Source organism: Halichoeres trimaculatus, unplaced genomic scaffold (genome assembly GCF_033239565.1).
Source record: "Halichoeres trimaculatus isolate MK-OKI-2021-1 unplaced genomic scaffold, fHalTri1.1 fHalTri1_scaffold_23, whole genome shotgun sequence".
NCBI lineage: Eukaryota > Metazoa > Chordata > Actinopteri > Labriformes > Labridae > Halichoeres > Halichoeres trimaculatus.
The window spans coordinates 10,018,421-10,271,885 of NW_027437201.1; the positions used below are offsets into that span (position 1 = coordinate 10,018,421).

Here is a 253,465-nt window from a genome sequence, read left to right on the forward strand (position 1 = left end):
GAATATTTTACCCAATAAAAAAAAAAGTCAAAATTTTGAGAAAAAAAAAAAACACAAGTGGTACCCCTAGATTTTATTCCCTTTTTTTTAAAAAAAAAAAAAGAAAAAAAAAAAAGAAAGGTACAATGCCCCTGAGTTTTATAGACTACATTTGTCAAACTGGCTGGGATTGTTTGGGATTATTTGATTGGATATATTTCAAAGGATTTTATCCAAAAATTGAGAAGTCATTTTTAGATAAAATTAAAGGGGTACCCCTTGTGCTTTTTCCTGAATCTTCAAAAACCAAAAACAAAGACTTAAATGTTAGGACTTGACCTCACTTACATTTTTATTATACTGGCTAAAATTATCTTTGAAAGTAGACAATTATTTCAGAGTATTTTATCCAAATATTGAGTAGTCAGAGTTTAGAAAAAAAAAACCTTAATCATCAAAAACCAAATAAAAAAGGTTCAAGCATTAGGGTTGGATCGGAAATAAATTTACATCACATTGGCAAATATTTCAGAGGATTTCACACAAAAATTGAGATGTCACATTTGCTGGGATTTGTTTGGATAGGTGACAAGTGTTTATGAGATTTTTGTCCAAAAATGGAAAGTCTAAATTTTTTCAAACAGGGTTGTGTGTTGGCACCCACCTTGTTAGGGGTCTTCTTCTCCAGCAGTAAGCCTGTGGAGCATCAACTGAAGGAGTTTTACTACACACCAGGACAAACGTGATACTATTTGACCTCTACAGATATGTTTAAATATCCAGTCATTGAAGAGGCTGCGCCAAAATCTAACTCAGGCACAAGCCACCGACGGACTTCAGGGCGTGAAAGAAAAACCACATACAAATCTCTTCAGTGGCAACAAATCCAGCATTTGAATTCAAAGACAGACACATCTGATCTAATAAAGTTTTATTTTCTTAGAAATGGCCAGTTTCCTGTTTTCTTTTTTTTTTAATCTTTCTAAGAAAGTATACCCCTTTTTGAATTCCAACTAGCATCTACATAATGGTTATTGAATACTTCACAATATATTAAGTCTAGATGTTATGGTACATGCATACGATTCAGGCTGCATGAGGAGCCACAGTCACCACGATACACAGGGGGGAGGAAGAGGGGGAGGGAGGGGGCTGGGGGAGCAAGGAGGGGACAGGAGCTGCAGAGGGACTCATCAGTTCCAGTTCAAAAGGAGCTCTGGCGCCTCCTATAGGAAACCCTCTCCACAAAACACTGACTGCATCAACTTATAAACATGTACACACACACATACACTCAACTTTCACTGTACACAACACACATTTACACTCACACACACACACACACACACCTTTATACACCTGTGGATCCCCTCCACCTGCTCTTTAAGCTAATATACTGGAGAGGGTTTTAGTGTTTAACGAGATTCTCTTTCACAGAAAGAACTTCACCACTGGGACGTTTGAGTGTCTGCAGTTTGACAGGAGCGGGGGAGGGAGGGGGGACGCTAACCAAAGAAAATAATAATAATAATTATAATAATAATAATAATATATAATAAAATAAAAGACATTCAAATACAGTCAGCTTTTTGCTTGAAAATACAAAACTACATGAGAAAGCATTGAAATAAAATCCATTGATCTGAACATATTTTTTTAAAAAAGCCCAAGTGCTCCATCACACACACAATCTTGCTCTTAATCCACACACAACAGAGCAACATCCGTCCATCTGTTGCCTAGTAACAACTGACTGGACAGCCAATGGGGATGGCAGCTGCGAGAAAGCAGGAAGTCTCTTTGACGGCAGTTCATGTGAAGAAGAAGAAAAAAGAAGGGGGCCAAGGAGTGACACGGGGGGAACTTCAGAACGCTTCCATCAACAGCCCTAATCTTTCATCGTCTTCAGACTGCAATAAGAAATACTCGAGCGAGGAATCTCTTGTGGCTGTTCTCTCTCAGCTCCATGGCTCCCTCTAGTGGTGTCTGCCCACACTGCAGCGACAGGAAGCCGCTTCCTCTGCAGCCTCTCTTACTTTGAGCCCATGTGAGAGCGCCGCAGTCGCAGAGTCTCTCTGGGTCCTTATGGCTGCATGTGGATGTGTGTATGTAACTGTGTGTGTGTGTGTGTGTGCGTGTGTGTGTGCATGTGTGTATGCAAGTGTGCATGGCTGTGTGCGATGTGATGGGTTTGTATGCTTAAGTGAGAGGGTGTAACCAGATCCAACTCTTCAGTTATGTTGCAGCGTGTTGGACTCAATGGGCGGCGCTGAGTCGTACAGAGTGTCCGTGTCGTGTGTGGGCTCTCCGGCCAGCGTGCATGGGTTGGACAACGTTCCTGCTCCACAGTCGCAGAAAAACCTGAAGGGGGGAGAAATCAGAGGTTAGGAAAACTGGGAACAAAAAGGAGGAATTAAAAAATCTGTGAATATTACAAACAACCAAAATACAAGTTGTCTCACCGATCGTGCCGTATAAACTCTACATCGTGCCCCTGGTGGCATTTTTTGATGCAGTTAACACAGATGGCGTTCCTATCTGTTGTGTTACAGGTGTGACATCTGAGGAGACAAAACATCAGATAAGAAGAAACCTTTGCTTCAATGGTTTATTTCTTTTCTGCATCACTAAAAAACACAACCCTTGCTCTAAAAAATACACCTCACCTGTAGAAGTCGTGCATGGGGTAACTTGTGTAGCTGGAGATCTTGTAGAGACACTGTCCTCTGCTCACCGCTTTCTCAATAGCATCCTGATTGTTCAGAATCTTATTATCTGATACAAAGTTAAGAAGTGGAGAGGAGTTTGGTTAGAGAGCACATAAAGCTGAGGTTAGAAAATAAAAAAGCTTCAGCAGATGTTTACCTTTCATGGTGACGTTAACTCCTGAGGCCAGAAACAAGCCTCCGAAGCGATTGTTGAAGATCTGGTTTCCCTCCAGCGTAGCTGTGGCGTGGTTCGTGATTTCAATACCTGGAGAAGCAACAAAAGATAATTACACTCCCATCAGGACGAAAAAAAAAAAGACTTTGAGAGTTTAAATGGAAGTGATTTAGAGAGAAAGATCTCACCTGCAGCGAAGCCATCAAAGATGCGGTTCTTGCGGAGGATTGGATGGCTGTTGGTGCTGATTAGCACTCCAGCCTGAGCGTTCCTGAAGATGTCGTTCTCTTCAAGCAGACCTTTGGAGGACAGTTGTAAATGGATAGAGATGAACTTCAAATAAAAATCAAAGTGTGAATTAGTGCTGTCAGGCAATTTAGAAAATTAATCTAATTAATTACAAGATTTGTAATTAATCTAATTAATCAGATTTTAATTTCATGTCTGCTTAAGGTCGCCAAATAAAAAAAATAAATTCTGGGACATTACAAAATTGTAGAGCATGACTAGTCAAATGAAAACATGAAGAAGAGAAGATTGGTAAATCCACATTTTTTTTGACTGGCCAATATTAAAATGTCCATGTTTGCTGTTGAATCAAAAACATGCTCGTAAACTACTGTGGGTGAGAGCGGTGCGCTCTTTGGATGAGAGATCAGCATGGATAAGAGGAGAAGATGTGAGATGAGAGAGGCATGGAGAGACGCTGCAAGTCAGAAAAGTTCAGGCAGCTCACACTCCAACTAAGGATGTGTCGCGGTAGTTCAGAGAGAAAGAGCATGATCTTGAGAAAAGACGACAGAGATCATGGAGAGGATCAAAGGATGGAACGCCAGAGGTGAACGTGATAAAACAGTACGTTTTGTCTGTTTTTTGGATCAAAAACAGGAAGAGACATAAAGGAAGAGAGCTCACTCTCCTAAGGTAGTTTTGGTGTTTCCATAGTCATAGAAAAAAACAATATTATTTAGGTCTTCATCCAAGATGCTCTGAAAATAGCCAGCAGCTAATGAGTTAATCTGGTGTTCATTTTTACACCACGTTAATTTGCGGGATTATTAATCAATCTAACGCGTTAAAGTGACAGCCCTCGTGTGAATACTTTAGCCTCCATTAGTCTCTTTCCTTCCTCTTTTCTGAGTTTGCTGTTTTCGAAATGATCTCCACATCTTAAAGACGTCTCACACCAAGTTTCAGTACCTCTGCCTCCGTTAAAGATGCAGATGCCTCCATCTCTGCCGTCATGGATCTTGTTTCTCCTCAGGGTGGGGTTGCTGTCCGTCTTGATCCACACCCCCGCCATGGCATTGTCAAAGATCTCATTGTCCTCGATGAAGCCCAGACCTGTTAAGAAGCACCATCAGTTCCTCGTCCTCTAAGGGTGGTGAACAGGACTGTGAGTGGTGAGGCCGTACCTGAGTTGTAGACTAAAATCCCTCCATTCTGACCTCCCCAGATCTTGTTACGCCTGATCTTTGGATTGCTTCCCGTTCTGTTGAGATAAATTAACGTGTTGGTGACAAAAAAATCTGGTTTTAAATGATTGGATGCTTGAAGCAGGAAGGGAAGGAGTCATTACCTTATTTGGACACCAGAATACATGTGATTGTAGATGTCATTGTCTTCCAACACTCCGTGCCCGTTGTCGTAGAAATACACACCGACCTGAAACAGAGAAAGATGTGTGTTTGAAAATCTGAACTTAAGATTCATTACAAGGATTCTTTTTGAAGGGAACTTGATTATAATAATACTAACTAGCTTTTAAATGATTTATTTGTATATTAATTTATCATTTTAAAAACAACGATTTGTTAAATTAAAGGAGCATGTGTGTGTTTGCTTTCTCAAATCAGAATGAGCTCAATATGTCTCAGTGTTGGTCTCAGCAGATAAACACAGCTGTAATCTCTTCAGCCAAGATGTGATGAAGGCTTATTAAACGCTGTTTATCACTTTAGGGCAGCTGCTGTCCTTAGAGTTTCACAGGAAGAGATGGAGAAATAAAGGAAAGGACTGACTGAGGCTTCATGCTAACGTGTGACTCTGACCTGCTTGCCGCTGTGGATGCGGTTCTTGCGGAGGACAGGAGTGCTGCCTGTGGTCACCCAGACTCCGGCCAGTGTGTTGCTGTAAACCTCGTTCTCCTCAATCACTCCTTGACCTTTCTCATGCTGAGAGGAAAAAAAGAGAATGAGTTTAATCTTTTATTGAAAGAAAAAACAAAACTGAGAAATGTAAAAATGAGGGGGATAGTTACCACATAGATGCCCCCGTGCTGGCCATCATGGATCTTGTTGTGCCGTACAATAGGGCAGCTGTTGGTTCGGATTTGGATTCCCGCCAAGGCGTTTCCATAGATATCGTTACTCTCTATCAAACCTCGCCCGTCTCCAAATATGTACACCCCTCCTTGGTTACCGTTGAATATAGCGTTTCCCCTGAATCAGAAAGAACAACAGTCATGATCTTCCTACAGACAGGTTAACTCTGTACTGACTCCTGTGAGAAGCGTCCCCTCACCGTATCGTGGGGTCACTGTTGGACGTGATCCACACTCCAGCAAAGTTATTAGCATAGATTTTGTTCTCTATAAACTGTCCTCTGCCTTTCTCGTGGACGTAGATGCCGCCTGTTTGCCCGTGATGGATCTCACAGCGCACCACTGTGGGGTTGGCATAGGCCTTCACCTCGAAGCCTGCTATACGGTTTCTGTGGATGTTACAGTTTTCAAAGTAACCCTGAAACACAGAGAAAGACACGTCAAGAAATTTTCTCTTTTAATAAAAACAGTGACAGCGACGTTAGACGGAGCGTTTACCATGCCGTGGTCGAATGTGAACACGCCCACGTCTCGTCCGTGGTGGATGTGGTTACGTCTAATGATGGGATTGCCGTGGTTCTTCACCCAAATTCCTGCTAGTGCATTGTTGCTGATTTCATTGTCTTCATAAATGCCCTGAAGGAGAAGAAGCAGACTCAAAATAAGGAACGAATTCAGTCTGAGCTGGTTTTTCTGTGTGTTTCTTTCTAAACTACAGGTGCAGCTGCAGAGGAGTTCATGGTTACCTGTGCGTGGTCTGTGATGTAGAGTCCCACGTTCTCACAGTCACTGATGTTGCAGTGTTTGATGGTTGGGCACGCCCCCTGACCGCTCACACACACTGCTGAGCCCACTGAACATGAGAGAGAAAACAAAAGCCACATCAGACAATGACGGACGAATAACTTCAAGACCGGCCTGTGTTGCAGGGATGCTTGCATCTTGTGAACTGATATTTTTTAAACTCACTTTGACTAAAACAGATAAAAACGCCTTTTCTTTTCTATACATGAGCACACACTCTGCTGTGCCTACGTTTACCTCTTACTCTTTCCTGTAAACAAAATCGGGACACCTCCTCATATTACCGACCCATCCTACTTTTTGATACTCTTCTATCAGACATTTCGGCCTGACCCAAGAAGGTGGAGCTAGAAACACTGCAGTCTGTTGATTGGTCAAAATAATCGTCACTTCCTGTGTGACAGCTGTAATAAACACACAGTCGAGCTTGTGAAGATAATGTTCTTTATGTTTGGAAAATTGAAACTGTTGCATTTTTCTTCTTTGTTGGATTTATTACAGGGGTACACTGCATCATGCTGCCATCATGCTATTACACAGCTGACGTGGCAATGGGCATCTGGCTTACATGCCGCCTCCTAGGGCTGGGACAATCTGCTTTTCTCATGATTTGATTCTTTAATTCTTTGATTGTTCAATATTTTTGACTTTTTTTTTTACACCAGGCCATGTGAAAATGTTACATGACTATGACACCTGCAGACTTTATCACGAGCCATATTTTACCCCTAAAATTTAGGGATGCACGAGATTATCGGCACAATATCAGTATCGCTTGATAAAAGCTTAAAAACACGTTTATCGGTATCGGCAGATATGAACATTTCTGCCGATATGCACAGCCGATAAGGTGCTATTCAGTTAGGATTATTATTATTTTCCATCTGAAAAATAAGCTCCTTAAATAAAATGTAGCACTTCATTTATTTCCACTGCAGAGCTCTGTGTCTGTCACCAGGTTGTTACAGCAGCTCTAAAATAATCAAATGCAACTTGGTTATGTTTAAAAATGCATTGTACATTTAAAGTTCATGTGATCAAAAGGAATTATTTTTCTGTATTTCAATACTGGATGTCTTGCGTTTGAAAAAATAGTACATTTTTTATTTATGGTAAAATCAAATGTTTTTTGTCTTGTTTTGTGTGTGTTTCTTAAACAAATAAGACCGTCACAATTAGAGTAACATATAAATTCCAGTACAGGATAGACTTGGCTTTCTTTACAGTGAAAAAAACAAACTTCGGTATCGGTAACGGCCAAAAGGGGTTTCGATATATCGGCATATCGGATATCGGCAAAAATCCAATATCCTGCATCCCTACTAAAATTTTACATCACATTTGAGTCAGAGAAAAACATTTTGGCCTCTGCTGGAGTCAAGGGGTAACTTTTTGTCCACTGAAGTTGGGATAGAAATTCATGAAACAGCACAACTGACTCTACAATAAATAATGAAACTGCACATCTCAACAGTAGATCTTCATTAACAGGTCTGCAGTTTGTTTCAGACTCTTATTGTGCCACATTATTGGCCGAACAGATCAGCAGTCATGTTCACATCAGCGCCTAAGGATACCTTTAGTAAACCAATATCTGTTGTGCATCGAGACGGACCAATCAGGTGTCTGACTGACAGACTCAAATAGTCAAGCTTCAACTCATACAGCTAAAAGTGACATTTCATACAACCTGGCTTTTATCGGATAGAAGAAACTGAGTCACATGACCACGGTTAATAGAAACAAGGCGTTTTGAGCAAAGTGATCGCACATTTAATGCAGAAACATTACGACAACCAACAACCTAATTTCTGTTCTCCAAACAAGTTTCCCCACAAAGAATAAACACTGCTCGAGGGTTTTTTAGTTTCCAGTCCAAGACCCAAATTATAAATGAAGTCCCTCATCCTGGGACGTAATGAACACAGATTAATTAAGAGATCATTAGCCACAATTAGGGAAGCTGTCCCCTTTCCAACAATAGGATGCACAGCTCCAGTTAGAAGGGTGATACAAACACCAGGTAGCTTCTTAAAAATAATCCAGAAGACCTGATGTGCATGCTACTTCAGTGATACTTCACCACCTACTTCTGCTTTGTGTTGTCTCTGTGTGTTTGTTACCTGTGCATGTGGAGCGGATGATGCAGTGGTCGATGTTGGGGCTGCAGTTGACAGTGATCTCCAGACAGTGGTGGGCGTTGTGGTGCTGCGCCGACTTATCATCAGGATTAAACTGAAGAGAGACAGAGCAGAGGTCAGATGTTTGCCACACTCACTGACAACATATCGAGCTTCTCCTCGCCCACCACATCCACACCAACTCTGCTCACAGAAGGAATCACAGCCACATGTCTGAAAATAGGATCTATCCCTGAAAAAAACACTTATATCTCACACCGTTGGGCAACGCAGCGCTCCCAAATCTCACGAGAACACATGAGATTAGCCGTCATAATAAATAAACACACTGAGCAGTTTTTCCCTCCTGGATGGAGCCTTTGGATTATTTTGTTGCACAGAATTTTTCACTTGCAGTTTCACTTTGGGTCCATGGATTTAAGGAGACATATTTTTCACATTTTTCTCCCTTTTTTCTATTTTTAAAAGATTTATCCTCAGACTAGGAATAAACAATCTTCAAGAGTCCAACACTCTACCAGCAAACATTCCAGTTGACCATGCAGTTTGTTAGTTTTGCTCATTAAAACGCTTGTGCTTGTTGTCTGACTCATTTGTGATTCTTGCCTATTTCCAGAATGTTCTCTAAAAGCAACGCAAACAGAAAGCTGGGCTCTCCATCAGGGAATAATTCTAAGTGAATCTGAAGTTAAGCTGGACAGTTCGACCAGTATCACCAGCAACGCTCCCAGGGTTGAAGTTCTGCTCACCTTGATGGTCATGTATCCCACATAGGTGTCATCTGCACCCTCCATGAAGACGAACGTTGAGTCTCTAGTGTTCTCTATCACCACTTTGTCTGCTACTTTCCCGGGAGCTGAGGAGAAAGCGCTCATTAAGGCTCTCAAACATACACAGAGTGGAGGTATTGATTGCATGCAGCATCATGAACACGTCTTGAGTACGTCTCAGCGGAGCAGACGTTCCTACCTGCACCGATCATTGTGATGGGAGACTCTATGTAAATCCACTCGTCTGTATAGATGCCCGAGTGGACGAAGATGAGACCCTCAAAGTGGGCCTCTTGTACGCCGCCCAGTGCGTCTTCAATGGTGTCATAATACTGCAGGAGAAAGACACAAACACTCTCACTCACATGTATCACATCTTCATGACAAAACATGAGATAAAAGAAATCCTGCTGGTTTTATTTTCAGCTTGAACTCACCAGCATGTTCTCCCTGCCTTTGTATCTGCCGGGGTTACTGTAGAAATGCTCTGCGAAGCCGGGTTTGACGTGAGCACCTTTGTACTACAACAAAAAACAAGAAGAGTAAAACAGATCATTAAAGAAACATTTTCCAACAGAAAGAATAAAATTTAACTTCATCCTCCAAAGATGAGTACAGCCTCAGCTTCTTCTTACTGAAGAGCTTTAGTTCTTTCATTTCCTGAAGTCATAGCTTGATGACTACTGTTGCTTATGAAAAGGGACTAAATGTTCAGGATTTAGGGGAAATGTTATAAAATGAAAGCCACAAAGCTTGTAATGTTCCTTTTTATTCATGTATTCACCAAAATCTATCAAAACATTTATTTGAGTCCTCACATGCTGTTTATTTAGGATTAATCAAATTTTAAACAGTTAGAGATCTCATCTCCAAGAAAGTAATTATGAAAGGCAACTGCAAAGATATATTTTTATTTGTTTATTTATTTTTCCTCGAGCTTTATTTCCCCTTTTTCATTCATTTCCATGACTTACTATAACATTATGCCACTAAACTGTTTTGTAGGGCTGGGACGATACGCTTTTTGCCTGATTTGATTAAATTGTGATTCTGTGATATTTCTGATTGTTGTAAGTTTTAGTTTCTTTTTTTAAAACCAGACCAAGTAAAGAAGTTATGTGATGATGATGTCTACAGACTATATAAGGAGCCATATCTTCCCAAAAAATGCACATCACATGCATGTTCGTTTTTAAGATTTACTCAGGGATCTGACATCCCAGCTTTTTTCCAATCCAGCTCATAAACAAAGACTAAAATGAAGGACTTACAACAAAGAGATTTTCCCAACGATTCAAAATCGTGAAACAAAAATCTTGATACAACAATGCATACATTTTTCTCCCAGCTGTTTTGTATCCTGTATGTTTTTAAAGTAATACTTAGAGGTCGACCGATACAGGTTTTTTGGGGGCCGATGCTGATGCTTTCCAAATTTGGGCAGCCGATACCGATATGCATAGCCGATTTTTCCAATTTGATATTCAGAACGATTGTTAAATAAATATATATTTATCACATTTTTGTGAAACGCAGCAATTTCTGAGCAACTAAAAGAAATCTATTACGACAAGTCGAGTCCAGTCCTCTGAACATTTATTCAGCTTTCAAAACAATGAAATATTTTGTCGGAGTAAACATACAATGTAACAAGCAGTAGTAAACATTCACACTCTTCTTAAAATGTCAAAAAAAGAAATTTAAACTTATTAATATAATTTGAACAAAAGTATGTAATGTATCCAAGGGGTACCACAAGTTTGAGGTGCTCATCTTTTTTGTGCCTGATCAAAAAATTGCGTCATTTTATACAACGGATCAAAAATCGGCTTTTTAAAAGAAAATACGGCCGATGGCCGATAGAGACAAATGTCCAAATATCGGCCCGATATATCGGTCTACCTCTAGTAATACTCAGTCTGCATGGAACTATTCCGCTGATTGTCAACAAACCGCTGTGTTTTCTTCACCAAGCACATCTAAAAGCTTTGACACTAGAATGAATAGAATTGTATGAATTTTGTGTTGCTTTCCTGTTAGCCACGTCACTAAAAACACACAACCACTGAATGAAAAAGCAAACAGCAGCACAACTCTTCTAGGATTCAAAAGTTATTACAGAATACATGTGACAGCAGTTAATGCTAACAAGCTGGACCCGGCTGCACTTTGCATCAAAATTTACAACACACAAAGATAAATAAGCAGGACTGTCTCCACGCAGCCTGAGGATCCCGACACAATGTGAAGTTGACAGTACTCAGTGTGTTGACATGATTACATAATGAGCTTCACACCCTACAAGGAATACTACACATGGTGTTATTGACTCAGAGGAAGAACAACATTGTGGAGACATGTAAACAAAACAAAGTGCCGTGTCTGACAGCTTTCATTGAGAGAACGTCAGAGAGGTATCATGCATAAAGTTTAAAAACAGTTATATAACAGAAGTTTTACTTTAATTTCCCCTCCCTAAAAAAATCAGACACCTTTTAAGAAACTGTTGTCTATTTTTCCAGAGATCAACAGAAAGAGACTGACGACTGATGAGAAACAGGACTCTAACATGACTGTGAAGCTGCCTTTAACTGCTAATTGTTACAGGATACGTTTTCACTTTTCCTTCGTGATACGAAACTGATTCTTTTAGTGCGTTTCTGGAAAATGTCGCAAATAAAGATCTATTATTTTGTAAGCTTAAGTTTTAACTCTCATTTTTCTCTACAGCCACGATTCTCATTGTTCACATTTGAGAAAGGAAGACCAAACTGTGCACACCATAAATCAAAGGACACACTCACCAGCTGCTGGAAGCTCTCCTTCCACGGATTCGGGTGTTCATGCTCCTCAGGACTGACCTGGTAGAACCGGCCAGGCTCAGGGTGCATCATGGGACGCGTGTATTCAAACACCTCCATATACAGACGCTTCCTATGATGAAAAAAAAAAGAAGCAATTTCAGCTTTTGTCTTTCTCAAAATACTTGAATCAGGAGGTGTTTCTGTCCTCGGCAGCACTGACCAGAGGATGGGGTCGTTGGCGAGCTGGCTGAATCTCTTGCACACACACGCTGCCTGACAGAGATCCTGTTCCAGTAAGTAGGAGAAGATCTTCAAAACAACCTCGTCTGGAAGCTTCTGCTGCAGATACTGCTCTGCTGGGGCTGCTACAAAACACACAGACATGTACACACAAACCGTTCAAATCTGGACGAGGAACATTTCCCTCTGAGCACATCAAACTGTGGAGTCATGCTGTTTCATGGGCTGCAAAGAAACAAGATCTAGAAAAATCAATGAAGACTTGAAAAATGTCCACTACGCTCTTTGTCACAGTCGCAGAGATTTGACACACACCTGGCAGGTCGTGGCTCTTACCGGACACTCGTGCCCGCTTGGCTCGATGGCCAAAGGCTTCTGTTGATGAAGTGGAAGCTCCCTGAAAAAAAGAAAAGCACAACGGAACAAGATATGAGCTCCATGCTGAGATTACAGCAACATTAGTGAAAATTAGTGCTGTGTCACAAAATCATCCAATTAAAGAAGAACACATTCAATCAGCAACTCTCCCTCTTGCTTAGAACTTAATCGGACCCATGCACTGAGCTGTGTTTCCTGACAATACGTGTTCAAATGTCGCCGTCTAACCTCCATTGGGCCCTTGCTGGGGCAGGCAGAGGCGGTGGCAGAGGCAGCAGCGGTTCTCTTGGGAAGCAGGGTCTTGCGCCGAAGCTGGTAGGGACTGTTCTGGGCTCCTGGTCCGGACTCCTCAATAGCCATCTCTGCTGCAGCTGCTGCAGGAGCCTCCTCATCTGGACAAAAAGACAAACAGATGGATCAATGTCTATGTACTCAAACCTCCTTCTTGGCATGAATGCTCAGAAAAGTGACACTTTATTTCTACTTCTTAATTTCTTCAACTGGCCGTTTCTTTCTTGTCAATGGATTTTCTTTGTCCTCCCTTAAGCTTTTTTTTTTTTGCTTTATTTCTTCCTGTTTCATGCATTTTCTTCACAAGTTTTCATTGTTTGTAACTTTTTTGCAGATGCACTTCAAGTTCTTTCATTACCAGTCCCTCTTGATCCAAATATGAAGAAATGTTTTTGTCCTTTTCTGCAGCTTTGGTTATTTTACTTTGCACAGCTCTTACGTTGCTATTTGGATTCATTTAATTCCATTTTTGCTGTTGTTTTGGTTCACTGGCAATTGGCATTTTACCGTAAAGTTCTTACATTATTTGGGGTTTTAAACCCATGTGGGATCTTCCGCTGATGGGGTTCTTTTATGGCTGGGTTCTTTTGTTGTTGGGGTTTTCTTTGTTCTTTGGGTTCTTTTGTTATTGCTGTTTGCTGTTGGGTTTTTCTGTCCCTTGTGATCTCTTACCATCAGGTACTTATTGGGGATGCACAAAAGTAGCCATTGACAGGCTAAAAAGTAAATCGTCAGTATCAGTAAATGTGGAAAAGATGGCCAATGTGTGCAGCCAGTGCAGTGTCTGCAGCCTCTATGTTTCAGTCATTCAACAGAGCTAAGACATTGAACTGTGACCACCCAAAGATAAGGAAGCTTGATGAAATATAATCAAGTTCACTGCTTTCAATATCCAGCTTTGGGGCAAGATGGAAGATGCAGGCTCTGTCTTCAAACTGGCTTCACCATGGACATCTGGAGATCGATGCTATCCTGCTTAATTCACGTTGTGTGAGCCATATTTTTGTTTTGAGTTGCACAGCTAAATATCTCAATTTGACAAACAAGTACAGAAAAGCCTTGGTATTCTGAAAAAAACAGGTACTGCACGTTTAAATACCAGTACTTGTTTAATCCTAAGTGAGTTTGAAAATCTTGAAATTTCAGATATCTGCAGAAATAAAACACTGTGCATCCTTAGTCCATTTTTTGTTCTTCTGTGTTTTGGTTTCCACGTTTCCCCTTGTAGAAAAGGTAAGTTAAACTTTTATATCATTGGGTTTGGATGACAATTCTGTCTATACCTGCTTCGGTCAAAACTCCACAAAATGTCTCAAACCAGTCCCACCATAGAGATCATATCGCACAAATTTTAGCACAGCTTCCTGTATGTTTCAGAATTACTTATTTAAAGATCTTACTGATTGCTTTTGAGGCACCAAAGGGTCTGATACCTGGAAGTATTTCTTTCCTTTTGACTGTGTTTGATAGACAAAAGGTGTATAATGAGCCATCTTTGTTGAAGCACCTGTTCTGTGGACCAATGTGCCAAAGGAAATAAAAATATCACCTCTTCTAAAAAACACTTGTGAGTAAACCAGTTGTATTATCCTTTGTCCTGATTTTATATTAATGTGGATATTATATTAATTTATACTTATTTATCTCAATAATAATCCACAGCTTCCTTCATTTTTGAATATTTTTTCTCTTATTTTTAATACACTGAATTGGTGTTTTGTGAACTGTGTTAATAAATGTGATGAAATCATTATTATTGTTGTTGTTTCTCAATTTCCTGTGGTATTGAGAACACTACTATACTGGATATCATAGTGGGCAAGGTAGACAAAGGTTAGTGATTGATAATAGCAGATGCACCCCCTGCAACCACATTACGTCTTTTTACGTCTAGTCATTCCCAACACGTACCGAGCAAAGTGTATTTGTCTCTAGTTCATACATGAGCAGAACTACAATCATCTGTCTTAGGTGCTGTCAATTAAGGCGATGAGACGTGCGGCTAATGGCTAAATACTGAACTGCGTAGCTGGAAAATCCGCGGTGTAAACAAATGGAGCTACGGCTAGCAGCCTGAACAAGGAAAGAGATATGGGTTAAATTTACAAGCTATGCTGCACAGCCACAAGAGCACAAAACTGACACAGTGAATTCAACCATCATATCTCAGTATCTTCTATCATGAATGATCTATGTGGCCTCTTGTAGCCGGGGCAGCTAGCTTCTATTACCCCCATTTGCTGCTAATGTTTTTGTTAACGTTACACCCCAAAAATGGCAGTCCACAGACACCGCAGATTTACACCCTCTGAATCGTTAGTGACAGCTGGGAATGCAATGGCCGAGCAAAACACCCAGACCGTACTTCTAGCATGAGTAGTCAATGCCTTCGCCTTCATTGTGAACCGTTTATGTTGGCCGTATAGCTTCATACGCAATACGTTAAGCGAAGACAACCCCCAACATCCACATAACCTGGTAGCGAGCTAGCGGTGTTAGCTCGCCCCGATCACTCAAGCCAAACAAAGCGCGGCCTGGCCTAGACCACAGAGCGAGAAGCCTCGGGTTTTCCTGTGTAACCCGTCGTTCGTAGGAATGACGAACACGGCAGTGGCTGTTAAACGAGGATTACGTACTGACTGCTACCGCCTGACGCAGCTTTGTGTGGAACCATTCCCCCACCGAGGCCTAGCTTACCTCTATCCCCGTTGTTCCGTTCGGGCTGCACCGGGCGCGGCCTCGACACTCGCCTGGGTCTCCTGTTGGCGGCTCTGACGGAGTTCATCTGGGGAGTTGGTTGTTGAAAAATAGCCTGCTATCCTCGACCGCCCGCTGCTAAATTTAGCCCTCGACCCAAACTACCACCAGGAGAGCCTATTTCCCCCGTACACCCAAACAACTGCGATCAAAAACCCGCTGGTATTTGGGGTGTAATCGCTTTTTTTCCTCCTCCGTGGTGTTACAGCTCCCCCCGTATCGCCGCTCGGTGCCAGCTCCGTCTCAGTCTGTAGCAGGAGGAGCCATTAACCCACACGGGAAACAATCGCGAGAAAAAAAGAGCAAAGGCTTCTCTTAACCAATCACAGAAGCTGTTTTATTGTCTTTTCTTACAGAGACCAATCAGGGGAGTCGTATCAAACGATTTGACAAACCATTCTGCTGGGGTTCGGGATCGGTCAAGCGGTGATTTGATTAATATAGAAGCACACAATCACACCAATGGAGTCCAAAATAATTACGATACGCCATAATTTGTAGTTTTAACGGGACATGAATCCATACATTCGATTTGTGCTGCTTCCGTGATGGAGAGATAATACCAGATGGTGTTTTTATTTCTATCTTTTAGGATATCTTTCTATTATGTCAGGATAACAAAGCTGGTGTATTCATTACAAAGAATTAATCTGTCTCATTGTTTAAACATGGCAAAGCTTGTTTTTTTTTCGTTGTTGTTGTTGAAACTGCTAAAGACCCTACTGTTAAAAGAAAAGAGGCATTGTCGTTAGAGAAAATAAAATAAATAGAAATCCAGAAAAAAACTCCAGAATTCAGTTGTCATAGAAAAGTGAATAAAGAAAATATTGAGATGCATGTCCACTTAGGGCCTCCATATTTTTAATTCAAAGGTGTGCCAAATTGACCCATTATGTTTTTTTCCAGCTTGACCATCTATCACAATCAGTCAATACTTGGAGAATGCGCAACTTTATTTTCTGCCTTTTGAGTTAAGAGTTGTTTTTCTTAAATGAAAGAATGAGACAATTTGTGGATTACAGAAAGACAAAGCGAGGATAGTAGTGGGCAAAATATCATTAAATCTTAATTATGTGAAGGGGAAAAAGGCCACTTTGGCTGTAAAGTCCATGTTTTTCCATCGATGTTGGATGCAATGATTGATTTGATTTTTTTACAAGCCAATATCCAGTGAATGTTGATTACTTATTGATTAATTATTACATTAAGACACTGTATTCATTGGCTAATTAATATCCTTGTATATGATTAGACCACCAGAGGGCATTGTTTGACAATAGAAACTGATCACACTAACACACTACACTGAAGCAGCCTGCTGTAGGGTTTTGTTGATCGGATTAATTCAGATTTCAACACCTATCTTTTTTCCCTTGTCACATTGTTTCTAAAGAAGATCTTTATATACAAATATGTCCTATTTGACACTGACTGATCAGTAGTAAAACCCAGTATAAAAAAAATTGAGGAAAATTGTGACACGTCAGAGGGATGTGATTCACTAATTCTTTTCTGTGCATGAAGTAACCTTTAAAAAGAAAGCAGTTATACTTTTTTTTTAAGTGTACCCAAAAGGCAGCTGATTGTTAGATCAACAGGGTGACACATACTGAAACCTTTTCATAATTTGTTTTCATTCAAGTACTCAGAAAAAAGTTTGGATGCCCTGCCTTACTATTGTTAATAAAGTCATTTAAGCTTAATCACCAATGGGAAAACTCTCAAAATGAATATCTTTTTTAAGTCCCTGTAGACCTGAATGTGTCCTGTGACTCCACGCAGCTCTGTTTTCAGAGAAGTTCTTCCTTAAGTAGCAAAGAAACGTCTGGCAGTATCAACCAAAAACAAAAAAAACAAAGTCAGTCTTCTTTTTCTTCTTCTTCTTTTTTTTCTTTCATAAAATAACATTACTTATTTTAAGACTCCATTCCCTCTCAATCTTGAATTAGTGCTTAAATGTTCATTTATTTGTTTAAATTCATGAAAACTATTCAAATACTTTGAATTCCCTGCAAAAAGAGCTGTATTATACGTATGAAATGTGCAGAAAGATTTAAATTGATACTATCAGCTGATTGTTGTTAACCTATTGTACCTGTAGACTAAGAAGAGTTGATCAGAATATGGAGCAGAATTTAATATTAACCCTGCACCCACAGCACCCCCTGCTGGTTAAAGATTATAATACATGCACAGGCTCAGTGTTGGCATGTAGGAGGCAGTGTATCCATATCAATGAGCTGCACTCAGATTCCTCTCTGCAGCTGCAGCCTTGAAACCCTGGGTGTCTCGCTTCTCTTCTGCCTGTGTGTGTGTGTGTGTCTTATCTTGTGCCGTATCCATCCTCCTGTAATAAGCAGGAGGAGCAGCTGTGCAGTCTCCCCCTTACACACTCCACCCATCTTAGCACAGTGAGCAGAGGTTGGAGGGGTCACTCAGTCCTTGAACACTTTCAGTTGCAGTGAAGGACAGCAAAATTTCTAGTCAAAGGCAAGTTGGTATGTTTTTTTTATTTCCTTTTCAATGTGCTCCTTTTTTCCACCACAGAAACAAGGATATAATAAAAAATGTCTGAATAAGATAAAACACACCAGACAGAGGATACACCATTTACAAAACATGTAGGAATAAAAAATGTACCAAAAATATTAATTTACGAACATTAAAAAAATAAATCAGACATAATTACTTATGATTCATTGGAAAAGTGAGGAACTGAAGGTTAGGAGACATGTGGACGTGTTCTAAAGCTCCAGCAGACAGCCTGTATGAGGAGATTATTAATGAGCGGCTCCCTGTGGTGTGCTGCTTAATGAACATGATTCAATCATGATGCTGAATGTTAAATGGATGCAGATTCCTTGATGTGAATATGTACGATGTCCCCAGTGTCCAGTCTTTAATAAACAGCAGACGGAGGAGTCAGGAGCAGGGGACGACACCCGAAGGTGAAATCAAGTCACCATGTCTTTTTTTTCTGTCAACTTTTAAAAGGGGTTATTTTGATTTCTGGTGAGTTGTGTGTGAGGTTGTCAACATCTTGCAGCATAAAGACTCTGTTCACACCTTAGTCCAGCTTTTGGTCCATGTGAGTCTGTATCTGTGTTTTTTGACGGCAACAAGTCAATACTCTTGTTTTCCATCCAGACTGAACGTATGGGCCAAAGAGCACAGCATCACATGACTGCTCTTTGGAGACGTCCACGCCGGCTGCTGACAGGACGAACTCTCAGTCCGGTAAATCTGTGCCCGCGTCTTAAACAAGCCAAAACGAGCAGCAAGGAGAAAGAAGTCCCGCCTGAATGTGCGGGTGAAGAAGGCGTAGAGGAAAGGGTTGCAACAGGAGTTGATGGGGTAGAAGAGCACCAGCAGGAGTTTGGCATCAGACACGGTGATGAGAGGGAGCTTGAGAGCGGCTGAGAGGGCGAAGAAGGAGATGGGAGCCATGCAGATGAAGTTGGTGAAGATGAGGATGGCCATGCGTTGGGCGACTCGTGTGTCAGCGTGGGCTGGGGCTGATGAGGGGTTCCTGACGGTCAGGTAGATGCTGAGGTAACAGACGCAGACGCAGATGAAGGCCAGGATGTTGAGGAGGAGGAGGGACACGACGTAGATCTGAGAGACCACTGACTCCACGTCCATGGGCAGGCAGATGCTCACCTTCACAAAGATCAGATCAAAGGTGAGCACAGAAGCAGAGAACAGCACTGATGGTGTATTTGAGGCGCTCACCTTGCTGTAGCTGCTGACCCCGACGGTAGGCAGCAGAGCAGAGAGCAGCGAGAAGATCCACCCCACTGTCATAACCACACACGCGTGTCTCAGGCGAAGCTTTCTGTCAAGCCGCAGAGCATGTGTGATGGTGTACCAGCGCTCCAGGGTGATGGCTGTTAATGTGAACACTGACAGTTCACTGGCAAACACCTTCATTGACACACAGACCCACATGTTTCCAGTCAGACTCAGACATTTATGAGCGTTATTCATTAATTCCAGCAGCATCTTCATCTGTATGCACAGACACACTCACACACACACCGTGATGAAGCCTGCGGCGCTGCAGCCCAAGCCCGTCTGCCAGTCGATGGCGTGGTTGTAGTACCGGCCACGGGTGAGCATGTCTACAGTTGCTATGACAACCAGGTAGATGCCCATGCACAGGTCGGAGAAGGCGAGGTGGCACATGAGGAAACGAGGGACGGTGAGCTTGGAGCGACTCCCTGAGAGGAAACACAGTTAAAAGTTTTTAATTTTAAAAACATGGAGGGAAGATGACTTCATTTCATCTGCTGTTGTTTTTATCAGGCTGATCGATTTTCTGTCATTGAAAACTTAAACACACACTGTTCAGTCTGTGTGTGTGTGTGTGTTGGCTGTCTGGAGTTAATATTGCATCATGAGCCTGGGAGCTTTAACAACCTCTTCATTACATGAACTCGACAGTTATTTTCACTAACGTTGGGCACAGAACAAACTAAGAAACATCTCTGTTTGTTGTTTTCACATGAACAGGTCGACAGGGCTCGTCTTTTCTTTGTTTCAGATGTTAGAGGAAGGGATGAGAGGAGTTTTCCTTCTCACACAGAGATCTGAACTCTAAAACTCATTTTTAAGCTTTTAAAGTCTTTCTGCATGTTTTTACTGTGACCTAACACAGCTTAATGTGCTGACACATGCTAACCTTAAAGGGTCCTGCCTTCGCACCTATAATAAGATTAGCCCAGACCAAGGTTATAATAGTTTTGGATTTGTCATTATAGTTTAGTTTTAGTTAGTTTTGACATTTTATTTTCCATTACAGTTTAGTTTTAACTAGTTTTAGAGCAGGCATTCTAGTTTTTATTTAGTTTTGATTTTTGCAACAAGGCTTAGTTTTAGTTTTCATACCTTATCAACCAGGTGCAGGATTCAAAAAGGTCAGAGTAAATATTTTGTCATACTGTTTATTTTCAAGTCCAACATAGTGCTCACTGCTCAGTCAATGCTGGTACCGAAATGATGGCTGCTGCCTTAAACACATGAAAATAATATAAACTTAGTATAAAAAATATAAGCATATATTATATAAAATAATGTTGACATAAATTACATAAAAATAATATTAACATAAATTATTAAAAAATATATATAATATGAGCTTCAATAAATAAAAACTTGGACTCTGTAACAATTAAACTATTACAGATGCTCTAATTCATTGCTCCACTACGTTTTGTCGCAGCACAGCGCACAGCCAGTCAGTGCAGTAAATAAGCTCGTCCCTATACGACGCTGTGATGGTGCTGTGCGGCACTGACAACTGCCTAAAACTGTTTAAAATTGGTTGGGAAAATGTGTCAGATTAATTTAAATCCTCAAGGCTATTAATATTGTCAAAAACTAACAAAGGGAATTTTGTCTATCATTTTAGTTAGTTTCAGTTAGTTTTGTGAACACAAGATACAGTTTTAGTTTACTTATCAAATTTTTTTTCCTTTGTAGTTTTTATTAGTTTGAGTTAACTGCAATGTATTTTAAATTTTATTTTTCGTTTTGTGTTTCGTTTTAGTTAACTATTATAACCTTGGCCCAGACTTGCTTCCTGTTTGCTGTGCCTGCTTCATTTTTTATTCATCTTTAATAATTTCCTTTTTATTTTTCCATTTTTATGTGCATGCTGCATGCTTTACATATTTTATTTAGTTTTAGATCATTTTAACATTTTCTTGATGCTGCTTCTTGGTTGTCTGAAATAAATTCACATCTTAGATGAAAATAAAAACACCATCTGGTATTATCTCTCTATCACGAAAGTGGTACAAGTTGCAGGTATGGATTCCTGTCCCTTTAAAACTACAAATTAACCTGCACTGTAATTAATTCGGAGTCCATTAGTGCGATTGAACATCTTACCTTCTTGCCAAAATACTGTTAGCCTAGTTCTTTATGTTTTCAGTGATGTTTTTTGTTACAGGCTGTTATTTGTATCTTTAAATATGGTGGCCGGTGGGTGTCAGGTGATTTGCAACATCTACAACACAAATGCAAACGCCATAAAAAGTACGGCCACAACAGAAGTTAAAAAAAGATTACTTATCCAAACAGACACAGAAAAGTTGTAAAAGTAAGAAAATGATTAACTTAATCTATGATAAATATAGCTTAGTTAGGGGCCGCCTTATGATATCCTTCGTGGAGCCATATTTATTATAGCTGAAGTTATCAAAAAGGTTTGAAATTTATCTAAACAAACACACAAAATCTCAGAAGTTCCTTCACAGAAACCTGAAACGACGGCACGCTTCATACCTAACAAAACCACCAGAACAGCTGCATTTCCCAGCAGAGCCAGGATGGAAATGATCCAGATGAGGACCCGTAGGGGGACATCTTTCATGATGTCCTCACAGGGGTTAAATTCATCAGGGGTGGGGGTGCAGGTGATGGAGGTGGAGTTGGAGCAGTGCTCTCTGTAGAAGTGAAACTGATCTGGAGCCCCTGGGCGAGAACACAGGGAGCTCCTGTTTGCTCTGGAGAAAACAACAAAACAAGCGACATTTCAACGAACCGTCTTCTGGAAGTTTCAGTAAGACAAGAGCCTGTCTGTGGCGTACGGATACCTGTCCCTGTGCACGTTTTTGAAGGGGCAGCAGTGAGACGAGTACGTCAGGTTGGCCTGGTGCAGCTTGGTGAAGAGATGCAGAGGAGGGAGCTCTTTCAGGTTGAAGGCCGACTGTGCGATCAGCTTCTGCAGTCCACAGATGATGGAGCTGGGCAGGGAGCTGAGGGCTGTGTGGGAAACATCCCTGCAGGAACAAACAGGCTGGAGTGAGAGAAAGTGTGATTTCAAAATGCTTTTTCAGCACGTCCTTGATTTTTTGCTCAACATACACGACAACAGACCTATCATCATCTGGAAAAACCCTCCGTATGTAGAGAAGGAGTGTCCAGCTTGTTTCACATAACAGTTTTATTTATAATCCAAAACTCATGGGAAGAGTGTCTGTCATACTGCCAGGAGGAGGAAGTTTTTGTTTTTATCTGATAGCAACTTCAGTCCAAAATGTGTCCCTTTAATTCGGGAACAAACGTGAAAATCCCAGTTTTAAGGACATCACCTGCTCTGGGTTTATTTTTACCTTAGCTCTGGCATGTTTCTACATTTTTTAGCCTCCCCACACACGCGCCACATTGTTTCATGTTTTCTCCTACATGCTGAGCTTTAGCAATGATCAGGGTGAATCATGTAGGCATGAGATACTGCTGGATGTCATGCTTACAGTACCACCAACTCACAGGAACCCACAAAGGCTCTGGGATTGATGTGAGTAAGCTGCTGGTTGCCTCTCAGACACCTGAAATGAAGGGAGAGAAAGAGCGAGAGGAATTAAAAAATCTGAGCTGATTATTTCTGTAAAAGGTTCTGCTTTGTTATTGTGTCTTTGCCTGTGACTCACAATCTGTGCATCTTTGTGCCGTTGAAAGCGTCACTTGCCACCTCCTGGATGCCATTTCTGGTGAGCCGTCTGTTATTGGAAAAGGGAGCCAAATTACAGCCACGTGGCTCCGTCACAGAAAAATCCCAACAGTCAAATTATCCGAAACAATCAGAGCTAATTTTAATATGTGTGGCTCTTTTGTTCCCAGAGAACGAAGGAGTGCAAGTACGCCAAACATGCTAAATAAACTGTGGTTATCACACAAGATATCTCTGCTTTCACTGGACATGTCTCTAACTGTATTTGATTCAAACATACATAATGAGAGTGATTTTTGAAGAATTTATGATGACTTGAGAATTATTCATAAGCAGTCTTTAAATATTAATCTGATTTAGCCACTTAAAGAATTCAAAAGCTCAAAGAAAGGTGGGGGCGATGGAGAACGTATACATCCAGAGTGAAGCAGTGAGGTTGTTAGAGCTGCAGGAACACACAGACAGCCAGGAGATGGCTCAGTACAGAGGGCAGAGAGCATTTCAGGGAACATTCATCACTGAGCATGCAATGCCCACTCGGAGCAGTGTGAGGGTGGTGTGTTTCTATAAAAAAGAGATGGATCCCTTACATATCCCTGATTGTTTGAGTGCAGAGGCCTCTGAAGGCATTGGCGGGGACTCTCTCGATGTGGCTGTTCTCTTGCAGGTCCCTAAAGCGTCACACAGTACAAGAAGACAGTGTTAAAAAGAAGCTAAACAAAAAGGAATCTTCATTGTTTGTGCTGATTTTAAATGCAGCTGTGTGTGGGATTTCTGAAGGGGACAGTTGAAACATTTTTGACATTTAATTCTTTTAACCCAGTGTCTTCAAACTGCTGTACAAACTAGCTTCAAGTGTCTGCTGATAAATGACCAAAAAATGTCTGTACAAACAGAAAATACATGGCTTCATATCAAAAACAAGGAGTGAAATGTTTCACCTGACCCCACAGTCTAGGTCAGTTGGAACACTTGTTAGGCTAAAATGAAACATGAGGAAACAAGGACCGTAGCAATGACTTAATCCTATAATGTCATATGTATCAGACCTCTATCATCGAAATAATAAATAGTTTCCTTGAAAACCTGTTGAAAATGTTAGAAAAAAAAGTATTCTATCCTCTTAAGGATTATCATTTCAGTATAGGCAGATGAAGTTGCATTTTGGCCCTTTTAAAAATGGCTGCTCTAATGAAATCATCCACACTTGTATAAATATATACCATTAACAAAACTATTTTGCTATTTCTGTGTGGATTTTGTTTAAAGTGCTGATAAACATCTTAGGTCTAACATTATTCTTTTTTTCTTTTTTTTTTCTTTTTTTTTTATTGTGTCAGGCTTCAGAGGGTTAAACTACACCAATATTTTAATGTTGGAACATTTCTAACAGTGAAACTGTACAAAAGGGGGCAACTGTGGCTTCAACAAGTAAACACTGATGTATGTTTTTCTAACAAAAAAGAAAAAAGAAATAATTAATAAGTTCGTTACAACTGTTCCTGAGCACATTAGCAATAACCTAGCTTGGCTAACAGATAACATCTATAACATTACCACAAACAATCAGAAAAAAAAGAAAGCTAATTAGACACATGATCAACATGATATAAGTTTGATGACTGAGGCCAAACTGTGCATGATTAGTGTGAATCAGGTGATTCCTAACTTATTCCTGATTGGACCAATTGCAAGTGTTACAACCACAGTCTGTATGAAATTATACAGTGTAATGAAGCCAATCGTCTGACGCAGCCATATTGGCTATGACATGTGAATTTGAGCTTCCTTTTTAACAGCCAAAGGGCTCCTGTCAGTCATGTGAGGTGAGCTGTGTCTCTGATTGGACAATCAGACGAACATGATATATTCTCCACTGCTGAGTTAGAAGATAATTCACCCACTGTACAGTGTAGGCTGATGGCGAAATTAGTGTTTCAGATCCAAGACGTTCTTTTTTAACTAGGAAGCAAATATGTTTTTTAATGCTGTTAAAGTCTGTTATTTTTTAACATGTGTGTTACCTTGTTTCCTGTCTTTCTACAGCCAGCCTGCAAACACAGATTCTTGATGAACAGCAAGTTTTAGCACTTATGCATATGCATCCTTTTTCTAAACCCAATGTATCCTGGTCTCCCCTAATTCTGTTTGAATTCAACAGCCTGTGTGATCAAGTGCATGAGGGTATGACCTCACGTTGTGTGTGGTGTGCATTCATGTTTCAGATGTATTTAGCAATGATACTCACAGCACGAATCCGCTGGCCGTGGACTGAATCCTGCTGAAGTTTGGTAAAATTCTCAGTCCAGTGTTGGAGATGGTCCTGTGATGTGCAAAATAAGCACCAAATGTTACTACATTCACACTAGCACCTCTGAGAAACACACACATACACACTCACTCAGTGCACACAGTGAGTCAAAGTGATAAAATCAAACAATGTAGCATTCATTGTGTTAAAAAATTAACAAGTGAAGAGAATCCAAGATAATTCAGAGCGAGGCTCAGGTGGCAGAGGGACAGATCAGACGTTCAGAGCGTTTTTTGCTCCAAACAACTGTCATATTATTCTGCACAAACACTTAACAAGTTTAAAATTCAGTATCTCTGAAATATTTAACACTCTGCAGAACACTGATCACTCAGACCGTGGACAAAACAGGTTTTCTCATTTGAAAACTTCAGACCAACAAGACTCCACAGCCATTAGTTTGAGATGCTGGTCGCTAACATCCCAAAAATGACTGTGATTATTAGTAACAACAGTTTAGGGCAAAGAAAGAGAAGAAAAATCGAATTCTTTTTTAAAGGGATCAAATCAAAGATGAAAAACTTTGTTTTGGTTGTCCTGAAGGTGAAGTGTGACACTTGATTTCTCCTCTGAGGATCCAGGCTGATTATTAAATCATGACTCTGGCTCTGTGAGGTCCGTACAGAAATAGTCCCATCACCAATGACCCATTTTGGACTCACAATCAGTTTGGAAAACACAAATTATAGAGGACAGTTTTCCTTGATTGCTTCATTCTCAGTGAATACTCACAGATATCGCAGCTTTATGATGTTGCTGAAAGCTTCCGGATCAATGTGTCTCAAGTGTTTTGACTTCGTTATGTGTCTGATAACAAAACAAAAAAAAAGTGCACAGTAATTTTCTCATTAATGAGAATGACTGGTTCTACAATTACAGGCTTTCCAGCTGCCAGTTATACTTACACATGAGTGAGTTCTGGGAGATCAGAGAAAGCAGAAGCTTCGATGCTCTCTAACGCCCCGTTTTCTGAGATGTAGCTACAGAAATAAAGAATATGACATGAAACTCATTCATTGACGTGTTTTGTCTTCCACACTCTGAAAAGTTTCCTCGTCAGGCTCTCAGAGCTCAGAGCTCTACTTGTTCCACAACAAAGACTAAACACTTACAAGGCAGTTGGATTTAACATGACGTGACTGGGGTACTCACATGTCAGTGAGGCGTGGGAGGCCAGCAAAGGCAAACGCACTGATTTTCTGCAGCACTTCATTCTCTGATATGGTGCTAAAGATGGCGCAGGAGGAAAGAGGAAGAGATTGTGGGAAACATTAAAAAAAACATGCAGATATTCAGACCCCTTCATGATATGTCGTGGAAATCCATGAAACCATCTGTAAAATGCACAAAATCGTCTGTTCTAAAAATAACACAAGATCTTAACAAGATCATAATGAGACGTCAACAAGATCTTAATGAGACTTGCTGTAATAATGTCATCACTTAAAGCTCACCTAATTGGCTGAAGACACATTGAATGGGCAGGCCTTAAAAACCATTCCTGTCAAGTTTTGGATTTAAAACTAAGGAGAATTTTCTGGTGCCCTCCTAAATGAGCCCATAGGAAGCATATAGAATGGACAGTATGGCTCTGTTGTGCAGCAGAGACTGTGGGGGACTCTACATAGAACCAGGTGACAAAATTAAATTATTTTCTTTTGAAATGTATAATCTCTTCTTGGCTCTCCCTCCCAACGTACTTAACTATTCCTGAAAAACTGCACAAGAATGGCAGCTGTGAGTCATCAATAAACGTTACGTAAAGCCTCGTATTTAACGTCTAATAATTAATGAAAAAAAACTTTACAGAAAAAAGAGTATTTGAACACAAGGCAGCCCAATATTATCTTCAAATCACAGCAGCATATGGATGAGTGAAACATTTCTTTGAGGTTTATGTATTTTTTAAAGTTTGACCACAGCCCATCTGGAATGACTGGGGAGACAGAGTTTTTGACCTATACTGCAGCCAGCCACTAGGGGGAGCAGTTTATGTGATAAACTCAGTTTGAGCAAACAAGATGGATGGTATCTATTTATTTTGTGTGTGTGTGTGTGTTTGAGTGTGTTTTTTAAATTCAGTAGGTGAGCCGTCCTGCCCAGGTACAAAGAGGTAAAGCAGTAGTGTCCCGGCCAAAACGGGAGACTTGACAGCCATGGTTCATTCTCATGAGGCTAGTCACAGAGGAATATCTTTTTTTGATTTCTTAATTTGGTAATGATACAGGAGATTTACAGGAGAATACTGATACAGGAAAGCAGGAAAGAGAGGTAAAATACAGTAGTTTCCCAGCCAAAACAAGAGACTTGACAGCTATGCCTTGAAGACCAAAGTCTGCCCATAGCTCCACTTTAAAAAGGCCTCCAGAGGGCGGGTCAGCTGGAGGGAAGGGGGAGCAGAGAACAGGGTGCAGGGAGGCACTTTGTGTTCCATGTAGGAATTATGGGAGAAATACACACAAATCTGTACACCAGGCAAATACAAAATACACTTCAAAGGAAAAAAAAAAACAATTTAGCTCCAAAATCTTGTAATCTGTAGAGCGTAGATTGTGAAAACTTTGAAGGACATTTCTTTTTTTCTTTTACTGAAAAAACACCCACGCTCAAACATTGACATGATAAAGTCTTTCTCTATAATACTCCCCCAAATAATGGGAACACAAACCAAATATTTCTTGATTACAATAAAATCAAAGGATTTTCTATCTACCTTGAATTCCGAGAGTTATTCATTGTGAAACATTTACTTGCATCACTAACTTCCTGTTTCTTAAGTCCTGATCCCTCTCTGATCCCACTTTGCACCTATCCGGTTTGGATTATCCATATCTGCCGTGTTTTGACCTCCTGGGTTCATTACATCCCACTTCAAAGAACAAACATTAAGTCACACACTCACAGTATCTCCAGGTGATGCAGACTGCTGAAAGGGCCCTGGTGGATGACTCTGATCTGCGTCTGATTTATTTTCCTGTTGACGCAGAAATGGACACACGTGGAGTTTTGAGTGAGTCATTGGTTTCAGAAAGGTCAAAGTGAAAAGAATCCTTAATTTTTGTGTCAGTGGGGTTATGTGATTGTTTTTTTTCTAGTGGTGGGGATTTTTTTCCTGTCAAACAAGAAGAAAGCTGTTGTCCATACAAGGTCCAAAGTTTATTGAACATCTGGCTGTTGTGGATCAAATCTGAAAAAACCAGCCTGTTCCACATATTTGTGATTATCCCAACTGTTCCTCAGCCTTGACCTCGGAGCAGAACAGAACACACACATTGCTGCCTGGGAGGGATTTCACTGTACGTCTCCTGGGAATATTCAACACTTCTGACACAAAGTGTTCCTCAGCTACGCGCGTTGTATCCGTCTTTCAGTGCCTCTGTGAGACACATTACGTACATGTGGACTCTGCTCCTGTATATGTCTCACTCCATGCTAGTGCAGAAGCTTCAGGCGGTTCTCGTTCTTTCTCCCCTCCTTCCAGCCTTGAGATTCCTCCAAAAATGTCGTGGGCCAAAACAACAGGTCAGTGTTTACTCCACGTGGCAATGACCCTCACTCGCCTCATGCAGCTCTGATTCATTGCGTCGTAAACACTTGAAGTACTCAGAGTCTTCACCTCACACCTACTGTTACCCAGCCTTTAAAGACTAATAAATATTCTGCTTAAGGTCAAAATTTAAAGTTTGTCTCCCAAACTTTGGCCACAGTTGTTCTATTTTCAGCTTGGTCTCAGTAAAAACTAGATAAATGCAACATGCTCAGTATTTGTATGTATGGTTACTTTTGTGTGACACATGATGTTGGCAAAGTGGAGTCACACAAGCTTTCAGTCCAACACAAGACACAAATTCAAGACTTTCTTTAGCCGTCCGTCATCTTTCAAATGCATTTTCTCTTGATTTTGCAGCCGATCAACCAAGTTGTGGCAGATCTTCGTCCATTAAAAAGTTAGCCTCTGTTTGATGTGTCTGTCTTTTAAATGCAACAAAGCACAGAGTAAGGTGTTAGAGTCTAATTGGTCTCAAAAGGAGCTACATTCTCCGGACAGTGCAATAAAAATGCCTTCAAGCCAGAAAAGCCTAAGTTTTTTAAACTGGGATTTTTATTAACCTTTTTTATCAAAATACACAAGAAAATCTTTTGCTATTTCATTTTGTTTGGGATATTTTTTTTTGTATCACATTTGATGAATTGGACAGTTTTGGCTACTTTCTTGAGTGAAGTTTGTAGTAAATATGCATTCTTTTGATCCAGAAAAAAAATCATTAAAAAAATTCAAATATCACTCTTATCACAACTTCTTGAAAATCATTAAGAATTTTCCTGGACAAAAAAGAAAAGTGTGTGGATGATTTCATTGTGCAGCCATTTCACTGGAAAAAAAATGAAATCTTATCATGTGTTTTTGTCTTATTTTCAGTAGAAAATGTCTTTTTGACATGATTTTAGCCACATTCTCTTAACCAGTCCAGAAAAATGCCTTGTTTTAAGTTATTCGAAGACAAAATGGGATCTGAATTGCTTGTAAGAAGTAAAAAATAATCTGCCATTTAAACAAGAAAAAAGTTTATTTTGTTAAGACATTATTCCAGTTTCAAGCAAATTTTTCTTGTTCCACTGGCTTTTTGTTTCTACTTGTTACAAGCAATTCAGACCTCATTTTTGTCTCTGAATAACTTGAAACAAGACATTTTTCTGGACTCATTGAGTGAATGTGGATTAAAGTTAGAAATGGTGTCCGAATTGCAAAAAGATATTTATTTGTTAAGTTTCTGTCTTATGACATTATTTTTATTCTGACAAACAAGAGAAAACTTTTTTAAGCTATTAATATGAGAAATAAAGCTTTCTCTGGCTTATATGAAGTCCTGTCAGAAAATTCTTACAAAAATAAGACTCACTTAAGTTTTAGTTTTTGCGGTCCCTGCCGTGCTCTGACTGGTTGATTGTAGTTTTGTCTCAATAATAATACTTTAAGAAAAAGTGTCATGACATAACTAGTGTGGTGATTTGGCACCATTTAAATAACTGATTCATCCATTAATATGACTGGACGTGAAAAAATGGATTGTGATTAACAGGCTTTCCCTTTGTGTCATCATTCCCACCACCAATAACTGCAAAAATGAATGACAGGTTATAGAAGAAAAAAAAACAGCTCAGAGAACAATGTGCTAATACTTTACAAAAAAAAACCCTGCAAATGCAAAGGAAAAAATATAAAATACAACATACTAAAGAATGTGAAAGCATCTAACAGCCTTACATATATTTCTTTCATCTCTCTCTTGTCCTTCATGAAACCCAAAGAGTTCAGACTTCTTTTTGTCAAGAAACCTTTTTTTATAACTTTCATTGGAAAGGAAAAAATAACAATGCAGAAAGTAGCAGGTCATCTCTTTGTTAGTAAAGGGATCCTTAAGTGTGGGAAAAAATGGAGATGAAGCTGAAGAATTTGTGAAAGAGCGTTGTGTTGTGTTAGTGCAGTTGTGCATTGGTATGGCAGTTTTCTTCACAGCGTATAGAATCCACTCGGCTTGGTTTTCTGTTGAATTATCAGCCCAATGAATTATTTATGGCTAAGCTGCATCAATATTGCCTCAAAGACGACTTTAACATTCCACTCTTGCACATATCAAAGTATGTGTGTGTGTGTGTGTGTGTGTGTGTCTGTGTGTGTACTCACAGATACCGTGTGTTGCCGGAGATGTTAGAGGGAATCTCAGAGACCCCGATGAGCATGGTCTCACCCCCACGTTCAATGACCATCTCAGAACCAGGCGCTGAGGCTCCTGTCGTCTTCATCACCATCACAAACATCACCAGAATCATCACCATCATCTTTGCTGGCGTCCCACAGCACCTCAACACAAATCTGTGTGTGTGTTTGTCTTCCACGTGTTGTTCGCACGCATGCAGGCCGTACACCTTTGCTTCACATTCAATGAAACCTCTGTCCGTCTGTCAGCTCTGGGTTCACCTCCAGGTCGAGGAAGGAAGGAGTGTGTAGTGCTTTGGTGCCTTCTGCCATGTGGTGAATGATGTGGGCGTGTGAAAAGCTTTATGGGTGTAGGAGGATGTAGGAGGTCTCAGAGGGGATGTGAGTGTCTCAGTAAAAATAACTCAGGCAGAACAAGATCTACAAAGATTTATCTTGTCCAACAACTGATCCTCTTTAAATCAATGAAGCAAACCTTGACAAACTATGAATTATATCTCAAACACATCATTCTTTAAAATCTATCTTCAGTTAAACATTTTACAGGGCCTCAGATCTGTCTCAGGCTTTGTTCGTGATGACTTTTTACAGCTCCAGAGGGGACTCTGGCATAACTGGACCATCAGTAAACTTAGAGTGCTGCTGGAAAAAAAAAAAAACGGTTAATCTGAGCGTGCTCAGACAGAACAAACTGTGAGCACTCAGTCTGGAAAGACAAGGAAACAGTCCACAAAGAGCAGCCTGTGTTATGTGAACAGCTAAAGCCCTCCTAGCTAAGTAAAGCTCATAGCTTTGTCTTAGCTCAAAGCTGTATTTTGTTTTAGCTAACATAAGACAGAAGCTGGAGTTAGCATTCTATCCAACATTGCAAGCATGACCTGTTTGATGATGTTACATAAGACTGTTGGGAATTTACTTAAAGATGTACAATCAAAAAACTTACCATGTTAGCTAACAGGGCAGCAGTAAAACTGAAACATCAAACCCAGGTCTAAAAATATGAAGCCCATGTGGAAGTGCTAAAACCTGCAGTTCTTCAAGAGTCCACTTGAGGCTGGCTGTAGAAAGTCCAGAAACTACAAACACCCTAAGCTGTAAAGGGTGTTTGTTTACAGAAAAACCAGACATGTATACAGCCTGGTACCGAAACAAACAAACATTTTGGCTGGGAATAGGTTTATTCCTCTGTCTGTGATTATTTCTAACTCATTGTTCTGGAAGTTAGAAAACTTCTGCCATGGGCTGCTCCCTTGTCCATACCACTCATAGGCAGACGAGTCCTCCTCATTCACCTACATAGCAGTCCCTGCCAGAAAAGGGCAACGCTGATATTTTGGCATTGAAAAACAAAAAAAGAAAGTTAATTTAAAACAAAACAAAGTTAATAGTCATGAATATATTCATGGTAGGTTTTTTTTAACTGCTTTCTGTCACTCCCACAATGTTATTCCTCTATCTTACAGCGTCCAGGCAGGTTTATTATGCAAATTAGGTGACGACGTGCTGCATTACAGGCAACTTGTACTTGTAACTCATGAAAGTGCACTGGAACGGCAGTCGAACTCCTACCAGATAAATGAACTCCGAGTTATGACTTGTGACATCACATCACTGCCTGAACAATAAAATTATATAGTAATTTAATATTTTAATAATAATACAATACGGTTCAATATAACGACAAATACCATGAAATACAAAGTATAAGCTTCTGTTACCTTATGTGCAGTTTCACCTCCACTGTTTCCCTCAAATAAGCAAGTTGTAGGCTCCTTTGGTGACTGAAATGATTAAGAATTATGCATACAATGTCTGCCATCTTGGTTTGTTTACATACCAGAATTCCTGGCGCCCAAACTGAAGCCGTAATTTGCCAGGAACACTTTCAGGTCGGAGCTCAGAGATTTCAACTGGGAAATTTCTGTGTCACGGATTTCCTGGAACGCAGCAACAATTTAGCAATTTTTAGTGAGTTCTGGAACAGCCGATCGCGACTTTCCTTACTGAGGAGTTGACAACACTCAGGGTTAAATCAGCTTTTTCCAATATGACTCCTGCTGACAAAAGGCTTCAAAACTCTGTGTTAGGAGCCAATGGGTGATGTCACAGAAACTATGTCCATATATTTCCCAGTCAGTGATGGTCAACATGAATGGTATGCCATACCTGCCTGACGTATATAACTCACTGTAAGACATAGCTTGTTAATTGCAATGTTTTCTCAGCGGTTACTAAGGAGTATGGGGTTGCAAAATTCCAGAAGTTTTCAAAGTTGGAAACTTTCCATGGAAATTTTTGGAAATAAATATTAACTGCATTGGCATGTATAAATATCATACATATTTTATACATTATACATATATGTGTATGAATATAAACATTTTGCTTTGTTATAAGCAGACATGCTTGCACACATATCAAATGAAACATTTTTAAATGGCATTGTAATGAATTTTCAGGGAATTTTTCCAATCAGAGTCTAACTGTCATAAATGAAGGCACAATTATTTATCATAAGCAAACAAACATGCAGGTATTCTTGATATACAACATTTATAAATGAGTGACATTAATAAATGATCAGTTTCTAGAACTGATGAACTTTAATGGTTTCTTTAACAGAACAAAATCCATGAATGATGAAAAATAAAAGAAGATTCAGGTATTTAATCTTTATTTACCCTCAGCTCGGCTCACATAGCACAGAACCCTAAAATTCCCAATAATTCCTGAGCTAAAATTCCCATGGACATTTTCAGGAAACTTTACTGAGATTTACCAGAAATTTTTCACCCCTTTGCCACCTTTTGAAAGAGTGTGTAGCACAGCTTTGTGTAAAACAGTTTGTTGTTGACCAGCAGTAAGCTGACTGGCTGGTTAAACTCTATGAGCAGAGTTAACTTTAGAGAGGAGCAATCTGAAGAGATGAGTGTTTGGGTCGTTGAGCTGGCAGCGGTAAACGCTCGTGCTTGCTCGCCAAGTTGTGTGCCAGGAACAAAAAATCTTTGCCATGCACATGAAATTAGAAAAATGGTGGGATTGAAATGAGATGAGCTTTTTAATGAGTAAATCAAACTCAAGTTTATGTCTGTTCTTGTGTTTTAACCAAAAAAGCTTTTACCAGTGCAGTTTGTCTGACTTGTTTTGGAGAATATTTGTTCAGGTTTATTGTTATTTTCTATCTTTATTTCAATGAGTAGTAATTTTGGTGAAAATGTGTGACTGTTTTGTCTCCTGTCCTCATATTTGTGTTGAAATCTCCACTGCACTTCCCACATGTCAGCAGGATTCTGAGCCGGCAAGGACACTCTCAGCATTCACGTGAACACACCCTGCACACACTTCTTCACACTTGCTTATGTATAAATCTTTTTTTTTTTCCAACATTTTCTTTTTGAACACTTTAACTTCTCCTCTGCACTCGTATAACTGCCACTTTCTTGTGTTGATACAAAGGTGTGTGTGTGTGTGAATGTGTTGAACTGTGGGGACTGAGAGCAGAGGAACACAGCTTTTTATGATTTATCCCAAACTGAAAGGAGAAATGCAGCCTTGAGCTTCTGACATCTCACTCACACACACTACACACACAAGGCAACAGGAGAAAGAGAGGGAGAAAAGCAGACTGCAGGTGTACAAAGGAGTGATAATGAAGCACTGAAGAAAAAGAAAACCCTTGACTTCTGTGTGCATGTGTGTATGACATAAATTAAAGATTACACTATCTGAGATTGCGCTAATCTTTTGCTGATTCCTCCACACCTGTGCAGGGGAGGTGTGATATAAAAAAAATGCTCAGAAGTTTTCAAATTAGCAGAACAAAAAACTGTCCTTGCTCGACAATGCGATAAATAAACAAAATAAAAAAGTCGATACACCGTGGGTGTTGGGGCTTGTGAGAAACACAGGTGTAGCTAATGTCATTAAGGCTGGATGCGCTCAATTTTGGCGTCCAGGATCTGCAATGCTGCAGTTTGAGTCTCTGACAGAAAAGGACTGGGAGTGTAATTGTTATGTGAGGAGTGGTTATAAAACTGGTTATAAAACAGTCTCAGTTTGAGGCTGATGTCTTTATTTGAGACACAAAAGCAAACCAGGCAGTCAGCTCTAAGGTTTAATATTTGTATCAAGTTTCAAGGCCTGCTGCTGGTGTATCACACACTTCTATGTCCACTTTCTATAGGGAAGGGAATGACTTTTGCTGAAATCTAACTTTGTTTTTTCTGTTTTGTTTTGTTTTAACCTGCAGGGATTAAATCTTTATGGCTGGAAACATGTTTGTCCATACTCAACATTTGATGATCAAATACTTCCAAACACCTGAGACTGAACCGAGAGAGCTGTTGAACGGAAACCTCAGCGGAATGAGGTTGAAAGGAGACTACTTCCTGTGTCTTGATGAAACACACAACTTTAAGGGCTCACCGCTGCCACACCCATCATCGAAAACTGAATCCACAAATAAGTCTTCATCGTCATGGTCACTTCAAACTGAAGATCTGTTTGGATGCTGATCACATGAACCACTTTAGAGGAGATGATATTTAAAGTCAAAGAGGGGTAATTTTTTTTTTTTTTACCAGTTTTCCCATAATTTCTCACTTTGTGTCAGGCTTTGATCTTCTAGTTATTTAAAGTCTCAGGTAGCTCGTTATGTTTACAAAAACAACAACAAAAAAACATCTTTTTATCTGAAACTGGTCCATGGGGCACCACCACCAATACTGCTAGGGGGCGCAAATGAGTCAATCTGTACTCATGTTAACCACCTAAAAATAAAAAGGAACGCTCTTGCAAACTTACATGACATATTCAATTGTGTTAGATCCTTGAGTCATTTTTTTTTTGGATGGAATAATGATTACAGAAATGTTAAATTAAAATTCAGTCCAGGAAATAAACAAAGAACTTTGTTTGGAACCACTTTAACTCAACTTTTAGATTCAGGCTGGCTCAACAGGCTCATGTGGGTGTTTTGGCTTTGCTAAAAATGGTCTGGACATATTTTGTCATGATGACAGTAAAAAGGTCCGAAAATCCCCAATGTCTGAGTTCTTTCTTTGTTTCTTGTTCCAGTAGTAATCCAAGTAGAATTTTTAACCTCTGGTAAATGGTTTTTGAACACGGTATGGAATACAGGTACATGCAATTGCATTTTTTTTTATATACCCATATTCGATTGCGATATAACATGCAATTTTTTCTTTTTCTTTCTTTTTTTATTTGTATTTATTTATTTATGTATGAATGTGTTCATTTATTTATTTGGGGGGGCTCTTCTGAATTATTCAGTAAACACCACAAGCAATAAAACATTTTATTTTATGACCAACACATCAAAGGATAGTGTCAACTTATAAACCAGTCTTTCTCACACTTTTTAATTGGAAAAAGGAACACTGAAATTTTCCGACCTACAGAATAAAGAGGTTTTAAAGAGGTATGGCTCTGCTAGCAACAATCAATCTACTGGATGGATCTCTGTAGCTCACAGGGTTTCTTTTGCCAGACTTTTGTTCGTTTTATGAAAGAACAAGTACAATTGACTAAATTCCCTTCAGGTCTGTGTACATGAAACCTGTTTTTTTCTTAATTGCATCCTTTGCGATTTGATTTTGGTCCATTACATCACAATGTTGGTTCCAATTTGATTAATTGTTCAGCCCTTGTATGGAAGTATTCTGGAGTTTGGTGAGACACAACACTAATTATAGCATGGCTTCTCAGCTCTTTTTCAGAGTTGGAATTTTTAGATTGGACAAAACCTTGAGGAGCTACAGTTGTCAGCAATATTTCTGGTGTTTGATTGAACAAACGGTGACACAGTTATGGTTAATTAAGCACTAACAAGGTAAAGAAAGCGTCATTGCTATTGCAGTAGGGACAGGACATGACAGGGTTTTAAAAAACATCTCTATACATGTGGATGTAGCCTCCAAAAATTGATACCTGATTGAGTATTTTAAGTTGTGCTCATACTGATTTACCTCTGAGTTCAGCTTGAACATAATAATACAAGCTGTACTTCCAGCAGAAGGACCATAGGAGGAGTTTTCACTTCAGTCCTCTCTGTTATAGTTTTGCGTCATGGTGCCTAATGATCATGACAGCCTCATGGGACCAAAGGCGTAGATTTTTCTCTGCAAATGTACAATTTGATGCTCTATGTCTTTGTCTGATTGGACACTGTTGTGCACTCGAGTTTCTTTTTGTTTGCTCTATAAATACAACTCGGCTGTGTGTGTTTATCTCTGTGCGAGCTGGCTGTGGTCAAGGACAGCGCAGCGGCAGATGGCTACAGCCTAACACAAGCCTTTTGTTGAGCACAGACTGTTCAGCAAAAGACAAAAAGAAATGGGGAAGAGGAAAGAAAGGCAGTGAGAGAAGTCGACGGGGAGACTTGGGAGGTGTTTGTTGAAACAGCGGATCCTTGTAGCTCCTCTCACCTGAGGACGCAAACTCGACTCTGCGGTCTCAAAGATCTTTCATCTGGCAAATACTAACTCTGCAGAGACTCCTATTCCCCTCACTGCACTGAGTCATACTTCAAAGCACTTCTCAGTTTGCATGAGGGGGTATTTATGTGTGTATACTGTCCCAGTTAGACACAGTGGGACTTTAAAAGAAGAAAAGGTGCAGCGTTTCTGACTTTGAAGCAGAAAGAATTGAAGTAATGCTGAAGAATCTGATGTTAGTTGATGGTTTGTTGAAAAGCAGAAGGGTGTAGAAGCTTTCTTACAGATAGAAGAGAAGATCAACACCTCTTTCATGTGTGTCTGCTCAATGCACAGGTAAGCTATGCAAAGCTGAAAGCTGCTTAGCATAGCTTAGCATAGCAACGCAGGAGAGAAGGATAAACAGCTCGTTCCTGCAATGGAAGATGATTTCTACTACGTATGCATCACATGAGGTCGTTATTCATGGAGATTAAAGGAGATTTCACAAAATTCTCACCACACTTTTTTTGACGGGCATGACAGATAATCAATTAACATTTGTGAAATGTCTCCAAGTAATAAAAAGCATGTTCCCAGAGCTCAAGGCCACATTTTTGCCTCGTCCAAACTCAATTACACATATTTTTTAGGATGCCAATAACAAATGTTGTTGGGAAACAGCCTCTTACTCAGATTCATACTCTGTGGTTAGTGTCAGCGGTTCAGGAAAGCATCCTCAGACTCTTTCTGCATTTTAAAACCAGGAGCAAGTTGTAAGTGGTCCCAGGTGACAGTCAGTCAGAGAGGAGCAAGTACCAACAGTAATTTCTGCAGAGAGTACCAGGGCATTAGCACAGAGAGGAAAAACACACACTTTATGAAATTATCGCCAAAAATTTAAATGAAGTCCTCAATCTTTTTTGTTCCTGTAGTTATTACATCTTTGTCCTCAAATTACAACATTATTCTCATAAAGTGATGAACTTATTCTCCTAAATCTGATGAGTTAATCTGTTTCATTAATAAGTTTTCTCTGTCAGATAATAGTAAAATTTAGGATTTTGAGACTTGTGCTGGGTGATACCACACTTTTATGATTTGATACGATATCAATTACTTTTTTGGCATTTTAGTTACATTTTTGATGCTTTCACTGTTTTATTTCTCTTTAATTAAAATGTTACAGTCAAAGGTAGGGTCAGCACGATTTTCCTAAAAAATAAAAGGTCAACTTTTACAGGAATAATTCTGCTCAGTTATCTCCTATGGGCCTCTTTTTTATGCGTGTGTGTGTCTGTGTCTGCCCCAACCCCCTCCTCTGTCTGTATGTTGATGTTTGGGTTGTTTCGGAAATGAAACGCCAAACAGATAAAGCTTTTTCCTAAACAAAGGTGAAGCTTGGCTCGACTTCCACTCGCTTTCGGACACTTTAAAAGCAGCAAGAGCAACGCAAGTTAGCTTTCTGCTAACCATGTATGTGTCAAATAGGCGTGATCAGCTTGTGCTAATATGCCAAGACCGGTGCATTGCTCTTGAGTCTCTCCCTTGTAGAAACACAATGCTACAGGTGGTTGCTAAGCTAGATGTTTGAAGACTGTCGGTGTGTGCTGCCGCTGGCACTGATCCAAGGAGGAGGAGCCCAGTTTGCGCGTACGTCAACAAAAAAATTCCTGCAGACCCCATTTTAAAAAAACAACTTACAGGATAAACACTGTTCATTTAACAGCTTTAATGTGCTTTAGAGGCCTTTTAAAAAAATGAAACAAAAAAAACACATTATAAAAAATTAACACAAATATCAGTTGGAATATAAATGGGAAAAACAACAATAATGAATATAAATTATAATCAAGTAAAGTGTTAAAATAAAACAGGTAATGTTTGCTTGTATTGGGGTAATTTTGTCCACAGGTGAAAAGCACTAACCCACACTCCTCTTTCGCTCAGCCTTGCTCTCTCATTCCTCAGACTCAACTGTTGCTAGCAGGCTAAAATCAGCTAAGTAGAGTTGCCATACTTTTGGTTCACATTAAACGGATGGGCTAGTTCAGTTTTAGGCTGCTTGGGGGACAGTTTGGAATAAAACTTTGGAGTAAGTTACCTTATAAGATTTGGAAGTGATACATGATTCTATTTTACATTTATTTATCAATATAGATGCTTTACCTGAGTAACTGATCCTCAAGTTTGTAGCTTGTGAGTATTAATATACCAAAACGACTACCTTTATTTGAGACATTATGCTAAGATAAGCTTCCACAGGTTGACCAACATGACAAGGTGTTATTGTGTGTGTCAAACCCGAGATGGGAGCAAAAACCAATTCACACAAACGCACTCCGGGGTCACTTGGGTAATATTTTATTTACTCGTTAATCTTCAAAACTATTTTTCATAATAAATTTCCACTTTATGTTCATCAAAGAACCGTAACAATAAAAATAAAAGTAAATACTGTAGAAAAATTGTACATATAGAAAATAAACATGGTTAATGAACACCTAGATGTAGAGTCCCATTGGTTGGGACACCTCCTTTTGTTTCAGATGGCAACACAACAGAGAGAGGGAAAAGAAAGCAACAGACACGGATGAACTGGAGGGGCAGAGAGGGAAACATACCCAACGAGAGGAAAATAAGAGAAGGAGGGGGAAGGAGGTCAAAGGCCAGTTAAAGATGGAGAGAATAAGGGGATATGTTCAGTTAAATTTGACATTATACTTTGAAATCTTACACACAGTCCTCTTCGTGTCCTTTTTCGCCCTGGTCGATTTGCATGCATCTGACTGGTTGGAAGAACTGAAGGGGCTGGTTCGTGTCATGGCACTGTTTGTTTCGATTAATCACGGAGCTACAATTCCGGAGAAGCACAGGGCTCAAAGTCCATGAACAGACAGAGTATCCAACTGGAAACCCATCTGTGTCGGTCACACCGTGAGTACTGATAAACCAGCCAACTTATGGCGTAAAGACGAAAGGACGCAACAGAAGAGAGGGAGAGCCAATGAAATCAAAGCAACTCATTTCGCCAATGGCATCATGATCTGGAATTTTCTATCTATTAGCAACACATGGTAACATTTACTTTGATCTGTTTTTCTTTTCCTCGGCTGGTTTTTGCTATAAAAGATGGTTGGTTAGAGCAGGTATAGTGGGCGTGGCCTATTAGACATCAGGCTAAAAAACAGGTCTTGGCCTGTGGCGGGCGCATCTACCCCCTTTCTTCTTCTTCTTTTCCTCTTCGAACAAACCCACTGCCTCTGGAGTTTGTGGGACACGCCGCCACTTCACAGCACAGCTTGGACTCAGGCATGCAGCACACTCGAGATGGTCACACTTTGTCAATGAGGATTTGAACTGAGATTAAATCATTGTTGAATCCCACACACTGAAAACAGTTTGAAGTGCGTTACTGAGGCGTACCTCAAGCCAAGGTGGTAGATTAGAGATGGCGGTGCATCGCGGTTTAACCTCTGGAGTTTTCAACGCGGTATAAATCACACGGAGTAAGATAATTCACGTGCAATAAGATCCCCCCTCCCCTTCCCGAAAGAGTCTTTACTGCCCAAAATGTTCTTCATCATCATCACTGTAACAGTTATCGTAATGGTCTGTATCGTCACCACTCTTCTTTAGAGTCTCCAGTCTTTTGAAGATATGGTGTGTCTTTAGCATTGCAGGTACGTGTGTGTCTGCATGTGTACATATTTGAGTGTGTGTATATGTATGTGTGTATGTGGCACCGCTCAGTCGGTGTCTGTAGGTAGCATGTGAAGTCTCAAGTATCCTGTCCAGGAAAACATCTCTCAGCTCCTCCACTGATTCTGCCGTTTTTGATTTAGAGGCTGTCGTAAAACTCGGGCTCTGCAGCGTAAAAACAACCACAGCCCATCCGTTACATTAACGGCACCCACCCTGCCTCTGCCCTGTCACTCATAACTCACCGTCTCTATGTGTGGTGACACCCTGATTTCCTGTCCTGGTGCTGCTGGGGTTAGATTTGGACTGTTGGTGTGCTTGTTTCTTGGGCGTCCTGGGTGCTCGGTCTGCAGACAGGGAGGAAGGCCCACAGAGAAGCTTGGAAGAGACACTTGGTGCTTTTTTCTTGGTGCTTTTACATCATCTTAGCTCAGTCTGCCGTGTGCTTCACTTAAAGGCTTCCTGGACCTCTCTGAATCCGACAGGAGAGGTCGAACTGTGGCAGGGGAGTGATGGGACTTGTAATCTGGCTGGCCCCGAAATATTTCTTGACTGGGAGTTGATCTGGTTGTCTTTTTTTAAATCATCTGGAATGGTGTTTGTTCATAAAACGAGCTTCTCTCAGAGGCTCTTCATTGGTAAATACTGTACAATAAGGGTCCGTGCCCTCGGGCCAGTCTGTATGTGCTTCATGTATGTGTGACTGAATGTGTGTGTGTTTGTGCTTGGCAGCATGTGTGCGGGTGTGGTTATTGAAGAGTAAACATTAACATCAGCATGTCTATGTCAGTGTGTGTGTGTGTGTGTGTATTTCTTTTGAGAATATATCTATTTATGTACATATACCGTTATATATAAAGGCGTATATGTCTGTGTGTCTCGTGCCTCAGACGTAGTACTCCTTGTCTTTGTTCTTCTTGTTCTTGGAGATCTTGGCGATGCCCAGCGGCTTGTCCTTGGTGCTGCCGTTGGGCTGCGTGGCTGAGTTGCTGATGTAGTTGCGGCTCTCGTCAACGTGGTAGGAGCCCTCGTCGCGGTTGCGGTACTTGTACATGGCGTAGAGGAGGATGAGGATGCAGAGGGCAGCGGCCGCAACGATGCCCACCACCATGCCCGTGGTGCTGCTGCTCTCCCGCACCACCTCAGAGGGACCCGGGAACACCTTCACCTCCGGCAGAGGAGGGCGTGCTGTACGGGGAGGAACGTGAAGCCACAGTACGGTTTACTGGATGCATTTTTAATTAGTGTTACATGTAGAGGAGATGAGTGGAGGGCTGCAGCAGGAGCACACAATGCATCATCATAATGAATTATTTGACGTGCAGTTTGCATAATTCTGCTGGCTGGCAATAAGAGGCTGCAGCTCAGAGCCAAAGCTGCGCTCATATTATCACATAATGTGTAAACAGATTACATTACAGCATGTTGACAGGATGGCTGGAGCACAGGTGCACATTACATCAATTTTTATTACACACACTCGACACTTTATGACACAAACAGGCAGAGAGGGCTGCGAGGCGGTGATATATGAGTCGGTATCAGATGATGTCGGGTGATTGTCTTGAAACAGGGAAGGAGAAATTCAGCTCCTGCTGCAGGAATTTGGGTTTGAGTGAGCTGCAGGAGGAAGATGCATCAGCCTGTCGATGCTTTAACTGATGACTTTGTGTCATGTGATCCAGAACATGTTGACGGATTTGTAAATTCTGCGCTGTTTGTTTGTAACTCTGCTGGAGCGTGCTCTTGTAAATGAGACTTTTTATCTCACTGAGGTTTTCCCCGATGGATAAAATTCGAAAAAATAACTAGTTGCATGCAAAGGGTTAAAATGTAGGATAAAGGATGGAAGGAAAGGAGAGCAGCACGAGGTGAACACTTGGGAATGCTGGAGAGTGTTAGGTGATGCCTGGAGGCAGAAATTTAAGTGGAGATGAAAAATTCATTGTAGCAGGGGACAGAATGGGAGGGAAGACGGAGCGGCAGTGAGTGCTGAGGACACACTGGTAAAGAATAAGTGCCTACCTGAGCTGGGGTCACAGGGGTCAATGTCTTCATCATCACTGGGGCACTCAGCGGACGCCACAAGGAGGTCGTCTGCCGACTGTTGAGAGAAGACCAGAAGAAAAGGATCATTAGTGTTCGTATGAGATGCAGGATCATTCTGGAGAACACTCCCTCTCTGTTTATCTTCTACATGTGTGAGCTCTCGGCACTGATCCATCGCCCACCTGCTCTCGTGTTTGCCACAAACTCTTTCGCATGTTACGGCCCCCAGCAGTGGCAGGCGGCCAATTCTGGAGTACTGGGGAGGAAAGAAGAAAGGCGGAGGGAGGAGAGAAAAACTGTCTGAATCCACACGGGGAAAGGCAGTTATCATCTCCCTCCTCTCTCTGATTTCTCTGCCATCCTCTCCGTCTCCCATCTGACGCTGGCTGGAGCTCATATGTGTTGGAAAATGTGCAGCGTGAGGCTAAAGTCAGGGTAAAAAATAAAAAAAAACCCTCTTATATGAAATGAAATGTCCCACTCTACGCTGGATGATTCATTTAAATCTCCTTTATTTAACACCTCTCCATAAGCAGCATGTCAACAGCCCACTTACATTCACCCTCTCACCTACATCAACCAACTGCTGTCTCAACAAGCTGCTCTTTCTGTGCGCCTCACTCCCTCTGTGGAAAAGGAGACCCCCTTTCCTTTTCCTCCTCCTCTCCATCCCTGCTCCTCCTGTTGCCATGGCAACTCTTAAGTTCAGGCTGTTAAAAATGATGGGGAATAAAAAAGAAAAAAAAAAGGGAAAATTTCCCCTCAGTAGGGACCTGTGCATCGATTTTGCCATTCCAGCCGGAGAGGAGTGGAAAGATAGAGATTGGAGTGAGGGTGAAATTTAAGGAGGGAGAGAAAAGAAAGACTTCAAAGTGCTGTGGTCTTTACTTAACACACTGCTAATGTGCGCCGCATATTCATGAACTACTGTTAAACATCGCCCGCCTTGACGCTTCGGCATGAGGGATCTGAACGTGTGTGTGTGTGTGTGTGTGTGTGTGTGTGTGTGTGTGTGTGTGTGTGTGTGTGTGTGTGTGTGTGTACGTGTGTGATTTGGGTGCTCGGTGCCAGCGCTAAATTAAAATTGGATTGTGATGCATTGCAGTGGATGTTAGTAACCCAGAGAATAAAAGAAAAGAGCAGAGAGCAGCAGAGAGAAGAGCTCTAGAGGCGGATTACAAGCAGACCAGAACTGAATCTGAACCAAATCAAAGCGCTAAGTGGTCGATGATGTCTTAGCAGAGAGCTACAGGCAGTGTTTTAAACTGAAGCTCATTAAGCCTCTCCTCTGTCCTTGGTTTTCTGTTTCCTCGCCTGCTTTTCTTTGTGGATTACATAAGGTTAGAGAAGCAGGAGCTGGGTTTATTCATCTGAAAAAGCCCGCACTGGCCTCGGTTTGGTGTGGTCCTGGTCCTGACAAGTCTGCTGTGGTTTAAGTTTGGCCTGGAAGCATACATTAGGGTTATTGATGCTTGACTCCGTCTCTTTCCTCCGCTGCCTTTCCAATCAGTTCTGCTCACTGGGCTGTCAAATGCTGCTAGGCTGAGCTTAGCCTCTGGAATCCAGCCACTCAATAAGCCTCGCTGCCTTTGCCAGGATCCAAATAGCACAAGAACCAATCAGGCGCGAGGAAACACATCAGCCCCAGACTGTCAGCGATCAATGTCGAAGCTAGCATGCTCGGTTATTGATCCAGAAACACCTATGTGACCTCAGCGGGGAGCTGGATCTGAATCATGATATCAGCTTAGACAAAAAGATGACCAAGGCCCCTCCTCTGATCGGTGACATCTCCCCCGTCAGCTGACCGGCCTGTTCAACAGGAGGGGGTGTCAATCGGAGTATTGATCCACCTATCGCATGGAAGACAATGAGCACGAGGAAACGAGACGCACGCCAAACACAACTTAAATGGCATCGATGAGGCGCAGAAGTTTGCAGCAGAGAAACGCCTCTTTCTCACCCTGGTTTGGTCCCTCCCTCTTTGTCCCCCTTATCAATAAAGCATGCCGACACAATGATGGACACAGACATACACAGATGACACACACAGCATGCTGAAAGAGGAAAATCTACCTGAGCAGCCGAACAGTGCCAACGGCCGTCAATGCCGCCCTGACTTCCTAGTTCACACATGGCAGCTCACACACTCTCGCAGAAGAATCAACAGCTTGTCTGGTACTTTCACAACTGGATTTCAGACGCACATTTGCACACCCGCGCACACACACACACACACACACACACACACACTCTCACAAGCTCTATAACAGGCAGACGTGCTCCATTGGTCTGTTTCTATTTAAACACATCTACAAGCGGACACAGAATCAGGCTGAAGTTGGCAGGCTGATGAATAGATCCTGGAGAGAGGAGAGGAAAGGAGAGGAGAGGAGCTAGCTCCACTACTGCAGATGGTGAGATAGACTCAAACACCGCCTGCATTAACAGCCTATCACTGGAGAGGGAGGGAGAGGAGGAGAGAGGAGGGGGGAGTGACGGGTAAATATGGAAAGATATGAAGGGAGAGAGAAGGAAAAGAAGAGAGAGAAAAAGTGAAGCAGGGAGGAGGGAGAAAGTGTCTCCAGAAGATGGATCGCGAGGGGAAGAAAGGCAGGAGGGAGAGAAAGGTGTGAAAGATGCGAAGAAGACAGCAAGGTAAAGAAAAAAACGCCAAGGAGGGAGGGGAGCGAATGAGAGATGGATGTTCAGAGAGCTTGTGGAAGAAGTGTCAGGTCAGCTGGTTCCCAGCAGCCAATCAGGTGCCGCTCTGAGCCTCAGGTTTCCTTCTATCAGTCTTCACATCCACACAGGTACACACACAAACATACAGACAGACAAGCATCAAAACAAAACTCCAGCTCTGAGAGCGAAAGCAGCCTCTAGCATAAACACTCACACACACACACACACACCTCCTCCTCGCTGCTGCTCGGCTGTCATGCATTATTAATCCCTTCCACTTTTCGACACGGCGAGAAAGAAAAAAATTCAATAAAGTGTGGACTTTACGAGGACGCACACTTTCCTGCTGCACAAAGTAATAAGAGCAGGAGTAAACCCACGGGGCGACTTAGGCTCAGTCCACTTCACCTAAACTCAGGCGTGTGTGTGTATGTGTGTGAGTGTGTGTGTGTGGAATCAATCAATAGCTCAGAGAGAGACGCTTCTGCTGCCCCTCCTCTGATGCAACGTGCTGCAATTCAAGCCCATTGTTCTCAATCCACCTGAGTGTGTGTTTTTTTCTCTTTTTGTGTGTGTCTGTGTGTGTGTGCATACTCTGCACTGTATGTGCGCTACTGGTTGAGGCCAGGTTGAGTTGCCAGGCAACACACGGCGGCAGCCTCAATGGAAAAGCTGTAGATTCTTCTTAAACAAGACAAACACACACACACACACACATGCAGAGATTCGGGGCCGGTTGGAGTGATTTGACTTGTACAAATGAGCAAACACACTCACACACACACACACTCTGCAGTGTGTTGAGCATATAGTGCCTGCTCTGACCTAGTTCTCATACAGTGATATCGACTCCAGCGCAGCTCTGCATCCCAAATTTAGCCCTGACATCAGCAGAGAGCACACACACGCAGGAATGGTTAATAAACGCAGGAGAGACCAAGAGGTGAAGTGTGAAAACAACATGTGTGTGTGTGTGTGTGTGTGTGTGTGAGTGGCGACACTGTCACCAGTCTGCAGCACAATCCATCCAGCTCTCATATCCATTATTGATGCCTGAGGCTTAGCTCACAGCTCTCTGCGTTCTATTATTTATGTCTGAAACAGCTGGCGGTTTATCCACAGAGGAGCTATTCTCATTGGGACTGTGCACGGAAGACAGAGGAGGGAGAGAGCGCGAGCGCTGGGTATTGGGGCTCACTATCTCCATGGCAACTTGTATCATTGGGAAAAAAAAATCTCTTTTTCAGTGCGGCAGCAGAGTTTTATAACACAGAAGAAGAACTGCAGCACACACAGACGCCCACAAAAAGCACGAGCGCGTCTGACGAGTGATCCGAACAATGGAGCTAAAGAGCCCGTGCTGAATGTTTCCTCCGACACCGGTTACAGATACGCTACACTCACACTCTGCTGCTTCCATTCTTCCGTCTCATTTGCATCAGTTTACAAGACAAATATTGTGAAAAAGCTATTACAGCTCCCATTAACACAAACATCTCTGCTCCTGTGATTTAGAGGCCAGGGATCAATTCGACGGCTAATCCATTCACAGGGATGCTGAAGCAGAAATATCAAATGTGTATGACGAAATGTTTTTGAAATATATGAGTCAGTCATCCAAAAAGACTGAAACATCAGAGAAAGACTACCTTTATGTCCACAGCAGCATCTTTTCTTCAGGGATTTGATTCGACTTTCTTGCATCATTTTACTCAGGATTCATTTGGCTTTTTATAAATAACATTTAAGCTTTTTCTTTTTTTTCAAAGCTCTTTCAAGATACCTAAAACAGCAGATGCAACAGAACGGAAATGGAAACGCATCCTCTTTTCATCTTCTTTTCCCGTCCTGTCCAAGTCTTTCATTTCGCTTCAGTCTGTTGTGAAACTCCAGCAGATAAAGAAATCATGAAAGCAGACGAGGAAGATTTTGATTTAAAGGAGGGCTTATGTAGATTTGACACAAGCGTCTGTTAAAAATAAAACCTATTCCTAACTGAAAAAACAAGAGTGTCAGAAAGTTTCCAGACTCGACACACCCTCCGTTTAAGATAAAACTTTACTTCAGATACTCTTCTCTTACAGCAGACCTATAGATGATTAAAGTCTTGGTCAAACTCTCAAGTCAAAGCCGAAAACTTTGATGTTCAGGCATCCTGGTAGCTAAAGCCTCTCTAACATGTGATCCTAACATCCAGGACCAAGTCTGGCAGAGAGCTTTGATGCACACTGACGCCCCTCTTTTCTCCCCTCTGTCTGTTTTTTACTCTTATAAAAGATAAAGCATCTTGAGAAATACCTTTATGTTCTGCTCTGAGTCCCGAGCCCTCACTATCACAGGGCTGTGTTTTCATCCTGAACTTCTTTCTCCTGCCCTGATTTATTTTCCTACAACACCATAATGCTTTAATGTACAATCAAACACTCCAGGGGGATTCACTAAGAAGGGATTGTAGCTGCTAATAGCAGCAAGAGTTGTGCATCGTTTGCACCCCTGCTCCATCTCAAGGTCCAATCCACTAACTGCATTAATGAAGTCCAAGCATTAACACTCTCGCTGCAGTTTGCTCTTGTTTTGCATCTGATTATGGAGATCAGCTGTCGGCACTTCCTCTCTGTGGAGCGCAGAGCTCAAATCTGTCCACATGTATGGTTCATAATGAGCGTCCAAGCAGTGCACTGAGAGGTTGCTTCATGACAGAGGTGAAACAAATGTCTCCATTTATAACAAAGCTCCTTCCCTGGAGTGAGGCAGCCAGAGCAGCTCGTCCAGATTAAAGAGAAACCTCTCACCCCCACCGAACAGCGCGGTGCTGAACAGCCCAGGCTGTTTCCACACATGTGGATGTGGGTGGGTGTGTGCTTGTGATGGGTTAAACCACGAAGAGCTCCTTTGTAACCGAGCCCCTGGTTATTTTAATGTTAGTGAAATCTTAGCGGAGTAAAAACCACTTGGCTGTTTTTGCCCCACATTAATGCCACATGTATGTGCAGAAAGCATTGTACCACTGTGGCACTACTTGTACTGCAATGCAGCTGTGCATGCATTTAACCCTTTCTGTGTGCTTTGTGAATTGGGTAAAAAAACACTCTTTTTTCCCCAGGTGTGTCTCTTAAGTACATAGTAAGTGGCGTCAAACACAACCCGGCTCTTCCTGACATTTCTCCCTCTCCTCCAGCACCTGATTAGCAGGCTGAGTGCTCACTAATCCTCTTACAGAGTTTAAAAAGACACTTATCAAAGCAAATCAACACTTTTTAATTACACACAGAAAGCATAAGAAGCTATGGTGTGATGGGACAGGTGCATCTTGGATACGAGCACATCATGGCGTGTCTTCGTCTCCTTTTGCTAAGAGTGAGGCTGGAGTGATGTGAGGTGCTGACTTAGGGCCTGATCTACTGAAGGTTTGCATATATAAAAACAAACTTAACAGTGTGCCCAAAGCTGATTTACTAACCAGGTGCACAGGGGATTGATCTGTCAAACGAGCAAAACAGCACACCCAATCCACTTAGCGTGTTTGCCTTTATGTATTCAGATTATATGCAGATTATCATGACGTGAAAAACTGTGGGAGGAGGAGATGCAGTTGTTGAAACTGGTTGTGGTCACTGTTTTTACGTCTTTATCCAGCACATTTGAAAGGCAGGTGACAACCAGCGCCGCTCACATGGCCGCGGTCTATGTGATGAGAAGAAGGCAGCGGTACAACGACAGACGACAGAGAGAGGGAATCTTCTGTGTGCTAGTCAACATATTTGGACTTTCAGAAAATGAAATAAAGGAGACCTGTCGTCCCTCCTGGTGCTTCTGGATCATTCCAGCTCAACCGGCAACTTTAGTGCCGGCGTCTCCCAGAATACTTTTTCTGGTGTGCTGCTCAAGTGTTAAATGCTACATCACACAGGATGGGCAGGTAAAATCCAGTTCCCACCATCGACTGTATATAGAGCGGACAGCCATTTACCACTGTACGATTTTGAAGCCAAAATTCTACCATCACAGGCGCAGCCATTGTAACAGTTGTGCAGCTAGAGTCTGCGCAGTAGAGACTGTGAGGGATTCTGGGAGAATCTGAGTAGTGCCGGGTGACAAAAAATTATATATTTTTTTCTTTTGAGAGTCAAATTACTTCTTTACTCTTCTTCCCTACATATTTTACAATCTCCCCCCAAAATTAACAAGAACGGCAGCTGTCAGTCATCGTTAAACGTGACGTGAAACCTTGTTTTTAACATCTTATAACTAGAAAAAATTAAACTCTTCAGAAAAAGGAGGACTTGAATACAAGCCAGACAAATGGTATCTTCAAATCACCACAACAATCGGACAAGAGAAACATTTCTACAAGGTGTAATAATTTTTTAAAGTTTGACCACAGCCCATCTGGAATGACTGGGGAGCTGGATTTTTGACCTACACTGCAGCCAGGTGGAGCAGTTTTGTGGTGACCTCGCATCGAATAGAGCAGTGTTTCTCAATTGCAGTCCTGGGGCCCCCCTGCCCTGCATGTTTTAGATGTTACCCGAATCCAACACACCTGGTTCAAATGATCAGCTCGTCATCAAGCTCTGCTCAAGCCTGATTACGAGCCATTCATTTGAATCAGGTGTGCTAGAGTAGGGTAACATCTAAAACATGCAGGGAAGGGGGGCCCCAGGACCGGAATTGAGAAACACTGGAGTAGAGCAAGATGACGTCCATTTTTTTTGCAGACTAGGGTTCCAACGCATTCGAGATACAGTAAATGACACAAAACAGCTTTTTTGTTGAAATGTAATTAAATCAAAACTAAAAACAACATGAAGGAACTTAAATATTGTGTCATTTTTTTCAACTAAAACTGAACTTTAACAGCTGCCAGAGAACTGAGAACCACAGATAACAATTAAAATGTATATACATATATGAACTCAACTCATTGAAACATTGAACTGCATGTTTGATTAGTTGATCAACAAAGATCTCTTGTCATGACCTATGCACCATCTGTTAACAAAGAGGAGGCTGGTTTTTATGGCTTCAGGGAGCTCCTTTATAGGAGTTGTCATGTAACACACATTAACGAAAGCGTACAATAATGTTACTGGTGTGCTCTTACCTGCTGCGTGGCGCCCTGTTTCCTGTTTGTGGCCGTGGTGGTTGTGATGTCACTTATAGACGGGGCGGAGTCAGAGCGGTTGCCTCCTGCTGCAGCACTGGACTGGGGGGTGATGGAGGAGGATGGCATGTCACCCACAAGCCTTGCACTGCCCTCTGTTTTGATGTGCGGGTGCCCCTCGGCGGCCATGTTGAGGATTCTGAGGCCGTTGTAATAGAGACCTGACAGCTGACCCTGGAACATCCCAGTGCTTCTTTCTCCCCCACCCACGGTCACCGTGGTCTGGCTGTTGAAGATGGTCAGCTGGCGACCTGCACGCACACACACACACAAACACACACACACACACACACAAAAACACACCAGAGACACACACCAGGAAGGAAGACAAACAGACACACGCAATACAGTCGTACACATACACACACGCACAAACCAGTGGTCCCATTCGTGCATACACACACACACACAAGAGTGTTTGAGTGTTACACAATTCACCACCCCCAAGCCATGGTGAGAGGATGGGACAGAATAAGCATGGCAGAGCAAATCGAAGCCGTGGAGAACTGTGGAGAGGGCTGAGACTGAGAGAGAGGTGAAAAAAGCAGCAGAAGAAGAAGAAAAGAGAGGAGGAAGAGGAGGGAAAGTGGGGTGAAGAGGCTGAGAAATTGAGGAGGAGGAGGATGAAGAGGCAAAGAACAGAAGGAGGAGGAAGCAGCAGCAGATGAGAGGAGTCAGAAGGGCCCCCGAAGAAGACGGGGCTGACAGATGGTTGCTATGGTGATGGCTGTGTGGCACGACATTGTATTTGAAGGAGCGACAGACAGGCAGACAGAGAGACAGAGAACTGTTGTAACAGCCCTAAGAAGCATGCACAGGTTATAAGCTCTACTGCTCACTGTTAAAGGGACTAGAGGCTAGTTTAAGGAGCTCTGCTGAAGTTTAGGAGGAAAACTTTGACATTTTTACAAAAAGCATCGCTCTATTAGTCATCTCAAATTTACAAACTTCTTACATGTCACAATACTTTGCACTTTAATTTGATTACAACAACATAATCTTTAGTAAATGCTTTATTGTTTACAATTTGATAATAAACAGAATTATTTACCAGCTTTAATAAAGCATCTTTTATCAGTACTTCTTTTCTATTCTCTGATTTATTCACATTTAAATCTCCATCGTCCCTTTAACCTGATATTATCAGATACACACTAACAAGATACGTTCACAGGCACTACAGTTTACACAGTATTACACACTACAGCTGCCCAACTTTTAAATACTTAGTTATGGATTTAGATTTTTAGATGTTAGTTGATGGTGCACAATAAAGTACTCAACTGCCTTCAAGTTGTATTTTAAAGCTGAAAGTTTTAAGGAATTTTAATCAGGGTTTTTACCTTTGTCGAGTAGCCAATCGTCAACTACTCGACCGAGCCGATAGGGGATTCGCTGTCTGGCGATGGCCAGGCGCTCGTTATCAATGTTGCCTTTAATTTAGAGATGAAAACACAGTAGTAATTACGCACATCCAAACGTGGTACAGGAGCTGGATACAAAAAGAACAGCAATGAAAAGAAAGTAATGGTCTGCTCATTGTTAGTATGTCACTGCGTCGTTACGGTAAAGCTTGAAGAGAAGAGAAGCTGAATTCAGGATGTTTCCAGTGAGCGGACTCTTACTCTCTGTTCATTGGGTTTAATTTAAAGAGACATTTCAGGGGTTAACATCTGCAAGAGCACAGGGAAATAGTGTTACAGCTGCCACATACTGCCTAAATGACTGACTGAGTTTAGAGTTACAGACAGGAAGAACCCTCACACACACCTCACAACAACTAGCATTTAGCATTTTAGCTACCTGGACCTCATTATGTTAACGACTACTAGCTAAGATTACCACTTTAAATATAAAAACAAACAAAAAGAAAAACAAAAGACAAAAACACTTTTTTCTTTTTCTTATTATTTCTCTCTAGTTAAACATTTAACTCAAAATAAGACATTTTTAATTATTGTTTGTCCAAAAATGCACCAACTGTTATTATTTTCTTTTATGGAGAGAAAAACATCTGACACCTGAATTAAATGTTATCATAAATTACCTTTAACACTATTTAACAGGCCTAACATGACATAACTGGCTAGGATACAACCTATTGTAAAGAATGACCTTCTCATTTTATGGTTTAAAAATTCAGGTTTCATATCAGATCACACATGTTTCATTTCAAACACAATAACATGAAACAAAGCTGCAGTTAAATTTCTCATCTCAGTGTTTAAAATAGACATTGATAGGAACGCTGAGGTGGTTCATCAATCAGGAGGTGGGTTGGTTTGGACTAAGGTGTAGTAAACTCTGTCCCAGGAGACAGACAGTGCTGTGGGCTGGTGGGTGGGTGGGTGAGGTCGGGCTAAAGTGGGCGGGGCATGGCCTACCTGAGGGGTAGCGCTCGATGACGGGCAAGTCGTCCAGCTGGAGGGTGGCGTTTCCCCCACTGCGGGTGAACCGTACTATGTGGTACTTCCCATCGTTGACAAACTTGGAGCTCTCCTCAATGTTAATGTCGTCAGTGCCGACATTAAACACTACTCTAATGTTGCCTTTATCCTGAGGGAGAGAAGAGAAGCTGTTGGAGTGTTTCCCCTGGTTTGATTAATTCGATCATTTGACATTTAAGGAAGATATGGGTTGAGTTTGACACCATTACAGTTATTAGTTAGAATACTGTCTTTTTTTTAATATCTTTTGCCAAGTTTTCTGAGAGGATGTTAAACGATTTGAGCGTCTGGCTTTAGATAATAACTAATGCCAGAGAAACTCTATTCTTTCCTGAACCTTGAGTGTTTTGGATATTTCTCTCAATCCCCTCTCCTTGGGCCTCAGTGTCTGGTTTTATGTTCGTAGCTGATAAAGAAAAGTAGTCGCTCAAACCACAGAAGAGCTTCATGACAAGTCTGAGTCTTTGGATTGAATCATTGTCACCATTTAATGCATCAAGAGTCTATTTTTGTTTTTGTGTCACATGGAGCTCTGCAGACAGAACATCAGTATCTGCTAAGTCACATAACTGACGCAGGAGCTGCCTGTTTGTTTATCACTCCATGAGTCAGGACCAAAACACTGTTGAGATGTGTTTCAGTGGTTTCAACTAGCTGGACCTCTCTGATCATCTGACGACGCTCTGTTTGTGAAACACAATGTGAGGATAAAAGATGGTGCAGCAGCTTTAGGCTTTGTCACTCCTTAAGTGTCACTACAGTAAAATCTAGACCTCAAATATAAAAGATGCTATGTTTTCTTTTTTGAATATATAAAAAATATTCCTTGAGCAATCCTTGTTTATGTATGTTTCATCTGTTATGATCTATGAACGCTCATTGCGCAATATAAAAAACCCTCCACAACATCAGCAAGTGATGTTACGTAAAGCCTGTTGTCGCCTCAGACAGAGCTGTGCTGATCGAATCGCCTCGACTGATGTCACCTTGTCACATCAGTACGTGTCAAAGAATACGAGTTTGGTGAACACTATCTCGAGGCCGCTCCTTCCTGCTGCATGAGAAACATCAAAAAGTGTGTGGAGCTAGTTTGCTGAATTATTTTCACTACTTTTTATAAAAACTGAATCAACTCTTTCAGTTTAACACAGGTCTGTTCGGTGATGTCTGACGTTACACACCTGATTAAAATTTAAAGACCAGTTGAAAAATTTCAAGAATTTAAATTTTGCACTGCTCAGGCTTAAAGTGATACTCTAGGATGGAACAAGTTGGGTCCTATCACAAGGTTTAGGGCAGAAATTACCCCTACAGCAGTGTTTTTGTGCAGCAGAAGCCCAGGGCACTCGCACCAAACACCCCCTCCCTGCTCCTCTGCCGGTTTCCTCTGCACTCAGACGGGGCCTTATTTTAGTTAAAAACACAAATAAACAGACTCCAACCGAAAAAATCTGATATCGGTCTGCATTCACGCTCTATTTAGAGATTTTTCAGCGCGTTACTTTCACACAAAAACACTACTAAATAAGGCTCTAGTTCTCATCGTGTCGTAAAACGGCGCTACCTCTGATGCAGAGCCACAGCTGGCAACGAGGCGCTCACCGCTTACTGTATGTCTGCACGCGCGGCGTGCCAGATTTGAACAAACGCAGGTAGTCTGCCAGGATGAAGAGACACGATAAGAACTAGAGCCTTATTTAGCAGTGTTTTTGTGTGAAAGTAACGCACTGAAAATTCTCTAAATAAAGTGTGAATGCAGACCAATATCAGATTTTTCGGTGGGAGTCCGTTTATTTGAGTTTTTGGTCAAGTAAAATATGGCCCCGTCTGAGTGCAGAGGATACTGGATGACGAGCAGGGGGGGGTGTTTGGTGCGTGCGCCCTGGGCTTCTGCTGCACAAAAACACTGCTGTAGGGGTAATTTCTGCCCTAAACCTTGTGATAGGACCCAACTTGTTCCATCCTGGAGTATCACTTTAAGATTATAAGTAAAGCTTTAAAATGCAAGTAAAAGAAATGAGAGTGAGACAAAAAATAGTTCTTGAAAACAGTAATTAAAATGAAGTAGTCTGTCTATCAGTTGATCAAAAGTTGAAGACCACAGCCTCTGAAAGACACAATCTGCATAAAAATATGAATTCAGTGTCATTTTCTGTAAGGCAGCCATTTTGACAAAGGACTTCTTCCAGAGGAATCAGCTCACTCTTTGGACCATCCTGATGTTCCCCTGATCTATATCACTCTGAGAACATTTGGGGATGGATGGAGAGGGACGTTTACAGAAATGGACATCAGGTCCAGACAGTGAGACAGTGGATGATCCTCCATGAAGACATCTTCACCACTTAGAGCAACGTTCCCACGAAACCAGTTTTTGATGTGATCAACAAGAACGTGGGCGCTCCTCACCACTGAGTCATTTTTCAAAACTTTGATTACTATTTTAGGGGCTTCAGGTTTTTTTGAGCTGTGGTCTTAAACTTTTGATCAGCTGATGAACAGCCTGTCTCACTTTATTTGTTGCTTGCAATAAATTGCTTACTTAAATTGTTTTTGTCTCTGTCCCACTTCATTTTGCATTTTGAAACTCTGTTTAGTCTTTTTAAAATCCAACGGCGTGAAATATAAATTTGTGCAATTTTTCAACTGGCCTTTAAATTTAGATCAGGTGTTTGTTAAAGCTTTGAGGTTTAATTAATTAGACTGTCATAAAAACACAATTTTCAGAGCACAATAACAGAGTTCTGATTTTATCTTTGTTTATAACACAATTAGGAATTATAGTGAGAAACAGCAACAGTCAGATGATAATAAGACAGATGCAGGAGATAAGATTAGTAATTGAATCAGGTAAAGATAGTACGTGAGCTAAATTTCAAGGACAAATTTTATTTGATGTTGATTTCTAATATTGTCAAATCAGGTGTATCTTAAATGAAAGCTGCATGAGACTGCAGTAAAACATGAATGTGAATTGAAAAATAATAATCCTAGTCGTGGATTATGAAAACACATTTCTTCTGGACTTTAATTTTCAGGGTGTGTACTTACTATCTGCAGCTGAAGATAGTCTCCTAAACCAGCTGCACTGTCCACCCGGAGCAGTATGGCGTGTTTCTGTTGGGTGCTAAACCCAAGGGCGAGCCTGTCTGCTCTGGTGCTGGGACGCTCATTAGGGGGCCACGTGTAAACCACAAACCCTCCATCACGACCAAAGATGTATGTGGTGCCAGCTGGTGCAGACAGATACAGAAAATTAATTACAAGAGCATCTGCATGTCATAAACAGGGCTATCTATCACCCACAATCCCCTGCTCCACAGGCGATTTCTCTCTCTGCTAAATGTTTAACACCAAAGAGGCATTTTGATAAACTTTTATAACCCAACTTAAATGTCACAGTCAAGCAGCCTTCCACATTCTGCTTCTTCCTCCTACACACCAAAAGAAAAAAAAACAGTATTCCCCAGAGTACTTAGTCTCAACACTGCTGCAGGAGGCTGACTGCAATGACTGACTCACACAAATAACAGCTTATAATAGTTTGACTCACTGCGAGATGACTGAATAATCAGCAAGTATCTTTGCTTGAAGGCAGCTGAGGATAATTCAGTGTCAAAGCTTGGAAATGTTTACAGGACTTGATTAAGTGTTACAGAGAGAGCAGAGATAACAGTAACCTAACCAGACTCCGAGCAGGTGGGATTATTTGTGCTCAGTCTGAATCAACAGATGACAGTGCCCCCGTGTGGTCACTTTGGTGTAATGCAGATAATGAATCTAATTGCTTGAGTGTTAGATTGCAGTAGAGGGTGAGTCTCTGACACTCACCATCGTTACAGAGTGGTCCAGCATACGAGGTCATGCTGCAGTCGCAGGTGAAGCCCTCCCACTGCTGCAGACACACACCCTGATTGGAGCACGAGTCCTCCTGACACGTAGTGCTGGGACCTGCAGTGACAGACGTGGCGGAGTGGAAGAGTGCGACGGTTAGAAGAAGAAGAAGAGTTTTTCTCTGGAGCCCAGTGCAACAATAAACCATTTTAACAGCTCTAGTGTTACACCTCCTTTCTTTAAAGCCTTTGGAAATGGACGGGTAAACTGCTTCGGTGGTGTTTTGATTAGTAGTATTAGTAGAAACTCATTGTGGTGCTAGGATTTGATGGAAACAGGCTCCAGCTTTTTATGACTGATGCCAGGTTCAGACAGGAGGCGGAAGTGCTGCTATTTGTAAATCCCTGAGAGAGCGGTTGTCCGTCTGTTCTCAGTAGAAGGAAATTTTTCTGCAACATTCACAAGCATTTGTTCCTGTCCCTCTTATCCAAATCCCATGTTAAGCACATATCTATTTTCAGCACCATCACTGCGTTTTCTCCTCACTCTATTTCTTTGCTTAACTGATGAATGGTATGTTATATCTGCAAGAAAGAAAAACAGAATCACAGACAGGAAGGACACATTTCTTATGAATAAAATGGAGGCAGGTTGAGATGCAACCTTGAGACGCACATTACATCATTTATAAGGCTCGTATCATTTATATCGCGTTCATCAAACGTGTACTTTTTAATAGATAACCAGTTTGTTTTCTTGCCAGATTTGCTCACGGCAAGCAAATTATAGAACAGACGGCCAAACCATCGCTGCAGCTGGCTGCAGAGCTCGGAGGCGTCACAGTCCCTGTCTGATCCACCCGATTATGGGCGCTGAAGGAAGGAGGCTGCCCTTCAGGGCTCTCCCGCCTCCTGTCTGAACCCGACGTCACACTGGCAGCAGATGCTACGTTATCTTATGAACTAAACTGGAAGCTAAACTCAAATCTATGTCACTAGGTGAAAACTTAGGAGAGCATGCAGGAGGTGAAGCTAGATGAGCGGGACAAGGACAAGAGGTATTAAACATAAGAAGGCAAAGTTATGTTTAAAGGCCTTCATCTCAATGCTCCTCCTCCTCCAGCAGCCTGCCACAGCTCGCTCCACGCCTCGTGCTGAAAGCACACAGGAGGAGAATGTCAAAGCTCCTTTCTCCTTCGCTGCACTCCTCACTCGAGGCGTGGAGGAGAGGCTGTGACATGATTCACACATGGAGGGTGGGAGTTGAGGTTGGGAGTCAGTCGTTGGGGTTAGAGAGCATGCTGCTGGCAGGTGGTGGAGCGGTGGTTAACTCAAGTCAAGCGGTGGTGATGTCACTAATGTGATGATGTCACTACAGTGGCTGGGAGAGGACAGGTCACCTCTGACCTTTGACTCCGGATCACTGGGATCCACCACACAACACTGGACACCACTGGGTAGTTTCAGCACACGCATACTCACACACTCACACACACTCTCATACACACTCACACACACACACGTTTCCCCACGCTCTTACACGAGTCTCACATGCTCACACAAAGCGATATACCTTGCAAGTCAGCTTTCATCAATGTAACTTTTGTCAGCCAAACAAAAAAGCAAACAAGCAAATTAAGTTAGATGGTTAGTCGATGCACACGGATGCCTGTGAACTGCTGAAAGAGTGGAACAGAGAGAAAATGTGCAGAGAGACTGAGGAGGAGATGAAAAATAAAGACGGTAAAATTTACATCCAGTAGAGTAAAAGCTGGGTTAGTGGGTTATCTGATCACAGAGAGAATGAGCTCAATGAAAACTGAAAGAAAAGGCAGCAGGGACACGGGACCAGGACACATCTCTCCACAGCTGTTTAAACCTCACCTTCACAGCCTCTTTCCACTTGTCCCATGGTTGCCAAGGCATCAGCCAAAAGGTCAGGTAGGCGGCCATTTAGATCGACTGTTGCTAGGCAACCTTGAAAGCCCTCCCTGGAGTGGACCAGCTTGGGCAGGTCTCGGTACATCTCTTTGGAGACTCCCCCGATGTAAAGATCACCTGATGAGGAGCAACAGAGTGAGTGGCAGCTTCATGAACCAATCACAGATCGTGACTGTACGTATCTGAGGGATACAGCTGATTTTAAGAGTAAAAATATAATAATTTAATCTCAAATCACTGTTAAGTTTCCAAGGAGAAAGATTGATTCATCAAAACATAGATACAAAACATCAGGAATGTGTCACATTTAACAACTACCCTTGCCCCTTCTCTCCTCTTTGCAGAAAATCTGTGCTTTATTACAGAGTGAGACCTTGGTTTGGCAAAAAAGAAGTTGAAAAGAATTTGGTTTTAGCCAAAATCAAAGACATAAAACAAAGACAAGCTGCTTTTTTGGCCTCTATTTTACACTTATTTGAACTTTTCTGCCCCCATGACTGCAAATCAATTCTGGAGTTGAAGTAAAAGAAATCAATTGGACATATTTTAACTGTGGCAAAAACTCCTCAGTATCAGGCTGATCTTAAGAGCTTGGATTCAACAATATATGATTTATAAAGTACGCAAGATCCTGTCCTGCAATCCAGGCCTGGCATATGTTTTAGATGTTTTTATCTCAGCTGAATGAAGACACAAATATCATAAACAGTCTTGTAGAAGTCTCGTTCAACTTATGGAGCCCAATCTCTGATAAAAATGTTCAACGTGATGTGATTTCTAACAGATGAGCAGGCGATTAGGATGTGAATCTGAAGCATTACCCACATCCCACAAAACCAGAGGGGCTTGTCTCGGTGATGTCACCCATAACTAAAGCAGTGTTTTGAATCCCAAAACAATTGGCTATCTTATTAGAAAAGCAGGATTAACCTCACATTCAGATGACGCGGAGGTTTTTCTTTAGGCCTCGCAACCAAGCTCCACACCTTATTAGCTAATTATGCATCACTCTAAATCTTAACTTAATCAAAATGAATCTCCAGAAAGTTTCATTAAAACAGAAATGTGCCAATTGAACCCAAACATTTTTTGGTAAATGAACAAATTCATGTTTTACAATTTAAGTTGGATTCTTGGTGGAATTTGATGAAAAATGGACAATACAGAATCTTAATAAGTGAGTTTTAGAAGTGCTGGGAGCTTCCTGCTCATCCAAAGGCCATATGGAGTTCCAAAAATGTTGAACTACCCCTTTAACTGACCTATCGTTACAGCAAATTAATCAGTTTTTGTTTACTGAATTCATTCATACCCTTCAGGTCCAGGTTCTTTGCTCCCATGGTGGTCTGAGTGGTGACTTTGGTGTCAATCTTGACTGTGTGCAGGTTGTTGGTGTCTCTGGATATGTGAACATTGTGCCAGTGGTTGTCATTTAAGGGACTGTTTGAGTTGCCTTTGATCAGGTGTGCTCCGTTGCCCAGGTCAGAGATGTAGTGAAGGTAGCTAGAAAACACAACAAGGAGAGAAGGGAGGGGCAAAGGTTTTAAAAGAGGAGAAATTAAAAGGAAAATCAGCTGCATTCATGAGGAAAAACACAGGGTCACACACTTCAGGGCATTACACTGCTTCTGTAGAAGTATAATTACAAGCAAAGAAAAGAACTGCTTGAGTCGTTCTTTATTCGTGTTAGAAATTTCAGCCTCACAGTCAAGAGATTTTCTTTTTATATTCTCAAGGATGAAGCTAACTACGAATCCTCAGTACTAATGGCAGTGCTGAAAGTGCAGCCAGGTCTTACTGTAAACACATATTTAAAGAGCAATTCAACAAACTTTCCATTCATGAGACTGTTTTTAAAGGTATATCATTCAGATCTGATGAGGACACCTTATACAAGTGAAGTAAATGCCACACAGCGTGCTTCATCGAGCTCACCCTTTAACCAGCTCTACCACTATGAAGTCATTGCCGTCGCCCCTGTTGAAGAGAATCAGGCCGTCGGGCGACGTCGTCTTGAACTGCATGAAGAGATGCATGGAGTAGTAGGCCTGTAGCGTCGGCAACGTGACGAAGCTGGAGCGCGAGCGGAAGGTGACGGGGTCCGCCACGATGCTCTTATAGCCGATGACGGCGTTAAGCTCGCAGTAGTCTATGTCACCGTTCTTGCACAGGTCAATGTAAGGCATGCCGTTCAGAGTCAGGCCTTGGAGGTGGCCGATGAAATTGGAGGGAACGGCTGGCATGAAGCGTTTCTCTGTCACAATGCCTGTCTCCACATTGTGGAACTCCAGCTGGGTGTGGTCGCCCGCCATCTGACCTGGTGGTGTGGGGTAAACTTCAGAGATGAGGGCTACGGAAAGTTGAGTTTCAAGTGGGACTTTTTAATACTAATACTAATATTGATCCTGATGCAAATTAAGACACTTCAGCTCATCAAATGCAATGTTAAACCTGAGGATGGTGGTTATTTCACATGCAAAGATACAGATGTTCACAAAGAAATAATCCTCTTAATGTTGGTTAATCAACATCAAATTAAAAATGCATCAACCAGCAGTTAAAAAATAAGAGTATCTTTACAGAAACATGATCAACTGGATCTGGGTGGAGTCTTTTCATGGTGAGGATGGAAAAAGAAGCACAGGTGACCGTGCTGTGGTTACCTTCAACAGGCTGCAGGTCGTCCACAGTGAGTTTGAGGCTCTTGCCACGTCGGACTACCCTCACCGTGTGCCACTCATTATCATTGAGGCCTGAACCCGCAAAGATGGTCTCTGGGCCTTTACCTACACATAGCCCAGAGCACCATTAACACAGTGTACACAGACGTTAAGAGAGACACAAAGAAGGAGAGATAGAGAGATAGATCCAAAGACAGAGACAGAAAGAAGAAGAAGAAGCCAGGAAGGTTGATTGAAATTCAAGGACAGAAGAGGAGGAAATGGAGGGAAGGAGCAGAGGAAGAGAAGGAAGCACACACATTCTGGGGAGACAAACACCTCAGTGTCAACACGCTCTCAGCGCAGATACACAGACAGATGATGTGACACAGACAGACAGACATAAAGATTAACATAAATGGATGCCATGGGCGCCTAAGATGGAGACTGTGAGTCACAACAGGCCCACGCTGAGACAATCCATCTGTGGACAGATCACACTGCCATGATGACCACCCACTACCCACACATGCACAGACAGCACATCGCACCCCCGTGACTTCTTAAATCGCCCCCACACCCCTCCAACCTGCGTGCGTTTTAACGTCTGGATCTTATTTTTGATCTTCCTCAGGGGTGCAATACCGAGGTGAGCCTCATGATGGCAGTAGACGCACAGCAATGTGTGAGGGAGCTCTCCGAGGTGCTGATGTGCAGCAGAATGAAAGGAGCTGAGCTGTCCTCTCATGATGTCTCTGTCTCTGCCAATCTACCCGCTCACATCTCTGCACAGTTGACTGCACACGTTTGACAGGCCGACTGTTCCCAAAACCTCAGCGTCCCCTTCCTGCTACTCGCTACAAGCGCCCCACCAACCTCCAAAACAAGAATCCACCATCCCACACCTCTCCCTCTTTCCCACACACACACACACACACACGCTCCCTCTTCCTCCTCTGAGCCCTGTTGGTCTGAGCAGCCTGAGTGAGTCTGCAAACGGTGACCTATAGGAGGTAATGATGGGGGAGGTGAGAGGGAAACTGACCCGAACGGATTCTGCTGCAGAAAATGTCAAGCATGCCGACATCACTCATGGAGGCACGCAGGCAGACACACACAGACACACACACACACACAGGTAGAAAGGAAGAAAAGAGAGACACAACGGCATGCTGACACGCAAATATAATTAAACAGATATGAGAAGTCAATCAAAATGGATTAAAAGTATCTGTGTGTGTGTGTGTTTGCAGAGCAAAAAGAGTGTGTTTAGTGTTCAGAGAGGACACAGGGTTCCCCTGAGGAGACTCAGCTGTGCTCTGGGCATGAGCATCTCATCCTGTTACCATGGATCACTGCCTAACAGTGAGTGAAGGAGAGAATATGTGCATGTATGTGTGAGTCCATGAGTGTGTCTGCGTTTATAACCAAATCGTCAAAGAGCAGATTGACGCGAGAGAGAAAGAAGCAGTGATCTGTGTCAACCTAAGAACAGGGAGAGGCTGGAAAACACACAGCAATAAACAGCCAGGCACACACACAACCACACACACACACAAGCACCTATTTTGGGTCAGAGCTAACAGTGCGCTGAGCAGCATGGTGAGCTCCAAAGGGTCAGCTGACAGTCGGCGGACTGTGCTGTTAAACCCAGAGACAACACGGCGAGATGATCCACACACACACACACACACACATAGACAGACAGACAGACAGACAGAGGATATTTGTGGGAATGTAGGAAAACAATTCAAATCACATGACATACGCTAGTGCAGATTATAAGAGCAGGATAATGAAAACAAAATGACAAAAAGCGTTTCATATTTCATTAGCTCCAAATAACAAATGGCTTTTCTGCTGGATAAGCCTCAATCTCTCCCTTGCTGAGGCTTTTTATTCCACTGCTGAGTGGACTGTTTCAGCGGCGCCTCGCTGTTAAATACATTTTTCTTCCTCCCCACTCGAATGAAATATGTATAATTTATTGTATGCACATGGTGTGCTGGAAAAGTGGCTGTCTACTGAAATGTTCATTGAAACAACTGGTCTAAAATTGGCCAACAGGCATGCGGGATAGCAACAGCGCTGTGTGGCTAGTAGGGTTTCTATGGCAACTGCAGTCGTCCATTTCAGCACCTCTTTGCCGTCACAGAGCATTCGTCTCTCTCCCCCTCTTCCTCTCGTTTCCTCAGTGGTCGTGACAGAGAGAAACTCCACGTGAGGGAATTAAACTTCATCAGGGATTCAGCTCCATGAACAGAAACACACACGGCTGTTTCTCAGAGCACAGAGAGGAGGACGCAGGACGCGCGCTCTACACACCGAATAAAACACTGCTGTAAAATCCCTCATGTACAGTTGAGAGAGAACAACAAGCAAACAAAGGAAGCAGCCAGACGGGTGTTGGGATGAAGGTGCGACGGGGAGGAACAGAGGGGATAACGCGCCTTTTGTCCAGGCATGAAGGAGAAGTAATTACCCTGCAGCCTTTGGTCACATTCATCCACCAGACGCCACTCTTTGCACTTAATTTTACCTGAGCACTCCACACACGCACGCACACACACACGCACGCACACACACGCCTGTCCTCTTTCTTTTCTCACCCCTCCCTCCCTCCTCCCTTCATCCTCTCTTCCATCTATCCTTCTCTGCTAAAATGGCCGACCTGGAAAACCCTGGCCCTCAGCAAAAAATCACACCACTCCTGTGGCGAAGCTGAACATGCAGCGGCACCTCACACACACACACACACACACACACACACACACACACACACACACACACACACACACACACACACACACACACACACACACACACACACACACACACACACACACACACACACACACACACACACACACACATATATGCACACAGACAGGCGGGACAAAGATATGTTGAATAAGGGATTACAATCAGATGGGCTGACAAGACAGAGAGAGTGAAAAATAGACACACACTTATACACACATACACACACACACACACACACTCTAAGGAGGAGGAGGAGGAGGAGGGGGAGGAGGGGGGGTTAGGTGAGATGGAGGATCACTTACTGGCTGTACAGTTTATCCTGATACAGTCTGGAGGGAGAGCAGAGCAGAGGGTTAATGCTGCACACACACATATACTCTCCACGCCCTGGGGACGCACACATCGACACACCCTGCACGCGTATGTACAAACACACACTGCTGAGAAAACACACACTCTCCTCCAGGCTGTGTCGTCTGTTATCCTGCAATAGTGTGCAATATCTGTGACATGGATTTTTCACCAATAAAGAGTAGAATCCGGGTGTTAACTTTTAACGTTTTCATCGAATGTAGGAGAGTGGTGTGTTTTTCTCAGCACGAGCAGTGTGTGTTCCTCGGCTGCTCTGGCCTGAGCGACAGTTTCAGCCACCGATCAAAACCACCAGGAGACCGAGATGGGTCGTGTGCGTCGTATTGTCTGATGACAGCGAACACATCCCATAATTTTTGTCGCCCATCCAGAGCACAAATCTCCACAAATGGTTGGAAGATTCAGCCCTGTTATTACACGTAAACTGTTTCTTTTTTTACCCATGATGCTTTGGTGTGTCGTGTGGCGTCAACCGCAGAAAAGACGTGGCTGCAGACAACCAGAGACCAACACATGCACCCCTCAGTTAGCCTGTGTGTGACTTTATCTGTGGTTTGTGTTAATGTGTAAGTAAGAGTAATGAAAAAATGTGTTTTATCTGCAGTCATGTGTTTAATGGCACTATTTACATGTGTTTGTGTGTTGGTGTGTGTTTGTGTGTATTGTTGAAAGTGTCAGGGATGCACCGGTCCACTGGGAGTGAGCAGAGAATGCAGCTTTAGGCTTGACCCTCTGTTCAACATAGAAAAATACATCTAACCTTCAGCTCTATACAGTTGTGAGAGTGTGGGCCTGAGTCTAACCAGATGCTGCAATGAGTCACACAAAACCTTTCAAATCAGCTGGAAATAGTTCTGCACAGTGATCCCTTTGGCTTCCTCAGAGATATTAGTGTCTAAAATCTACTTTATACTTATATATATATATAATACATATATTTATATTGAGATTATATTTTTTGCTGAGAAGTCTTCAACTTCCAGCCAGGGGTGTGTCCACTTCTTTTTGACTTGCGAACAACTTTGGCACCTGCTAATGTATGAGAGCATGTGAGCAAAAGAGCGCAGAGCGGGCTTTTCTTTCAAAGAACAGGAAGACAGTTTTGCTTCAAGTTGCAGCTCATGTCACGTGTCTAAGGCGTGTCCAAACCTGGTCCAGAATCAGAATCAGAACATATTTTTGTAAGAGCGAGCATGGAACAATCTTGGTTGAGCACTAAACGGTAACAGGGGGACTTTGAGCAGGGAGCAGAAATTGTCATGTCTGTCTCACTGTCAAGAAAAGATGCCGTAGGTTTCTTTTATTTTAAAGTTTTTCTTAAAGTGCTAGTTTTGCCTTTGGGCTAATCTAACTGTAAGAAATAAACAAATAAATAAATAAATAGATAATTAAAATAAAATAAAAATCAAAAATGTGAAAAAAAACATATAGATTACATACTAGAGAGGTCTCAGGACTGAAATGCAAGCACTTATATTGCAGAGAAAAATTGGGGATTTAATGTGTTAATCTTCCATGTTTGGTGTGAGGGTTTAGCCTGGCAGTTAAATCACATGGTCTCCATGTGCGACTTCAGTCCTTAAAACAACTCATGTCCTACCTCTGGCTTTTTTTTTGCACATGTCATCTCTCACTATATCTTCCCAGTTTTCTCTTCTGTCCACTCTCCTAACACTTGAATAAAAACCTTGAAAATTCCCCAAAATGGGGCAAAAACTGGGTACAGCCTTGCGCTCTAGGTCGCACATCTCATGAGGTTAGCTCTCGAGCACGCAGCCCAGATTCAGATCCAACCTGCAGCATCTTTCCTACGTCACTCTTTACCCTCGCCTTGTTTCCTGCTCCGTTCACTATCCTGTCCTCTTTCAATAAAGGCATAAAAAGTCAGAAAAAACATAAATTTAAAGTAAAAAAAAATCCCTTCAAAATTCTAAAAAGGAACAGAAACACAATAGAGCAATAATTTCTTCAGTTTAACTTCTCAAGGACCCAAAGAGAAGACATTTGTCCAAAGTCAGTCATTGAAATTTAAAAAGCTACCAGCAGCCTGTTCTAGCTCAGCCCAAACAGCTGATGTTAAGATAGATAACTGCTTTAAAAAAGGCAAATGGCCTTTCAAAGAGGATTCTGAGTGGCACCGGGGGGCAATCAGATTTCCAGGAGCAGGGTAAATGCCCCCCCCTCTGGACACACCCCTGGTCTGGATGCTAGAAAGAGTAGCTGTTACTGCAGTTAGAACTCAAGGGGATCCAGTGTAAATAAATGAACACATCTAGCAGGATTATCAGAGTTAAATTTACAGCAGTGATATATTATTAATCAACACTTAATGACATTCCAACGCAAGAAATAGCCAAGAGGCCATAATGAGCTGCATTCCCCCGACATGTAATTAAAACAACGCTTGAGATTCTCCGTGTGTGTGTGAGATTGTGTGTACCTAAGTTGACAGTGAGTCGGACACGGCCCCCATCCAGCTCCAGACGAAGGGTGTCTGCGGAGTTACGAGATGTGGTTGCCATGAGAACGCCATAGGCCCTCTGGGAGCGAAAGCGTAGCGAGACGTCCTCCGCCTCGGTGTGCATCGCCACAGGCAACTGCACCTTCATAAACTTACTGCCGTCGTATGAGAGGATAGTTGCATCTGTTGAGAAAGATGGAGGGGTGGAGATAAGACAGGAGGAGGGTGGAGGAGAGAGGGGAGGTGGAAAACTCATGAAAGAGACGCAGGTAGTTTCACATGAAGTGTATAAGCTGGTTGAAAACATGGCAGCTACCAACATGACTCTTTAACCCCTTTGTTATGTTATTCCTTTATTTTTTTGTATTGATGTATTCATGTATTCATGTACATGTGCACATGTGTGTTTAAGGTATATTTGTGTGTATACATACTTTACATCTGTTATTTTTTTATATATATATTTTTTTTGTCTGGCCGAATATTGATGCCCCTATATTTGGGGCGGGGGGAATAGGACAGGGGCATGTTTTTTAGTCCCTGACTATCCTACTAGTTTGTTGTTGTTGTTTATGCTTTTCTCTCTGTGAAAACTCACAAAAAATATGAAAATAAAAAAGACTTTGATCAAAAAAAAAAGTGTATGATCCCATACACTTTTTTTTTTACAGCAGGCCACTCCACTACGTCAAATCCTGCTTCTTCCAAAAATGAGCCCAGCACTTAGCACTCCTAATTCATCATCACACCTCACAAAGAGCCAGTAAAAATAGCCGCAGCTGGTTGGCCGGCCCTATTATCCGCTTAAATCAGAATGCATGGTCGTGAGTGTGTTAGCCACCAGTCGCTGACACCCCAGACCCTGGAGTCATAATGTAACAAGCTCAGGTGATCCCGCTTTAATGTCTTTTGCATACTCATTTACATATTCATAATCTTCTCTCCCTGCTACCTGCTGGGGCCAATCCCCGACCACTAAACTGTTTACCTCCGAGGACCCTGTTTTTTTATTGGCCAATTACATCCACAGCTAAACACACTCTTCATGTCTCTCTGCCTTTATCTCTCCTTCTTCCTCTCCTCCTCTTCTTCTTATATCTCTCCCCTCCATTCCTCCATTCGCTTTCTGTCCCTGTTTCTGTGGGAGACGGTCGGAGCCGAGGCGAAAAAAAAAAAACAAGAGAACAGGAAGAGAGGGAGGCCTCATGAATACTGATGAGCTAAGGACGGAAAGAGGGAGATAGTGTGTGTATGTGTGCGTGCATGTCAGAATAAGTGAGTGAATTTAAGTGTGAACAGAGGAGGGTTTAGTAAAGTGAGAGCAAGGAAGGGGGGAGAGAAATAGGGACAGAGCAAGACAGAGAGAAGGAGGGGGGAAAGCTTCTGGCTAAAATGCAAATGAACCCTCATTAACTTGAGGAAAAAAAAGGAGGTGGTTGGCCTGTTATATCACAGATAACATTACTAACAGCCGCACATACGCCCGCCTGAGCACGCTCAAACACACACATGTGCACACACTCCTGATACGGGAGACAGCTGACTAAATTTTCCTCACCACGGCACCTGACTCACTAACAGGCAAGCAGAGGAGAGAGGGAAGTATGGAAGCCTGTTTGTGCCAAAGCAATACTCACTGGTGGTGTCGAATCACGCGCCGCATGTGTCACACAAACAGAGTAACGAGTTCAGGGATAAGACTCGGGTTCTTCTATAATTTAGGCTTTGTTTATGATCTGATGAGAAGACCAGATGTCAATCTGTCTCTACATGATTTCTAACTTTGGTTTCTTGTCTGTGCTCTCAGTCTGATGCCATTAGATGGTAGTGACAGCACAAATCTTTAAAATATGGAACAGATTTTTTTTTCTTTTTAAAAAGTGGCATTAGCTGTCTGAAACAGCTGCTCATCGCAGTTTAAAAACACATTTCATTTGGACTTGTTGCACAAAAACAGCAGCATAGTGTTGTTTTTGGAATGGACTCAAAATAAACTTAAATGTTTCACTGAATTATTAAATAGCATTGTTTTCATGAGCAACATCTCTGGGCTTTGGTACAGATAAATCAAATATTGTGTCTGTTTTATATTTTTGCTTTAAAAAAAAATGCAATAAATTTAAAGCTCCTGTGAAGATCTAAATTTTGGCGCCCCCTTGTGGACGAAGTAGCTTCTCTAATTTCTTGACTTGTTTGTCTCCTTTTATTGACAGATACTTGTATATACCATTGGAAATCCTCAAAAGCTTTAAGAAGTTGTCAATAAAGCAGTTGCAACAATTAATCACTTCGAGTGTCAGCTACCCCCTGATAGCAGCTTTAAACGGTAAAAAATAATTAAGTATAGACGATTGATAGACATCTTTCAATGATGATCTTGTTTGCTTTTGCTGGCCATAAAAAGACACTGACATGAATTTCTTTCTGTTTCATAACTACCCAAAACCTCCTCACAGGAGCTTTAAAGCGACAAAAAACAAAAAAAAAGTTTATTTTAGCATTTAATCAGTGCGTGTCACCTACCCTCTGGTGGCAACTTCAAACAGTAAAAAGAATTTATTATAACAATGAAAACTTCATAAAATAGCATCAGTATGAGTTTCAGTCTGTTTAGTAATTACTTAAAAATCCTCACAGGAGCTTTAAAGTGACTATGATAACACCTGTAAAGCCTGACATGTTGACACCTGTTACTGAGATGCAGTCAGCAAAGAACAGGCTTCACATGGGAAAAACTAAAACCATGGATTTTATCAGTTATGATGTGGGAAATTTATATCTTTTAGGACCTAATTCTATCTTTATTTGTCACCGCAGAGAAACCAGGACACCCTGCAAAGAACCCTCCAGTGTGAACAACAGCAACTGAGCATCAGCAGTGTGAAGAGACGTGCAAACGTGTGGCAAGAATTATGTGTGCCACCGCTCCTCAGAAAATAAAAATTCATCTTGGAGCTGGAGCGTGACGACCATCTTTGTTCATTAAAGAAGAGAGAGAGGGGGAACAAAGGAGAGAGTGAGGGAACGAGGGAGGAGAGGAAAAAGGGAGGGCGAAAAACCGCAGGTAGAAGGCGTAAACATGGCCAATCACTCTCTCCATCTGCTTCTCCATCTGTGCTTCCTTTAATCCACTGAAGCACCAGTTAGTGACCCCTCAATGCACACAGAGAGGGATGAAGGAAGATATAGAGGACAGGAAGACAGCGCTGAGAGAGAAGAAGAGGGAGAGAAACGCTGGGTACATTGGTATGATAAACATACACTGCGGATGTTTGTCCTCCGAAATAAAATTTTCATATCAACGTCTTTCAGAGAGTGTGTGTGTGAGTGTGTGTGTGTGCAGGTGTGTGTCAGTATCTCCTGTTAGATGATAGTACAATCATCACTTGAGACGCGTCAGCAGTTGTGGCACAAACAAAATTTCTTCTCTTCTCCTTGTCTGACTCCATCTTGCTCCTTTCAGCGGGCCTGTATCAGTCCCTCTGCCAATCTTTTTACCTACTTTCCATTTCTCTATCTCGGTCTGAATTCATACCCTTTTTTCTCATAACTCTCCCTCCCTCCCTCTCCCTGTCAGATTTTCTTCTCCCGTCTCCCATTCCTCCTCATCTCCTCACCTGCTGTCATACGGCGGTTCCAGCCTAGTGGTTCCACCCTCCTCTGTCACAGCTCCTGCTCCCTGCTTTCTGCACATTTCCTCCCCCATCGATTCCTGGTCTCTACATCCAGAACAGTCCGATAGTCCTGTCTGCTGCTCGGCTTCCTCCCACCTCTTCTCTTTCACCTTCGTTTGATCCTCTCCTTTCCCAGCCTCCATCTTAACACCCTTACGCTCTTTCAGGCTGGGAAATTTGTGTTATTTTGAATTAAAATAGACACAGCCAGAGATAGAAGAGATGCCCTATTATTATATCTTGTTGTTGAGGAAGCTGTCTGATGTTAGCTTGCTTTTATTTCCATTGACTGCGTCCACATATCAGCACGTTGCCTTCTTTCTACTTTCTTGTTCTGCGTCTCTCATGGAGCTAAACTCACCTGAACTCAATCTGCGTTCCCCCTTTTATTTTAGATACACTTTAATCCACTATGAATTTTTATGAGTGTACCTTTTAGTGCATATTAGAGGAAGTACTTTGAACTGATCTGTTAGGTTGGGCTTCTCAGAAAAAAGCACATCTTAAAGGTATAATGGATAAAATTTAACTGCCCAATATAACTGGTGATCATAATATAATTTCACGAGTTATTTCTGACTTTAAAACTACAGACTCTCCACCCCACACCATCTGTCTTCTGTCATTCATCCCTTTGGCAAAACTCAATGTTCTGAAGCCAAAAAAAGCAAATGACAAAGCTGTCAGAGTGACTGTTTTCTGCATCATGGTGTGTTATTAATTTTTCAGAGAATGTGCCTGTTTAGTGACTGTAATTAGCAAGCCTTCTAATCTCTATTGTAAAATGTGAATCCAGCATCCCCAGCTATAATTACCACACATGCCGTCAAAAGTCAAGCTGAGGTGTTATCCTCCTGATCCTCCCACCACATCTTTCTCACCTCTCTCACAGGAGCGTCCCAGGTACCCGGTCCCCGAGCAGTCGCACACGTAGCGGTTCCAGCCCTCCCTGCAGATGCCGTTGTGCTGGCAGGGGTTGGACAGGCACTGTTTGGGAGGCTCTCTGGAGCACGAAGGCTTCACTCCCACTGCCCGCTGAGCCTCAGCCAGACGCCGGATGTCTTTGCTCTGCCCGTCCACAAACAGGTCTCTGATGCAGCCCACGTAGCCGTAGTTCAGCAGAGCTGTCCACACCTGAGGAAGGAGTCACGAGGGTTTGAGTGGTTGGGAATTTAACCACAGTGTTTACTATGTGTGGTGTTGCTTTTACACCTTCTTTTTGACTCTTTTTCTATGTTATGTTTCAAATTCAAGGGTTATAAAATAGGACAAAATGAGCTCTAACATAAATGAATGTATCTTGGATTTAAAGATGTGAAACTGTCGAATATTGGAATAAAATCTTGACAAAACATTTCAAAGATCAGTAAAGACAGTTTTCAGGTATCTTACATAACATAATTAATGGGAAAAGATGTGATTTGATGCTTCATAGACGGAGACCCAATTTAACACGGAGGGTTAGACTTACTCAATACTGACAGTATATCAAGCATGGCTGCAACTGATTCATTATTGATTAATATGGCAATTATAAAACCATTGAGGATAATGAAAAATGCCTCGTTGCCTCTTTGAAGGTGACTTAATTTCATATTTTCCCTCATCAGCACACCAAAACAAGAAAACACTCAGTTTGTTTAGCGAAAGATACCAAAAAGTAAATTTTCATTCATACAACACGATGTCTCATCATTCAGCTGGTTAGGAAACCAATGTTGCAGGTTTTAGAGTTAAATCTGTAAGTTATACAAACCTCTGTGGGGAAGATGAGTCCAGCACGATCTTCAGGTAGTCCCCCGAGGTACAAGGTGTCATCCAGGTCCAGGATCTCACTGTCTCCTGGCGCCGTGTACGCCGTTCTGACACTGTTCACTGAGATGGTTCCTGCATTATACAGCGACGACATGAAAACAACTTCAATCACAGGGCAGGTATAACCTTCAGTGTGCACATCCTCATCACAGTAACGACTATCATCAACATCATCGTCATCCTTCCCATGCTTTGTGCTCCTCATCATCGTCCTCATCACTTCTTTTTTACTGCTATAACCAGAAGCAGAGCTACACCACCAGCCACTTCTCAGTGTGAGTAAATGTTTTTATTTTTGGAAAACTCCACAGTTATTCCACGAGAAACGGCGGTCTTAAATCACATTTACCGGATCACAGATGAAACTGACCGCTGTGCATGCAGAGTGTGTGTTTGGTATGAGCGTAAACACGCACAGGATGCTAATGTCATCATAAATAATGTCAGCTTGAGGCGGGTGCTCAATTACGAGAGGCGGCTTTTCACTGTGTTTACGTGCTCGGTTATCCGCAGCAGTGCTTGTTAAGGCAGTGGCCACACGCAGGCTTTAAACAGGACGGACGTGATGCCAGTGTTTACTTTAAATGAGTCAGCCTACGAGTACAGTTCACCGTTAAACAGAAACTGCACAAGGCGCCTAGTCTTCTTTTCTCAACAAGTTACAGTCACCGCGCTACTAAGTCTAATGATTAACAACTGTTTAACCATTGTGGGAAAACAGGTGGTGACATAACTGTGACACACGCGTCTATTTGTGAAGCTTTTAGGAAATGTGTCATCCCTCTGTAATCTCTGTCTGTGCCTCCATCAGAGCTGAAGTCACAAGCAAAACTATGTGTATTAAATGAGAGAGCAGTGTTTAAAAACCTACAGAACTTATGATTTTAGATTCAGTTTTTCCATTTGGCTGGCCATGATGTCTCTTTGTTCAAAATTACAACATAACCTGATGATACAGACACTATAAGAGTCTGTTTTATGCTTGGCTTCTATGAGAGATGTTGCTTTTGGTAGAGTAGAATGAAAAAGCAGTAACAAACTGTGGTAATCATACACCAGATTCAATAACACCGGTTGGAGTGAAATACAGACAGCAGGCAGAAGGCAGCTGGACAGCCTTGCTTTCCCGGTGCTTACTATGAAATGTTGAAGTATGAGCTCGCCCACTCATTACACTCCACCTTCTCCTTTCCAACCTCTGTGGTCAAGGTTAGTGTCAGCGTGGAGAGAGCTGTGAGAGTACCTGAGCGCCCGTCCCTCTGGAAGTCCACATGATACCATTCCCCATCGTTGACCTTCCTGTCGATAGCCTTGGTCTTTGTGGTCCCCGAGCCCATGTCCAGGAGCAAGTACAGGTGCCCGTCCAGCATCTCAATGGCGAAAAAATCCACCTGTAAATCAAACGGATACACCATCAGTATTCTGTGAGAAGCAAGGTCATGGCTGGCAATAAAAATGCTAATTGCAGCAACAAGTTACAATGAGGCGACTGGGCTCCACTTTGATAACAGGCTTTATGTGCTGTGTTGTTGTCTTTCAGCAAAGACTGCAAGAAAATTCAAGAATTTTCAGGGTCTGAATTTTGAAATTCAACCAGGTATTTTATGGACTTCCAAAGAAGAACGTCATAGACATAACTTGTGAAAGCCGTCCGGGGTTTTTCTTGTGGTCATAAAAGTTGCATGGGGTTTTGCTTTCACTAAATTCATCAAAGGTGATAAAAAGCTGTGAATCATTTGATAGAATACTCTTGGTTTTCAGAGGATGTGTCCTAAAGATTCCCCTAGTGACACAATGGGATTTGGATTTGTGAATTGTTGAACACATTTCACTGGAAGAAGAGCCTCGTTAACACACAAGTACATGCAAATAAATGTCATTCCTGTCGGCTCCAGCTAGACTCTGCATTGCAAATGCTAAGTTTGCAAAACAGTAAAGGTTAAGCATGTCTACGTCCTCATTTAAGGTGTTGCTCCTAGCATTTAGCATGAAGCAACTCAGTGCACATGTTATAGTTTTACCTTGACTGTTGGAGGTGTTCTTGGGTCCTTGCGTTGCTGCTGTCGAGGTTTCCCGTGACTGAAAAGCATCAACCCGTTTGGCTCTGTGGTCCTGAAGTCAAATGAGATTGATCCCGCCTTCTTTGCCGTCCACTTGCTAAGTGCCACAAAGGACTCAGGCGTGTCAAAGGTCACGGGGTCCAGCGTGGCCACACTCTCACACTTAAAGGACACCACCCCGCTCACCTAAAACAGAATAATAAATGTTTTTTTTAAGCTGATGTCCAGTGAAAATCAAGAGCAGAAAAAGCCTCCTTTGTAGTCTGGGAGTGAATTAGAGCCAGTTCCTCCCAGCTGTGAACCGCCGGAAAGACAAAAGCTTCTGGCTACATCTCAAATATATAATCCCATTTACTTAAAATTCCTACAGCATAAGCCTCGCAGAGCCTGACAGGAGGTTATGATACAAAACAATGCCTGTGTTCTGTGTATAAGAGGATAATGTGGTGTCTGGCTCAAATTGTACATGCTGTTTAAAGTGCATACCTTCATCTTTGGGTCTCCCTGTTTCGCCAGTCTAGACAGCTCCAGCCGTACGTCATTGTTCTTGTACACCACCTTCAGGAGAGAGGATTTAGAGGAGAGGAGGGAAATATTAGTTCCCTCTGGATTAAGCAAAGAGAGCTTTTCTGCTTATTCTTGGTCTTCTTTTGGCAGAAATAAACTACTGTGGCTTTGGTGTTTAAAACATATAGAAAACAAAGAAGAGGTATTGATTAAACTTATGAGTCAGGAAAATTAAAAGTCCTGTGGAGATAAAAAAAAGGGGTGAAACACTTAAAATTTAACACATCTGAGTCATTCATCGAGTATTTCTCTTTTCATATTCAAGTGTTTGGTATTTTGAACATGAAAGTGAGAACCTTAAGACGAGAAAGCCACTCCAGCCTCATCTTTTGATAACTCCCATTTGTCCCTGCCACTTGCATGATCGCCTTTTTCTCTCCTCTCTTTTCTGCTTTTCTGTCGCTCCTCTTCCTGACACAGTACGCTCTCTGACTGAGCAGCGTGAGTGTAAAGAGCCTGCTTGTGCTGAGCATTCTGATGTCGAGAGGGCCGAGCACACACAGGCTCTGCTTTATTAATACAGACCTCTTTCTTTGACCTGTGAGCTACTTAGCAGCACTATAAAAAAATCGCTCTTTTTGTATGTCATGTGCTTTGGTGTGTGTGTGTGTGTGTGTGTGTAGGGCAATGAGGGTGATAATTGAATAAGAGAGCTGAAAGTGTGCAGAACGGGGTTAGTGTGTGTGCGCGCGCCTGTGTTGCATCAAATGCACCAAATTGTTACAGTCGTGATCATTCATGCACGTGATTCAGTGCATACATCTTAATTTGCTCACACGGATTATCACATCATCGTATTAAATATGTAAATGTGCCAGAGTGGATGGGGTTCACTCTGACAGCGGCAGCCTCGTTTAAACACCATCAGTCTTAATGAAGCAACACAGAGCGCATTCACCACTGATACAGATAGCTCTCTGTTTGGCACATCATCTGTCGGCTTGTTTGGATGTTTGTTTATGTCTCCGTGTGAGCCCATGTGAACCTGGTGTGCATGTAAGGAGCATGAGGATGATCCTTGTGTTTGCGTTTATGAACTGATTATTTGTCTTTGCGTCTTTCATTTACTTATTTTAGCACCCATCTCCAGCATACATCTGTGTCTACATTCTAAGTCGATGTATGTGTGTGAACATGTGTGTGTGTTTTTTTTGTTTTCAAGTGTTGTGGCCCATTTCGAGCACAGCGGCTGGATGGAGCATCTCTGTGGCGTAGCTAATTAGCATGTTAGTGCTTAGTGCTGTATCTACTCCCTCAACGACACTCATCACTGATTCTCTCTGATGCTGCGGAGGGTATGTGTGTGTGTGTGTGTGTGTGTGTCTGAGACTGTTTGTGTGAGTCTGCCAAATGGAAGCTTTCTCTATGTGTGTGAGTGTGTGCGCTTTTAGAAAGTAATGTGTGTGAAATGTTTGCGTGATGCGTGGCGGAAAGGGGAGTAGAGGAAGAGAGGGGGAGAAAAATAGAGTGATAAAAATAGAAAAGGATTTCTTGGATTCTGAGAGTTAAACAGGAATCTGCAGTACGAGAGTATAAACCCTGATATTATTATCAGACGGATCATATACTGAAAAATTATCAAGAGGGACACGACAGAAAGGAGTTTTTTAAGATTAAAAAAGAACTAAATTAATCAAAATGATCTGGAATGATCATTTCTATCTGACACAGTGAATTAAATGTGTTCCCCACCTCTTTGAGACACCCCATGAAGTTATTGCTGACTGGAGATCCAGGCAGGTCAGCGGTGCTGGGACTCCCTCCCACGTAGAAGAAGTCGTCAGAGCCCAGCATGGTGTAGTCCTCCTGGGTGTAGCCCGTGGTGGTCAGGATGCCATCCACAGAGATGGTCACCTACACAACAAAGCACAGGGAAAGGACACGCTATATACTCACACCAAATGCAGCGCTAAGCGCTAGCTAGGCGCTGACCAGCCAAATTAGCCCCCGTCACTCTGGTAACCAATGTGTATGCATGTGTTTTGGGGGGGAAGCCTGATTGGTTTGGGGAGTTGTGGTGTTTTCTGGGACTTTGTTTTGGTGTGGTTTGATCAGTGTGTAGTGTCAATGAGGAGTTATTGAGTTTACAAATGTTGCTTTAAACTGCAAAATGCCACTCGATCCATCTGCCTATTATTAAAGCACTCTGTGGCCGGATTTCCCACCCGAGCTAGAATCAGACTATGTGGTCTGCCTGACAACAGCTGTAAGCCTATTGAATAGAATAACAACTAGATGCTGTGTGTGATTAATAAAGATTCACTGATACCAAAACGCTTCAGGGCCACCACTGCTGGATTGAGACTGCACTCCTAGACTTCAAAGTCTGATCCTCCTGTCGCTGCGATGCTCTGACTGCAAAACCAACACAACTTCTGCATTAAGGTTAGCCTTGTAGTCTGCAAGCGCTAGTTCAACTTTTATATAAAAGTTCTCCTCCTTGTGTCTCTGCCAGAGTCTCTTAGCTGCTTTATCTTTAAAATAGAAAGTGACAACAAAACTAACAACAACTTTCCTTAATGCGCTACCTCAGGTGGCTCTGACGCTGGTGTTCTTCTAATTTAAACAGCCCATTCTGCTGTATAATAGCCCATATGGGGGCTTTTAGCTCGCACTGGTTGCAGACCCTGTCACACGTAATTCACAGTTAGTGGTATTTTATCACCCTGATATTCTACAGTACAATGCTAAGCTCTGTGCTTCCTCTCTGCAGTCAGCTTCCTCTCACTGGAGGTTTGCCGGGCAAGCTCGCCCAGCCAGGCAGGTGTTAGTAAGGTCTCCGCAGGCTTCTTCGTGCTCTACAGTTAGTGTTAGTACTACCCAGTTGTTAGTAGTTGTTAGTTGTTGCATCACTGCAGCCACAGTCATGTTTCTGGTGTCAGGCCAAGCTGTGTTGGGGTGCTGAGGTTAGGGTTTATGATTTGAATGCTGTTAGTATTCGTGATGATGTCATGTTGCTGTGTTGTTAGGGTGATTTGTGATGATGGTGTTAGTAAGTTAGTTTGTGGTCTGGGGGGGTTTGTTAGATCATTGAGTCTGAATGAGATGACATATGGACAGAAACACACACATTGATGTACACACACGCACGCACAGGTGTTAGATGGGTTACGGCTCATTCCACACGTTCACAGAAATATATAAACATGCAGCCTGTTCCTCTCTGGGCATGCAACCACTGGCAAAGAGGACACAGTGGATTAAATTAAAAAAAGGCAGGACATGATGAATCAGAGGCACCATGGGGAGCATGCAGTGGCAGAGTGGAGGACGGAAAATCAAAGGAAAGGGAATAAATAGAAGGGGAGGAAGGACCTCTCTATCCATTAACGGACCAATCAGAGAGGGGGTTTCTTAGTCACGCCATGCAGGAAAAGAGGGCTCTCTATTCGCGTGCAGGTGAGGGATGAGCCAATCAGTACACGCCTACATGTCACAGAGAGATGGGTTGAAAAAAACAGTAGAGAAAAGGGGAATTAAAGAAAAAAAGTGGTTGGCAAGGAGAGGTGGGACGGGGCTTTTTTAAGCGTAAAAGATTACCAACCGCATTTATCCTCTTATTGGTTTAGTTTTGAGATCTATGGCTCAAAAGGAAATAGACACGGGGCAAACCCAAACTAAGAAACAATTAGAATGATATCTACCGAACAATGGAGTTTGTTTACCATAGCGTGTCCAATGCCTGAGTGCTTTGTAGGAGAGGGGGAGAAAGGAAAGCAAAAAAACTGTGAACAGAACAACTTCGGGAACCAAAAAAAGGAAAGCTAGAAGGCCTCTGGTGAGGTTAGTAGGTTTGTTGGTTGGTTGGTTGGTTGGAGTGGTCTCGCTAGGAGAAGGGCACAGGTTAGGTTAGTAGAATGAATCATTCCATGGATGAAGGTTAGTTTCACTAGCAGGTTAGTAAAGTTAGTAGTCAAGTTAGTAGAACAAACAGGCAAACGGTAGAAGGCAGGGCACAGGTGGGTTACAAGCACCTGAGTGCTAGTGACCTCCTTGGTGTTCTCTTGGTCAGTCGCCCTCTCGTTCACACGCTCACACACGCACACACACACACACAATTAAGAGATGACTCACCTAGAGCTGAGAGCAGGGCTGGTCTGGTGGTTAACCCACTGTAAACTAAGACCAAACCTCAGGTATTCTCTTCCTACCACAGCATCACTGCAGTCGGACAACAGACCACTGACCGTGGCCTTTACATTGATTAGTGGACTAAAGTCTTTCCTGCTGCACACTGCCCCATGAAACATCTGCAGCGGTCACTGCGGTTCACCAAAGTCAGACACACGAGATTTATTTAACAGAGACTAAAAATCATTATTTATTCATTTTAAATCTGTGATAACTTCCTATCATCAAGACTTTGCATAAAGGTATGTAATGAATGTATAGATATAATTATGCTAATTAATACTCCAAAAGAGCAAAAGGATTGTAACGATATTTCCCTGGACACTTCAAATCGGTAAGATAAAAACTGACTTGTAACACAATTTTTGTACAGCAGAGGGCGTCTGTTGTTTGGCATCTGAAGCCAAACAGAAAATGTACAAATAGGATAGTAGCAAGAAAATCTAAGACTGCAACCAGCTGTAACTGATAAACTCATGGAAGACGTCTCTGTCTTTCTACCTTTGCGCGTTCACATCTCGTGTCTCGTCTCCACACCTCCGCCTCAGCAGGTACCAGAGAGGGAGTGAGAGGGTGAGATGTAACAGAGGGTCAAAACAATGCAAAAGCATATCTTTAACTACAGCAAACCTCCTCACTGTGCTGCGTTTTCTAACTGTCTTTATTTACTCGTAAAACTCTGCAAAGGAGTACCTTTTATGTCCTTTCAAAAGAAAAGTCAGGAAGTCAAGTAACCTGGATGTGAGGCAGTAAAAAGAATACAAAATAAAAGCATGACAAACAGCAGTTTTATGAGGCAATCTCTTCAGTAGAGCTTGAACATAAACTGAGATATTTTACCCATAAAAGACATAAAAATCCCATGGTTGAACATAATATTCTACCTCTAAAGAAAAATGTTTCTGTTTTAATTCTAAGGTTTAATCTTTAAAGGTTTTATTAGAAATAGTAAGAGCACTGCAAAAGGTGGGTAAAATTTGGCCTAAGAAGAAACATGTATGTTCCTATTGACTGCTCGTTATTAAATCATATCTAACGTGCTACAAAGCCATCGTTCTCTCTGTGACCCTTTGAATCTGCTTTTTTCTCTTACTCCTAACAACCTCTACATCTTCCTTCCTGCTTGCGCGCTTGCTCACTCCTCCATTCCAATTTTCTGGTTACCTGTCTCAGGTTGCGGGTGACCTTGACGTCGTGCCAGGCGTTGTCGTTGAACTTGCCGTTGACAGGCTCCACCAGAGCCTCGAAGGCCCCGGAGCCGAGATTGATGACGAGCGACACGGCACCGTTCTTCAGTGCCAGGTTGACGTAGTCGGCCGACTTGCCCGTGTGCAGCATGAGGCCGTTGCGCTGCAGTGTCTTGAAGGAGAGTGTGATTTCATCGCTGCTGGACTGGATGGGGTTGGGCGACAGGTCGTAGCAGAAGTACTCGGAGCCCTTGAAAGTGGCCACGTACTCCTCTCGAGCTGAGATGGAAGAGAGAGAGGAGGAAGGAGGAGGAAGAACAAAGAAGTTTGGTGTCATTTTCCCTTGCTAACATTATCATGATGATTAGTACAATCCCAGCTATGCTGCAGCTTCCCACACTGCTCGTCACAATATGCTCAAAGATGATAAAATGGTGGGTGTTCATCAGAGCCAGGCGAGTAAAACATAGCTCTGCTGGGCCTGGTTAAATTTGATTTGAATGTGCAGCACAAAACATATTGTTTAAGATGCTGCAAATGTTGTTACTGTCAAGCAAAGCCTCACTGATGCCAGCACTGGGAAGAAACACTTCCTTCCATACCTCTAATCGTACCATGAAGTGATGTGTAAACAAGCTTTGATCACTCATGTGGGTGCAGATTAAACAGTGTGGATGTGAGAGAGAGGGAGAGGAGACGGTCGTGAGTCTGTAGCTTTCCAAACTGGTTATGAAACCTGCCATCCACTCTTTTGAGAGAACAGCTGTGCTGGCAGTCTGAAGTGATGTGGACTTGTTTGACAACATAGCTCATTTCGTGATGTTCGTCCAACTCCTGAATATGTGTGTGTGTGTGTGTGTGTGCACCGGGAGTACAGGTGAGGACAGAATGAAGGAAAGGTGAATGTGAAGTTGGAGAACAGCACCTTGTAAGCATCGTGGCAGCTAAAGCAGGCACGATCAGCCAATTAGAATTCAGCATAAGAGGCAGACAGCCAATGGCGACTTACCTTGCACACCCTCAGTGACCCCCAAGGACACTAGACCAAGGTTTTGCAATCCATCATCCTTAGGCTTGCACTCTCTTATCTGCTCTACTCTTACAGGAGTGCACAGCCGCATACGCAAGGAACAAATATGCACACCTACACACACATCTGCCTGCGAAGAACCATCATAGGACTGTGCTGGCAAGCAGGGGTGACATTATCTGTCTTCTTCGCACCCATCCCCCCACCAAAAACATCCTTCCTCCACCCTGCATCCACCTCTCACACCTCGCGTACAAGCTTCTCGCCACCATTCCGCTCGCCGCACATATCATTGGCCTCCTTTTTCGTTTGCCCTGTGGAGCCCCTGGCACAACCAGCAACTTGTAGTTCAGGATAATGAGGAGAACAGAGGGGGATTTAACACGCACTGGGTCAGGATGGAGCAAGACAGACACTTGGTGAGGAACCACCGGCGAGGAGGGATGGGTGGTGGATGATTGCCACGTAATGAGTAGACTGAAGTGTAATAGCTTATTAAGGTAGTGAGAAGCAGGGAGGAGAGCGTCGAAATGGAGTTGGCCGCACTCGAGTGAATATAACAGAGAGAATAATGAGAAGTGAGAATATATCACAATTCAAATAGCATTTGTGGCCAATTGTCTTTCTTTGCATTTGAAAAAAAATAAAGTGTGAATGCCAATATATGAGTGAGAAACAACAAGTTGTCTGCCAGCATGCGTGCGAGTGTGAGCTCCCTCAAGTGTGTTTCTTCCCTCCCAGCATGTTAATTAAGAGCGTGTGTACGTGCAAGTTTGCACCAAAGAGATGTGTGTGCAGACGAGCAGTATATGCTTTTTATGTGTGCATGAAATGTGTGTGTGGGGGTGTGGGTGGGTGCTGGTCTCTGTAAATATTGGTGTATTGCTGTCAGAAAAGCTATTACCAACTCAGGGCCTCGGGCTAGTCTTTACTGAGAGGAGCGAGAGGGAAGGAGGAGGAGGAGGAGGGAGGAGGGAGAGAAAGACACAAGAAAGAAGGGAGGAGAGAAAAGAGGAAGAAAGAACACAATCATGCTGGCACACACAAGCAGACATGCAGACGAATGTAGACGAGGTGGCGGAGGGAAGGAGGGAAGGAAGGAAGGAGGGACAGAGGGCGGGTTGTTCACAATGAGAACACACGCAGCCGTCCAGCAGCATTCTAGCGGTAATTTACAGAGGTGCCATTAGGTTTCAGTGTGCTGCTCCACCATTCTGTTACTAATTTACAGACATGTCATTAGAGCAGACAGGAGCACATAAAGCATCTCTGCATCGATCTGGGAGCCCTGGCCCGCAACAACAACAGGCCTATACACACACAAATCAGGCAGGAAAATGCATATTGGGTGACACAAACACAATGAAGGACACGTGTCCTGCATGCCTGTATTCAGCAAACTCACACACACACCTATTAAACACACACACACACACACACAAAGAGAGGGAGAGAGAAACACGCACGCTCTCAAGTGGGCAGGTTGGAGTGGATCTGTTGTAGCTCAGATTAATGGAGTGAGTCAGTATTAGCTCAGAGTAAACAGTGAGACAGACACTGACATACACACCACATGTCACACTTCATCCTGTGGAGAGCTCTGTCGATCAAAGCCAGTGAGCAGGAGGAGGAGGAAGAGGAGGAGGAGGAGGAGGAGGGATGGATGCAGAGGAAAGAGGCATATGCAAAAAAGAAGCTCAAAAACGTACGTTTACAGATATTTTTACAGACTAAGTGCGTATAATGTAGGGAAGTAACAACACTGACGTCAATGCATAATTTTATTCATGATGCTTGATTTATGATGCCTTTTTTCTGTCTTTCTATCTATCCATCTATCTATCTATCTATCTATCTATCTATCTATCTATCTATCTATCTATCTATCTATCTATCTATCTATCTATCTATCTATCTCCCTCTACACCCTACTCCTCATATGTTCATCTCTCTTCAGTTGTCCTTTCTGTTTAAAATGCCACAAAAAAAAGGAAAAAAAAAGATGTACGTAACCAAGCTTTTGTCTAGGAAAGTGTTGCCTTTTAAACAAGTTTTTAGTGGTGCCTGTATTTTGCTTTTTAACACTGTGATGATAAACATGCTTTTATTTTGAAAGGCAGAAAAGTTACATTCTTCTGCTGGATCAGGGGTCTGCAACCTGCGGCTCTGAAGCCTCATGCAGCTCTTTGACTCCTTTGCAGTGGCTCCTTGTTAGGGATGGGTACCAAATTAGGTGTTTTTATAGGTACTGACTAAATTCTGTCAAAAGTACCAGGTACCTTTTTCATGTAAAATCAAAAGGTTCCACGTTTAAATGCATCCTTTTGACTCTGAGGGAGTGGAAGAGGAGGTGATTTTCCATGCTGGACACAAAAACAGCATTGCAAAGTTATATATTGAAGAATAAATATGTTAAATTTATTTTTATTTTTTTATTATTAATCAAATTGATATTTTTTACCACATAAACACAACAAAGTACCGAAAATTGGTACCATTGAGTACTAGTACCAGGTACCGGGCATCGGTACCATATCATTTCAAATGTGAAAGGTACCCATCCCTACTCCCTGCAGCTTTAAAAAAATATTATTGGAATAAAGATTTTTTTATTTATCTTACAGAGGATATTGAGACGAAATAAAATCAGGATTTAACATTTTGTTGAACTAATTATGCATCACATTTTGCAATAAAGCATGTCATCGCTCTACTTGACCTCCTTCAACATCAGCAGCCCACCAACTTCCCATGCAGCTGTGGCTAACCTCAAGTTTTACAGGCCTGGTAAGATAATCAAGGAAAAGACAAGTCTGCAAGGAAATACAGATTGTAATTCTGTGTGGACAGATTCATTTAACTGCCAACATGCTGGGTTAAAATACAGTACATGCTTGAGTAACATTATCAATATAAGTTGTCAAATTCAAGTACTATTTTTGTAGTTCTACAATTTCCTCCTTGTGTAGATAATTATTCAATATATATTAACTATGTATAGAATTGTATACATCACTGACCTAGAGACCCAGGATGCCTGCCTCATGAGGTTAGCTCTGAAGTGGGCGATCTGGGTGCCATCTTTCCACCACATCACTCCTTTCTCTGACCCTGTTTCCTGCTCCGTCCACTGACCTACTCTCTCCAAATAAAGGCATCAAAAGCCTAAAAAACTACTTCAAGTTTTCTTTTATCTGTCATTATTCATCTCTTCTAGTGTTATCAACTCTAAATAAATGCATTCAGTTACATTCAAAACTACAGTGGGGAAATGAAATGTAGTCTATTATTGATAACAAAAAAGAAAAATGCTAAATGACTGCCAGGGGTTCGTCTATGTGTGGGACTCTTTACGGGTGCATGCTCAACCAGAAAATATCTTCACTCACGTCGTGTCTGTATTTCTCTGCTCAGCTACTGACACATGAGATATGATGACATCAAAGGCAGAAATCTCAAATAATTTTTAATTTTCCTGATTTGAATCATCTGTTCAGATCTTCTACTGGACTGCGCGCTTTCATTACACCAGTAATGTAAACACTTACTTCTTATCGCTGCAGAGTATTCTTTAAGAAACAAGACCTTGATAAAACTTAGTTTGTAAAACATTGATTTTATTTCCTGCGCTGTTTGTTGATCACTCTTCATACCGCTGTTCCCTGATTATGTCTCCTGATTGTTGGACTTTGTTTCTCTATAACTGAAATTGCTGCTTTTATATTCTGGCCTTTCAGATGCTAGACAGAGTTTTGTCTGTAGCACAGAATGATAAGTTGATTAAATGTTGGGTAACTTGACTGGAAATTAATTGGCAGCCACAGCCTTGAATGTAAAGTTTTCCTTTGTTCCAAACTCTCTTTCATGAAAACCGTCTTTAATGCATGTCAATGAGATCTTTGCTCTGGAGATCCTGAAGCTGGAGGATCAGATTTTAGACCAATCCCGAATGTACCCCAGAGTCCTCACCCTTTGTATTAACCTTTTGTCTACCCCTTCACAGTGTGTATAGCCTTCATGTACACTTGGACATTCTCTGCCCAGAGGTCTATTGAGAGGCATTGCAGAAAGTCAATTTTTTTCAGCTTTTAAAATGGGCAAACGGTGTTCATGGGGCACATGCAACTCCGACACAAGGTATCCTGAGATGCTGGGTGACAGGGTGTACTTTCTACCTTTTCATGAGCCATATCTCAACAGAGAAAAGTGTCTTCTCTGGATAAAGTTGTGCGGTGGACCACGACATCAACTCAGTGTGAAGAATTCAAAACAGATGTCTTCATCTGTTCTAAGGTAAGCTGACATCATATTTGAGGAAATAAAATGTCAGTTTAATCAAAATAAAAATAAAGTTATCTTTAACATTAGAATCACCACTGCAGTCTGACAAATGGTTTGGGATTTTCTCTAGCGTTAGCTAAAGTTAGCCTCACGTTAGCTCCGAGCTGTGTTGTTCATCATGTCTCTTTGTTTGTTGAGGTTCATTGGCCTGTTTTGTTCTAGTTTTTGTTCTTTGGAGATCCTACATCATTGTTAGGTGCTGACTAATGTAAGGATGCACGATATTAACGGCACAATATCGGTATTGGCTGATAAAAGCTTAAAAACACGTTTATTGGTATCGGCAGATATGAAAATTTCTGCCATTATGCACAGCCGATAAAGTGCTATTCAGTTAGGATTATTATTATTTTCCATCTGAAAAATAAGCTCCTTCAATAAAATGTAGCACTTCATTTATTTGCACTGCAGAGCTCTGTGTCTGTCACCAGGTTGTTACAGTAGCTCTAAAATAATCAAAAGCAACTTGGTTATGTTTAAAAATGCATTGTACATTTAACGTTCATGTGATCTAAAGAAATTATTTTTCTGTATTTCAATACTGAATGTCTTGAGTTTGAAAAACTAATACATTTCTTATTTATGGTAAAATCAAATGTTTTTTGTCTTGTTTTATGTGTGTTTCCTAAACAAATATGACCGTCACAATAAGAGTAACATATAAATTCCAGTACAGGATAGACTTAGCTTTCTTTACAGTGAAATAAACAAACAAACTTGTGATTATCGGTATCGGTCAAAAGGGGTTTCGCTATATCGGCATATCGGATATCGGCAAAAATCCAATATCGTGCATCCCTAGTCTAACGGGCTCTCGCTGAACTAACGTTAGCTTCTGGAGCTTAGCTTCATTAGCTTATCTGTAATAGCTCAGAAAAAAGAAGGGGGGAAAACTTATGTTGAATGACTGAGTGGAAATACTATAGCACCAAACTAACAGAGAGACACTCTTGGCAAAGACGGTAAGGACTTATAAGGTAAGGACGTTATATTTTTGTCACGACCAGCCTGATCCTCTGTCTTAATGTCTAAGATGGTGATGCGGTTTATCAGGTTTGCTCTGGGAACAGTAGATTTTGTCTGTAACTGAAGCTTTTAATCGACCTTCTCAACAATAAAACGATTCATATTGTTGGAGCCATAATTTAGTTTTGTTTTCTTCTTGGTTTCTTTTGTTTGTTGTGTGTTCAAGAACGCAATTTTTTGCTCTGCCATCAGGTGGTGTTTGAGAGGGGTTTAAGAAGCCTGAGTTAATGAGCCAGGTGTGTGTGGAATGGGAGGTATACAGGTTTTCAACCATGCTTGTTGCAACGGGTGGTGAACGTTTTGGTTATTTGTTTTAACGTGGATTATTAGTTTTCTTTTTTGGGTGAATAATAAACGGGTCAAGGCATCCAAAGCTCAAAGGACAATTGTTTTTTTCAGTTTTGATTTCTGTTACTACTTAAACGAGCGCCTGAGAAGTTCTTCCCCTCACACCGGAAAAATGTAGTCTTATTGGAAGACTCTACACATATATCTCTCAAAGTGGTCTTTAGAGCCTTTTGGTGACTTCTAGATGATATGTGATCTTTCAATCTCCAAAAATCATCAGTAGCATCTTGTGAAATGTCTCCTACTGTGACACCTGCCACAGCACCTGTTACTGAATGTTTATTGTTTGTCTTAGTGAGTGGAGGGGGCGTGGCTTAACCATAACTCAATTCTCTATTGGCTTCCAAGATGTTACCTTTTGCTTGGGCCCTTCTGATTTTCTTGAAATATTTACATGGAGTAGCAAAGGGTTGAATACCTGATTAAAACCTGAGTGTGATCACTATGAAAATCAATAATTAGGCTTCCTACAGTCTTCCCTCTGCTTTCTAGTAAGCAGGTGCAGTGTATCATGGGAAAATCTTTATACCCTTTCCTTTCAAGTGAGGTCCTGGTTTGTCTTTGTTTCAACGGCTGTGCAATACTTCCCGTTAGCCTTTCTCCTTAACCTCATGGAGAAGTGGGATACCTCTTCACCAGACACAAAAGTGCAAAACCAAAGGCTAAGGGGTACAACTGGGACTGGCCCTTAATGAGCAGACGTTTTACTTCCTGGTTCCAGTGATTCATATTCAGCTGAATTACACTTCTTTATTGTTGTGCTGTTTGTTTTGTTTAATGTGCAAAGTATTTTTAGATGTCCCTAAACAGCAGGCTGTTTGATTTCAGCATTTTTTATCTTATGCCTTTAAATTAAAAGAATCTGCTGCATTTTATGGCTTCTTATGATCATGAATGAATCACTGGAAGATTCTGAACCATCAGACGTCATTTTAGCTTCTGGGACATAACCAGATCAAACAATTAAATGCCCAATTGAGAGAAAATTATGGCATTGATAATCTTAGTTGCAGGCCGATGCTTCTCAGCTTTGCCTTGAAAAGAGATCTTCATCATTTAATCACATCAGATTCAATTAAGCTCCTGAAGGAAGGGGATGAAAAGGAAAGAGAGGAGGAAAGAGAGGAGGAATGTGGGAACTTGTGTGTGTGGTATAAGCGGGAAATAATGCAAGAGCATATATATGAGCATGAGGGAGAGGAGAGAAGATAATAAGAGGGGGAATATGGGAAAATGTAAAGATAGAGGGTGATTGGCATTAGACTTTGAAGGCTATCATTAAACTACTTCTCCTAATGAATAAAGCAGTCTGTGGGGAAGCAGCAGGGAGAGAAGGAGAGAAGGAGAGAGAGGGAGAGATCTGATGGTGGAGGCTACTGGGACCAGCTGCAAGTGTACCGCCTCTTCGATGATCAAACACCCATCACATGGATTTTTGTGTGTGTGTGTGTGTGTGTGCGTGTGTGTGTTTGCGCGCCTGTGGTGTGTGCGTACGTGTCTCTTACGGCTTTGTCTCTTCCCATGGGTCTCCTCCTCAACATTTTCACACACTAATTTCCAATTTCCATGACAACCAAGCATTACAGGGGGTGGCTACGGTGAGCATGTGAGTTTGGGCATGTGTGTGCCTCAGTGAGAGCAGGGGGGGGAGACAGGAAGAGGGACGGGGAAGGAGAGCAGGGGAGAAGGGAGGAAGAGTGATTGAGTGAACAGTACATTATCATGGACAGCTGTACTGAATCAAAATGGCGGATGGAGGCTGGGAGCACATCAGGGGAGCCTACATTATACAGCACCTGATAGAGGGAGCAGGGTGGAGAAAGAGAAAGAAAGACGGGGAATGGAGGGACTCATTGAGATGGGTGACACAGAATGAGAGAGAGAAGAGGTGGAAGGATAGAAAGAGAGACAAGGGAAGAAGGGAGTGGCAGAAAGCGAAGGATGGAGGAGGTAAAAGAGAAAAATGCTGGGGTATCTAAATCCTAGTGTAGCAAGCCTCAATCATGGCAGCCCTGTCATTCTGGCGATAGCACACTGCAATTCCACTGCACCTCGTTTTTAGCCCACCATGCAGTTCTGCTATCAGCTCCTCTCAGACTGTCCACACACACACTCACACACACACACACACACACACACACAAACTCAAACAACCCGCATGAAGGCACCCCTCCTTAATAACAGACAGGTGGATTAACTATGCACTCGTACAGTACACAGATAGATGACCAGTGAGGGAAATATATGTAAATGTATGCTAACGTATGCATAGTCTCTATATTAAGTTAAAGTGTGAAAATCCATACAGACAAGTTCACTAAAAGGCACTCAGACTCCTGTTTCCATCTCTATTCAGTGATATACAGCATCTGGCTCTGAAAGCGATTTCACTATCACATCACTGCCAAGGGAGCAATAGTGTAGAGGAGGATATTACTGTCAGGACACAAGTGACAGATTGGTGGTCGGCAATGTAGAGCTCTTATTCCTCTTTTTGTTGTTGTTAAATTGAAGGCGTTCATTCCCCTCGCAAGATTTACGCTTCCAAACATCCAAGACGAGCGCTGCCAAATGGTGGTGTGGGTTTGAAGGTTCAACCCCGAACAGCAGAAATCTGTGCATCATGTGCAGAACAACTGAATCAGGACTGTTTGTTTTCTTCACTTGGTTTGTGAAGATACTGGACAATTTGTGTAAGCGTAAATCTCAATTATAGATGAGTTATTAAAGGGCTGTAGAAGCGACACATGACAGCTATTTTCATTATCAATTGACCTCCTGAATGTGCTGCTGGTTAATTGTTTTGCCAATTTTTTCTATCAAACGAAGGACACTGAAAACCTGAAGTACCTCATTAAGGTCAAAGGTGATGTCACAAAATGTTTTGATTTGCAAGTCAAACGCATTTAAAATTGACTGAATATTGATTTTACAACAAACCCTTGGAAATAAATGCAGTTGAGTCTTCAAAATGAGATGCTTGGACCTTCACGTTTGGTTCACATTTACAAAGAGGGTAACACTTGTTCAGATAGTTCATATTATATTTCAAATTTATTGAAAAGATAGATTGTAGTGTATGGTTTTGTGGATTTTATTTGGCTAAATGTGAGTTCTTTATTGTTTTTAACAATTAGTGATGTTAAGGAGCCTGCCAAATGTGTGCTGCAGAGTACTGTACTGAATTTTACCAAATCATTTCTTGTTATATCCAACTGCATCACATTGCAATGTATCTTATCTTTTTTTTCATGTATTGCATTGTTTTGTATTGTATCTCATCACTTCCTGTTGTGTTGTACCATACCACATCATATTTGTTTGAGTCATGCTGTCACAACATAACATATTGCATCCTTTGACATTGTACCTTGTAGTATCATACCATATCATATGGTGTTGTACCAGTGTAATTAATGGTATCTCATTGAATGGTAGATCTTGCTTTATTGTTTTATAAGGTATCATGACCTTGTTTTCCATTCATCACTATTGTGATAAACTGTGTCCAAACTATGAGTTATCACACTTCACTGATAACGATAAGACTTCCTGTAAACATGCTTCTCCAGCTGGAACACTTGAAGCACATTTTGCCAAAAATAACACTTCATCTCTTACTGTTTGATTCCTGGGAACATGACCGATCGAACTTTTACAAGGTGACCCCATAGATATAAATAATTTCAGACTTATCTCAATTATAAACAGCAAAGCAAGAATACTTGAAAAACTAATCTTTAATCTTTAACACAAATATCTTAATGATCCTAACTTATAATCATCATCACATCAGTCTATTTTAGACCAAACTACTCATCCACCAGTTTCCTCCTGAAATTTACCAATGACATACAGTTAGCAACTGATAGCAATATGCCCTGTGCTGAATTCATTGACCTTGCTAAAGCATTTGACATGGTTGATCACTTTCTATTACTTCATAAACTAAACGCCATCGGTGTCTCTTCTGATTATGCTTTTTCTAACTCTTTTCTTCATCATAGAAGTTAATGTGTTTCTTTTCAGAGGAGCTAGGAGTCAGACTTCAAGATAATTGACAAAGGTGTACCACAAGGTTCATCTTTAGGTCCTCTACTATTCTCCATCTTCATCAATGACCTTCCACAAGTCGTTCTAACAGCCATTTATATGCTGATGACACTGTACTTTATTTATCCAGCTTGGACATTTCACAAATTCAATATTCAGTGCAATCTGACTTTAATTAGTGATGCATTGATACCGATCCAACTACCAGGTACCGTCCCTCAAAGCTGGATTGTTTCAGTGGGAAGGGGCCAACCCAGGCAACCAGCTTTATAGTTTCTTTTTACCAGCACTCTTGGCTACTTGATTTGAAATGTTACCTCAGATACTCTCTTTGTTTTTTGCTGCATTACCAGTCTACAAGGTATAAAAGTTTACATTTCAATATAACTAGTGTACATTCTCAAGCACTTTGCTGGTAAACATTTAAATATTTTATAGTTTAAATAAATATCAACTTCTGTAATTCCATATACTCATCTTTTGCCTTTTACTCAAAACATTACCAGGCTTACCCCACAGTAGGGCATGAAGATTCCTATTTAACACTGGTATCGGGTTGGTGTTAGTACTGGTCGATACCCAAGGCCCAGGTATTGGTATTGGAACCAGAAAAGTTGGATCAATGCATCCCTAATTTCAATATAGTATAAAAATTGGTCCTCTGTCAATAAGCTTCTTCTGAAAATGCTAATAATAAAAAAAAAAATTATGTTGTTTTGCATTTGATCAAATTCTTTTTCTTTAACAAAAAACTTGAATAATTTTCTGGATGGAACAGCATCAAAAAAAGTAGATAAATATAAATATTTAGGCCTTTGGCTAGATCCCCAGTAATCTTTCAAATCTCACATCAACTCAATCTCCAAGAAAATATATGTTAATCTTAAGTTAAACAAAAACAGACAGGCCCTCTGGACTTTCCTCTACTTTTATTAGCTCTTTCAACAACATCACTGTTTTCAAGTTCATCACTATAGTGATGACCGACGGCTAAACTATGAGTTATCCCACTTCACTGATAACGATGAGACTTCCTGTAAACATGCTTGTCCAGCTGGAACACTTGGAGCACATTTTGCCAAAAATAACACTTCATCTCTTACTGTTTGATTCCTGGGAACATGAACTAGTGAACCTTTATGAATATCATTTTGGGTAAGGCTGACTTGAGTATCTGATTTCTGAGACCATTTACTTCTTAACCCTTGAACCTGAATGAACATCTGTTTCCTGTTAACTAATGATTCTGCTTCTACGTTATGTTTTATGCTTTAATGTATATTATATTATTAAATCACATTGTAATGTAATGTATGATGACATTAAGATATTGTATGGTATTTTTCTGTCTCAATATCACAATGTGTTGTCATAATAGTTAAATAGTGAATCAGTTGTTATTGAAGAATTTCAAACTGAATACATTGTTCTCTCTTAATGACAAAAAAATGAAAAAAAAGTTAAACAGCATGTTTCATGTCTTGTCTCCCAAAAATCACCAAAACATTACATTGTTCAGGAAAAACGAAAGTATGACAAAGTTGGGCTGATATTTCAGAGCAGATATGGTTTACCCTTTTAAAGAGAATTTACTTGGGACGCAATTAGAATTGAACTAAATCGTCTCTAACTCTGTTAATCCCTTTGAATTAGGAAAAAACAATAGACAGAACACGTTCTGCCTTTGTGCTTAATCATTTATTTCTTGTCCCTTTTTGTTTCTTTTATCTCGGCTCATCTCTCCCTCTCTGTCTGTCTCCAGCTTGAATTTGGCCTTCTCTCTGGTACCCAGGGAAACCGGCTTGTTTCCATGACAATGTCTGCAGGCAGAACAGTGTATTTGTCTTAAGCTGGATAAGATCAGAGTCAGTTTCATCCGTGTTAGACACACACACACACACACACAAACGCACGCAGACACACACAGGCTGTGCACACAAACACACATGCATACATCATGGCACATATGCACACAGAGCGCGCTGAACACAGTCAGTGGAAAATGTGAATTTGAGCATACATAAAGCCAAACTGTTCTGAAACAATGAGTTTAAATATAACCACACAGACTCATTACAAAGCTCAGATTTGCATGGGTGTTGTTAATACACACAGCAGTGTTACACACACACACGTACCACTAATGGAACCCCTTACAGCAGGTTGTTAACAAATAACAGGATCATAAAGCCCTGTTTTCATAAAGGTAATGAAATGGGCTTTTAATGAAAGCTGTGGCTATTTCAGTTGTCGGAGTATTGCCAGACAAGTAGCACAAATAATTAAATGTTCCTGCACAATACCTGTGACTGAAAGTGTGTGTTAGCTTGTTCACGTGTTTGTTCATGTTCTGGCAAACAGCAAAGAAATGAACTTCAAATGCCAGATGGGGTACTGGAGTGAAACGCCAATTGGGCTACTACCTTGAGTCCCGCCGCAGACACAAAGGAAATTGCTAGAACAGGAGCGAGGCAATTGCAGCCTCAACTAGATTGTTTCTTTCTATTTCTTTCTAAAAAGGGTGTGTGTGTGTATGTGTTTGTGTGTGTATGTCTGTGTGTGTTGGGTAAGGCATCTGCATCTCTGATGAATACCATCTTGGCTGATGTGAGACTGTGTCATGTAGGGGAGCCCAAGGAGAGATGCAGCGCTCCTGCTGAGAAACTCTGCAGTCTTATCTCCCTCCCTGTCTCCCTCTGCGTCTCCGACCTTCTCTTTCCAAAACCTCTTTGGCATTCCCACTCTCTGAAGACGCTCCTATCTTTCTTCACCATCACTTTTCTACACTCCTTTACCCTATCCTCCCTCCCTCCCGCCCTCTCCCTCGCGCAGCCAGCCTCCGCTCTATCTTCTCCCTTCATCCTCTGTAAACGGGGAGTCCGTTTGATGTCTTTATTTTAGAGGCGATTACAGGGTGCATTGGCTTGGTGTGTTCCTATTAGCGCTGCCGTGAATGTGCAAAAATGCTAATGTGTGCACTTGCTAACAGGATGGTAATTGCATACAATTACCAATAAATGTATACATTTACTTGTGGGATTGCTAAACATTTCCCATGGTGAATCCAGAAACAGTGCATCTCCTTGATAATGTGGGGTAGGGCCCTGTATGTGCTGCTGTGACTTTCATTACAAGAGCTGCACGGGTGTTAAGCATTAATGAGTGCTGTTTTACAGCGTTATAATGGCTGTTAGAAGCAGAGAGAAGAGGCAGAATTAGACCATTACTGAAAAGGGTTTATCTATAAAAATTGAGCATTTTGCAGTGAAAACTCAGTTGGAATCACTGCTGATGGCCACAACAAGCACAACTTCATTTTAACAGTTTTTTTTTTCTTTTCAGCTCAAGATGTGATGCTCAGAAGCCAAATTCATGGCAGTCAGTGCGCAGGCGGCTGATCACCAGACACATGCCTCTTAACACCAAGTGGCTCTCTCTCACCTCGAGTTGGGCACTGCTCACTTGCCTGTTTGCTCAATTATGTAAGGTTTTCTACATGTGCTGATTCTAGTATAAGCCTAGAAAGGTATGTTATTTACTAAATCCATCTACTTCAATTATATTTTTTCATTTCAGCTTTATTCTTAAAAGACTGATGGTGTTCACTACAATAAATACAATTATAATGATAATAGAATAATAGTAATAATTATATTTTTTTCTCTTTTTAGCCATCTTTGCATTTAGAGTATGTCATTGCTTTTTATGTCTCATTTGTTGGCCAAACTCCAAATTGGTTACGTCTGCAGTGGTGATTTTACTATGTTTGTTCCCGTGTGTCCAAAGATCCTATGTGTAATCATAGTTGCATTGTTCACACACAAGATTTCAGCGGTTAGCAGTCAGTAGCATGTCAATGCTAACAGGTGTTAGGCCCAATCTTCCGAGCTGAGGAAAATGAGGGAAGGGTAATGATGCACTGGTACTGTGGTGAAAGCGAAGAAGAGACAACCTGTCCTTCCATCCATCGTTACGGGGAATGTAAGATCTGTCTCCAATAAGATGAACAAGCTAGCTGTGCTAACCTAGCACCAGTGGGAATACCAGCAGAGTAGCATCATGCTAATCACAGAGACATGGCTAACGGAAATGACAGGAGCTGACAGCAAGACTGAACAGACAGGTGACCCCGTGGAGGTGGAGGCTGACTGAAGAATCATGGCCATGCTGTCATCTCTGGACAGTTTTTAGAATAGAATAGAATAGAATAGAAATAGAAAATACTTTATTTATCCCCGAGGGGAAATTCAGGAGTCACCGCAGCATTTAAGAAAACAAAAGTAAGAAAGAGTATAGAAAGTGCAAAAATGTCCATAAGAAATTAGATGACGACATCCCGTCCACCACTCGTCCACCACTCTCCAGCCCAGCCAGTCTCCACCTCCACAGGGTCCAGGACCGAGCCTCCCCAGCAGTCTGTTCAGTCTCTGTCTCCTGGATCCTGTCTGCTCACAGCAGGCGAAGCTCCTCCGATGTGTCGCGGCGTCCGATGTCAGCTCCGTCAGCCACGTCCGTGAACAGCATGATGCCGCTGGATTAGCACAGCTAGCTCATCCATCCCCCGGGGCGAGATCCCACGTTCCCAACAACGATGGATGGAAGGACAGGTCCACGTCGTCACCTCCCAGCATACATCCGAGAACCAGCACGTCGTCCTCACCGCCTCCTCCTCAGCTCGAGGGAAATCATCAAGCCCTACACTAGTTAGCATTGACATGCTACAGGCTGCTAACAGCTAATTTCGCATGTAAACAATGCAGCCATGGTTACATGTAGGATCTCCAGACAAACACAGGAGAAAAGTAGTAAAAAAAATACAGCCGAAGCCACAAAAAGTTTGGTGTCCGTGACCGACAATGAACCATACAAAGTGATGATCCACTCCAAATACAAAGATGACGAAAAAGAGACGAAAAAATTACAAGAAACGGCTGCAACAGGCAGCTACTTGGGTAGCGCCTAGCAACCTACACAATTTCGTTTATACATTCATTTGGGGATCTTTTGACAAATCACTTTCTTCTTTGCTGCTGTAAGTCTGTAAAATTTCCCTGTTGTAGGACAAATAAAAGAGTATTTTATCTTAGAAATTCAGCTTGTCCATAGTTACTAATTAAAGAGCTAATTGAAGGTAAGCATGCCGAGCTGAAATGCAAAGAAAGCTGCCTGTTGCAAATAAAGGCTTTACAATAAATAGAAAGTCTCTGTGACGTCACCTGACACATTCTGATACTGAGTTTTGAAGCCTATCGTCAACAGCACCATATTGGAAATGCTGATTTAAGAAGCTTTGAACCTCCTCCCTAAGAACAACAGAGTATCCGGCTGTCAGGTGAGCTGTGCCCCTGATTGGACAAACAACTACACTGTAAAAATGTTTATTAATGCTGCAAAAATCAGCTTTTTATAGCGGAATCTCAAAGAACTACAGTTTTCATTACTTCTACATGGGCTTCATTTCTTGTATCTTGCCGCCTCGTTGCAGCCTATTCCAAACAATTCATTTTAACTTCAGTACAACCTCTGACAAGGAAAGTAGCAAGCTAATGTTTAGGATTTTGGTGTGGAACCTGCACCTTCTCACAAGGCAGTTTATAGAAAATTTAGGTTTTTTCTTCCAGCAGTCAGTGACTAAGTCATTTACAGACATCAATTTGTGTAATGGGAAATAATCATTATTTAAATTCTCTTTAGAAGAAAGGTAACTGCTAAGCAGCTAATCATTAGAACAATCCAGAATGGAAATGAGCTTTATTTGTGGCTCTTTTAATTAGGAGCCTTAAAATGTAGCATATTTGGCTTTTTACTTTTGTTAGTGAGCATTATTAATAGACCTAAAACATGTCTCATTGTTGAGTCCAAGTGCCTGTTTTTCATTTCCGAATAATAAGCCCCTTGTGTGAGATGTATTATTAGGGCTGTTAGATGATGATGAGTAAGAGGTAGGAGACATGCTGTACTTTGCTGGTACCGACTGGTTCCTCTTGTCTTGGCGTCTGCTACCACTCCCAGCCCCACATATGGTGGAGTCAGCATGGTCCTCTCAGTGTGTGTGTGTGTGTGTGTGTGTGTGTGTGTGTGTGTATGTGTGCGTGAGAGAGAAGTGCACGGACATTTGCAAATGTCGTAAGCAAAGCAGTGAGAGAGCGGCGGAGGAGCAAAAAAACAAAGGGGGGAAATTTAAAGAGATATTCAAAGAGTGTGACACTTAACATGTGTGTGTGCGCATCCTATGTGTGTGTCCATCTGTGTGTGTGTGTTTGCCATAAGACAATGTGTTAAAATGAGCTGCTTTGATTGCCGACGCTTTATGAGTCACAAGTGATGACTCACAATCCACCTCCCCTGAACAGGCACTCTCTCACACACACACACACACACACACACACACACACACACACACACACACACACACACACACACACACACACACACACACACACACACATGCACCTCGTTCTCTTTCCTGCCTCATCCACTGACCGTGAAGAATATGTGCAGGCAGCCTTACTCATGCATATTTACACTGAACACACACTCACTCACCTACTCAGCGGCCATTCTCTAAAGGTTATTGTGTGTGAGTGTGTGTGTCTGTTTGGCGGTCCGTTCACGTAAGCGCGTGTGTGTAAAGGTCACTTCAAGCGAGGCGGACCACTTGTTTATGCCGTTCACAGATTGTAGGATGGATATCGAGAACACTTGAACATTTAGACAAACAACAGTTATTAACAGGACAACCTGCCTGAAAGCTAAAAATAAATATATAAATATTGACGACGAGCATCGCCGCCAATTACGCACGAGAGCTGCTCCTCAATCCTTTTCAGAACCCACAATCACCCATTAACCCGGAACCCTTCGTGGTCTATTCTTGGCCAGACACAGAGAAGAGAAAGGGCAAAATCTGCTACTTGGCTTTAAGCACATTTTCCATCCAGATTATTGCTGCTCAATACTTTTCAGAGAGTAAAAAAAAGGAAAAAAATCCATTTCCCCCTCTTCCTTTGGCTGCTCGATACTTATGAAAATCCAATTTGGCTCCCTCTTTTCTTTCTTCCCTCCACAATTCGTGCATTTTCACCCACTCAAAGTGATTAGTGATCTGTGGGTATCGTTTCCAGGGAGAGTGATAACCGTGTTTTATAGAGGAGGGGAAAGGTCCAGGGCTCCCCATCAGGGCTGATGTCCCCTGGAGAATGACTGGGCTGGGAGGGCAGACGGGTGCAGCGCTGTCCCTTTGCAGATACAGCCAGTTGCTCTACATCACAGGAGAGAAGACGACTCACTTTATCTCTCCCTCGCGTTCCTCCCTTCTCCCTCTATCATTCATTCCTTTAGCTCTCCTCTCGCAGGCACACTCGCTTTTTCTCAATTTCTCCTGCGTGCACACTCACGCGAACACTCACACACACACGCAATATATCTTTCCAAGACACCCCTCCCCACAGCCAATCCGCCCCCTCAAAGAAACTCATTTCAGCTTTGCGGGCTCCTCAAAAAGCCTCTTTACGCTGAGCTAACCTAAGCTAGGCTTCGTCTGCACCATTTGACAGCCTTTACATCTCAGTATGCAGAGCAAACACACACACACACGCACACATCCACAGCCTTTTCATGCGTACAGTTTGAGAAAGAGACATCAAAGGTTTCGGAAAAATAAAAGAAAAATAACCCAGCCTCTACATTCAACCTATCACAATCCAAACATCTGTAATAGTGAGGGCATCCGCTACACACAAATACAGCGAATACATTCTGTAACAGTGCCAGAGACATATGTTAATACATGTCGGTCCTTAAGTAGGTGATTTAAAATGCTGAGCATAAGCCAGATGAAGCAATTAAATTTTCACTGCCACCTGGATGATTCACGGCAGACATTTTAAGGCAGGAACTCAAGCACTAGGAGTGTACTTAGCAATCAAAACACAGCAAAAGCGCTCCAATAGAAATATTCTTGTCAGAGTAGAGATGTCTCACTGTGATAGATGGTTGAAGACATCATTTGTGCTCCATTCAAGATATTTCTATCCGCCGGCTTTTTCGTTAAATAGCACATTTACACTGAATACACGGGGGCCCGATCACAATGGGAGACAGCCGTCATCATGTCCTCTGTCATCCAATCAAAGAGCACAATAGACGTAGATCAGCGTGTCACGGTCAGGCCCGTCTTCATGTGGGTCAATCAGTGTATTCATCAGCATCATGCAGAGCCGGCTGATTCCGCAGCACCTACCTTCAGATTTTCAAAAGCACAGTCGGCCTCTGATCATTCAGACACATGCTAAAGTATGCTCCCTCTCACACACACACACACACACACACACACACACACACACACACACTCATGCATGAACAGCTTACCTTACCGAAAATGAAACATTTCAAGTTAATGTCAACCACCAAGTCGTTAAATACAGCAGCTTGAACAGAGGCCCAGGAAGACAGAATATGATGCTGAAACACTTCAGAATCACTTGTGAAGATCTTTATCCAGCATAATTTATTACGTTTGTCAATCAGGTGATGTCATAGAAAGCTTTGTCCTGTACTGTTCTACTATTTTCTCTTCATCAGCTGAATGTCACGCTTCTTTTTTTCTCCTCCTGAGTTATGGTGCCAGCTAACTTAGCAACAAGCTAACCCTAACTAATCCAAGGAAAGCTGTAGGCTAGTCTGAGCTGTATCTGATTGGCTGAGTGCTGGAGACGCCTGATTCATGTATCCAGAGCTCCATCTGATAGCTCGAATGCTTGCAAACGGGGTGTGAACATATGGTGTGGTGTCTTGGCTGTGTGACATTTTTTTGTTTTTTTCTTAACTCATTGCATTTCAGAGAGTCTATCCAACGTGTTAATTATGAGTGCAATTTATTTCGAAGCACTTTTTTGTGTTTGAGGATGATTTGAGCTGACACTTATTTACATCCAGGATACTGTGGTTTTATTACTGGGAAAATAAACTTGAGGTTTATGTTTTAGTCTTTTAAAACAATATGACTTGAGTTACAACAAAGGCACATATCTGTATGTTTGGACTCATCATAACCTAAATCATAGTTTTTTTTTTCAATGTGCTGTTGTTGCCTGAATCTAATTAAACAGGAAACTTAAATATTTAAGTTTTTTTAGTATTACTGGACATTGCATATTTATAGTTATACCCAGGGTGCGAATTGTCAAAAAACCTGTGGGAGGTATTTTCTAGTCATGAAAAAACAAGCAGTCAACAGGCCTAATGTTTTTTTGAATCTAAAAAGACATGAAACATTTAACTTTCTGTGACGGCAACACCTTCGATGTGGGAGATAGCCTGATAAAGTTTCAGGGCCATAGATAAGGGGCGATCACGCCAACATGTCAGAGGTTTTGAGGCCAACAGCAAACTCAGTCAGGCTATAAAACGTAATTGATATAGATTTTACATCATGTCAGAATAATTTAGCTAATTAGACAAAGAAAAAAGTTTGCTCCCTTGCGTCTCTGTTGGCGTCTCATCTGCAGAGTTTTGCCCTGCTTTTATCTACATCTCTGCAAACTTCTGAGAATGGAGCAAACGCATATCTGGCCCGATAACACTGATAGGGACTTTGCAAACTTAGTGTTAACAATGTGGGCAATTGGTAAGGGCTGGGCAATTAATCCAAAAAGAACCAAAACATTTCGAGCTTTTAACCGACGTAAAACTGCTGTGTTGGTTATTTTGTTTTTTTCCCTCTTGTAATTCTCTCTCTACTGATACACCATCCTCTTAAAATACACGACTGGTTGTGTAGTTACACGACAGGTAGCCAGGTGTCACAAAGTGTGAAGGCTGGCAGACAACCAGCAGAAGAAGTTTACATGCAGCTTAAGAAATCTATGCGCTAAGTCATCACAAGATCAGACTATAAAGATGCATGTAAACAGCTTAGTCAGACCAAAAACGGACTGAGCACAGCTGGATTGACACACATGGATTCCTGACTGCGATCAGACTGCAGCTGGATTTAGCAAGTCTTGAAACAGAAGCGTCATGGAGGAAAACTCCAACACCAAGCCGACAGTACGTCGTTCAGCTTTCTTTTAATTTTGTGTCAGTTGTTTGGACACACTTTGGCAACAATAAGGATGACGTCAACCAATAAGTATTAAAGTACCTTTTTTCACAAGGTGAAAGAAATTTTATACAGTAACACCCCAGAATTTAAATTATTTATTTTGCTTGTAAGAAATACATTTTTCTTATTTTCTCCTTTTCTAGGAAAATTTGATTTCTTTTTTCTACAAAACGTTTTCATTGTAGCTGATTTGTTTTCATTTCCATTGTTTTAATAAATAATGTAAAAATTATGGATGGAATGTAAAAACCAAAGAAGGAGTTGACCCACCATCCCCCAAACAAATAGCACCCTGTGTATACCAAACAGACGTTGAACCATGGAGTCTCAGTGATGTCACCCATTGATTTCTGAGAACACCTTTTGGAGCCCATGGATGGCAGCAGCGATATTAGAAACGCTGACTCAACTTCTAACTTAGGATTAGGCCTGTCACGATAATCAATAAATCGATTAACCGAACAATAAATAAAAATGTCCTCAGTAAGTTTGCCAGCCTCGATAAACTGACACGTGCATGTTTGTTTTCCTCCTCTCTTTCGACCAAAGAGGCTGAATGAGAAGATGGCTCACTACGTCTATCTTTCCTAACATCGGGGTGCATAGGTTCTATAGCGGATTTAGCGGATTTATAGCAGAGTGAGCATCTGTCAAAAATGCGATCTTTGGGGTGAAGACGGGGCTGCTCGCGGTTACACACGGAGAGAGCTGAAGCGAGCGTCCTGAGGGGTAAGGAGGAAACACACGCTAATATGAGTGATGGCACGGAAGATACGGTTCTTAAGCCGCCTGCCACAGCCCCAGTGTGGGAATATTTTGTTTTTTTATCAGAATGAACAAAGTGTGAGCTCATGAACACCAACGAGCTGAAATGTCACATTTGTTTGAAAATAGTGGCGACAAAGAAGAAGAGGGAGGTGCAGCGGAGCCTTGTTCTTTGACAATCCGCTCTTACTGAGGCTTTTGGTCGGCAAAGTAAATAGAATTAAAAGCGCCAAATGGTGGGCGCTCGAAGACAGCTATATTGCCAAAGAAATGCAGCCCTTCAATACGTTTAAAAGCTAGAAATGTTAAAAATGTTTGACAGACAGTACGGATTGACTGGGAAAAAGTACATGTTACAAACAATTCAGGAACTGTATAAACTCCCTTTTATTTAGGCTATAGTTTTTATCGTTGTTTTTCTTAGTTTTGTTTTTTCTTTAGAGACAGGGTCTATTTTTTATTGTTTTTAATTAGTATTTATTTTCATTGAGATGTATTTTTTTCTAAAAGAGAGTCCATTTCATTTTCATTGTTTTTTTTTTCTCTTTCTTGTTTGTTAAATTTATTATATTTTTTGTTTAATTTATTTTATTTAAAAGATCCTGACCTTTTAATTACAGTTAAATACTCCTTAAAACTAAAGTTTCTTGCTTTTGATATGGTGTACTCCCTTTATTATCCCATTTATCATAATTACATCAATGAAAAAATGGAAAAAAAATCAAAATAATATTGACAATAATATCGTTTATCGGCAATACTATTTTGGAAAATTATCGTCTAGCAAAATTTGTTATTGTGACAGGCCTACTTATGATTAATGCTGAAAAGAGCTAATGTGGTAGCTGACAACTAAAACTGGTCTAAATGTGTTAATTTTTGTTCAACTTGAGGTGTTTATATCACCTTCATGAATGTGTAGAGAAAAAAATGTTGAATGTTCAAATCTACAACTGAGCGACATATCAAAACCTGTTTTTGTACAAGGCTGTTCACAAGTTTATTGGGCCAATTGGGGTCTTCACTGGCCTTTGCAGCCAGTCACTTTTGGAACTGCAGATTTTTGCATTTCCACAATGACATCATTTTTCTAACAATTAATGAAAGCTTCAGGCCTAAAACAAGCATCTGTATTTAAAGAGTTGTGATGGAGAATGTTACAACCCACGCAAGAACTTGAAGCTGATAGGCTCATAATGTCTGCATCATCATCCATACAAAAGCCTTTCATTACATTCAAGTTCAAAACCATCCAGAGCAGCCCATAAGCCATACATGTGAGAAAATCAGGGGGTACCTCTGAGCTTTCCTAAATTCACAAAGGGTGGTGTCCCCAACAGTGAGAAAGAGAGCAGGAAGACAGGAGGGACAGGTAGGAAGAGAGAGGAGGCAAAGTGAGTTTGTTCACCAGCCAACAATTTGAAAAAGGCAGAGCATAAGAGCTTGTGTTTGGGGATGTGTCCAAAAACACAGGACAACTCAGGGTTTAGGGAAACAGCATTGCTTTCATTCACAGAAACATCTGTTCAGATTCACATGTGCTCGCCAAAGTGTGAGGAAGGAGCCCATGTGAGGACGAGCGACAGCGAAACAAGACATGCTGAGAGCCGATGAAAAAGCCGGATTCGCATGTGCTCACCAAGGTGTGAGGAAGGAGCCCATGTGAGGACGAGAGACGGCGAAGCGAGGCATGCTGTAGGATGAATGTGGATGAGTGTTCCTGTGAAAACTGCCACAGTCATTGATCCGAACCAGGATGCACAAAGAGCACGCACATGCACACGTACCGATATGTCTTCACCGTGCACACAAACACACACTCACTCACACACTTCAACGCTTCCATCCCCTCAATCAAACTCTTACATTCAGATGAGAGAAAATGAAATGAAGTGGAAGAGTAAAGACTAAGTCAAACCATCCGAGGAGTCAGTCGGTCAGTCGGCCCTTAGCTCCATTCCCATGACCTGCTAAATCTCAGCCAGCCAAGCGCCGTCAAGCTGCAGCCGCCTACACCCTCCCATTACCCACTCCTACATGAGCAGTCATGATAATAGGATTTATCACGGCAGAAGTTGCTCTCAGGCTCATCATTCCTCTCAAAAAGTAACCTTTAAGGACATATTTCATTTGATATTATTTAATTGTTCTACTGCAAAAGCCAGAGTCATCCATTTCAGTTTAAATTAAAACTGAAATTTCTGATGAGACCAAATGGGACCGTTTTAGAATAAAGAAATCTCAATTACAGAACGAGGAAAAAACTGACCTTGGTTCAGCGCCTAGAGAGACAACTTCCTCCAGCGCCAGGTGGTGATGAAGTGTGGGAGGGATTCAGGGAGTAGTGAGTGTGGGAGTGAGGAGATTGAGGGGGGAGGGGGATGATGGTATAGCAGAGGACAACAGGAAGTGAGGTAAGAGGAGGCCATACCTTGGTCGCCAATCATCAGGTGTGCCAGACCTTAAAGGAAGACAAGAGCACAGTCAGCACAGCAAAGGATCATGGGGTGTGAGGTATGTGCTTGTGCATATGTGTTTTAGGGTTCTGTCAGTGACATGCTGATGGAAGCTAAAGTGCTCTGTGTAAAAGTGTGTGTGTGCATATGTGTGAGGCCTCTACGTTACTGCATATTCCTACAGGGGGGTGGAAAATGGCTTTGAAGACACTTACTCATCCCAGGCAGTGATCCTACGCACACACAGGTACGAACACAGACGTTTGCACACAGCAATGAGCTACCGGATCATATGCAGAGCAGAATCTGTGTGTGCCTTTCCTTTTTCTTTAAATCTTGAGTCCATTTCAGATGATTGCACATGGGATGTAAAACTTACCAGGAATCCGCGACCAATCCCCATATACCCACAAAGACCCACAAACATTTACACTGGCTATCTGGAACAGTATTTTTACTATAGAGGAACAAAAAAAAAACAAGAATGCTGAAAAAACGATGAAGCTTAAGAATTAGTCCATAATAAATAAATTTAAGTAAATGTTAAAGCACAGAAAAGAGGGGATCAGAAAGTGAATGAAGGAAAGACATGAAGAGCAGAGAGAGATTTAAAAATGCAACAGACAGACGTAAGAGTGAGAAAGAGGAAAACAGATAGATATACAGATAGATAGATACAAAGTGCGACCTACCTGGAGTGTAGCTGTGCTCTGGAGAGGTGTAGCGGCCGAGCAAGGAGAAAAAGAGACAGACATTCATTAACATGCATGCTTAGCCCTTGGGTTACCATGGCTACTTACTGTACATGCACACCCGTCCAGTGTTACCAGGGTGACATACATGCAGAAAATAAAGAATTTAATAAAAATCCACACAAACATCACAATAGGTACCATGCTGCACTGGTAGCCAAAACTGAGGTTTGTTTATATATATATATCTATATTTGATATAGATGGATATATATTTACGCACACAGCAGCTTTACAAAACATGATCCCTTTGTGACTCCACATGTGTGCATATACACTTACGTAAGCACACACACACGCACGCGTACACACATATCCACCCACACTATCTAATCAAAGGGTGGAGGGGGTGTGGGGCGAGGATACACGTTCCTACCTGGATGTTTGGATTCAAGAGCCGGTTTACCCCAGAACTTACCTTGCAGCAGCTTCCGCTCCCCAGAGCCCCCCGACAGAAAGCATGCAATACACACACACACACACATACACACGCACACACACATTCAGTCACACGGTTCCTCTCTCTTTCACACACAAACACTTACATCGACTATGGCAGTAATAATGATGTGAAATAGCAGGGGAACATGTAGGGATGGATTAGCAGTGCAGGAAGAGGACGAGGGGCATGCATGGTTCAATATTAGGATGTGCGTGTGTGTGTGTGTGTGTGTGTGTGTATTCATGAGTATGTTTGTGTGCCTGTGTGTATGCTAAGCTGAGTTTGCTTTATCTGAGTCTGCCTCTGCCCTTGTGCTCGTAGCATGGCAGAAACAGGTGGAGCCATTAGCATGCTGACAGCGATTTGCCCTCAAGGACAATGCAAGCCAGGCCAGGCCTAACAAGCCAGGTTCACTCTGCCTTTACTGCAGGGCAGAGCAGCTTAGACAGTAATTATATTTACGCATAACCTGATTCATACTCTGTTGACTTTTTTCTTCTTGAGAATATTTATTCTGAAGAGCAGAAAGAAGGAAAGACTGCAAATGAAATCTCCTTACATTGGTCTAAAGAATGCTTACAGTATTTCTTGTTGCATATCTGTGAGGATATACTGGTGAATAACTAAAAAGATCCTCAGAAAGCCTTGGAGACATCCTGTAATTGTAAATGTGTATGGAAAATAACACAGCCACAGCCAGATTGCTTATTTCTGTCTTCAAACACCGTCCTGAGGATCCATTTTTTCCTCCAGCAGAGCACACTCATTCTGTATTAAAGATTCATAACTCTGTGTTTTTTTTCTAATTTTCAGAGGGTTATAATTTTATCTCTGAGCTTTATTGTGCAGCTTCAGTGAGGTGGCGGGGTTCAAAATAACAATAATTTCAAGGTAAGAAATAAACCTTTATAGCCGGCTCTGCCTGACTCCTGCAGAACAACTGCGCAGTCTGGACTCACACGGTTACAAATAATGATCTGCTCATTCACCAAATAGAAAATTACAGCTCCATCAAACACAATCAACATTTCACAAAGCCTTGGGTGCTATTTATTTTCTTTATCTAGAAAGGAAATTCAGCTTCAGCTTTTATCTTCCACTCCCTTTACTATTTTCTCTCAAATACAACCTGTGCGCCTTTAAAGTCCACCTAGTGTCAGAGATTCCTCTGACACACCATACAGTGATATGGGATACTCACTGGTATTGACTGATGCATGGATATGATTCAGCCTGCAAATCCTGCTGCTGGAGCTTTAGCAGGGGGCTGATATCTTATCAGACTGAAACGTACAGCGGTGCAAGGAACCAAGAAAATATGTGCCGTACAACAACACAGAGCTGAGATCCTCCTGTTTCCAGAGTATTATAACCCATACACATAGACATCAAGAATCAAGGATGTCAATGGCCACTGCTCCAGCCTCATCTGCTGCTGTGGACGGGGCTCTGAAAAAGCCTCTTCTTAACAGGCAACGCTCTTTACCTTGAATCTATTTCCTGAGCTAATGTCCATGAATTACTGTAATATCACTCCCGGTTACAGAAGAGAGGACATGGTGTAACCTTTTAAAACCAGCCATTAAGCTACTCTCAATTACCACCATCTTATAAGCGTTACACCCTGAACCCTGCACCATTTCTACCTGAGATGAGAAATCTGAGAAACCAAGGGGAAAACGTCACTCATTCAAACAATCAAAAAGGAAAAGGCCAGAAGGGATTTTTGTCTTTGAACTACTACTTCCTCCCACTGTTTTGAGCAGGGGCTGTTTTCAAATTTGCCAAATATACTAGCAGTACGTACTGATTTGGTGGAAATTTAATATGTAGTACGCATACTGTTTCCCACAATGCACAGCGTTTATGCTGTTTGTCTTCTTTTTCTGTATATTGCAGGTGAAACCCAGGTTTAGGTGTATTATAGCCACCAACTGGAATAAGTTAGCATTAAAGCTACAGTACAACAGTTTACAGTCCGTAAGAAGAAACACTGTTAGATCTTTTCACTACCTCTCTTAAAAGAAGAGGAACCATCTAACAACTTTTAACTTTTGAAAAAATAATTAAATAGAAGTGGTTTTCCATCCGCTTTAAAAGTAAACAGTCAATCTGTTCCAGATTAAATTTCCATAAATGATATTATATTCAGTGTAATATTCAAAATGAAATGCAATTAATTCTGCTGTATCCATGCCTTTTCAAATTTTTTATTCATAAAACCAGGACCCTGAAATCTCTCCCAATTTTTTTCTGTATTGATTTAAAATATACTTTAAACTATTCAAAGTAATGATAGGACCAAAAAAAAATTACACAAAAAAAGCAAAATTTTAAATAATTCCTCAATGAAATAAAATAACTGTTCTCCACCACTGGCTTTAATTAAAACTCTTAGATGTACCTATAGTTTGTTTTCTACATTTATAATATACCTTTTTTTTTCTTTTTAAATTTCAGTTGTACTTCCACTTTCCTGAAACTGAACCCAGTAAAGCATTCTACAAAACAGACCCAACACTACTGTCATACTACATACTAGAGTTAAAAGCAGTAGGCAGTATGCAGTGCCTTCTACATACTATGCTCAGACGTAGTTTGTAGAAGGTAAATTCGAGAAACAGCCAGGGACATCTCAGCCAGGGAAGAGTGAAAAAGAGAGGAAATCTAATCTAAAAACAGCTAAAGCAGAATTTCTGTAAATGTCTGTATTTTAACAACCCAAGTGCAGGACTTGAACATTATTTATCCTCATAACTCTTAAATATCCATCACAAGTGGACCCGAAGATAAGTGGACCTCCTCACTGGAACTATTTTATGAAACTACTCCTGCTCATAACATCTGCCATTACCAGAAAAAATAGTGTTCGCACTTGTTCTCCACCGCAGCACTTGGCATCACATACAATTGAAATGTGAGTCCGTCTCTAAGAATATAAAACAAGCTCTTAAAAGGTCTGAGCAGCCTCTTGATAAGCGACAAAGTGGCAGTCCCAAGCAGGTAGTGGATGTGGAGAGAGCCTTTATATAAAATGTCTGCACACCTCCCATTTAGCCTGCACGGCTACACAGCTCGCAGGTACCTCAGTGGTGCTGTGACTAATGGTGGTGCTGAAGCCCGCGAGCTGTGTGAATGTTTCCCTCCATGTGCTTGTATGTTTGTGTTAGATGTGTTTTTGTTCAGGTGTGCGTGTGTCAGTGCCGTCTGTGGCCCCCACTGTGATTTTAACCAGCAGCAAAACAGCAGACTGGATTAGACTGGCTTGGCTCACACATAATCCCGGCACAGCAGCGCAGAGTTTCTGCATTGAGCTGATCACAGCTTTACCTGACACTTCCTGAATGTACACACACCTCATATGCAGAGAGAAACTTCTCAATCTGTCAAAGATTCAGGATTATTTTTTAGTTTTTTTATTCAGAAGGCACCAAAAAACTGTTAAAAATGCCTTTAATTGGTAATTAGAGCACAGTGACATCTAAAAGTTGCAAAAAAAAAGATACTCACAAAAAACAAAACGATGATCATAGGTTGAGTTTGTACTGTTGCACAGCCATGTACAACTATCTGGTCAATGGTTACTGCCATACTATAAAGTTCTACAACCCGGATGCAAACAAGCGCAGATGGCAGATAGCACACTAAAGCAAGGCAGTTTTTAAAATATAAAACATGTATAAAGTTGTTTGAAGAAGTCAGACAGGTAGACAAAAGGCTGGTGACGCTAGCTATGCTAACAATAGCCACACTTGGCGAACTGTTTTGACACTGTTTACCTACAGACCCTGTGATCCCTGTTAGAAAAAGATGATCGATTTTGACTGTTTTCTGATATGTTTTTGTTTTTACTTAAAGACTTCTTAGCTGGAATTAAAATTCATTTCAACAGACAACTAAACTAGTCCCTTAGTTAAGAAAATGTAACAGGGCTTCATAATATTTTTTGCAGTATAGTAGGTTCTTTATATTGGTCAAGTTAAAGATAGGGATGGGTACCTTTCACATTTGACACATATGGTACCAATGGACGGTACCTGGCAATCAGTACCGGTATTCAACGGTACCAATTTTCAGTACTTTTTAGGTGTTCATGTGGTAAAAAATATCAATTTGTTTAATAAAAAAAAATATTTTTTTAAATTTAACGTTTTTATTCCTCAATATGTAACCTTGCAATGCTGTGTTCATGTCCAGCATGGAAAATCACCTACTCTTTCACTCCCTCACAATCACAAAGATGCATGTAGGTACCTAAACATGGTTCCTTTTGATTTTACATGAATCGGTACCCGGTACTTTTGACAGAATTCAGTCAGTGCCTCTAAAAGTACCTAATTCGGTACCAATCTCTAGTTAAAGATATTTCTTCATAGTAGGAACAAGTGAAAAACATCAAAATAACTGTTTTTTCGAGGCTGAAAAAGGTTTTCCGCTTAATTTTTGAAGAATCCAGAGAAAGCAACATTTCCTTTCATTTTTCTGAAAATATTACAGATAGATTATCAGTTTTGCACTTCAAATTTAACACCAAGTTAACCAAACTTTGCAGCAGATTTCATATCAGTTTATCCTCAGATAATGCTCTTTGTTTTTGTGTCCCTAAGTTTTGTAAAATTGTCTGATAATTGTCTCTTTTTCTCAATCCAAAATGTTGTCATTGGACAGCAGGCAAAGATCTGAAACTCAAAGGTAGATTAAGATTGAGTTCTCAAGGTTTCATGACAAAGAAATGTTCAGGTTTTCTCATGATTACTTTGGATCAACTATGGTCTTGTATTTTTGTGTTATTCCGCAGCTTTTTGTCTGGTAATTCTTTCAGGTCCATACGGTAACTTTAGGGTTCTTCTTTAAAGCAATTTGTTATGTTGGTTAAGTGCAACATGAAAAAAAAAATCTAACTTATAACAATCCTTGATTATCAAAATATTAGCTAAATAACTCTTCCAATCAGCCAATCATATATCACTACAGATCTATTTATTATTTAGCTTGCATCCCCACCTGCTTGGATAATCAAAACTAGCACCTTTAGGCTGACTGTGTCCCAAACAGGATACATCCACATTCATCACCTTTAACATGCAAACACTGTCGACTCCTCTGGCAGACATGATGCCTTCAGGCGCTAACAGCTGGTTTAGGGCCATGAGTAGTCCAGGAGTCTAGGACGAAGAGGAAGTTGAAGCTGTGGTACGGGGGGTGGGGGGTGGAAGAGCGAGGACGCAGAAACACTCCGGGCATGAGGTTTCCTTATTAGTCCTGTCTCCATGGTAACCCAGGCCATCCCACTATCCGCTAAATGCTAGGGTGTGATATGGTGGGTGGCTGAAGGGAGGTGTGATGCTTACAGTGGTGCTGGGTGGGGTGTGAGGTCAACCCGGTGACAAACTGCGGCCACACAGCAAGGCCACTCAGCCTGGTTTGGCAGATACAAATCTGAGTCATAAAGATATCAATCACTGAGGTATCGCTGAGAGGTACTATGGGTGAAAAAATGACACCAGCTGAGAGAGCTATTGATTAAGAATGCAGATCTGCTGCAAATGAACCTAACGACACACACAAGTGAGCAGGGGAAATGAAAGCATTTGCAGTCACAGCCATAACAAGGTAGCTGAGTTCATTAAGCAGCTGTTTCATTCTGTAATGGCCGTCATTACAATGCCCTGTACTGTATATTGGCACTTGATTGACCAAAGGCTTGTTTGACAGTATTAAACGAAGGCAGTTCTTGTAGAGTTTACATAGCAAATCATTTGAGAAACAGCATTTTCCTTTGCCTCTTCCACATTTTCAAAACAGGTCATTTATTGCCAAACTCTGCCTGTTTGTAAAGCACAACTAGAAGAATCTATTTCCTCTTCTATAATGCAAATACACCCTTTACACACTCACACATACTGTTCACAAACACAGCATCTTAACGGGCTGCAAGCTGTTCAAATAAATGGCAGTGGATAGATTGTACACACTTCATCTCGACGCTCTGTGCATTGTACCTGTGAAGGCCATCTAGAATCAATGCAAATCCATTAACACAAGCAGCCAGATGTCAGCCATGTAACAACCACTGATTTCCAGCCTCTCAGCCAACTTCCAATTAAAGTCTCTCAACACGAGCCAACAGCCACATCCATAATGGATCTATATGGTTATTGTGTTTTGCCAAACACACCATCTGAGCCCTTCCGGGCTTTGATGCTGTAGACAGCCAGGTAAAGCTTTTCAGTCATTCCAGGAATTTGTCTCAAATCTTCACGCTCACGAGCTTGAATGCAGCTTGAATCTGGTTTTTAGCTCCGGTTAATCTAAAATTGAATGCGCTTTTAACTCTTTGTTCCAGAGGCAAAGATTTAATGGCATCCATAAAAAATCAATATCCAACATAATCAGTAAGCATGTCTTGCACTGTTTGTGAAGGCTGTTGGCCCCAACAGGAGTTGAGGGCAGCTGTGAAGGTGTGAATAAAAAGTAGATATCTACACTGCAGCACCTGTGTCTGGACTGAACTACACCTCCTGTGCTTGTTAGTTGTCACGTGTATGGGTGGAGGTGTAAATGATGAGATGTTTATGATGGGTCAGCATGGTTCTGGGCCTTACCTTCGCTGCAGTCGTTGCCTTGGTAACCGGTGTCAGAGCAGTCACAGACAGCCTGGTCGTTGACCACACTGCACACCCCTCCGTTCTGGCACTGATGGTCCGGCCCACATCCAGCAGTTACCGTGACGCCCTCCGAGCTGTCCAGCGTCACCAGCGAGCCATTGATGCTCACCCCCGTGATCCAGCCACGGAAAGAGGGATGTTCCCGAACAGAAGGGGACGTGAGGCGCAGCGGCGACGAGTGAAGCTCCGACGTCACCCCGCCCATGAAGGTGTGGCTGAACACAGTCATATCTCTTCTTTTGCTCTTCACTTCCGCCCATCCCTCCATTCGTCCATCCACCTCCAATGACGTGTTCCTCCATTCCCGTCTGACACGCACCGCATGCCAGTGTCCGTCGCTCACCGCCACACCTGATTGTAGCTCTGCTGGCTCAGCACAGAAGATGGAGAACCTCAGGCGGAGATGGCCTTTGAGAAGAAGCAGCTCCAGGAAGTCGCAAAAACCCTCATCATCCAGGTAGAGCAGCAGGCCCTCCTGGCTGTGAGTCCGCAGGCTGAAGCTCAGCACACTCTCGCAGCAGGCATTCCACACCGGGAACCGCCCCCACTGGCTGGACACGCCTCCAAACTCCAGGACCTCGCCTTGGGCATGGCCCCCCACGCTGCACAGGCACAGCCCCAGGAAGAGTAGGGGGGCTGCCGCCCAAACACACACTGCCATCACACTCATGCACACACTCACTCTCGCACGCACACACACACACGGGAGGAGGTAGAGGCTAGAGCTGGGGTGTTCCCTCTAGCCTACAGCTCATGGTGACAACTGTAGGGCACTTCTTTGAACACTTTCTTTGTGTCTCAGGTGTGCTCTGCTTTTGTCGGGAATCTTTGCACAACAGGAAGTGACTTCACAATGAAGAAGGGGGTCAAACTGTGGCCCCCTCCGTCCTTCGATGATTCAGGGAATCTTCTCCTCTCTGTTGTGTGTGTATCTTCTCTGGAATGTTCAAAGTCTTTTCTCCATTCAGTCTTTCATTCTTCACTCCTGACATATGAGACTCCAGGTGTGTGTATTTGTGTGTGTATCTGCAGGAGTGTTAGATACGTGACAAAAAGGATGCAAACTCCATCTTTGTGCCCTAGATTGGGCCTTATCCCCCATGAAGGCAACTCCCCACGGAGTACGCGTGTGTGTGTGGGGGTTTGTGGATCACACATTGGTAATGGAGAGAAATGACCCCGTCATAGCTGAATTTTCTCCCCTTCTTTCCTGTCTTACTAGAGCAAGACTTAAAGTGTGTGTGGGCCAATATGTATGTGTGTGTGTTTGTGTGTGTATGTGTATGTGTATGTGTGTGTGCAAGTGAGGTATGTGTGTCCCTCACTGCCACGTCATCACTCTCTCCAGCGACCTACAGAGAGAACAGAGATGGCACAATCAACCAGGGTCACACACTCACACAACACACATAAACACCAATTCAAACTCACTCCCTCTGTCTTTCTCTCACACACACACACTTCCATTATTCTCAAATTACACTCTCTCATGCATTTTGTGCGCACCCACCCACACACACACACACACACACACACACACACACACACACACACACACACACTTCATTATCACATTTCCCATTTAACAGGCCCAAATAGAGACTGTCTATGAACAAACTGAATACACACAATAAAAGCTTGGTTCTGTACTTCCTCACAGCCCACACAAAATGACTTAAGCTAACACATACTGTGCAGTAAAGGCACGCGCACATACACAAACAGCACCTCCTCAGTAGGGCTCCCATCATGCCGCAGGAAAATTTTATAAGGCGGCTTTACCTGCGACTGCCAGCATCATATTAACACATTCTATCACTTTACAACACTTGACAGTATTCTGAGTGAAAACCCCGACCTGACTGCCTTTGTTTTTTGACACTTTTTTGTTTTAAAAAAGGAATAAACGACGGTTAGCGCTTGGCTCCTCGCGCCACCTTCAAGGATTCTGTTAGCTTCATCACAAAGAGCGGGAGCAGCTCGCGCGCTGCGGCGGATGACTCAAACCGCCTCGCTTTATCGAATTAACGGCTCCGGAGCTCGTTTTCTAACAACAACCACACAAAACACAACACACACTCACTGACATGTACACACTCTGAAAAGCACGAGAACTGTAAGCAACTCATAGTTTCTTTCGTGGCGACTGGAAGAAAGAGGCGACATTACAGTTATTGATAGACGGGGTGAATGACTGCGGTTGAAATATCGATTCTCGATTTGCGGCCATACCTCGTCTCCATTTTTCCTCCTACGCGCCCTTTACTCGGCTACTCCGGAGGTTCAGTCTCATCACCTGCGCCGTAACTACACCTTAGTTTATACGGTAATTACTTTTCTTTTGAGGACATCCTAACTGCTTGTATTGACACCACAGCCTGAAAAGATGATGTGACAGCCTCGCCCCGGCAATTTAAAACATAAAACCCTGGCAGCGTTTTTTCACATACAGCTCAGGAAACCGACCTACCTCGAGCACATCCTGTGGCTCCGTGGCAACAGTGCGGCGCGCGACTCATCGATTTCCCTTCCCATTTGAGGAGAACCTGGAAGCCGCGAGAGAAGAGACAGCACCCGCGCGCCTGGTGGTAGATAGAGCCGGTCTATCGGACAGGGACAAAATTATCACAGGCTCGCCTCCGGGCGACAAGGTGCTATTGGTCTCCCCCTCGCGCGCGCTCTCTCTCTCTTTCTTCCTCGCGCTCTCTTTTGCACTCTCTCAGTCTGACTCAGTATCTCTCTCTCCCTCCCTCTCTCTCTCTCCGTTCTCTTGAGGAGGAAAAGGTGCAGTCTGATGCTCTCCGCGAGACTCGGCAGAGGGGGAGTCACGTGGTCGCACGAGAGGGAGAGAGAGAGAGAAAGTGTGTGAGTGTGTGCGTAAGTGAGAGAGCCGGGGAGGATGGGCGGGGCCGCGCGCTGCTGCAGCACCTTGGACAGCGCGCACTCACCGCCCGCACGAAACAGAAACGCAATTACCGGAGGCCGAAAATAAGGCGAGAAAGCGGGCTAGATCTGAATGATTAAATCTGTGAGTGACGCTGAAGATGGCCTTTACCTCTCCTGCGCTACAAGAATGAGTGTAAGGAAGAAAGCAATTCGGTGAACTGTGGGGGGAAGGAAACAGAGAAAGGCCATCTCAATTTACAAATCTGTTTTACTCTGTTTCTCTTACTCACCCGCAGTTACACACACATACATACACACACACACACCTGGGCAGCCACACGGTTCTGCAGGCCAAAAGTATTTAAACACTCCTATAGGCCTACTTTAATGTGCTGCTTCCTCAGTTCAAATCAAAGCCACTCGTGATATCACAACAAACACTGGTAATAAAGACAGTTGAGTGCATTTTAACAGTTGGTGCAGCTATAGTTAAATGAAGTATTTCCCTTTTAAAGTGTCGCTGTGTGCTAAAAATCGAGCTCATAAGTTTCCCAAGTTTGAAGAAGACAACACTAAAGAAAATATTGCTTTTTTTCACTTTGTCTCTTTCTAACAGCAACATAAAGCTGAGAAATTGCCCAATAGAGCATACTCACACCAAGATTACTGCTTCAGTTAGAGTTTGTTAGAGTTAACTAAATGAGGAAGAGATGTTCCTGTCTGTAGTGGCATTCAAGCAGTGGTGTGCACAGGGGGTGACCCCTTGACCCTGTAGTTGAGAAACACACACATTAAAGTGCCTTTTAAGGGGGAAAAGACACATGCTAAAGTGCTCTCTTTTGTGGCACATTAGAGCTCGAAATGTAACAACAATCTAGTATGTAGCCTAAAAAACACATAAAAACACATAATAAAACTTGAAATTTAATTACCAGTTACATTATTATAATAATGTAACACAAGTGTTAAGCCTGACATGTAATTAAAAAAAGGTTTTAAACCCAAAATGTACTAAGAAACCTAAAATGTAACTAGCTGAGACATTTTGGGCAAAATGTTATTACGTTTTGGGCTTAGCAGAGCTACATTTTGGGTCAGTTAGTATATTTTGGGTTTTATTATTACATTTTTTTTTACATTTCGGCCTCCACACTTTTGTCACACTTTGCATCAGTTATTACATTTTGGGTTTTATTAAGTTTTTTTTTAGTTACATTTTGGGTTGTTGTTATATTTCGGGCATTATCGAGCCAAGAAAAGTGCGCTAAAGTGCCCCCTTAAATGGCAGAGATGCACGCTAAAGTGCCCTTTTGGAGGCAAAAATGCATGCTTAAGAACACCATTAAGGCAAAAATGTGTGCTGAAGTGCCCTCAAAAATGAGAATGCCTTGTATGTGCCTTCTTTAAAAAAAAAAAAAAAAAATCTATTCACCACTGCCCTTTAAAGATTTCTGTGCACACCACTCCATTTTAGTACCTCATTTGAAAATCACTTTAGAAAAGGAAGTATCCCTTTAACATTCTCTGCACTTATATTTCAAGATGTCATTCTTGCTAGTAGAAACCCCCAGAATAAGTAGAGGTGAAGACGAGAGCTCCACGCTACAACAACCAGGTCTCTGTCTGTAAATGCTTGTATTAGTGCTGAAAAGTGTGGTATTCCTGTAACTTTGGTACCCATTTCCCACTCTTTCTTCAACACTTTTGGGATAAAGTGAAATTGCAAGTGGGAACAAGCCAGCACAATTCACCTGACACAGGGCCAAACCTCAAAACTGTTTCTGTCGCCAAGTGGAAAGAAAAAAAATCCCTGCAGTCAATCTTCCAGCCTTTGAGGATCTTGAGGGAGCTATGAGTAGACCTGCTGCCTCTCCACATGGAAACAAGCAAGTTTAGGTGGCTCAGATGTCTGATTAGGATGCCTCCTAGGCTGCAGAGGAGACCCCAGGGAAAACCCAGGGTTCACTTGAGGGATTATGTTCCCCCTCTGGCCTGGGAATGCCACCTGATCCCCCAGGAGGACGCTGAAAATGTTGCTGAGGAGAGGAATGTCTGGGCTGACCAGCTAGCTTCCACCAGTGTTGGAGGAATGGATAAGAGAGGGAAACTGATGCCATTTTTGATTTTCTGTTCAGGGGTTTTCGTGTTATATCTGTCATAATGGAGGTAGTTGGCTTTATGAGTAATGCTGTAGGCGACCACCAGGGGCAGCTCAAAAAGTTTTGCCTTCATTTAGGGTATAGTTCTAAAATTCCAAAACTAGGAACAACAAAAAAGGGAAAAAAAGAATGTAGGAACAACAACAAGCTGCAAACACATACATTTAGTTCACACGCATGAAGATACAGTCACACTCAGAGGTTGTTTTTTCTTCGGGGAGGGGACAGACTGTATTTCACCCAGCTAAGAGGTGCTCTCTCTGGGCTCCTGGGGCCATCTGCTGCTGCTGCTGCTCTGACTTTCCCTCCCTCTGCTTCCAACTAGCCAGCACATCTGCTTCATTCATTTCACTGTGCCATATCACTCACCTTCATCAAGTGCTGCAGCTGAAGGAGGAAGAGTAGTGGAGCTTAAGAATTGGCATCTGAAGGCTAGGGGCCTCTGGTTGTAAGAAAAACTCTGACCTGGTCGGCGATTCAAAATGCACTCTACAGAAACGATGAATGGCGTCGCATTCAGCACTTAATGATGTGAAGCCGTCCACTGCACACATATACATCATTCCTGTTTTAGCACAAAAGCTGTCAACTTTATCTGTGTCTGTTTGCAGGGGAATGTACAGAGTCTTTGCTGGCTGTTTAGTGCCATGATGTATATATATTTTATGTAGGTTTTTACCCCAGCAAGGCAGGCCTGTACCAGAGCGGCAGGTTTAATGGTGGAGCTGTAGTATATCATGTGAGCACACAGCTGGAAAACGAAGCCTCAAATTGATTTCAGGAACTGATACTAAAGCAGAAAAAAGGGGTTTGACCGTGGAAGCCACTGCTGGGGAGAAGAGTGGAGGTCTGAACATGCAGCTCTAGACATGTTTCAGGGAGAAGAGAGGAGATACAGGGAGGAGGAGGAGTTACTATGGAAACTATCTCAGCATCAGCACCTGGTTCCCCATGGGACTGACCACCAACACCAGCACTCCTCAAACCTCCCCCCTGAAACTCTAGTCTCCTCCCACCCCTCCTGTCTTTCCATCCTTCATTTGCCAGGCAAGGCTGACCTTTTGGACCAAATGGCATTATCAAATAATAACGTTCTTGCATTTCCTTCTCATGCAAAGGAAATCAACTGGAAAAAGTCTGGTGGGAACACATGTTCAGTGATGAAGGAAGGGTATAGAAAAAACGAAGAATTGCAGTGTGATGGAAAGTAAGGAATTGAACAAATATATTTATTTTTGACCTGATAATGTTACAAAATAATGACACTGTTAGAAGCCATTAATTGTTTCACAGAAATTGCACGTCTGTGTTATAAAAAAAAAAAAAGGACAGAATAAAAGAAGGACGCTGCTGCTGACTCATAAAATTTAAAAGACTTTCAAAGGAATTCAAGTAAACTTCTTGCAAAAAACAATAAAAAGATGTTTATTTTAGGAACAGGTTGGAAAAAATCAATTACACAGGCTTTTTAACTACTTGAATTAAAGGGTTTGTTTGGCACTTCTCAGTGTTATGTCTTTCCATTTCATTTAATTGCATGACAAGCGCCTGCTGGTGTTAATGTTCTGAGTCTCAAGGCCGCAGATGCGATATTAGTTGTTCATCTGGCATCAGTGCCGTCAGTCAACGTATTTGGTTGAAGTGCTTGCTGTATCAGCTTGAGATGCAAATGAACCACCAGAGGAAAAGAGTTGGTTTGATAAGGATATTTACAGTTCATTTGAAAAGCATTTGCAGCACTTAACTTTGTCCATATTTTGCTATTTTACAGCCTCATCCCAAAATGGAATAAATTCATTTTTTTCTTCAAAATTTTACACACTGCACCCCACACTGACAATTTTTGATACATATTTGCAAATTTATTAAAACTAAAAGCAAAGACATCACATGTACATAAGTGTTCAAAGCCTTTGCTCAGTACTTTGTTGATCAACCTTTGCCAGCAGTTAGAGCCTCAAGTCTTTTTGAATATGAAGCCACGAGCTTGGCTCACCTAACTTTGGGCAGTTTGGCCCATTCCTCTGTGCAGCAAGCTCCATCAGGTTAGATGGGGGGCATTGGTGCGCAGCCATTTTCAGATCTCTCCAGAGATGTTTGATCAGATTCAAGTCTGGGCTCTGGCTGGGCCACTCAAGGACATTCACAGTCATCCTGAAGCCACTCCTTTAACATCTTGGTTGTGTACTTAGGGTTGTTTTCCCACTGAAAAATAATCTGTCGTTTGAGCTCAAAAGCGCTCTGGAGCAGGTTTTCAACCAGGATGTCTCTGTTCATTGCTACATTCATCTTTCCCTAAACCTTGAATGGTCTCCTAGTTCCTGCTACCGAAAAAATCCCCCACAGCATGAAGCTGACACCGCCATGCTTCACTGTTGGGATGGTACTGTCCAGGTGATGAGGGGTGTCTGGTTTCCTCCAAACATGACGCCTGGCATTCACACCAAAGAGTTCAATCTTTGTCTCATCAGAGCAGAGAGTTTCCTTTCTTATGGTCTGAGAGTCCTTCAGTGGCCTTTTGGCAAACTCCAGGTGGGCTGCTATGTGACTATTACCAAGGAGTGGCTAACTCTGGCCACTCTTCCATACAGGCTTGATTTGGTAGATTGCTGCAGACATGGTTGTCCTTCTGGAAGGTTCTCCTCTCGCCACAGCGGACCACTGGAGCTCTGACAGAGTGTACATCGGGTTCTTGGTCACTTCCCTGACCCCTGTCCCAGCAAGTGGTCCAGTATGGATCAGTACAGTGTGGTACAGCTTGAACTGGTAAAGCCTGATCCCGTTTATATTTCCACAGCCAACTGTGACCCCTCGTGGTAGGCGTGGTGTAAGCCGGCATATAATAGCCTGATGCCATAGCAGCGTAACATGGCATACCCTGCTAATAAATCTAACAAAGAAAAAAGACACAGCACAGTAAACAAAAAGCAACAATGGAAGACATCCAGCAGTTAACCTGCTTTTGATTTCCATGTGGCTTGCTGTTACATAGAACAATCAAGCTTTTTTTCAGGCTGTGTGCTGTGACGAGGAATACAGCTGCTGCCGCATGACAACAGTTCTTTTCACCAATCAACGGACGGCAGTGTTGTAACTCCACCTTCTGGGTTGGGATCGGTCTGTCTCGCACCCCAACAGAAGAGTACCGGGTTAGTCAGTGGCCACAAAATGCGTGCTGTGAGACAAACTGAACTGAACCACTTGGTGGAAACTTCTCTCCACATGACAAAGTGTGGAAAAAGTGAAGCGCTGTGAATACTTTCCAGATCAGGGTCGATTGCTCTAAGACTTCCCCTAAAATGTCCCCAAAAAAGTGGTGATATGTACTGCTGTGTGTACATTTCATTGACAAAATATGCGCTAGAATTTCTTCATCTTTTGTTCAGAATCAGCTACCTATCACAGGTAACTGGCTCCACCTCCTTCTCATTCATCCCCGCAGCGTCTCAGCGCTTTAACACAATTGGACGCTGAGCGTCTTCTGACTTCAGCAGGGAAGCGTAGAGTGAGTTGTTCCACAGTAGAAACTGGATGGTCATTGGATAAACGCTGGGCTTTGTCCCGCCCATCGGACACTGAGCGTCTCTGGGGGTCTATGAGGCAGTGGGCTGGCCTGGACGCTGGGCTTCTGCATGATGATTGGATGATCTGTCTGAGGCTGAATCCCTTTTTGATTGACAGTAAAATGAGTCGGTCAGCGTCTAAGTATAACCCTCCACCGGAGCATCTTCACAGTTGTTCTGGACTGATCCGGAGGATTTATCGTTCCCCAGCAAGTTTACTTCAGAAAAACGACGAGCATTGAGAGAACACTGGTAAAATCCCTGGAAAAAACACCTGGTTGGTACGACAGGGTCACGGATCCTTTTCTTGAAAGGAACGGGGGGTAAATTTACGTTGAAATAAATAAACAAATTTATAATGTGGGTTGGGAAAAAATGAGCTTCTCCCCTTGCCGCCACTGTTCCAGATGCACTGTTTGTCAGGAGTGATTGGAAATACACCCAGTAGAGCCTGAAGCATTGGTTGGGTATCCTCTTAGAGTCAAATCATTTATTCTTTTAACAATCACTACATAGAAGAGAAGAGAAGAGAAGAGAAGAGAAGAGAAGAGAAGAGAAGAGAAGAGAAGAGAAGAGAAGAGAAGAGAAGAGAAAAGAGAAGAGAAGAGAATAGACTTTATTTGTCAGTGCACAAAAGCAACGAGATTTCGCTGTGCTATCCTGAATGCAGAGAAAAATAAAAAACAAGTACAACAATGCATACATATGAAGGCATTCATACATGTTAAATGACATGTTTGTACATGTTAGTATGTTGGAGTTTCCCCATTGCTAGCTGCTTAATTTAAGGCGTAAACCTAATGTATGCTATTACAACATCCTTAACTCCAGCAGGATTAATGCCATCTCAGAATATGTTTGCAAATGAGTTTTCAATTGGCTGAATCAGATACTCAATTCATACTGCAGCTACTCCTTTGCAATGCATCATGGGACATGTAGGCATGGCAAGCTCTGTGAGCAACATGACTCAGTTCTCTCACTCTTAATAGCTCGCAGTGACAGCTAAGTTTTAGTCAACTATGTTTACCTTCAGCCCTTAATTACATCAACATAAAGTGTAGTGAAAAACCTGGCTCATGACTCAGTAATTACACTCCATCATGTGGAGACTTTTGCAGCAGAGATGTTCTAAAAATATATTCACACTTGGAAAAACAATCCTTTCTGAGAAAGCGCTTGCGAGATTAAAACCTAGTGACGGATATCTTTTGTGCCCTTTGTGGGAGCATTGCCAAAGCCTGATAAAATCGCAGCAGAGGACATAATTATCTGCAATAATTCTGAAAGATTAGAGTGTGAACTTCAGGTAACTTTTGTTTTTTTAATGGATTTCCAAATGAGACTTCCTTGTAGGCGATTAAGATAAAAACGAACAAAATGGTCAGGCATAATGGAGGCCTCATTCGGCACGCTGCAGAGCAGGTTATCTGTTTCTGCAAGAGCCATCAGGGCGTGATGTGATGCATCATCAGGCTGTAAGAGGCACGGGGAAATGCATTATACCATGAGCATTTTAAATTGCTGCGACTCTATCAGCCAACATTAACCGTGACAGATATGGGCCGCCTCTGATTGCATTAGTCCTTATTGAATGATGAGGAAGAGGAGCTCCGGTCGGTGCATTCCTCCATACACGTTTGCTCTTCCTACTTCTTCTCCGCTCCCTTCCTGTCTCTGACAGGCTGACAGCAGGCACTGACCCCTGACTCTTTGCCTACTCAGCAGAGAGAAGGTCACTGTATATGTGTATGTGAGTGTGAGTGTGTGTGTGTGTACATATTTTCTGTGTGCAGGAGAGCTTGTGTACGGGTTGTATGTGTCTGAACTGCCAGCAGAGAGAATATACAGCCAAAAATAAAAACTCATCTGTCAGCATCCAGCGGGTGTGTGCGTGTGTGTGTGTGTGTGTCCACATTTTGTGCTTGCATTTATGTCAGTTTGTGCGACAGTGTTTGGTGCCGAGCAGGAGACATGGAGGTTTACCCAGTTTGTGCTGCGAATGGTGACAAACGGCGCAGAGGGGTTGGTGAGACAGGGGAGGGAGAAGCTGCTGGAGCCTCATGTGGAGAAATTTCAGGTTTTCAACGTTGATTTTATACAAACAGTGGGATTATGTTTGCGAAGAGAATGACTTGTGATTTCAAACACTGTACTTACACAGTGGGGAGGGCGTATTATTATGAGGCTATGATTTTATGAGCCAAACACCCCTCATTCACACAGAGAGGGTGGTCTCGCGTTGTGCAAGTAAAAATGTGTATCTGCGCTTGTGCATAAGTGAGTTGGTGTGTGTGTGCGTGAGTGTGTTTGACAGGCAACCACCCTTTTCTAAATGAGATTAAATGGGAGGTTTGTCTCTAATCGTGTTGTAATGAGTTTCTGTGTAGCTCATACATTCACTAATTCCACTTGCCAATAGCGCAAACAGCCACGTGCGCATGTGTGTATATGTGTGTGTGTGTTTCCAGGAGAGGTCACCTCCCTGCAATCTTACTCTCATTTATAACAATAGCGCTGACCTGTCCTCATCAAAGGATTGCAATTTCTAAACACAAATAACATCAGTGCATGTGCACAAGCATGCACACACACATGCACATGCACACACGCATGCACAAGGGAGCACAAGAGCAAGCGTGCAGTCCATCTGTGTATGGATCTGTGTGTCATTAGAACTCTCAACAGGCATTAGCATTGATCATCTGACCGGCAGATGGAGAGTGAACGACAAGAACCAAACAAAGCTAGTCTGGTTGTGTGCACATGTGTGTACGTGTGTGTGTGTGTGTTTGTCAGGAGGGGAGTTGTGTGTACATTTCGACTTGCTTACATGTGTGGCTAAACAGAAAAAAACACTCACGATCCATAGTTCATTAGCCCTCCCACCAACGATTTGTGTGTGTGTGTGTGTTTGCGTGTGTGTGTGTGTGCAGAGCTCAGTGCGCATCAGAGTGACCATAAATCTTGACTTATGAGCTGCTACTGGTTGTCAAGGCAACGCAGCCACACTCAGCCCGCAGCGCTCCATGCCCTACAGTAAGGGGTCAGGGGTCAGAGTGGTTTTGTGCAGTGGAACAGGATTTAAGAGCGGATAATGAACAGAGGAACCAGTAACAAGGAACACATCGCTGCCTTTTACCTTTCGCGTTTCACCTTTTGCCTCGTGACCTCCTAAATGTCATGAAAGCTTCACTCCAGCACCCTTCTGCCTGCAGCTACACAGACCTCACAGGGAGAGGGAGGGGGTTCAAGGAAGTGGGTGCAGCCGTATACCTGACCACACATACTGTGCAGCACACACACACAAACACACACACAAAACACATGAAAAATATGCCAGAACCCAAAGATCAAGTCAATTTGACATATTACAGAGGGAAATGCCAGAGTATAAATAGGAAAACTAATGATGGCTGAAGTCCATGTAGCTGCTTAAAGTACAGACTGCTGGTCTGAGACTGAACATGGGGTAAAGAACCGAAATTGAAAAGCCTGGTTTCAATACCGAGACAAAAAACTACCCTTCATTTATCACATTTACTCTTTAGCACATGCACACATGATCGAGGATCTAAGACCAGTTGAAAAGTTGTTAGACTTAACATTTCACATGGTTGGATCTTAAAAAGGTTCTGAGTAGAGTTTCAAAATGCAGAAAGAAGAGATGAGAATGAGACAAAATAAAACTTGAGTGAGCAATTTATTGAAAACAACCCTTTTACTGTGATAGGCTGTTCATCAGCTGATCAAAAGTTAAAGATCACAGCTTTTAAAACCCCTAAAATAGAAATAAAAGTTTCAAAAAAGACTTGGTGATGAGGAGCTCCACACTTCTTCTTGAGCAGTTGACAAGTTTGTTTCGTGGGAAATGTCAGAGTGATTTAGATCAGGGGAACATCAGGATGGTCCCAAAGAGTGAGCGTGTTCCTCTGGAAGAAGTCCGTTGTCAGACACCCGCTGTGACCTGTAGCGTCGTCCTGTTGAAAAACCCAGTCATTGACACACAGACCAGGGACCTCAGTCATGAAGGAGGCCCCCTGCAACATCTCCACAGAGCCAGCCGCTGTTTGACGCCCCTGGCCAACCTGAAGCTCCATTGGTCCATTGAAGGAAAAAGCCCCAGATCATGATGGCGCCCCCTCCACTGTGCCGCCGTGAAAACCTCACCAGTGGGATCTCCTCGTCATGTCAGTAACGTTGAAGTCATCAGGACGTCAAGGTTCAGTTTTTTCTCCTCAGAGAATCAAACGTTCTTCACCTTTCAGTGTCCCATGTTTGCTGCTCTCTGAAAAATCCCAGGCAAGTTTGTGGCGTTGAAGGAGACATGGGCCTTTAAAGAAGTGTTTCATTCTTAAAGCTCTTCTCTTCCAGACGGCGTCTGATAGTTATCAGCATCAATTTGGGTCTAGGATCGTCCTGTATCTTGAGCAGCCAATCAGGTACTCCAAGTCAGGGCTGGTGAAATAGTTTCGGATCTACCTCTTGACTTTTCTTTTCCTTCACCCTCAGGATCTTTGTAGACAGTCAAAATGGCTGTTTCACTGATGCGTTTCACAATCCACCCAGAGACAGCTTTTTAGCCTTTGCCATCAGGAGGTCATGACAGTGAATACCTGACAGAAACTTGAATCTCAATTTTTGAGTAAATTCTGTCTTTAAACTTTTGATCAGCTGATGAACAGATTATTTCACTTTGCATGTCGTTTGAAATGAATTGCTCACATTTTTTTTCTGTCCTACTGTCGTACTCCCATTTCTTCCATTTGCTTTTTGAAAATCTAGAAACTTGTTAAGAACCAACAGTGAAGAACATACATGAATGCAATTCTTTAACCAGACAAGAATACGATGGATGACACAATAGCTACCAAAGGATGGAGATGGAGCCAAAACATTTTGAGCTGAAGTCATATATCCAACCTCCCCCATTGTAACAGATGGGGTGAAAAGAAACATACAAGTTTAATTTTGGGCGGGTTTAACAGCTTCCTCTCTTCTCTGAGGGCGTTTCATGTGATGCTGGGAGTAGAAACTTGTTCCCCTTCAGCCACCACAGCCTGAGTGTGGTGGAATACTGATGCTGGATGTTAGCCTTGCTAACAGTCTGTGTTCCAGTACATCCCAAGGCTGCTGGATGATGCACACCACTTCTTCTAAACCCAACTTGGAAAACCATTTGTTTATGGATTTCTGTGTGTGTGTGTGTGTGTGTGTGTGTGTGTGTGTGTGTGTGTGTGTGTGTGTGTGTGTGTGTGTGCGTGTGTGTGTGTGTGTGTGTGTGTGTGTGTGTGTGTGTGTGTGTGTGTGTGTGTGTGTGTGTGTGACGGCTCTGGAGTGTTGAATCTGGAAGAGGCCTCCCTCAAACAGTTGCCACAGACTCTATTCTGGGAACCGTCGCTGTGTGCTGAGGCATTAAGAGTTCCTTTAATGAAAAACAGCCCCAGACCAGAAGCACAGCAGATACAGTTTGTATTGATCACACTCAGAGAGAGGCCCCGTTTGTGCAAGTATGTGCTCCCCGGCCCTGCTGAAGAGGGGGATCATGAATTAGGAAGTTAGGGAGAGCAGGGTTACTATGACAACAGGGGGTGGGGGAGAATGTTCCAGGTGACAGTGAGATCGTTGAGATGCTAATTGTCCATTTTCAATCCTCCATAAAGTTTAACAGCCTCTCTGCCTCCACATGTTATTCTAACTCAGTCACAGAGTATACCTCTGGGATGTACAGCTATTCCCCCCGTCTCCCCCTCTTTCTCTTTTTTTCATTTATAATGACATCCCATCCTCCCTTCATCTCCTCCACCTCCCTCCACCTCCCTCCTGCCAGACACAGGAAGGCTGTGTAAATATCATAGACGATCCGGAGCATATGTGTGTGTCTCTCTTGAGGCCATCCAACACCTGATCATCATCCTCTCTTTCTCTCCATCCACCCCCCTCACCCCTCCCCCACCTCACCCCACCTCCCTCTCCTCATTTCCTCCTGTCCAAATTCATCTCCCTCTAAGTTCCCTCTCCATTTTCTCCCTCCCTCCACCTCCTCACTCATTTCTCCGCTGTTTATCTCCTCCACAGCTCCCTCCCTCCCTCCTTCCCCATGCACTGTGTTTAACCACTTTGTTCCCCTTTAAGATAAAGATAATTAAATCAGCAGCTAAATGAGAGCGCGCGTGCTGCTGGCGTCACCATGCTAGCACTTTGATGTTCTTTTTGCAGCACGATAGCATCAACATCAACTCATCAGTACCCAAACTACTGTTGCACACTTACACACAATCATGCATATGAGCACAATTTATGCAGTCACACCCTTCGTTCCACCCACTGCCTCCTCCTCCTCCTCGGCCTCCTCTTACAGTACGCTCAGAGACAGATTCGACACGCTAAGCTCTACTGTCTTAGCTCCCATTTCCTGTCATCCAACCACGGCATTCTTTACCGTTGAGCTCACCCACTTCCCTTCCTTCTTTCCTTCCCTCTCCAGACCTCTCCATCTCTCTTTCTCTAATCTTATGCCGCTCTCCCTCGCTCTCCCCCGCCTCCTTTCTTTCCCGATCAGCAGGTTGCTAGGCAACTGTGCTCCATTGATCTAGAGGAGCACGATGACAAGCTCCTATAACTGTCATGCAAACACACACACACACACATAGGGAGAAACACACACATGTACACACAGTTATTTGAGATGTCTAGTAGCACCTTTAGAACGAAGGCGTCCTCGCTAATCTGATAAGGACAAGGAACAAGGGGAGCGAGGGAGGAGGGACGGAGTGGTACAAATGACAGAAAACTAGAGAAGGAGGTGGAGGAGAGAGTGGCTCTTTAGTTTGCTTACCTACTCATATCCTCTCCCTCTCCTTCTCTTGCATCCTCTTCTCTTCCCCTCTTTCTTTCCTATTGGATTTCCCATGTAACCCCTGCCATCCCTGGAAAACAATTACCTTCCCCGCCGGCCTGGTTAAATTTCCAATCTGACCCATCACACAGTCACGGCCATCTCATCATTGCGAGCTGCAAACTGGTTCCATTCCATTTGCGCCTCCACTCCAGCGCGTATAACACTTGCTGTCACAATAAAATGAAACAAAAGAGGCGATGGTGGTTGAGAATCTGTGAGTGGTTATAAACCCAAGGCTCTGGAATAAAATGGAGGACTGATTATTCTAAGGTTAATGCTGATGTCGGTTTGTGTCAGAATACTGTAGGATGGTCGTCCATTAGAATTTCTGACTGGCTCATTGATATCTTTCAACGCACTGTGAGGAGTTTTTAACTGATTTGAAGATGCGTCACTCTCATTCTGACGTCTTTACATGACCTACATAGTAAAACAAATTTACCAGAGACAAGATTGGTTAAAGAAATACAAGATAGGAGCTTCTTTCTTCTTAAGTTTCTTGATTTTGGAAAAAAAAAGTGTAATCATTGAAACAGGATTATAAAAAAGACAGACAGTGCCTTGCAAAAGTATTATTGTCATGTCACAACACAAACGTCATTGTATTTCAAAGCATTGGTGTGCAAAAAGGGAAAGAGGGTCCCACCTTCCCAGTCACGGCCTTATTGTGGAAAAACACACACTAAAGAGCCTTCTTGGGAGCCAAATCACGCAAAAAGTGCCCACTCAGGAGCCAAAACACCGGCTATGGTGCCGCCTTGGGTGTCAAAACACACACTAAAGTGCCCTCTTGGGAGCAGAACCCAGATAAAGTGCCCTCATGGGGGCAAAAATGCCCTTAAGGGGACCTCTTGGGAGCCAAAACACACTCTGAAGTGCCAAACACAGATAAAGTTCCTTCTTGGACACGCTTATGTGCCCACTTACGAGCTAGATTACCCTCTTTGGAGCCAAAATGTGTGCTGAAGTGCCTGCTTGGGAGCAAAACACAGATAAAGTGCCCTCTTGGGATTCAAAAGTGTGCCAAAGTACCCTCCTGATCCCTAAGAAAATATATGCTAATGTTGCGTTTCATTTGTACTCGGAAGTCAGATTTTTCAAATTCTGAGAGGGAACGCCCAGCTGAAACGCCCCCCCAAGGTCGGAATTTCTGACTTGTAAGTCAAAGCACCCACAGCACCCCTGAGTTCCCAGTAGGAAATTCAGAGTTCGGGGGTAAACAGTATTTAAGCTCCTGTTATATTCTTTTCATTTTAGAATTTCTGACTAGTGTTTGTCGCAATAAATCAGCCGTGTATATAGTATTATTTGATGTTTATATACAGAATTACTGCTGTTATGGTAAGTTTTTCCGACTTGGCAACTGGAACGCTGATTTCAGAGAAGACGCCATTCCCACTTCCCAGATCTGAGTACAATTGGAACGCAGCATAAGCAGCTCTCTTGTGTAGTAAAAACATGATTAACATGTCTGAAGTGCCCTTAACAACACTTGGAACCTAGTGCCCTCTTCAGCAGCGACATTGCCCTGTAAGTCCCTTTTGCCCCTGCCCTCCAAAAAGCCAGTGCACGCCACTGTTTCATTGAGATTTCTAATGATCGACCAACACAGACTAGTTCACAGCTGTAGAGTGGAAGAAAAATGGTGGACGATATTCAAGATTTTTTACAAATAAGAATCAGAAAAATGTGGTATGCATATGTATTCAGCTCTCTTTACTCTGATAGTCCTTAATAAGATCCAGTATAACCACTGGCCTTCATAGGTCACCTCATTAGTAAATACAGTCCACCAGTGGGTACTTGAATGTCAGTGTGAATACAGATGTTCTGAAAAGGTGTGTTGGAGAACATTAGAGAACAAACGGTATCATGAAGACTCAGGAACACAGCGGACAGGTCAGGGATGAGGCTGACGAGAAGTTTAAAGCAGGGTTAGGTTATAGAAACATATCCAAAGCTTCTTACAAACATCTCACAGATCCCTATTTCATCCATGACTCAAAAGTGTAAAGCGTGCAGAAGAACTGCTAACCCAACAAGACATGACCGTCCAATGCAACTGAGGCTGGGTGAGGACAGCGGTAATCAGAGCAGCCAGGAGGTGCTGCAGAGATCCAGGTGGGAGAATCTGTCCACAGGATGACTATAATCTGTTTTTATTTTATAGAAGAGAGGAAAGAAGGAAGTCGTGTTTCCAGTTTGCCACATGCCACAGGTGGAAGAAGGTGCTCAAGTCAGATGAGACCAAAAGTTAACTTTATGGTCTACATGCTGGTATTTAACACTACTCATCAGCCTGAACACATCGCCCCCACCTTTAAAACCTGGTGGAGACGGCATTCTGCTGTGGGGATGCTTTTCTTTAGCAGGGACAGAGAAGCACGTCAGAGCTGATGTGAAGATGGATGGAGTTCAACACAGGACAATCCTAGAAGAAAACCTGTTTAAGGCTGCAACAGACCAAAGACCAGGGTGGAGGTCCACCTTCCAGCAGGACAATGACTATGAAAGTACAGCCAGAGCTTCACTGGACTGGCTTAGATCAGAGAAAAGTCATGCATTAGCATGGCCCATTCAAAGCCCTGAATCCTTTTGAGACTCTGTGGATAAACATGAAGATTTCTACCATTACTACCATTACTACCAACTAGCATTCCACCATTGAGATCATTCACAAAATTACACCACAATGGGTTAAAACATTCAGATTTTTGGATGGTACATCTACATGTGAACAACATAAACCTGGTGAAAGTTACATGTGGGATGCCACAGGGTTCAGTGCTTGGACCACTAATGTCCATGTTAATGATTTATGTTTGATTTCCAGGTCACTACAACATATTTTGTTTGCTGATGATACAACAATCTGTTGTAGGGGGAAACATCCAAGAAACATTTTCTGTTGTTGTTTTGATGCTAATTAAAGATAACTCCAACTTGGTAAAACAAAACGCGAGATTCTAGGAAACCATGCATCAGATCTCGGCCACAACATTAGAATAAAAAATGTTGAAATTGAAACGTGTGAAAATATTTTTTTCAGGTTTAATGCTTAAAACCAAATTGTAAATCTAGTACAGATTATGTTTATAAATTATATAAGCAATTCATTCATTTATTCATTAATCCATTTACGAAATCCCCACTGCCTTTGGATTGTATCAATTTTTTTTATTTTTATTAACAATAAATATTCTCCAAAAATTCAATTTTTCCTCGATGAAGACCTGACAATGACGAGCTAAAATTATTCACTGATAATAAGAACTCTGACATACTTAAATTCACTCTTGATCTCTATCATCAAACTGTTCTGATGGCAGCTCTAACCACTTCAATAAATCTGAGTGTCAGGTTAAATTAAAGGATCATTCATTTCATTTGTGATTTAATGTGGACACTTTCATTTCAAAGAAAAAACCTGTTACCTTAAAAACCGGGCACTCAAAGACTTCTTTACTCTGCTCTTTGTGCACCTTTATTTAATAGCTGATGATTGAGTCTAACAGAAATTTGTACCAAACATAAGGAGATGACACATGCCTAAGGAACCTGCCTCAAACATCAGCTGTAGTGTTTCTCTCTTTCTTCCAGAGCTTCAATGCCATTGCTTTGTACACATTACGCTCTGCATGTGACAGTGTTATCAGCGCTGACTAGGTGCACTATTTTCTGAGCCACTTTCTCAGAAAATAGCTTATGCATAATCTTTTCTCTCAGACCTAGTTAAGGAAAAGTAGAAAATAAAATAAGCTCTTCACAAGGTTGGGGCGCAGACACAGGAATGGTTCATTGAGATAAAAAAAAAGAGAAAACCTTGAGGTGCATCAGTGAAAAGTCTAAAAGCACAAAGCCAGGATGAAAAATACTTCATAAATGAATGAATGTTTGACCCGACGTCGCTGCTTCATGAAAGGAGAGTTATTATCTTTAGGGACAGTACATGTTCGTGGAAAACCATGGAACATTCAGGGTCGTTGACAACGTGATGCTCTGCAGTATAAAGCAACACTTAGACTCTCATTGACAAAGAGAAATTCATCCTATGGGGACGATAAAGTCGGATATTTAGGGATTGAATGAATCCTTTGGAATAGTATGAGGATGTGGAGCTGTACAGCAAATTTAGATTTAGGAGACACAACATTTTTCAGTTAACAGATGAGATACGGGAGGCAATCAAAATCTCGAACCGACGAGGCTCGTTGTCAGTTATACAAGTTTGCTTTGCTTTCACTTTTATGCATCTGGGTCCTTCCAAGATGTGTGGTGAAACGTTGGTGTTCATCAAACAACTGCTCGTAGAATTATTCATTGAGATCCTGGGGCATAGCTGCAGTGCTTGTTTCACAAAGCAACTTCCACAAACAGGTTTGGATCAGTAGAGTCTGGTAGGGGCTGGATCGGTAAAGCCTGACCCTGTTTGCATTTCCACAGCCAACTGTGCCCCTTCGTGTCAGCTACATGATAGCACGACGGGATAGCAGTGGGACACAGTGTACCCCGCTAATAAATCCAACAAAGAAGAAACACGCATAACTTTACACTTTATTACTGGAACCTCAACAAAAGGTTACCAAAAAGTTGGATGGTTTGTCTGGATTATTTGAGGATCTGTCCCATAATAAGCCAGTGGAAACGCCACAAAACGTGTGCCATATGGAGACGAACCGGATTGAACCACATAGTGGAAACAGGGCGTTAAAGGTCCCATATTGTGCTCCTTTTCTGCAGTTTAATATGGATCATTGATGTCTTCATGAAATAGTAGTAATATATTTTGGTCCAAAAAGCCAATAAATCAAGCACAGCAGCATTGTTTCCAGGCTCTAATAGCCCCTCTGTTCAGAACGCTCTGATTTAGTGGGCGTGGCCTTCATATGTAAATGAGCCACTGCTGATACCGCCCCACTCTTCTGTCAGTGAGAGCGGCGCCACGAGCTCCGAGTGCACAATGTTTAGAAAACAGCAAAGCTTATTTACCATAACATTACAGGCTAAAACAACAGGCTAACTGCAGCTAAAGTTAGCATCCTGAAGCTAACACAGAGACAGGGGGGACACTGAGGAAAAGCTCTTACATCTGCTCCACAGCACACAGCATTTAAAATACTCACATTTCCAGGGTCTGAGGTTTGTTGGTGGATGGTTGGTAATGTGCCTGGATTCAGGACCAGTCTATTCGCTAGCCCTCTGTTGTACTGTCCAAAGTTGGAAAGGCAGTCGGCCATGAAGTGACTAGCACACACTTGCACAGTTTAACTGAGTGTAGCTGGCACATTTCCTTGATAAACAAACTCTAGACACTTAGTCTGGTCTTCTTCCGCGATGGGAAGCTTGTGCATCCAGCAGTGGGGAGGGTAGTGGACGGGGTGGGGGTTAGGGGGTCTGCTCCGGTGGACCAATTAGATCAGACTTGCTCCTGACTGGTCAAAAAAGGGAATCGCTGACGTTGGCAAATCCCCGAAATCCAAACAGCTGGTTTTAGGTCAGGATTACAGGATACATTCACAAGCACTACTAAGTACAGGTTTTGTCATAAAAAAATCACATTTTGTGGGCTGGGAGGAAAGCCAAAGACCCACAAATTTCACTACAAGACTTGATAAAGTGATTTTTGCAAAATATGGGACCTTTAATGGAAACAGGGAAAGGGATTGTCTGAACAAAAACCTTTACAAATCAATACAGCTAGTTTTGAAATGTTTGCTACACATGACCTGATAGAAGCACAACAGGAAGATTCCGCTGACAGTGAAATTTCGAGGATTTCATCCCTTGGGGACCATGAATCTCTGTGCAGTGCCCAATGATAATCAATGATTCAAGCAAAACCATGACCAGTACAAGTGACAGGCCAGAGAACTACAGGCTGGGTCTATCAGTTGGGGAAACTGATCTCAGGACATTAAATCAAGGCAGTTTAATTACAAAGGAAGTGGATAATTTCCCACAGGTGGGAAAAACACTCAGAAATTTCACTGCTAACAGAGGCTTTGTGGGCTGTTCCAGTGCAGGAAAAAACATCAACAAAGAGAAAGAGAGCACATGTTCTTTGTCTCAGGTAAGAGGAAAATATTATTTTTTATAATTACAACCAGTGGGAGGAACAACAATTTGACTGAGTGAGACAAAAGCACAGAACTACTAAGATATTTTAATAGACTGCAGGTAATTACACCTGCACATTAGATAAATGTCTGGTTTAATTTAGAGCTCTGATATTTGTCGCGTGGTAAAAAGGTCAGAGTAAGAACAGCAGATGACAATATTTACAACCAACATCAGAAAGAAAATGTTATTCTCCACAGCTAGCAGCAGCCAGGCTGTCAAGTGTCCCTAGCAAAATGTTCTTTCTCCTGCCGCTGTGACAGACTCCCTTTCATCATTTCAAATCAGGACTCTTCACCTGCCAAGCTCAACATATTCTCTGACAGCACAATTTCTCTTCGTCAGCTTCACGCTGTTCCCTGCTCCTAAATTCAACACATTGTTAAGATCAAGAAAAGGAATCAAATGGAGAAAGAAAGAGAGAAAACTTTCATGAGTTCCCAGTCTCTTACACCTCTTCATCTCACTTCTCCTCCCCCACTCCTGTTCTCCTGTTCTGTCTCTGACTTCAGTAGAGACTCCAGCAGCTTTATGCTGGCTCCTCTCCAGCAATTATCTGGTTGGTTCCACTCTGACGCAACTCAGACTCTACTCATCGTGTTCTTCGTCATCAACTCCTGCTTCCTCGGTTTAAGCGAGGCTCCCTCACTGACATCCTCTCCCACTCATCTCCAGAGTGGGCATCTGATCTAGCTGTGGACTATTTTCTCTCTGGCTCTGGCTCAATATCTGCTCCGTCTCCATCCCGGTTCTTCGGCCAGATTGGTGCCAAGATGGCCTCCGTTCTGAAACCGGGATGACTTCATTTCGACCCTGACCCCATGTTGAACTCCTGCCAGCTGTCCACTCGTTCTGGCTTTTGACTCATCTCTGCCCTTAAACCTTTAACTCAAGCCCAGTTTCTCTGGAGTCCAAAAGTTATGGAAGCAAACGGGTTTGACTTTATGTGCTCTTTAAAGTTCAGCATGAATAACATTAAGACAGCCTATTTCATGGTCATTTATTAGCCATGCTAGCAGTGTAGCTCAACAGAGCAGATGGCATCAGGCAGCAATGCCAGTCTGTGAAGTGAGTTTGGTCCTGATTGAGACATCTCAAGAATCACTCTGATTGAAATTTTGCCCCCAAAAATGAGTTCTGATTACAACTGGACTGACCCGGGCTGGACTTGTTGTAGTGGTTAGCGCTGTTTCCTCTCACCAAGAAGGAGCCCAGTAGCTTGTCTGAAGACTCTGTCCTTCCAGGACAGTTCGCATCAATGTTGGCTCTTTCAGGGTACGTTTTTACCTTAAACTGTCTCCTAAAATACGGCTTAGATGTGGAAACATGTCACTGCTGCTTAAGGATTTCCATCACTCCAAATAATGTAGCACCAACCTGAGCTGAGGTAATACTTTTGAATGTCAAGGACACACTGAGACCCATCTCTGTTCAGAGCAAAGCAAAAACTCACTTTGAATCGTTTCATATTTTCTCTTTAAACACAAAATCTGAGCTGTTCATGCCTACTCAAAGGAGGAACCATAATCTGTAGAAGCTTTGGGAAAAAATGATTTAGAACCCAGTGGTTTTACGCCTTCTCTAAAGTTTATTGTATTTTTTGATATATGTCACACATTATGCCATTTAGGATTAACAAGGCTTTGAGTTTTATTCCCAATCATGAGACTGAGAAAAGCTGACCTGCTATCAAACATAAAGGTGGCTGTTTGAGGTTCATCCTCTAAGGAGCATGAATATCTTCACGCCTTACAATCTGGTATATCCAAATAAATAGGTAACAATGAGTCATAAGTTACACCTGTTGGAAGAAAATGATCTTAGCATCTAAAATAATGAGGGTCCATCTTCAGGGGACTATAAATGTATCAACAAAATATTCAGCTGATTCAGCCAACAAAAGGATGATGGTACCCTTCCATTGGGGTGCTAGACATACTGATCTGACTCCAGAAGGTGGAGCTAGAAACACTGCAGTCTGTTGATTGTTCGGTAGGATCCCCACTTATGGTGCGCCAGGGGTGATAAACAACAACACACAACTCTTTCCTGTCTTCATGAAGATAACTTTCCTTTTGTTTGGAAAATGTTACAAAGTCACGAAGCAGCGTTTCATGCGCAGTTTCTTCTTTGTTTGATTTATAAGTGGAGTACACTGTGCTGTGCTGCTAAGCCGCCATGCTACTACACAGCTGACGCGGCCATCAGCATCCAGCTTACACGCCGCCTACCAGGAAGTGCACGGTTGGCTTTGGAAACACAAAACAAGGTCAGGCTTAACTGATCCAACCCGTGCCAAACTGTACTGATCCATACTGACTGTTTGGTGGAAAACGGGGCTTTAAGCCTTTTGCACACCAGACAAGTAATTTTCAAGCAAATATTTTGCATGTTTTTGTTTTTTTAATGTATTGTTTTTTGATGCAAGCTGTCAGCAAAATTTCAGCTTTAGATTTTTCAGACTGAGGTTGGTTTTTGCTTGCTTACACATCCGACCAATCAAAACACTTACTGTTGACATGTCACATACCAAAATATTCAACATGGCGGACCAATTGATTGTGCGCCTGGTTCTTTACGAGAAAAGACATAAAGGCTACAAAGACAACGATTATGAAGACAACGTTTGGAGGAGTTTGCTCCAGATGTGCATAGACAGGCTCGTCTAAATTTGCCTCCAAATTTTTTTGAAATTTCATGCCGTTTTTTTGCGTTGCTGTTGGTGTGTAGAGAGCTTTAGAGTCACATGAGGTGGATAACAAAAACCACAGTGATGTATCATCTGGGGATTACAAATGTCCAAATAAAATCTTGTGTCTTGCTGATTTATCCTCCAGAGACTATTAATGTCTGCACAAACTCATAAATCAATAAATCAAGTTGACAAAACAATGAGGGAGTCAGACGGCTGCCAAAGCTCAGTGGGGTTCATCCTCAGGGGACAATGAATGTCAGTACAATACCATGTGCAGATGTGAAGGCGTCTTGCTGAATAAGTTTAAGGTCTGGTTTCATGTAGCAAAGAACCAAAATTATTCAGACAACCAAAATCACAAGGATCCATCCTCAGGGGAGTCTAGATAGTATCCTGTGCCAGTAAATGGAATAACGTGTGAACCACTTATGCAGCTTCTCTGAGCATTTGATTCAAATCTGGACAATCCTGCAGCAAGGGAAACCATACGGAGTGGGTTTTGATCGGTCTCCTCAAACACTTCACGGTTCTCACTCAAACATGCTGATAAAGTTATAGACTTTGCTGAAGCTTGAGGAAGATTTAGAGTATTAGCTTACATTGCTGTGACTAGACTTAAGCCTTATTTAGACCAATTTTGCGGCAAAATATCTCAAATCCCTTCAGCGATGTCAGCTCCGAGTGTCAAATACGCATCTCAGTGGTTAGTCACCACAAGCAGGGGAATAAGAAGTACATGTTGAATGATTGGACACTTATTAAAAAATTTCAAAGGTTACAATGACCCCAATTTAGACTTTTAATTTATATTACTAAGAGATTAAAAAGGAGGAATGTTTTACGGCGGTGCTGACTGAGGTTTTACTTTTTAATATCAGTCAATGAGGAAAATAGTAGCCTGTGGTGCATTATTATAAAATAAATTAAGATCAGCAGTAATCTAATTTAGGTGTGAAAAACCCTGGTTTTGCAAGAAAATTAATGTAATTGATAGTTCTCTTTTCTTAGCAGCAGAGAAAAAACCCACTCTCTCCTTTTGTAGTATCCATCTTAGACAATGAGCATGATGTCTTCTGTCTTAGGAGTGTTTATATCTGCAGAAATGTGGGCTATATAGATGAATGTACTGTTTGTAAATCTTGGCAGGAGAAGTGCCATGAAGGGTGTTAACCACCAAAAACTGCAATTTATACCTAAATAACACAGTATTTTGACAGATGATAAATGGCTCACAGGTTTGTGAGGAATCCGTTTGTGAATGGAAAACATAAAGAAGTGGACAGACATTCAGTGGACAGACGCTTTTAGTGGAAAAATGCAGCATGTACCCCAGAGAAGAGTTTAAACACACAAGTTACCAGATGCTTCTGACTGAATTAGAATAGAATAGAAAAGAACTTTGTGGTCATTGTAACAAGTACAAAGAAATTTAAGTCACAGCAGCAAATAAGAAAACAAAAGTAAGAAAGTGTTAGCTGCGTTAGCCATGTCTGCAAATAGCATGAAGCCACTCTGTCCTCTGGTATTCCCTCTGTTGCTGGGTTAGCATGGCTAGCTCGTACATCTTATTGGAGATAGATATTACGTTCCCAGTAACGATGAATGGAAGGACAGGTCCGTGTCATCACTTCTTAGCTCACACCTAAGAACCAGCACATCGTCCTCACCTTGTGGGGAAACATCAGGCCTTACGCCAGTTAGCATTGACATGCTACAGGCTGCTAACTGGTGAGTTCACATGTAAACAATGTGGCCATGGTTACATGTAGGATCTTCAGACAAACACAGGAAAAAAAAAGTTGTAAAAATATCGCTGAAGCCACAAAAGGTTTGGTGTCCATGACCAACAAATGAGCCATACAAAGTAATGATCCACTCCAAATACAAAGATTACGAAAAAGAGACAAAAAAAATTCCAAGAAATGGACAAAGAGGAGAGAGCTGCTGCAAAAGACAGCCATAGCCAACAGGGCGGTGCCTAGCAACTGTGTGAAAAAAAATATCCATTGACACTCACCAGACTGTGAAATACAAAGACATGAACTTGTGTCAACAAACCAGAAACCATCCCAAATAAAGACAAGCACACAGACCGCTGAGTCTGTCTCTACGACCCAGGTCTCATGAGACCTGGGTCATAATCAAGTAGCCTGAGAACTACATCCAAATAGAGAACTGCTCCAAATATACTAGAATATTGATGGTTTGTATTTTGAAATTACCAATAAGTTAGTTTATTAATATTCAGTAGTTTCACTTTAAACATAAAATCTGTTTCTGTTAATATATAGGTAATATTTACCCTCTATAGTGAGTCCATGTGAGGTCACAACCTCAGCCCGAAAACAACTTTTTGATTCAATACACCAGGGATGGCCAACCAGTCAGAGACTAAGAGCCACAAAAATTGCAGTGGTGCTACAAAAAGCCACATCACACACATGGTCTTAGAAACGCTCTTCCTCTCACACATAAACTAAATGACATAAAATGAAAATCAAGACATATCCAATTTTCAAAGCAAGATTTAGTGGGTTTGTAAGCGTGTTTAAATTTGTACTTGGAGCTGTGTCAAAGACAAATTTCTTTTCTTTTTTTTTTTTTTACTGCAGAAGAGACAAAGTAGAGATCTATCTATCTATGTATCTATGAGCGATTGAAAGAAGCACATGTAGAGAAGAGAAACTGAAACTTAAGTGATCAGCACACCACTACCCATAACAATTTATTTATATATATTTTTATGAATGGATCTAAGAGCCGCACACCGGAAGGCAAAGAGCCACATGTGGCTCGCGAGCCACAGGTTGGCCACCCCTGCAATACACAAAATAAAAACTGGATTTAGAACATCACTGAGGTTGGTTAAAGATGACACATTTAATAACGCACACAGCAGCAGATGTCACTGGTGTTTCAGTGTAAAGTGTGACCCTGTTAACTGGTGGCTTATTAGCCGACAATCACTGACATGTTCAACTGAGATCCGCCAGTTACCATAGTCACTCTTTGCTTCAAACCACCAGCAGCTCTGTAAAGGTCGGAACTCGATAGAAGTTGACTCCATAGTATAATATTGTTTCTAACAACTGACCACAGAAAAAAAACATTTCTTATGCTGCTTACAGGTTTGATTCAGTGTTTAAAGAAAGCTATCTCAATCTGATTGAATGGCGCTTAATGTCAAAATGATGTTGACTGTAAATTGGACTATATTACTTTTTTAATACATATATAGAGATCAGCTTAAGAACAATTTGGGGTTTTTTTCCCCAAAAAACAAAGAAGAGTGTTCCTCATGTGTGAAATGTTAGCACCTTTTCTATTTTAACACCTACAGCATGGAAACAAATGAAGAGTATCTGTCATACTGAAGCGAACATGATTCTAATTCTATTATTCCGATTCAGTGCTTGTACTGGTCTAACATTATAACAAATGAGGTTTAAAAACTGAGCTAAAATAGATAATATTGACTCTGTAATAATGACTTTCTTATCTTACGGGCCTCCACATCATCATTATGTGCTGATACTCTCAGAATAGAATCTCATTCTCAGGCAAGTCCAACAGCGCTGATAGATGTGGCTGCATTCAGGGAGAAATCTCCGGAGTCATATGAGCAGTTCAGGATCAAACCGTGCAAGGCCTCACAGCCCAAAATGGCCCACTCAGCTCTGTTCTCTACATACACTGGACTGTTACGGCGCGCCCGGCCCATTCCTCACAACAGCTGCTGAGATGGAGTCAGAGGTTCAAGAGCCTCTTTTGTGTGCAACCACTGCTGCAGGAGTGAGTCAATACAGAGGAGACCTTTGGATGGGTTTTCTGGACCTCAATCGCTGCAGGAGAACAGCTAAATATTGGAGGTTAGTTAGACCATCTCGCAGGTGGAAGGTGGGAAAAGAGAAAGTCTGCTACCTAAGAAAACCTCCTTTCAAAGTGAGGGAAGAACAGGTTAGAGATATAAAGACTGTGGAAGCAGGAGCTGATGACGAGGAACACACAGAATATATACCCACTCTACAAAGACACAGTTGTTCCTCATGTCTGCACACTCTGCGCAGTAACAGAAGAATTGATTAAGCTTGGCAGAGGAACCTCTCATGTATTGTCAAACCTTGGCTGGAACAATCAAGCTCAAATGAAGATCTGGATGTTGAAAGCTCCACTCAGCTATGCACAATGTAACTGGGTTAATGAGAATACAGCCTTGGCACAAAATACAAAGGACTGAGAGGAGAACAGACACATTCTCCTGGATTTATTTTAAGTTTTTACAAGAAAACCCACTCAGAGCAGGATGGAGCCGACAAGAAAACAAACAAAAAGAAGGGAGCTAAAGCTGTCATAAAGCGAGGGGAGGCATCGTGTTTAGAGGCATGTGTGTTGTTTTTGGTTGAAACTGTCTTACATCCAGAAAGCAATCAATAAATGAAATACTCTGAAAGAAAAAGACAGTGTTGGCTGTTGGACTCTTGTTCTAAACTTGTACAATCGTCTCAGATTGCTCTCATGAAATGATTCGGCTAAAGAAGTACCTGCCTTTCAATCCTTTAACCTGTCCATGACCTTTGACCTTGTAAATGATGGATAACATAACCACTCCCAAAAAGTGAGGCCAAATATTTACAGCTCCCTTTTTCTTTCTGGACTTTTATTATTATTATTATTATTATTATTATTATTATTATTATTATTATTATTATTATTATTATTATTATTATTATTATATTTTATAATTATTACTACTATTATTTTTAATTATTATTATTATTATTATCATCATTTTTATTATCACTATCAACTATTTATCTATTTATTTATTATTTTTTATTTATTGATCTATTGCTAGTTTTGACTTAAAAAGATCAGAAAATGTCCTAGGAGTAAAAGCTTTGGCCCATTTTTTAATTAATTAATTAATTTATTTTTTACATACTTGGAACTTCCAGTATCCAGGTGTTATTTCCAATTAATTGCATCTTATATGAGAGTAAAACAATTTAAACTCTCAAAACCCAGCCTCCACATATGTGGACATTACATTTCTGCCTCTCAGACCCATGATATTTTTTTTTTTTTTTAATCTTGGACCAATTAGCCACATTTAGGGACACTTCCCACATCATCTTTTGGTGAAATCATAACATTACACTTATTTTAGTGAAAAAAAAATACAATAACTCTACTAAAAAACAACTTAAAGAGAACTCATAACACAAATAATCAAACTTCTCATACAAAAACCAAGTTTAGTTATTATACTTATGAGGTCTTACTTATCCCAAATATCAAGGTGAATTAAAAATAACACATCAGACAAAAGTTCGGGTCTTGAGAGGTTAAACTGAAGAAAACACAAAAGCAGAATTTGATTTCAGAGGTTTAGTGAAGGAAAAAACACTGCTATAGAACATAACAAATTTTACAGGATAAACTTCAAATTTGAGCAATATAAAACATATAAACAATAACATTCATGAGTTTTTGTTGCTGACAGCATCACCAGAACCTCCAGCATCCCCATGGCCTCTCCCTTTCCGAGTACACATGCCACTTAAGGATGGCTGCTCCTCATTACAAGACAAACTGGAAATACAGGAGAAAAATATTCAGCAGCTCTCACATACTGTTCAGTACAAACAAGGCATGGCACACTGCTCTACTAAGGTTAGCTTACAATACAAGCCTCAAACATGCTCACACAGTACAAAGAAGACTTGTTACACACTTACACATGCAAAGTACAAACACAGCATGGTACTCTGTTCTAAAAAGGTCACTACAGATTATAAGCATTTAATCACACACATATTGTACAAATAAGACTTAGTTCACTTTTCTAAAAAAAAAGGCACCACACATTACAAGTGCCAATCTACGCATACAATTACGTATGAAGTAAAAAGTAGATACAGAGAGCTTCTTTATCCCGTAGTTCATCCCATCTAACGTTACCTTTTTCACATGAAGTTGCTCCTTCAGATGCTCCTTCTGTCACAAAATCATGCAGAATTTTCAGTGGAGTTTTTATTACTGGGAGGATCTTCTTTATGACATCTTTGAACAAACTTAGCTCCGTTTTTATATGCTTTCCTTTTATCTATCTGCTCAGCACTCTGTGTGTATTTGCGAGCTCCCTTCAATGGCTGAGTGAAATTAAAGAGCAACATCTCAGCTTTCATAAACCATTATAATTTTACTGATTGTGCAAACGGCTTAGGAATAATGGTCATTCAAAGTGCGTTTGCGCAAATGTGCAAGGGGTTAAGCCTTGCACCCTGAAACGGCGTAACATTGGTTTCCATTTGTGTAATTACACCTAGTGTTACAGTGTTGACGAACTGAGAAGTGTGGCTTGGGTTTCTGTTTAACAAATCTCTAAAAATGTATAGGGTGCTAGCTTAGCTTAGCAGTCGAGGTGCGCCCCATGTACAGCAGCAAAAGTTTGTTGCCGGTCAAACTCTCAGCCACAAACTTTGTCTGCATGTCATCCTCCCTTTCTTCCCCACATATTTCTGTCTCTCCGTCTCTGTCCCATCAAATTAAAGCTAAATGCTGAACACTCCCCTAGGTCTGCTGATCTAAAAGCCCACAAACAGCATTGCTGAGGAAAGAAAGAAATCGTGATTTGGATCAAAATAGCTCTGTTAAGGTACTGAAACCTCCATCATGGTGTAAATATTTACTTCTTGGTCAGTTTAGGGAACAGCAGCGGTTGTTGTTTAAGTAAGAACCAACAATGTCGACTGTTGGGAGAAAACACAACATAAAAAGTGGTCTCCAGTGGCAAAGTCTTACTTTGTTTTCGTCTCCACTTTAGAGCTCTCCCTCCAGAGCAGAGGATTACATTATTCCACTGTTTCCACCGGCTGTTTAGAGCTTGTTATGCTGAGTAAACTGACTGATATGGACGGTTTGTAGAGTGCCCCTCTAAATGCGAGAAACAGCCAAACAAGTTGCTTTAAAGTCAAACTCAGATTCCTCTGAATGAGGGAAGAAGGAGACAGGGGAAATCTTTCTATCCAGGAAGCGTCTGGGGGAAAGAAGGTTAAACGAGAGCTGTGGAGTTGGTAAGGGAACAAGATGAAGTGGGTGCACAGGGAAAAGAAACGATGCAGATGTGAAGAGGGAGGCCTGCAAGGATAAATTAGGTAAATTAAACATGTGCACAGAGTAAGGAGAACGCTGATAGAGGGAGACACATGGGGAATGTCCTCGTATAGATGATGACTTATTTGATTGGGTTTAATTGTTATTTTGATAGAGTGATGTCAGGAATAAGGAGTGGATTAAGGCAGATTAATATTGATGTTTGGAAGTCATTAAATTGCTCGTGGTCTGTGTAAGAACTGAAAGTGTTGGATTTTCAAAACGTTTAGTTAATTTAAAGACGTAAATATGAGAATTTCTTTACAGTGCTGCTCATTTACATCCATTCCTCATGAGCTACTTTACATTCACTGCAATATCTCTGTTTCCATCGACTTAACAAGTCATAAAATATGCTAAATTGCCAAAGTGAAGGCACACGAGGCTCATTCCTCAAGTAAAAATTGCCTTTGTTGGCAGCAAGCAGTTTATAAAGGAGGTTGCTTTTAAGTTCCAACATTTCTCATCAAAGTAAAAAGTTCAGTATTTTTAGAAACGGCAGAAAACACACAGAATGTTTTTTTTTTCCAAAAGAAACCCTGTCAAAGACAAATACTGCACATAAGGTCAGCCCGCAGGACAGTTTGTAAGCATTTTGGTGTTTATCCACGCAGTAATGAGACAACAGCCCTGTGTACAATAGGTTTAAGATATTTGGAGCAGGATTTAGCCTGTAAGCACACTTCTGTGCAGCTCTGCAGCGATTTATAGTTCATGTGAATGGCTTGAAAAATTTTCACAGCAGGGGACATTTAGAGAACACACTGCGTTACGTTTCCACAGAGTGTTATGATGGTAATTTAGTCCTTAAATATGACACTACAAAGAGGAGAAAAATTGTTTCAAATTGGTACTGATCACAGGTTAAGGGAGCAGTCATAGTCTTCTCCCTGTTGCAGTGATGTTTTGTATTGCACATTATTTTCTCAGCTTGAGAGGTGACGTAAGGGACGATTCATGAACACATTTGGCCTCATTTTCTCATGAATGGTATTTTGTACTATTTCACCTCTTTTTGTGCTTCTCTCTTCTTGGGGTCCCCCAGGGGTCTATTCTGGGTCCCCTGGTATACATGTAATATATCTCATACACTGATGACGGAATCTACTATTTGACAGCAAATGTTATCATCAGAATTTAAAGCTTTCCACCTGATAAATATTTACCCCCCCTTTGGGCAAATCATGTAAGTCATAACTGCTTTTCAGAATTTCATTACAATGCAAATGACACAGTACATATATATAAAGCCGATGGAGCTAACAAATCTGTTATCATCCTTTCACCTTAATTAAAAATTGAATCAACCATTTTTCTTTGGTTATAAAAAATCTAGTTTACTAAATTTTTGCAGTCCTGCATAGTCCAACTGGTCATTTCTTTCATTTGCACATGAAGTAAAGGTAATCCCTGCTTTACCATCCTCCAGACTTCAAAAGTGAAGCCTGCACAATCTGGTATGAGCATGCAAAATCTCCAAAGACAGCCTCTCTTCCAGGTTTTCAATGTGCTATAAGAGAACCAAAGACAGCACATCAATCCTTGCTGCCCTTCACTGGTTACCTGTGACTTTAAGAACTGATTTTACTGCTTGTTTTTAAAGCCTTGAATGGTCAGGCTTGTTCTTATACATCATCTGTCATCTGCTAACCCCAGTCTTTTATATCCCATGTTTTAGATCCGATTTACTTTCTGCTCTGCTGTCAGCTTGCTCCACTGCACCAACTTTGGTTTTGGTGTCTTGAACACAGAGGGTATGTTTATGGCAGATGTGTCCTCAGCAGTATTTTTCAGCCCAGCTGTGGATGTAAACAACAGATCTGCCCCTTTGCAAACAAGAGGCTGCTAAGACATAAAAGAAGATGCTGACTGGCTTCTTTTTGAGGCAGAGGAACAAGCACGGCTGCTGTTCAAGGGGCTTACATTGGAGGCCAGGCTGTCGCTGTCCACTTTTTGTGGTTCTGAATCAGTGCTCACACGGCATGCATGAAGTGCATGTTATACTGAAGAACACAAAATGAAGGAAATAGAAAGTCAGCACCCCCTGGTGTCAGGACAGGAGCCCATTTTGCCTGTTTTTGCCTGAGCTTGTGCTTTAATTACTGCAAAGGCACAAGAAGACAGAATATCTTTGGGAATAAATAAAAGGGTATATATAAATAGCACATGGAACAGACTTGGGAGCTTAGGACAGGTTCATCAGGAGGTCATTTAAATCATTAAATAGAAAATAACTTTTTTTTTTTTTTTGGCTCAGTGGAGGTTTTTTCCAAAAGACAGTCACTGTTAAATTGGTTTTGTGTCGCTTTCATCTATTTGATGGTTTTAAACTTGTGTTATGCTATTCTATTACATACCAATAACAAAAAACACACTCGGGCTCCAAAAATAAAACCCCACACTGTAAACTCTGATTTGGATGAATATGTCTTGGGACTGGAAATCAAGTTTGAAGATTAAATCGTCAATTTAGTGTGGTGCATGTCGGTAGAAAGCATTTTTTTAAGCATTTGATAAGACAAAAAAGAGAGAAACCCCTATTCCCAAATTGTGTGTGTGTGTGTGTGTGTGTGTGTGTGTGTGTGTGTGTGTGTGTGTGTGTGTGTGTGTGTGTGTGTGTGTGTGTGTGTGTGTGTGTGTTTTAAAGTACTCCGTGGATATGTGCCATTTTTCGTGTTTTGCCTTCCCCGGACCCTTGGCCATACAATCAGACTGTACACAGAAATAGCCCAAAATTACCGAAATGGTGAATTGCTTTCAAAATAAAAGTTTCGAGCTCTGAAACAAATATCAGTAATGGTAGAAAAAAAGATGGGGGAGTAGTTAAAGTTCTAAAAACTTATTATTTTGATATAAGCTGCTGAACATCTTTATTACAAGTCAATTATAATGTATTACAAGGCTGCTGGTAAGATTTTGTGTTTTATTCTGAAAGTTTCCTACCGGAAATGTACGCACTTACGTAAGTCGGATGACTTGACAACTTTGCCTTCGGGTCTATGTATAATTATCGCTTTACTACCCTTGGGCAGCACATAAACTGTCACAGGTGTGTAAATAATGATTTTTACAAAGCTATGACCGGTGTCATTGATTAACAGTTGCTGGTCGGATTTAAACATTGCCTTTCAGTCCGCGTCAAACCGTTATTACTGCCCTTCGTTAGCTTAAAGTCTCCTGATGTGGGTCTTCGGTTACGGGTCTCTCATTTGGAAAGTGGATTTTCCTTATGAGGAGAAAAGAGTTGGTTTCATTAAAGGCTTCAGCCGTCGGTTCTGGCAAGGCAGCACTGACCACCGGGGGATACCGGGTAAAGTAAGTATGATACACGTAACTATCCTAGCGTTATGCTAACTCTGATAACAACAATAACAACTGATGCAATGTTGCTGTTAGGTAAATCAGAGAGCATAGCAGCTCCTTTCACTGTAAGCGTTAGCCTAATGAAACAGTATAACTAACTTCAAATTGAGATTAAATTCAGAACGACTCAATGTTCTAAAGTTTATCAAAATAATGATAACAAAATAAATATTACTAAGAGAACACACAAGGTGGTAACTGTTATACAACAATGTGTTTTTCAGTAGGGGAGAACGGGGTTGATGGTCACCCTTTTTCCTCTAGTATGAATTGCTCATCATCAACACAGCTTTCAATAGTAATAGAAATGTGTCCCCCTCTCATTTCCAATCTCATTGTAACAAAGAGGTAAATAACGTTCAAAGACAGTGACACATTGTGACAACCAAATCTATCACAGGGATGGCTGTCAAAACACTATGGGATGTTTGTCAAAATGTTATTCTAACAGGAAAAATCGTATTTAAAAGGGCAGAAAGACAAACCTAAATTTAAAAGTTAAATTACATTGACCCGTTGATGAATAAATTAAAGCATCTTAGCACAAAATGAGGGAGGAGCATGAACAGGAAACACATCTTTAGGCCAGCCTACAATCAATAACCACAAAAAGAACAGAATAAGTGGGCCCAACAGTAATACACATGATAGTCAACCCCAACCGGAGTTTCCTGCACTGCTAACAGCAGTGTAACAACTAGTTAGCTAGCTAACAATCTAAACTAAAGCTTTTCCTTCAAACTTTTTTTAAATGGTAACAACTTTTTGGGGGTTAAAAATGCATTTCGCAAAAGATTAGGGGCTAAAAAAGAAAAAAATGATTAAAAAATAAATAAATCAGTACTACAGATATTTGATGACTTTTGTTCAAAATCTTTTTTAGCCTGCAAAAACAGTTGGACTGCATCTGATAAACGTATAAATGCATTTTCATCTGATTTGTGTCTCTCTGTGTGTTTTCTACAGCCTGGTCGAGTTGTGACACTTGTGGAAGATCCTGAGGTAAGAAAAAGCCCATATATATGTGTGTGTGTGTGTGTATATTTATATATATATATATATATATTTATATATATATATATATATATATATATATATATATATATATATATATATATATATATATATATATATATATGTATATATATATATATATATATATATATATATATATTTAGAACAATGTTATGAAAATTTGGTATGTTGCACCTTTACCTGTAGAGCAGAAAACAGCCAACCTCAGTGTCGTCCTTCAGACCAAACTTTTTCATTGATGACTCCCAGCTTGGAAACTTCATTACAATGTTTACTCTTCTTTTAGTCACTGTCTGTTATAGTTCTTCTTAATTTATTCCTGATTTTTTGCTGAAAATGTGATGATTTACACACATGTGATGCATGTTTGTGATTCTCTATCAGAAAATATTCTCAATATGAATTCTTTGATGCAAAACAAAAAATATACATACTTTCTTCTCCTTAACAATAACATCAACAACAGCCGCTGTCTTCTTCTACTGTAAAAACTACAACAGCCCCTCTCTTCTTCTCTGCCTGACTACCAGATAGATTTCAGGAATGGCGGCTAAGCTTGTATTAAAAACCGCGTTTTGCTCTCTCTGTCTCCCAAAATCTGCTGTAGACAAACATGGCCGCTCATTATGTCTGCCTCTGTAAACAAAACCCGCAATAATAAAAATATTAAAGCTTTTTCTGACGTCCTAAAAAGAAAAGGAAAGTCTTAGGGGGATTATTGTTCACTTATTTAAAGAAACTTCACAAACATATCAACGTCTTATTTCCAGTGTTTCTGTTCAGCGAATGCTGCCAACTTCTACACACTGCACCTTTTAGTGTGGTGTGACTTCTCGCTGAGGCATTAGGTGTTTCACAATGTCAGTATATAACAGAGCAGCAGTTTTACACTGAACTGGAGACACAGAGAATCTCTGTGATCAAAGGAGTGTCAAAGTGAACACTCAGTGATTTGATCACTCAGACATTCTGCATGCAAAAACACATCTCCCCAAACGTTTAATTTCAATAAATTCTTTGCAGTTAAAATTGGTAACCAAAGTTAGTGGGTTGACCCATTAAGTCATGTTTCTTTTCATTATACAAATTAATTTCCTCTTACAGGCTGGTGATGTTTGTTTAGATTGTGTTTGTCAGATTTACAAAAACATTTCAGATGTTTTTCTTAACAATGACTAACATCAGCAGTCATGATTCACTCAGCCTGTTTTCCATCACTGTATTATTGAGTGCAATTATGAGAAAGCAAACCCAAGTTTGAGCAATAAACTCTGCAACCAGTCGACATCAAGTCACTGCAAATATTTCTCTGTATTGAAAGAGTTTCACGAGCTTTTTATACCCACGATCGCTTCTTCTTTTAATCCGCATACGTGCACGGCATGAGTCATAAACACATCCTGAGCAAGGTGAAGAAGACTGTACCGCGCACTACAGAAGATTATATCTCCTGCTGCAGAAACAAAGGAGAGGACAGAGTATTGTTTTCTGACCTTGGATGGGAGATAATTTGTTGCAGGTGATGGGAAAGTGATAAAGAGATGCAGAGCGAGTCTCGTTGTGCAGCGGGAACATGGAAAGCATCTGGAAAACATGTATTTGGAGGTGACTGATGAGTATCTTCAGTGGTTTGTTATATGGTTGAAGTGAAGCATTCATTGACTTTCTGCAGCAGTCACAGGCTGGGATCACAAACAGGAAGCTGCACCTATGGATTATTGTCAGAAAACAGTGACAGGGACTTATTGGAGTGGATAAGAAGGGAGCGAATGTGCTAAGATGAAAGCACGCATGATGAGAAAAACATGATGTTGCAATTACAATGATCAGTATAGCAGCAATAAATCAAAGAGCAACAGATCTGATGTTCTGCTGTTACACAAGACGTTTACAGAAGGATTCAAAAGAGCAAGCTTTTTCACTTTTCACCAAACAAAAAGCATTGTTCAAATAAATCACTTTTTATTTTCTTAAAGGTAGGACGACAGGCTTTCCCTGAAAATAAAATGTCAACTTTGGGCCTCTATACATGTGTGTCAGTGTCTGCATCTGCCTGGAACCCTCTCCTCTGCCTGCATGTTGATGTTTTGGTTGTTTTGGGACGTTTCCAGGCAGAAAGTAAGGGTGGTTACATCAGCCAATCACAGGGTGCCCAGTGTGCAAATGATTTGTTGATAATAGTCAGTGGAATAAGCTATCCTGAGCAGCTATGGCAGTGAAAGTAGCATGGATCAAGAAAAACACAACCAAAGTGAAACAATACGCCAAACTGCTAAAGCAGGGCGAAGCTTGGCTCAACTTTAACTCACTTTCGGGCGCTTGGAAAAAGCATGGGATAAAAAAAAAATGGTTGTAGACTGTGGGTGTGTGCTGCTGCTGGCACTGAGCCAAGGAGGAGGAGCCCAGTTTGAATTTGTGTTTAATAACAAGTAATAAAAAGTCCTGCAGACCCTACCTTTAAAGAGACACGTTTATGAACTCTGACCTTTCAAACCTACCACATAAACTGATGAGTCTCCTTAGCTCTAGCTGTAGTTACTAATCACTCCAGGAGTCATCATACTCCTTTCTCTGTCAAGTTTGTCCCTCTGATCCCAAGCTACCACCTCCTCTGACTCTCCCCCTCCTCAGGGCTGCGTCTGGGGTGTCGCCTACAAGCTCCCAACAGGTCGAGAGCAAGAAGTGAAGAGCTACCTGGACTACAGAGAAAAGGGCGGCTACCAGGTCATCACAGTGACCTTTCATCCCCGGCCACCTCACACCCCTCCACCCAGCCAGACGCTGCTCTACATCGGCTCAAAGGACAACCCAGACTACCTCGGCCCCGCCCCTCTGGAGGAGATAGCCAACCAGATCGTCAGCTGCACTGGTCCGAGTGGGAAAAACACAGAGTATCTGTTTCAGCTGGCTGATGCTGTGAGGACTATTCTGCCTGAGGACTCAGACAAACACCTGTTCTCTCTGGAAACTTTGGTGAAGGAGAGAATACACAACGGGCAGAAACACTTGAACAATCAAACAGGCTGACTGTGATAAGTAAAGAAAATTAAGGATGGAAAATAAACAAGCTGGATCATCACTGAGTCTCAGGGTTTAAAGTACAGACTGAGGGCATATGAGTATTTGGGAGGTCAAGGAAACAAGTCAGTGATGTCAGTTAAACTCAAACTAAAACTCACTGAGTGTGTGTTGAAAGCTGCTTCTGATTTACAAAAAATGTAAACTACTTAAAGGTACAGTAACTGGTTTACCACCTATACGCTGAGTGATAACGTTACAGTGTGATGACAGAATGGTTTATTGATCAAATGTGTGACTGCATTCACTGATGGTGTTCTAATACTTTCAGAACCATGGCTCCACTAAAATAAATAAAAATATGAGCCAACACATCATTTCCAGTGTGTTAATTTTGTGGGGGAAAAAAAAAGAAAAAAAAAGAGCCCAGAGCAATTTTGGCAGATTTAAAGCACTTGAAAACTTTGTTTCATAAGTTATTTGGTGAAAAATAAAATATTCATGAGCTACTAACTGAACACCAAAAGAGTGTATTTGTGTGTGTGTGTGTGTGTGTGTGTTCAAGCGTGAAGCTGGTGGCTGTCAGTCCACCACTCCACTTCTAAAGTCACAGCTGGAAATATTTCAACAGTTTGACGGGTAGGTATTAATTTGTCACGGTCTGAGAAAGATGGGTCCTGATGTTCTCTTTTTATGATAAAACAGAAAATGTGTATATCAGGGGTCTTCAGCATTATTCAGACCAAGGACCCCTTGACTGATGGGGAGACAGAGCAATACTTTGTGTTACATTACACAGTGATAGATGTGGGGATGGGTACCAAATTAGGTACCGACCAAATTCTGTCAAAAGTACCAGGTACCAATTCAAATCAAAAGGTACCATGTTTAGGTACCTATACGTATTGTTATGACAATGGGGAAGTGGTGGAGTAGGCGATTTTCCATGCTGGACACGAACACAGCATTACAAGGTTATATACTGAAGAATAAATATGTCAAATTGTATAGAATTTACGTTTTATTATAAAACAAATAGATATATTTTACCACATAAACGTACTAAAGTGTTAAGTACAAATACCGATTGCCAGGTACCGGGAATCGATCAGTACCATATCGTTTCAAAAGTGAAAGGTATCCATCCCTAGATTGATGTAGCGGTGGCGACACTGGGAAGAAGGAAGATGAGAAGCTGGAGGAATACAGAGGGCTGAAGGAAGCTGGAGAAGATGAGGGGTGTGAGGACAACAGTGGTGTCAGTTGGGATGGGACACTTTGGGGCTGTAACACACAAGCTGGGTGGATGGCTCCAGCAGAAACTGGTAACAACATCTAAGATCTCTGTCCAGAAGTGCACAGTCTTACAAACAGCTTAGATCCTATACAGAACCGTCAGGCTCCCAGGGCTTTGCAGAGTGAACCTGTGTGCAGTTTGAGAGACCTGCTGAGAACGTGCTTGATGTGTTTATTTCTGGTTAAAAGATAATATCTTTAGCCCCCATGTATCCACTGATGTGTGTTCAAAGATAATAATAATAAAGTTAGTTATAAAAGCACTCAGAGAGCACAGACCTCTGCCAAGCATATTGTGATTGTCATTAACACTTAAGTCCTACTTTAATGTTATACTCCCTTTCAGCAGACTGTCTGCTACAATTTGGTGTTAGTTGCAGGTTTGTACGATAATTTGTTACCTGACAGTGTTGAAAATCATGATGAACCAGTACTTAATTCATATTCTGGATCTTGGTATCCAGAATATTGTCAGGATCTGAATCGTACTTTCATGTCTGTCAGAAATTATGGTGACCTTGTCTTGTGTTGTTTTGCAAAGCAATCCAACCATTTATCCTGGAGTTATATAGACATATGGTGAAAACAGCCCTATCTCACATTGATAAAGAATCCTTTATTAGATGATGATTCGGATCACCTCCAAAATCTAACCACTTCTTTCTTTTCCCATTTTGAACCTTTCCTGGAAATTTCATCCAGATTACTTTTTGAGTTGTGTTGACAGAGAAACTCTCCCATAAAACATAACCTCCCTGGGGGAGGTAAAAATTAAAATATTTTGAAATAATTACTTGACAACACAAAAAAATTGCCTAATCAACCAAAAAGTCACCCCCTAAGGGCTGCAGACCCCCTGTTGAAGACCACTGGTATATATTTAAGCAAAACGAGCAGCACAACAAGAATCCACAATGATCTGATTCCATACTGTAGGAGACAGAAGACCGTCACACAGAAATCTGTCTTTGGAAAATACAACATAAGCTTGTAGGAAACTGCTGCTGTATCCCAGGCAGGTTATCATGATAGGACTGTGATCGCACTATCACACCGTGTTCAGCCATAAAATACACCCCGTTTATCCTGGACAGTACTCACCAGATATGCTTCTCATTCTGTCAGCGTGCGTCTCTCAGCACAGTGAACTTATCAACGTCAGCATCAACCGCTTTAGAAAAATCCGTGTGCGGAGTAAAAATGGTGACAGCTTTATCTTTGATGTTGTTTTTCTTAAACATTTACACACATACACACACACCCACTCACACAAGTTACCTGTGGCCTGAAGCAACATCTCCACAACATGATGGATACAACAAACTCTGATGCATTTCTCTTTGTGGATGTTTTGAATAATCTCACACATGTGCCACACTCACTCTTTCCTTTCAAAATAAAATACACCTCTTTTAAAGGATGCAGTGAATTTATTACACATTAAATTTACAGTTAGTTAGAAATAAGAAACTACTGTACAACGGTGCATATTAAGTGGTATAGAAATATATTGTGATATTACATCACATTATACATTTTATTGTTTATATATACTTACAATTAGCCAATTATGACTTTATATAAATAAGATATGAAGTTATTAAAAATAGATTTACTCAGACTTGAGTTACTTTAACAAAAATGGTTTATCCAATAAGATACATCTTATCTTAGTGTCATCTTTCGTAGGAAGTGTTAATTTACATCAACAATGTAGTTATGCAGTTGGATTTTGTATATATTATCAATTATATATGTTATCCCATGTTATATTATCATTTAAAGGGAGTTCCACTTCTGTAATACTGTATTAAAAACCTTCTAAAGGTTATGGAGTGAAACACAGCGCTGAGAGACTCTGGTCTTTAAGTGTACAAATGTTTCTGGCAGATATAAATATAGATTTATCACAAGAACAAAACAATAATACACCTGAAAGCTGGTTTCTTTAAAGTAGAGGTTTTTGCCACCTTTGGGGCTGCAGAGCTGCTTGGCGAGGCAAAATAAACCCACCGAGTAGGTTCAATATTTGACATCACTTTTTCCCAGAACTGTTATTTTTTTTGTGCTCGGTTTACTGAAGGCCAACATCGGCTGTGAGGTTCCAGACGCAGGGCTCCCGGCCACTGCAGCAACATTTGAGGTTATTTTAACAGGCGGCACAGAAGAAATGAGTTCCCAACAGTGCTAAAAAGTTAAACTCTGTTTCTGTGTGGACAGGGCAAACAGTCTGTGGAGGACGTGACAAGGCAGCTGGCTGACTAGGCGTAGTAACAGGGGGACACTAGCAGGTCTGTGAGCACCAGGAGCTGGTCGTCGGTGAAGCACTGACGGTGCTCCTGCCAGTTATCGTGGTGGGTGCGTCTGAACTCAGAGAGGGTCTTTTTTACCGTCATCTTGGGATTGAACGGAGAAACAGGATTAAAAACAAATGAGATAGAGGGAATCAGAGTGAATGACTGATGTAATGTGTGTTGACCCTATGACATATGAGTTGTTGGTGTCACCTTCTTTGAGCTACATATTTGATGATGTTGAAGGAAATTTTTTTAAAACGTTGAATAATGAAAAAGAAGTGTGCCCTGGTGTCAGCAGCAGCTTATGGTTGAAATACACCAGATCTGTCTGCAGTCCGTCTCCGCTCTGTCAGGGCAGTGGATCGCATAGGTTTCCATTCAAATCAATGTGCCAGCTCACACTGGATCCGTTCTGTTGCAGGTAATATGCAACGAAGCTGTGACTAATAAATTCAGCGTAGAGAAGATTGAGTGGAACAGGAAGTGACCTGATACCATCCAAAAACACCCATTGACTTTCAAAATAAAACAAACTGTGTCAGAAACAGTTGGTATTTAGATTGACTACAACAATAAATGGACATAATGAGCAGAGCCAGACCAGGAGTCAACAGGTTTGAGGTTTTACAGCCCAACAAGAATAAAGACAGACTCATCAATGGAAAGTGAAGCGTGGGAACTCCTCGGTCTGTGACTCCAGCTATCCGTCAGTCATGAAGCTTGATGAACAGAACACACAGCTGGAGTAAGTTGACAAACCCAGTCATCATGCAACGGAACGGAGACATACTGCAGATGTTTCTGGTGTATTTAATGTGTTAGACTTTGAATAATCTCCAAAAACAGCCAGGATCTGGGTCACATCAGCAATTTATGCTGATATCGAAGTCCCGCCCCTTCTTGATTTTGATTGGACGGTGAAGGAGTCAAGCAATAGATTTGATTCTCACAACAGAACACGGCCGTATTATGGTTTAGTTATGTTAAAGACAAGTATATGATCCACATAAACATTAAAATACAAATTCTTTTGACATATTCGTAAAACTTCTTATCAGCTTCCTCGAACAGCATCGAGCTGCTTTGCTCATGAGAAACTCTAACGCTCCATCATTGGAGTAAAGATTTGGAAGTGTTGTTGGTGTCTCAGTGTTTGGACGTTTCCATTAGCGTCTGCAGTAATCTGCTGCAATAAAGAGGATGCTGATGGTTCTTTTTATGTTGCTTCATTTGTTTTTTTCTCCCGTAAAAGTAAAAAGTGAGGCGCTGATAACAACCTTAGGAAAAGAGACTGTTTGCTTTCTCTTCCTCCAGCAAGAGGTTTAAGAGCAGAGGACACAAAAACAAAGAGTTTCATGACTTTAACATTAAATACAGGTCATGTTCATGAGAGCATTCAAAGGAAATGATTACATTTCAGTTACCTAGTAACGTTTACAGACTACTGATCAGTCTGCCTGAGGAAAAGGAGACATTATATTCTTTATTTCCTCACAAAATCCTACATTTTTGAGAGGGACTATTCTTTTCAGGAGCTTTTGTGACAAAATGACTCATTCATCTAGCTGCAAATTTATTTTTTAACTGTGTCCCATTGTATTTTCTTTCTCATCTCTTTCACTTTGCAGCAGGAGAAGCGCTAAATTATCATCATCACTGGCTCCCCATCACTGTAATGTATTATTCAAACTCTGCACTACGGATTACATTGTATGTCTTTTTCATGCCTGAAGTGAGACCAAAGACACAATTTTCTCCTCAATTGGACAATGAAATTGTGTTCTTTCAGCTCATACTGTGTTGGATGTTTGTGTGTGTGTGTGCGTATATGTTGCGGTGATGAGTGTGTGCACCTCTATAGGCTGAGGGTCATTGAGATGATCGCTCAGGTCCATCAGTATCTGAGGCATCCAGTCCGGGACGTCGTAGGGGCTCGAGAGGATGCACGCACTGAGGCCCAGAACTCCAGCGTGGCGCCGCACCAAGTCTTCACACACGAGGAAAAAACACACAAATGGGAATTTCAAGGTTCACAATTCCCCCGGGATAAGAAAGGGTAATAGGGCAAGTTTTACTCTGATTGCCTCACTGTGTTATTTTGACGTGTTTGTTTTGTGCCTGTGTGTGTGAGTGTGTGTGTGTGTGTGTGTGTACCTGTGGAGGACAGCTCTCCCCTGGCCTTGGGGAGGGGAGTCTGACTCAGCGTCTGGAGCTGTGTCTGCAGACTGGAGTCCAGGGGGAAGAACTGGCACTGCAGTAAACCACTGAGGGTGGTGCCTGCCATGTCCCTCACCTACAGGGGGGAGGAGGCAAGGAAGGAGGGAGGGAGGGATGTAGGAAACAAGGAGGAGAGTAAGGGTGAGAATTTAAAAAAATACAGAGAGCAGTGAAAATCAGAAGCGACAAATAAAGGATGGTGGTGGATGCTGTGGAGAGCAGGAGGCAGTTTTAGGGCGAGAAGTGTTTCTGCAATTTATTAAAAGAGGAAAGATCAGGAGGAAAGAAGAGAGAGGAAGAGGAGGAGGAGGAGGAGGAGGAGGGATGATGCCGAGTTGAGCTGAGGTAACATTCACTTGCAGAACATCGCCGCCTTCCTGCATCACTTTGCATAAATTATGAATAAGCGCTGAGTGACGGTTGATGCATCCAAATAGACAATGAGACAAAGACAACGCGTCCAGCAGCTTCACGCTTACTCAGTTTACAAAATATTAAGAGGAGCAGCTGTTTTTGTGGGTGAAGAAATCCCTGGTAGCCTCCAGCTTATGGATTTTTCACCTTCACATCCAATTCAGAGGCACAAAGGGAGGAAAGTGATACATGTTGAATCACGTGTTGAGCAGAGATTTCTACATTCAGCTGCTAAAAATGTGGAATTAAACTACCAATGAGAAGCAGCCACAGCGCTTTGTCAGCACCTCTGAAACCACAGAAGAAGAGAAAGGCACCAAAACAGAGAAATAAATTAAATGCCGAGCACTGAGGTGTAGTGTTATTTTTAAGCAATAACCGAGAACAGAAAGGAGGGATTAAGATTTAGTGAGGGGAGACTCGGGGACAATAAGTGGTCATTTATAATCCTGTGACTCCCCTGCCTTACTGAGGGGCGATGGCTGTATTAAAGCCAGTGTTTTGCTGCTTGTTTCTGCATACATTACCTCGAGCTGTTCGTCAAGCAGCAGCTGCATCACGAGCCTCTGGATGCAGAGGACCTCAGCAGGCAGGCTGAGCAGGGTGAACAGGTTGTAGAAAACCATGATCTGGAGGTAGGTGAGGACAGAGAAGCGGGCGTGCCATGATCTGCTGCACGCCATCTAAAACAGAGAAACACAGAGAAAGGGTAAGGTAATTATTCATGGTATATAATATATACATGACGCACACATGATACAAAACATTACTTTGGTAAGGCCATCAGTTCATTTGCTGACAAAGCTTGTAGAGCTAACAACTCTATAAGAAGAACATCATTTAAATTTAACCTCTCCATTCTCCATTGTCCATTTTATTTGGATAAAGTTCTTTAAGAGTGTGATTGAGCCGATCCTCCTGTAGAGAATTGAAGTCTGGGTTCCTTTAGTTAAAGCAGAACTCGGGGACTCAAACCTAGTAAAAAAAGGTTCACCTGGAGTTCTGTAAGAACATTTTAAGAGTCCACAGAAACCGTCCCAACCACAGCTTCAGAGTGGAGCTGCCTCTGCTGACGCCAATCAAAAGGAAAAGCATCAGTTTCACCAACCACCTGATGGAGTCTGAGCCCGACTCATAAAAACACAGAGCTTATCTCGAACAGCAGCGCTCTCTGATCCCAGAGGAAAACACCACACTACAGGAAATAAGATCTGCTTTTCAAAATAATGACCAACAAGCCATTGCCAACTCCAAATGACAGAAAATAAACCAAATTGTAAGGACAAATATTACCATCAGTGGTAAATTAGAATGTTATAACTTATTAAATAGAGAATTTAAATTGGCAGATTATTGAACAGAGATTAAAGAGCCCTTAAAGAGACAGAGACTCACAAAATACACACTTTCTATTCATAAACTGGCCGTTGAAACTGGTCGACACAGAAATCTCAGTGGTTAAAAGGATCTTACAAAGTCTGTAGGCTCTGTTACACAAGACAGGAAGATACAAGGGATGGGTACCTTTCACATTTGAAACGGTATGGTACTGATGCCCGGTACCTGGCAATAGGTACTGGTACCCAACAGTACCAATTTTTGGTACTTTTTTGTGTTCATGTGGTCAAAAATATCAATTTGGTTAATCATTAAATATATATTTTTTTCAACTTAATGTTTTATTCTTCAACATATAACCTTGCAATGCTGTGTTAATGTCCTGTATGGAAAATCACCTACTCTTTCACTCCCTCACAATCACAAAGATGCATCTAGGTACTTAAACATGGTACCTTTTGATTTTACATGAATCGATACCTGGTACTTTTGACAGAATTCGGTCAGTGCCTAAAAAAGTACCTAATTCAGTACCCATCCCTAGAAGAAACTGAGATCTATTTCCTCATCACCAGTTCAAATTTTTACAAAAATAAATTAACAAATTTATACCCTGAATTTCCTAATCTCCCCAAAAGAGGAACAGATCCAGAAGATTCTGGGTGAAGACAGCAGAACTGTTCAACTGTTAGCTAAACATGTGACAGCTTAGCACAGAGTTAGACAAGCTGCTGTGAAAGGTTAAAAAGCATTATTAGGCAACAAAAACATCTTTGTCCATGAAAATACAGATTGTTGTTAGTTTCTTTTTTTGTTTTTATGTAATTTTATCATTTATTTTTCTTAACATGTTTGATTGCCAATATGTTTTTTTAATCATTTTAATCGTACATTGGCTTAGGCAACATGTTTTTTTGGAAAAAAAAAAAAACTCCATGCCAATAAAGCTTATTATGAAATTGAAAGACAGATACAGAGAGAAAGGGAAACAGGAGGAAAAATATTACATTGAAGATAAAAGTTAATTTGCTGTGTACACAAGATTAACACATTGTGTGTACATACTATAACAAAGATAAGGTTGTTTCATTGTTATGCTTCTTCAGCAGTTCATTAAGTTTTAATTTCACTTGTCATATATTGAAACATAACATCATCCATAGGTGCAGCAAGGCTTTGAGCTTAAGCTAATATATGAACACTCAGCAGGTAGGGGCACATCAACGCGGAAGCCCCTGCCCCCCTATGCTAGTGTTTTAGCATGCTAATACATTCTAGTTCAAAAAGGAGGCAGGAAATGATTCAAACTTTAATCTGATAAGAGCAGAAAATGACAAGCTTCTGAACTTTATACGGCTCATGAATGTCTGTATTATCACTGCAATCTGTCCAACTGTTGGTGAGAGAGTGAAAGCCAAAAAATGTCAACCTGCTGTTTGTTCCAGAGGAAAAGTTGGGACCCATCCAAATAACAATCTCCTGCCTCTGGAGAACATAAATGTCTGTACAAAATGTCAACCGCTGAATAGATGCTGGGAGATTTCAGTCTGGACCAACAGATTGACTTTACAAGCAATCCAGACAGGCCGCCAGGTAGCTGAATATATGAGACCGTCCTCAGCAGAAATGTCTGCAGTTACAATTTAGGCAGATTGAGGTTTAAGTGGCAACCTCAGGGGCTTAAAGATGATGAATGTCACCAAATAGGTAGTGATAACAAAAGAAGTTACTGTGGATTTAAAGCTGTGGAGGTGATGCTGCTACTTTAAATGTGTAAACAAAATACAAACCAGCAGTGCTATATTTGATTGGCATAAATACAAGAAACAAGAGCTTGGTAATGCTAATTTTGAAAAACTAGTACATATTTTTTGTCAAAGTGCAGTGATGCTTAACATTGTAGTTTTAAACAAGTTACGGTATTCACCATTAAACTTTAACCTGGTAGTATGTTAACATTTGCTAACTAGCCCAGCACAAAAACAGGTGGACAGTAAAAATTGTGCAAGAACTGCACACTAACACCAGCATGGTAGTAGAGCAATCATGCCATTGCTAAAAAGTTACTGTATTCACCATTTTAATGTAACCATAGCATGTTGACATTTGCTAATAAACGCCTAGCACAAAAAGCTAACAGTTAAACATATTTGGGTCAAAATTTAGCTAAAATATAAAATAAATATGTTTTTCACAACTAGATTTTATACCTCAAAATATTTGTAGAATGTAAATATCTGGAATTAAAATGGCATCAACCACTTTCCTTGTATGTCACTTACTTACAGTGGAGATCTACCCTATTCTCAGAGGGCCTGTTAGTCGGAAAATCAAAAGGCCTGTTAAAAAATTACTTTGGATTAAGTAGACATTCTTAAATTCGAACTAATTTTCTGACCAATGGACCTTTTGATCTAATGGGTCTTCTGACTAACAGGTCTTTTGACTTTTCTAACTAATTGGTCTTCTGTTTTTCTGACTAATGAGCCTTCTGATTTTCTGACAAACAGGACTGTCAACTTACAGGCCCTCTAATTTAACTGGTCTACTGACTAACGGCCTTCTAATTCTCTGACTGACAGGCTGTCTGGTTTTGGGACCAATGGGCCTGTCGACTAATAGACCTTTTGATTTTCTCACCAGCAGGCCATCTGATTTTCTGACAAACAGGCCTGTTGACTTACAAGCCTTCTGATTTTGGCTAATAGGCCTTCTGGCAATCAGGTGGATGTCATTGTGTCACCTGAGCATTCTACAGTTTGCCATTAAACATTAAACAGAAAAAATGTTAAACTAAGGGTCACACACTGAAAATGTTGAATGCACTTTAAAAAAGCTCTTTTAACCTTCAGAGTAAAGCTAGCTTTGTAGCCCTAGTACCATTAATAGTGTCATTTTTTCTTTTTGTGTTAGCGTAGTGTCCACCACCACTTTGGTTAGGCTTATTAGCCATTTAACATTCATTCATTAGTATTTTAACAAATATAGGTCCGAAAATTACAAAAAACAACCAAACCTGAATAATGTGTTTTCTTGATGCTAAAAGTTTTAGGCTAGGTGTTTTAGCCAAATTAAAGTATCTGTCAGCTAGCCCTGGTCTCATGCATTCATAGAACAATAAAGGACAAAGCAAAGTGAATGCATTTTTAACACAGCCTGAGATTGTGTTCCTGTATGTTAAAAATTAGCCTTATTCTACAGGAGAATAAAGAATGTTGCTGCAGCGCACCCTTGCCCCATCTACAGAAACACATGAAATCCCTGACACAATGGTAGCAAACACTAAGAGCATTCCTGCAGCAGAGATAGTCTAAACGTCACAAAGTAGGCAAATTAAAATAGCACTGGTTGTTTTTAGTCTAACAGCACTGTGGGCAGCATTAGGCTCAGCACACTGACAGCAGGCAGGTGGGGCGATGTGTTTGTGTGTGTGTGTGTGTGTGTGTGTGTGTATTACCTCTTCCAACGCGGCCAGAACCAGAGGGATGTGTTCAGGATACAGCAGGCCCTGGGACATAAGAGAGAGACACGTGCGTGCATCCTGCTTCATCTCATCATAGCTCTCATCAATCTCCACCGGGGCGATCTGCAGGGAGAGGGAAACAGAGGTAGAGAGGCAGGGAGACACACAGCTACGCACCATTTTGAGTAAATGAAGAGAGAAATTGAGTTTAATGGGCAAGTAAGATTGAGTGGGTAATAATGCTGCGCTGGGACCTGTTTGTCCGTGTGTGTGTGTGTGTGTGTGTGTGTGTGTGTGTTTGTGTGTGTGTTGTTACCTTGAAGAGTAGAGGCAGGAGCTGTAGTTGCTGCTGAACAGGAGTGGTGAAAGTTCGCCCAGCGCTCGCCATCAACCATTTTAACACTGCAAATAGCAAACACACATTAACACCAAACAAACACACACACACCAAATAAAAACACACACACAGGGCATTTTGGGTTGCTGCCAAAACCTAAAAAACAACAGACTTGGCGCTATGACCTCACTGCTTTGAACTGCTAATAAAACACCATCCATCTTGATTTAGTGTCTAATGATTTGGATAATTCTCTAACAAGATATTTATCTGAATAATGAAGATTAAAGTAGTAAGTGGAACTGAAAGAGCAACAATCCACGAATAAGAAATGAGAAAATCTGAGGCGCAGTTTTAAAGAGCCGTGAAATATTAACATGTGAAGAACAAACTTGAGTCTTAAATTTGACACTTGATCAATCAAGATAATCTGGATCAAAAACTGACAGAAACCAGATCACTTTCCCTGAACAAATCCAGACCAAGATTCAACAATTCATCTAAGACTGGCCTGACACTGTGAGAGGAAAACAAAATCTCCCCCAAACTACAGAAATCACTACGCTGTGTGGTCTGTATGAATGTCAATATTGGACACACTTCTAAAATATTGACTCAGACATCTTTCCATGACTTTTTACATTTTTTATAAAAGGTTTGACAACATCCCCTTGAAACTTCTCTTTATCTTCACCTCACTGTTTTAAAGGTGAAATCAATAAAGGATCACATCCTCCAGCTCGTTTCATCCGTCTTCAGTGTGTCAGTCTATTTCATCAGGAGGACAAGCCGTCCTGGTGTATATATTTATATTTCTCCCCCTCCCCGGCCTCCACTATGTCAGTGTACATGCTTGCATCCACATTCTGACCCGTCTTGAGCAGTTTGACAGCCTGGGTGCGCTCGTCCGTCTCCTGGGTGTTCTCCTCGTGGACGTGGTTGTGGATCTCCGGCTCCGACGTGAGGGGTTTGAGTCGCTCCAGGACCCGGGTGACAAACTCTGCCACGTGGGGGGAGGATGTGGGCGCGGTGTGGGGCAGGGCGACGTCCATCATAAAGATATAGGTCAGGACACTGGAGAGAGAAAGGGGGACAGAGGGAGGAAGGAAAACAAAACACGGAGAGAAAAAGGCGAGATAAGGAGGCTTAGGTTCTGAAAGTCCAAACACTGCGGACGAGCTAATTAGTTTAACCTTTTAAACCTCGATTATTTAATCCAGAGGAGATAACACCGAGTTAATTTTGTACCTTCCAATGCGCTCCCTGACATTCTTATACACCTGGGTGAGCTTGGGCTCCAGGTACGCGAGCAGTCGGTGCAGCAGCTCAGAAACTCTCCACTGCTGCTGGGCCAGACCTCCCTGAAGCACATACAGCAAACTGACAGAGACAAACAGACAGCGGGCGGAGGGATGGAGAGGGGGGGTCGTTGAGTTACTGCAGTACGTCAGCTCAGGTTACCACTGCAGCCTGAAATCAGAAACCTCAGAGATGCTGCTGGACATAAACATATACTTTGTGTGTGTGTGTGCTTAGTCATGCACATGCACACACTCGTACCTGGCGTCTCTGAATGAGCCGCCTTCTCCGCTCAGGGGGCTCTCCATCAGCATCTCCAACAGCCAGTGGAGCTTCCTGGGGTCCCGGCCCTCCTATTGGACGGAGCGCAGAGCAGAGAAAAGGGCTTACTTTCCTGGAAGGATCATTTCTGGTGAACAACATGTATAATTTACTAACCCTAATCCTTTCTCCCAACGCTAACTCCCCTAACAACTCCCTGGTTTATGACTGTGGCTGGTCTTTTGTATTAAAACCATAATTTTGTGAACATTAAAGAGGAGAGGAGTGGATTTTACACCAAATTCTACGCCCTTAACCACCAAAAGTTGTGCTTCCTCCTGCAACAAAACCACAGTTGTTTACAGTAAATACAGTCCTGATCAAAACTTTAAGACCAGTAGAAAAACTGCTAAAATTTACATTTTGCACTGTTGGATCTTAAAAGGGTCCAGAGTAAATTTTTGACACGCAGAAAGAAGAAATTAGAGTGAAACAGAAAGATGTGTTTAAGTAATTCATTGCAAAGAACAGTCAAAGTGAAATAGCCTGTTCATCATCTGATCTAAAATTTAAGACCACAGCTTTTAAAAGACAAAATCTGCACAAAAATGTGGATTCAAGTCATTTCCTGTCAGGTATTCACTCTGTCATGACCTCCTGATGGTAAAGGCTAAAAAGCTTTCCATCTTTGAACATGGTTGGATTATTGAGCTGCAAAAGCAAGACCTCTCACAACACACCATCCCTGCTGAGGTTTCAGCGCAGTGAGATAGGGGTTTTGAATTTCTTCAAAGATCCTGAGGGTTAGGGAACAAAAAGTCAAGAGGTAGAATCAAAAAATTTCACTTGTGCTAAGCCAGAAGATCTGATTGGCTGTCCGTCAAGACACTGGAGAATCCTCGACCTAATTTCCGACCCCTACTAGAGCCGACTGCAGCCCAATAACCATCAGACGACGTCTGAGAGAGAAGAGCTTTAAGAGCAAGACACGTCTTCAAAGGCCTCGTCTCCTTCGATGCCACAAACTTGATCGTTCGGACTTTTTCAGAGAGCAGCAAACATGTGACACTGAAAGGTGAAGAAAGTTTGATTCTCTGAGGAGAAAAAACTGAACTTTGACGTCCTGATGGTTTCAACATTACTGACATGACCAGGAGATCCCACTGGAGATGTTTTCACGCTGGCACAGTGGAGGGGGCGCCATCATGATGTGGGGCTTTTTCCTTCAATGGACCAATGGAGCTTCAGGTTGGTCAGGGGCGTCGAACGGCGGCTGGCTCTGTGGAGATGTTGCAGGGGACCTCCTTCATGACTGAGGGCCCTGGTCTGTGTGGTAATGACTGGGTTTTTCAACAGGACAACGCTGCAGGTCTCAATGGGCTCCTGACAAAGGACTTCTTCCAGAGGAATCAGCTCACTCTTTGGACCATCCTGATGTTCCCCTGATCTAAATCACTCTGAGAACATTTGGGGATGGATGGAGAGGGACGTTTACAGAAATGGACATCAGGTCCAGACACTGGATGATCCTCCATGACGACATCTTCACCACTTGGAGCAACGTTCACACAAAAACAGTTTTGATGTGATCAACAAGAACAGTGGAGCACCTCATCACTGAGTCTTTTGTTAAACTTTTATTTCTATTTTAAGGGTTTTACATTTTGAAGCTCTACTTAAAATCTTTTTAAGATCCAATAGTGCAAAATGAAAACTCTTGCAATTTTTCTACTAGTCTGAAAATTTTGATCAGGTGTGTGTAGAACAGCCTATTTTACACATTTCTCAAAAACCTCACAGTTTCACGAGCAGATAAATCCCCAGTGTTTCCGTGTGAGCCTCAGGCTTTGGAGCATGTTGAGTATTTGTATGCATGTCAGACACTCACACAGGCAGTAGCGATGCAGGTGCCCCAGTCTGTGTAGGTTTCCACTGTGATGTTGGTCAAAGCTGTTCTGATCAGAGGGCACAAAAGCTTCCACAGCCCGTCCACCTGACCAAACACACACACACACACACACACACACACACACACACACACACACACACACACACACACACACACACACACACAATAATGAAAGTTTTTATTAATATTGACTTTTCTTATCAAAAAGTAGTGCAGTGTGTGTTTGTTCCTAACTTTGTGTGTGTGTGTGTGTGTGTGTGTGTGTGTGTGTGTGTGTGTGTGTGTGTGTGTGTGTGTGTGTGTGTGTGTGTGTGTGTGTGTGTGTGTGTGTGAGCAGTACCTGGCTGAAGCTCCAGAGTTTGCTGCCCCTGATTAGTCCTGCAGTAATCTCACACACACAGCGCTGGGAGCTCTCATGGGGATCGCTGGCGAGCTGCTCCAGGTGAGGCCATAGTAACGGCAGGAACACGTCACCATAGTTACGAAATAGCCCCTGTCAATCAAAGACAGAGCGTGAAGGTTTGCTGGATGCTGAGGAACCATTTCTCTTTTTTTGAACCACGGAAAGACAGATTACAGTCATCGGTTTGACGCAGGGAAACTGTCAGCTGCCTGATGGAGAACAATGAATCACAGGAGTTGATGACACAAATTCCACCTCTACGTTGCTCAATTCAGCCTTGGCTAGCGCTGCTATGCTGTGTCACTTCTTTGTTAAAGGTTGGCTGGATCGATAGAGGCTGTGGGTATAAATTGCACCTTGAAGAGGCAGAAGCGTCGCGGGTTGAAGCTGTCTTTTCCTTTCCGATCCTCCAGAGAGAGAAACTCTATGAGCTGGTCGATAAACTCCGGGTCGGAGAAATATTCAAAGATGATCTTTTCACCCTGAGTGACAAAACAGACAAGCAACGAAATGTAATAATAGCACTCTTAAGGCAGAGGAAGGATGTTTTTGTGTTTTGAGAGCACACACCTCGCTCATCTCTTCGTACTGCAGGTCATCTTTTGACTTTTCAGAAGCTGCATAGATCATCATTTCTCTGAGGAGGAGTGAGAGACAATGAGGAGGCAGCTGTGATTTATAGATAACAACAAACACAGAGAATATAGATAGACGTAGACTGGCTTCAAATAAGCAGCCAGGATAAATGAATGATTAAAAAGTCTGTTAGTCAGCAAGCCCTCCACCAATACATCAATTCTTCTATCTAGGCCAAACACTAAGCCGTTCAGTCAGCGCTATCTAGGCCAGGCTGTGACAGGAAGTCACTTCGACACCCTGCTAGTTATCCAGCCGCCCAGATCAGTCACAGATCAGTCAGTCAGACACAAAGTTAGCAGCAAAGCCACAAAGAGAAGCATCAAATCAACCCGGCAGTTAATTCAATCAGCTACTTAGCTCTGTCCAAGCAGGCAGTTAATCAGCCTTCCAGTTTCTAAATCCACTCCTCCGCTTTCCTCACCTCGGCCACGTGTAGTAGCCCACGTGTGTTTTCTCCACAAAGTGCTGAGAGACCCAGTCCTCCTGGCTCAGGGGGAGGTTGTTGCTGTCGTACTGGAGCCAATGGTTCCCCTTACGGTCACCGGCACACACGCCCTCTGGATCCTCTGTACCACCTGAACACGTGTAAACACAGAACACACATATAAACAGTGAATCAGACAGAAACATCCCTTTAAATGGGTCCATTACAGCCCACAGTCAGGAGTCTGGTAAGGTAAGGAAAGGAAGTACACCAGTCAATACATCAATCTTAAACCATATTTATTATTCATTGCACATGATGAAAACAGATTTTAGGTTAAATTTATTCAGTAGAGGCTGGGTAACACTCCATTCCATGTTACATTTCTCTAAGGGCACCCTTGCTTTGTATCGTATCTAACCATAAAGTTATCGTGCAGTATCAGACCACATCAAACCGTTCATCATCACACATAATTGCCTATGTTGGATTGAGATGTTGAATCAGATAATATCATAGCATCAAATACAGATGAATGTATCGTATTGTATCCTAATTATCGTGTCTTAATGCACCGTAACCATAAACTGTATAAAACATGGATGTAGTCTCCGCGACATCACCCATCTGTTCCTGAAACCGTGAAACGAAGCCGATCCACGGACACAGCCACATTGGCTATGATGCCCACTGTTAGTTTTTCTTTGAACAGCTACAGGGCGCCCGGTGGTCACATGACCTGAGCTGTGCCTCTGATTGGAAAATCAAACGGTCCTAATAACTTCTTAACCGCAGATACAGAAAAAAATTCACCCACTGTACAGTGTGTGCTGAAAGTGAAATCAGTGTTTTAGACTCAAGCTGCTTTTGAATCAAGCTGTAAATATGTTTTTTAATGCTGTAAAAGTCAGTTTTTATGGCTGGGTGTGTACGTGACTGCCAGCCTTTCTACAGCCAGTCTCAAGCAGATTCTGGACGAACAGTGACTTTTAACACTTCCGCAAAGACTTCATTTTTCTACCGAATGTTGCTCCTATATTGTAGCATGGAGTACCTGATCATACAGTTTCGTAATGTATTTACAATGTATTGTCGTATAATTTTTATCATATCTCTCTTATCTTATTTTGCACAATTGATAACTGTGCAATTTCGTTTTATACAATGTCTTATCTTACCGTCATATAGACAATGTCAAATAACATTTAGCATTATTAACTTTGTAACATCACTTTGTATCATAAAGTAACATTTAACAAAGTTTCTGACTATTTTGTACAATTCTGTATGTATCATAATTTTTTTGTATTCTTTCATTGTGGCCATGTCCATACGTAACCGGGTATATGGGAAACCGTATATTATACGCATGTTGTGCGATTTAGCCTATCGTCGGCATGAAACTGCAGCTTTGTGTCACAAAAATGATGTTTCCTGAAAACTCTGGCCAAAGTGAAGATTTTTGGAAAAACCCCACTTTCATGGTTTCATGTAGACACCAGGAAATACAGTTTTTGGTTCGCTAACGTCACAGCTGAATGAACGGGGTTCATTCTAATTGGATTGTATGGCTTAAGGTTTGGAAAACACACAAAAATGGGTTTGGCATGCTTCGAGCCAGAGCCACACTTATTGGCAGACTTGCTCGGTGCGTGCGGATACAAGTATTCTTAAAAACAAATTTGTTTCTGAAAATACCCAGCAATGGGTGTTCAAGGCCCAAGTCCTGTATCGTTTCCTATCTTATTGTATCATTTAAATAACGTTTTGTATTGTTTTGTAGGATTTCCATATACTTTGTTTTGTTTTGTACAGTTTGTATCATTTAATGTTTTGTATTGTTTGTTACCATTTGATAATGATTGTTTTGTATAGTTTTTTACTGTCTCATCTTACTGTACTGTTTCCTGTTGTACCATACATTGTCATATCATACCATGTTGTATATCATCGTATTGTTTCCAGTGAAATGCATACAACAGTTTCAGTATAACGTATGCTTGTACTCACTGATATCAGAGGGGTTCACTGCTTCTTTCTTCATTGGTCTTTTCAACTGTTTCAGGATACCTGCTAGCGCTGATATCGCCACCTACAGGAAAAAAAGATATGCAGTAATTAATACAGCCTCACTTCAACGTCACAATTCCTCCACCCAGGTCGCAGAGTTTTCTGCTTTGGGCTGAGGTTTATATTTTGGTACATTTCTAGTACTATGAAGAAACATCCATTAAAGAGCAACACGATTCAAAGAGCTGTCCCAGGTTTTGAGATAAGTAACTCCATGTTGACTCAGATGGATTTTGACTCATGCTGTTCCTTGGAGCCCCTTGCAATCCCAGATACTTCACTTTAAACAGGTTGAACTTTAATTCAAACACAGACAGGTGCAGACCTTGCGTATGCTGATGGAGTCATGTGTGAGGCTCTGTGTGAAGAAGAGGACAGCGTCAGGTGGTAGAGGGTGGTCATCTCTCAGCTGGAGGGACAGCAGGTCTGTGGCCATGTGCTCAAACTTCCACGGCCTGAAACCCAAAAATCACCAAAGAAAACATGCAAATCATCTCTACTTTTGGATTTGAAGCTGGAGGAAGTATGTGCCTGCAAGTTAACGCCTGTATAAACCCAGCTTACACAGCACATCCTAACTCTCCTATACATATTCACAAGGCAAGCGAACACACACATGTATAACTCACAGGTCTCTGTCTTCAAGGCAATCCAAGAGATCATTAACCAGCTTCTCGTATTTCCTGTACGGGAAAAAAAGAGGTTTTATTCAGGAGAACTGAATACTTAGAGTTCGAGCTGAGCTGATGCTCAAACCCTCGGTAACCTTGAGGAAAACTAAGACTGCATTAAAACTGAATGAAGCCACCGAAGCTAGTTTATATTCCTACCTCGCTGCTACCACGTTCCTGATCCGCTGACGCTGAAGCCCCTCTTTCAGCTCCTCTACAGACGGTGCTTCTAAACGCGGGGAGGGACTCTTGGACTCAGCGATGAGGTTCGCCACTTCTACACAACTTTCAGAAACCTAACAGGGAAGAGGAGAAATGTGAGGTTTAAATCTTAAAACGTGGCAACAATCCAGACTGGAAACGATGGCGCCTCTTACAGTGAAATAAATCCCAATGGTGTCGTGCTGGCGGTGGATCCTGTCGGTGATGTCATCCAGCAATGGGCCGATGGAGGACTCATCCAAGGTCAGGGTGGGAGAGAGTCCACAGCGGACCAGGGCGGGCCACACGGCTCCGACACAATCCCAGTCCCTCATACTGGCTAGACAGATGTCGCTGTGTGCGCCCAGCAGGCAGTAGAGAGCGCCCTGAGAGACACACAGATGAGCACAGGTTTTGAAGTTTCAGCACCATGGACAGCGCTCATTATATGACAGGCTGTGCTCATGTGTGTTTGTGTTACCTTCAACTGCTGCTGTGTGCTGCTGGTGTCTTGTGGTGACAGCAGTTGGATAATTCGGGGAATCAAGTCTCTGTAGGAGAAGTTAAACGTTCCCAAAGCGACCATGAGCACATTCTGGGCCCTGCTCCGGACCTGTCCAGACATCAAACACGCACACACACACATATGTAAATCCTCTTCTAATTCCCAGATGTATTTGTGATAACAGCATCAGGTGAGTGTGAACCAGCAGATGCTGTGACTGAACTTTTATTGTAAATGCTCCTTGTGTGTGTTGTCAGTCTTACTTGGCTGTAAGTGCTGGTCGAAAGCAGCAGCAGATTACAGAGCAGCTCCTGATGAACCACTTTATATTCACTGCTGTCCACCACCAGCTTCCTCATCTACTCACACAGAAAGGCAATTTTTAGGCCATTATAAAACCACAGACTTCTCACTGAAAATAACAGAGGACGTTTTGTTTCATGTGCATTTTCATCACGGCTTCATCTTTGACCCTGCACAGCATCCAGCTTTATGCATTCGTCTTTTTTCTGTTATTTGAATAAAAAACCTACCCGGACAAATCATCTTTAAATATGCAACATGCACGCCTCAGAAAGTCATCTTGTGAGTACAGGGGTTTCAAAGCTCCTTTTATAAAACCGTCCCTGCCTCGTAGCACTGAACAACTCTGTGTATTGTTTCTGTTTCTTGGCATCCTCTGTCGTAACTCCTGGCTCCTCAAGGGGTCCCCTCCCACCAGTTTGGGAATCACTACCCGAGTACAAGACTTAAAAACAAGACTCCATGTTAAATTTTTAAACTTTTTCTGTGTATTGTTTGGCTAACCTCGTGCTGGAGCAGAACCCGGTCGATGAGCAGCGCTCTGATGTGCAGCTTTTTCCCGAGGAGCTGCAGAAGAAAAAGCAGAAACACTCAGATCAGCCTGAAACAGACTTATTGATACCGACAACAATCGCTTCCCCCGGCTCACCCTGTTTTCCATGGACTTCTTAACCAGAGTGAAGCTCTTCCAGCGCGAGTCAAACTCCCTCTTGTGAGTTCCTCGGAAAAACATGAGGTCACTGATGATCTGCAGTCAGGCAGAAACACACAAAGGCAGTGTGAGACCTTTTGCCAGCCTGCCTACCAAAGGCTGGGATAATAACATCCCTGACATGAATAATAGAGAAATCACAAGGGCTGGACACCTTAATGATGACAAAGAGTGACTTTGTGTCATCCTCAGAGTGCTCCAGGATGTGATCTGGATGGAGAGGAGTGGATACAGATTAATTATGCTCCACGTTTCAAACAGGGAGAGGAGTTAGGAGTGTTTCTGGAGTTAACGTCTTCACTCACGTAGCAGCAGTCTCATGGTTTGGCAGATGGACTCTCTGTAGTTCTCCCGTGAATCATCTGGAGGGGAGGAGACACACAGACGTCCCGAATGGGCACAGAATGCGAAATGAGCGGCCTTATCGCGCGCTGAAGCTGATGGCGGAGCTGCTGCTTGTTTGTGTGTTTTCATCTTACCGTATTCGACGCCTATATGCAGCTTCGTCTCCCCAAGATTGACCATGGAGGGCACGCTGAGAGGAAACAAAATGTACGGAGGGAAACGTGATAAGCCTGCAGGAGTGTGTGTGTCGTTTATGTGAGTGTGTGTGTGTAGCTGCAGGGACTCACAGGTCAGGTACGTGTGGTCCATCCAGAGGGGGCAGCATGCTCCCAGCTCCGAGGAGGCTGTGCTGCACGATGGCAAGACTCTGCAACAGCTCCTCCCTGTGAATCAGAGCACACGTTACAGCTTCACACTGAACTCTGTTTGTAAGATACGGGGTTTGCACTTAACCCCAGGCCAGAAAACCTCATTTATCAACACTGGAAGTCTCTAAGTTTCTTTGTTTTTCTCATTTCTGTTCAGAAATGTTCAAAACTGGAAACCGAAGAAAAAGTCTGCAGCACACCTGCTCATTGGCTGCTCTCCAGAGACGTGGCTCTTGATTCGCTCCAGCTCAGGATGCAGGAGGCGGGACAGCAGCTGGAAAACAAAGTTCTCCTCCTCCTGACCGGGCACGTGCCAACAAACACCCAAAGCAGCCACATCTCCAGCTCTGCCCCAGTCCTGTGGAAGGAAGGAGGGAAGGGAAAGAGAAGAGGAAGAGAGTTTTCCACTGGAACAGCTGGCATAAACAAGCAGCACAGCCACAGACCTGCCTCGCTCCGTGATATGGAGGTATTTGCTCAAGGAAGCTACTCTCAAGTGACAGAATGAAACATTTAACACAAAAAGATTCTCCTGCACGGTGACAGATTAATCCAAAATAACTCCTCAAAAAGAAACATGTTGAAAGAAAATGAAATCCGAACAAAACACAGACACAGAGACCATGAACTGCAGATTAAAAGGAGTTGATGGGTGAAACTGTGCTGAGAGACAAAGGTGTAATTGCTACAGCCTACGTAAAAAAGTCAAACACACTCTTCCTGCTCTCAAAACAGTTTCAAAGTTTGGAAAAGATAATCTTCCAGAGAAGCTTTTCTCTTTAGAGAGCAGACAGGAACAGCAGGGAGGGCGAGCAGCTCAGTTTGTTTCCTGCTACTGGGAAGAAAAACAGAAACAAGCTAAACATCCTGGTGTTCAGAATCAGTGGAGGGAGATTTAGCGAGAAATCAGCACATTTCTTAATTAAATGGGGATAAGAAGTGTAACTTACAAATAAGACGATAAGAACAAAGGCTATAATTGAGTGGTTTTAGCCTCAGGTTCAAAAAGGAATGGTAACGTAGAATTGTCCTAAACCTGCATTCTTTACACTGACCAGTAGGGGGCGCATCCACTGGATGCAAAATTCAGTCTGCTTTTACGAATGTCGTTGAAAAAATGATCCTACAATCACTAAATCAACACTTTCATTAAAAGTTTTGTGACCCCAATAACTGCTTTGACATTTCACTCGTGACAATGTGATATTGGTTTTAGAAGGTTGTGTCTCAGTAGTAGAGTTGGACACCGCTCTGTGAGAAGGTTAGCAGCTCAGTTTCAGCTCCAGATGATTTTTGTGTAAATGGCTAAATGTGTCAAGTTGAGTAAAAGCTCTCTGTCATGTCTCTGTTACACCTAGCATTTAGCAAAACCGAAATATTACAAAAAAAAATGGCAATAGAAAAACAAAACTTTAAAAGATAAAAAACCTCAAATTTAGCTAGAAAGTTCCTACAATTTCACGAGGTGGTTTTTCAGAAGTTTGGTATTGAAGTTCATCGCTACAGTGCAATCGAAACACCTTTTTCAAAAACACATCACCAGACGTGAATTACAGACGCACCTCCCTCACCTCCACGGCCTTGATCCTCTCCCATGTCCTGTTTTGGACATTGAAATTAACCCAAACTAAACAGTCAACCTCATTACAAGTAGTCAAAATGTGCTTTTATAAGTCAAAAGAGGCATAAATCGCTCATTTGAATAAGTTTAATTACCTGTTAAAAAATCCTCACAGTAGCTTTAATTTTTTTAGCTAGCATTTGCTATGCCACCTACCCTGCAGCAGCTATTTTGGACACTAAAATTAATCACACAGAAACAGTCAACTTTGTTAAAAATAGTTAAAATATGCTTTATAGGTCATGAAAAAAGGGAATAAATAACCCATTTGAAAGAGTTGGTTACCTGTTAAAAACTCTTCACAGTAGCTTTAATTTTTTAGCGTGCATTTAATATGCCACCTACCCTGCGGTAAATGTTAGACGTTAAAAACAACTAAGCAGAAAAAATTCCACCTGGTCACAAACAGTGTGAATTTGCTTTAATAGGTCATAAAAAGACATCAATATTATTTTTTATGTGTTTTGTAACCTGTTAAAAAAAACTCACTGTAGCTTTAAACAGCTGACAAACACTGTGCTTTTGTGAATTTTATAATAATCTTGTTTCTCTCCTAACAGTCTGAGTCAAACTAAATACAGAACAACATATTTTCAGAGACACAAGGCTAATGTTTAGCTTTCCAGCAAGTCTGTTTGTGTTGAGTCTGCTTTTGCCAAAAGTAGCATCCTTTTCACTTCAACAGTAAATTTTTATTGTGATTTAACTCTTTTCTCCACATTGTGAGGAAAATATGTAAGAGTTGGTGTGTTTACTCGTATGGGGAGGTCAGTATCAAAGCCTCCAGAGGTGCTGCGGTACTCGGTGGGATATATGAGGGACAGAGAGCGGAGTGTGTGCTCCAGCAGATTGCAGGCGAGTGTGTACGCTCTTTTACAGCGCAGACGCACGCACACACACAGGATCCGTTCCAGGTCCCCTTGGTATTTTAACAGCTGTTCACCATCCACACGGGTAACCTAAAAACAACACACACAAACATGAGACTTCGCGCACACACATACACATAGACACAGGTAATTCAGTGCAGAGTTGTGTCTTAAATATCGAAGCTCTCGAGTAAATCACAGCATCTGGCTCGCTCCCACTCACATTAAGCTCCCAGGAGTAATAAAACAAAACAGAGAGGGTATCAATATGTTCTGGTTAACGACAGAGCTCTTTGATATTTATGACCACACAGGGAATACACTGCAAAAAATATCATTTGTCATCACTTTTTCTCATACAATGTTGCTTTTTTCCTATGAGTGAAAATCTGTATCTGTTCTGAAGCGTTATATCTGGTCCTTTGAGATGTATTTAAAGCAGAAAAGATGATAAATCCCTTCAGGAGCAGTGAGGTAATGACATCCAATTCCAAAATACTCTTGTTACAAATTGATCTACAAAAGGATCAAGTAAATATCTCATCCCTAGTGCCAGTCTTTCCTATCAATTTGAGATTAAATACCTTTGGAGAAAAGTGCTACATAAAACAGAGGAGCAGGATTTGCATGTTTGTGTGTGTCGAGGCAACATGGGACTTTTCCTCTCACCTCAGATAGCAGCTGGAGGTTCCACAACAGCTCCTTATCCAGCTCGTCTTCACCCCGCAGCTCCTCATCTACACACACACGAGCACAAAAACACACACAAGCAGTATAAGGAAGGTGAGTAATGTACTTTATTGCTCCCTTGACAGAATGAGCTCTCACAGCTGAAGTTGGGGTCATTTCAGGATTTCAGGAGTGTGAGGAATCTTCACCACAGCAGCCTCTGGTTGTACTATGATCACATTTCAGCCCAAAGGGAGTCCTGTCTGCTCGACAACTTGACTTCTCATCTACCACCATGTCAATTTTCAGATCAAATCTTGATATCTTTAAGCATGGATATATTTTGCAGAAAACAATTTCTAATGTAAGACTACAAACTACACCAACTTAGACTTGGGAGGGATTTTCTACAGCCTCACATGCACACATAGTACAGTATCTACTTCACTACACTCCTCTTCACACACACAGAGTGTGATACTGACTGTCTGTAATGTGGAAAATGACACTGCAGCAGTGAGGGACGAACAGACGGAGAGACTCAGCAGGATGACACTGCAAACACACACACACAGAAAAACAAGCACACACGTTTAGATGCCCAAGTGGAAGCAGAGGCAAGCAGATCCTGACACTAGAGATGAAGAAGATAACACAGGAAATCATCGAGTAACTGACGTATGACATGGAGGTAAAAGATGTTGATGCATGAGTGACATATGAGTGAAATATTCCCTGTTTGCATCGTGAAATTGTTGACGTAAAACATGAAGTGGAATAACAATAACACACACACAAAAATACCTTTGCTGTAGCTCTGCACATGTCAGCCACCATCCTACCCGACACACACGTCTCAAAGATGTTGGAGGTGGCGAAATTATAAACCTTCTGCAATGCCATCTGACAAAAACAGTGATTGGAAAGATCAGAAGATACATCAGCTTTTAATAAAGATAATCATCGTCATTAAAGAAACTGACTGATTAAATTCTTGTTGCGACCACGTGTGTTTGTGCTACCTTGTATATCTGTTTGGAGCATTGTGTGAGGATGGTGCTAACAGTCGACGACAGGCCCAGCTCCACCAGGCTCTCCAGATGAGTCTGGGTATCTGTCTCCATCTCGTCTCTCGTCTGTTCCAGAGTGCTGCTGTCTATCAGAGCGAAACACCTGTACAAACACACACACACACACAGGAAACCACTTATAGACTTGTCAGTGTTGAAATGTCAACAAACGGCGTTAAAGTGAAAACAAAAGGAGACTACTGTTTTACATGGCCGGCAGAGCCAGTGATGCAGACGGCTGGGTTTCAAATAGAGATAAAAATTCGTACTCTTAATGTTGACAACAGGGTTTTACACAGTGACAGTTTGATTCGTTAATTTGTCTCTACCTGTCCAGAAACTGGAGAACGAAGTCTTCGAACTCAGCTGAAGCGAAACACAGATCTTTTTCAATCTGTCGGGGAGAAACAGAAATGACAGATTAGCGTATGTGTGTAGCAGCAAACACTCCATGTCAAAAGTAAACAAAAATATTTAAATTTAATAACTGTGATCAAAATATAATATGGAAATTAAACACTTTTCAAAAGTGAGATGAAAAGACAGCTAACTCATATATTTGTTTCCTAAAGTTAGCCTAGCTTAGCAATGAAAAGTTTCAAAGTTGATATGGCCTGTCTACCAAAACCTCTAAAGCTTTCAATAAATCAGTTTAATATTCAAATAAACTAAAATCAGAAACTATGGTCTGTTTTTACAGTTTTGTGCTCAGCTAAGAGCCTCCTGCCAGCTAAGTGCTAGCAACCATGATGAGTCATCAAACACAAGTTACTCCCTGGTAAAACCAAAGCCTTTAATTCTATTTCTTTAAAGCAAATTGAAAAAAAAAAATCTTTGAATTTATGAGCTTTAACTTGATAGTTGACATACTTCTGTTTCCATAATTCTTAGTTTCCAGTCTACAAGCTTTTCTAAGCTAACTCGTTGCATAATTATGCTGTGAAAGTACTGCATAGACACATAAGTGGTATCTATTTCTCAAAACTTACAATTCTTTCCAGGAAAATGTTCATAAGACTGGTGTAAAGAACTTCAGGAGTTTAGCTTTAGCAGTGTGTTGCCTAACAATCTCCTACTAGCTAGCTTGGTAGCTTGGTAGCTACTAGCCTCAAACACTCAAAAGACGCGGTTACATCCCTTACAAAATCACAACTCTAAGCTTTTCACAAATTTATGAGTGAAGTTTCAGCTTTTTTAGTTATTTCAAGCAGCTAGTGAGCATCTAAGCTTTTAGCATTGTAAGACTAACTGTTTCTGCCTATTTCGGTCTTTGTGTTAGGCAAAGCTAACTAAGTGGAAAGGTATTATAACGATAGGGCAGTGATATCATACCTTTTAAAATCTTCTCATCAAAGAGCTTCTCTATGAGGTGTTTGATTAACACTAAAAAATGTAAGAGTTTAGCTTCATTAGCATCAAGCTACTTGGTTTGTGCTAAGAAGACTCCAGAAAATCCTCCTATTAAAGAACTAATTTTTTTTTTTTTTTTTAATACACTTTGCTATTTGTGAGTAATGCAAAAAAAAAAAAACCCTGACCTCAACCTCTGCGTTAGCTAGTGCGTAGATCTTGTTAGCGTCAGGCAGAGTAAAGCTAGTTGTTTCTCTCCCAGCTAAGCTACCATTGCACAATTAGTGTGGCTACAGACATGAGTGTAGTATCAATGATGAAAGTACGTATTATGTTTACTGTGTCTGGTTCATGACTAACGTGTAGTTGTGTGTTGTGAACGTACCTCTGTGAGGTCGCTGCGTTGGGAAGGAGCAGACGAGCAGTCCACCAAAGGCACCAGGGTGGTGAAAGTAGCAATGAACTGAAAAGTTATCTGAAAAGAACAGAACAATGGGAACAGATTCATTTACATCATGTGACACGATCAGAGCCTGGAGTTAAATAATCTACCACATGTCACAGAAATAATTTCTCCAAATGCATTCATTTATTCTGAGTTGATGGATTAATTTAGTCGGGAGACAATGAGCACACCGAGAAATAATACCAATCCATTTTACAATCCAAGCAGAAAGTGAGGACTGAACCTCGGTAATTGCGAGTTCTCCAAACTGAGATATTCATTCCACTTTCAGGAATTATTAATAGGACAGAGCAGAGTACGCTGAGAGGGAATTTAATCAGCAAGAGCTGAATTGTCTCCTTGTCTAACACTTCCTCTTCATTACTAATCAACACATCCATTACTCACCATGCACTTGCTGAAGTCATTTGGGTCGACACCTGGCAGAGAGCCCATGAGCAACGGTAGCACGTGTGCACGGCCCTCTGGGTAATGGTTGTTTGGGGAAACCAGGCTGCGAGCCATGCCGATCATGCAGCTGAGAGTGGCGGTGAGGGTGTGTGGCTCTGTCAGAGTCTCCATCGCTGCATAAGTTCTTTCATGCAAAGAATAAATAGAGGGTTATTAAGCAGTTTTTTTGCATGACTGTTTCAGTGTCACATATATATTTTCTGTGGTGTCATACAGGAATCAAGATATTTAAGACCCCTTTGCACATCACTGCAATATTCATCTAAATTCACACATATATAAATTCAAGTGTGAAAGCTGCATCCATCAACATAAGTCATTTAATTTAATATTCAGTGTTCCTTACACCTTTGATAATGTCTCACCGCTTCTATTTTTGGTAATACAGAAATGCAGCTGATTCACATGGGGCAGTTTGACTCAATCACTCAAAACCATGTTTCCTTTTTTTTAACTTTATAAATTCACAGATCATTTTAACACAGAAATGTTTTAGTAATGCAACCTCTTATGATTATTGTGTTGTTTTTTTGGGTTATATTAATTTCTGTAGTTTTTGTAGCTGTGTGTCCTGCATGCTCGCACAAAATGTGCTATGAAAGTAAAGTTGATTTAAAGTAGTCAGACATAAAACTGTCCAGCTAAAAGCTAACTAAGCACTTACTTCTCAAGTACAGGTGGTATGACGAGTTCTGGCGTGAGCAGAGCGAGGTTCTGTAGAGCGTAGGCTGCGTCTGTACTCCCAGTTTTACTGCAAATCACCAGCAGAGGGCGGTAAACACACAACAACATACATGACCAGGTTGGCAACAAAAACAAACACACCCTCAGGCAGATTAATGCCGTTGACCTCAAGCAGGAGATACGGCAGCATTCTTAATCTGGACAAAGAGAGGTTAAGGACTGATCTTGCTAGTAAGACTCGGCAGGGTCTGGGTTTGTTATATAACTGATTGGAACTGGATCACATGACGTGTTACATGGCAAACATCCAGTAGGAGGTGGGAAGATGGATTGTAGGCCAAGTAAGCTACAGATAGGTGATTAGAATCACTGAGAAGGCGCTAGATTACTGGAGAGGAGAAGTTGTATTTACATTTGTATTTTTACACTGCAATTATTTGTGATTTATTTCTGTGAAAGTAATTTCAAAGAAAACTGACACCACAATTTAATTTTGTAGATGCCTAATTTCCTTGATCTCCAAAAGAATCACGGAAATTTGTCGCCTTAATGAGCCAAGAAAATCTCCTTTTTAGCCAAAAGTGTGCTGTGAAATTTCACAGAATTAAAAAAATTCAGCATCAGAAACATAAATCTGTCGTCAGGATCTATTTGTGAACTAATATCTGGCTCAAAACACGAGGGCTCTGAGGCAGATTTTTGGTCATTAAACATGGGGTTAACAAGAACACTGATTGGCTCTCATTGTGCTGCGCAGCGCTCGCACCTTCTCCCACAATGACACCTATGGTTTCTAAATCTGCCTGAGTGGAAATGTTTCCCATCGGCCTACCCACACACTGCCTTTGTTTTAAATGTCATCTTACATCCTATTTTCACAGACTGTCTGCTCTTATAAACTAGGAATACATTTATAATACATGTATTTTAGCACATCTCTTTATCTCCTTCTCTTTTGTTTAATCTTGTTTTTGTGCTTTAACTTTTCCATCTGTGTAATATTAATAGCTGTTAATAAAAATCTGCTTTATCTTCATGTTTTAATGCTTTTATCTTCGCAACACTTTGTACACTGGGCTTTATAAGTACTTTATGAATAAATAAATAAGCAATGAATTATGCAGAATTACTGGGATCCAGCTGTTAGGGGAGCAAAACATTACAAAACACCCTCAGATGTCTGTATTTAAATGCACACACATGCAAGCACATATTTTGTTTGAATAACTACTTTAATTTGTGTGGATGTTCACTAATCACACTAATCATACAGAAATACATCATCTATGACTTAAAATTTCTCCAGATGATGATGATTTAATATTAAACATGTATGGATAGTCTTTACTGAAATTAGTTTAATTTTTAATTATCATTCATCTCTTTTCAGCATAAATGTCTATTAAATGTTTGTTATTCTCTTAGCGCAGTACCTGAACATGGCCAGCAGGGCGGCCCCAATGAGACTCTGTGTGAACTCCTGCAAGTCCTCATCAGTCAGCCTCTGACTCTCAGGAACCAGCGTGATCCAGCTGGGGGCCGCATGACGCTCCCGGTGCACTCGGCGCACAACACTCGCCGGGAGACGCTGAAGCAGACGCATGAGACGAGACTGTGCACACAAACACACAGACACACACATTAAACATCCGCGTTATCATCCAGAGACAGATTCACACGGTCTGTGGTAAACAGATCTGTGATAGCGCTCGTTTCTCCGGCAGTAGTGCACTTCATTAAAGCATTGTTAGCGCGTGGAGAGTCTGCAGAGTCCTGAATGACAGGTTATAAATCAAAGGAGCGTGACAGGAAGTGTGTTGGCAGAGTGCTCAGAGTGTGTGTTTTGTGTGTGTGTGTGTGTGTGTGTGTGTGTGTGTGTGTGTGTGTGTGTGTGTGTGTGTGTGTGTGTGTGTGTGTGTGTGTATACCTGCCAGCGACCATGATTGGATGGATGGTAGAAGGAGGCGATGCTGTTGAAGAGGCAGGTCAGCTCCTTCTGTGCAGGGTTTCCTGGTCCACCCTGCAGGGACACAAAGCAGAAAACAACCTTCAATAAACAGTGACTTAAACATACTGTTGGTGCATTTTAATGAGTTACAAGTGTGAAAAATACGCACCAGAAGAGCTGTGATCCACAACACCAAGTGCCCGATGTCATAGGAGTTAGTCAGATACCTTGGTGAGACCATCTGACTGACCCCGACTGGGAGATTCAAACTGCGCAGGATCCTTGTAAAGATCTGCACACACACACACACACACATGCACACACACATTAAACAGTGCCAGAATAAAGACATTAACAGACTGACTCATACATCCACATAATTCTGTTAATGACTCACAGTGGGAATATACGGTGTCCAGTCTACGTATCCAATGTTATCGTTGGCGAGGCGAGCGAACAGGTTCACCAGGTGCTGTAACACACATCAGACAAACATTCTCAGAGAACTCTCCCAGGAGTGAGAGCTTTATTACCAGAGTTATGGTAAATATAACAACTTTTAAAGACGGGTTTGTCCAAGAGGAGAGGAAGAGAGCAGAGCCAGGGAGCAGAAGTGGAAAAAAAATCAATCTGCATGCTGAGTGGAAACTGCCAATACTCACAAAATGTAAATGTTTCAATCATCAGAGGGTTAAGTAAAGTGTGTCAATCCAATTTACTCTATTCATTTTTGCATTAAGTGGAAAGCTGTGATCCTCCTCTGAGTAAAAATATCCACCACTGGGTTGTTGTTGCAGATTAGAAAGGTATGAATTTTCATTTATTTTGTTTCATGTCATTTTAAAGCAGAGAGCTGTTCATACATTGAGTGTTGAAAATCCCAAAACAGGATACCTAAACATTGTTTGGTGTTTAATTTACCGCTTCTGCTAATGAAAAATAAATTAAAAATAACAAACAAATCATATTTGGTGCATTTTTATATAAAGTGTAAGGATTTTCCACCAAGTAAACTAAAGAGGGAGTGTTGGTCTTTTTTTTCAGGCTTCTTCAGCCTAGTTTCCACCAAGTGGTCCGGTACGGTTCAGTACAGTTTGGTACGGGTCGCATCAGTAAAGCCTGATCTTGTTTGCGTTTCCACAACAGATCGTGTCCCCTCTTGGGAGGCAACGTGTGAGCCACTAATAAATCCAACAAAGAAGAAAAACACAGTAAACAAAGAGCGATGGTGGAAGACATCCAGCCAATTGTCTTCTTTGTGATTGGCATGTGTCTTTCTGTTTTGTTTGGAGAAATACAATATAAATACGATCGCTGTCAAATAAGAAGTAATGATTCTTTCTAGCTCCACCTTCTAGGGTCAAATTGGTATGTCTGGCACTCGAGGTCGGCAATTTGGGGACTTTTGCCAGCTTAAGTTAGAAATGCCACAAAATACATGCCTTGCCAAGACAAACGGAACTGAACCTCTTTGCGGAAACGTGCTTTATTGTCCCTTTGGTATCCCCTCATGATCTACAGCTCAAAAAACCTTTTTTTCTCACACTGGTGATCTGGAAAAAAAAATCTAATTTCAGCCTCCGTCAGAAAAGTTTCATTTGCTCTGTTGTCTCTTTAAGACTCCCTGCTCCACAAACCTCCTTCCTTCTGATTGGCCAGTCCTCTGGAGACCTGTTTGGGGCGGAACTATGGGAAGTTCTTGGTGTTTCTGCAACATATGAATATGTAGCAGCTTGAAAATGTCTAGTATGAATATTGAGCATTATTACTTTATATCCTTGTTTAAAATATGGGAAAGCAGAATACCCCTCTTTAATTTTCCTTATGTCTGCTTTAAGTACTGATTTTTTTATCCTTTTGTCAGTCTGAAGTTAAATTTCTATTTTAGTTACTGCCCAATAACTTCAGAAAAGCTTTTTTTATTTTTCAACTGTCCTGATAACTTCATTATGTAGTCGACTACAGAGAACCCTTTAAGCAGAGAGCAGGGATCAGTGAAGGAGTGTGTGAGTCTGAGTACAGCCAATGAGCCTCACCCCTTCCCAGGTCGGCTGATTCTGCACTGCCGTCCAGAGAGCCATCAATTCATCAAACCACAGCCTGAAACACACACAATACACACACAGACAGAAACACCATTTAATCAACATCCAGTGACGCAAACACACACCTATAGCTACGTTCCCCTCATCTTTTCTCCAATCCCCCCAAAATATAACTTCCCTCCCTCCTTTGCAGATTCTTGGCGAGAGACAAACTGGAAGGGGAAAAAGAGCGTATTAAAGATGATGTATTGTGGAAACTGTGCAGAAACTGCTGATGAGTCCAAGGCTTAATCCAGACAAATAGCTCATGAAAGGGAGAATACACTGAGGAATGCAGTGGACACTGTGAAGAGGCTCTTTAGCTGGAACACGAGCATGAAGGGTGATGAAGAAGAGGGGCAAAGGTTTTCCAAGGAAGCAAAGTATTAGCAGAATGAGGAGAGGGGGAGCACTGATTACATAAAAGGACCATTATTCATCCAGACTCTTCTTACTCTGAAGGTTTTTTAACAAAACACTCAGGGAAGATCAGCTGCTGGCCATTTCTACGCTTTAACACCTTCCAGAGATGATGATCTGCTCGGCTTGGAAAACTTGGAGAGATACAGCTGGAAAGAGGAGGTTCTTTTCTAACTTTTTGATCCTCCAAGTGAACTGTGGGTTTTTCCTAAAGTAGCAGGAGAAGAAAACTGTTTATAGATGGTAAATTCTTAACACCTGGGTATGTCAATGCTTGACCTGCAGAAGAAGTGAGGTGTGAATAGTCATTAGGCTGTAAGAGCTTATTTTTATAGAGCCATCTCCAATGGAAACCCAATTTCAGGTCATGTTACAGAAACATATTGATGATAAATTTTCTACAGTGGACTGTTTAAGATGCCTGAAAAAATATTCCACCTTACATCGTTAAAAGTCTATTCTGGATTTGGTTTCTGGAGACTCTAATGCCGACAGAGCCTGAAAAATGAGCTAAAGCATGACATACACTCAGCAACAAATGACTTCATTTAAGCAAAACCATACTAAAGGATCATTTTTCATCTCAGGACCGAAAGTGGAAAATAAATCAACCTGTTTTACCTTTTCCAGCCTGCAGATTGATCCAAAAATAAACAAAAGCATGCCTTTGCTGAAACTTTATAAACCCTCTGTGTTTGCTCTGGCAGCTGCGCTTGGCACGTGGTGGTCTCCCTGAACAGGGACGTTTAGGTCACTTACTGGAAGCCCTGGCTGTGCTCTTCTGGGGGCATGATGGTGGGCAGAAACAGCTCCATGTTACTGATGGCCTTCTGCATGATCACATCAAACACGCACAGCAGGGGGCGCCACTCATCCAGCATCTCCTGAGTGGATGATGCGGGGAAATACCTGGGAAAATCACACCCACAGGAATACACAGGCATGAACACAAACAGATGCAGAACACACACATGCACTCTAATCGACAGTACACATCTAGAGATTAAAGTAAGACATTACACTGTAAATGAACAACATGATCAGAGGGTGAGACTTACAGTCGGCAGCTTTTGATCAAAGCCTTCAGGATGTGGTCGACTGAGCTGCAAACAAGTAGAGAGACAAGGTGTGAAGCTGTTAGAGGAGGTGTCCTGCTTTTATTATTTTTCCCCGATGAAACAAAACACACGCATGCTGCAGATTGTCATCGTTTTCTTTATCAATCAATTCATGAAAGAAGAAAAAAGAAAAGTTCAAGAGGTTCAAGGCAAAATCTTGGCTTGACTGGCTCTGCAACAGCCGAAAAAACATTAGACGGAAAACAGAGCGACAAGAAAATCCCTCTACATAAAAAACAGAACTATGTTTGGCATCCTTTCTTAATCCCAACAGTGTTTTGCTTCAAGGTTTAGCCTTCTTGGCTCGTTGACTTCAGGATAACATCACACATTGAAGTAGCTTTTCTAAGCTCTGGTGGAGTTTCGTCAATAAAACATCGTACATAATGCAGATTTTGCTTTTTTTTTACGTACTACATTTTGGACAAATTAGTATGAGTTACTAGTGGAGTCGATGGTTTTGAAAGCAGCCATTGAAATAACCTGCGGCCTGATCTACGAGGTGAGTTCAACATACTCCAGATATCTTTAACAGATCCAGCTCCTCTTACCCTGGTGAAGGAAGTCGCCTCAGACGTCACACAAGTCAAACTCAGGTTCTTAACAGAGCGCTCCAAAAGAAACATGCAAGACTTTTATTTTTGTGAATGTTTCCACCACGACGCATTAATTAGACTATTTATTAAATGGACGTAGCCGTGTGTTTCTGAAGAGTTTTGAAGGAACTTGTCAACCATATTGAAAATGGTTGGGCTTTGAGCCGCTACACGACCTCTTGATCAGGGTTCTTGCACCATTTAAAAAGTCAAATTTAATGCTTTTTAAGACATTTTTAAGACCAAAACAAATATAATTTAAGACCCCAAAATTTCCCTCTCTCGACGAAAAAAGTCAATTTATTTACTGTGAACACAATCACAAGTCACAGTTGGCGTTTTCTCTTTTTTCCACCATTTTCTTTCCATTGTGATGCAGAAAAGAGCCAACATAACATACAAAAGTTGCATTATGGTAAACAACACACAGCATTGCACTCAAGAACCATACACAGATATAAAAAAAATCCATCCATTTTGGGCTGAATTTACATTTCCCCATGTCTGCATCCTTCCCTTTGACAATCGCAAATGGCATTGGTCACGCAGACTGGCGCTGACGGTACATCGCTTATGTCACTGACGTCACCGTCATACCCTATAACATATATTAATCGCTAACTCTCCTATTTACTGCAATTTAATTGGTGAAACAAATCGCAACAAGTGCACACCATTAGAAGTTTTACGGCAGGTCATCGTGCTTTGTCATCGGCATTAAACGCACTGTCCAGAAATTTAATACCTACAACAAATTTACGGTAAATTTAAGTCAATTTAGGACCTTAATTACCCAGATTTTAATTTAAGACATTTCAAGACTTTTTAAGGACCTGTGGGAACTTCGTTAACGGGCCAACTTGTGACCTTAATATCTTCCAAACTGCTGAGTTACAAAAATAAAATAAAACACACTGCATTGACAGTAGGGTTGCAAAACAGCAAAATTTTGTCAGAAACTTTCCACAGGAATTTAAAGGAGTAAACAGGAATTTATAATAAGGAACTTAATATAGTTAGGGTATGTATATTGTAGAATAATTCTGGTTAAAACAACCAGATTTAATTCAAGTTCGCACAAATATCTATGTTATTCCTTGACCACACAGCAGCTCTTTGCTCACTGCAGAGCTATCGAGGCCACACTCCCTTCATGCTCTGTGCATGATGCCCACAGCACAGGGTCATTAAAGGCACCACCTGAGGACTAAAGCCAACAATAAGTCAAGTAGGTTTTGATAAAACAATTCTTTGCAACCTGAGTCGACAGCAGATCATATTTCACTTTACTAAAAACAACATAATGAGCAGAGCCAGGTTTGAGTTTTCACAGAACAACATGAATAAGGAGAGGATCATGATTTGGATTGGAAGCACAGGAACTCCTCAGTCTGGCAGCTTTGAAGCCTTCCTACTATGACAACTCCGCTGTCTCAAAAACGGAGACAACAAACTTTCAATTTCCTCCTGTTTACTCAGCACTGTCTGTTCCTTTGATTTGTGTCCCTTCATCTGCAGGTGAATCTAATGATTAGTTAACAAGCTTCTTCTGCTCTAAGGCATTTAAAAATCCAATGCTGTCCTCAGACAAGCGAGGCAACACAGACTGGGGACTGCTGCTTTAGTTGTGTTAATTTATCTAGCCTTTGTTTATGATCTTGTTCTTTAAGTGTTTTGATAATTTTGTGGTTTTAAATCAACGAAAGGACTTTCTAGACACAAATGTACGACAGGAATGAAACGCAAAACATTTTTTGATTTCCCATCTCGAGTGATGAGATTGTTTAAATGGCATCCGCCCACATGACAGAGGGTAAGTGAAAAATCCAATTTAACAGGTCATGTCTCTTGACATCAGTAGACCAAGTTTGGCGCGGTGATTTTTTACCAACTAGGCTGTTCTCTTATCTCATTAGAGGAGAGGAAACCAATGAGTGACAGAGCCAGGCCAGTTGCTTCTCCTGTTTTAAGCCTTTATGCTATAAGTTAGCTTTTGTGTCAACTTAAAAAAAGCAGAATGGACAAACTTTTTAGCTTTGTGGCACATTAAGAACTTGTGTGCATGCCAAGTATCGTATGCATGAAAACAGACCGCAAACACAAGTCAAAAGAATATGAAAGTTCATACTTGGGGAACCAGATGAGTCCAAGGTGTTCCGTTTTGGAATACACAACCCTCTCGTACAAATCGTAAAGAGGTCTCCATGGCAACTGCAGGTCTTCCCTTGACAGTAATTCCTTCTTCCTGTATCAAAAAAACAAAAGGAGTCAATTATCGACTGTGTCAGATTCAAACCTTTCAAAATAAAAACCTGATGCAAGACAAAGTGACAGTAATAACGACGTACTGAAGTGAGGAACCACAGGGTGTCTGAAAGAGTCTCTAATCGTAGGGAAATGAGTCACTTCCCCGCAGAGCTGCGCTCGACATGATGTCTGACAGCTTTATGACATGTGTGCAAACATACCATTGTGACTGTGTGCTCAATAAAGTATGAAGGAAGTGACAGCTGCAGACGTTGGCGGTGTGCAGGTGTACACTCAGCTGATAGAAATGCTCACACAATGTTGTTTTGAGAGACTTCATGTAAACAGTGGCGTGGGGGGCGGGGCTAGCACACTGGAGCCATGACTGTATTCACATGGTGGCCATTTTGTTCTGATGAAATCTTGTGTTACAGTTTTGCAAGTCCTACAAATAATGGGCATCGACATCTTCATCTACAGCTAAATCAACAACCTGTTCACCATTCAACAGCAACTAAACACACAAACCCCAAAAAATATCATGTAGAAAGCTACCAACAGAGAAATGTTAAGCATTTAGCACCTTTTTTGCCACCATCACTGTGTTAGAGGTTAAGTGTGGAGTGTATCTTTATGACACATTTAACAGACACTGACCTCAACTGTTACAGCAGTTTATACTGTTACGAGACAGACCTAGCATTGCCTTTCTAACCCTTCTGTTAGCTAGCACAAACTTTCAACCTTTTCTTTGTTAATTCTACTGATAGCCAGCACAACTATTTAGCAATTCCATGTTAACACTAGTGCTAGCTAGCACAACCTTTCTACCATTTCCCTGCTAATCCTCCTGTATGCTAGCACAAGCTTTTAACAATTTTCTTCCTAACCCTATTGTTTGCTTGCAGAACTATTTACTAATTTCTTGTTTAAACTAGTGTTAGCTAGCGCAGGCCTTTTGCCAGTTCCTTACTGTTTGCTCGCAAAAAGCTTTTTACCAGTTTCTTGCTGACCCTTCTGTTAGCTAGCACAATGGCCCATTTACTTTCAAGGAGAGAAAGATGTTAATGTTGGAAAACAGGTAGCTGACGTTACAAGTTAGCATGCCTATGTTACTGAGGACACTGCCAGAAATGGATGAAGACAATGATAAAAGGATAAAGAAGATGATGAAGAAGAGGACTATCTGACTAGATTGCTAAACTATATTGAGTAAGCACTGCTAACTAAAATTGACCTTATACTGCTGCTCCTATTGTATGCTTCATTCACAGCCAAACGTTTGCTGTTCTCTAACTAGCTGCAGTTATGTAAGGCTGTTTCCATACTTGAGTTTTATGAATGTGTTTAACCCTCAACAATTTTAAATAAGCTTAAGGATTGGGGTTTTTTAATATATGAATGCTTTTTGTGGTGACTCTGATCAAGGTTGATTTTTTTTTTTTGCTTGTGAAGTCAAAATGCAAGTGTATGAAGTGAAATGTAGAAAGATCTGATATGCAAGCAAACCAAGCTTTGGGGTACTTTGATATGATGATTCTTGATTTTTCAAACACCCTAATAAGCTTTTTGATTGCACGGTAACTGCAGTGCCACTTGTGACTATTTTACAATCTGTAAATCCCCCTGCTGTCATTGCTCTCTGATACTTAGTCTTTTTGTAGGATCCCATTTTCAGAAGAACAAACCCCACAAAAAGTTGTTAAGAGTCCCATCCCTGAAAAATATGCACATTTAACTATCCTGAGAGTCCTCTTGTCTCCTCCTCTCTTATTTATCTAGGAAACAGAGTCTCTTCGGGGGAGATTGGGGAGAATTTGAAAAATGAAACTAAGACGAGTCAATCCGGGAAATGACAGTGAAATGCGAGGCAAGACTTTAAAAGGAAAAATCCCTCAGAGACCTGATGTGTGATGTTGAGTTTCAAATTCATCTCTCTCCCGTGAAACCTGGCACTTCATATACGCACAGCCCAGATCTTTCTCTTTTCATCTCATGGAAAACACTCAGACAAATGACATCTACATTAAGGTGTTGTTGTGTGAGTGATGTGGAAATCATGGGAACAACTGGAGACAAATGGAAAGTGATGAATAAGAGTCTCAGAGACTTTTGTGCGGATGGTGGAGCAGTGACGGATGGGATTTGTAAGAAAGATATAAGAAAAGAAGGGAAGTTAGGACACAGGTCAGGGCTTGGAAATCCAGAGATAGAAAACATGGGTAGTTGACACAGTCAGTCCTGGCTGGTATTACAATAATAAACAACAAAAAACACAAGAATCTGAATGAGTAATGCCACACATGGCAATATAGGTCAGCATGTAGGCTGATTCATTTCTCATTCTCTAGATTTTAGAAGACAGTGAACTGTGCGAAAACATACCATTGGGTATAAATAACTACCACCAATAACAGTCTTGGATGTCAGGAAACAGTTTTGAAGAGCTTCAAAAAGACATCTATTTTAGAGAATTGAGCAGTTTTCATGTAAAAATCTGCTCTGGGTGCTTTCTGAATAACTCACTTGAGTCCGCTTGTTGTTTAAATAGCAGCATTCAAAAGGCCAGCAAGGTGAGTGAAAAATCCACTTTAGCCCGTCACAAGTGTTCACATCATTAGACCACTTGCAGCACACACTGTTAACCAACCAGGGCGCTCTCTGATCTCATTAAAGGATACCAAAGTACAGAAGACGCTGGAACTGACGTCAAGAAAGACCCAACAAAAAAAACTAGAATTGAACCGTTTCATTATTTATAGCTGTGTAATTAATCCACTGCACTGTACTGTGTTTTATTACTCTTCTTAATATTCAGACACAGGCTGCTAAACCATGTTTCTTCACAACTCTTTCCCAGGGATCCCAGGATTTTCCCAATGTGGTTTTGATTTCAATAATACCAGCAGTTCAAGTAATTCAAGCTCTTATACCAAAGTATATTTGGTGTGTCTCACTCACTTGAGGAGTAGAATCAGCAGTCTGGCGTAGCTCTGCATCATGTGAGGCTCCAGGTTTGGTAATGTGACCAACTCATACAGCAGCTTGATAAAGAGGATGTGGTCCTCTTTGCTGAACCTCCGGCCATACAGCTTAAGAAACCTAGGAGAGACAGTGAATAGAGAGGTGTGATGCTTGTTTTCTGCAACATTGGCACCTAGACTTGAAAAATTGAAAGTACATGGTTTACTGTCACTTCAAGTGTGATGAAAGGCACATTCTTTTATTTCCAAAACCCATACAAGTAATGTGACTGAATTTTGACTGAAATTGAAATTAATGTCTCCTACAAATGCACCGGTGACCACCTGTAACAGATTATATTATTAATATAAGTTAATTTTTAATGTTTGTAACCACTGCAGGGAGAAAGGTGTCAGACAAAATCAGTTACAACCCTTTGCAGAAACAGATTTATATGTGTTCAAGTTATAATTCATTTAAACATCAAAGGAAAAAAAAACTATATTTTGGCAAAGAAGATTACCTAGAAATATCCAGATTAAAATAAAAAAAATATAAAAATGTATGTTAGATCACAAGCTTCACACACAAGCTTTAAAATTCTTACAAAACAAGACTAACCTTTAGAAAATTGGCTGTTTTTTACTCTTTTTTTATTATTTGCATTCTCTTTAGCTACTACGGAAGTGTCACACAAGGCAGTTAACAGCACGCTGCCAAAACAGACTTTGTCTACAGTGAGTCCCCCATCAGTTAAAAGACAAGGAGGTGAGATTTTTGATGGAAAACGTTGTGAAGACATGTTCAGGACAGGAGTAGCAAAAAGATATGTGATAACACTTTGTCCATGGTGGCTGACACAAAATTAAAGTTCCTTACAGCTTTAAATAAAAAATAAAGCCAGAAAGAGTGATGAGGAAACCCAATAGCTAAAATCTAGTTAGTTTTTACACACTTTGCTGGCAGAAATAATATTTTTAATAATACTTTTATAGAACTAAGCTCAATTTTGCTGCTTTAAAACTTTTGGAAGCCACTGTATCGGAGAATCTTTGGTGGCTAATAACTTAAAAATAGACAAATATGTCAAGATTTTCTTTTATTGCACAGTGCATTGACCGGTATACACCTTATACCCAGGACCTCATACCGAGACATTTCCAGTTCTCATGGCCTGTCAGTCTGGGATCATCTCTGGTTTTGATCGTTTCCCGCAGTTAACCTACATCCTTCACACAGTCGGCACACATGCAGCCTCAGTGGCCCACTTTCTCAATATGAGACCTTGACTTACCTCTCTGACTCGAGTTGAAGCCAAGACAAATGTGATTTGAAATGACATTTTATTTCAAGTTAAAGGGCAAAACACATGCTCTCTTAAGGCACATGGGGTTTGTCTGGGAAGGCCAGGTACAACACATGGTCTTTACATCATGTCCTCCTGTCACAGATATTTCTTCTTTCCCATTTATACTTGTAGAGACTATTATTAAATATTTGCGTCTAAAATTACTTACTGCACAAAAACAGGCCTTGGACTATAACTGATGCACTTTAATGAAATGTTTTTACTACTCCATGATAAAAAAGAGAAGCTCTAAGTCTGTATCTTGGGGGACTGTTTGCATTGAGGACACTCAAGCTGCTTCAAAATGACCTTAAAGCCACATTTTGTTGCATAAAAGAGAAATACTTTAGATCCTTAAGTAAGCACTTGGTTTATTCTCGTTTACTTTGCTCTAACAACTTACGAGAAGAGTTTCCTGGACCAGAAAGCGACCCCGGGCCACAGCTCCCTGAGGAGAACCGCTCTGGACAGATTCGCTTTGATCTCGGCCAGGAGCTCCGTGGCCTCTTGGTCCAACCGGTCCGCGTACGGCAGCAGAGCATTGTACACGATCTCCTTCTGGGGTTGGAACCCAGCCATGTCCCCCTCCACGACCATGTCTGGACGCCTCTGTGTGCTGCTCTGAGGGGCAGAAAAACGACCCTCTAATGAGGTCTGCGTCTTCTTGGAAGTGAAGTGCTGAAGTTAGTGTACATAATCCTCTGCGTCCAGGGGCAGGGCGGAAGGCAGGCGATCACTGGGGAAAGTGTGTCACGCTAATTGAGCTGTGTAAAGCCCTGAGAGCGGGCAGGTAGACTCCACTCTGACCTGTGACGTCGGACGCAGCGCTGCGTACCTTACGGCAGATAGCCTATATACCTGCGGCTAATTATTCAATACTTCATGTCTGTTGTCTGTTACTTTGGGTCATTATTATTATTATTATTATTATTATTATTATTATTATTATTATTATTATTATTATCATTATTACAGATAAATACATAATAATTTAATTTTAATGTAGCCTAACTGTATTTATTAGTTGTAGTCAACATTGTTGCAATAGCTAGCTAAATTCCATCAGGATTTCCGAGGCAAAAATCTGTAACATTTGAATTTGTTCACAGCATTTCTTGTCAGGTAGGTCATGTTCTCTGTTTCTGTGTCCATAGTATCTTAAAATCACACTTAAAGTAACTATTATTATAGAATACAATTTTGATTAAGAGGAAATCCACGCTGATAAATAGTACAAAAGTAAAACTTCTTGTCTTTCAAGCGGCTTTTTAAGTGCCAGAGAGTGTGCCTCTACCAAATAAACATCCCTTTTCTATGAAGAATATAGTAACATTTATGTTTTCAAACGACGCTAATTCTCCTGGTATGGGTCTCTTCCGCCTATTAGGCGTAATTTTTCGAAATATCCCTCTTTTTCTTGCTGGCCAAGTCCCTCACAATAAGTTTTAGTGTTCTCTTTACGTTTTTTCTACATTTGTTGTTAGATAGGACAGCTTAAAACCATATTATACCGGGCACTTAACTCAATGTTTACGTGTATCTCGCGCATCCGGGTAAGTACCTAAATCCTGACGTCAGTGCAAACGTTACATTTTTACCAAAAGAAGACCCAACAAGTACTTTTCTAAACGACAGGCCATATTCTTTTTTATCTCCTCTTTTCTTTGATCTTTTGTCACGAAGTCATAGGCCTACATACGTTTAGTTTTACTCGTGAAGGTTAAATGGCCCATATCTTCAATGTTTGTTTCTTTGCTAATTGTTCAATGAAGTGTAACCAAAGACTATCGTGAAAGCTGACAAAGGGTAAGCAATAGCTTTGACTCTTTCGCCAAGCATCAAAAGTGTGAGCTCCTACACGTGAAGATAAAAACAATCCTCAGGTTGGGCATATAACTGTTGCTAGGTGGTATGAGGCTGGGAGGAGTCACTGGGACTTCAAATCCCGGAGGAGCATTGTTTGTGCGTGTTGCTGGCTAACCTGGAAAATAATAGGATGAAGTAATAACTGGATTAATTACCCTCTGCTGCTCTACTGACCCACAGTGACTGCTAAGGACGACGTGTGCTTTGTGTGTAGAGCACTTTGTGAGTCAGCATCTATGTCTTTTTATTTTATATAGTCTATTTACTGTGTAACAATCAAATACTATATGACCTTGCTGGCTAAACTTTAAAAATCCAAGTTACGATGTGCTAGGGTGACCATATTTTGATTTCCAAAAAGAGGACAACGGCACTGGCCTCGAGGCACAAATTCAGACAGGCCTCTTCTATTCTTAATATTTTCACTGCCCCGTGGTCACTCCCGTCTGTGGAAACACCACAGTACTGGATTTTTTTGAGTGCTTCATGAATGACTTCAACAGAATGGGGGGTTATTACACCTAGAGATGGGTACCGAATCAGGTACTTCAAAAGGTACCGACCGATTTCTGTAAAAAAGTACCAAGTACCGATTCATGTAAAATCAAAAGGTACCACGTTTGGGTACCTGAACACATCCTTGTGACTGTGAGAAAGTGAAAGAATAGTCAATTTTCCATGATGGACATGAACACAGCATTGCAAGGGTATATACTGAAGGATATATATGTTAAATTGAAAAATATATATATAATATTGTTAAAGAAATTGAATTTTTTTTCCCACATAACTACAAAAAAGTACCGAAAATTTGTACCGTTGAGTACCGGTACCGATTGCCAGGTACCGGGCATTGGTGCCAGCACTACTAAACTTTTTAGCAACGTCAGAGTCAGGAAATGTCTTTTTAGCAAGGCACTGGTGCAATCCATGGACCTGTAGCTGTTGTGGTGTTTTACAGTATGAAATGCCAAACATGCCCTGTCATGTCATGTTTTTCGGTGTCCATGTGAGCTTTGAGATCTCCAGCACCTTTATTGGACACTGAGACATATGTGCCAGCTTTGCACACGGTTCACTCCGCCTCCCACTTGTCCCGACCGGGACGGTATGTCGGAAATTTTTTTTTTGCAGTTCATCTGTGAAGCTGCACTTAAACTTAGGCATCTTCCGTGCAATACAGCTCCGCTGTATAAACAGCCCCGTCTTCCCGCTCTCCGTCTGTGTCTCTCTCTCTCGCCTTCTCTCTGAGCCTCTCACTCTCTAAGAGTGTGTGTGCACGCGCAGAGCAGACCTGCCCACAAGGCAGCCTCTCGGTAAGTGATGCGCATGATAGTATTGTTTGCAAGCGCCGGTCAATTTACGGACGCGCGTAATGGTCCTATGAAAATCAGTGAACACCGGACATTTTCGTGAATTTATTAAACCCGCCCGGACACCCCGGACAGGACGTAAAAAGTGGACATGTCCGGGCAAAAGAGGACGCTTGGTCACCCTACGATGTGCTACTAGTTATTAAAATACCAAACACTGGTCAGTATGCTGTGCAGTTTTGGAATAAACAAGTAGTTATCATAGGATTTAAATAAAATATTGTAAAGACTAGTTTGGGAAATAAAAGTAGAGGAAATAAAGGGAAGGGTCTGGAGCGATGTATTTGTGAGTTGCCCCCTGACTACCTCTTCTCTTGCCTTTCTGTGCCCCCCCTCCATGTAAATCCCTTTACTTTAAGCCCATGTAATTCTCTGACCACTGCATACTTAGCGCTACAATCACAGGGCGGTCTGTCTGGCTCTTATTGTAGCAGTAAGGTCTCACAGTCAGGGCTGAGAGCTCTAATACAGGAAGCCCCTTTCAGCTCTCCGCTCTGGTTACCTTCAGAGAAATGAGCCAATTGCTGCAGCTCCTCTATGACCTTTTTTTACTTAAGCTGCCTAATTGCATAAAGTGACCACTTTCTCATCCCGGCTGCTTCGATTTGGCTAGTAGCTTCCTGTTACTTTTGCAGGTTCAGACTGCAGCTCATCACAGCCTGAGCAGAGTGCCCTCTTTAAGACTATTTCCTTCACTGACACAGGGAGACAAAGTGACTTAAAGTGCCTAGAACTGTATGTGCCTTTTATCTGACCTACAAGAACTTTGCCCCAAGTCTTTATCCGTTCTACGGCGTCTCAGATCTGAGTTTTTTCTGCGTCACAGAGCAGTAACAAGCAGCACCTGTTTCCACTGCCTCCACCAATGACCCACATCCAGAAAGGAACATCTTGCCCGTCCCTGTTTGTTCCTCCTCGTTGTGGTGTTTTTTTTCAGTTATCTGCTAAAAGGAGAATTTGTTGGTGTGTTTGTGCAAAAGTCTGTGTTTGTATGGGCACAGGCGCACACATCTGCGAAATTCATTATCCCACAAGTGGAAGCTACAGATGGAAAATATGATTCAGGATGATGATGATGATGATGATGCCTCTCTTTGACTCAGCGGGGAGACAACCAGAGAAAAAGAGAGGAAGGAAAGTGGAAAAGAAAGGATGATCCTGATGAAATTAGTTTTAATATTCCACTCCTCTTTTTTTTTACCTAGAAATCTGCAGAAATCAAGACAAATATGTGGTGAAACACACCCACATTAAGCCTCTCGTATTCATCAGGGATTAATGGGGTTGCCAGTTTTCTCGCTCCAAATATTTTGGGGAACTCAGGGCAGCCAATATGAGTGTGTATGTTAATGCATTTCTCTGTGATTGTGTCTTCCAGCGTGGAAAGCGATGAGCATAAAACGATGTGTCTGGGAAATCTGCATCAAGTCATCAACACACACACACATAAACACACACACGCAGATTTCCTTCAATCCAGCTGGGTTTCTTGCTGCGAGATATGCAGCCCAGCTCATCGCCAGACAGACGGGTAATATATGGCCCCCGCTCCTGCCTCTCTGACACACACACACACAGGGACACACACACACACACACACTCAAACAAATACATAACCACATTAGGACTTTCTGCAGAGCTGTATGCAACTTCTCTCCTCACATTTCCCACTCACAATCTTCAAAACAAATAACACCGGACTCCAAGGTGCAAAGAAAACTAGGAGACAAGGAAATAAAGGAGGAGAAAAAGGCGACAGACATTCCATCACAGCCCCCGTGGAGCTGCAGCAGGGACGAGCCTACCAGCCGAGATTTCTAATTGCCGAGAAAGCAGAGCAGCAAGGAGCACGCAGGTATGCAAGGTTAATTCCCTCTTCATCTTCTTCTTCTTCTTTTATCTCCTCTGCAGCAGTTGTGCTCGCGTTGTGTGCTGCTGTAGCAGTATGGTAGCTATACTTCATGGTGACTGCATGTGTGATTTATGTGTGAACAGGAATGAGTCCACCGAGAGGTTTCCTCCTGGTTCTGATATTGCTCCAAGCAGCAGCTGTTTGTGCAGGTAACACATCCTCACAGAGGCACTAAGTCTGTGCAGAGATAGTCCTCTTTTCACTTTTGTTAATACAGATGCAAAAAGTATTCAGTCTGACACGGAGCAGCTAAACTTGTGCATTCTTCACAGGTGTGAGTGATGCTAAGGTGTACAATGTGTCGTCACAGATGTGTCGTCATCCGTGTGACAGTCTGGTGGGTTTGCTCACAGAGATCCACGGCCTGAGGATTGTGACCGGGAACCTACTGGAGGATTTGGACAGAGTGGTAGGACAATGTGGAAACAGTTTTGCTTCTATTTGACCCTCTGGTGCTACTTAAGATTGATACACACCTGATCAAAATCTTAAGACTAGTTGAAAATTTGCACAAATTTACATTTTGCTCTGTTTGATCTTAAAAAGGTTCTGAGTAAATTTTCTAAATGCAAAAAGAAGAAATGGGAGCGAAAGAAAATAAAACAAATTAATTTGTTCATTGCAAACAAGAATTAAAGTAAAATAGACTGTTCATCAGCTGATTAAAATTGAAGACCACAGACTTTAAATGACAAAATCTGCTCAAAAATGTGGATTCACTGTGATTTCCTGTCAGGTATTCACTCCGTCATGACCTCCTGATGGCAAAGGCTAAAAAGCTTTCTCTCTTTGAACGTGGTCAGATTGTTGAGCTGCTAAAGTTGGACGCAGTGAGACAGTAATTTTGAATTTCTTTTAAGATCCTGAGGGTTATGGAGAAAAAAAGTCCAGAGGTAGACCCCAAAATATTTCACCAGCTCTGAGCCTGCGGATCTGATTGGCTGTCTGTCAAGACACAGGACAATCCTGGACCTAAATTAAGGCCGTTACTGGAGCCAAATGCAGCCCAATAACCATCAGATGTGTCTGAGAGATAAGAGCTTCAAGAACAAAACACATCTTCAAGACCTTGTCTCATTCAACACCACAAACTCGCCCGTTTGGACTTTTTCAGAGAGCAGCAAACATGGGACACTGAAAGGTGAAGAAAGTTTGATTCTCTGAGGAGAAAAAACTGAACTTTGACGTCCTGATGGTTTCAACGTTACTGACATGACGAGGAGATCCCACTGGAGATGTTTTCACGGCAGCACAGTGGAGGGGGCGCCATCATGATCTGGGGTCTTTTTCCTTCAATGGACCAATGGAGCTTCAGGTTGGTCAGGGGCGTCAAACGGCGGCTGGATCTGTGGAGATGTTGCAGGAGGCCTCCTTCATGACTGGGGGCCCTGGTCTGTGTGGGAATGACTGGGTTTTTCAACAGGACAACGCTGCAGGTCTCAATGGGCGCCTGACAAAGGACTTCTTCCAGAGGAATCAGCTCACTCTTTGGACCATCCTGATGTTCCCCTGATCTATATTTGAAGTCAATCAACAAGAACAATGGAGCTACTCATCACTGAGTCCTTTTTTCAAACTTTTCTTACTATTTTAGGGGTTTTCATGTTTTTTACGGTGTGGTCTTAAACTTTTGATCAGCTGATGAACAGACTATTTCACTTTAATTGTTCTTTGCAATAAACTGCATACTAATTTTCTTCTTTTTGCATTTCAAACTACTCTGAACCTTTCAACTAGTTCTAAAATTTTGATCGGAAATGCATATTGGACTTGGGCTTTTGAAGAAAAAGAGGATAACTGAAAATAGATTAATTTTTTTAGAAGAAGTTAACAAATGTGATAATCTGGGGAACTAATGGAACTATTTAAGGGCAAAACGAGGCCCCCATGTGGACCTTTACTCAAAGATAAAAAGTTACAATGTCAAAAAAATGTGCCAACAGTAATTCATTTTATTTAAATCAGACTTTGACGTTAGGTCAGCAATCAGTTTAAGCACAGAGATTTGCAGCTAAAGAGAATCAAGGTGATTAAATGGAAAGAAAAGATGTTAAATACAACATTTTATCTGTAAAAAAAAAGACATTTCACATTTAAAATAAAACTCTTATGTTCCGACAGAAAATATTAAAAACTAAACTGTGTGATCCTTTGGAACTTTACACTTTTGAAAAATGTCTCTCTTTAAAAAGTAATTACACAAGCCTCATGTACTTCAGCGTTTCAGCGTCAGTAAAACGTTACACAAAGAGACAGTTAATGAAAAGTCTGCCTAAAACAGCAAAGAGACTTCAATCTGTCGTCCTCCAGTGCAAGTGGAACAAGTGGACTAATAATGTCTTTCTGGCAGGAAACGCTGCGGTTTGTGGTTGATGTCTTGGTAATTTGGGGGAAAACACAAACACAGAGAAAACCACAAGTGTTAAAACGTAGAATCAGCTCAGCCACCATTCCAGCAGAATTCAATGCTTTCAGTGTGCCTTAAATGAACACTGTGTTCATGTGTATATTTCTTTTGTCAGACCAAAGAAAATGAAGAGATGCGTCTGTACATGGCTGAGCTGAGCAGCAACAACAGCAGCCTGAGCGACAGCCGCAGAAATGGCGGCCCTGGTGGTTGGCACGGCGACGGTGGTGAAGACAGAGATGGAGATGGAGATGGGTATGGAGGAGGGGACGGTGATGTTAATGATCCAGACATGGACAGGAGTGGGGAGGCGTGGTGCGTTCAGGATGGGCGAGTGTACGATCAGGGGGAGGACTGGGAGGTGGACAGCTGCACCTCCTGTACATGCCAGGTCAGTGTTGAATAACTGTTATGCAACTAAAATGTTAAATATTCTGGGTGGGAGGCTGCCTGACAAGCTTCTGATGGAGTGTGAACCATCTCGTCAAGGGACAGAGGAGGAGAAAGGAGCATCAAATTTAACCTGCTGATATTATTACATACCAGTGGCGTGCACAGACTTTATTTAAGGGGGCAAGAAGGATAAAGGACAAACATCCACATTCTTGCCACCCTAGAGGGTAGCTTATTATATTTTAACCAGTCAAGGAGGCAGTTAAGTTTGTTTTTTTCATCTAAGAGGGCAGTTTAGTGTATTTTGCCAACTAGGGGTCACTAAAGCACGTTTTTTTGGCACCCTGAAGGGAACTTTAGTGTACCTTTTGGCTCACAAGTGGGCACTTTAGCACTGATTTGGCCAAAGAGGGCACTTAAGCAAGCGTATTGGCCATATACTGTATAAAACTTAGACGAGGCCTCCATGATGTCACCTGTCTGTTCTTGATACCGGTCCTTCTGCGGCCAGCCTCAAGCAGATTCTCAGTAAACAGCAACTTGTAGCACTTCCACATAGGCTTCATTTTTACTATCTGGATGTTGTTCCTTGGTTTTGGTCCTCAAGGGGAACACTTTAGCACACTTCTTGGCTCCCTAATGCAGCGGCCACACCGGACGCAAATTTAAACGCACGTCACGCCTGTAACGCGCCGCGTGAACGCCCAAGTCTGGACGCTGGACTGTTTTGACAAGCTGAGGGGTTGACGCGTGTCACTGTGCAGGCGGAGTGGAGAACCCGCTCGTTTAAAGACCGAAAGCCCAAAAGAGCATCTGAAAAATAATGAGCTGTGGTTACAAAAGCATGACAGGAGAGTGTGTGAAAGCTTTGGAGATCACAATCAAGGCCTGCTGCCTCTCCCTGGTAATCCACCTCCACTGGCCCTGCCTGGCGGTTCCCTGCGACCTCATCCTCGACCCTCGACCCCTGTTCCTGGAGGTCTCCCTGGGAACAATGAAGGGGTCGAGGAAAGAGAGGACCGCAGAGAACTTCCATCTTTTCCCTGGCTCTGCCCCTGCCCCGCTCTTTCCTCCTCTCTTTCAGGCTCAAAACTCCACTGAGGAAAACACAGTCGGACTCAGTGATGACCCGCGCAGGCAAATCCAGCTGGAAACGAATGTTTACAGAACTTACCTTCAAAACCTGTCTCCTCAGCGACTTTCACCCAAGCCTGCTCCTTTTTTTCTGGTCTCTGTAGAGTACACACGTCGTAGCGTATAACTCTGGATAATGACACACTACACACATTATTTTCTCCTCCATCTTCCAACGGAGTTAGAGCCGGAGCAGGAGGCGGTCCCCTCCCCCAACATCATCAAATCAATGATGTTGTGGGGGAATGTCATCGCTGATTGGCTGCCGCGGCACAGTCTTCACACGAATTCACATTGAATGTTCAATATTTTCAATTGAGCGTAGAGGCATCTGACGCAAACTAATCTCGACGTAAATTCTCGTCCGGTGTGGCTGTGCCATAAAAAGGCACTGTAGCACGTGTTTTGGCCCTCAGTGGGACAGTTTAGTGTGCCTTTTGGTTCCAAGTAGGGCACTTTATCACTGATTGGGACCCTAAGAGAGCACTTAACATGTGTTTTTGCTCTCAAGCAGGCACTGCTGTGTGCGTTTTGGCTCTCAAAGGCATTTTAGGTATTTTTCAACATTTGAGCCAAAGGGGGGTTTTCACAGGGGGGTCGACTCACCCCAAACCCCTCCTTGTGCACACCACTGTTTCATACCATATCACACTGAAACATGTTACATCCTTCTGTCTTGTTGGAGTTTGTTCCTCTTCTTCTCTTTAACAAGTTTCTTCAGGGTTGTTCAAAAAGTTCTCTCACATAATCTAATCCTGGAACAAAACCGCTCCACACCTCTCTCCTCTGTTTTTGTTTCACCTTACAGGATGGCTTCAACATTAAGAGGAAACCCACTCAGTCGCTTTCATGCTGATGCTTAGATTAAAAGATCAATTCCACTTTCAGATATGAGAGCCAGATCGATCTTTTCATCTCACTCTTGGCGAGAAAGCAAATAAGCATATTTTCCAAAACGTGAAACTTTCTCAATGTGATTTATTAACCTGTTGGGGAGGTACTTTGAGTTTAACTTTAATCCAGCGTGGTTTCATTTGATTTTAAAGCTGCTTTTGTTTCTCTGTATTTTATGTTCACGTCCTCCTCTCTGTGTCTGGTTCTCTTTATGAAACATCATTAGTTTTAGTCAAGGGTGGATTGAAGGAGATGCCAAACTTTTTATGAGTCCTGACAGCAAAAAAACTCACTTGGAGGCAGTTTCACTTGAAACATCTGGATCAACCTGGACAGACTGAGGCAGGGTTTGCTTCTTGTTGTGGTCTCCACTCTGTGCAGGATGGAAAGGCGGTGTGTCGGCTGATGTCCTGCCCTCCTGTTTCCTGCATCAATCCGTCGTTCATCGATGGAGAGTGCTGTCCTGTGTGTCGCAGTGAGTGGATACACACTAATGATGATTCAAAGATGATGAGCTGAAGTGACAACAGAAGTCTCTGTGTGTTTCTAAGATAATCGAACAGGTTGGTCTCCGTGGTCTGAGTGGACGTACTGCTCTGCCACCTGTGGACGTGGAGGTCAGCAAAGAGGAAGATCCTGCAACAGCATCAAGCCGTCCTGCTCCGGCCCGTCGGTTCAGACCCGCAGCTGCATGCTGGCAAAGTGCGAGCGCAAGGGTAGGACATCACTCTGCGTGCCTGAAGTGTCACATCTTGGTTGAATTTATTTCATTGATTGATTTAGAACAGCCCGTCCAGAGAATGATCGAATATTCCTCAAATATGGAGCTTCAGACAAATGGATTCTTGAGATTAGGATCATAATTGGAAACATGCTGCAGCTCTGTGGATGGAGACTCAATGAGGAGCTGTGGTGGTGGTCTGTGCTGCAGACTCCTCCAACCTGGACACTTTACAAACTCTCTGTTTGTTTCATGTCTCAGGTCGTGCTGATGGAAACTGGGGCCTTTGGTCCCCTTGGTCTGCGTGCACCACTACATGTGGAGATGGTAACATCACACGGGTTCGCCTCTGCAACAACCCTCCGCCACAGAAGGGGGGCCGAGGGTGCGCCGGCAGTGCCAGGGAGACGCAGTCCTGCAACAACACACTCTGCCCTGGTGAGTTCATGTTGACAGATGCACAAACAAAGTGCCTCGTAGGATTCAACATCTTATATAACGTGTTTGTTTCCAGTTGCTGGAGGCTGGACCAGCTGGACTGAATGGTCAGAGTGCTCGGCATCATGTGGTGGAGGCCTTTTAAGCCGTCAGAGGGAGTGTTTGAACCCAGCTCCTCAGAACGGAGGGAGGCATTGTGCTGGAGACGCTACAGACTTTGACACATGTAACAAACAACCATGTCCTATAGGTAAACCTGAACCCTGTCCACATAAACTACAATCACATGCAAGAGAGAAACATTTGTTTTGAAATGATTCAGCTTGTTTTCTGACAGTAATGGATTCAAAAAGAGTATCCAGGAGCATTTTCTGGGCCTTGGTCCAAGGACAGAGAAGAAAAATGATTTAGTAAAGACTCCTGAGGTGATGATGGAACCTCTGACCTCTGCCTGGATGATTTGCATCGTGACTCATTGTTTGTGTTTTCAGATATTTGTTTACAGTCGAATCCATGTTTCCCCGGGGTGCCATGTACGTCATATAGCGATGGATCATGGGAATGTGGGCGCTGTCCTGTGGGTTTAAAAGGAAACGGCACCCACTGTGATGATGAGGATGAGGTAATCGTTTATGTCCTAACCAGCTCATTGCAGCTGATGTCGGCTCATGTTGCATCATATGTTGAGAGAAATATTGTAGAAACGTTTGATGGATTGTCATGATGTTTTTGCACATGCGTTTGTGGTTCCCAGAGGATGATCCCTCCAAACTTTGATCATTTTCAGACTTTCTTCTTAAAGGGAAAAGATTAAAGTCTGTGGGTATAAATACACAGATTGACATGGTCCCCAAACCGTGAATACCTGTAGATTCACTGATTCCCTGATTACTTCTTTGATGCAAATAACAGGAGCATGTTTTGCTATTCAGTTAAATAAATCTAACAGAACTTAATTTTGGTTCACATTTCCTTTTCCCTGAAGACGACTTCTATCACCAAGTCAAAGTTTTGTTCCATTTCATCTCCAGTTTATGACCAAAAAAACCCGCCAAACAAATGATTTTCCCATCAGCCTCTTTAAACCCTGCTGAACCTTGTGTTTCCTGCCAACCAACAAATGTTTGTAAGCAAACCCATTGATCCAACTCGGTGTGTAAACATTTAAAACTGCTAATGATCTCACAAATGTCACAAAACCTTTGTACTGAAATACGTCTTCACAGGGGAGGCTGCATACCTTTCCACTCAAATTTACCGTCTTTGGTGTTTTTTTTTGAACATCAGTGACACACACGATAACTCACAGGACGGGGGGAAACTTTCCAGATCCCACAAGTGTTTCCCTGATCCTCCTCTGATAGCTTTTACACCTCGTGTTGGACGTTACAGTGTCTGGTTGAAAGCAGGAAATGTTGTGCTGCCTAGCGCACGAACTGGCTCTTAATCATCATCCCCTGTTTTTTAATTTGATGCTACTTTAAAGGTCTCATATTATGCTCTTTTTCTGCAGTTTAATATGGATCATTGATGTCTTCATGAAAAGGTAGTAACATGTTTTGGTTCAAAAAGCCAATAAATCAAGCACAGCAGCATTGTTTCCAGGCTCTCATAGCCCCTCTGTTCAGAACGCTCTGATTTAGTGGGTGTGGCCTTCATATGTAAATGAGCCACCGCTGATATCGCCCGCTCTTCTGCGTCACTAAGAGCGGCGCCATGAGCTCCGAGTGCACAATGTTTAGAAAACAGCAAAGCTCGTTAACCGTAACATTACAGGCTAAAACAACAGGCTAACTGCAGCTAAAGTTAGCATCCTGAAGCTAACACAGAGACAGGGGGGACACTGAGGAAAAGCTCTTACATCTGCTCCACAGCACACAGCATTTAAAATACTCACATTTCCAGGGTCCGAGGTTTGTTGGTGGATGGTTGGTAATGCGCCTGGATTCAGGACCAGTCTATTCGCTAGCCCTCTGTTGTACTGTCCAAAGTTGGAAAAGCAGTCAGCTGTGAGGTGACTAGCACACGCATGCACAGTTGTACTGAGTGTAGCTGGAACATTTCCTTGATAAATGAACTCTAGACACTTAGTCTTGTCTTCTTACGAGATGGGAAGCTTGTGCATGGAACTATGTGGCTGTTTACAGCCAACAACAGCCACACTCTTCTCTCCAGCAGCAGGAAGGGGGTTCGGGGGTATCTGCTCCGGTGGACCAATCAGGTCAGACTTGCTCCTGATTGGTCAAAAAAGGGAACCACTGGCAACAGCTCGTTTTAGGTCAGGATTTTACATTCACCAGCACTACTAAGTACAGGTTTTGTCATTAAATATCACATTTTGTGGGCTGGGAGGAAAGCCAAAGACCCACAAATTTCACCAAAAGACTTAATAAAGTGATTTTTGCATAATATTTGACCTTGAAGTTCATCTTGGTAAGGTTTGATTTGGTTTGTTTCTGCAGTGTGAAGTGGAAGGTGTGTGTGTCACACAGTGTGTAAACACAGACCCTGGTTTCTACTGCCTGCCCTGCCCTCCTCGCTACAAAGGCACCCAACCGTACGGCCTCGGACTCCAGGAAGCAGAGGAAATCAAACAGGTGTGTTTTCACTCTTACGTGTTTCTGTTCTTCTCTTTAACTGAATTAACTCACCTGTGTTTCCTCTGTAGGTGTGTGAGCCGTATAATCCCTGCAAGGACAACACACACACCTGCCACAAGTATGCAAACTGTTTGTACCTGGGGCTCGCATCCGAGGTTTTGTACAAGTGTCGTTGCGCTATCGGGTTTGCGGGGGACGGCTTCCTGTGTGGTGAAGACTCCGATCTGGATGGTTGGCCCAACAGGAAGTTAACCTGTAAAGAGAACGCCACCTACCACTGTGAGAAGGTACGATGAGACAGATAAAGACAAGAGTGAGTCAGCTGGGTTTGTTTGACTGTGCTCTGATTGGCTGCAGGATAACTGCCCCATGGTACCAAACTCCGGACAGGAAGATCTGGACCGTGATGGACAGGGGGACGCCTGTGACCCTGACGATGACAATGATGACATCACAGATGAGAGAGTGAGGCTGTAGCTTCAGCAGGAGTAACTCTGATTAAACAAAGGCTTAAAGCAGGCCGATATTCAATGAGAGAAAAATGTGTCTGTGACAGGACAATTGCCCGCTGGTTTACAACCCTCGGCAGTTTGACTCTGACAGAGACGGCGTTGGAGACCGCTGTGATAACTGCCCGTTTGAAACCAACCCGCTGCAGACAGACACTGATGGAAACGGAGAGGGAGATGCCTGCAGCATCGACATCGATGGAGACGGTAGGAGCTTCTCACTAAACCACCACGGCTAAAATAAGCTGTTATTCATCCAATTACAGCAGTCCTCCTCAGAATCTCATAAATTCAACCTGGAATGAGGCTTCTGGTTCCCAAAATGCCCCACAAACAAAATGTGTCACAGCTTCTTCTGAGGAGGTCTGGAGGACAGAGCGACTTTACTCTTCTGGATAAAGGAATTCAGCAGTAATGAGCTCTACAGACTGAATATGGATTAAAAGCATCCAACCAAATATTTTCTGGATTTATGTCGGTTTGTGTGTCTTGATTTTAGTGTGCAATAAAAACAGTACAAGCCCAGTGAAACGTTATTTATTTCCTGCGTCTGTGTTTTTGTCTGTGTTTCCAGATGTTCTCAACGAGCGTGACAACTGTCCTTACGTCTACAACACGGACCAGAGGGACACAGACCTGGATGGTGTTGGAGATCAGTGTGATAACTGTCCCCTCCTGCACAACCCACTGCAGGTCCATAAAACAGATCAATAAAACAGAGAAATAACATCTGAAAGATGTCAAAACAATGGAGATGAGAAGGGTTGCACAACTTAACATCTGCTCTGAGGTTACAGTTTATAACTCGCCATCAATCACAGAAGTATTACTGGAAATCATTTTATGTCTGTACTACTGGCAAAATAATCACAGAGACGTCTGATTTACATTATTTCAACATTATTTAATGATGCGTTTTGTCTGTTTTACGTGTGTTTTCAGCATGACTCAGACAACGACCTGGTGGGCGATATGTGCGACAACAATGAAGACATCGATGAGGATGGACACCAGAACTCTCTCGACAACTGTCCCTACATCGCCAACAGCAACCAGGCCGACCACGACAACGACGGGAGAGGAGACGTCTGTGACCATGACGACGATAATGACGGAATACCAGACGATCGAGACAACTGTAGACTGGTGCCCAACAAAGACCAGCTGGACTCTGACGGTTAGTAGTGTCAATCGTACTCACAGACTGATGACACAGCAGCTCCCCTAAAGTGAATCCAAAACATTTCTGAGCTCCCCCAGAAAAGTTTAGGTCATTAAGCCCATCTCCTCTACACTAAGATATCCTCTGTCAATACAGGGCATCCTAAAAGTATTCACAGTGCTTCACTTGGTCCACAGTTTATGTTACAGCCTCATTTCACGACAAAATAAATTCACATTTTCCTCAAAATTTGGCACACATGACACCGCAAAAAAAACTTCTTTTTTTTTTTTTTTTTGCAAATGTATTAAGAATAAAAAGCTTAGACATCACATTTTAATAAGTATTCACAGCCTTTTCTAAATTCTTTGTTGATCCACTTATGGCAGCAGTTACAGCCTCAAGTCTTTTTAAATATGAAGCCACAAGCTTGGCACACCTATCTTTGGGCAGTTTGTCCCATTCCTCTTCCATCAGTGGGGAGTGTCAGTGCATAGACATTCATCAGATCTCTCCAGAGATGTTCGACCAGATTCAAGTCTGGGCTCTGGCTGGGCCCCACAAGGACCTTCACAGAGTCGTCCTGAAGCCACTCCTTTGATATCTTGGCTGTGGTCTTAGGGTCGTTGTCCTGCTGAAAGATGAACCATTTCATCCTTTGTCTCTGTACATTGCTATATTCATCTTCCCCTCGATCCTGACTGGTCTCCCAGTTCCTGCTGCTGAAAAACATCCCCATAGCATGTTGCTGACACTGCCATGCTTCACTGTAGGGATGGAATTGTCCAGGTGATGAGCAGTACCTGGTTTCCTCTAAACATGACGCCAAAGAGTTCAATCTTTGTCTTATCAGAGCAGAGGATTTTCTTTCTCATGTTCTGAGAGTCCTTTAGGGGCCTTTTGGCAAACTCCAGGTGGGCTGCTATGTGCTTCCAAAGAGGCCTGATTGGTGGATTGCTGCAGATGGTAATCCTTCTGGAAGGTTCTCCTCTCTCCACAGAGGACCAGTGGAGCTCTGACAGAGAAACCATTGGGTTCTTGGTCATCTCTCAGACGAAAGCCCTTCTCCCACAATCGCTTAGTTTAGACAAGAGGCCACCTCTAAGAGGTGGTGATTCTGAATTTGTTCCACTTACAGATGATGGAGGTCACTGGGCTCATGAGACCTTCAAAGCATCAAAAACTGTTGTGGATACTTTTCCAGATTTGTAACTGGAGACAATCCCGTTTGGATGTCTGCAGACAGTTCTTTTAACTTCATGCTTGGTTTGTGCTCTGACATGCACTGTCACCCATGGGACCTTGTCCAGACAGGTGTGTGCCTTTCCAAATCATGTCCAATCAACTGAGTTTACCACAGGTGGACTCACATTAAGCTGTAGGAACACCTTAAGGATGATCAGTGGAAACAGGATGAAATTGAGCTCAATTTGGAGCTTTAAGGCACAGGCTGTGAGTACTTTTGTTCATCAATGTCTTAGTTTTTGATTGTCAATAAATTTGCTAAAACAACTGTTGTCACATTGTCATTATGGGGTGTTGCGTGTCTAGTTTTGGGGTAAAAATGAGTTTATTCCATTTTGTAATGAAGCTGTAACATAACATGTGGAGAAAGTGAAGCGCTGTGAATACTTTCTGGATGCTCCCTAAGTGAATGCTTGTGCTCCAAACAAAACATCCAACAATAGAAGCATAAATGTCTCCAATAACACAAACCAGATGTACATGAATGATGGCTAATTTGCTGTCACATGGGGAAGATATTTAGTACAATTTATGAGAAATGCATTTTGCAGTCAAGCAGTGAAATCTTTTGACCTTCAGTCCAGTAGGTCTGCAGAGATCCAGGACATCAGCACGAACCGTTTACAGCTCCCAGTAGTCAGATGTATCAAAGTAAAGATAAATTGCATCCAAAAACTTTCTTGCTACATTCATATTTTGTCACTTCCAATATTTTTTCTCCTCACTTGGTGTAAACAGAATCCAGGAAATCACGTTTGGCTGAATTTGTTTTATTTTATTATTCATCTGGCTCTGCAGGTGACGGCAGCGGAGACGCATGCTTCGACGACTTTGACAATGACACTATTCCAGATGCGCTGGATCCTTGTCCCCTAAACCAGGATATCGGCTCCACAGACTTCAGGAAGTATCAGGTAGTCTTGTTGGACCCGACAGGCACCACGCAGTCAGATCCTCTTTGGGTGATCCGTAGCCAAGGCACTGAGCTGCTGCAGACAGCCAACTCCGACCCCGGCATTGCTTTAGGTAAGCTTCATCAAGAAGAACAGAAACATCATGAGAATCTGTGAGGTTTGAGGAACAATAACCGTTCCCTTTAAACAGGATATGATAAATTCAGCGCGGTGGATTTCAGCGTGACTTTTTATGTAAACACAAACCGAGATGACGACTACGCAGGCATCGTGTTTGCCTACCAGTCCAGTCGGCGCTTCTATGTTGTCATGTGGAAACAGGTGAGGCCTGAATTCTTCCTGTCAGCAGTCCTCCTCCACTTTTAAATCGCTAACTTCATCCCTTCTTCCTGTGAGCGCAGGTGTCTCAGGCCTACTGGGAGAAAAAGCCGTCCAAAGCTTTTGGCACAGCGGGGGTCTCCATCAAACTGGTGAACTCCACCACAGGGCCTGGGGAGTATCTCCGCAACGCTCTGTGGCACACTGGAAACACCAGACACCAGGCACGAATCAGCACATTCATACTTCTTTAAATCCTGCTCATTAAATCTCACACCACATGACGTACCTGGAAACTGTCCTCAGATAACCTTGAATGGACCATCTTTATTAAAACTGGCTTAGAGAGGCTCAGGTACAGGATCAGAGCTGTCTGCTGTTCTGATGTGACTGTGTTTGTGTCTGTTTCAGGTCAAAACGTTGTGGCACGACCCCAATAAGATCGGCTGGAGGGACTTCACGGCTTACCGGATGCACCTCACCCACAGACCAAAGACGGGGTTCATCAGGTACAAACACTGACATTCAAAGCCCCCTTGGTTCAGCTCTTGAAAGCTGCTGTGAGTAATAGTTGCTGTTTTCACTGCCACAAGGAGGAGGCGACACTTTAGACTCTAGGTTTGATTGTAGAGATAAAAACAAGAGACTTAGAAGGTTATTAAATGTAGACTTTACAAAACATGGACGTGGCCTTCGCGACATCATCTGTCTGTTCCTGAAACAGTGAAAAGAAGCCAATCTGCAGACGCAGCCACATTTGATATGACGCTGGCTGTGAGTTTCCTTTCGAGCAGCTACAGGGCGCCCGCCAGTCACATGACCTGAGCTGTGTCTCTGATTGGATAATCAAACGATCCTAATATCTTTTAAACCGCTGAGTAAGAAAAAATTCACTCACCGCACAGTGTGTGCCGATCATGAAATCAGTGTTTTAGACCCAAGATGCTTTTTTTAAACCAGGCTGTAAATATGTTTTTTAATGCCGTAAAAGTCAGTTTTTATGGCTTGGTGTGTACGTGACTTCTGATCTTTCTGCAGCCAGCCTCAAGCGGATTCTCAATGAACAGCAACTTTTTGCACTTTTGCATAGGCTTCATTTTACTAACCGGATGTTGCCCTTTATTATTAACATACACGTGATTTGCAAAAACAGCACCACAGCCCTTTAAAGGCACACTCAGGGCTGAGAAAGTACTGTTCAGTTCATGTACTGGAGCAACAATCTGCTCAATAACTTCTTAAATGTGTGAAAACCTCATTCAGTCCCACTTTTTCAGAACAAACTTTCCCCTCAGATGTCCTCACACCGGGGACCATCATCAATCTCCAGGAGTCATTATATCACAGCTGTGTGTTATTCACTCTCAGTGTTGTACCCCGTTCTCCTCAACCTGCCACATTTACTTCTACTTCGTTGTACTTCTCACTAATGGACTTCTAAAAACAGCCCCGGGCTACGCGTTCTCTCTACTTTTTATGAGCAGAAAGGTATCAACGTGGAGAAAAACCAACAGGAAAGAGAACAAAACCCAGTAGTTCTGAAAATACCCCTCACAGAAATCTGTCTTTGGAGGTGCATGCAGTGCCTGGGCTGGATTCTGGGTTCTGAATGATTGTAGGATGAAGGTATGCTCAGTGAATGTCACCCTGAATAGAGGCTCTCGCTCTTTGTTTGTGAAGGACACGCACACATTGATATTTTGTTAGTTGCCATGAACTGCCTTTAATATATCTCAGTTTGACGTCATGTTCTTGGCTTTGGATGAAGTGAAGACGTAAAACAGGAAACAAGAAGGAAAGTACAAACACAAAGAAAGCTGCCTGACCGAGGAATGCTTATGCTTAAGATTTATCACTGATCAGGATGCATCTGCACACAAAGGGTGTGGCATCGTGTTTACAAAGCTTGGAACCTTCCCCACTGAAAAGTTTCATGGCTCAAAGTAAATCATCGAGTTAATGTACTTGTCTCTTCCCACTTTTGGTTCTAATTTTAAACTGTTATTAACTGACTGACAGCATCTCTCAGTTGCCAGCAGCTATAGCCGGTCTGCACCCATGGTAAAACAGTAATACATGACTAATACCTCTGCAGGGTGGTGGTGTATGAAGGCAGGAACATTTTATCCGACTCGGGGGCGGTGTACGATCACACCCTGGCAGGAGGCAGACTGGGACTGTTTGTCTTCTCTCAGGAACACGTCCTCTTCTCAGACCTCAGATATGAGTGCAGAGGTAAGACAAACTGGCAAAATATCTCAGCTGATTGGAGGTGGAAGGAGAACTCAGATTCTTTGGATGTCTAAAATCACTAAGCAGGGCCAATGTGATGTTTTTTTTTCATGGGGCATAAAACCCCTGGCAGCATCCCTTCACAGAATCACTCTTAAACACTGAGTTCTATAAATAAAGGTTCTCACTCTGCTGAGAAATGGCAGCTGCGACTGATATCCTCTTTTACACTCACATTATCATACTGCTTATACGGATGCATTAATGTAAAAGAAGCAATTAGCGCTGTAGCTCGTCAAGGTAGGCTCTTAACCCAGAGGTCAGAGTAACTTATAACACTTTTTGCTGTTTGAATTCAGTGTAAGATGGAGATTTGAATGTATGTTGGTGTCTTTGTGGTTATATACTCTATCATAACAGAGCTTACTTAGATAAATGTAGTAAACCATTTCACATCACTGTTACCAGTCCCTGAAGAGCAACACCTGTTTTCCCCTCCTCAGATAACTGAAGAACCTTCCAGAGAACCACAAACAGGAAGAAGAAGACTTTGCACTTGAGTCAGACCTTCATCCCTGCACAGTTATCATTTCATCCTCCAGCTATCAGCTTTTTTTTTTTATACCACAGCATTAACTTCAAGCTGCTCTCATCCTCTGTATATTACTGTAAGACTCAGATTTGTACTCCAGCGACTTTATACCTTCATTTGCTTTTTTTTTTGAATGGTTGTAAATTATTATTTATTGATGCCAGATGTGAAGGACGAGGAAGGAGGAAAAACTGCTGACGGAGGAAGCAGAGTATTGTGCAGATGTCTGGTGGTAACTTAATAAAAAATTGTTTTTCACTTGTTTTTTTTCTTCTTTTTTTCACCTAAATACTCTACAGCAGAGGTGTTCAACAGGGGTCTGCAGCCCTTAGGGGTAGGGACTGCTGGGGGTCTGTGACATTTTTGGTTGATTGGAAATGTTTTAATATTTTCAAGTAAATATTCTCAAATATTTCATTTCTTACCATTTTTACGCATGTTGTTGTCTTTTAACAACCACTGATGGAAACACAGAGGCCAAAGATGTTATCTCTCACTCAGAAATGAAAACATTCAGCAACAGCAGCTATATATATATATATATATATATATATATATATATATATATATATATATATATATATATATATATATATATATATGTGTGTGTGTGTGTGTGTGTGTGTGTGTGTGTGTGTGTGTGTGTGTGTGTGTGTGTGTGAGCTCTGTCTCTCCAACAGTTGGAAGGGGGGCCACTTCTACCACTCCACTACTGTGGATATGTGGTCTATTCTGCCCTCTTGTGGAGAAAGCACCAATCACATTTGTAAGGTTGTGGTCCTTGATCCTTGCTTTAAAAAAAAGGAAGTCTACTGTATTTAGGTTATCTTTTGGGCTTTTATGATTTTTATAAGACAGCAGAGGAAAGGGGACTGAGTAGATAAGGGATGAGAAAAGGAGGAGACATGCAGGAAACAGGCCACAGGCTAAACTCAAACCTGGGCCATCTGCCTGATGGCAAACCTCATGGGGCAGGACCAACACTGCTGGATCATCTGTGCCCCAAAAGGGAGTCTACTGTATGAAAAACATAAAAAAATGACAAACAAACAAAAAAAGATATAAACATTTTGTTAAAGAAAGTATACCCTTACAAAACCCACCAGTTTTTTTTCTCACCCCCTCCATTTTCAAATACACTTTCAATACAAACTTTTTTTTTTTTTAGTATTCTATAAATTTAAATCTTTAAAAAAATGCCTATACTACAGAGCCTAAATAGAAAGCTTGTTAAGGATCAAGTTTATTTAGTAAAGGTGGAAGTTTAAATGTTATATATCACATCCATACACTAAGTATTAAACCATTTAGTACTCATTTAAATGCACAAAGGTGCTCATGCACTTTTTTTTAAAATTAAAAAAGTACAATAATTATAATTTTCTAGCAAAAAAAATACATTTTTTTGATAAGAAGTAGTAATAAATGTGTACGCACAGATAATTTAAGGGTTATATGGTAAATTGTTAATGTAATTTCTACATAAGGAAAAAAAAAGTTTGTATTTATTATCTAATATTCTATACACTTAATTCAGAACAATATATTTCCCAGCTCTCTCTCTCTCTCTTTTTTTTTTGGGGGGGGGGGGGGGGGGGGGGGGGGGGGGGGGGGGCTTTTGTTGTGTTTTTTTTTTTGTGTGTGTGTGTGTGTGTGTGTGTGTTTTTAGTTTTAATTTGAGAGTATTGTGTAACCCTTTAAAAAAACAGAAATAGATCTGGGTTGACCTTGAGCCTCGGGTGGAAATAAATCCTTTGTAATGACTCAAAACACCAAACCTGTTCAACAGGTTAGAGCAGTCTTCAGTGATCGACGCACACACAAACATACTCTCTCCACCTGGAGCGGTGAGTGTATGACGTCACCAGTGCCCTTCCAGTGAGATGTGGAGAATGAGGAAGAGAAGTCCATCCACCGTGAAGAGGAGAGAAGTCATTACCTTTCCCCAAACAAGCTCTATGTGTCGTTAAGTGGAGCTGAATTCATTGTTTTCTTGTTTTGTGTCCCTGACCGCTGTGAACTTGAGGAATGTCGCGCAGGTGTACCTCAGGTCGGCTCTCGCAGTTTATAGAGCGACACCACTCGGCGCTAAATTTTGCTCTCCTGGTCTTCGGTTACATCCTTTACCTCATCATCGGAGCTGGGATTTTCTCCGCCATCGAGCTGCCCTATGAGCACGAGCTCCGGCAGGAGCTGGTGGAGGCCCGGCGGGACTTCTTGGGGGAGAACCCGTGTGTGTCCGACGCGCGCCTGGAGGAGCTGCTGGTCCGCGCGCTGGAGGCCAGTAACTATGGAGTGTCCGTGCTGGGTAACAACACCAGCCACAGCTGGGACTTCATCTCCTCCCTGTTCTTCACCAGCACCGTACTGACCACGACAGGTGAGGCCTGGGACTCTGGTGTGTCCATTCACTGTGAAACTATAAGCTGTAGTTTTATCAGTGAGAGTAAAACAGTCTCATATCAAGTCCCGAAGGTGCTGAAGCTTTAATCATAATTAACTTTCTTGCTAGAAATGCGATAAAAAAAAAGCTGCAAATAACAACTTTTGGTATAAAAACACGCTTTGGCTTTTATTAGTTATAGCATATTTGGAAGTTAAGTACATAAGTCTTTTTCAAAACTCCCTGTTGATAAAATTTGTTTATTTGGGGTTATTTTTGGGTAAATTTGAGAAGTCAGGACTTAAACATGACAGATAAGTAATACTGAATTAAATAAATGAGATGTGGACTGAAAAAGTTAGTAGTAAATTATTCTATTTATTGGCCATTAATAAGAAGTACCATTATTTTTTACATCCAGGAGCGTATCCAGGTTCAAATTTGATTGGCCACCCTCAGGGCCGTCCCTAATTGTACCCCATAGCTCTTGGTTTTGTGCATTCCTGTCTAATGAAGGGGTGTCCCAAGTTTCATCAAGGTTAAGGGGAAGAACTAAGGGGAAGGGAGCACACAGCTCTTGAAACAAAGACAAACCGGGACCTCACTTGATGGGAAGGGGTATGAGAAATTTCCCATGACATCAAAACTGTGGGAAATAATGATACCCATGTTTTGATACCCAGTCTTTTGCTACTACTCCAAAATATTACCCAAGTTTTAGATTGTTGTTTGTATTATGAAATTGATTGTTATTGTAACGATCTAGCTAACAAGATTCAAGAAGCTATTCTAGTACCTTTACACATAGATAGCACAATGTCCTGTGTTTAAGCCCAATAAATATCAAAGAAAAACAATATAATGTAAAAAAAATAGTAATAATATATACACATATATATACTTATACACATATTTATATATTATTATAAAACATGTACAAATAAAGGTGATAAACGCTGCAATAGTAATAGCTATAGATCTACGCTGATGTCAGACCAGGGTGGCAAGTTTTCAGCAAAAAGAATTCACTACAGTAAATTCTTTTTCATTAGTTATTTGACAGCTAAGCTGCATAGCTACATAAGCTATGAAAAGCTAATGTTACAGTATTCAGAAGCTACATAATATAGCTTCTGAATACTGTAACATTGGCTCAACATTCACTTTTCATAGCTTAGCCCTCTCATCACTTATGTAATGCAGCACATTGTGGTGAAGTCTGTGTCATGTGTCACTCAGTTCTGACGTCAGTTTATCATCACTATGGAGGAATGTGTTTGGTTTGGAAGTGAATAAACAATCATTGCTCTGCCCATGACATAGTGGCATCTTGTTTCTCAGGGTTGTGTTGTCACCCCTTCCCCTAAGTCCTTAAAACAGACAGCCATGGGGAAAGGGTTGACAAATGGGGAGGGGAAAGAGTGACAACTGGGATTGGCCCTAAAACTGCACCACAATTGGAAATTTGCTTGAGGCAAGAAGTTCGATGTAGTTGCTTGTCATTCATCTCACAGCTAAATGTTATGAATCCTGAAGACACACACAAGAGCCCCAGCCTGGATTCAAACCCACAACCATCACCACAAACCACCACTCCAGTGTTTCCACTTCAAGTGTGTACTTCTGAGAGTTGTTTTGCTCTTTAACACCCGCCTGGAAGAAAACCAGAACAGTCACTCAACTAAAGGAAAGGCGAGGCACAGTGCCTCCAACAACACTTACACAGCACCAAGCAGGTCATTTTTTAACACTCTTTTTACTTCTTTGATCCATTTGGTGTTCCAAATCCTGGTCCTTACTCTCGATGATGGAAAAATGTATAAAATGTGGTGTATTTTGTGGTATGTTTTGTGGTATATTTTGAAAAATATCCTCTCTGTCTAAAACTGTTGCACCACACAGAAGTGTTAAAATAAAAACTGACATCTTGAAGCTCCATAACACTTATACTTGTTTGACCTCCCAAAAGGAGAAAATTAAACTCCACAGAGCTCCAGCCTTCAGTAAACACAAGTGTATGAAAGAACCATGTACCACATAAATAATTTATTGAGCTCATTGTTTATTAATGGATTGAAGTTAGAGTATGAATGGGATCTGATTGGTCCTTCCTAAGAGGACTTACTGCTTACCAATGAGCATCTGGTTTTCTTTCCATCTGAGTAATTATGGTTCTGTGTGTAGAGCTTCACAGCAGCTAAGTGTCTCCTGGAGAGGAACCCCACCTCTAATTATACCTCTGTAATCATCTATATTCACACAGCTGCCACTTTTCTCTGACGTCACACCCCTGGTGGGATGCTTAGATACCTGCTTCACCCTCTCTCATGTTTCTCTCTTGTCAGGATATGGCCACACTGTCCCACTCTCAGACGAAGGAAAGGCTTTCTGCATCTTCTACTCCCTCTTGGGAATCCCTGTCACCCTCTTTTTCCTCTCCGTCGTGGTGCAGAGGATCATGGTTGTGGTGACTCGACGTCCAGTGGAATACTTCCACCGTCGATGGGCCATGTCCAAACCCAAGCTAGCTGCCATACATGCTACCTGCTTGGCCCTCATCATGACTCTTTTGCTCCTCATCATCCCCGCCTGTATCTTCGTCAGCCTGGAGAAGGACTGGGGCTTTCTGGAGTCTTTGTACTTCTGTTTTATCTCTCTGACAACCATTGGTCTGGGGGATTACGTCCCTGGAGAGACTCACAGTAAAGACGACAACCCACACCCACAGCTCTACAGACTGGCTATTACAGGTGAGTAGAGGGCTGAACATACTAAAAGAAGAAAGATTATCACAGTACCATGTTTGAACAGGAGATGGGGGCTGATTTGATAAGACGCAAATGGGAAAATATGCTAATAGATGGTAAATTGAACATATGTTACTGTTGATACCTGAGTTTGAAGAGTCTCAGAGAACTTTCAGTGGAGGCTCCTGCACCCTTTAATCACATGCCAAACCCTGTGGTGGTTAGTCACCCTTGTCTGGTTTTTGTTTAATCATGCCGCTTGTTGTCTGAGTTGCTTAATGTGTGTTTGCTTTACCAGTCTACCTGCTGCTGGGCTTGGTGTGTGTCCTTGTGGTGTTTGAGACGTGTTGCGAGCTTTCCCAGATGAAGCGTCTCAGGCAGAGGTTCTGTAAGGAAAATATTCGCGAGCTGGATTCAGAGACCACCAACATCATCAATAAAGATCAGATGAACGAGCAGCTGAGCGACCCCTCAGATCATCTACCTGTCATCACGTCTGTTTCAGAACAAGCTGCGACTCTGCGGAGGGACAGCAAACCGACACCTTACACCCCGGCTTCAGGGTCTGTTAATGGAAAACTGAGATGACCGATGAATCCACTGACTTGTGCTCTTATTCTGCCTGCTGAGAACATACCTCTGCCGTAACGTGTAAATATGAGTGTGTTTGGAGAACTGAGCTCACTTTGCAGGGTTATCTACACTAAATCTGCATCACTTAATCACATTAAAATGGATTCCTTTTCTCCAGTGCCAACACCAACAGGCATTTTTTGGCGTGAAGGAGGAACCACCCACAGACTGTCAGGATCAGGATGGCTTTGTTTTCTTGTTCTTCCCCCTGTTGCTCCATTCCCTGTAGATAAGACCCAGATCTGTGGCACAGAGGAAGGGCCGGGCCCTGAAACGGAGGGAAACTCTACAAGGTTCCACTTCCTGCCAAAGGCTTGGGTGTTGTAATCCCATGGCGGCACCATTTGCTCCTGGATAATTTCACATTTCTTTTATGAGGGTTTTACAATCTATGATGGGATTTGCATGGGAAATTTGCCTTCTTTGAGGTACTAAAGAGGCACCAGGAGAATGAGGTGTGAATGTAGACCTGTTGGGCATAATGTGTAAGGATTCTTGGTAGAAGATCAAGTGATGGTAGACATAGATATGGTTTTCTTCCTGGTATCAGCAGGTGGTTACTGGAACTCTGATCTGGCTGGTATGAATACTTGATTTATTACAACAGGAACTCCAGTTCAACTGAGGATCCAAAACATGTGCCCAATAACTCTAAATTATGTTTCTGATTTAAAGAGATTTTAGTTGACACCAGCCCTCATCTATGTTGTTTAATGTGACCATACACACTGTAAAACTCAAATTTTCAAGGCAAGTATCTGCACTGGGTTTTTGAGTTTTGGGGCCAACTAAAAGTTTTACATTTTATCCATTAATACATTTTTGTCCAGATAACTTATCATTCATATGTAACGTAGCTTGAAGTTTTGAGTTTTGTATACTAAAAACTCCAAAATTCAAAGGTTGTGCCAATTTATGATTTTGCACCTTTTGTATGAATAAAAATTTAACATTATGAGTCCTGCACTTGCAAAGTAGCGAGCTGATGTTCAAGGCAGCTAGCATACTGGTAATGACCTTTCACCCATACAGCAGAGCTCCATAGAGTAGATTCGACCGGCTTATTTATTGGATTAAACAGACTCACGAGAAGCTGTTTTTGTGGAGGAACATCCCATTTGTGTAGCACGTTTGTCCCTGCTCGGCTCTTTGTCTACACTGATAGCAGACGAGCCACGGGCACATGCTATAATCAAACATCTTCCCTCACACTGTCTCATACACTGTCTCAGGGACACTTTATGTGACTTCAGGAGCCAAAATTGAGCCCTTGACCTTCCTATTGGGGGATAATGACTACCTTTCAGTCACAACCCAAACCACCAATTCACAACCCAATAACTAATCAATTCACATCCAATTCACCAACTGTAAAGCTAGAGTTTCAATATAATACTCACAACAATACTTGTCTTTGTGGCAATAAAATCCACACATGGAAAACTGAGACGTGTATATAAATGCCCCTCTAAATTTGATATTGAGTTATTCAGTTCTTTGCTGAAGAATACTCAAAGAATTTAGCTCTGGCCTAAAAACCTATAAATTGAAGATTTTCCAACTTGACTCATGAAATGAGACCAACTTTACGCAGCAAACTTAAGCTAGGAGTTTGCAGTCATTTTTTGTTTCCCAACTGAAAATCCATCTTCAGGCCAACAATTTTAGGTTTTCATTTTTACAGTGAAGAGGAACCAAAACAGGGAATCAAAGATAACATAACGTTATAAAATGAAATGCACTTGTGAAATAGTTAAATTCATAAACTTCAGGTTCATTGTTAGTTGAACTGTTAAACCATGCAACATGGAAGTCTTTCACTGAGGTGATGATAGTGCAATACTAGCCCTATCCCCACTAGAGGGCAGCACTTTCCTATTATATTGACAGGAGTACCAATACATGGGCTTCATTGTTCCGAGGAATTAATCTGTCATGCTGCTTAAGGGAGTGTTTTTTAAAAAGAAATAATTACACTGCAAGAACATGTTACTGTTGCAACTGAGGGTGAGCAAACACGCTGCAACATGTTGCTGGTTTGTTATTTTTGGTACAGCTGTCCATGTTTTACAGGAAAATATAAAAATGAATGTAAAGCAAAACAACATATTCCAAATGCTGCTTATTTTACTCTTGATTCTCTTCTTGTTTCATAGTTCCAATAAAACATTTGGTTTCCTTGATTAAAAACTTTCTACTCTGTGAAATACTCTACATTTTCACTTATTACTCCTCTATATGAACAATAAATGACAAGCACACCAGGCCTTTTATATAAAACATGGGTTACTTTATTTTATTCAAATCATAATTCAAGACACAAACATGCAGACTGATGTGGGCACACACACTCAAGCAAGCGATCACACTCACGTTCACACTCAAACATACACACAAACACTGATAATGTCCTTCAACCAGAGGAGCAGAACTTGCTCCCCTGTGCCAGAAAGTTTTTTTTTTCCTTCTGAAATGTCCTTGAATCCACATGAGCTATGGGACTGTTGTTGTGCAGCAGACTGTGACCTTTCACCTCTCCACAGAGGCTGTAAAGTGTAAAGTTGACAATGGTATTCACAAATTTGGAGAATAACCTTCACTGGCGTTTCCTCTCTCCCTCCTGTACAACCTATATATATATATTTATTTATATTTGTGTGTGGGTGTGTGTGTCTAAATGATCTGAGGCTGTTTGGAGCAGCGGGGCCATAGAGGACGCAGGCTAATGATGAAGAGGATGAAAAGCAGTAGCGCCATGACGGTGACAATGGAGACATAGCCGGCGTGGGGTAGAGGAGGAGTGTCCGGCGCCTCAGCTGGGATCATGTTGGTCAGGTTTAACATGTAGCCAAGCGTCCAGCCTGCATCGCTGCCTTTTATCTGCACACAGACACAGAAAAACACAAAGTTATAAAGAATCCACAGAAAATCTTGATACAGAGACATAAAAGAAACCGATGGTTTCCTCTGCAAGTAGAGGAAAACACTCAATAATATTTTGCTGAATGTATCCAAAAGATCAGGAAAATATTTTGAAAGATTCCTGTTCTGCGGAGTTTTAGATGTAGTAAATAACAAGCTTTTCAGAAATACATCCACTGGTTTATCCAGTTATTTTCCTTATAATAAAATATTCACACATAGATTAAGAACTCATACTCTCTGCTCAAATGCATATTTGTGCAAAATAAGATTTACACTGATGCCCTTTTATTGCCTACAGAAGCAAACTGGACCACTTTAAAAATGATTGATGATTTCTGTATGGTAATTTCAAATGCTAGAAGCTGCCACAAGGGGGTAGATGTCAGACAAGATAATTTACAGCACAGAAAAACAATATAGATTTTTTTACTCTTTTTAGAACATAAATCTGGTGATACATTTGGCTGCTTAAAGAAAGCAAGATGGGATTTCTTGTCACTTTTTACAAATTTCCTTGACAGATTTAACAATAATACAGGTAAGACTTTGCTTGGGATGCCAGAACTGAACAAAAACAGTATATAGGATATTTGAATACTTGGTATTAGCTATTTCATGTTGATATAAAATTATCATTTAAATACTATTTTTGATTAAATCTGGTCTGGATTATGAATTATTTCTACAAATCTTATGCATATTTATTAGAGAATTAAAAGGATTTGGGTTTGAAGTGAATTATTTTCATGTCTACAAACTAATCAGTCTAAGATTTGAAATGTGTGTGTTTATTAATCGAAAGACTATTCAAAATCCATTTTCACGACACATGTGAATAATTATTAATTAACTTGTCACAAACACAGCTGTCATACATTTCCCGACATTTCCTCAAAGATACTACACAAGCGTTTGGGCTGTTCAAGGGTAATTCTAATTGGCTGTCATCCGACCAGTATCATCCAATCATATTCAAGAGTGGTAATTAGCACCGGAACTGTCCACGCACGCGCTCCGTTGACAAACAAACAGTTGCGGACAGGTGTTGTTTCACTCGTTGCGTTTAAATTCTGTCTTTATGAGTGTAGTGAAGGGAATAAACTCTAGTTTTACGGGTTCCTTACAAACTTTTTCCTCCTTTTATGAACAGAGACTCCACTCAGAGCTGAGCCTCACAGGCTACAGGTAAGTCCTGTGCTGCTGGTCCTGTCAGTCAGTGTTAGTGATGTATTAGGTCAGGGATGCCTTTAAGCTAGCATGCTCACTGAGAGAGGTGGTTTAACTTGTGTAAACCTGCATTTAGCTTATAAAGCATTTTTCTTTACACCATACCGGTTATATGTCACATGAGAAAACGAAATTTTAAATATGTGAATTTGATTTTATGTCAGAGTTGACCCAAACTCTTGTTGGTTTGTTGCTAAAATGCACCAATTGAAGACTTTGGCATTTTGATTGGTCTTCTGTTTTCCCTCTGCAATGCAGTCACCCTCAGCTACTAATGAGAATAGTATGCGTTGCTTTGATGCATTACATCTGTGAAATTCTGTTGTGGTAATTCAAAAAGATAAATTTAGTGCACAAGGTATTAAACTACTTCAGATGAAATTATTTCCATATTTTTTGTTGTTGTTGGAAAGTAGAGTATTTTTGACTAAATGTTAATTTTGCTTGTTATCTAGGAAGGAAAAATGGCTAAGCTGGTTGCTGCAACACTGCTTCAAAAAGAAAGGTACAGTACAATTATTTAAGCACTCTGATGATTTATCTATGGGCCTGCTGGGTCTAAGGCAGAAAAGGTTGAACATTAATCACATGGATGGTGGTCCAATTTTCCAGCTCCTTCTTGTGAAAGAAAGATGGTTCAATGCAACTGTGTTTGATTTGGTGAATAAAGGGGGCAGAGTGCTTTGTCTGCTGAGGTGGAGTCGAAAATCCCAATATACTAGAAGACAGTCCATTTGACTCTGTGCGCCTATTGAGTTATATCTCAGATAAAGATCGATTTGCAACAGTTCAGGGGAAATTGCAAAAGGAGTGTTGCTTCATGAAGTTAGGTAATTCATTTGGATGAGAAAGCTTTTGGTGATACTGTTGAAAGTTCCAGTTCTCGTAAACTCTATATTAACTCCATTGGACTTCCTCTGATCCAGTCTGATTACTTGGTAGGAACTACCTATTGTGTCTCAGCTTTTATGACTTAATTAAACTCAGGAAGCCATAGGTTTTAGGTGTGTTAGACAGGAAAGGAGTGGACTCTGATCTACTGACCTTTTTGATGAATTTAATGTCCGAGTAGGTCTTTGAGGTGAAGCTGTATCCTTCTGTCAGCAGAGTGAGGATGTACGTGCCAGAAAAACAGTATTCTGCCAGATATTTCTCCTTAACAGTGGGATGCTTCTGTAATACCTGTTCGAGAACATTCAGTGATACAATCAGCGGACAATATGGGGAGGCTAAAGGACACAGACAAAACAGGAAAGCAGATAAATATGACAGAAAGAATGCATAAATGTGCCCTGACCTCACTCCAATGGGTTGCACAGAAGGCTGCTACCTTTTCCTTGACCGTGTCCAGAGGGATGAATGTGTCGGTCAGATTGAGGAAGTCCATCACAAAGTAGTACGCAGAGAATGCCTAAATGGAGAAGAGGAGATGAAAAGGAATTAGATACCTCATTTATAAGTTTAGTTGAAATCATTTCACACACACACACACACACAGACACACACAGCTTTTCTGACCTCACTGACTCAGACGTTACTTGTCTGTAATTTGCAAGCTGCTGTGAGGCTCAGCCACTACATGCTCAAGTTCTTTCATATCACATTAAGTTGACCCGTGAAATTCCTTCCTCAGTGGAACAGCATGTCATGTATGAAGGAAACAAATGATTCCTTATTTGAAATAAAGCCGATCCCTCATGGAAGCCCGGTGAAATGAACCAGAAGTAGTGAATCATGGTCTGATGTTTTTGTACTCCTTCCTAAAAAGGATTTCTGATGCCTAGATGAAATCTTTGGCCTAAACTGGAAGATCAAGAAAAACATTTTTCAGTGGAAGAAATAGTCCTTTTATGACAAGCATATACAAACAGCCGTTATCAGCAAGTCAGTCAGATAAACAAAAAGGATAGGAACATGTGGATAAAGATCTTGAACAGAGAATATGTGTGTGGTGTTTTTGAGCACACTGTAGAAAACCTCAAAAATAAAATAAGCAATATGAAAGCTGCTTTGTGGAACAAGCACCCAAGCGATGCCCCAATAACTCCATGAATAACTCTACAAGCAGCTGTTTGATAAACCTCAACGTTTCACCATACACATCCAGGAAGGACCAGCCTTGCTGGTTTGAGACTTCTGTTGCCTCCTTTATCTCATCTGTTAACTAAAAAGTGTCATGTCTCCTTTATTTAGTTTTATGTATAGCTCCACATCATCATACTTTACCAAATTGGTTGGGTCTACCTACATTACATTCAATACTCTTTAGGGGTGTTGTCCTGGCTCATGCATACCCCTAATCCTTTTTTCTTCATCCTTAGTACATCCCATCATCAACGGCCCATTTTCTTCGCTTATAACTGGACATGCAGATAGCTCTGTGGCTAAACGGGTCATTCCATCATGGCACGGTAGGACTAATGATCCTGTTTGTTTAATAACTGAATGTGGCGAAAAGATGCCAACAGGAACACATGTAAACTACAGAGACAAACACTTAACTTAATGTTACTTACAACAACATAGAACACTAAGTAAAAGAGTAAAAAGCAACATCCATAAGGTGTAAAGGTCAATTTACACTGTATGTTAAATACAGATCCAGATACAGGCAAAGCCTGTCTGAGGCCTGTGTTCATTTCGTCCATACTTCCGCATATTTCCATAAAATTTACAGATACAGAAGTGGAGCTTTACCTCAGGGAACCATGGGGGCAGTGTTACTGTTACTACTTGATACGTAGCTCTGGTGAGACACAAAGAAGAAATAACTATGGAGAAACTTTTTGAAGAAAAACTGTGTGATTTGGTGAGAAAATTCGGCCTCTATTTTTGTGGTATGCTGGAGGTATATTAGCAATACAAATAGACTGTATATAGAGTGGACAGTGTGGCTCCGCCATTTATCATTGTACGGTTTTGAAGCCAAAATCCCCCCCGTCACGGGCGCGGCCATTCTACAGTTGTGCAGCCAGAGTCTGTGCAGTAGAGATGACGAGGGATTCTGGGTGAACCTGAGTGAGGTTGACAAAAATAATATATATTTTTTTTCTTTTGAGAGTCTCTTCACTTTTTGACTCTATCTCACGACATATTTTACAATCCCCGAAAAAAATACACGAGAACAGCAGCTGTCAATCATCGTTAAATGGTACTTAAAGCCTCATTTTTAATCTCGTATAACTAATGAAAACTAAACTTTTCAGAAAAAAGAGGACTTGAATACAAGGTAGCCAAATGACATCTTCAAATCACCACAACAATCGGACGTGAGAAACATTTCTACGAGGAGTATCAATTTTTTAAAGTTTGACCACAGCCCATCTGAAATGGCTGGAAAGCTGGATTTTTTAACCTATACTGCAGCCAGCCACCAGGGGGAGCAGTTTGTGTGGAGACCTCACTTCAAGCTGAGCAAAGACGTCCATTTTTTTTACAGTCTATGGCAATACCTCCTCCACAGTCGTCAGTTTGTTGCTGTCACATACGTTTGACTCTGGGCTGCCCCCTGGTGGATGTATTGGTTAACAGCAATTCTATCATAAGGGACGCATGGAAGTATGTGAGCAGTGACAGTGACATTGTTTTTAAAAGACGTATACATTTTTGTAGGTAAAGGGAGAATAAATGGGCCTTAAGAAGTACTTGTGTACATAAGTGTGCACGAACATAAAGTCCGAAGTGAATTACAGTCAGAATAGAGTAAGATAACACTCAAGACGGCTGTGTTTTCGTCGGTTACCTTACTTTGTGAATCTAATGTCAGTTTACCCCAAGACACTTGTAATAGATAATGTACAGATGCGATACGTTACCCCGAATGACCCTTGCAGAAGTGGCTGGAAGACCCCATTAAAAGAGCATTGGCTGTATCTGCAGTGGGTAAAGTTGAAGATGTTTTTGACCACAGCCTGGCACTTCTGGAACTTTCCTGTCCCCAGGTGAGTAAAGGTCTGGGGTGCTCCCTGGGGTTTCCTGTCCGACACGCAGGGGCTGTCATAAAGGGCTGAGTAGTTCCTTGTCATATTGTAGCCCGGGTTGAAGCAAGGGTCTGATATTGAATTTGGACCTGACTAGGAGATAAAGAGGTGTGAGCCACAAAGGGAGGGAGGTTATTAGATTGTAAGTCAGTCCCACTTCAGCACATCATGCCTCAAATGATCTTGATTAGATTGATCAGAACGTTAAAAGGGAAAATATCGGGATTCACCTGCGTCTGGTGTGCCAGAGTCAATCGTAGCGCTTGGTCCTTCCCGTAGCACAGAAAGCTGTGAGTGTAGAGGTTGTAGTCATTACCGTAGAGTCGGAAGGTGACAGAGTTTATCGGTGACTCTGACCCGTCAAATTTATCAGACACAAAGCTAATCTGAGTGGAGGCTCCACCAAGGTCAAGGGCTCCTGTGGTTTCTAAACCCTGCAGCAGAAAAGAAAAGCACCGAGTTGAGTCCGTTGAAGGAGCACGTGGTTGATTGACATTGAAACTTAGTGACTATCTCCTTTGGGACTCAGTATCTAGATTTGATCAAGTATCCCTCTCATGCAAGGGTGGAACAACAAAAATTCTGATAAACAAACACCTCTGAAACAATGTGATCTAAAGGTGTGCTTAAAGTAGTCTGGACCTGTTTGAGGCGATCATCCAGGTAGTTGACTGTGACCCAGCCGAACGCGCCCTCCTCCTGTCCACTGAGGATCCTCGCTCCCTGAAAGGAGAAGGGGGACTTCTGCAGGGCTTCCTCCACAGCCTTGAAGACCTTATCTGAGGCTGAGCTGTTCTCCATACTGCACACACACAGACACACAACTCAAATTTATTAGAGTGATCCCCATCCATAATTCAGATCAATACTGCAGCTATAAATAATGAATGGACTGTGTTGCATATAATGGATCTGACAGTAACATATTCGCTGCTCTGGCAGTTAAGTTTCATGTGAAGATAAATCACAAAACAGGCGAATGGAAAAGGCTACAGATAGCTGCACTTTGGCTCCCAGTGCAAACACATTACACCATAAAGGCTTGAGATACACTAGAGTCAGCATTAAAAGGCATGCTGTATTACCGGATGCATGTTTTATGTCTGATTATGGGTCAGTGTGTGTGTGTGTGTGTACCGTACTTGAGCAGTCTCATTCCTGCAGTGGCCCCGAGGTAAAGCGGGGTTTCACGGTGTCTTCTGTCAGGGACCCACTGCTCGGCCTTCAGCATACACGCTTTCAGAGACTCCCCTGCTTTGTGTGGAGCCGACGCGTAGCTAGAGATACCGGGGCCTGCAAAATGTAGATTTGAAGTTTGAAAATATAACAACAGCTTTAGGATGAGAGATGCTTATACTTAAGAAAGTCATCTGTTCAGAATACATGAACTGTGAAGATGTTATCACGGTGTTTACTTCCTGAACGCATGTCTGATGCTTTACGCCTGAAGCCAGAGCTTAACTCAGTTTATCAGAGCCTTCCTTTGGGCAAATTACACCCAGATGGAACCTTGATTGGACATCCAGCATGACCATGTGCCTTCTACCTGCTTAGTTGTAGGTTTTAACATCTTAATCACAGTTTCTGGGTTATAGAATACGTCTGTTGTTGTCTCTTAATGAACGCTGTTCTACTACTGCTTGGTCACGATTTCCTGTTCCCAGTTTACTCCACAGCTTTAAACCTCCTTTCTTAAAAAGACCTTTTACATGCAAGGAAGGCTTTGTAAGACATCTGCACTGCAGCTTTAAAAACCAACTTCCTTTAGATGGACATGTTGATCTTATTATCCGCGGGAATCCACTGTCTGGTGCTATGAAAGTGCTCTGCTTCAAGCCTTGATAACCCGACTAAATTACATGAAGAGAGAGGCCAGCACACGGACTGTACTTTGAAAGGTAAAAAGCAGTTTTTGAATCAAATTACTGCAGTGATTCTCACAGAGGCTTATAGACCTGTTTATTAAATTGTGCGTATTCCAAAGTGCTTTTTTAGCAGCACTGCAGGAACAGCTGGTGAATTTAAAAGTTGCCCCGAGGCTGAGGAATCTCAGAGTCATTTGGATTTTTATGCAAGTTTTCAGAAAGAGATATAGCTTGGCTTTTACATATGCATGCCCTGAAGCCAGGACCAGCATGCACTGCCATTCAAGCAGGTGTTAATATATGTATGAACAAATGTTTTTGTAAATTAACAATTGGAATTTTGGCGCGTGTGTATCCTCAATGTTTGTCAAATTAGAGAAAAAGGTGGGAACATTGGATATTTTATAAAACAGCACACACCTGTTATATGTGTGTGTTTCTAAAAAGCGCCACCTCCAGTCTAATGAAGTGCTAAAAGCTGCAGTTCTTTGAGCGTCCACTTGAGGCTTGCTGCAGAAACACCAGAAACCACAAAATGCACACTCAATGAAAAAAGCTGATTTTACAACTTAGTCCAAAAAACAAGGTTTTTTAAGGAGCAATGCGCAGAAGTTGGCAGGATCTCACCAAATAGAAATGGTAGACATGAAATATTATGTTTATAAATGTGAAGTATCCTAAGATAAGGGAACAATAATCCCTTTGGAATTTTCATTTTCTTTTTGTTAAAGGGATAGTTCAGTTTTTGTGAAGTGGGGTTGTATGAGCTCTATGTGATCACTAAGGACATTAGACACAGTAGAAAGGTGTCTCCTCTCCCTCAGTAAGACACAAACTTTAATCGATGGTGACGAAGAAATAGGCGCTAACAGGGAGAGACCGTACCAGATTCAAAGGCTATTTTCTCTGCCTACAAGAACTAAAATCAAAAATTAATACCACAGTTTAAGAGTACGCTACATATAATATATGTAGTATAATATAATATAAACATTTATGTCTTTAACCTGCGCCCGAAGCATAGCTTGTTTACATTCCCTACAGCTGAAAGGAGGAGGGGACGGAGCGCACTAGCGCTGTGCGGAAGGACACATGACCAGTTAGTTAGGTCCGGATAAATGTTTATATTTCCCAAGACTTAATGCACTTAAAAGTTATTATATGTATCGTACTCTTAAACTGTGGTATTACTGTTTGATTTTAGTTCTTGTAGGCAGAGAAAATAGCCTTTGAATTTGGTACCGTCTCTCCCTGTTAGCGCCTATTTCCTCGTCACCATCGATTACAGTTTGTGTCTTACTGAGGGAGAGGAGACAACTTTCTACTGTATCTAATGTCTTTAGTGGTCACATAGAGCTCATACAACCCTACTTCAAAAAACACTGAACTATCCCTTTAGGTTGGAAAAAAGCTTTTCATATTTAAATTACCCATAGGTCTTGCTTAGGGAGGCAGACATAATGAACAGCCATGTTAAACTATGGAAGGTTTTGGGGGACAGAAAGAGCAAACATTTGTTTTCAATAGGAGCCTGACCGTTGGTCCTGAATCTATTTGCAAGAAGAAGTCAGGGGCGGTTCTTGTTTGTACAGTTGAAGAAGAAGAAGAAGAAGAGAGAGTATTTTTTTGTCAATTGGCATGAAAGAATTGTTATTGAGAGTATCTTATCAGTATCGCAAACATCCGTCACGTGAGTGTAAATTCATCACAATTTTGTGAAAAAAGTGAAACCAAGAGAGACTAGTGATGGGTACCAAATGAGGTACTTTTATAGGTACCAACCGAATTCTGTCAAAAGTACCAGGTATTGATTCGTGTAAAACCAAAATGTACTATGTTTAGGTACCTAAATGCATCCTTGTGACTGTGAGGGAGTGGAAGAGTAGGTGATTTTCCATGCTGGACATGAACACAGCATTGCAAGGTTATATATTGAAGAATACATTTGTAATATTGATTTTTTTATATATTTCATCATTAAACAAATTTATATTTTTTACCATATAAACACAAAAAAGTACAGAAACTTGGTACCCGTTAAGTACCGGTACCGATTGCCAGGTATAGGGCATAGGTACCGTATCGTTTCAAATGTGAAAGGTACCCATCCCTAAGAGAGACAGCAATTAAAAGGAGAGTAAACATCGGTGTAGAGTTTCAAGCTGGAAGTCATCATTGAAAAAGTTTGGTTGATGCTGAAGTTGTCTGTTTTCTGCTCCATGGGTAAAGGTGCAGGGTGACGTTGTATAATGTTTCCGTAGCAATGTTTATTTATTCTAAAAAGCATCGTTTATTGTTTATGGTACAATCTGAACGAATGTAAACATTTGTATGTTGGAGAGTTTTCTCTTCTTTCTGACAGTCAGAGGTGGATTTGTGCTTCATTGTTGAAGGCTAGCTCTGTCAAACAGGTCATGGGCTATCAGAGGGTGATGTGGTTGTCATGGGGCTTTCATCTTGTTTCTCCAGTTATGAGACATGTCCCGCAGCATCAACGTCCATCAACACGATGACCAAAATAAATGATGGCACCTTCAGGATCTGAAATCCGAATGCTTGAAGTCACTACATTTCTAATTTCTACACACTGCACCTTTAAGTCACAAGTTTGAGTTTACTCGCCTCTTTGCCACATCAAAACTCAAACAAAGCTGAGTGCAGCATTTCCTTTATGCCCCCATCGACGAAAGGCTTGAATACGCTGCATCAATTGCAGAGTAACAGTGAAAACTTTGCTGAACGCACCCTGCCCTCATCAGAGCTGTCTCTCAGGATAAGTAAATCTGAAGCTCTCTTGTATGACGACTTCATTAATCACATTAGCTTTGCATACAGACTGAGTATGAGATAGGTCTGTCCAAAGATCAGAAAATCCTATCACACCCCAAAGCCTTATCTTAGATGTGTTGCAGTTTGTTTACCAATTAAGAAGCTTAAAGAGGAAACATTGACCTTTTTGATTGTGGTGAACACTGTAAGATGATTCCAGGTGAACTTCCTGCTGACATGCCTCATACAAAACCCTGAGCAGAGCATGTTGTTACACTTTACATGATGAGTATTAAGCTGTGACAACATCATAACATGATACGACTTATCCTCTGTAAAGAGCTGAGGAATATCTTATCCAATCCCTGTGTCAATAACTTATTAACATTTACAACTTGACCCAGGCTTGATAACCTATTAGAAAGCTGAAACTAAACCCTCTTTATTGGTCTTATCATACGTTTAATAACTCATTAGTTTTTATCATTACCACCTGCTGCCATAAATGTATGATGCCACATTTAGAGCATCCATCAACTATCAACCATGTTAAGACCTGATCGATTGTTTGTGCTGTTGTTAAGGAAAAAAAACAAACATTTTTCAACAGACCCCACCTTGACTTTGGGGAATCGAAACAGACATTTTTCCAAACTAGGCCAAACTCTGCAAGAATAATAATATCTGCACTGAGCTGAGGATTTACATCTGTTCCTGAAACTGAGAATTGAGCCTCCTCAAATATTTGCATTAGGGTGCATTAGTGGTTGTGTACTTTAACTGTTGTGAACCTGTAAGTCAGGTGAGTGATGCGTCTTCTACCTTGGACTTTGCAGGATTGCTTCTGCTCCACTCGTCCAGTGTTGTTGTCCTTCTCTGCCGGCCACTCGTACATATACAGAGCTGTGTGGGAGGAACCAGCGTCCAGCACGATTCCATACTGGAGAGGAGACAGACGGAGGGGGGACCAGCTCAGAAACAACATTCAGGGTACGGATCAAAAGCCTGGAAGGGGTTGTGATGAAGCACCTTAGTCAGCCTCAAACTGAGTCTGCATGTGTGACTAAAGTGCTGATTTCATATTCTCGGAACAGCGGCCTTATTTGGTCGTACATTCCTAGAATCAGCAGCACAGGTTGAGGTCACTTTGACAACAGAGACCATATTTAGCTTGTGGACTTTGGACAGAGATCCAGCTCTACCCTGTGAACAGACAGTTTTACATTTTACTTCTAACATACCTTGTACTTTTGGGGGAGGGGCCTGTTCTGCAAAACCGCTACCGTCACCAGGGCAACAATCGCTATGACACCAATCACAGTGATGATGATGGTCACCGGCATGTGCCAGGGGTTCTTCTCTTTCATCTCTGGGAGCGTGGGCGGGAAGAACAGACAGACAGGCCAGACAGGAAGGAGAGAGGAGAGAGGGGTTGTCGGGGGAGGGAAAAAAGGGGACACATTGAAAAAGGAGGAGAGGAAAAGAAACGGGGGATGGGTTAGCACGTCTTGCGTCCAGATGTGGGTGATATCACGGCGTGTGTGTCTTTGGGTATGAGGTAGAGCCTCTCTCGGGTGTTGTGGAGAGTGTTTAATTGTGTTGTTTTGTAACCCAGGGCTACAGATGGATTTCTGATTTGGAATGTCTGAACTCCCGCCAAAGCTGCTCATTGATCCTCGAGGGAGAGATGTTGTTATTTCAGTCTCACGTTTGGAAGGGAATTCCTGCAAAGTACTTAGCTAATGCTGAAAGATCAACAAGACTTCCTGTTTGGATGATGATCAAAAGGAGGCCTGCATCTAAAACATCACAAGGGAAATAAACGGAGTGTGTGCGTAACAGGAGACAGATCAAGATGATGAATCCAGACCTGGGACTGAAGTGAAAGTTATTAACAATTTCCTGATTTAACATTAGATGTACATTACATGCTACTATTTGTTTCCTTTCTCAGTATTCATTAAGATTCCTCTGTTTACTTCTGGGATTTAAACACATGCACACACGCACACACACACACACACATATTCTGCAAAAGCTCATATATTCACTGTTTATAAAGGACAGAGCAGGGCGTAACAGACTCTCGTACTCACAGGACTATTATGACTGCTGAATAAGATACCAGACTAAATTCTTGGATACACACTTGCACTAAACACACACTCACACACATGATTGTTTGAATATTACTGGGATAAGCAAACCGGCAGACTCTATCTGAGTGCTCATGACAGCTGGCAGAGCACACACACACACAGACACACACACAAACCAGAGTGCAGAGAACAACACACCTTCCAGGAGAGCATAAAAAGGCACACACACACACACACACAGAAACACAGAGAGAGAGACACACACACACACACACAGCTGTTTTCTGCAGCAGGACCTGCAGCTCTGATAGTAAAGCTAACCTTCGCCTACTGTGGGAAAACACACAGACTGAAACTTCCAGCGAGCTAAAGCGGCGAGCAGAGAGCGGAAGAGAGTACTTACCTCTGTTGTCTACTTCAATGAACTTACCACTGAGAGGGGAGGGTGAGAGAGACGGAGAGAGGGAGAGGGTGAGCAGAGGGAGAGGGGAGGGAGGGAGGGAGAGTTGGAAGTGGAAAGGAGAGGAAAATGTGGGGAGGACAGGAAAGGAAAGAATGGACAGAGGGAGGTAGCAGGGTGATAAGATGAGGAGAGGTTTTTTCCGTCGTAGCTGGACAGAGGATCAGAATAGAGCAGTGTGTGTGGCTCTGTGTGTGTGTGTGTGTGTGTTTCTAGTGGAACACTGAGTTTGGCATTTCCTCCTCAAGCTGGGGCAGCAGAGCCCGTCTCTATGGAGACACTAAAGTGCGTTGGTGCGTGTGTTGCTGCACTTTTGTGTGCATGTGCACCCCTTAAAATGGACTCCCTTTTTTTCTCTCTTAATTAACGACAGCCTCTCTCCTTCCTTCTCTCCTTCCCTCTCCCTCTTCCTCTCTCCCCCTGTGGGATGTGTAGGAGGGAGGGGAAGTGGGGACTCCCTTGTTTGGCTGTTTTTTATTACTTGCAGGCTGTGATGTCATCTGTGTGACGGATCGGGATCCCCTGCTTTTCTCCGGGCCAGTGTGTGCGCCTACAAGTGTGCTGTAGAAGAAAAGGGGTTGCCTAAGAGCTCGCCACCGTGCGTGCGTTGGTGCATTTGTGTGTGTCGATCCAAAACATGACTTGCCTACAAATTTGCTGAACCATTCACTGTTACACTCTGTTACTACCCTCGCTCGCTGCAAGCATGTAGATACATGATCACACATTTTTAAACATGCGCCAGAGACCTACTGTCAGCGCAACGTCTGTATCAGTATCACTCCCTGACTTCCCACCCTGGAGGGGGCTGTGTGAGTCAAACCAGCACTAAAAACACACACACAGTCAAAACCAACAAGAGGTATCCTGTAATTGTTTGACCATGCTAGCTTGAAGGTTACAACCAAAGTCCATGGTGTAATTTTCTATCTTTATACGTTACTGAAGGGCGCTCTAAACCAGATACAGGATGAGTGCATGTGTTCATGTCAAAATTCAATATTTAAGCCGAACATAAAATATTCAAAGCACCACATTACCCCCTCCTGGATAACAGAGATAGATGTAGAGAAATACAAATCCTCGTGATGTCACAAGGCCATATGAGTTATTGAAGGTCCCAGAGCCGTTGAAGCCTGGGTGGAGCTGTGCTAACACAGGAAAGAGACAACTACCAGGGCTTACTGTCAGGCTGAGACATCTAACATTCAAACAAACAAGCCACAAAACATTCTTGGTTTAATTCTCAACGTCATGTTAAGGCACGTCCGCTTTGGCTCCGGCTTTTGTTACGATTTTGATGTATAATCCCAGATGACGACAGCGCAAATTATGCAATTAGAGTAGCCTTGAGATTGCTGTTGACGCCGGGATTTATTTAGTTTGACCAGCATCGCTATTATTATGGCGCCAGTATGGGTTTTTCACAGCTGTATATGGAAAAATGTGTTTGCAGAATGCTCCAGGTTGACTTAATTTAATACAGAAAAAAACACTTTGTTGTTGAGATGTCAAACTGCCTGCAGTACAAGGTTGATCTAACACCATTGCTTACAAAACTTAAGCACGACGCAGACGATCACAACTAAACTTGCCACAATAATATTGTCACACACTTACTGCCTGAAATACTTTCTAATCATATATATTAAAAAATGTTTTTCTGTGTTTTTCATTCTTACAGATGCTAAATTGAGTGGAGATTGTAAATCTAGGTATAAAACATACAACAGTTATGAAATAGTTATATGATACGTACAGATATATCTAATTTCACCCTCTGATCAATATACTGGGACAAAGTGCATCAGATATGATCCTTGGTATGTGTAGAATATAAATCAATAGATATTAGTGGGATACAAAGGTCGTCTCAGCTGCATTGAGCCCAGACAGGGTATGTCACAAATTTGCAACAATAGGCATCAAGGGGTTAAATCTTTAAAGGTATCTTAAGGAGTTTTTAGGTGACTTTGAAACTTCCTTACTCTGACACTGAGGTAGTAAAACAGGATTATCAGCTGCTGGATTTCTTGATATTGAATTTTGATGACCCTGTTCCAGTGGGATTTTCTGCATAAAAGGACGGGTAAATATTTGACTCATACTCAGAGGCGGCTAAGTTTTGAGCTCATCATGCGCCTGCAGCACCTATTTAGGGTTTCAGTTTTAAAAAATCATGGTCCATCAAGCCCCATTTCTGCCAGTCAAGTATGGATCAGTACAGTTTGGTACTGGGCACGCCGCAAATAAATCCAACGAAGAAGAAAAATATGACACAGTAAACAAGAAGCGACAATGGAAGACAACCAGCAATTTCTCTTCTGCGTGATTGGCATGTGGCTCTTTCTTACAAAGCACAATCAATTTGTTCCATGGGAAGTGAAGATTCTTTTAACCAATCAACAGACGGCAGTGTTTCTAACTCTACCTTTCTTGTGTCCAACCACTGCGTCTGGCATCCCAGCAGAGGGAACCAAAAAGTGGGATGGTACGGGTCTGTAATTTAAAGATCTGTCCCAGTTTTGGGGGCCGTTTACATGACAACAGTTTTAGGGGGAAACGCAAAAGTTTTGGTGCGTTTCAGCCTTGCGTTTACACGTAAACAGCGTTTCAGCCGACCTAAAAGGCAAACTTTTGAAAACGGCCTCCAGAGTGGGATTTATCTGAATCGCTGCCGACACTGTTGCCATGTAAACAGTAAGCCAGGTTTTCAGTGGAAACGCTGACGTCACACTCCGCTCCACCCGAGCGCGTACTACAGGACAACAGTACCGATTGTTATGATCATCGCAAACTACCGTGTTGTGCTTGTGATGCCCAATCTGCTGAATCTGCTGACTGTCTTTCAACAAAATGTGCATCTGTTGCTCCACTTTTGCACTGAGTATTCCCCAGCACACCAGATGATCAGCTCAACTCTACTATGGTGGAGATCACAGTTATAGCACCACCTACAGGCCTGGCATGCTTACTACAGCATTTTCAGTCCATCATCATTTCCTTGTAAATGCAGATATTTTTCACTGCATTTTGGTGTTTTCAGATGAAAGGTTGTCGTGTAAACAGGGTTTTAGTCAAAGAAAATGCCACAAAATGCATGCTATGCCAAGATCAATCGAACTGAACTGTTTAGTGGAAACGGGGTCGGTCTGTGAAGTTTTTATTTGCACTTGGGTACATGTACTTGACTGAATTGGCTTAATTTTTTTTGATAAATCAACACGAATGAGAGTATTAAACTAGCCAAGTAGCTTAGATATATGAATATTTTACACAAAGAAAAACAAGTTTCTTTAACCAGTCAATAAAAGTTGGATCAAACATAACTTTGCCAAAAAACGGAAGAGGGTTGATTGAAGTTTTCCTTTTTGACAATCTCTTGGGAGACATGAAGCCTCCACATTTAAATACCGTATCCTGATCAAAAGTCTTTCTACGAGGAGGTCCAACCGCAAACCCTGTCTACATGACTGTCTGAGTTTCATCATACAAAGCCAGCGTCTTGCTCCAGTGGGATCATGGGACTCATTAGACCTTTCCTCGAAGGCGTGCGACCACAGCGAAGACCAGAATGAAACCACATGAGGTTTCCACATATGTTTACTTGTTTTACAACTCACTGGCATGACTTGATTTATGCTGTAGTTACTCTGAACACTTGTCATCAGCATCTAAAATGTATGAAAACATCTGCGACGTGTCAGCTGGTGCAGTAAATTACAAGCTCCGGCTTAAAAAGAAACAACTCGATTAGTGACAGCTGGCTCCAAAAACAAACTCCGGCTACATTAGAGTGGAAATCAAAGTCTGTGTGGGAAGTAAGGAGAGGCTGAAGGTGCCCAGTGCTGACCTAAGCCTCACCTCTTCCTTCCAGTCATTGTTAAGTTGTTGAGAAGTGTTTTTGTAGAGTTATAAAAATCCTGTTTCCAATCTTTCGCTCCCAGATCAAACAGGGGAAAATTTGTTGCATAATGTGCAATCACTTACTGATGACGATACTTTTGGCAGAGGACTAAACCGACACAGACACACAGTGACAAACACACATGTTGAGACAGAAAACAGGGCTTACCTGAGAAGGAAGTTGGAAAGCACGAGATTACAAAGGAACATCAACATACACTGGAACACAGGCTCTCAAAAAACTTTGACGGATGCAGTTTTAGGGAATTTTTGGATATGATCCTTCCTTTAAAGGTTTCAACTGTGTACCTAACTCTAAATATTGGGCCAGTAACCAAATCCCTCACCTAACAACAGCTCGGCTGAAAAACACAGACCAACAAAAATGCCGTCACTTTACAAAAACTTGTCTCCACACACTCAGAAAGGCCTCCACACGCAAACAAATCCACGCCATCACTTATAAGTGTCTACATAAAGACATTTCAAACATACTTCGACCAAACTATTTCATTTTTCATCCCCTTACACACATGTAGTGTGAAGGTGAGGCCAGGATGATTCATACTGGGTAAAGATAGAGAAGGAGAGGTGGAGGAGAGGAGGGCACGGGATGACAGGAGGGGTAAACAACATCTGCTAACACTCTGGGGTCCCTTTTTACGAGTTCAATGCAAATATTCTAAGAATTTTAATAGATTTTTTTCACAAGACTCGGAGATGAAAAACATTTACATGCTTACACTACATTTATTAGTCTGGGTAAGGCTGGTTAAAGAAGCACTTAGCAACAAAGTGGAGCCTTTATAGCCTTTTTAACTTCTTCTCAGATATCCATTTTCAGATATGAGGTTTGCAACTTTCAAGATCCAAACAGAGCAAAGGTTAAAGCAAACTGCTGTGTCGCTCTATATAGCCTAAAAGAAATACCACCTATGTAAATGAAACATTTATCTTGTCCTCATTTAACTCATAACTTAGCTTACAAAAGCTTGATAACACCTTGAAAACTGTGTTTGAACTGCCTGTGGTGCTGATTGGCTAATCTGCAGTCCCCCACAGAGCTCATTGATTGGGTTGCTTTACTCCAGACAAACTGCTGTTTCATGTTGTTATGACAAATCAGTCTACACAGTAGACAGATAGAAAGGTTGGCACTCTGGTAATTCATTCTCTGATTCTTTAATCATCACTGATGTCTGCACCTTGGCCGTAACTTTATAGAACTTATGAAACCAAAAGTGGTTGTTACTGTTCTATGTGCCAGAATGTGTCCCAATGATGACACCGTTCTGTGTTAATATATCTAACATACATCAGAGTTGTAATTTCCTGTAAAACATTATGAAATTTTAAGCTGTCATGAAGTTCATTGCATCGTATTGCTCCATGACACACACCACCACCACCACGAGCTAGTTGTTAAGGTTGTTTCTAATTTTGTTAGAATTTCCACCAATCAGTCTCTTCCCAGCTGCCCAATTGGCTGCCATTGACGTCTATTGACGTTAATTCAAGTACAACCATTGACTGCGCCCCTAAGCTTCAATTATGTTTTTCATCTGGAGTCTGGTGGTGCTTGTTTATCAATATCAGGCTTGTAAACTACTGTTAGTAGCAGCGGTGCTTTCTTTGGATGAGACATCAGCGTAGACAGAAGAAGGTGTGAGACAAAAAGGATGCGGTGAGACATTACAGGTCCGAAAAGTTTAAGCAGCTCACACTTGAGTAGACAATGTTTTGCAAGAGAAAGAGTCTCCCAATGGTGAGACGAGACAACTGAGATCATGAAGAAAATCCCAGGAGCTTCTGAGCCAGGCACTATCTAAATAAGTGCATTTCCTCTGGTTTTTTTTTCTGGTTCAAAAACAGGAAGACAGACATGAAAGAACTCCTACTACTCTTCTGACAAAGATCTGTCAAAATGCTCTGAAAATAGCTAGCAGCCAATGAGTTTAAGGAAACTATTAGGGAGCTGCTGGTTAAGTCAACTAAACATTGAAACCTCGTCACCTCTCGAGTGGCCTTTCAGTTAAATGAATCCTAAATTATTTATTATGCAACTAGCCTGAAACACTGGTCAAATGTTGTATATGAGCTGTAATGCAGCTGTAATGCATGTAGGCTCACATTAGCCCCTCGCAGTGCGAGTCTGGTTGTGGGAGCCGTACGGAAGAACGGAAAGAATCCGCAAGAAGTTTATTTTCCCCGGACGCCAGAGAGGGTCTGCGTCAAGCTGAATGAAATGTGACGAGCTATACAGGAAGTGAATTTCCGGGTGGCATGAAGATCCGTTGTTTTTTAAAATAAAATCAGTGTACAAACAAATGTAACTTGACTCTTCTTTGACAGCACAGTTGCGCTAGTAGTAAATGTAAACATTACATCATACCCGGTGACACGAGGTCGCAAAAGTAAGCAGCACAGCATCTCCTCACTCATTTTGACGACAACAATGGATGACGAGCGACTCATCATTGAAGTGGAAAGTCTGCAAAGTCCAGACAAGAACGTGAACCCACGTGAGCTTCTACTCTCGCGAGTGCCCTTTCCACACCCGGCACCGGGGCCAGCCTCAGCCTCTATCTGGAGCTGATGTGAGTTGCAGCTTGCAGAAAATCCTCACGGATTCTGGACTGCAACCGTTCTGGAGCCAATGTGAGCGTGGCGTAGTACCTTACTACCTTGATACAAACGAACACATATGACTTGCAGCATCCCATTTCACAGTTTGGCTATATTTTGGCATGTGGCTACTCAATCAAATAATTCATAGCTAGCCCAAGCATGTAGGCATTAACCTGCAAAAAGGGCAGGTGGTGCTAGCTCTGCTAATTTTAGCCATACCTGACACCGTTTTTACAATATTGAACATAGAGCGCTTAATTTGCCTGTTTTCATGGAGTCCTCTCGCCTTTAGGCTATTTGAGGTATTAATTTCTCTCTAAATGATTGGAACAATTCCAGCTGGTATGGTGAAACAATTAGCACTCTGCTAACTTTTATGGCTCCCTTCAGTCTGAAGCATGCAACAGGATGATACAAAGCAATGCTTAACGTCTGCTTTGCAAAAACAATGTACAGCACTCATTTAAAAAAATATAAAACATACTCTCAGTCACACAAACAGTCCAAGTTATAAAGCTTTCTGTTCCCCTCATGTGCATACTAAAATGTCAGAATGGTGAAGTTTTTTACTGGCCACATGTTGCAGTCAAGCTCGGTTCTCGTTTCACTTTTTTTTTTTTTTTTTTACGACAGCTGACCTAGCAGAGTCGCCTCCCCTGCTGATCCCAAACTGGGCTCATAAATCACCTGAGATAAAGAGATAGAATAACAAAAGGGAGGAAGAGAAGGAGAAGTGAAGGGGGAAGGAGAGTGCTTTGAATCAGCACATACTGAGAGGGTTGTTTCTTTACACTCAGCCATGAGTCAAGGGGTGACACAGTTGGGGATCGACTTTGTGGTTTCATAATGACGGGAAGACGAGGGAACAACGTCCCTGTGAGGCAGGTCTTACATTTGCTGGGCTCTTGTGGTTAGCCACTTACAAGTCATATGCCCGTGTTTGGAAACATGAACATGGCTGAGCAAATATATGAGTTACTTGGGCAGAGCCTCAACAACATGTCTTATAACAGGTGTTTAAGATTTCAAATAAAGACAAATAGGAATGAGAGCTTGTTTAATGAGGAAAGATATGCTTTAAATTTAGAGCAACAGTTGCACAAAGTAATTGTAAAAGTTTGTAAAACATATTTTTTCTCTTTGTTTTACCCTGTTTAAATGAAAGGGACTGATAAATGTGCACACCCGTTGAAAAAAACAAGAAAGTCTGGGCTTGTTGTAATGTTGTTCTCGGAGCTGCAAAGTGATGAAAAACTCAGCTGTGGCAAAAATTGAGTGAAGCATGCGTGACAAAATGTCAGAATCCTTAATACAGAAACACTCAATTACCTCAAAAGTGTAATTGCCTATCGAGTTGCTTAGATGCTCGAGCTCGGGAAGCATGCTCTAATGCACAAAACCAATAGTTTAAATGAAAAACTCTTTACAGTGATGGATATAGAGTGGATACAATAAATTTGTGTGTTCAATTATGCACTTCAGAGTCAATGGACTGTGTTATTTTTCCCCATAGCTCCAAAACACTCAGGGAAATCCAACCAAAAAACACAACAGAGCTCCTGTAAACTCATCCATTTTTCCCACACCCAGTGTGCCTCTGAACAGTGTCCTTGAGTTGTCACCAGGGTTTGTTGCAACTTTTTTCCAGTTAATCAGGAAACTTGTGTTTGTCTTGAATGTTGAAAGAGACAATAGAACACTTGGCGGTTCTATAAATATTACTTTTCGAATGATTGTGAAAGGGCATCGTCTGCTGCTTCCTGTAAAAAGGGAACCTCTGTCATATGAGAAACAAGAGGAAGTGTCTCCTCCAGCCACAGGGAAGTGATCTGCCCAGCCTGACCTCACCTAAAGGACACACTGATACTAACCTCGGACAGTCTGCCCCGACCTTTTACAGGAAAAAAACATGTAAACGCTGAATCACTCGTAAGAAGTTGAGCTCCTCACATCTCAACGTTTAACTAACAATGATGACTCAGTCTCTTTACTTCAAATCTGCACGCAACCTGTTTGTTTACATGTTTTGGAGATTGTTCAGACACTTAAAGCTCCTATGAAAAGTTTTTACTGGAAATGAAACAGAATGAAATACAGTTTGATCCCTCAGTTTGAGCTCCAAAAGCAAATGTGGTGATTTTTTATGTTTTTAACTGCTGTGGCTGGTTTGATAGAACATTATGAGTTACAGCACGTTACCGAAACAACCTTTGTTTACACTCTCAGTGATAAAAAATAATAAAGAGTATTACGTCTGACTGCTTACATATACAAAACTAAAAAGAATAAGACTGCTGTTAATGAAAACTTGGTAGTAGGGATGGCTACCAAGTTAGGTACTTTTGTAGGTACCAACCGAGTTCTTTCAAAAGTACCAGGTACCGATTCACGTAAAATCAAAAGGTACCTTGTAAAGGTACCTAAACCCATCTTTGTGACTGTGAGGAAGTGGAAGAGTAGGCAATATTCCATGCTGGACATGAACCTAGCATTGCAAGTTTAATATATATTGAAGAGAAAAATTGTAAATTTTAAGAAATTTGAGATTTAATTATTTTTACATTTAATTAAAATGTTATTTTTTACCACATGAACACAAAAAAGAACCAAAAAATGGTACCGTTAAGTACCGATCCCGATTGCTAGGTACCAGGTGTCGGTACCGTATCGTTTCAAATATGAAAGGTATCCATCCCTACATGGTAGTATATACAGGGGGCGCCAAAATCAACGCAAACTGAAAGATCCTCACAGAGGCTTTTATTGGCTTCCAATGTGAATAAAGTTGTTAATTGTCACGTTTTCGATCGTCTTTATATCGCCTTTGTAAGTTCCCCAAAGATACAAGTCTTACCAGAGGGGAGAGGTTTTCTTTATGCCATTCCTAATGCCACTCCAGTCTGTTCGTATTCAACAAGGCCAAGCTAGACTACTTTGCAAAGTTAATTTGGTTATGCTAATTCAGACTAACATGCTAGTATGGTTTCAATTAAGGGATGGCAAAGGTTTTCTCAATTTATTAGATAACCTGACCTATCTCACTTTTCCTCAGTGCAAGCTCCATTTTATTCCTGTTCCCTTAATAAATTATTGGTGTCGAGCAACAAACAGAAAAGATCAATTTTTACTAAGTTTTCTAGATGAATGAACTTCTGTTAGTCTGTTCAACCACACCTCGAAGGAGAATCCCCATGCTGATTGGCTGTCGTGGATGATTTACTGACGGTAAAGATTTAGAAAAATGAAGTCTCTAAAGTGCTTAACGTTGTTGCTCATTGAGAATCGGCTTGAGTCTGGTTGCAGAAAGACTGGAATCACAAACCCACCAAGCCAAAAATAAGACCATTAGAAATCATGTTTACAGCCTGGTTCATAAAACGGCTTAGGTCTGAAATGCTAATTTGGCTGTTTTTAACTTGGTGGTTTAGAAAGTAGTAGGATCATGAGTTGGTCGAATCAGAGACACAGCTCAGCTAACGTGACTGAGAGGCGCCCTATAGCTGGTAGAAAGGAAGCTCAAAGCCTGTGTCATATCCAGTGTGGCTGCGTCCAACAATTGGCTTCAAGTCACTGTACCAGGAAGAGACGGGTGACGTCGCGGAAACTACGTCCATTTTTTATAGTCTATGGGGACACCCAACAAAAACTTGAGTCATCTGGCATCTTTTCACTGACTTAACATGCACTTCTCTTGCACTAAAGACGGATTTGAGTTGGGTGTAAAAACAATATTTAAGTATTATTATGACATCACTGGAGTCAGATATATTTATGGTTTAATCTAAACTGATTACAAGAGAACTGTGAAATGAATACAGAGATGCAATTTCTTTCTTTTTTAAGTCTTAAAACACTGGAGTTTTTAAAAACAGGTTCCTTTTTTCTCTTATTGGAACTGACACATTTTGGGTCTGCTGGGTCATAGTGAAACTTAAGACAAGGATCAGACCCCAGATAAAACCAAACACTAAACAAAACAAAAAAAAAGAAAAAAAAAAGAAAGAAAATAGGTTTCCTACCTCACAGTTTGTTGTGTCCTTTCAAACAAACTCCTGAAGGTAGAAATAACCTAACTGCTTTGGAGCTCTCAGCACTGAAAGGAAAACATCATGTATGAAATTTAATTAAAGGCAGAGGAGGCGGAGACGCACTTTAGACCTTGAAACCATAACACGTAGAAGCAAAACCATCTGCTTTTTACTTTGGGTGAGTCTCGTCCTAAAAGTTCAGATAAGACACCATCCACTGTGTACAACTCTGGGATCCCCCCCAAACATCCTCGAGTACAGTACGACTCTAAGAGCAAACAGGAACGCTTTCTGGATGTACACAAATTCAGAAAGTTTACGCGAAAGAGTTGAGTCAGCGGATCAACAAATTAACAAACAAAACAAAAAAAGCGTTTTGCTCTTACTTTGTGGATTCTAGTGAATGGTGTTTCACATCACTTTTATTTGAGTCAGTGTGAAGGGGAGTGAGTCTGAAAATATGTTTTTAAACTAAACACTACAAAGACATTCACTCATTACTTTAAGAACTGAAGCTTTTGCATTTTCAAGTTTGGTTAAATTTACATTTTAATCTACACGTGAGGTCAGGTGTTTGACTGTAAAACATCCACTATCAGCCCTCACACGCAAGTCTGGAGGAAGTTATCACAGCAACAGTTTATACTTGTTACATCAGGATTAAAGTGTCACTTGGATTGGCTCTAATCACTCACCATAACCCTCCACACTCCTCCACAGTCACATGCTTCCTGCAGATAAACTTCCATAAACCTCACATGATCTCAAGAGTATCCATCCAGAAGTGTGCTGCTGTGTTTACCCAAAGCGACATAATCACATGGGATCTCACAAACCAAACACACACACACACACACACACAATAACACAGAATAGGCACCTGCTCATGCGGCACACTCCACACATGTTATGGAAAAGCCAAACACCTGCTTCACAGCTGCTACATGCAGCGCGGCAAGAGAACACACACACTCACCTGACACTTGACATGTAGTGAACACACTCCTGGTTCATCCCTCTGCCGGGTCAGAGGATTTCCTGCCTGTGTGTGTGTATGTGTGTGTGTCACAGCAGTACACCTACCTCTTTGTGCAGACATGGGTTCTCTCTCAGCAGCAACACAATGCTCTTTCTATTCTTTGCCCCTCTTTCTCCCTCTCCCCTCCTCTTTTACTCTCTCCTCCTCTCTCTGGTAACACAGCCCTCTCTCTCGGCTCAGTCTAACGTTTTTCAGCACCTCCTTTCACATACACTCGCTTTATTAAGAGAAGCAGAGCCTCCCTCCTCCTCCTCCTCCTCCCCTCCCGCTCAGCCCACTCCCCCCTTCTCAGGCGCCTTCAGCTTTGCCTTCTCTTTCCCCCTTTTCTCCTCCTCCTCTCTCCTTCTCCTTACACCTCTGTCATTGTCTCCTACTCCGACACTCCTCCTCTCATTCCTCCTGCTTCCACACTTTCTGCATCTCCCTCAACTCTCTCCCCTGCTCTCTTCCACTTGTGTCTTTTTCATCATTTTTCCTTCTGCCTCTCTTGCTTTTTGTCGTTGGCTCTGTCTTGTAAAAGTGGGTCAAACATGAAAGCAGCGTTAGATCTGGATGAGAGCTGGAGCCGAAGCTGGAGGGAAATTAGAGAAAAAGCAGCGGGCGAACTCATACCTCCTGCTGAAATCCTTGACACCTTGTTTTAATAAATGTAATCTGAACTCTTTGGGGGAAAGAACGATCTCTTAATTGCTCTACTTGAGTATTTAACCCTAATATGGAGCTGTAACATCAACTCTCCGAGGCGTTTTTACCAGATATACAAATTAAGGTGATTAAAAGGATAAACAAACCTTCAGTCGAGGATAAATCATTGACTTTCCCACCTGTGTGTTGTTTTAGTGTGTGTGCTTTTCCCTCACAAGGCTGAAACACAAAGCTCTGTCTGTCTGTTGTTGGTCACAAGGGGACACACAACAGCTTACACTTTAACCACCACCGCTCCAAAGCCCTGATACTAAGCACGAGAAAAATCTGCCACCATCAGCAGAAAACACTTAATATATGGGTGTGATCAGTATGCATGCTAATGCGTAGAGCGCAATCAGAACAAATGGTATGGAGCCATGTGTTTGTACCACAGACAGAGGTTTGATTTCCTCCAGTATTTTTTCTTTGCACCTAAAATCATTATGACACCAATACTCCTTAATTATAATCTCCTAAATGACATGCAGAATACTTCCTCAGAGATGTAAGAAATGTTCTTTTGTTCGTCTTGAATCTGTAAGCGCTCCATCAGTCTGTCAGTGAAAGTAAAAATCATCATTAGTCATGGTGAATATCTATCTCTGCTGTGGTGTGCACACTGAGAGGGCAGAGGAGGTTACTGCCTCTGGTACTTAAGCTCAGAAACTCAGCTTTAAAGCTACCGTGGGCAATTATTTCAGATGTTTTTGTTTTTGTTTTTGTTGAAGTCTTCTTTACATCTTCATGGCAAACAACAATAACAGGGAGGCTGCTGGAAGCAGGATGCAGCATCAGTGAGTGTTTCAGGTTAGAGGAGGAGAGGACAGGACGGCGGACCCAGCAGGAAATGCAGTTAAGAGGGTTCTGGTTGCACCCTGACATCAGCAACTTTTCAAGACCACAACAAAGTTCAAAGAGAAGGAAAAAGCAGACAGAGACATTGAAACTTCCCACGCAAGTAAACTCTGTAAAGGCAGCTGGGTGGACATGTCTTTGAACTTTGTCACCTGATAGGGCAGGAGGAGATGACATCAGATTCAGGTAAAGTCTCGTGAAGTTCTCATCATAAGGTGTTCAGAGAGCCTCGACATCATGTCCAGGGATAACGCCACCATCCAAAAACATCTCTTGTAGGGGTAAAATTAAAAATAAAAAAAAAACACAAAAGAAATTTTAGAGATGCAGGTACAAAAAATTCAGTTTCAGCAAGTCTGGCGCTGTTAACGTAGGATATACAGTTTTTATTTTATTTTATTTTCATTTCATTTTCAGCACTAGTTACTGAATGTTGTTGAAGGTTAAAGTATAATGTTGCAACAATTAACTGTGGTTAGTTGGTTACATTATTCTACATGAAAAAAAAGGATTCTTCTTGCACTTAACGGCAGCGCCTGCAGCTAAGTAACTTGTAGCACTTTGTCCCATTGACTAGATTTTCCCTAATATCAAAATTCTTGTTTGTATTGTACGTCACTCTGGACAAAAGCATCAGCTAAATAAAAATGTAGAAGTGTAAAACTGTAGGATTTATATTCATACGATAATTCTGTATAACTCAAAGTGAGTTTTTGCAAGGTTCGGCTGAAGACGCATCAGTCTGGATTAGAGCATCTACTCACATGCTCGCCTTTGCGTGTGTTCTGCAGGAGGCTACTGTCGTAAGGAGGTCATAACTTTGACATATAGCCGTGGTAATGCGCCAAACTTTATGTAATGTTAGTTACGTTTGATCGAAACTATAGGAAGGCGGAGTCAAACTGCCTGTTTCAGCGTGTTAGCCCTGCTTCAACATGATTTCTGTATTAGAGTTTGAGAAAAACGTTGTCATTCATCCTCATCAGCTGACGCTTGAGTGAGCTAAAGCTAATGTACTTGCGCTAAACTATTGGCGCCATTATTGGAAGATGTTTGATTTAAGGAAGACATGCACGGATCAATAGGCTGGCTGATTAATTGGTGCCTGTTTCCTTAATTTTGGGTGATTGATGATCGGCCCATCCTAACAAATAAAACCATTCTTGTAGACCTCCAGGAAGGTCTGACAGCCAGCTGTTACTTTTTTACTCTAAGGGCCTAAAACTTTATTGGTTGTTTAAATTAAAACATAAAGATTTTATTATTTCACAGGTTTTTTTCTATACTTTTTGATAAAATAAGATTGGAACTAAAAAATAAAAATCCGTATCGGCCCAAATCGGCCTAGGCAGGTCAGGCTTTTAATCTGTTTGATCGGTGCACCCCTAATTCAAGGTGTTCAGTTTTACTCTGAGGGTCTGAACAGGAGATATAACTTCACTGTTTGTTTTCAGACTGATCCACTGGGCTGTCAGCTGCCTCTTAAACACAGTGTTTGGAAGGGTGTGTTTGATTTATTCACCTGGCCTGTCCTGTTTGTGAAATAGCCATTGTAGGTAGGTGTCATTTTTCATCCGGATAGGACATTAATTTCAAAAGCAAACTCTGGGCCATAATGACCTCAGTCATGTCAGTCAGACATGAGAATCAATTCTTTGAGGAAGTGGTGAAAAAACAAACATCAAAACAGAAAAAAGCTGCTGTATTTTCTTGTATGTGATTATTTCCTGTGCTATTTAAAAAAAAAAACAGTTATTTTGTATAGCAAGCATTTTGTATCATGAGCATATTTTGTATTGCATCGTGCATTGATTATTTTGCTAAACCCCTAACATTTTTCGATTCTAAACTGTTAGCTGAAACAAAGAAATCCAACATGAAAACACATTTTATCCTCATGTAGGATTTCTTTAGGCTTTGTTGCCTCCCAGTTTATCCTCAAGTGCCTCTCCTTGATGCTCTCAGGACTAAAAGATGCTTCTTTTCATCTTCGTCATATCCCCGGGGTGTAGAGGTGTGGGTGTTTGCTATCAAGTCATTCTCCACAGCTCTCTTTCATCACATTGACAATTTTACGCTGCAGTTTCAACCTGATATGCATGCTTCAGATATCTCACTGGAACATAATTTCTCATTTATATGAAGATATGCTTTTAAAGTAGTACTTAAAGACTGAGACTGAATGGAAGCATTTCCACTGAATTGATTGTGTTAAATATAACTCTCACAGAACAAACATCTCAGCACAACTGGCTCAGGAAGGGAAACTGATTAGCCTGATCTAATTCGCTCAACATTTTCTCTCTGCTTCACAGTTTGCTGTTGTGCCATCTCTTTATTTCCTCAGATCCATCTGTTTGAACTTTTATTGACCCTTATATTCTTTAACAAGCAAGACACAATCGGATCAATATTCAGTCAATAGCATAAACATCCCACCGGCCTGTTTTGTTATCTGTAATGGAGCTGTTACAGGAAGAACAGTTGATTTTTTTAAGGTATTTCACAACCTACGTTTCCTCATTTTTATAAACTGCTTACTGATGCAATGTCTGACTCTTCCCTCGAGCCTTAAGACGGAAATGCCAGTCAGGCAGACCAACAGACAGACAGACAGAGGAGGAGAGAAATTAAGGAGGTCGCTAGACAGAACTCATGACGTTCGCTAGCCCACATTTTCAACCATCAATCAACGAAACACGACAATGAATAAATCAACACTTTAATTCAGTGGCCTCTCTGCCTGATTGGCGCCCTGAGGGCTTTTAGTCAGAGAGCAGCTGGTTAATGAAATACAACCACAATAACAGTAGATCATGTGTAATGTCTGAGCTGTGTACATTATTGGGTTCATATATGTCCCACTACAATAACAGATTCCAACACAAAGCGTGACCAGAGCCTGGTCTGTTTCTTCTCTTGTGTTATTATGTTCATTTCCTGAGGTTTGGTTGATGGTTGAAATTTGACAGGCTACAAATCTAATGAAATGCAGAAACAGGAGTGGCATCAGTCTCTTCGTGGCTTCAGTCAAATAGAGGAAAGCTCCACAGATAATGGGTCATTGGTGCCCATGCATAGTAAAGCTGGGGCAATATGCTTTTCTTCTTTATTTTCTCCCTTTTCTTGTAGGAATTTTTTATTTGATTTAAACTGCAATTCTTCAATATTTCCCATTTTTGTGATTTTTTTTTTGTTTGCTTCTTTCACACCAGATCATGTGAAAACGTGTAATAATGGTGGTAATGATGTCTACAGACTATATCAGAAGCCATATTCTCCCCAAAATTGCACATCACATGGAACTCTGTTTTTAGGATTTATCCAGAGGATCTGACATCATGTTACTCAATAGTCAAAGAAAGATATTTAGCCCTCTGCTGGAGAGAAGCTGAAACATTTTTCCAACCCAGCTAATGAAAAAAAAAAAAAACTAAAATGAAAGATTTAAATTTGAAAAAACAAAAATAAAAATTTGCACACAAAATTGTAAAACAAAACATTCATAAAACAAAAATTCCTGATACATATGTGAATCGATTTTTTTCTCCCGCCCCTAATACATAGAAGGATGCTTTTAAAATGGCAAAATATCTGTTAATATTACATACTTTAAGACACAGCTTAAAAATAAAAAAGAAAGAAAGAAAAGAAAAACAATGTCTTAACCTAAAGCTGCTGTGAGCAAAAGAGAGACAGTGGGCAGTGATGCTGAATTAACAGCGCTGAAAGAAAACAAAATGGTGTAAGTGAAAAAATAAGTTATTTTGAAAGTAAACTACTGTGAACACTTCAAAAATATCTCATGTCAGCTCAGGTCTGCACAATCCTGCAGGAAGGTGCCAGTTTTGAAGCGTCTTTTCCTGCCTGCTGTGTGTCCCTGCTCGTCTCTCCATCACAGCCTCTACACCACAAACTCTCCTCATTCACAGGTCGGTTCGTTTGGTCCTTTTAGTATTCCAGTGCAGTTTAATAACAGACAAAAAAAATAATTATAACACTGAAATGAAATGAAATTGACCAGTTTTGGGGGCCTAGTTGCTGATATGTAAGTGTACACTTGCCTTAATCAGAATTTCGATTTCTATGTAAACAACAGGGAAATGTGTCTCTTTAAGACAATCCTCATGGTGGTTTGTCAATGTTTATGTGAAAACCAGTTGGTGTAAAATGTTTTTTCATCTACATAACCCTTTGGAAATGGTTATGTAGTAGTAGTATCTGTTTCAAAAGCTCACTTTGTTGAAAGTATTGATTCACTCTTACCTGACATGCCTCTTCTCATATCAGTCAGCTGAGACAAATGGAGTGCTGGAGAGAGGAGACAGCTGGACAGGGCTGCTCATAAAGCATCTTGGCTGTTGCTGTGCTCTCCTCACTTTGCGACACATGCATCAAACAGACACATGGTGATAACTGATTCAAACTCTGCTTTTATCCCTCCCTTCTAGATGGAGGCCTTCGGCTCTTTGGTGTTAAACCTTCACCTTGCAGTCTGTGTCTTGATGCCAAGTGGCTGCTGAACCCAGATGTGCGTCAGACCTACTCGGACTACCAGTAAGCACTTTATATCACCTCTAAAGTCTGGAACCAGATCAGCAGATTACACTTACAATGGTTTGTTTTTCAAGTTTACCACAGAATTAAGACCTATTATTCTGTTTTCACATGAGAAAATCCAACATTGTTCAAATACATGAAGAACAAAACCTAAAGAATCAAACAAATGACAGTGGTGAAGACACCAATCAAAACTATCCATCATACATAAATCAAGAAGAGAAACAATGCACTGAACATAATTGAAAAACTGTTCTTCTTTCCAAGTAACCAAATCTGGTTTCTATCACTGTGTGGCTGATACCATCAGCAACACTTTATGATGTAGTTCAGCTTTGTCTCTCACTCTCTAATTGGGGAATATCTCTTAATGAAGTTTGGAGCCCTGCAGTTAATTGTTTTTATGTGTTTTGATACAGATTTCTCTAATCAAGTCCTGATGTTCGATTCTTTGCTTTTATGGGCCATCATTAAAACAACTTCAGCATCAACAATGTTAACAAGTCAATAAAACTATTGAATGAAACCTTTTATTATAAATTAAACAGTCAAATTTGGATGATGTCCAATCAGGTTTTCTTGCAGATGCCTGAGTGGTTTCTGTTGTGGCTTTCTTTTATTCAGTGCAATAAATAATGCCCCATCTGTGGCCAAATTGAGCAGTGATTTCAAAGTTAGTGATTTAAACATCTCCCTTTGTAACTTTAAGTCAGAGAAATGACTGTGGTGTCCCACAGGGTGCATATTGGGGCCCATTGAAATTTGACATGTTAAGAAGACCAATGTTGCGCTCACACCAAACAAATAAAGTCATTTACACAAGCAAAATACACATGAAGTTGATCCAAAGATGTGGGTTCTTGTCGGGTGATGTAAATGGAGCAACCCAAACAGATTTACGCAAATTTG

General features: G+C 41.7%; 8 protein-coding genes and 1 long non-coding RNA gene across 33 annotated transcripts; 4 read left to right on the forward strand and 5 right to left on the reverse strand.

Moving 5' to 3' along the window:
* Positions 1-895: 895 nt before the first annotated feature.
* Positions 896-15,664, reverse strand: fbxo11b (F-box protein 11b). Of its 4 annotated transcripts, none has more exons than XM_074662848.1 (22): positions 15,311-15,664; positions 12,551-12,714; positions 12,281-12,341; positions 11,925-12,066; positions 11,705-11,834; positions 9,338-9,421; positions 9,100-9,232; positions 8,880-8,986; positions 8,113-8,224; positions 5,932-6,038; positions 5,684-5,821; positions 5,386-5,603; positions 5,123-5,303; positions 4,914-5,036; positions 4,442-4,527; positions 4,278-4,354; positions 4,063-4,206; positions 3,051-3,161; positions 2,845-2,952; positions 2,646-2,754; positions 2,442-2,540; positions 896-2,340 (listed from the first exon to the last, which is right to left on the reverse strand). In XM_074662848.1, the coding sequence occupies exons 1-22, from the start codon at positions 15,396-15,398 to the stop codon at positions 2,211-2,213; spliced, it is 2,652 nt and encodes an 883-aa protein (XP_074518949.1). In that variant the 5' UTR covers positions 15,399-15,664; the 3' UTR covers positions 896-2,210. The 4 variants fall into 4 exon arrangements, with proteins under 4 accessions (XP_074518949.1, XP_074518948.1, XP_074518947.1 ...); XM_074662847.1 differs by having other exon boundaries at positions 11,925-12,069; XM_074662846.1 differs by having other exon boundaries at positions 12,260-12,341.
* Positions 15,665-17,967: 2,303 nt separating this feature from the next.
* Positions 17,968-31,271, reverse strand: fshr (follicle stimulating hormone receptor). The gene is made up of 14 exons (XM_074662849.1): positions 30,824-31,271; positions 28,040-28,111; positions 26,290-26,364; positions 26,043-26,117; positions 25,870-25,944; positions 25,075-25,149; positions 23,417-23,497; positions 22,807-22,875; positions 22,630-22,704; positions 21,970-22,155; positions 21,659-21,879; positions 19,409-19,590; positions 19,103-19,294; positions 17,968-19,030 (listed from the first exon to the last, which is right to left on the reverse strand). Exons 1-14 carry the CDS (start codon positions 30,976-30,978, stop codon positions 18,494-18,496), a joined length of 2,070 nt encoding a protein of 689 aa, XP_074518950.1. The 5' UTR covers positions 30,979-31,271; the 3' UTR covers positions 17,968-18,493.
* An 8,366-nt stretch (positions 31,272-39,637) lies between these two features.
* Positions 39,638-115,584, reverse strand: nrxn1a (neurexin 1a). Of its 19 annotated transcripts, none has more exons than XM_074663119.1 (25): positions 115,258-115,583; positions 112,725-114,139; positions 105,618-105,635; positions 104,901-104,930; positions 80,779-81,080; positions 79,149-79,172; positions 77,176-77,337; positions 75,403-75,474; positions 74,878-75,102; positions 74,100-74,247; positions 72,798-72,928; positions 71,923-72,175; positions 67,347-67,550; positions 64,837-64,863; positions 61,775-61,897; positions 61,047-61,461; positions 60,424-60,614; positions 59,055-59,228; positions 57,169-57,288; positions 56,389-56,570; positions 53,275-53,446; positions 52,234-52,323; positions 50,831-51,141; positions 43,018-43,096; positions 39,638-42,180 (listed from the first exon to the last, which is right to left on the reverse strand). In XM_074663119.1, exons 2-25 carry the CDS (start codon positions 113,455-113,457, stop codon positions 41,879-41,881), a joined length of 4,488 nt encoding a protein of 1,495 aa, XP_074519220.1. In that variant the 5' UTR covers positions 113,458-114,139; positions 115,258-115,583; the 3' UTR covers positions 39,638-41,878. The 19 variants fall into 19 exon arrangements, with proteins under 19 accessions (XP_074519220.1, XP_074519224.1, XP_074519230.1 ...); XM_074663123.1 differs by having other exon boundaries at positions 61,047-61,428; positions 115,258-115,582; XM_074663129.1 differs by lacking the exon at positions 52,234-52,323 and having other exon boundaries at positions 115,258-115,584.
* Positions 115,585-147,234: 31,650 nt separating this feature from the next.
* chac2 (ChaC, cation transport regulator homolog 2 (E. coli)) lies at positions 147,235-152,192 on the forward strand. Its single transcript, XM_074663322.1, has 3 exons — positions 147,235-147,578; positions 148,593-148,628; positions 151,293-152,192. Exons 1-3 carry the CDS (start codon positions 147,444-147,446, stop codon positions 151,686-151,688), a joined length of 567 nt encoding a protein of 188 aa, XP_074519423.1. The 5' UTR covers positions 147,235-147,443; the 3' UTR covers positions 151,689-152,192.
* A 2,469-nt stretch (positions 152,193-154,661) lies between these two features.
* psme4b (proteasome activator subunit 4b) lies at positions 154,662-193,814 on the reverse strand. Its single transcript, XM_074664112.1, has 47 exons — positions 193,459-193,814; positions 191,705-191,845; positions 188,625-188,741; positions 185,841-185,885; positions 185,542-185,691; positions 184,315-184,378; positions 182,676-182,750; positions 182,448-182,570; positions 182,258-182,350; positions 181,764-181,942; positions 180,311-180,397; positions 179,584-179,770; positions 179,116-179,205; positions 177,710-177,774; positions 177,333-177,483; positions 177,115-177,213; positions 176,796-176,865; positions 176,311-176,378; positions 175,528-175,731; positions 173,352-173,509; positions 173,071-173,166; positions 172,918-172,973; positions 172,744-172,800; positions 172,593-172,648; positions 172,376-172,474; positions 172,231-172,293; positions 171,687-171,782; positions 171,400-171,531; positions 171,095-171,304; positions 170,877-171,013; positions 170,676-170,729; positions 170,372-170,501; positions 169,987-170,068; positions 167,974-168,127; positions 167,484-167,550; positions 167,270-167,395; positions 166,851-167,003; positions 166,490-166,594; positions 164,602-164,693; positions 164,290-164,421; positions 163,913-164,115; positions 163,021-163,106; positions 162,699-162,827; positions 158,431-158,586; positions 157,427-157,565; positions 157,126-157,259; positions 154,662-155,371 (listed from the first exon to the last, which is right to left on the reverse strand). The coding sequence occupies exons 1-47, from the start codon at positions 193,650-193,652 to the stop codon at positions 155,237-155,239; spliced, it is 5,439 nt and encodes a 1,812-aa protein (XP_074520213.1). The 5' UTR covers positions 193,653-193,814; the 3' UTR covers positions 154,662-155,236.
* Positions 193,815-198,329: 4,515 nt separating this feature from the next.
* Positions 198,330-213,924, forward strand: LOC141784949 (thrombospondin-2-like). The gene is made up of 20 exons (XM_074662934.1): positions 198,330-198,355; positions 198,517-198,615; positions 200,729-201,004; positions 203,416-203,509; positions 203,586-203,750; positions 204,017-204,193; positions 204,270-204,443; positions 204,685-204,815; positions 206,656-206,790; positions 206,862-207,080; positions 207,151-207,258; positions 207,350-207,509; positions 207,877-207,995; positions 208,245-208,479; positions 210,508-210,735; positions 210,814-210,944; positions 211,025-211,165; positions 211,353-211,450; positions 213,037-213,176; positions 213,677-213,924. Exons 2-20 carry the CDS (start codon positions 198,517-198,519, stop codon positions 213,682-213,684), a joined length of 2,838 nt encoding a protein of 945 aa, XP_074519035.1. The 5' UTR covers positions 198,330-198,355; the 3' UTR covers positions 213,685-213,924.
* A 1,744-nt stretch (positions 213,925-215,668) lies between these two features.
* LOC141785401 (potassium channel subfamily K member 1-like) lies at positions 215,669-220,542 on the forward strand. Its single transcript, XM_074663720.1, has 3 exons — positions 215,669-216,145; positions 218,494-218,898; positions 219,194-220,542. The coding sequence occupies exons 1-3, from the start codon at positions 215,794-215,796 to the stop codon at positions 219,481-219,483; spliced, it is 1,047 nt and encodes a 348-aa protein (XP_074519821.1). The 5' UTR covers positions 215,669-215,793; the 3' UTR covers positions 219,484-220,542.
* A 1,263-nt stretch (positions 220,543-221,805) lies between these two features.
* Positions 221,806-246,678, reverse strand: entpd1 (ectonucleoside triphosphate diphosphohydrolase 1). Of its 4 annotated transcripts, XM_074663483.1 has the most exons (11): positions 246,499-246,678; positions 245,407-245,480; positions 233,536-233,663; positions 233,117-233,234; positions 228,803-228,953; positions 228,303-228,462; positions 227,891-228,094; positions 227,496-227,753; positions 224,978-225,091; positions 224,725-224,862; positions 221,806-222,408 (listed from the first exon to the last, which is right to left on the reverse strand). In XM_074663483.1, exons 3-11 carry the CDS (start codon positions 233,659-233,661, stop codon positions 222,202-222,204), a joined length of 1,476 nt encoding a protein of 491 aa, XP_074519584.1. In that variant the 5' UTR covers positions 233,662-233,663; positions 245,407-245,480; positions 246,499-246,678; the 3' UTR covers positions 221,806-222,201. The 4 variants fall into 4 exon arrangements, with proteins under 4 accessions (XP_074519584.1, XP_074519583.1, XP_074519586.1 ...); XM_074663482.1 differs by lacking the exon at positions 245,407-245,480 and having other exon boundaries at positions 246,499-246,677; XM_074663485.1 differs by lacking the exons at positions 245,407-245,480; positions 246,499-246,678 and adding an exon at positions 246,392-246,472.
* LOC141785283 (uncharacterized) lies at positions 223,577-226,043 on the forward strand. Its single transcript, XR_012597512.1, has 3 exons — positions 223,577-223,638; positions 224,136-224,185; positions 226,002-226,043. It is a non-coding gene; the product is annotated as an uncharacterized LOC141785283 (long non-coding RNA).
* Positions 246,679-253,465: the final 6,787 nt, after the last annotated feature.

Bases quoted from the DNA above. Each gene is read 5' to 3' on its own strand.
- fbxo11b (XM_074662845.1), bottom strand. From the start codon at position 15,398: ATGAACTCCGTCAGAGCCGCCAACAGGAGACCCAGGCGAGTGTCGAGG. The intron at 11,835-11,924 runs GTCAGTGCTGCC...TTTTCATCATAG, and splicing joins GCCAACGACCCCATCCTCTG to GAAGCGTCTGTATATGGAGG. The intron at 3,162-4,062 runs GTACTGAAACTT...TGTCCTCCAAAG, and splicing joins CATCTTTAACGGAGGCAGAG to GTCTGCTTGAAGAGAACGAC.
- fshr (XM_074662849.1), bottom strand. From the start codon at position 30,978: ATGATGGTGATGATTCTGGTGATGTTTGTGATGGTGATGAAGACGACA. The intron at 19,591-21,658 runs GTATGAAGCGTG...GTTTCCTCTCAG, and splicing joins TGTTCTGGTGGTTTTGTTAG to GGAGTCGCTCCAAGCTCACC. The intron at 19,295-19,408 runs GTGTGTGTGTGA...GTGTCAATGAAG, and splicing joins GCGCCGCAGGCTTCATCACG to GTGTTTGCCAGTGAACTGTC.
- nrxn1a (XM_074663119.1), bottom strand. From the start codon at position 113,457: ATGAGTGTGATGGCAGTGTGTGTTTGGGCGGCAGCCCCCCTACTCTTC. The intron at 67,551-71,922 runs GTGAGAAAGATG...CTTTCTCAACAG, and splicing joins GGGACGCTCCTGTGAGAGAG to ATGCAACTATCCTCTCATAC. The intron at 64,864-67,346 runs GTACACACAATC...CTCTCCCTCCAG, and splicing joins CCGACTCACTGTCAACTTAG to ACTGTATCAGGATAAACTGT.
- chac2 (XM_074663322.1), top strand. From the start codon at position 147,444: ATGTGGGTCTTCGGTTACGGGTCTCTCATTTGGAAAGTGGATTTTCCT. The intron at 147,579-148,592 runs GTAAGTATGATA...TGTTTTCTACAG, and splicing joins ACCGGGGGATACCGGGTAAA to CCTGGTCGAGTTGTGACACT. The intron at 148,629-151,292 runs GTAAGAAAAAGC...CCCCCTCCTCAG, and splicing joins CACTTGTGGAAGATCCTGAG to GGCTGCGTCTGGGGTGTCGC.
- psme4b (XM_074664112.1), bottom strand. From the start codon at position 193,652: ATGGTCGTGGAGGGGGACATGGCTGGGTTCCAACCCCAGAAGGAGATC. The intron at 173,167-173,351 runs GTGTGCTGCAGA...TCTGATTCACAG, and splicing joins GGAGAGCAGCCAATGAGCAG to GGAGGAGCTGTTGCAGAGTC. The intron at 164,694-166,489 runs GTGAGTGTCTGA...TCCGTCCAATAG, and splicing joins CCTGCATCGCTACTGCCTGT to GAGGGCCGGGACCCCAGGAA.
- LOC141784949 (XM_074662934.1), top strand. From the start codon at position 198,517: ATGTGTCGTCATCCGTGTGACAGTCTGGTGGGTTTGCTCACAGAGATC. The intron at 203,510-203,585 runs GTGAGTGGATAC...TGTGTTTCTAAG, and splicing joins GTGCTGTCCTGTGTGTCGCA to ATAATCGAACAGGTTGGTCT. The intron at 210,945-211,024 runs GTGAGGCCTGAA...CTGTGAGCGCAG, and splicing joins ATGTTGTCATGTGGAAACAG to GTGTCTCAGGCCTACTGGGA.
- LOC141785401 (XM_074663720.1), top strand. From the start codon at position 215,794: ATGTCGCGCAGGTGTACCTCAGGTCGGCTCTCGCAGTTTATAGAGCGA. The intron at 216,146-218,493 runs GTGAGGCCTGGG...CTCTCTTGTCAG, and splicing joins CACCGTACTGACCACGACAG to GATATGGCCACACTGTCCCA. The intron at 218,899-219,193 runs GTGAGTAGAGGG...TTGCTTTACCAG, and splicing joins CTACAGACTGGCTATTACAG to TCTACCTGCTGCTGGGCTTG.
- entpd1 (XM_074663482.1), bottom strand. The intron at 233,235-233,535 runs GTATGTTAGAAG...TCTCCTCTCCAG, and splicing joins CCCTCCCCCAAAAGTACAAG to TATGGAATCGTGCTGGACGC. The intron at 224,863-224,977 runs GTCAGGGCACAT...GTTCTCGAACAG, and splicing joins GTGCAACCCATTGGAGTGAG to GTATTACAGAAGCATCCCAC.